This window comes from Emydura macquarii, unplaced genomic scaffold, assembly GCF_026122565.2.
Source record: "Emydura macquarii macquarii isolate MOO-44397 ecotype Brisbane River unplaced genomic scaffold, CSIRO-AGI_Emac_v2 contig_312, whole genome shotgun sequence".
Taxonomy (NCBI): domain Eukaryota; kingdom Metazoa; phylum Chordata; order Testudines; family Chelidae; genus Emydura; species Emydura macquarii.
The window spans coordinates 10,336,703-10,600,540 of NW_027130449.1; the positions used below are offsets into that span (position 1 = coordinate 10,336,703).

At 50.1% G+C, this 263,838-nt stretch overlaps 10 protein-coding genes and 2 long non-coding RNA genes across 20 annotated transcripts; 5 read left to right on the plus strand and 7 right to left on the minus strand.

Moving 5' to 3' along the window:
• The first annotated feature begins 15,176 nt into the window (after window positions 1-15,176).
• MCAM (melanoma cell adhesion molecule) lies at window positions 15,177-45,866 on the plus strand. 5 transcript variants are annotated; one of them, XM_067565098.1, is made up of 16 exons: window positions 15,177-15,242; window positions 32,276-32,403; window positions 32,874-33,084; window positions 33,389-33,459; window positions 33,698-33,782; window positions 34,100-34,279; window positions 34,678-34,805; window positions 35,175-35,340; window positions 35,690-35,811; window positions 36,140-36,281; window positions 37,413-37,534; window positions 37,752-37,890; window positions 38,118-38,153; window positions 41,723-41,864; window positions 42,370-42,487; window positions 43,809-45,866. In XM_067565098.1, exons 2-16 carry the CDS (start codon window positions 32,302-32,304, stop codon window positions 43,836-43,838), a joined length of 1,794 nt encoding a protein of 597 aa, XP_067421199.1. In that variant the 5' UTR covers window positions 15,177-15,242; window positions 32,276-32,301; the 3' UTR covers window positions 43,839-45,866. The 5 variants fall into 5 exon arrangements, 2 of the variants coding, with proteins under 2 accessions (XP_067421199.1, XP_067421207.1); XM_067565106.1 differs by lacking the exon at window positions 38,118-38,153; XR_010922999.1 differs by lacking the exons at window positions 42,370-42,487; window positions 43,809-45,866 and having other exon boundaries at window positions 38,118-41,621; window positions 41,723-41,860.
• A 1,219-nt stretch (window positions 45,867-47,085) lies between these two features.
• On the minus strand, window positions 47,086-107,215 carry CBL (Cbl proto-oncogene). 3 transcript variants are annotated; one of them, XM_067565141.1, is made up of 17 exons: window positions 107,086-107,215; window positions 102,291-102,344; window positions 90,946-91,193; window positions 70,715-70,861; window positions 69,129-69,285; window positions 66,954-67,075; window positions 66,233-66,370; window positions 64,856-64,943; window positions 64,152-64,283; window positions 63,391-63,594; window positions 61,335-61,466; window positions 60,063-60,425; window positions 59,043-59,137; window positions 58,195-58,350; window positions 57,554-57,657; window positions 55,895-56,077; window positions 47,086-51,785 (listed from the first exon to the last, which is right to left on the minus strand). In XM_067565141.1, exons 3-17 carry the CDS (start codon window positions 91,071-91,073, stop codon window positions 51,505-51,507), a joined length of 2,430 nt encoding a protein of 809 aa, XP_067421242.1. In that variant the 5' UTR covers window positions 91,074-91,193; window positions 102,291-102,344; window positions 107,086-107,215; the 3' UTR covers window positions 47,086-51,504. The 3 variants fall into 3 exon arrangements, with proteins under 3 accessions (XP_067421242.1, XP_067421251.1, XP_067421233.1); XM_067565150.1 differs by lacking the exon at window positions 107,086-107,215 and adding an exon at window positions 102,442-102,537; XM_067565132.1 differs by lacking the exons at window positions 102,291-102,344; window positions 107,086-107,215 and adding an exon at window positions 101,021-101,180.
• A 2,177-nt stretch (window positions 107,216-109,392) lies between these two features.
• DRC12 (dynein regulatory complex subunit 12 homolog) lies at window positions 109,393-115,240 on the plus strand. The gene is made up of 7 exons (XM_067562762.1): window positions 109,393-109,554; window positions 110,268-110,495; window positions 111,536-111,601; window positions 112,877-112,996; window positions 114,031-114,123; window positions 114,613-114,743; window positions 115,104-115,240. The coding sequence occupies exons 2-7, from the start codon at window positions 110,429-110,431 to the stop codon at window positions 115,230-115,232; spliced, it is 606 nt and encodes a 201-aa protein (XP_067418863.1). The 5' UTR covers window positions 109,393-109,554; window positions 110,268-110,428; the 3' UTR covers window positions 115,233-115,240.
• Window positions 115,241-115,356: 116 nt separating this feature from the next.
• Window positions 115,357-123,790, minus strand: NHERF4 (NHERF family PDZ scaffold protein 4). Its single transcript, XM_067566875.1, has 11 exons — window positions 123,763-123,790; window positions 123,305-123,407; window positions 122,499-122,563; window positions 121,196-121,407; window positions 120,622-120,808; window positions 120,365-120,501; window positions 119,519-119,723; window positions 118,953-119,149; window positions 118,541-118,744; window positions 118,112-118,348; window positions 115,357-117,065 (listed from the first exon to the last, which is right to left on the minus strand). Exons 1-11 carry the CDS (start codon window positions 123,788-123,790, stop codon window positions 117,021-117,023), a joined length of 1,620 nt encoding a protein of 539 aa, XP_067422976.1. The 3' UTR covers window positions 115,357-117,020.
• A 1,602-nt stretch (window positions 123,791-125,392) lies between these two features.
• Window positions 125,393-139,846, minus strand: NLRX1 (NLR family member X1). Of its 2 annotated transcripts, none has more exons than XM_067565172.1 (9): window positions 139,735-139,846; window positions 136,783-136,916; window positions 135,375-135,450; window positions 133,836-133,933; window positions 132,721-133,337; window positions 130,416-131,833; window positions 128,255-128,341; window positions 127,313-127,564; window positions 125,393-127,137 (listed from the first exon to the last, which is right to left on the minus strand). In XM_067565172.1, exons 2-9 carry the CDS (start codon window positions 136,895-136,897, stop codon window positions 126,819-126,821), a joined length of 2,982 nt encoding a protein of 993 aa, XP_067421273.1. In that variant the 5' UTR covers window positions 136,898-136,916; window positions 139,735-139,846; the 3' UTR covers window positions 125,393-126,818. The 2 variants fall into 2 exon arrangements, with proteins under 2 accessions (XP_067421273.1, XP_067421265.1); XM_067565164.1 differs by lacking the exon at window positions 139,735-139,846 and adding an exon at window positions 137,801-137,934.
• On the plus strand, window positions 138,324-141,115 carry LOC137164351 (uncharacterized). Its single transcript, XR_010923006.1, has 2 exons — window positions 138,324-138,618; window positions 140,863-141,115. It is a non-coding gene; the product is annotated as an uncharacterized lncRNA (long non-coding RNA).
• A 5,515-nt stretch (window positions 141,116-146,630) lies between these two features.
• On the minus strand, window positions 146,631-165,327 carry ABCG4 (ATP binding cassette subfamily G member 4). The gene is made up of 15 exons (XM_067562771.1): window positions 165,246-165,327; window positions 163,294-163,531; window positions 154,269-154,386; window positions 153,902-154,034; window positions 153,148-153,198; window positions 152,721-152,866; window positions 152,248-152,371; window positions 151,697-151,811; window positions 151,106-151,242; window positions 150,382-150,480; window positions 149,981-150,149; window positions 149,133-149,233; window positions 148,690-148,848; window positions 148,163-148,281; window positions 146,631-147,504 (listed from the first exon to the last, which is right to left on the minus strand). The coding sequence occupies exons 2-15, from the start codon at window positions 163,520-163,522 to the stop codon at window positions 147,279-147,281; spliced, it is 1,926 nt and encodes a 641-aa protein (XP_067418872.1). The 5' UTR covers window positions 163,523-163,531; window positions 165,246-165,327; the 3' UTR covers window positions 146,631-147,278.
• Window positions 165,328-180,396: 15,069 nt separating this feature from the next.
• Window positions 180,397-188,778, minus strand: HINFP (histone H4 transcription factor). The gene is made up of 10 exons (XM_067565193.1): window positions 188,589-188,778; window positions 187,963-188,142; window positions 186,834-187,060; window positions 186,383-186,494; window positions 185,555-185,707; window positions 184,662-184,739; window positions 184,438-184,558; window positions 184,138-184,276; window positions 182,767-182,891; window positions 180,397-181,973 (listed from the first exon to the last, which is right to left on the minus strand). The coding sequence occupies exons 2-10, from the start codon at window positions 188,123-188,125 to the stop codon at window positions 181,451-181,453; spliced, it is 1,641 nt and encodes a 546-aa protein (XP_067421294.1). The 5' UTR covers window positions 188,126-188,142; window positions 188,589-188,778; the 3' UTR covers window positions 180,397-181,450.
• A 4,104-nt stretch (window positions 188,779-192,882) lies between these two features.
• POU2AF2 (POU class 2 homeobox associating factor 2) lies at window positions 192,883-215,028 on the plus strand. Of its 2 annotated transcripts, XM_067562779.1 has the most exons (6): window positions 192,947-192,974; window positions 195,012-195,142; window positions 198,566-198,675; window positions 211,964-212,006; window positions 212,831-213,120; window positions 213,869-215,028. In XM_067562779.1, the coding sequence occupies exons 2-6, from the start codon at window positions 195,133-195,135 to the stop codon at window positions 214,268-214,270; spliced, it is 855 nt and encodes a 284-aa protein (XP_067418880.1). In that variant the 5' UTR covers window positions 192,947-192,974; window positions 195,012-195,132; the 3' UTR covers window positions 214,271-215,028. The 2 variants fall into 2 exon arrangements, with proteins under 2 accessions (XP_067418885.1, XP_067418880.1); XM_067562784.1 differs by lacking the exon at window positions 195,012-195,142 and having other exon boundaries at window positions 192,883-192,974.
• A 4,823-nt stretch (window positions 215,029-219,851) lies between these two features.
• LOC137164361 (uncharacterized) lies at window positions 219,852-222,713 on the minus strand. The gene is made up of 2 exons (XR_010923010.1): window positions 222,418-222,713; window positions 219,852-221,259 (listed from the first exon to the last, which is right to left on the minus strand). It is a non-coding gene; the product is annotated as an uncharacterized lncRNA (long non-coding RNA).
• A 2,035-nt stretch (window positions 222,714-224,748) lies between these two features.
• On the plus strand, window positions 224,749-232,713 carry POU2AF3 (POU class 2 homeobox associating factor 3; the record flags this gene model as incomplete). The annotated part of the gene is made up of 4 exons (XM_067566886.1): window positions 224,749-224,847; window positions 228,732-228,789; window positions 230,559-230,788; window positions 232,034-232,713. Coding segments are annotated over 4 exons (738 nt in total), but the record flags the coding sequence as incomplete, so codon positions are not given.
• An 11,926-nt stretch (window positions 232,714-244,639) lies between these two features.
• On the minus strand, window positions 244,640-262,156 carry LOC137162888 (NF-kappa-B inhibitor delta-like). Its single transcript, XM_067562789.1, has 7 exons — window positions 262,079-262,156; window positions 261,498-261,644; window positions 257,009-257,060; window positions 255,318-255,487; window positions 253,632-253,748; window positions 245,920-246,084; window positions 244,640-245,176 (listed from the first exon to the last, which is right to left on the minus strand). Exons 1-7 carry the CDS (start codon window positions 262,154-262,156, stop codon window positions 245,105-245,107), a joined length of 801 nt encoding a protein of 266 aa, XP_067418890.1. The 3' UTR covers window positions 244,640-245,104.
• Window positions 262,157-263,838: the final 1,682 nt, after the last annotated feature.

The following is a 263,838-nucleotide window of genomic DNA, read 5'->3' on the forward strand; positions in this document are numbered from 1 at the left end:
CTGGAGGGGACGGACAGGTTATTGGGCAGCTGAAGCAGGTGGCATTGAACCCCCCCGCCCCCAGCTCTGGCCAACCAGCTGGGCAGTGGTGGCTCTGCAGAGGGGCAGGGGGCACCCGGAATGGGGGGCAGAGGGGCAGGAAGAGGATCTCTATTCCTGGACGTCCCCCCTTTGTCCCTGTGAAGAAGCGAGCGAGACAGCCAGCTCTGCCCAGCACCCTGATCCCTGCCGACCCTCCCTGCCTGCAGCAGCTCGCCCATTGCTCGTGGTGGGCCTGAACCAGAGGGAGGGGCCGTGGTGGAGAGAGGAGGAGCAGGGGTCCCCTGGCCTCCAGGGAGGGAGCAGACGGGCCCCAGCTGTGAAAGGAGGAGAGGGGCAGACAGGAGGGGGTCAGTGTGGCAGAGGGAGGGAGGTTTCCAGCCGTTGCTGCCGTTCCCGCAGCAGCTCCTGTCACCTGGGCTCCTCTCACTGCTGAGTGATGTGGCTCTGAGCTGGCTTTTCCCAGTTCCCTCTGCCTCCGCGGTCGCTGAGTGGAGGGAACCACGGGGTGAGGGGTAGGGTGGGCTGCAGGAGGAGTGACTTCATGCACCAGCGCTTGGCCTCTAGAGAGCCAGGTGCTATCGTTGAAGTCACAAGAGTAACAAGGTTGTTGGGTCTCAGCCTGGACCTGAGTCCATATTGATATCCCCAAATCATCGCTACCTTTATCATGGAGTCTGGTCTGGAAAGAAACCAGGACTGGAACAGGTCAGGCTGGCGATGGGCCCAGGCACAGCTGTGTGGTGAGCTCAAGGCTGGATTCGTGTGTCAGGATCAGGGTGCACCGGAAGAGCTGTTGGAGGGGACCCAGCTTGCTCTGCATTTCTCTAGCTAGCGTTGTCAGGTTCACTCGTATTGACGGGCCGGCTGGAGGACTGCAAAGCCGGGCTGAGAACCGGCTCTTCGGGAGCTCGGACTGATGAAATTCTGAGCGCCGATCCATGCCTGCAGCCAGCTGGGCTATGAGTGCCCCTGGGTAGACCCCAGCAGTGCTCCTGGGAACGGGCTGTGGGGGTGTCAGAAGAACGGGAAGAACGAACCCGGTAAAAGAGCCACAGATTTTTACTTCTGACAGATCCTGATGGACGATGAATGAGATCCTCAGCGGAAACCAAAGCATTGTCCAAAGCACCAAAGCTGGGGCTTCCTGGTGAGGGGCCCTGTGCTTCCCCGGCAGGATGCGTGGAACGGCGCCAGGGCCAAGGGCGCTGTTCGTAGCACACTCGCTGCCTGGAGAGATGACTCTAGCCCCCGGGGCCCACCTACGCAATCTCGGCTCTCGCTGATTTTCACTAGGAACCCACAGCTTTAACCATCCCGGACTCGAAAGGGTTACACTGAATGAAACCTCCTGGCCCAGGGCCCAGAGAGCTGTTGTTCTCTTCTGCTCTCTCCGGTTTATAAACAGTAACTGTATAACTCTAGGAGCGTCAGGGCAGTTGCTTCTGCCTTACACCCGAGAGCAGGATCGTGCCCGTAAACTCCATTTATTATGAATTGTTCTTGGGTGAGACTCCAGCCACGCAGCTCCTGCCTAGGCATGAGTCGGCCTGCTCCATCCCATTAGCCACGCTGCCCTAGCTCTGATTTATGCGCAGCTTCCAGCTCTGCTGGGTCTTCGCTCAGGGCAAGCAGCGCTCTTCACAACATGCACACACACTGTCTGCTGGAGAGGGGATTGTAACACACACACACACATAATCCCTTCCCTCCCGATCACAGCTTCCCCGGCATGCGCTGGATGAGCAGGGCCAGCAAAGTCCTGTCCTCCCTGATCTGATCAGTCTACTTTGAGCTCAGGTCTCTCTGGGAATCCTCCTTCCCCTGTTACTGGTGAAAGTGTCCCAGGGGTGGGAGCTTCTCCCAGATCCCTGGCTCTGAAACAGAACACATCAGGGCTAATTATTTCCTGACTTCTTTAAAACAATGGGTGGTTGTGCTGCCTCTGTTCCGGGGAAGTCCCTTTTTTTCCTGCTTCCTCCAGCGTGGCCTATTGATGTTAGAGACGACACCGCCAATGACCTCGCTGAGCCTTGGGACAGCCCGTCGTGCACAGGGATTGAGGGTGAGGCCTGCTGGTGACACGGCGGCGACAGAGGATGGCGTAGATGCTGAAACAAGCCTGATGAATGGAGAGCCTTGGGGTGGAGAGAGGCACGTGGGCAGCCTGGTCCCTGTCGGATTTGCTTCCAGTTTACACCAGTGCAGGTGAGAGGGAACTAGACCTGTGAAGAAGCCTTTCATTTCTCAGGGCCTTACCTTTCGCCAGCACCCTTCATCCAACAAGTCAGCCACAAGATATAGGAACCCATCACCCACCACTAAGATGCAGCCACCTCTGGGGTGGGACATGGCATCTGTTTTAACAGCCCCAGAGCCATCAGGCACAACAGGTTAGGACAGGATGCAAAGAAGAAAATTATACACAGTCGATTTAGGGCCCCGTCCAGCATGGCGCTGAGCACCCTCAACTCACTTGGGGTGTGGGAGTGGAGGGTGCTCAGCAGCTCCCAGGGACAGGGTCTGACAGAGGCTGCCCAGAGTAAAGCTGATAGAGCCTGTCTGGCTGGCCAACCCAGCCTATCTCCTCCAGGAAAAGAACGGGCTTTCCTTCCTCCTGCACCTTTGTTCAGACGTTCAGCCTTGGGGATCTCTGCCGTATGCAGCTCCAAACGGGGCGTTTCCGGAGCGAGGTTTCTGAAGCATGGGGACTAATATCCTTTCTGGAAATTCTCCAAAGAGCGCTGGGAAAAGCATGCAAAATCCATGGGAAAAACCTGCACGGGTAAATCCTGCTCTTCCGAGTCAGTGGGCTTCTGTCCCTCTTTCTCTCTTTTTACAGCCAGCCTGATGGTTTCCAAATGTGCAGTGGCCTGAGATATTAGCTGGTAAGCTGAGACAATCCCTCTAGGCCACAGAGGTCATAGCTAGGTCTGGCCCCGCTGACCAGAGTGGGGCAGGGAGCAACAGAGAAACCTCAGCCATAAACAGAATAACTGAGAAGAGATAAAAGGGCTTGAGCATCAGACTGGAACTCTAGAGAACTGGGCCTGGCTTCCCACTCTGACACTGATTCACTGGGTGGCCCTTGCCCCTTGGCAACTGACTACCCCTCTGTGCCTTGGTTTCGCCCTCGGCGATGGCGGTGACTCGGACCGAGGGACAGCACAGAGCAGGGGCTGTTCTGGATATGCTCCAAAATGGATGCTGCTGCTGGGGCCGCCACCACTAGCTCCGTTTTTCTTTCCTACCAAATTTCCCTTTATTCATTTTGTCCCCAGTCCAGGAGCAAGCAGCCCAGTGATAAGCCCCGGCCTTTGGGCCAGCAGATCCGCTAGCCACGAGGCCCACTGGGATCAGAGACGCGCCGTGTAACTGAGTCCCTGCCGCAGGGCATGCAATGGCCCCTGCAGAAGAGCCATTGAAGGTAAGCAGATGTGCCAGGGGAAGTCTGGACACGCAGCACGAGGGGTGGAATGGCGCCAGGCAGTTTGATTTAAGCCCCAGTCCCAAGGGCATCAGAGTCATCCAGCCACGGTCCTGGCTCCCTCCCACTGTCACTGCCCTGTAGTCATGGCCAGGTGGCTGCCAGTGAATAGGGGCTGGTGTGAAGCCGGAGACACAGAGCTTCCCTGCCCCGCCATTGCATCCATCAGCTGCCTTAAAGCTCTCCCGAGCTCTGACGGGAAGCGGAGAGGAGGAGCCCAGAATGTACCCCAGATCTCTTCTGCGCAGACACGCCCTGTCGGTACCTGCAGTTTTGGCTGATGTCACAGCCAATTCTAGGGGATGAAACCCGGCGAGGCACAGAGAGGGGACATGCCTGTCTCCGCAGAGTCCTAGCCTCTTACCACTAGACAACATTCTCTGGCTCCTTGTTCCATGCCCTAGCTCAGGGGTTCTCAAACGGGGGCTCATGACCCCTATTATGGGGGGCTCGCGAGCTGTCAGCCCTCACGCATGCCGGTAAGGGTGGCATGGCATGGGGGAAGTCATCACTTTTGGAGGAGGGGGTCGTCACAGCCTGAAATATTTGCAAAGGGGGTCCCAGCAAAGAACAGGTTTGGGACCCCCTGCTCTATCTCCAGGCAATGTTGGCTGTGTGGAAGCTAGGAGGGAAGACGTGTTAGGGAAACAATCCATGGCGGTGGTGGTCGTGATTACCGAAAATAAAATATGCTGGCGGGGGTGAGTGCAGCTGCGTTCCTTGGGCCCGGGAGATGCTGGCCTGTTTGATTAGGCCTGGATCTGCCCCAGTGTGCCCTCAGCGAGCGGTAGGTGGTTCAGCACCACGCCAGACACTAATTGACAACGACACCCTGTCCTGTCTTATCCGGAGCCGGGAGAGTTCCAGTAACGGAGATAAATGTCCCCAGCATCCAGCCTGCCACCTGGGCCCAGCCTCACTTTCCCTGTCTGCTGCGATTGCCGCTAGGCCTAGGGTCCTCGCCTCCCGCCAGCCAGTCTTATTTATGACTTGGATTAATGAGTCAGATAGCACATGAAGAGGGAGAATCCGGGAGGCAGCTGCTCCAGCCCAGACCCTCTCCTCCTCCTGCCACCCGCCCTGGCTGGCAGTATAATCCCGGCCATTGTGAAGACTAGTGGCTCTCTCAGCAACCCTGTCTGGCTGCAGGACAATGAGAGCCTTTTCTAGTGCGTGTGCTAGCGGGAGAGATGAACTCAGATGTTTGGCAAAGGAAAAGGGAGGTTAAAAATAGCCAGGGGGAACAGACACCCCCTCCCCGCCCCCAGCACCAGCTCTTTTCCCGTGGCCTATTCTCTGCGTCGAAATCCTTCTCTGCAGAGACTCAGAGAGCAGGACTGATCCATCCAGGACAAGCTCACTCCTTCCCCTGCTCCAGTCACAGACCCCTCCCCACGCTCACCCCGTCTCCCTTCCGTCCAGGGTGCACCTTGCTGTAATATCGCCCGTCAGCAGATCCATCCGGGATTGTCCACACCTGCATCTTCCCAGCCTGGGGCCGGTCAGAGTCACCCTCCCCACCCCCACCAATGGCAGAGCGCAAACAGGGAACATTCAACAAGGGCGCCTTTCCTCACTTCCCATGCCCTCGCCCTGGATCAAAGACATCGGCTGGCATTTCCGGAGCGGCTTGTGGGAATCAGCTGCCCAAATCCCGCTGGACCTGGGTGCCTGCTTCCGTCAGGCTCCCTTGAAAAATCCCACCCTTCGCCCCTGCAGCCTCTACGCCTTATGTTTAGTGCCTCCTGCTCTAACCCTGAGATTAGCCAGGACCCCTTTGCTCACTGGGCTAATGGTTTTCCCGGCTTTGCCCCAGCCACCCCCGAGTCAGCATTCCAGACACCTGTCCTGCCCAGCCTGCTTCTGCAAGTGGGTCCTGACTCCCCCCGCACCTGCCCTGCGGCACCAAACGGGCTGGTTGGAGCAGATCTGCAGCTAAGCCCTGTTCCAAAGCGCCCACCTGCCGGAGGGACTCAGAAGTGGAACAGGAGCATTTTTGTTCGGCCCCGACCCCGCCGCGGGGACTCTGGTTTCTTTTGGGCACCGCGCGTGGCATGGAAGCAGGTGGGTCGGAGGCAGCACCTAAGGTCTCGTGTGCCTCCCACCTGAAAATCCAGATGGTGCTTTATTTAAAATGTCCCTTTCCTCCCTCACGGCTCGCGGCTCACGTCTTTCCTTCCTCCGCCCCGGTTCCCTCGCTCTCCCGATCTTGATTTTCCGAGACACCATCCGCGCTGTATAAACAAAAGCTATTGTAGCCATGGTTAATAATCCCCAAATAAAGCACGAGCAAGGGAGAGAGGAAGGAGGGAGGAACACACACAAACTATCCGCTGGGATCCGAGCCCAGTGACGGGCAGCGACATGAACTGGTTCTGAGGTTCAGCAGGACTGGGACGTTGTAGGGCTGGGGCAGGTGTTGGCGATACCCCAGGATCAAATGAATGAGTACAGAGGGCTCCATTCTCAGCTTGTGTACGTCCCTATAGCTCCACTGACTTCAGTTGACCACCAGCTGAGCGTCTGGCCCAGAGAATGAATTCCCCTTGCTCCGCTGGAGAAGGGGTGTGTGTGTGTCCCTCTGGAGACGTCAGCACCAAAGATGGTACAGCTTGCGGGAAGCCCAGTAGCTCCAATAGGTCCAAAAGCGGCACAGGGAGACCCTATATTTCGGAGACTTTAGGGCCCTCATCCAACGCTGACATGGCCGGCCTGATCTTAGTTACATTATGGTCCTTTTGTTCAGCTCTGCAGGAGACCTCCCCAGCTGCCGTGGAGCCAGCGTAAGGGCCCCTGGTGCAGGCAGCGTGGCAGTGCTGGGCCGTATGGCACCTGGGAAGCAGAGAATGCGCTAGAGGAGCCCTGAGGTTGCTCTAAGTTACACATGGGGCCAGGTAGGGTCCAGCAGCACCCCAGAATCCAGGGAGTGCAAAGGTGGGTTAAAGTCTCCTTAGCTCCCCGCAATCTCTGGCAGCAGTGGAATAAATGAGACTCAGTCCTGGTGCTCTCACGCTAGAGCGCCAGGGGGAGTGAGTGGAAGCTGGAGACAGGCTAGCGCACCATCTGGGGAGGAGCAGGCCTGGCCCTCAGCCTTACTTCAGAGGGCTCGAGTTCCTCTTCTGTCCCAGGAGAGGGCGACTTTTCCCTCTCCCATGGCAGAGGCGTGTGAAGGGGTCTAAGACTAACACAATGTCCAGATACCTCCCTGAACATCTGCCTTTCGTCAGCCATGAGAGCTACGCAGGAAGCGAGCCTGGCTGAATAATTCATCACTCCGGCCTCATAATTCATAAAGAGCAGCATAAGGCTCGTCGGGAAGAAAGCTGGCGGGTCTGACCCTCCCCAATTGATCAGCCTGCTTTTAGCAAGGGACAGAAACAAGGCTTCCAGGCAAGCGGAAGACCCACATTCCATCCGGGCCTCTGCTGGACAATCTCTCTCATCTCTAGCTTTAAGATCACCCCGCCGAGGGGAGCAGGGTAGCCTGGGCTTAGGACAGGCTCCGGTCTGAGCCCTGGGCTATTCAGGTGCATGTAGAAACCATAGGACTAAAGAAGCGCAAAACACATGCATGGAAGTGGAGCTAGGATGGCCGTGCAGCTGCACCTCCTCCCACATGCAGGTTTGGTCTTGGTGCAAATCTGTACAGCCGTGGGGCTTTTGTGTCTGTCTGCCAGAGAGGGAGCGCAAACGGCCCCACCTACACCACGGCCCCACCTACAGCCGCCAGTTCTAATCCAGTTACATCGTGCAGTGCAGATGGGATCAACTCAGGGAAGCCCAGTGGCTCCAAAAGCCATACGAAAGAGACCGTATATTTTGGTGACTCCTGGGTCCCAAACCAGGTCTCTTCTTGGGGCCCAAATCGGGTCCCCACTGGCGTGTTCCCTGTGATTTGTGGCAGCTGTGAAACTGACCACGTTTAAGCACATTTGCTGGACACAGGTGGAGTTTGGTCTCCTAACAACACCGTTTTTTCCCGTCTGCCTGTGCATACTGCAACCCCGCACACACTAGCCTTGATCTTCCCCCAGCTCTGACACACAACTATGCACAACAAGCATCACTTTCACCGTGCAGATGGTCCCAGAGAGTGACGTGCAATTACCAGCGCTGAGGTTACTCCCGCAAATCAGGAAGGCCAGATAACACCAAGGTACCCAGGCCCGTGAGTCTCCAGCTGCGAGCCATGTTATCTGCCTCCTGAGTCACTGCTCTCCCATCTGGTGTTTGCTTGATGGACGGTGTAAGACTAACAAGGGCGGGGGAGGGACCACGGGATTTTTCTAATGATAATAATAAACAGCAAAGCGCCCTCTGCTCCCCTGCATGTTTATTTGGTGTCAAATGCACCTGAACCAGAGTAACGGCCTGGAAAATTGTCTAACCGCTTCTGACACTTACCGCTCTGTGTGCAAACGGTTCCCGCGTGGCACGGCACTGGGCGGTGGGATTGTGACACCAGTGCTCAATCCCTTGGCTGCAGCTGCTTTACATGCTGCATTGTGTTGGCCCAAATGCAGCTCAGGAGTGCAGCCAAAAGGGGGGTGGGTCTTGCACCCTGAAGAAAGGACTTGGAAGACGCTCGTGGCTCATCCTTTTCTTCCCCTGTTGCCTGTGGGATTTTGCAACATCTGCCCCATCTCTGAGTCATAGATTCTGATCTGATCAAAGTTCAATTTGAGTTAGGGTTTGCCTCTGTTATTTACAGCCTGTTGAGCCAGGCTGTAAATATGCCTATTATGGACGTTGGGGAGAGCCTTACAGAGCTTCAGGCTTCATGGCGGGGGGAAGAGAGGGTTGTGTGTGGGGGTTAGAGTAGGGACTTGGGAATCAGGGCTCCAGGGATGCCCAGCTCTGAGTCATAAATTTCAAGGCCAGAAGGGGCCATTGTGATCATCTAATCCGACCTTCTTTGTAACACAGCCAGAGAACTGCCCTCTAATCATTCCTAGAGCAGAGCTTCTAGAAAAACATCCACTCTGCGTTTAAAAATGGCCAGAGACGGAGAATCCACCACCACCCTGGGTGAATGGTTGCGATGGTTAGTGACTCTCCCTTTTAAAAATGTAGATCTCCAGTCTGAATTTTCACCTTCAACTTGTAACCATTGAATCATGTCCTAGCTTTCTCTGCTAAAATGGAGAGCCCGTTAATAAATATTCGTTCCCCGTGTAGATACTTACAGACTGTGACCAAGTCACCCCTCAACCTTCTCTTTGGTAAGATGAATACACTGAGTTTCTTGTGTCTATGATTGTAAGGCCTGTTTTCTAATACTTCAGTCATTCTCACAGCTCTTCTCTGGGTGCTCTCCAACGGATCGACATCCTTCCTGAATTGTGAACGCCGGCACTGGACACAGGATTACAGCAGCCGTCACACCAGTGCCAAATAAAGAGGTAAAATAACACCTCTACTCCTGCTTGAGATTCCCCTCTTTATACATCCCAGCATCCCATTAGCACTTTTAGCCACAGTGTCACACTGGGAGCTCGTGTTCAGCTGATTATCCACCATGACCCCCCATCTTTTTCAGAGTCCCTGCTTCCCAGGATAGAGTCCCCCATCCCGTATCAGCCGCTCTACTCTCTTGCCTGGGACATTGCGAGCCGAATTCTCTTTTGTTCTGTGCCTCGTGCAGCCACTGACAGCAGTGCTGGGTGCTAGCCAACTGGTTGCATTATATACCCGCTTTGCACTAATGTAATCCTTTGCCCATGGTGCAGGACAATCAATGGTGGATCAGGCCCGGCATATTCATCGGTTGCTGCTGGGAACAGGGCTTCCAGACTCCTGGGTTCTCTCAGGCTAATATTTTGAAGGGATACAAGACTAGCTTGAGTTCACGGTCCCAGTTACCCCTTTCCCCCGCCCCCATTTAAACTCTGCTCCGTTACACTAGATAACAGAGTGCCAATGGTGGAGAATCAGGCCCTGAGTTTATTTCCACGGGTGACACCGTCACGTGTGTGTTTCGCAGTGGGGCAGCCTATGCTGTGGGGCAGGATAGGCCCCCGTAGGCTGAGCGGGCACTTGTGGGAAGTCAGGGGGTGGGATAAGGACTGTGGAGGTTTTCACGCAAATGGTTTTCCTCTCTCCTCTGCTTTACACAGCCTCTCCAGAGCGTAGCCCAGAGCAGGATCAGACCTAGGAGTCCAGCTTGACTGTCCCAGGACCAGCTGTCTAGGCAGGTCTGAAAGGCCCCGTCTCTTATTTACACTTTGTCTGTTTGGGGCTCCAGCCAAATCCATGAAACAAGGAAATAAACCAGAAGGAGCGAGATGAAGTGACGGGCAAAGATCGGGAGGCTCCGAGTGTTCCGGTCTCCAGCGAGAATGACCCTCCTCTATCTTGCACTGGGACCCCTGGACGCATTCCCGGCCTTTCCCAGAACCCAGCAGAATTTCACGCCACCTTGGAGCTGTGGGGACATCCACTGCACAGACCCTGGCCTGGAGATGTAGAAGGAAGGGCTTCCGGCGGATTAAGGAGGCTTTAGCCAGTTGTTGTGATGCTGTCTGTGGACAAGCAGCGGTTTTTCAGAGTTTTCTCCCGGAATCTGGAGGTGCTACAGCTGACACCACTCACCAGCCTGATTGCCATGCCAGCCCAAGAGAGCAAAGACCGCCAAGCCAACCCATTCGCTGCTCCCCGGCCCGGCCCTGCCATAGATTGCTGCAGTGCCCCCTTGTCTCTCTCTTGGGGCTCAGCCAGGCATGCAAACAATGGGGGGAAATCCTCATCCTTGAGCTGTTTATTCCTCTGGGATTCAAAGGTACACCCTTCCTCCCCTCCTGCTGGCTCCTGCCAAAGACAAAGCAGAGCTCTGCCATCAGCCAACAGCAGCAGTGATTTCATCTTGCCTGGAACTGGCCCTTGGTCAATATACACGGAGCTGGTAATCAGCCTTCCGGGAGCCTGGGTCTGCCTGCACAGCGGAGAGCACCATCTGTCTGTCTGGGAAGTGGGAGATGGATGTGACAGAAACACTCCCTTCGGCCACTGGCTGGTTCAGGCACCTCCTTTGTGCATGTGGAAGTGTCTGTGTGTGCACCCATTTGTGCAATATTTGCATGGCAGGTGCGAGCAGGCGTGTGTGTGTGTGGAGGCATTTGTGTGTGCGTGTTTGGATGGGGGCATTTCTCTGTGTGTATGTGTGTTTGCAATGCTGCGCGTCCATGTGTTTCTACATATATTTATCCATACATGCTGTGTGTGCTTATTTGGCATACTAAAGTGTTTGTGTGGGAGCATTCCCACGTCCATGTGTTTGCATGCATGCGTGTCTGTGTATATTTGTGTGTCTGCTTGTTTGTGTGCCTGTGTCCACCTGCCTGCTTGCATCCCAAACCTGGCTGCATCTTGTTTTGCTGCGTCAGTTGATTGACCATGTCCTTATGCCAGGGGCTGAAGTTCATGGCTGAAACCGTGTTTGCATGTAAGGTTTGCAGCTGCCTTCCTCCAGGGTGTCAGATAAATTCTCTTCCAGTTGTTTCTGTGCAATTTAACCTGCTCCTGGTCTGCCTGTGTGGCTCCAGATGCTATTAGCAGCCAGCCCCCGGCATCGTATCACAAACCAACTATGCTATTTTAAGCAACTAATCTCATTTGGAAGAAACTGTTCATTTCTGATGAATCAGACAAACTCATTCGGCCTGGAGAGGAAGGGGGAGGACAGAGAGACAGTGGATCAGAAATGCATCTAGAAGCAGAGAAGAAGGGCATGGCGAGGACCAATGGGTGACACAGAGAGAAAGGAAGGAGCGGGGAATGAGTAATTGGAGATCTGCAGAGAAAGCTACAGGCAGAGGGAAGGAACAGAGGGGAACTGATTTGCCTAATGCCAGGCAATGAATCAGTCTCGAAGCCAAGAACAGAATCCAAGACCTAGCCCTCACCGTCAAACAGGCCATGTCTGAGACCTGCGAATAGGACCCAGGAGTCCTGAGCCCCAACCCCCCAGCTCTAACTGCTGGACAGCTCTCTGCCTTTTTTGGGGGCGGGGGGGGACCTTTTCCCACCCCCTTTTCAGATGCAGGTATGGATCCTTTTACCGACCCCTCCCCTTATCCATCAGGACCTTTCTTCTTCTCTCTCCCCTGCCCCTCCTCCCAATTTTGACCCAACTGCAGAACTGACGGCCAAGGGAAGCTGTGCAGCTGGAGTGTGAATCCCAGCCACAGTGTCAGGAAAAAGCAAGTGGAGCAGGGAAGAGATTAAAGCAGATGAAGCAAAGGCTCCAAGACCCCAGGCATTGAGGGTGGGCAGCTGGTGGAGAGGGGGCTGAGTAAAGCCAACTGCTGGCCGTGGGGCCGGGGTTAGCAGGGTGAGCCCCTCAGGTCTGGGGGAACCCAGGGAGAGCTTCTAAGGTAAGGAAGTCATGGTGCCACCGTCCCCTGCTCTAGCACCATCCAGGCAAAGGTCTTGGCGTGCTTTACAGAGCATCTCATTGATTAGGTCTCACAACCCCCATTACCCAGCCAGGGAAACTGAGGCACGGAGCAGGGAAGTGACTTGCTGAAGGTCACCCAGCGAGTCACTGGCAGGGCCAGGGATGGAACCCAGGAGTCCTGGCTCGGGAGCCGCTAGCGCATACTGTGGGGGAGGCGGAGCCATTCCAGGCAGGGCCACCTCAGCGTGGGGATGGAGGCTCACAGCCTTTCGGCACATTTTTCTCTCCCCGTTCCCCACGGACCGATCCCTGGCTTGTCGTCGCCGGCCCCCTGAGCCGAATCCAACACACACCAGTCACGCTGAGTAACACAGTTGCGCCCAGGGGCAAGGGAGCCACGTGGCAGGGTCAGCCGTGCCCTGTGGGGTTCCCGGGAGAGGCAGTTAATGCAGGGCACGGGCAGTTTTTGCTCCAGGGGTGATCGTTGCTGGGCAATCGCCCTGCACAGCTCTGGCAGTGATCAAAGGCTCCTCCAGCCGCGCGGGCTCGGGCGCCTTCTCCTCACCCACACAGGCCTGAGACCAGCTTTCCCACCGCCTTTCTCTGCGCTGCACATGATTATTCAACAGCTGCACGGGTGGCTTTGTGCTACATGGCAGGCTGGGCTGGGGGCGGGGGAGAGGGCCAAGGGGGCTTTCTACAGAGCCATTGTGCTGGGGCCGTTTCCAATCTGGAATCCGTGCGCTGCCGGCGCAGTGTGAAATCTGGGGTTGGTTTCCAGGCTGCCCCGACGCAGGGGCAGCACCGTCAGCAGGGAGGCAAAGACGCACAGGTTCACTCCGACGCTGTGATACAACGCAGGAGCCTGGGATGTCGTATTGCACCACTCCAGGTGTAGAGACAGGCCCTTGGAAGAGCAAACTCGCCTGAGCCTGGTTTGAACCCCCGACCCCCAGCCCAGCTACATTCTGGACTCCTTCCTTCTGATTTAAAAAGGGCCAAGGGCTAACTCATACGCAGCTATTGTCTAGCCCCACAGAGTCTTTAAAAAAACCTCTGTGCCCAGAGAGACAGTAAGAGGCCAGGACTCTCGACACGATCCGACCTATCACAGATGTTCAGGTACCCAGCTGGAGCGGACAAGAACCTGTCTGCAACCCAGCTGTGGGGACAGGGTCAGTCACTGGGAGTTAGGTGCCAAAATATCTTTGAAGATCTAGACTAATGGACTTCTGCTGATATAGACTGGCCTGGCTCTGCTGATGTCCCTGTGTTTGGCCCAATAACTTTGGAGGATGCTTAACTTTAGTCCTCTCCATGGGGGAAAGAGACTGTGGTTTTGAAGAGCTTCCCACCGGCTGCCAATCTAACATTGTTAAATCAAAAGCTTCCAGGGTGATTGACGCCCCAGAGGTAGGTATCAGTAACAGGGGGGAAAGCATTTGGTTTCCACCTAGCACAATGGGGTCTGGATTTCATCTGGGACCTCGCAGTGTTCCTGGAATACAGATAGTCATGGAGAGGAATGAGTTAGGGTGTAACCAGGAGCCATGGGGAGGATTAAGAAAGGGAAAAGAGGTTGAATATCAGAAGAAATGGCTCAGCAAAGAGGTCGAATAGGCACTGGGACAGTCCCCCAAGGGAAGGGGTCAGAATGTAACACACTGGCTTTGTGTTCCATATCCCCTCTCTGGGGGCTGCACCAATATAGGATAACAGCCTATTACTGCTACCAGAGCTAGTCCTTTATCTCGAGTGGTAGACGCCAGTGCTGGAGACTCTGCTGATGACCCATGGTGGGGGATGATCATCACAGATGCCCCAACATTCAGGATATTTAAAACCAGACTGGAAAAACCACTGGCAATGGAGTTCTCAACCTGAGGGTCACAAACAAGGTGTCGGGGACCATGACTGCCCCATGCCATGCTGCCAAACGGGAGCAGGGTCCCAGCTTGACGGCAAGAGTCCTGAATGTGGAAGATCGGACGTACATATCATAAGGAAACAAGCCTACATGAGACTCAGCTAGATAGGCAGGGCACCCCAATGGGTTTTTTCCATCTCTGATGCCTAGGGGTCGGCTGTTACAAACTAGCCCTGTGCATCTGTAACTCCAAACCGGCTGAACGAGATACGCTGCAATTCTCCAGGCTAAACTGGAATTAAACACCCCATAATGGAGTTATAAGCGATTGAAAAATGGAAAGTTCCCAGACCCGCTAAAGCATTTCCTCTCAGGTTCCAGTTACAGGGCTATTTATGAGGCTCAGGAACAGCCTAGAGACATGGGCTGAGGTTATTTACTTATCCCAGAGACATGATAACAGTCTGCAGCTATCTGAGGGGGAGGAATGATGTAGGGTGGCACAGGGAGCGGGGTGGGTAATAAGGAGTCACGGCATGAAGTTAAGAAAAAGCCGCTGGAGGAGAGGAAAAGTTTCTTTGCAGTGAGATCTGCTCGGCTGTGGGACAGTCTCAGACCCAGGCTGGGAGAGGGACACATTACACAAAATCTTGAAAACCTAAGCACCTAGGCTAGCAAAAGTACAGCAGGAAACCATCCTGCCCGGGGCCCTGCTGCTACCCAAAGCCTGCAGCAAGCTGGCCCTGGAGGGGCAGGAGGTCGTGGGCCCAGTGCTGTGACCGTCCAGACCGATGTGTTTCTTTGCAGCAGGTTAAGGTGCCGCTTCTCTGCAATGCAAAAGGGAGAGCGCGACAATGAACGAGGGGGTCTGCAAACAGCAGAGGGAGAGCGGACAGCTGGGCTTGGAACAGCGGGGGGAGCGGAGGGCTGGACAGAAAAACCTGCATTGTCCCAGCCAGATCTCGCTGCAAGTCGACTGCTAGCTTGCGGGGAAGGTGTCCCGGAGCCAGAGCCAAGCAGCCGCTGCGCGGGCAGGCGACGGGCCCCGCCTGGCGGGGAAAGCAGCAGCCGGGGGCTCGGAGAAAGTGCAGGCGCCTCGGTGCAGCCTGAAGTGCACCCACCGCCCAGCGCTGCCCTCCGGAGAGCGGAGGCTGTGCGGCTAGCGGGGCTCGCTCACGGCCTGCCCCGCTCGCCCACCCCCCCGGCCCCGCCCCGGCTTCGTCCCTCCCGTGGCTAACTCGGTGCAGTCGGTGGCCCGCCTTGGCCCAGCTCCCAGCCCAGCCCCCCCTGCATCCCTGCCTCCCTCCCACCTGACGTCAGCCCCTGGGCTTCTCCAAACCCAGCCTCGCCGCCTCTGCCTCCCCACTCCGGTCTGCGAGCGCGGAGCATGGCTCGGAGCCGGACGGCGGGGGGCCTGGGGCTGGGCTGCCTCCTTCTTCTTTGGGGCGCCACAGGTGAGCGGGGGGGGCGGCGCACAGGGACCCCGGGGGGGGGGGGCTGCGCATCTCCCGGGGCGCAGGGGGGACCGGCCGCGGGAGCTGCTCCCGGGGGATGGAGGTGCCGGGTTTCCAGGACGCGGTGGCCGTGGTGGGCTTAGCCGGGGGTGCTCCTGTCGCACGAGCTCGTCCCCTCTGCGGGGAGGCGGCTGATTTGGGGGTGCACCGCTGCGCCCCGTTTGCGCGGAGGGGGGAGGGTCTGCGGGCAGTTTGCGCGGAGGATGCTGCGCCCCTTTGCTGAGATCCGAGTCTTTATGGGTCGGACCGGGCCGGGCCGGGCCGGGCCGGCGGGTGGCTGTGTCTGAGCCCGGCTCCGCTGCGGAGTTCGGGTCGGCGGGCGGTTTCCACGTGTTCTGGGCTCTCGCAGAAGCCGAGCCGGACCCGGGCAGCCCCCGGCCCGGATTGCAAACTGCCCCGGCTCTGCAGTCCCAGCCCGGCTCGCAGCACAACGCTGGTGCATTCGGGGGCTGGCTCAGAGGGCGCTGCCCGGCCCCTCTCCTTTATCTGGAGGGGTCAGCGCAGAGCCGGGCTCCTGTTTGGGGGAGGCCCTGGTGGAAACGGACCCCTTCCCTGCCCCAGCTTGGGTCAGTGTCACTGCGACCCCCCCTCTCCCTGGCCCCCCTTGGGCTCTGTAGCGGTGCTGGCGTGAGGGGGCATCTGGGCAAAGAAGGGATTTGGGGGCTGGGGCTTCACGCTCTTTGTCAAGTGAAGCAGAAGGTGGAGCGGGGGGTAGCAGCTGTGGAATTGCTGTCTGGCCCTGCGGGTGGGGAAAGGGGCTGGGCGGGGAGCAGAGGGACCCTGGGGTTAGAGAAAGGAAGCCCTTGCCCCTTGGGGAGTGGCTTTCGGGCCCGGACTGAGTTCACAAAGGGACAAGATGCAGTGTGAGGTCCAGGGGTGACATGTGTGGCCCGGTAATCCGGGGCGGAAGGAGACACAGGGCAGTGGCGGGTTGTAAATCACATTTCTAGCTGAAAACTCCACCTGGTCTAAACACCCAGCTGCAGTGGTGTAGTTAAAGGAGTGATATGATAGTGATTGAATTAAACTGGTGCGACTCCGGATGCTCATATTGATTTGAACCTGATTCAGAACAGTTCAGCTGTAAACGTACAGCTTCAGGCTAAACCAAGGGAACAGGTTTGAAACCAACATGAATGGTTTTCACACCAGTGTAAATTAAGCCAGTACACTTTCTGTGTGTAGACAGATCCTCAGTGCTTAACAGAGAGAGGGAAAACAATTGGGTTGCCCCCCCCCCCCCTTTGGTCCAACTGGGTAGCCAATGACCTTGGGTTGTTCCAGCTAGGAGGAGAAAATTGGTGAGAGAATCAGGGATTTTTGATTCAACCCTGTTTAGTTACAAAGAATGGACAAAGTCCGGTTCCCTTGAACACAGCAACAATCAAACAGGAGACAGTTTCTTTGCCTACAGTTCCAAGCCCCTCGTCCAGCCAGCACTCTGCCCAAAAGTTCTCTCTCTTGGCTTTTCTCAGAGCCACATGCCCCGTGCTTGCCCTGACTGTGCCTGGTGCTTCCTAGCTGCCTTTTATCTCAGTGTCTCTGGTCTTTTCTGCTGCGTCTTCTCCAGACACAAACTTGCACAACGTAAGAGCTAGCAAAATCCCTCTGGCCACATGTGTCTCGCATGTGCCTCTGGTTTGGGACGTGACGGGCCTTGTGTTTCGGGTGGAGGCTGCGATTGTTTCAGAGATCTGGTGGTATAAAGGAGCTTAACGACTTCTCACAGCAATCTGAGACAAAGGATGCCAGTTATGCCCAACCTAGAAAGATATTCTTGCAGCTACTTGTCCACCTTGTATAGAGTTATTTTTATGGCTTTGCATGTATGGTCAGTGTCTCCCTTGGCCTCTGCTCCTCTGTGAATGGTTATAAGCCACTGCTCAGGACATACCTTTTAAAGGCGCCTCTCCTGGATACATGTATTTCTTAATAATGAACCAATTAAAAAAAATCCCAGTTAACGGTGTCCCTTTTAAAGTGCGCATTTCAAACTGCATCCACACAGCACGGCTGGCATGCAGCCACTTCTGGGGCAGGGCGTGGCAGCTATACAACACCACACGAGAGGAAACTTTGGCCAAGAAGACGACAGCTAACTCCTGCTCTTATGAAATGACAAGGGTCTGAATGGCCAAGCAGACTAGACAGCCCTTGTGATTATTTCGGACGGGTGTGTTTAGGAGACCCCACACATTACACTGCCTGTATCTGCTTCAGAGGGAGGGCTAAGGTTTAGGCAGCCAGCCCATCACCTCCAGCCGCATAGACTGATCCCTTACTCAGCCAGGGTGACCTTCTGAGCTTTCCTTTTAGGCCTGGTCGAAGCCGGCCGGGAGAGGTGTGATACTTGTAAAGTTTCCCCAAACACAGAGCAAGATCTGCTGGTTTCGGGTAGTGGGGGGGGGGGGGGATCCCTTTCATTAGATGGAGAGAAGAATTTGCAGACTCCTCCCACATGGCAAATGGGACCCTGCCTTGTCCCTGAAGCCGTGCTACAAAATACTTCCCGAGCTTTGGATTCCTGTCTGCAGTAGCAGCCTGAATTCCACTTCCCACCCCAAATCCCCCTTGTATACTGGGGAAGGGCTGTTCCTCCTTCCTCTCATGCGGCTGTTGCTGCCAGGGGACTCGGCAGAGAGAGAGATGCTGCACAGGAAACGTGCCAGGGCTTGGCTTTTCTTTTCCAGGGTGGCTTTGACGCGGCCACCCAGACAACAGGTCTGGTGGGGGGAGGGGGGAGAAGGAAGCAGCTTCCTCTTTTATCTTTCTCTTGCTGCCAACCTCCTCTTTGTGGTGGGCATGGGAGCAGCTGGCATCACCAGGGCATTGAGCTGTGTGCGCTGGGCCGGTGAGATCCTGGGGCTATGCAGAAGCAAGTGCAGCTTGGTCTGTCCCCTCCCCACCCCATGTTGCTTCCCCTCTCCGTAGGCCGGCTGTCCCCACCTGTAAAACGAGGGGTTTCTCCCCCCTTCCCAGGAGGGTGGCACGTGCCAGCCCAGTGCTCTGGGGGCATAGAGCGCTCGCTGTGATCCCCTTGGGTTTCAGCTTGCAAGAAATACCAGCCCGAAGAGCTTCCAGCCTCGGTCTCTTGGAAAGGGGATGCTGCGTGAGTCAGCACGAGGAGCATGGACGTGGGGGATGGCACTGTGGGCAGCAGAGGCTGCGCCGGAGCGTGGCAAATCTGTACAGATTCTCATCCAGGGCGTCAGATCTATTGGGAGCTGGCCATCGCTTTCCCTTCTATGGCGTTTTCCCCGGAGCCGTGTGTTTCTCTTGGCCTTTCTCACGTGTTCTTTTTTTATCCTCTAACCTGAGTTTTTTTTTTTTTTTTTTTGTTAGCCTGTGTATGTTTGTGTATTTTTTCCCTTCCATTCACAGCTGCCTCCTCTCCCAGCAACTGGAGGTCAGCAGTTCCCATTGGGCCAGCTTGCCCTGTCCCCGGATCAGGACTCCACCGAGAGCTGATCTCCTCCCCAGGTTGTGTTAGGGTATTCTATTTATCCAGCTTGCTTCCTGGGCTCCAGAGACAGTTTGCCGTGTCTGTGAGGTCTTGTCCCACTCAGCCTGGCCAAGTTTACATCCCCGCTTGCTCCCAGGCAAGCTGAATGTGGAGAATCAAGGCACAGCCGCCGCGTTAACCCGCCTTGCGAACCAGGGTTTCCCAGGCTGCATCCTGCTCCCACGACCCCATGGGAAGCCCCACCCCCAACCCCCGAACCGTCAGAGCTGCACGTCTGCACATGGGGGCTAGTCGCTCACCCAAAGCAGTGCGAGGGCTGGGGCGGATGGGCTGGGAGCAGGATACGGAGCCTTTCACCGGTTCGGAGCCATTCAGCGGATGTGCTAGGATGGGTCCTGGTCCGTCCTCGATGGGTGGTACCCATGGGCCGATGAGAGAGGCTGAGAACTCTCCCTCCCCTAGTAAGGGTGCCCTTTCAGGTCAGTGTTGGGGGCACGCTGCTAGAAGGGGAAGGCTGCCTGGCTATGCCCCCTGCAGCATCTCACCTTCCCCCGGCACTGGACGTTCTGCAGGGCCCTGGACGGCTCTCCGGAGCCCCCGGTTCAGGCTCTCCAGGCCGGTAGCGGGAAGCGCCCCTGCCCTCGTGTAGCTAGCTGCCAGGGCACGTGCGTTCAGCCAGCGTGCGGGGCCCGCCCAGGTCTGAAGAGCTGAGACTGGAACGGGGGTGTAGGGGTGGGCTGGGGCGGACTGCTGCAGGGGTGGGACGAGTTGATCCAAAGGAAGTCAGGGCGCTCGGCTTTTCCTGGCTCGCTGAGCCCCTGGGCTGAGCGCCGCACGGAGCGTTAGCGACAGTGATGGACGAGCAGCGCGGAAGGACAAGCAGCTGCCGCTTTGGAAAGCTCCCCTCCCACATCCCTCAACGGGTCCCCAGCACCCTCCTGCCCTCCTCGCCCCTGCGATGGGCCTGGGCTGTTGGGAGGGGTTTTTTTAATGCCCCAGGTGACGAGGCCCAGCCAGAGTGCGGGGGCAGGGCCAGCGCCCATCACACAGAGCTTTGGTTGATGGATTTTTATTTTATTTTTTTATTTTTTTTTTGTGGGCGAGTGAAGTGTTTTATGGCTCCTGTAAGTGCAAGGCTGGCTCCAAGCACTGAGCTGGCCCTCCTGCCAGCACACCTCAGCCCTGCTAGTGGGGGCTGGGCGCTGCAGGAGCGGGGGGGAGGGGGCTTTCTCCTCCCTGAAGCGTAAAAAGCAAATCTTTGTTCGTGTGCAGTTCTGGCTCCAGGCCGGATGTTCCAGAGCCAGCTTGGAAGGCGCAGGAGCAGCGAACCGCTCTCTTGAAATATAAAACTGTAAATCTTCAGGGCTCTCTCTGAAACCCTGCCAGGCAGCTGGGAGTACGGGGGTCCTGGGTCCAAAGCGCTGGCTGGATCTGAGGCTCGATCGCGATGCTGGCGAGCAGCGGACAGGCCGTTTCGGGAGGAGGGGGGGGGTTGTTGGCCTCTTTGCTATGCTGGTCCCATGTGTTTTGGGCAGGATCCAGCTGGGAGAGGCAGGGATCGGAGGAGCTGGGAGCTCCCCTCCATCCTGCCCTGCTCCCTACAGCACCCTGGGCTAGAAGAGGCTGACACTGGACACTGGACTGACCAGACACTGAGCAGGTTACTCTGGGCACAGCGTCCGGGGCTTCTCTGAGCTGGTGACCACAGCCGTAGGAGATGCTCTCCCCTGGGAGGGGGGCTGTGCGATTGCAGGACTGGGGTAGAAAAAAGGGGGGTGAGAGGAGCTGCAGACAGGCCGGGCTAGCCGGGGACGGGCCCTGGGCGTGGTGCCGGAAGAGCGAGATGGGCGCCTCGCTGCGGCTGGAGGGTCCGGGGCGTTCAAGGACATTCAGCCATGACTGACCTCATCGGTGCCGATGGGATGGGGGGGGAACCGCCTCCCTGGGACCCTGCCTTGGCGGGTGGGCAGCCTCCCCTAGGGTCTGCTGGGGGCTCCTTGGCCCATTGCTTTGCCGGGGTGGCAATGGGTGTCCTGGGAAGTCGCCATTCCCGGGGAGGATGATGAAGGGATGGCCTGAACCTCAGGCCCCTTGGTGCAGGAGCCATCCCCCCCCTCCCCATTCTCTGCCATGGGCTGGTAGAGCCTGACAGGCCCGAGGGTCCCAAAGGGTGGCTCCGTGCGCCCTCCTGGCTGTCTGTGCTATGGGGCAGAGCGGTGGGATCTCCAGTCCTCAGCCGCTTTCCCTCATGTGCCCGGCTCAGTGCCGCTGCGCCTGCGTGGGTCCTCTCCCCTGCTGGCCCCCTTCGGGCAGAGGCCCCAGCCTGCCCTCTGGCCCGTTCTCCAGCCGCCACGGAGCTTGGGGGTGCAGCTCATCCCTCTCGCGTCTCCCCTGAAAGGCCGGAGACACCAGGCTGGCCCGGCTGAGTTGCACTGAGTTACAGGGGCGCCTCTCCAGCCTGGGGGAAGGGGCGGATGGATCCTCTCCGGCTGCGGGGGGTTTGGAGCGGGGCGCTCCCCCTCTCGGTGGGCGTGGGGGGTCTGCAGTGAGAACGGTCTCTCTGTTCCCTGGGCTGCCCCGGCCGTGCCCTCTGGCCCGGCTCAGAAAGTTCTCCAAGCTCCTCAGCGCGGGTCCCTCAATGCAATCATTGTGTCCCGAGGCTCCCCCTCCAGTGTTCAGGGCCTGGCCCCTTCTCCTCCTCCTCCTCCCCCCCCCACCCCACAGAAGGGATCCAAGCTGGGGGGTCGGGTGGGACCCTGAACACTAGGTAGGGGGCGGGATGGTCAACCTGAGCCCGGTCACTGCCGAGAGAAGTGGTGGGGAGCCAGCTGGGCACATCCAGAGGTATTGGGGGAGATCCCCCCCGAGTCCTCCCCTGAGCCTGGCCTCCCCGCCATAAAGACTTTCAGCTCAGCCCCTCACCTTGGTGTCCAGCCTCTCCCTGCGCCCCTAGGGGAGCTGGGGTGGCTGCAGGGCAGCGGGCACTCCCGCCGGGCCGAGGTGCCGGCAGCGGGGCGCGGCACGTGTACCAGGGCGCTAACAAAAGGCATGTTCTTCGCCTCGTGCCGGGCGGCAGATTCCGGGCATTCCTGGGCTCTGAGCTCACGGCACTGGCTGGACTGATCATCCCTGCCGGATCTCGGGGGGCCGGGGCACCGGGCTCGCTTTCTCTCTGAGCTTCTGGCCAGCAGCACCAGCAAGATCTGCTCCTTCCCCCTTCCCTTCTTTGTGCTTTAGCCAGCAGCGCCTGGCACGGTGACAGAGCTGACTGCCCTTCTCTGCCCCGGAGATCTGGATCCAGGCTTGGGTCCGCCTCCGGTTTGCCCTGACGTGGATGAGATCTCCCCGGGCTGCCACCCCGGCCAGCCGAAAGGTGCTCTTGTAACGGGCCTGGGCCTTGATGCACTCATTGCTCACGATCTTCTGCCAGGCTCAGGGAGAGGCGTGAGCACCGGCAGCAGGTGAAGCGGGCTGTCCCTTTGCAGAGAGCAGCTCCATCCGGTCCATTAAGGCCCCCGGACTCCGCGGCATGGTCAGTCTCTTCGGCTTCCTCTGCAGCTCGTTAATGATTCCCTTCGTTTCCTGCCCTCACTAACCTGAGCTCGCTACCTGCCCGCACTGCTTAATGGGCACTCTTAATGCACACTTAATGCACAGCAGCCCACCGACTCTCCCCGTGCCAGATCGGTGCATTTCCCAACAGCTCCATGCTTGGGGTGCTTCCCTGCCCCCCCAGATTGGGGCAGGGAAAAGGGGGAGCCCCCAGAACATTGTCATCTGCCCTTGTCCTGCTCTCACTCCCTGTCTGAAGCACATTCTGCTTGCCTTGCCTACAGCCCTGGGGTCCTGTTCAATCTCCATCCTTAGCACCGCAGGTCTCCCAAAACCCGTGCACTCGGGGGGTTCCCTGGGCCCTTTCTCCAAACTGGGGAGGCAGGGGATCTGCAGGGAGTTGTGTCTCCCCTCCCCAGGGTTTGGGATGCCTCAGGCCGTACGGGACAGGATACAGTTTCTCCCCTGGGCTGCTTATTCTAGTTGCGTCCTGGTCAGTGGCAAGCGAGCGGTTTCCCTCTGATGGCTGTTTGGTGGCCATATTTGTACTGAGTTTGATAGGTCTCAACTCAGCTCCCAGTGGGCAGGTGTCGACATCGTGCAAGCCAGCAGCAGGCTGCAGTGAGCCGGCGAGATGGACTAGTGTTCTCCCGGGGCGTTGGCTGGGTAAGCTGAGTTAATGCTGGGCTGGGGAGGGGGCCAGGAAAGGCTGCCCAGCGTTACCAGGTGCCGGGAGGCAGCAGTGCTTGGGGCTGTGAGCGCAGAGCAGCTGTGGCATATTTGCTGAGCAAACTTCTCTATCTGCCTGCCGGGGGCTTGGGGCAGCCTTTCCCCAGCTCCCGGCCTACCAGTGTAGGGGCCTCCAACCCAGCAGTGAGGGGGACCTGCGACGGCTCATCCCGGCTCCGTGGGAGATGGGGGTCCCTAACAACCAGGCTGCCCCCGAATCCGGGCAGGATTCTTCCCCACACTTCCCCGCTTGCTGCTGCTGAGATGTCCCAACCGACAGAGCTTCCTCCCCTGTCCTCCGGAGCAGGAGAGACCTGGCTCTCGGGATTACTCCCATGGCTCTATTCCTCCCTGCAGTCCATCTCCAGCTGTGTCTGGCTGAATCCAGCCCTCCGGGGCTTAGCTAGCCACCCTGGGCTGTCAGGTCCGCAGCTCCGGCGGGCTTTGGCCCATTGAGTTCTCGGTCGGTGCCGCCGGGCCGGGCCGTCTTGTTCTCATGCGGGGTTTGTTTACCATCTCCGCGCCCGTCTATTCGGGAAGCGTCTCTGCTCCCCAGGTCCTGCCAGTGCCGGGTCGATAAGCCATTACATTTTCTCCAAGGTTCTGGAGCCCGGCCAACCGCTCCATTACCACTGCGAAGCTGGGAACACAGTGCTGAGGAAGTAAGGAAGGTCTCATTGTAACCACTTCCCTTGTTCCCTTTCCCTCGAGCTGGAGAGAGCTTTTGGAAGGAGAACCCCCTTAAGAACATAAGACCTGCCAGACTGGTCAGACCAATGGTCCATCTAGCCCAGTGTCCTGTCTTTTGACAGTGGCCAATGTCAGGTGCTTCAGAGGGAATGAACTGAACAGGGATATTAGCGAAGGATCCGTCCCTTGTCGTCCAATCCCAGCTTCTAGCATTCAGAGGCTAGGGACACCCAGCGGGTGGGTTTGTCACTGTTCCCTTACTTGTTTCTTTTCCAAACTGAAAAGTCCCAGACTTTTTAATCTCTCCTCATATGGAAGCTGTTCCATACCCCTCATCATTTCTGCTGCCCTTCTCCGCACCTTTTCCAATTCTGGTATATCTTTTTTGAGATGGGGTGACCAGAACTGCACGCAGTATTCAAGGTGTGGCCGTACTGTGGATTTCTGGTGGCAATGTGATATTTTCTGTCGGATTATCTATTCCTTCCCCAATGGTTCCTAACAGTCTGTTATCTTTTTTGACGGACGCTACACATTGAGCAGCTGTTTGCAGAGAACTGTCCACAATGACTCCAAGATCTTTCTTGAGTGGTAACAGCTAACTTAGATACGATCGTTCTGTCTGTATAGCAGGGATCTTGTTTTCCAATGTGCATTACTTTACATTTATTAACATTGAATTTCTTCTGCCATTTTGTTGCCCAGTCGCCCAGTTCTGCGAGATCGCTCTGTGACTCGTTGCAGTCTGCTTTGGACTGAACTGTCTGGAGTAGTTTTGTATCATCTGCAGTTTTTTCCACTTCACTGTTTATCCCTTTTTCCAGATCATTTATAAATATATTGACCAGCACTGATCCCAGGACAGACCCTGGGGGACACCATTACTTCTCTCTCCATTCTGAAAACCAACCATTTATTCCCACTCTTTGTTTCTTGTCTTTTAACCGGTTACTGACCCAGGAGAGAACCTTCCCTCTCATCCCATGACTGCTTGTTTTGCTTAAAAGCCTTTGGTGAGGGACCTTGTCACAGGCTTCCTGAAAGTCTAAGTACTTTATATCCACTGGATCACCCTTGTCCACTTCTTTGTTGTTGTAACAGATTGACGAGGCACGAGCTCCCTTTACAAAAGCCAACTTGGCTCTTCCCCCAACATATCGTGTTCATCTCTGTGGCTGGTAATTCTGTTCTTTACGATAGTTTCCACCAATTTCCCTGGTACTGAAGGTAGGCTTGCCGGCCTGTCATTGCCAGAATTACCTCTAGAGCCTTTTTTAAAATATCCGCCAGTCACCTGGTGCAGATGCTGCTCTCAGCGCCAGGTCACGTACCACAGCACCCAGTTCTGCCATTGCGTATTTGAGTCCCTTCAGAACGCTTGGGGGAATCCCATCTGCTCCTGGTGACGTACGCCTGTAAGGGGAAGCACAGGTGGGTGTGAAGGGGCTGCATCCCCTCCGACTGCCAGGCTGGGTGGTGGAGACAGAGGGTAAAGGGGTTGTGCTGCTCCCACCAGCCCAGGGCAAGGGCAGCCCCCACACTTCTGCTCTCTGCTGCTGACGTAGCGCCCCATTCATGCTTGGCCTTTCCCTGAGCTCCCTGGATCTTGTGGGCGGCCAGGAGATGATGACAGGATTCAGTCATCCGCCCCACTCCGGCCGCAGAGAGACCCGGCCATTGTGCTGTTTGCTCGAGTCCCCCGGAGCTGCCAGAATCTGCTTCCTTCTCGCAGCTCCTCACGCTGGCTTTTCACCAGCGGGGATGAGGGCAGGGGGCCTGGAATGCTGTCACGCTGGGCCGTTCCCCCCCCCCCCGAGGGCCCATATCAGGGTCTCCGCTCAGGGTTTCCTCCCACTGGGCTGTATAGGGCACCCTGGTGTGAGCTGTAACCCCATGGGACTCTGTGCCCCGTGTCCTGCAGGGAGGCACCAGCGAAGGGGAGAGCCTGACATCAGCTGAGATTTGAAATCTGGTGCAGAGCAGAAGGCAGCTCTTGCGGCTGGGCAGAGAGGAGGCTGCTGGGAAGGGAGCAGAGCAGAGCTGAGCAAGGAGTTTAAATACCAGCATCAGTGCCAGTCAGTGCTATGCATAAGTAGACTAAGCAGTTCTTAGGACCCCGAGCAACTCAAGGGGACCCCTCATTTGCTTTTTAGTACGTGTTGGGGGAAGGCCAAGGGTCTAGCACCACCTCCAAAAGGGCAGGTTGCTTTTGTAGGTGGCTCCTGAGATGACAGGGGAGGAAATACTTTGCAACCAGTTACACTTCAGTGTAAGACCAGCCACACTGGGTCAGACCAATGGTCCATCTAGCCCAGAGTCCTGTCTGTTGGCAGTGGCCAATGCCAGGAGCTCCAGAGGGCATGAACAGGGCAGTTATTGAGTGACTCATCCCCTGCCATCCAGTCCCAGCTTCTGGCAGTCAGAGGTTTGGGGACACCTGGAGCACGGGGTTGCATCCCTGCGTATCTCGGCTAATAGCCATTGATTGACCTCTCCTCCGTGAGCTCATCTCATTCTTTTTTGAACCCACTTAGAGTTTTGGCCTTCCCAGCATCCCCTAACAATGAGTTTCACAGGCCGGCCATGCATGGCCTGAAGGAGGACTGCCTTGTGTGTGTTTTAAACCTGCTGCCTATTCATTTCACTGGGTTGACCCGTGGTTCTTGTGTTATGTGAAGGAGTAAATGACGCTTCCTTATTTGCTTTCCTCTCCACACCATGATTTTACAGACTTCTAGCATGTCCCCTTTCAGTGGCCTCTTTTCTGAGCTGAAAAGTCTCAGTCTTTTTCATCTCTCCTGCTACAGAAGCTGTTCCGTGCCCCTAAGCATTTTTCTTGCCCTTCTCTGCACCTTTTCCAGTTCTCATGGATCTGTTTTGAGATGGGGTGAGCAGAATTGCATGCAGTGTTCAAGGTGTGGGCAGTGCATCCCTGACCAGCTTGGCTCCTAGCCCTTGGTGGATCTATCCCCCAGGAGCTGCAGCTCCTTCTTTGTGATTTGGTCCCCCAGCCAGGTCACTGCAGTCCTCCCCTTCCAGGGTAGCAAAGTTTTGCAGGGCAAACTGTCCCACACAGGCCTCTTGCCACTGCCTGCTCTGGCCACTTCTCCCCATGGCTGGCAGGGAAACCAAGGCCTGCCCTCTACTCTGGGCTCCAGCTTAGAGACCCTCTGATCAGCAGTCAAGGTTGCACTATCCTAGGCCATGCTGCTTTTCTCCAAAGCCTTTTCTACCCCTCTGCATCTCCCTTCTGCATTCTCCAGCTCAAACTCCCTCCTTCCAAGGAGCCAGGGCAGGCTAGTTCTCTCAGTAGCTAAACACACATCCCTTCCCTCCCCAAACCATTGCAAACTGTTTCCAAAGGCCCCGAGGGTGCTCACCTCCTGGGCTTTATGTTCCTGTTCTTGTCCAGCTGAGCCTCATCCCTAATTAATCCCTGCTCTTGCAGGTTCAGCTGGGCAGTTAATTGGCCCAGCCAGCCACTTTAACCCCTTCAGGCCTTGTATGGGATGGACACCCCAAATCATAGTCTCAAGCCCGTCACCCACAGGGGTGCAGATGCCTGCCTGAGGGGGGACTGAGAGGTCGTCCTAGCCTGGTCCCTCTGCTTTCCCCTGTGGTACGCCAGGGCTCTGTCAGCTATCCACAGGGCCTGCTCTGTGGCTACTGATTTCTCCTGCTGCTTGCCCCACAGGATGCCCCAGCTCCCTTTCCCTCAGGAACTGAGTCCCCACCCTAACTTGCTTCGCTTCAGTGGTAGTTCCTCTGACCGTCTGGGGCCTCCCTGGCCCACTTGTTTTATCTTCCTTGCCACCCAAGCTGCGGCCTGGCGCTGTGATTCCCGGCTGCCACGCGCAGGGCTCGGGGAGACGAGGCATTTCCAGGGAGCCAGGTGGCCTTTTGTCCAGCCGTGTTTGTTCAGCTCTCCTCTCCGGGGGCGGCTGGCAGAGCACATGCAGCTCCGCACAGCTGGGGTCTGGCTGCCAGGGTTACTGGGGATAGCGCCTGTTAAAGAGCAAGTGGCTGTGGGATGCTCAGGGCGTCTCCGGCTGTGCCAGCCCAGGGCGGGAGCTGGTACCGCTGCTCTGTGACGCTTCTGGGTCGACTGCCCGGAGACACAACCTCCAAAGCCGCTTGGCGAAACCACTGCCCAGTAGCATCCGAACCAGCTCCTCCACTGCCCCGGTGCTCTGGGGCTGCATGGGGAAATGACAGCCCCAGCCCGGGCCCAGAGCATTGGGATCCTGTGGGTGTATCCTGGTAACGTGGTGCGGGACGCGAGGGCCTGGCAGGGGGCACAGACTTGGGCAGGAGACTTGGGGGCTGCTCTTAGCATGTTTCTATCCAGGCAGGGGCGATTTCAAAGACCTTGTGCTCTTCAATTAGGAGCCCCCCGCTTCCCCTCTACTGTGAACCCCCCCCCCCAGCTATATTCTAGCCCCTGGCTATGTCCTTTGTCCTGTGACCCCAGTCCCCAGGCTATATCCCCCCCAGGTGCATCCCTTGTACTGGACTGTGGCACTGGGGGAACTCTGGCGTAGCGTGGCCCTCTGGAGACGTGAGCGGCTGGCTGGGACAAAGGCCCCTTGTGCCGGGTCCAGCGCGGGACAAGGCGTTTCCTATCTCGATCTGCACGTCGAGCTTTTGAAATCGCTTCCTGAGCGAGGCGAGTGGCCAGGGCCGCAGGGCCCAGGCTCTCACCGTAGGGCAGCCGGGCTCGGGGCAGGGCGGGTGGCGCTGTGGAGGGCGTGCGCGCGCCTCTGTGGAGCGGGTCCCGGTCGTGCAAGCAAAGCCGCAGAGCCTGTCACTGCTCTGTCACTGCTCCGCTGCTCACCGCCATGGCCCGCTCCCAGCCCGGATCCCGCACGGTGCCATGTGGTGCCAGCCCGGATCCCGTGCGGTGCAGCCCGCTCCCAGCCCGGATCCTGACTGTGGCTGATGGGGGGTGTGTGTGCAACCTGATGGAGGGTGTTGCTGGCCCTTGGTGCGCCCTCTGCAAAGACGCTGGGTCACCCCCTGCAGAGGGCTCAGGCTGACTCTCCCCACACCAGGGGCACGCAGACCGACCCCCAGCGGCAAAGCGCCGAGTATCGCCTGCTGCCTGGCCCTCTGCTCTCTGCTCTTGGGCCAGGCTCTGAACTGCGGGGGGGGGCGGGTTGGAGACAGGGTGGGGCCTCTGGCCAGCCCCTCTGCGGCCATGCCTGCCCGTCTCCTGCCTGGGGGGGTGCCCCGGGGCCGGCTGAATCCTCGTGGCCGCCTGCCTGCCAGGCTCGCCGTGCTGACAGACGTGAGTCAGCCCTGGCTGGGCAGCTGCCTGAGCTGGAGGCCTGGGCACCGTGTTGTGGGAGCTGCATCCTCCCTTCCTCCCCGGGTCAGGGGCTGGGGCTGCTGTTGGCCTGTGCCAGGCTCTGCAGCAGCGTCGCTGGCTCATCCCGGCTGCGTTGCCCGTCATCATCCATCCCTCACCGGCTGGGAGCAGTGCCGGCAGCCCCGTCGCTGCCTAGGAGAGACAGCTGGGCCTAGACTGGGTCCACTGCTGCCCCCCCCCCCCCCCAGCCTGGGAGAGCTGGGGCTGCATCATGGGCAGCTGGAGCCTCAGCAATCCCCCCAGAGCCCTTCTGACAAGCCGCTCGTTGGGGGTCTGTCTCTGCTCCCCATGGTCGCCGTCCGCTTTGCCCACATCGGGTGCCCTGCATGACCCTTTGCAACACAGAGCGATCCCGCCCTGGCCCTCTAGCTGTGTGGGGCTGGCTGGGCTGAGCCCTGGTGCTGTTCCCCCCCGCCCCCCAGCGGCTCCTTCCCTGCCAGCATTAGTGGGATTTGCTGTCTGACCCCCTCTCCCCTTCTCCCAGGGGGCTGCCCTGAGTCCTCTCATCTCTTGTTAATGGCAGGGCTTGAGGCTGTCCAGACCCTGAGGTTTTCCCTGCCCTACAAAGGCCGGGGAGGGATGAGAGGGGCTCTGTTTGCTGCGGGAGTTAAGCAGGCAGGCGGGGGTCCTGTGGGCAGCAGCTGGCACAGATCACAGCCCCCCTCCCCGGCAGATCAGCGGGGTATCCCCTGTGGGTGGCACTCCGCTCCCTCCCGGGTTGGTGGGAGGAGGGGGCTTGGCGGGCGGTGAGGGGCAGGGCAGAGCAGACCTGTCTGAGAGGCAGGGGTGAGGGGCTGGGACCGGGGCAGGGGTTTATAACTCAGACAGAACCTGGCCTGGAGTCTGAGCGCTGGGGGAGGCTGAGGCAGGATGGGCTGTGGGCATCCACGGGTCCCTCGGGCTGGCTCTGGCCCTGCTCCTAGCCCACGGCTCTGCGCACAGGGGAACGGGCTGGAATCTCCTGGGGAGCACAGGCAGCGGGGAGCCAGGACGCCTGGGTTCCGGTTGTGAGGCAGGGCTGAGGTGTGGGCTCCTGATCTGAGGTGGAGGAGCCAGGATGCCTGGGTTCTGTCCCTCACGCCAGGAGAATGAGATCCAGGGGCTAGTACAGGAGAGGGGGAATCGGGGCACCTTGGTTCTACGCTCGGCCCTGCCACTAACCACCTGGGTGACTGGCAGGGGGGGCGAGTCCCTTCCCCCGCTGTGTGCCTCAGTGTCCCCATATGGGATTAATGGTCTGTGCTCCTAGGGCAATGAGGAGACCAGGGGGCTCCAACCCCAGGCAGGCAGGCCCAGAAGGGTGGATGGGCAATGCCACATACCCCCTGTTCCTCTCCCGGCTGCGCCACAATCAGCCCGGGCCCCAGAGGCTCAGAAACAGCAGCGCTGGAGCCGGGGGTTCCCTCCAACCACCAACCCTCTCCACCACGTGTGGGGCGCAGCAGCCTCCCTCCTGCATGGCCTGAGCCGGGCCAGGCAGGACCCCCCTTCTGCTGGGGCAGGGACAGTCTCGTGCCAGCCTCACGCCCTGCGCTGACGGATGCCATCTCGGCCAGGAGCCCCCTCCTCTCTGGCCGCAGCCCGGGCCCCAGGTGAGAGACAGTGGCGTCTCCTGAGCGATCCTCCACCTGCCGGGGCCGGATAAAGCTGCGGCTGTGACTAGGAAGCCAGGATTTCCCCCGGGGGAGGGGGCTCCGTGATCCCGGACACCCCCCCCACCCCGGTCGGCACTGCCATCCCGGCCACCGCAGATGTCCTAACACAGGGGCCCAGTCCCACAACGCTGCGCTCCGCCGAGCACAACATCCTGCCCCCGAAGTGAAGTCATCCCAGAACAATGGGGGGGAAGATGTTGGGGAGGGGGGGGGCCAGGAGGCAGCGGTCCCCCTTGTGCTGTTAATTGTCTAATCCCCCCCCCCACCCGTTCTGCCATAACCGCCATCTGGAAAGTGACTTACGGGGCGTGGCTGCCTTCCCCACGCTGGGACACTGGGGCGGGCGGCAGAGCGGGAGCCCCCGTCCATTGGGCGTCTCCCGCCTGTGGGGCCCGTCTCCCGAATCAGTCCGTGCTGGGGAAGGATGGCGGGAAGGGGGCAGCTGCAGGGGGCAGCGCCGGTAGCTTCCCCAGCCCTAGCAGAGGGAGCGTCGTGGAGGTGGGGGGGGGGCAAAGCTCAGGGTCTGGGGCCCATTGAGCCCCTGGTCCCTCTGGCTGGGGAGACAATGGAGAGCTGGGGCTGCAGCAAAGAGACCAAGACCCTCCAGATTTGTCCCACCCGGCCCCAGACAGCTGTGCGCCCCCGCCGCCCCGGCCTCAGCTGGGTCCCTAGCGGGGCAAGGCCTGCGCCCCATCCCACCCTTAGAGGGGAAGGAAGCAGCGTGTTCGCCAGGCTGTGTGATGAGCTGAGTGGCCTCAGCCGGCGGCTCTTCTCTGCCCTTGTCCTGGCCACGAGGGCGTCCAGCTGCCAGTGGAGAATCAGGGCTGAGCCAGCCCTGGGGGGGGGGCTTCCTGCGCTCTCGCTGGGCAAGTGCTGAGCCCCGTCCCCTGCACACCCGCTGGGGGGGGAAGGGAAGGGAGCTGGGGAGCGGCTGCGTGAGGAGGAGCAGCTGGACAGTAGCAGCGGAGAGGCTGCCAAATGGGAACCATCTGGGGCGAGGGGAAGGAAGGAACCAGGGGCCAAGGGAACGTGCGCCGCAGCTGAGACTGGGGAAGGGCTGGGCTGGCCTGCAGGGAGCTGGAAGGGCCAAGCAGGGCTGGTAAGGTCTGCTCGATGCTGGGAAACTACCCCCCGGCCAGGCCCTTGGGAAGTGCCCCGTGGGCTGGGTGAGGGTTGGGGGGATGCTGAGCCCACGCGGTGGTACCATGGGGCAGGCCAGTGTTTGCACAGGGGTCGCCGGTCTGCGCTGTGAAATCTGCCTGCCCAGCAACTGGCACGGCCACGGCCCCCCACAAGGGCGCCAGCGCCGGCGGGGCATCTCCTGGGGGCAGGTCTGGCCTCTGGGGCTCTTTTGCTGGGGGTGTTTAGCTCCCTCTATCTCACCGGGGGTGGGGGGCAGATTTTTGCTCCCTTTGGCCCCCGCAGCAGCCCCTGTCCCTGGGGATCCATCCCCCCCTTGCCTCCAGCAGTGCTTGCGGGGCATTCCCCCCGTCACCCTGTGTCCCTGTCTCAGCAGGGGGTGTCAGCAAGGTGGAGGTCTCGATGCCAGAGGTGGTAGAGGTGGAGCTCGGCCAGACAGCCAGGATCCCCTGCAACTTCTCCATCCCCGGGGAGGGCAACTTTAGCTACATCAACTGGTTCTATGTGAGTAGGAGGCCAGCGCCCTGGGGGGGTCCTGATGGGGCAGGAGTGGGGGGGGGGCCTGCAGTGGGAAGGTGCAGGGGGGCAGCGATGGGGGAGAAGCAGGGGGCACCCCACAGGAAGGTGGCAGGGAAGGCGTGGGTGGGAGACGCCCAGCAGGAAGCTATGGGGGGGGGGGAGAAAAGGGGGGACGCCCGTGGAAGGGTTTTAGTGGGAGGTCCCTGGGCATTGCTGCACGACTGAGTCCTGGGGGAGGCCAGTCGCTGGCCTGGCGAAGGCTGGTGGGGGGAGATGGGGGGAAAGGGTACCAATCAGAGCCACACGGCCGGGCCCCTGGAGGGGACATCCCATGGGCCAGCATCCCAGCCCCCTTGGCCCTCCGCTGACCGAACAAAGCCTCCGCTGCCACCTGGCGGCACCCAGAGGGCCCAACACCCGGCGCGGCGGGTCCCTCTAGTTCTCCTTCCCTTTAGGAGGACAAACTCAGCCGGACGAAGATCTACTACGTGGCCAGCGGGCAGGTCTTTCCCCAGGACACGCAGTACAAGAGCTGGGTCACCCTGGAGGACGACTTCGCCCTCACCCTCCGCAAGGTGACCCTGGCGGACATCAAGACCTTCGTGTGCCAGGTCGGGGCGGGCAGCCTGGGCGTGGGCGAGAACCGGACCAAGCTCCACGTTTACAGTGAGTGCGGCTGGGCCCGGGCCCGGGATCCAGGGTGCGGGGGGGGGGAGTGACGTGCTGCGAGGGGCAGCTCTGCGCCCAGCCCCTGCTCTCAACGACGCTGCTCAGGGAACATCTCCTCCTGGTGCAGTGGGCAGGTGGGAACAGGCCCCTTGCGGAGGACAGGACTGCGACCCAGGGCTGGGTCTGGTTCCTCCTTCCGTGGAGCTGGCCTCGACCCCGGGAGGGGCCAGCGACTCTGCCATGCCCTGCCTTTTCATCCCCCCCGGCACTAACACCTGCCTGGGCTGCTGCTCTTTTCCAGAAGCCCCGGTGCCTCCGGAGATCAAGGTGAACAACGCGGGCATCTCAGTGACGTGTAGCGATATCCCAGAGGTGAGGAGAGGCAGCTGCACCCCATGGAGCTGGGCCAGGCTATGACCTCAGCCAAAGCCTGGCCAGAGAGATTGGCCAGTAGGGAGAGGGTGGGGGGCACTGCTGGGAGGAAGCTCACAGCACCAGCAGGGGCGGGGGGGGGAATCATAATTGCATCGTCTGTGGGTGGAGGGAGCCCCGGGGTGCTGCACGGGGACCCAGCGGTTTTCAGCACCAAGCGCTCCCTGTGCTGTCTCAGATTGCAACGTGCATCAGTAAGAACGGCTTCCCGGCCCCCAACATCACGTGGTACAAGAACGGGAGTCCCCTGTGGCAAGACAACCGTAAGTCTTGGGGGCAACTCCTGCCCCTGGAGCTGCGTGGGTTCGGCGCGCACCGTGGTGGGGGGCGGCCCAGGGGCGCTGGGGTAAGGGGCCAGCTACAGCGCTCAGGAGAATCCTGGCTGGGGTGAGGGATGGGAAGCGCTCAGCAATCCTGCGCAGCGCCCGGGCTCAAGAAACGTGTGCGGCCCCCCTTCCTCCTTCCCGGGGCTGGATCTCGGGGAGGGGGGCGGCCTCCTTGGCACCAGCATGGGGGGGCAGGGTCTGCAGCTGCTCACCCCCTCTCAGCACTGCCCCCATGACCCGCTTTCGCCCAGCAGAAACCAACCTCCGCTCCACCGTGACCAAGGAGTCCAGCGGGCTGTACACGGTGAGCAGCACCCTCCACAACTGCGTGAGCCGCGAGGATCGCCAGTCCCTCTACCACTGCGAGGTCAGCTACCAGCTGCCGGGGGCCGAGCGGACGGCCGCGTCACAGAAGATCAACGTCACCATCTTCTGTGAGTCGGGGGCTGAGCGGCCAGGGCCGGGCGCGGGGGGATGGGCTCTCCCTACCAGCTCCCGGAGGCCCCGTACTGCAGGGCTGATGCTGCCATAGACCGGGTTGTAACTTCCGCGGCCCTGCCGCGGGACAGCCCTGCACCTGATGCAGTGATTCACCTTCCCCCCAGCTCCAGCAGTTCCAGAGGCGCACGGTGCCAGGTGGGCATCTGCTCACGTCCTGGAAGCGTTGCGTGTGGCTGTAGTTGGGGTCCCTCTGCTGTCACCCAGGGTCTCCTGCAGCGTCCCCATCTATTGGATGCCCCCGCCAACAGGCTCCTCGTTGCTGCTTGTTAGTTTCTCACGTGGCCCCACGATCGCTTCTCACCTCTCTCTCTCTCTCTCTCTGCCCCCCCAGATTCCACGGAGAAGCTGAGTCTGGTGATACTCTCGCCCCAGCCGCAGGTGCGGGAAGGGGACGAGGTGACGCTGCTCTGCAAAGGGGACGGGAATCCCCCGCCCGAATACGAACTGCTGAAAGTGCAGGTGAGCCAGGGGCCAAGGCGGCCGGCCTGGGCTGATGCGGGGCAGGCAGGGCTCTGCGTTCCCGGGAGCTGGCTGAGCGCACCTCGAACGTGGGGCTGCCTCACGATCCCATCTGAGCTCCGCAGTACACGGGGATCCTGGCCTTCCCTCCGCTGGGCCAGCCCCAATCTGGGAATCTGTAGAGGACTGGACGGCTCAGGGAATGGGATAGTCTCTGTGCCAGGGAGCTCGTTCCAGCACTGGGTCCAGCCCAGCACATGGGACTGGGCTATAGAGCCACCCCCAGGCAGCAGCTTCGCCCCCGTTCCCGGTGCCACCGCGAGCAGCGTGTACCCCGTACCCCCACTCCCGTCTCCCTTGTCCCCTCAGGAGGCAGCAGGAGGCTTTCCCCCTAAGGAGCAAAACCTCAACGCGACCAACGGGGTGCTGATCCTGAAGAAGGTCAAGAAGGAGCACAGCGGCCGGTACCTGTGCCAGTCTACCGACTTCGAATCCATGGGGATGCTGGAAGCCGAGGTGGAGCTGTCAGTGAACTGTAAGGGAGGGCCGGGAAAGTGAACCCCCCCGTGCAGCCCCAGCTCTTCTCCCCTCATGCTGTGCATGAACCCGGGCAGTGCCGCCCGCCCACATCCGTGGAGGCACAACCTGTCCCTACCCAGCCCGATGGGCCGTTGAGGCCAGCTGGCCCGAGCCGCTCCCCAGCTGGGGACGATTGGAGGGGGCGTTAGAAAGCGGCCGCTTCCGGCTGCCCCCACCCACAGCCAGCCTGCGTCCATGCCCCAGGCTGGCGCCTGGGAACCAGCTTCTGTTCTGCACCAGCGTCCGCAAGCCCTCAACCGCACGAAGGGCGCCGCGTCTCATCCCCACCCTCCTTCTCTCCCTAGACCTCGAGGGGCTCAAGATCACCCCCGAGGCGCCCATCCAGCTTCAGCAAGGAGACGTCTTAGCCCTGGCCTGCGACGCCAACGGCTCCCAGCCCTTGGAGTTCCAGTGGAGGAAGGAAAAGGTAAGGAATGGGGCAGGCAATGCAAAACGGCGCCAGGACCCAGGCACAGGACGAGAGAGGCTTGTGCCGAGCTCCAGTGACCCTAGGAACAAGACGCTGCCTCTAGACTTGAGTTTGATGAAACCTCATTAAGACTCCCCCCGCGGCAGGACATTCCTTGCCCATGAAGAGATTCTCTCCCTGCCACTTCCCGCTTACGCCCCCCAACAGCGGGGCTTTGGGTGAAGCCCCGGCTGCTCCCCGAGAAGCCTCCCTGGCCACGTGCCGCTCCCGCCCAAGAGACAGGGCCGTGGCAGCCGCACATGAGCCTGGTTATCTCCTTTTCCAGAAGGGGAAGGTGCTGGGACGAGAAAAACGGCTGAAACTGAGCAACGTCACCCTCGAATCTTCGGGCAACTACAGCTGCGAGGTGTCTGTGCCCGGGGTGCCGGGGCTCTTCCGTTCCAAGCAGGTGTACGTCGCCGTTCACGGTAAGAGCCAGCTACCGCTGTATCCTCAGCCCCTTCCCTGTGTGGGCTGGGGTGGCAATCCCAGCATCCAGCAAGGAGCCCGAGGAATTGCCCTGGCTGGTCACGCCGTCCTCAGCTGACTGCTTCCACCCCTCCAGCTCTGCTGGTCCCTGGCCCTGGGAGGAAGGAACTGGCAGAGCGAGAGAGAGGGGCAGCCCACCCACGGTCTTTCCTCCTCTTTTCAATGCGGTTGTGCCCTGTGCCTAGGGGGCCTGGTGCATGTCCCCACACCTGGTCAGATGGCTGCAGGGAGGCCATGTCACAGTCCAGGGCGACGGCACCTGTATACCCCCCTCCGTGGGCTTTTGAGGGCACCCACCCTAGACTCCCGGCTCCTCAGCCGTCACCTCTCTTGGGCAGAGACCCACCTTTCTCTCCATCCTGGCCGGGGTTTTTCCAGGCTGCACAGTTTATCCCAGGCGTTCCGGCGTGCTGGAACAGAGAAGAGTCCATGCTTCGCTTTCTGGATGGAGGCTCTGAACAGCTGCAATTCCCAGCAGCTATTTCTTAACAAGCACATTTATTCTTACGGGGAAAGCATCACAGAGAGAACAGATTAAAAACAACCAGGCAGAGGTCACCCCAACTCCAGCCTCAGGCACTGGGAGGGGTCGGGTCCTTCAAAGCCCCCAGCTGGGTTTTCCCCGGTGACAAGTTTGCAGCATCTCAGACTCCGAAAAGCCAGAATCTCTCAGCCGCTCCTTTGTAGAAACTTGGGCCTTTGACCCTGGCTTTGTGCACCAGGTGATCAGCAGGGCGGGGCTTCAACAGGCTGTGGTTTTGCACTGCCAGAGGTGGGGAATTTGCATTCATCCCCCCAAGAAAAGCACTAAACACAGAGTCCATTCTTGCCTGGCCCATTGTTCAATAGAGTCCTCTGAACGCGCCCCGCCCCAGGCTGTCACATCTGCCCCTCAGGAGGTTTCATACAATCCCGCCCCACAGTAAAACATCGACCATTCACGGATTACAAGGGACCCCCAAAGACACTTGAACTTCATTCAATCCGATCTGCCAAGGACACTGCAGGGCATTGCCCTCTGTCCCGGGCCACGCTGGCATCTCTGCTCTGTGTTTTTCCCTCCCCTGCAGCAAAGCCGCAGATCAGTCCCAAGGAGTCCGTGGTGCACGTGCAACAGAATGAGCTGGTGAACCTGACGTGCAAAGCAGCTGCCTTCCCGGAGCCCACAATCACGTGGAGTGTCAATGGAACGGTGAGACGCACCAGCTGGCTGCGGCGCGGGGAATGGACCCAGCTGCCAGGGCAGTGGTTCTTGACCTCTTCCATTCAGGGGTCTTATGTTACATATTTTTGGGGACCCCACCCCATAGAGGGAGGGCAGTCATGGGCTCTGGTTGGGAATCCATGGGCTAGCAATCGCATCTTCCCCTCCGGAGCAGCATCCATCACTCCCTTCCATCTTCCTCCAGGTCCAAAACCACACAGAGCGTCACCGTGTCATCAGCAGCTTGACCGTCCAGGTCACCCCAGAACTGATGCTGTCCGGAGTCACCTGCACCGCCACCAACAAACTGGGCGCTAACAGTCATCATATTAAGCTGCAGCTGAGTAAGTGTCTTGGCCATCTCGGCAGGGGGAAGCACCCATGTGGGAAATCCCACTCTTTCACTCCAGACCAGGCAGCCCTCTTGCTCTAATTCACCCTCTACCTGGTGAAAAGCAGCACCCTGGGTTGGGATGGTGCTAACACACTCCCAGCTGCCCAGAGAGAGGTGGTGTTGGAGGGGGGTTAGGACTCAAGACTGCCAACCAGCCAATGTCTGTCTCGATTGCAGGGATAAGGACAGCTCCTCCTGGAGGCAACACTACCGGTAAATGTCCCCGTTCCCACAGTTGTTCTATTGCTGAACGATAGTTCCTACTGCGGTCGAAGGAAGAAGCACCCCTGTGGAGGAGAAGGGAGGAGATTGAGCCCCCAGGATGTCCACGCAGTGTTGCCTGGGCCCCTGGAAAGTGGGGGGTGGATGGGCAGTAGCAGCCATGTCCCTTTGAGAGATGCAGTAGGCACCTAATTCTAAACTCCAGACCCTGGACGCCTCCGGCCCTGGGTGCAGGGGGTGGGCAGTCAAGTCCTGGAGCCAATGGGGTGAACGTCTGCACCAGTTGGCCCAGCTCCTTCCCACACCGGGGAGGGATGGTCTTCATTCAGCGCTTCTCTCTCCATTCTTTCTTGGCATCCTAGCGGACCCCAGCAAGAAAGGTCAGTAGCTACCGAGCCGCACAGGAGCCCCTGCCTTTCATCTAGTCCCTTCCCTCCTGCGACTTCCGGCCTGCTTTCATCTTGCAAGCTCCTCACACCCCTTCCTGCGCCCTACTCCAAGCACCTACTCCCAGCCTTCCCCTTTGCCTACGGCTGCGTGGATGGTTTGTGTCCCCCCATGTTTGCACCCTCGAAACAAAGGAACTAGAACTCGACTCCTTCAGGCAAATCTTCCCCTGGTTTCCACCACGCTCTGGCCTTCGTGGGGCTGGGATCTCATGCCCTGGGTCTGTGTCACTGTTTGAGTGGCAGACGCGGCAGAGGGATGTGTAACTTAGAACCTAAAAACAGGGGCTTGGATGAGGAGTGTTGCTGATCAGACCGAGGTTTTAGGTGCTTTATTTTAGACGAGGGATGAAATGTGCCTAAGTCCCAGGTTCAAAAGTGGCTTAAGCACTTAGGAGGTTCAAGTCCCATTTAGGACCTTAAGTCTCTGTGGTACACTACCAAACGACACAACTGCTCCAGTGAAGACACTACCTCGGTCAGCGGGAGGGGTTCTCCTATCACTCCAGTTAACCCACTTCCCCATGAGGAGGTAGCTAGTTTACATAAGAACATACAAATGGCCAGACTGGGTCAGACCAAGGGTCCATCTAGCCCAGTGTCCTGTCTTCTGACAGTGGCCAATGCCAGGTGCTGCAGGGGGAATAAATAGAACAGGTCATCAGCAAGTGCTCCAGCCCATCGCCCATTCCCAGCATCTCGCAAACAATCTGGCTAATAGCCATTGATGGACCTGTCCTCCACGAATTATCTAGTTCTTTTTTGAACCCCATTATAGTCTTGATCTTCACAACATCCTCTGGCAAGGAGTTCCACAGGTTGACTGTGCGGTGTGTGAAGAAATACTTCCTTTTGTTCATTTTAAACCTGCTGCCTATTAATTTCATTTGGTCACCCCTTGTTTTTGTGTTATGAGAAGGAGTAAATAACACTTCCTTATTTACTTTCTCCACACCAGTCGTGATTTTATAGACCTCGGTCATATCCCTCCTTAGTCATCTCTTTTCCAAGCTGAAAAGATCCAGTCTTATTAATCTCTCCTCATATGGAAGCTTTTCTATACCCCTAATCATTTTACTTGCCCTTTTCTGTACCTTTTCCAATTCCAGTATATCTTTTTGAGATGGGGCGACCAGCTCGGCACGCACCATTCAAGATGTGAGGGCATCATGGATTTATAAAGAGGCAATATGATATTGTCTGTCTTATTCTCTCTCTTTCCTAATGTTTCCCAGCATTGTTAGCTTTTTTGACTGCCGCTGCACATTGAGTGGATGTTTTCAGAGAACCATCCACAATGACACCAAGATTTCTCTTGTGTGGGGACAGCCAAATCAGACCCCATCATTTTATATGTATCATTGGGATTCTGTTTTCCAATGTGCATGACTTTGCATTTATCGACATTGAATGTTATCTGCTGTTCTGTTGCCCAGTCACCCAGTTTTGTGAGATCCCTTTGTGACTCTCGGCAGTCTGAGTGGGGCGGCCGTGGGGTTACACCAACTTCACATCTAACGCACAGCATGTTACAAACAGCCATTTAGAATCATAGAATATTAGAGTTGGAAGAGACCTCAGGAGGTCATCTAGTCCAACCCCCTGCTCAAAGCAGGACTAACCTCAGCTATATCATCCCAGCCAGGGCTTTGTCAAGCCTCAGCTTAAAAACCTCTAAAGATGGAGATTCCACCACCTCCCTAGGTAACCCATTCCAGTGCTTCACCACTCTCCTAGTGAAAAACTTTTTCCTAATGTCCAACCTAGACCTCCCCCCCTGCAACTTGAGACAATTGCTCCTTGTTCTGTCATCTGCCACCACTGAGAACAGCCTAGCTCCATCCTCCCTGGAACCCCCTTTCAGGTAGTTAAAGGCTGCTATCAAATCCCCCCTCATTCTTCTCTTTTGCAGACTAAACAAGCCCAGTTCCCTCAGCCTCTCCTCATAAGTCCTGTGCTCCAGCCCCCTCATCATTTTTGTTGCCCTCCGCTGGACTTTCTCCAACTTGTCCACATCCTTTTTGTAGTGGGGGGCCCAAAACTGGACACAATATTCTAAATGCGGCCTCACCAATGCCGAATAGAGGGGAATAATCACTTCCCTCGATCTGCTGGCAATGCTCCTCCTAACGCAGCCCAATATGCTATTAGTCTTCTTGACAACCAGGGCACACTGCTGACTCATATCCAGCTTTTTATCCACGGTTACCCCCAGGTCCTTTTCTGCAGAGCTGCTGCCTAGCTCGTCGGTCCCCAGTCTGTAGCTGTGCATGGGATTCTTCCTTCCTAAGTGGAGGACTCTGCACTTTTCTTTGTTGAACCTCATCAGATTTCTTTTGGCCCAATCCTCCAGTTTGTTTAGATCACTCTGTATCCTATCCCTACCTTCCAGGGTATCTACCACTCCCCCCAGCTTAGTGTCGTCCGCAAACTTGCTGAGGGTGCAATCTACCCCATTCTCCAGATCATTGATGAAGATGTTGAACAAAACCGGCCCCAGGACCAACCCTTGGGGCACTCCGCTTGTGACCGGCTGCCAGCTAGACATGGAGCCATTGATCACTACTCGTTGAGCCCTATGCTCTAGCCAGTTCTCTATCCATTTTATAGTCCATTCATCCAACCCATACTTCTTTAACTTGCTGATAAGAATACTGCGAGAGACAGTATCAAAAGCTTTGCTATAGTCAAGGTATATCATATCCACCGCCTTCCCTACATCCACAGAGCCAGTCACCTCATCATAGAAAGCAATCAGGTTGGTCAGGCATGACTTTCCCTTGGCGAATCCGTGTTGACTGTTCCTGATCACCTTCCTCTCTTCCAAGTGCCTTAAAATGGATTTCTTAAGGACCCAAGAGTTCCCATGATGCATTGTGCTAGCCACTAGCCATGCTGCCTGCACCCCCCTCTTTCGGGTGTGTCCCGCCGTGGTTCTCCGGCTGCTGGGACATGCGGCCAAGCTCCCTTCCGCCCACCTTACCCCCTGCCCTTCAGTGCAGCCCGTGGAGAGGTAAGTCTGCTGCCCAGCACTGCAGAGAGGGGAAGGGGACAGGCGTGTCTACGGGAAGCCGTGGGGTCCGGCAGTAACGGCCCCTTGTCTGTCGTGAGCAGAGCAAAAGACCCAGGAGAGCAAGGGCGTGATCATCGTGGCCATCATCGTGTGCATCCTGGTGATCGCCGTGCTGGGCGCCGTTCTCTACTTCCTGCACAAGAAAGGCAAGATCCCCTGCGGGCGCACCGGGAAACAGGACATGTAAGCACAGCTCGCGCCTCCTCCGCCTCCCTGCTAGAGAGAGGGCTGGCTCCCGAGAAGCACAAAAATCATTCACGCTTCCCCCATCTCATCCCATCCCATCCAGGCAACTTGCTCTCCCCGCCCCACCCCCGAAGGGCTAGGAGGATGCCTCACTTGCGGGGGGGGCGGGAGGGCGGGCTGGGTTTCCAGGAGCAATCCCTAGTGTGACGAGAGCAGCGACACGCCACATGCACGGCTCCAGCAGCGCTGAGTGTGGCTACTAGCCCAGGGCTCCTGCCCCTTTCCTACAGCACCTCCGACTGGCAGAGGCTGGGGCTGGAGTAGCTTCCCTCAGCCTGGGCTCCCACCTGAGTTTGATTTCTCGCTGGCTCCTCTTCCCTCTACGAGCCCATAGGAATCAGCCAAAGGGCCCGGGCTCCGGCTCTCCAGCCTGTAGGCGTCCTTCAGGCCCCTCCTCGGGTGTCCCAAACGTGTCTGAAAATTGTCACCTCCCTCCCCCTAGCACAAGGCCAGATGCACGTAAAGACGAGATTGTAGTTGAAGTTAAGTCAGATAAACTTCCCGAAGAGGCGGGGCTTCTGCAGGGCGCCAACGGCGAGAAGAGACCGGCAGGTGACCAGGTAGGACAGATCTCCATGCAATTACTTTCCAGGGCAGGGCTGTCCCTTTGCAGCGTTCTGGCCAGGAGCAGCGGTGACGCTCAAAGAGCACAGGGGGTGTCTCTGCAGAGCCTTTCATGTGGGGTGGGGGGGGTCTCCTTTCCAGCTGGGGGAGCAGCTCTGTCCACTGCTGTGCCCAACACCCCTAATCTTGCATGGGCCTTCATCATCCACCATCATCATCAGTAAACACAGGAAACCGGGGGCTGAGGACCTCATGGCACCAGCCTTCATTTCACCTGGATCAGCGCCAGGGCAGAGATGTGGATGTGTTGCTGCATGTCAGTGGGAAGTAGCTGTGTTAAAACGTGAAACTGCTTTTCCTTCTGCAATAAACTTTCCCTTCCCCCTCCTCAACTCTCTCATGCTCCCAGGAGAGAGCGCAGATGCAGGCCTTAGGCTCCCCCATCCCCTCTTCATTCACGGTCACCCGTGGCCCAGAGCTAAGGGCACAGGTGTTCCAGTGCTAGCGAATCACTGGCCTCCACAAAGCCCATGTTAGGGACCTAGACTCCCTGTGCATAGAGGGAGAGTAGGTGCCTGAGAATGAGATCCTCAAATGCCAGCGCAGCGTGTAACCTAAGCCACAGGATTGCAAGGAGGAGGAGGAGGAGGAAAAGAAGAAGGTAGCAGCTTTAACCACTGGGCTGTGCTGCTGGAGAAAGCCATGCTTAGTTTAAGCCTGGCATGTTGGTTTTAGATTACTCTCTTGATCTTTACAAAGGGTGAACAACTAATCATTTTAATCCTTGCCCACTTCCTTCTTCTAAACATTAATAACCCTCCCCTTTCTGTGCTGGGGAGCCACCACACGGCTGGGAGGGAAGGAAAAATCCCCTGCAGCCTCCCCACGGGCAGAGGGGCAGCTGGGCTTGCTTTCTCCTCTCCCTTTCTGGTCCAGCTGCTGCCTGTTACAATGAACTAGAATCCTCTTTAAGTGCCTAGTCTGTTTTCCCCCCATCCCAGCCGACATCCTGCCGTGTATCCTGATGTGCTTTGTCCGTTTCAATATGCAGAGGTTTCCAGTTCCGTTAACATGTTCCTTTGTTTAATGCAAAATAGGTGTATATGAGCACATGCTCCGGTGGTCCTCAGATCATCACTTGACCACAAAACGGTGTAAAGGAAGGGCCCACACCCCCTGCTCCAGGTGTCACACACAACTGGGAAAGCATTGCATTGTGTTGGCTCTGAGCAGCTGGGCCTTTCACATGTGGGGGGAAGAGGGGAGCCTTGCACTCTGATCACCTCTAACTACTTATTTCTTGTCCATGGCTTCAAGGCAGAAAAATACATCGATCTGAGGCATTAGAGAGAGGGACCTGCCGGGTGTTTTTCCTTCTAAATCTTTCCTGTTCCTGGATCGCCGCCCCCCAACCCTGCTCCAGCCCCCTGGGAGCGTGGCCAGAGACCTTGAAATGCATCACAGCGCTGAGACTGCTCTGCAAGGAGGAATACCTCATCCCGCCCCCCAACATGGCCGTTACACTAGCCAGGGCTCTGAAGGATGTCTAGATAGCAGCAGCAGATCTGGAGGGGCTTACTGCTTCCGAGAGGCCAAAAACCAAATCCTTAACCAATCCACATTACCCTGATGGGTGGAAGAATGTAAGACCTTTTCAGGAATGTGACCCTTAGCTTTCTACTCTTCTAGTTATGTGTGTGTGTTGGGGGAGGGAGGCTTTGAAGCTTTTTACCTAACATTCACAGCAGATAAGCCCCCGGCCCCGAAAGGCTACGGTGTTAGGCAGCCTGGCTTTGTCAGGGCTAGAGTTCTGCTTTTAATTGGAGCTCCTTCCAGTTGAAAAACAAAAATCAAAGAAAAACCCCACCCCACAACCCACATTAGATTAGCAGCATCCAGAGATGTCTCTGAACAGTGGATGCACAGTATGAATTACAGGGAGTTGGTGGATTTACCAGGTGGGTTCTAGGATGCCGAAGTGTTAGTTCTCAGCTTTTCCCTTACCTGTTCTTAGATTCCCAGCCTCCCCTCTCGCACCGGTGAAATGTAGCTAGAGCACTCCATTCTCGGAAGAGTTTATTTTGGTTTTTCCCAAGTGACCCTATTGAGAGCAGGTAACTGAAAGGGAAGGATCTCTGTTCTACGTGCCGTAAAGTCGGAGGTTTTAGCAAGGACTGGACCCAACAGGATGTTAGTATAAAAGTGTTGAAGCTACATAATGTGGCATTGCTTAGCTGAGGGTTAGGCCTTGTTTCACACCTGCCCACCTCCCTGAGGAATGTGACTGCCCTGGGCAGATTTCTAATTAAACCGTACAGCAGGCCCTCCAGCCGCCCATATCTAAAGTCAAGGCTGATGAGAAGCTTTATGCCACGGTTAGAAATTGACACACCTCTAGGGTTTTCTGCGGTCTTTTCTTTTTAAAAAAAAAAAAACCTCTCACTAGGTAAAACGTTACATGTCATGGACTAAAAACCCATTCTCTGGCCTAGAGGGGGGTGACGGGTACCAGCTGTGAACAAGAAGGGAAACTGACAGAACTGAGCTCCCACAGCATGTTGAACTGGTGCTCTCTCATTGATACCAAACAGAAACACCCAGCCTGCAAGCATATACTGTATCATCCCCACGATCCCGCCACCCACCCCAGGCAAACGCTTAGGGGAAGAGGACCTTGCTTTCCTTTCTCGATTCCTATTAGGCCTGGTCTACACAGCCGGCGAAATTGGGCGGCAGTCGGTGGGAGTTATGCAAGCGATGCAGAGTCACTTGCGTAACCTGTCAACTTCGTAACTTCCGTTGAGCGCGCCGTCTCCACTGCGCTGCGCCAACGGGAAGTGCATACCCGTCGACGCAGCGCTACGCTTTTTTGGGAGGTGGTTTTATTAAATCGACTTCGGGATCGATTGAGCGGGTCTTCACTGCCGCTCAGTCGAACCGGAAAAATCGATTCGACGGCAGCGAATTTGCAGCCATCAGCGCAGACCTAGCCTTAGAGAAGTAAACCAGGTTGTAGAACTTGTTTCATCTAAGCACACACTACCATAGCTGCTACTTAACCAGCCATTTCTTTTCCATTCCTCCAACACTTCAGCAACAAACAGCCTTACATTAACACTGGGCAAAATTATAGCAGCTCCTTTCCTATGCACTCAACTTCCTCAGTGGTTAATGAGACTCTCTGCAGCTGCAGATGCAGCCGACTCATTTACAAAAAGGGTGAGCTGTACTTGTGAGCTAGAAATATCAGAAGCAAAAGCTTTTGTTATATATATATATATATTTTTGTTGGTTTGTGTGTAAATTTAAGAGTTTGTCTGATATTTGCAGGGGTTTTTTTTATATATGTGAAAATAAAAAGCCAAAATACTTCCAGGACTGGCTCCACTTTGTCTCCATTAACAATGGTGCAGTGGGAAAATAAGTTAGGGGTGGCGATATTCCATAGGTGTGGATTGTACACGGAGACTGTAACGCGTGACTTCAGCGTGTGTGCTTTCATCTCCTCCTCTCTTCACCCCTCATTTGTCTAGGGCATTTATAATATGCCCACAGCTGGGTCAGATGCTACTACAGCGTTCCCACTTAGATACAAGAACCGGGGCTCTCGCTTGTTACAGGCTGAGTTTGGTTTACAGCCAGTTAACAACTTCATAGATGTGCTGCTGCTAGAGAGGAAGCAGGCACTGATGTTTCAGGGAAGATCTGCTGGCAGTCATTTCTCTTAAAAGGTCGAGAGCTCCCCCTGTATTTCCTACCCCAAAAGAGACGTTTCTCATTAGCCTAAAAATGAGGCCTCTCAGGTACCAGTTTGCATTGCCTAAGGAACACATGCTTTCCGAAAATCCCAGCAGCGGGCCACAGGCCCTTTTCTCTATGCTTCCCACAAATGGCTTTTGCTCGAAAGAGGTAGTGTTGATAGCCCATTTGTTAGCTGAGGCCAAAGTTCTCTGTAGGAGGAGCAATCCTCATTCAGAAGGGATGTTCAGTTTAAAACCAACCTGCAGCATCTCAAGGCTTGTCTATACTGGAGTTTTGCCACTTTCCGTTGGTATAGCTGACATTGAAAAATTCCCTAGCGTGGATGCAGCTATATGGGTATAAAAGTGTTTATACCAGTCTCTCAACATTTTGGATACCAGGGACCAGCTTCCTTTACTGTGTCAGGGAGATCTCAGGGACTGGTGCCGGTCCATGGAATGGCTGTTGAAAAACATTGGTTTATACCATATTCCAGTTCAGGAGGCAAAATACACCATATACCAGTATAACTTCATCCAGACTAGGGTTTGTACTGGTATAACTACGCCAGTGGAAAAACAAAAAAACCCCACCTCTAACAGACACAGTTATACTGGTATAACTTTTCTAGTTGTAGATCAGCCCTTAGCTGTCCACCCTAAAAACACCAGTTTCTATTAGGACATCACAAATAACCTTGGTCAGGTCTCCAGTACCTTTTATCAGTCCCTTTGGTTCGTAAGAACACTACATCAGTAGTTTCAGCTTCTAATGTGCATCTCTGTTACACAGAACACGCTTGTGATCATCTCAAGAGCAGTACTTTCCATGAATCACATCAAGACCACCTCACTGATATGCTACAACAAAGGAAATTTATTTAAAAATAAAACTTTGTTTTGTTTTGTCTTTTACTAACACAGGTGCATGAAATTCAAAACAAAAAAGCTCTTTAGTGGGCTGCATACAAGAATGAGAAAAAATTAATAAATAACATTAGTATAACTTCTAAACATTAACAATGTATTTGCAAAACAAAATGAGGACTTTAAATCAAATGAACCTTAAAGCTCAGCTACTCTCTGTAAGAATATTTACCTTCTGTTTTTCTTATTCTTTACAGGTCTGGAAGGATTAAATACTGCTAATATAAATTTTTTTATATTAATGACACTATTATACCTTTAAAAATATTTTGTGAAAATCTCAACATTTTAACACTGATATTATATAAATTGGTATTCATTATTCAAGAGAAATAAAGCTACTCTTCTTCCCCCACCATGAATTCAAAAACAAAAACAAAAAATTTATATTAGGAATTTTAAAAATAATAGTTTTCTTATTTCTTGCTCGGATTTTAAACTGGGGCACATTTAAAAAAAGCCACAAGAATTGCATTTTTGTCCTTAGTCAGCTAAAATGCACGTTTACAGCAGTTATTCTGCCCCTCGATAAGCTGGAAAGTTGGAAAGGGTCTTAGTGCATAAAGCAACATGCTGTTCCCCAAACCTATCCAGCTGTCCTGGAATTTGGGGAGCAGCAAGGGACACATGGGGAAAGCTGTGTTTACAAAGAAAGCAAAAGCCACTGCAAACCAGTAGAGAGGCACTAACTGCTTAATGCTTAAATCTGCAGCACTTGCAAAGAGGAACAGGACAAGCGCAGGCCAGCAGACAGACTTCATGGCTGTTACCTCCCTCCTACGGGAATTTGTTTTCTTGTAGATTCCCATAAAGTTGGAAGGGTGATTAATGCACTTGAGTGGCTGGAAACTTGGTGTGGGGGACACAGTACACACCAGGAGCCACAACTACCTGCTGATTCTCGCTTGGTGAGACACACACTGGCCCCACTGCATTTCGTAGTCGTCTCTCACGGCACTGTGTATTTTGCTTGCTTTGTTTCTTGGGGTGAGAGGTGGGGGACAAACAGCATTTTTATGACCAGAACTCTGATTGGTTTTGTTAAAAGCAAAAAGAATCCTGTATTACAATTCTACTGTCTTCACACCAAGCTTAGTACAGCACCAATCCAGACAAGTCACTGTTAGTAACAGGGATAAGGTAAGAAACCTCCACAGTTGAAATGCTACAAAACACAGTGTCATCTTTGAAGTGACGCTTGCCCATCTCTTTCTCTCCCCTCCCTCCCCCCACCCACCCCACCTTTCATCCCCTTCAAAGCAGTTGCACTCACAGGCATCTGTAAGGCTAGTCTAGTTGAGGCTGTAAGATTTCACAAGAGGGTACTCAGATCCAGTCTGGAGATGCAGCATTCCCTTAAGAAAGGCACTAGACATTTGGCTTCTTTTTTTCATTTCTTTCTTTTCTTTTCTTTTTTTTTCTTTTAAAGTAAAATAGGAAGTTGACCATTTAGAATAAAGACACAGTGGATTGGATGGGTGGGGGCGGGCGTAGGGGAAGAGGAATCGTAAGGTCACCTCTGCAAAAGAAAAGCAGCAAGGAAAATACACCACAAAGTGCTTCACTTTACTCCACAGAGCACGACCCCGGGAAGCGCTGTTGGCTCGTTCGCAGACTGTCACAAACATTCACGTGTTCCAGGAGAAAAAGCCACTTAAGTTTATCAGATAAGTTTAAGACACAACCAGTGGGTAGAAAGGACACATGCAAAGTCAGAGATACACACCGCAAGGATTGCCTTCTAATCTCTAATCCTGGAACGATGCCCGCAGCCAATGAACGTCCATGGCTGAGCCCTGCAAAGAGATCTGTCCAAGTTTTGCTAGGCGTGATCAAATTAGCAACAGGACGAGCCTGTGAAAACGAACTGTTCCCAAGGAATAGGACATTGCTGCTTTGAACAACATGCACTCTTCATGGCAGGACAACAGTTAAGGCTTTTTAGCTGGTTAAATTTACTGCTGCAAAAACCGCAGCAGCACTACCACCCTGCTGAACATACAACCACAGTCACGTTTAAACACCCGTGCTGACCTTGCAGAGAAAGATGTAAGCAAACGGGCTGCAAAACCAACGTGGAGTTATTGGCAGCTTTGGAGAAAGACAGCAAGAATGGGTGGAAACGAGCAGTATTCACGTCAGAAGGGTCTCTACTTGCTTCCGCAGCACATTTTGGACAAGCACAGACCAGAAAACGATTCTGCTACTCCACAAATTGCTTGGTCAGGACCAAAATTACCATTGTGTCATGCAGATGAAATAAGAGAACAAAGCTGCCCTTGTACCAACCTCAGCTGTTCCAGCACTAGACCTGCTTCTCAGCAAGCTCTGAAAGAGACGCTGACCAAGGCCTGCTAGGTATTATTGTCACAGCATTTCACACAAAAACAGTAAGGTTTGACACGTTGGCTGCTGTCTGTCATGTGCATGGGCAGAGGAACAGGAAGAAAGGTATATTTCCTGGAGCACAGACAATCGTCCTTCCCTTTACAGCTAGAGACTTCATTAGGGCTGGACTGTGCCCTCAGCGAAGCACATACAACTCATGCTGAAGTCACACGACTTGACTTTGCACCATTGCTGTGAACAGTCAGCATCTCCCACAGCTTGCACCAACCCAAACCACAGCCTCAGGCTGTGTTTGCAAATTTCACCTCTGGCACTGAAATAGCAGGATTGCTGATGGGCAGTGATTGTACCACACAGAGTTGCTCTCCCTAGCATTGCAGACAATATTTTCTTTACCAGGGAAGGAAGGAAAGGAGAAAAGAAGACAGTTCATGCATTTATATCACCTGGATCCCACTGCACTTATAACGATAAGGCTGTAGAGAGAAACATTATGTTCCACGGAAAATGAGAATCTAGTACTTTGTTCCCTTCTGTAACACTTGCTATTACTCGTTTCATTCCCTCTGTAATTCCAGGCACAATCTGAAAAGCTAATGTGCACTGAACACATGCACATTTTGTTCATTTGTCAGACTACGGTCTCTGTATCTCTATTTGATTTCATTTCTCTCTAAAGGAATCAGTCACTTAGCGAACACCAGACACACACAAATTGAAAGGGATTAAGTAGGAGACAAGCAAGTCAGGTTTTTCCAAAATAATAGTTGAACACCAACCTATAAAGTCCAGTTTGACTGTTTCATAAATACACAATTTCCTCTGCTCTCCTGTCCAACCATTCCCTGGTATAACAAAGGGAAAACAAGCTCCATATTATTGTGACAGACAGCCTCACAGAACATTTTGTTGCATTTTTACTACAAAGCAGCTACAATACTGATGAAATACATCGGTCACACCTACCTATTCCACAAAGCATCCGGCACACAGGTGAGTGGCTCGCACAAGCGCTCTCTCTACAGGAGAGGATGGAATGTGTGCGAAGGCCACTAGAGTGTTACAGTTACCATGCAATTAAAATAAATAAAACATCAGATTTACCTGACGCAACATTCCGCCAGGAAGACTGCATGAGATTATCCATTGATAACGGCTCGAGTCCAGCACTGCTGTTAATCAAGTGTAAGCACTGAAGCACAAAATGCTCTGGTCTAAAAGGACAAGCAGCAACGAGTTCTCCATGCCCTTCCTACCCCAAAGAACCACCTCCTGAAGTTCAAAATATCTAACTTCTTGATATCCGATGCTGACAATGCGATCCATGGTGAAAGTCATCCATCTCCCAGCACTAAGGGGTTAAAAACACCTGACTGCTGCCAGTCACACTTGTATCCCAGCTAAAAGGGAGGCCTTAAATTGTGAGCAATAATTAAGAGTATGGGGGAAATGCCACAGTAAACAGAAGCAATCTAATCATTTCTTCCTAGATTTACTTTTTATTCCCAGCAGAGGGCCACCTACAGCCTGCTCTAAAAAGCCTGTGCCGAACACACAGCAGTGGAAAAGGTCCCAATCTAGTACCAGGAATCACAGGACACACCACATCAACCTGGAGACATTTTCAGAGCATTCAGTTAGAATTCACAGCACAAAACACTCCCTCACCCCCAGAGCATCAGCTCTGGAATCATTTGCCATGATCCCTATTTCTACCAATGCCCTTTGAAACAAATCTGTACTCCCAACAAGAGGCGGGGGCGAAGGACTCCGAAACGAGGCCAAGACACACACTGTACACACACATCTAGCTGCTCCGTTTCATTCCATTGCTTTGAAATCTGGAACCACATAAACCTGATAACTGATTCTCTTAAGAGGCAGGGCTATTTCAGCACAAAGTCTCCCAAGGAACCCCTTCCCCCTTGCGGGTGCAGCTGGGCTACAGGCTGCCCAGGCAGTTGGTCCACAGAAGTTCTCGGCAGGGAGGTGATGTGCTATGTAGCCACGTGTGCAGGGGAGGAAATGGAGACAAATTCCCGGAGAATATTCTTGGCCATTTCAATATTGTTATGTGCAATGACCAGTGCTTTCTGAATGTCCTGATATGAGTATCCCTGGCTCATAAGGTTCTCAATCTCACTGGAAAGTTGGGGTGATGCACTGGTGCCCCCGCCAGCACCACCCTGCTGACAGCTCCCGGCTTTCCGTTCAGAGTTTATCCTCCGCGGTAAGGGCTTTGGCGGCCTTTCTGGAACTTGAGAGCCATCAGAAGAACCTAGAGGGAGAAACGACTGTGTTACTTTGGAAGACAACAAGTGCTCATCACCTTTACCTGCAGCTTTAGCACACGGTCATAGCACTGGCATTAGAACGAGGGCTTGCCACAAAAATAACAAGCCACTTTGCCCAGCCAGCCGGAACGTTCAACTGATGTCAACCCCACCGCCTGCCATGTCAGTTTATCACAGCTTCTCTTCCCTGGTGCACAAAAATGGTTACCAAGGGTTAATATGTAATTAGTAAACCCTACTGGTTTTGCTTATAGAAACAAGACCAAGCAAATGGGAGCTGTCTGCGTGAGCAGAGCTCAGACACCAAAATGAGAGTAAGACACAGAGGTCTGGAAAAATAATGCAAGTACAAGGAATCCGCAAAAGATTTCACCAGGCATCCCAATATGTATCTCAGGCTTGAGAGACCCCCCATTTAACACTCATATATCACGTAATTTATCAGGCACTGCTCTTTTCCACCGAGCCCTGGCTGGTCTGTTCTCAGGGCCAGGTCTACTCCTTCCTGCACGCTTCTCCACCAATCCCCCACTCCCTCTGCAACAGGTCCAATGGATGTGCACCCTACCTAGCAACAGGAACCCTGATAGAACAGATCAGCCAACTCGGCCTCTTCCGCCTTTCCTCACAATGAATATTTCCAGACACTGATTTGCTAGTGGAAATCTGACCTGTGTCTAGTAACACCACCCCTTCAGATATTACTGTTTGCTATCCCAGGTTCCTTACAACTTTAATTTTAACCTTTGGCAGCTGTAGAAAACATTTTGTCCTACTTTTCAAATCACTGGAAGCTTTTCAGCATGAATGCTGAAAATCTTCTTAGGCAAGTTTTATCTGCCTTTTGGGGCAACCCCTCAGGTGCCTGCAGATGGCATTTTCTAATAGGTATGCACTGCAGATGTTCATCAAGTCCTTAGAGCAGGGGTTCTCAAAGTGGGAATCGGGACCCTTCAGTGGGTCGCAAAGTTATTATGGGGGGTCGCGAGCCATCAGCCCCGCGCATGGCTGCAGTCACAGCCCTTCAGAGCTGGGCGGCTGCTGGGTGGGTGTCCAACTCTGAAGGCAGCGCCACCCCCAGCAGCAGCGCAGAAGTAAGAGTGGCTTGGCATGAGGGGATCGTCCCAGCCTGAAATATTTTCAAAGGGGGTCCCAGCAATAAGTTTGAGAACCCCTGACTCAGAGTAAGCCATGGCAGGTCATGCTGAAAGAGTAGCCTTGGGTGTGCAGCCTTCTTACAAATGGAAAGGAAGCTACAGCCTATGAAACAGGTCACTGCCATCATGGTTCATCCCACTTAGTAGCCAGCCTCTGGCAAGAGCTAATACCCCATGATTCAGATAGAGCAACAACGCCACAAAATCATAATACTTAGCCTTCCTAAAGCACTTAACGAAGGGAGGCGAGTGTCATTATCCCCACTTTACAGACGGGGAAACCGAGGCATGGAGCAAGGAAGACGCTTAACCCCATAGTTAGTCAGTGGCACAGCTGGAAACAGAAATACGGCAGGTTCTGCTCCTCTTTTATCCTAACCGTGGTGTTCTATGGTCACTGTGGGGCAGTGTGAAGAGGTCTGGGAAGGGCCTTTGGTTTCTGGGGGAATCAGCCAGGGTGAACTCATCGCTACAGCAGCCCCACAGGGTGCAAGACTAATAATCCAAAGATGGCCAGTGCCTCCGTCAGAAGGAGTGGATAGTTGCAGAATGAGAAGTCCCAGGCTCAAACCGCACTTCTGGACACATTAAGCCTTGATGTTCTCTTAGCAAGCCTGCGTTAGCCAGGACAGCACTATTTTCTACTGGCTGGAGACAAGAACAATAGACAGTGGTGAGCCAGCAAGTCTCTTTTATACAGGGTGGACACCACCAAACATTTTCAGTATATTAGCTCCATCTGCTGGCAAAGAACTATATTGAAGAGTCTGACCTAGCACAGTAGATCAAAGGGAGAAGCACCAGATTGGTCTTTCTTGCTACCTTTACCTGCAGAGTTACAAATGTCTTACGGGAAATAACATTATGAAGTTCAGTTTTAAGTCCCAATATAACTCTGTGTCTTACTTCTCCTGCCATCGAGTGCTACTGGTTGACCTAATTTCAACAGAGGAGTACCCTTGATGACCACGTGAATATGGTGGGTTTTGCCAACTGCTAATCCAAACACCAATGGTTTAAACTAGTGCAGCACAAATGAGGCTCCTAACCCCTCAGGACTGGAGCACTTCTGTAAAACTGTCTCCTGTAGCCTAAAGAACATAAGAGCATAAGAACGGCCATACTAGGTCAGACCAATGGTCCATCTGCGCAGTATCCTGTCGCCCGACAGTGACCAAACGCCAGGTGCTTCAGAGGGAATAAACAGAACAAGTAATCATCCAGTGATCCATCCCATCAGCCATTCCCGGCCTCTGGCAAACAGCAATCCCTGCCTATCCTGACTAATAGCCATTGATGACCTATCTTCCATGAACTTATCAAGTTCTTTTTTGAGCCCCCTTATAGTCTTGGCCTTCACAACATCCTCTGGCAAGGAGTTCCACAGGTTGACTGTGCATTGTGTGAAGAAATACTTCCTTTTGTTTGTTTTAAACCTGTTGCCTATTAATTTTATTTGGTCACCCCTCATTTTTGTGTTATGAAAAGGAGTAAATAACACTTCCTTATTTACTTTCTCCACACCCGTTGTGATTTTATAGACCTCTATAATATCTCTACTTACTCATCTCTCTTCCCAGCCGAACAGTCCCAGACTAACTAATCTCTCCTCATATGGAAGCTTTTCCATACCCCTCATCATTTTAGTTGCCCTTTTCTGTAGCTTTTCCAATTCCAATATATCTTTTTTGAGATGGGGCACCAGATCTGCACAATTATTCAAGATGTGGGCGCACCATGGATTTATAAAGAGGCAATATGATATTTTCTGTCTATCTATCCCTTTCCTGATGATTCCCAACATTATGTTAGCTTTTTTGACTGCTGCTGCATATTGAGTGGATATGTTCAGAAAATTATCCACAATGACTTCAAGATCTCTTTCTTGAGTGCTAACAGCTAATTTAGACCCCATCATTTTATATGTATCATTGGGATTATGTTTTCCAATGTGCATTACTTTGCATTTATTAACATGAATTTCATTTGCCATTTTGTTCCCCAGTCACCCAGCTTTTTTGAGATCCCTTCATAACTCTTTGCAGTCTGCTTTGGACTTAATTACCTTCTGTAACATCTGCAAATTTTGCCACCTAATTTTTTACCCCTTTTTCCGATCATTTAGGATTATGTTGAATAGTACTGGTCCCAGGACAGACCCCTTGGAAACACCACTCTTTACCTCTCTCCATTCTGAAAACTGACCTTTTATTCCTACTCTTTGTTTCTTATCTTTTAACCAGTTACTCATCCAGGAGAGGACCTTCCCTCTTATCCCATGACCGCTTACCTTGCTTAAGAGCCTTTGGTGAAGGACCTTTTCAAAGGCTTTTTGAAAATCTAAGTACACTAGACCCACTGGATCACCCTTGTCCACATGTTTGTTGACCCGCTCAAAAAAGTCCAGTAGATTGGTGAGGCATGATTTCCCATTACAAAAACCATGTTGACTCTTCCACAAGAAATCATATTCATCTATGTGTCTGATAATTCTGTTCTTTACTCTAGTTTCAACCAATTTGCCTGGTACTGAAGTTCGGCTTAAAAGCCTGTAATTCCCAGGATCACCTCTGAAGTCTGAATCTGATTCAGAAGCCTATTTAAATGCTAGGTTATATACCAGCTAGTAGCTCTGCGATTTCACATTTGAATTCCTTCAGAACTCTTGGGTGGATACCATCTGGTCCTGGTGACTTATTACTGTTTAATTTATCAATTTGTTCCAAAACCTCCTCTAATGACACCTCAATCTGAGACAGCGCCTCAGATTTGTCACCTAAAAAGAATGGCTCAGGTGTGGGAATCTCCCTCACATCCTCAGCTGTGAAGACTGATGCAAAGAATAAAGGCCATAATGAATTAGTGATAGAGAAGCTTCAAAGATGTGTAGCAAATTATCAGGTACCACTGCAAAACCAGGAGGTAAGGATGTTCACCTGTGATGGGATCAGCATCCAGAGACATTCGGCTGAAGGCAGACGTGGCATTGGAGATATCAGACAGTGTGCGACGAGTTATGGCAGTTGATAAAGATGGTTTGGGGATATCATATCCATCTTCTTCATTCTCGGACTCTTCTGGGCCATTGCTGGCATTGGCTGCAGCCATATCCCCCTCGTCTAGGAAAAAAACACACACACACACACACACAATTAGCTTCAAGTGCTGGACAGAGCCTTCCCTTTCTTGTGACTGGCTGTATATTCCATTCACATCAGTCCTCATGCCTTTGCAGGGTAGGTAGCTAAGAGTCTGTTGTTGAAACCCCAAATTCAGAGGAAGTTCTTTTTAGGAGGCAATGAGTAAAAACTGTCACAGTAGAAGAGTAGGTAATGCCTACCCCTGACTCAAATGGTACCTTATTCTTTAAAAACCCGGGTGTGTGTCTGTCTGTCTGTCTGTCTGTCTCTCTCTCTCTCTCACACACACACACACACACACACACACACACACACACACACACACACACACTCTCTTACACTTCAGCTTTCCTGCTTAATTTTAAACTTTACAATTTCCTTGAGGAGCAATGCAGACGCCTTCAAGATCAAATCCACCTAACCGAACGCTCTGTGAGTTTCTGCAGTTGGCATTCAACTTGTCAAAAAGTGAAAGGGGGCAGGAAAGACACTGCACCATTTGTGTCCCACCAATCAGCCTTCCACAGACAGGTCTGGGTGTGCAGCTGCAGGTTATTCATTACACCTTTCTAGTAAAGTTAACTACCTAGCTATATACAGGATGCATTTCTAATGCATCAATCATAGTAGTATCCATGGCATCACATACAACACGGAATTCCTCATTCTGCCAGGAAAAGGACAGAAATACACACCCCTCCCTCAACAGATGTACTATCTTGAGCATGCTCATTTTTGGCTATTGTCTTCCAAGAAAAAATAGCCATGTCATTTTGTAGATCTGTTAATCAGGGACAGAGGCTATGAAAAGAGACAGGTCTTGCATCAGTCCCCAAAAGGGTCAAGATCTGGGCTCACTTGACCACCAGTGACAGAAAACTCCAAAACCTTGGACATCAGTGAGAATGCTGACATCCTCAAAAAATTTGCCCTAGAGACCTGCCGTGTGATATTCCCCCTAATCACAACTGTCACATTGGGGCATAGGCCCTTCCCTAGTCCACTGAGAATCAGCACCTTGAAATGGATCACACTAGAAAAGGAGTGTGTCAGATACCACTCAAGGAGGAATTTCATAAATTCAGTAAAAATCCCCCCCAATCATAATGATGAGAATTAACAGGAACAGAAAGATGACAAGTCTGGGCTGACAATTTCCATACACCTACTAAGCCTGGGAAACAAAATTTTCATAACAATGATTTCTTTTAAGCAACTGATGAGTATCTCTAACCCATATTAAATTAGGTTCTCTTTACTGACATCCCAGTAATTGCAGTCTGTAGGCAATACCAATTGAACACTTACGCATATGACAAACTATTTATCTTGAACAACAAGTGACACCTTTGATAAATGATAACTTAAATGCTATTTAAACTGGGAATCTCATCAATTCACTCCTAGCCAATTTCTCTCCCTGGAGCTTTATAACATGCATTCATGCCCACTCACCAGAAGTGTTGGTGATCTCCAAGCCAGAGGATGTTGCCTGGGACTGAATGTTGTACATAGCTTCATACATACAGCCATCAATTGGCTGGTCACACTCCAACATTCTGCATGAAAGGTGGAAAAAAATGTATCTTTCAGATATGCAACTGTAGTTTCCTCCTCACCTCAAATCCGCTATGTAGCTTTCTCTCAGATGCCTGCTCCGATATGAAGCACAGCTCTGCTACCTACTTTCTTTCAGAGAACATTTGCTCTCCTACACATTCTGACATTGCCTCCATTGCAACATAACAAATCAAAATTTAACTAGTATAACTGGAAAGTGAGGGAACAAAGCTGTGCATGGAATGTCACATTTCTATGTCTGCTGGTGTCAGAAGACCAACAACAAAAATGGCCTGGGGGACAGGACAGGACAAGGCAAGGCACGGCAGGGGTGAACTGATTCCGCTATATAAGAAATCTGAGACCAGAGCAATGTTCACTCTTCATTACTCCACTACTCTAATCGAGATCTGGTCAATAGCAGTGGGAAACAGGCAGCAGATACACCACGCGAATAAAACCTCAACCAGAATCAATGAACAAGCCTCCTTGGATGGGTGGGGTTGTAAACACAGCGGAGACAACTGTAGTCTCACCGTAAACCATGTGTCATTTCCAAAGGCAGTTTGAGCTCTGGTTTCTGTAGGGCAGGACCAGGCGGTACCAGAGGCAGAGAGGATGGTGACATGTATTCAGTATCTTCATCACTTTCAGACTGTTCCCCAGGCTGCAGTTTTGGCACAGGCAGTGGTCTGGGGGAAGAAGGAAGAGGATCAAGAGCATTTGAAAAACTGTTAATCCAAACAACAAAATCAGTTTGAAAACCAGTTAAACCAAAACAGCAACAAAACGGCAACCATCAACTCTCAAGTACTGGAAGCCAAAGCTTCAAGCAAGGCTTTTAAAATGTACTCTGAGTGAAGCAACAACCTGGCCTATGGGAATTCTAAGAGGTATAATCGTGAGACCCTAACTTTCCCAGTGAAATAATTAGCAGAAGTATTGTCCAAGGTGCGTGGTGACAGTGACATATCGATTTCCCAGCCACTGGAGCACCTCACATTTCAATCTCATGCTGTCTCTCTACATATATGCTCCATCTCACACCATTGTGCCAGTACAGATGACACTTCACACCAGGTTGTCTGAGACTGCAACAGTTGTGGGTAATTACCACTCCACTACCACTCAGAATTACCAGTTATAGATCTAAAACTAAGGATACCTGCTTAGAGATCTACTTTTTCTTGTTCATGTGTTTTTAACAATCCTTTAGAGCTTGAATCCTAAACTCAGGCCATCTATGTTGTGTAAAATTCTAACCCTGATACAAACGGAGATGCGAGCAGAGACCCAGAAGTACATTACTGCCCTCTCTATATCTACAGCAATCCTGAAACTGATAATCTCTAAAGAAAAGAGCCTTCATTCAAAAGTAACACACCTGATTGCTAGAGAGTAGATAGCATTGGCAGATGAAGAGGGTTTTATTTTGGGGTGCTCATATTCTGAGCCCGTTGGGGGACCACTGTTCAAGTTCTGCAAAGAACAAACGATAGATTAGGAACAGCACTATCATCAGTGGATTCAAACAGACACCAATGTGCCATCATCCAAAGCACCAATTCTCCTCTGAGAAAGGAAAGCTTCTTCTACATTCTAAATCACCCATTTAAAGAAACCTTGCACCTGCAAAAGAATTGAATTGATAGCTAAAAAGTTCACTGGCTTTCAAACTCTGAAGAAGCAAAAGATATGGGGTAAAGAATCGAAGATAGTAAAATGGTCTGGGGAGCATTTCTTCTTGACAAACATACTGCACACAATGTATAACAATGTTATACAAGTGTGGGGTATCAGTCCCCAAATTCAACACAGACCCTGAATAACCTTTAGTACGTTTCACAGGTTGCAAGGGATCCAGAAATTTAAAAGTAATAATAAAAATGCATTTCCCCCCCCAACCAGCGGCTAATATAAAAATATCATCGCTGGTTAAAAATTCAAACCAAGTCATAGTGACTGTAAATTGTTGCCAACTGACAGCGGCTCCGTGGCAACCATTTGAAACAAACTGGGCTCTTGGTCTAGCTGTCAATGGATAGGAAACACCAGCCCTCAAAAAAAACCCCACCACAACCAGCACTACCTGACCACCTTCCTGGCAGTCTCAGAAGAGAGGCCAAAGGGCTGAACGGGCCCTAGGGACTGAAGTCTCCTCCCTACAGACCACTCTAGGCTCGATGTGGTGCATAATGCCAGGGCAATGACATCCCACAGGAGGATTTTACTGCTCACAGCTCTTGATCTGGCACTTGTATGGAAAATGTGAACAAAAATGATTGTTCAGCTTTACCACTGCTTCAGAGAAGTCTTACATAAGTGGCATTCCCTCTCTCTCCCACTCACAGGAAGCAGTCCTGCACCATGGGAAAGCAGGACACCCCCACACCCAGTGACTTACCGCTGTGGCATCTAGGCTGAGAGTACTCCCGTGCCTAGGAGCCTCAGATCTGGACTCCATCTGCGACGGCAGTGAGTACGGGAGTGAGTGCCGGTTCGTCAACTCTCTACCTGCCCACGGGTCGCTAGGACTGAGAGCTACAGATGGCGCTTTGGGAATTGGCCGTGATGGCCGGGGCTCTCCCTGACGGCTGGAGAGTACGGGGGGTAATTTGTCTCCTGGTGTGCAGGGTAGAGGACGTCTCTGAGGTCGACTCTCCGCACAAATGGAATGTGGCCTGTCTGGCGGGGGCGGTGGTGGGAGATCTCTAAGCATTGGAGGTATTGGCAAAGGTTTATCCTTATGGAGGGGACCAGGAGCAGCCTGTAAGACAACATCAGATATTTAAAATGGCAGCTTAACAAGCAGGAAGTCTAGCCTACTGCACGTATCCCAGTTAGGAGGCTTCTTACAAGGAATTAACTCTAGGACAGCTGCATAACATCAAGCAACTCCCAGCTCTATCCTCCACAGACCTTTAGAAACAACATTTACCCACGTGCGGCTAAGAATAAATAGCGAGTCCCAGGTTTGCTTTCTTGAAATATTCTCTTGCTGCCCACAATGGCACCATACAGGATCCCAAACAGAAGTCTCACTATTTCATCCAACTTCTTGTACAGATTGCTTTCATGAGTCAATTTAATCAAGCAGTGATAAATAAGGTGGGTTATTTTCCCACAGCCCCTCCCACTCACTCCAAAAAACCTAACAATCACCATCACGCCCCATTTATGAACCTAGAAACGTTACTGAGGTTGTGCTTGCTTCTTCTCCTGGTCATTAAGGAAATATGACCATCTCTCCCTTCTAATCCCCTTACCCCCTTCATTAGTTTTCTATGTGAAAAAAAATGCTTGGTGGAAAAACTGGGAAAGCAGGGAAAAATTGGAAAGGGAATATAAGAACCAACTTCACACAGCTAGGCTACTAGCTGGAACAAACACAGTTCCATAAATGCAGTTCCACATGAAGCAGTCAGAGGTGTACTGGTTGAAGATTGAGAAGGACAAATTGCTTCCTGGGGGGAACTGTGGGCCCTCCTTGGATGGAAGAAAAGAGTCTGACTGAGATAACTTGTGGAGAGGAAGGAAGAAAAGGTGGAGTCTGAAGGAATTCAGAGGATCCCACAGAAAATCAGGAGAGTCCACCACTTTTCCCATCTCCACATTGGCCCCCCCGTCCCTGGCTCCTAATAAAGGAGCTTGCAGGAGGGAGAAAAGACGACTTTACCTTGGAAGTGGTCCCAGAGCTGGAAGCTCCAGGAGGGATGGCCATGCGTTGCTGCAGAAGGTCTAGTCGTGGGGGTACAGGAGGAAGTGAGGCTTGTGGAGTCACGGAGAATGGAGAAGGAGGGCGCTCAACCTGGAAAATTAAGAAAATCAACAAGAGCAAACCCTAGAGAAGCCATCCTATCGAACGCACCACATCCCGCCGGCCTTCAAGCTCTGCACCTCATGTTACCGTGCTGCCGCTGGCAGCGAATTACTACATTAACACCACACACGCAAGGAGAGGTGAAGTGTGTTTCACAGCACGGCAGCATTTGTCTGGAACAAACTCTGGGAATCACCAACAGGCCCAGCTCTGGCACTCAGGAACACGTGCCTAAAAACCTCACTCTCAAACACTCAGCAATTGTTTAGTGGACCAACTATTCTTCAATCCTGGTACTGGATTTGAAGTAGGCATATTTTCTTTTCACCAGCATAGGGCAGGCTCCATTATATTAACAGCAGAGCGCAGTGAGCATAGTTGTATCACAGAGGTGTGCAAGTTACCCCTTTGCCATAATGGCACGGCACTTACAGCAATCATTAGCGGGCACCAGGAGCGGTGTCAAAACCTTCATCCTTGTCCTTGGATAACTGTTTCACCACCTGACAAATCAGAACAGTCACTCCTTTTTTCCTCATCTTTGTAAGAGTTGCTTTATGATACAGGCTAGTGCATGGTAACGTTGGACAGCTTGACAATTTGTAAGCATCTGATGCCAACAGATCCGGAGCACTTGTCTACTGCAAACCACAATGGGAGTCAGGTCATGTTGAGGGAATCGTATCCCTCACCCCAAGAAATGACAAGCTGTACAGCACTCATCTGCAAGACTGTGCCTTGGAACTTCAACTGCTGACTATATAAGGATTTACAACAGCGATGAATCAATATGGAAACTAAACAGAATTCGGATTCTCATTAAATCTGGATAGAGGATTCTTTAGAGGCCCTGCCCATTTCATATAAAGAGAAACTATTAAAAAAAGTCAGATTCAAAATCTGTTTCCCTGTCCACCAGAACAACTCGAACTGCTGATAAGCAAGTGGCAGTAACGAGCTGACAGTAAAAAATACAAACAACGGTGCAGTGATTCATAAAGAATGCCTTACGTGCACATCTCTCTCTGGCAGGAAGCTGCATTGATGGAAGACAGTCATCAGACCTTTATTACACAGATTAATCAGACAACATATTCAAAGATGACAGTCCAATCGACTTCCTCAGCAAAACAGACTGCCCTGTACTTAGTCCAGTCATCAGCACCTTGGAAAAACTCCTTCTCTAGCTGGTTGCTTATACTCATCACTGAGGAAAATGAATCAATTTCTGCTGATAAGGCTGATTGCAGATCATAAATCAAAGCAGCATTGCTCAGCATGCAGAGAAGTATTATAAACATAGATCTTGCTTTTCAGTAGATTAACCCAGTTATGTCACCCTGCTAATGGCTTGGACAAAGCCCCAGCTTCCAGGTCAACATATGCAATACCCTAGATACAATATCACTTGACTAAAGTGGTAGGATCTGGCTGAAGCTATGTTTCAGTATTCCGGCACTCTCCAGCTCCGTACTAACCAAACCCCAGAAATACAGAGTGCAGTTTCCATTCTGGGGCTCACAAATCCAACAGGTGCACAAGTCAACAGGACTAAAAACAGTTTACTACAGTGGTCCCCAAACTGTGGGGTGCACCTCCTAAGGGGATGCGGAGGAACATCTGGGGTGGGGGGCTAAGGGGGTGTGAAGCTGAGCCCAGGCCAGCGCCCATAGGGGGCAGGGAGGGAGTGCCACCCAACCCTGCTCTGCACCCGCTCCATCCCCAGCCCCAGACCACTGATGCGGGCCCAGCTCCAGTCCCAGCCCAGCCACAACTCCACTCCCGACCTGGGGGGGGCACGGTCACGTTCCATTACTGGTAAGGGTGGACACAAGAGGAGAAGTTTGGGCACCATGGTCTTACTCTGTGTCTATTGCCATATCTAGCAGCATGTGCCTAACGGGGCCTTTACCTTAGTACCAGCCAATTCTTTCATCATGAAGAGGGAATCATCAGCTCTGTCATCATCATCATCATCATAATTTGGAGAGGGAGCTCCCTCTGCACATTGCCGCAATAATCCTCCCCCTCCTCTGGGATCAAATGGGTCGACTACAATGGGCTCTGTGCCTTTGATTTCACAGCGGCAGAAAGGACAGCCCTGACCTTCAGATTCCTGCAGAGGGAAAAAAAGAAACCTGTTATGACAACCACTGTTATGAAAACAAGTAAATGGACAGTAGCTCATCATACAAAGGAGTTTAAGGATCATCTTTTCAGCAGGTGTATTTTGGTGGAGGGACAGAGGGAAACAAGAATTAAGACGCCACTATAAATACAGCATGATCCTTATCATTTGGAGTAAAATACCCAGGTTTTTAAAGGCCCTCCCCCCACACAGACCATTCTTAAGGCAAGAGAGTAGTAGTTACGTCACAAACAATGAAGATGGGTAGGACAATCTAGTGAGTAAAATCAGTTTTGAACAAAGAGTCCAAAGCCTGCATCCGATGGGGACAAGACTCCAGTGGCCTTTATTATTTTGCTGTTGGAGCAAAGTAGAATATGATATATTATTTGAATTTCAAGCTGTGCTTTCAACTCCACTACCAAATTATCAGCACCCATAAGGATCTAAACAATTCTGAGAAGAGGGAATGAAGAGATGCATCATTCCAGCACAAAGAAAGAGCAACCTCGCTCTGAAAGAGCACAAACGGGGCAATTCCTTACCTGCCACGCAGTGAGACAGGACGTGCACATCAGGTGGCCGCAGGGCTCAATCTTCACATCCTTGTCATTTTCTGCACAGATTTTACACAGCTGGAATGTGGAACCCATCTCGCAATACAATTCATATTGTTCCTGGAGGGAAGAAAAATAGATGTAATTCACTCTGGAATAGAATGTGCCTGATTAGTCATAGCTACAAGAAATCCACCCCAACATTCACACGGAAAAAAATAATAAAACCAAAACACCAAACATCTCAACTGAAACAGACGTTGACAAAGGTTACATTGCAATTTTATGTGCTAAAGACTTCTGTAAGCAATGCTTCTGGCAAGTTCTGAGAAAAAATTAACCTGAAGCTATCCAAAAAGAGACCGGAAACCTTTTATTATTGCACTTCACGTTCAACTTAAGGTCACACAGGCCACAGATAAAAGAAGACATAAGATAGTGCTGGCAGAAGGACACACTGTTGTCTTACTGCTCTAAACAAGGAACTCTAAATTCACCAGTCTTGGACAGAGATGAAGTTTTGATATTTTCAATTTTTCTTCCCCAACCCAGTGACTCAAAGATTTGTATAGGTCTTACAAGACCCAATACAGCTGCTTCGTACACAAGGAACTAGTGTATTGAGCGGATGAGGAGGACATAAAGCAGAGAGAAAGAGTGCTAGTTTGAGGGGACAGAATCCTCTTGCTCACCTGTGTAACTTTAATGTGGTCCTGAGGCGTAGGCTCACACAAACCGGTCAGGTCAGGATTCTGATTCCGACCATCAGGAAATAAATAACTACAACAAGCAAACAAAACATAAGATTTAAAGAAAGGCTCCTTTCTTTCTTTCTTTTTCTTTCTTTCTTTCAAAAATCCTTTTTTATCAGTGTAAAAAAAAATAAATGCAGACGTCAAGAATTCTTGAACACCAATCACTCAACAAAAGAAAAATCCACCTACGGGTTCAGTTCGGTATCACCTCCTAGAGGCACTTGATCGTGCAAGGACTGAGCATCTCAGTTCTTTTGGAATCCAAGATACTTTGTTTTAAAAAGGAACTTTCAAGCCAGGCAAAGCCACCAAATATGCTGCACTTGTCATCACACGAAAAGGAAGTCCGTTTTCATGGTATCCTTTTTGCCAATGATCATATGATTGTGGGGTTTTTTTTAAATAAATAGGCCCTCACAGCCCCCAATCTTCTCTTCTTATAAGACCCTGCAGTGAAGTCTTGATGAAACCAGAAAACTGATGGCATAATCCTATTTTTTGTGACATCAGTATAGGATCAAATAAATTTAAAAAAAAGCACTAGACTGACAGGAAACTATGACCCTGTCTACACTTACCTGTGAGATTCGGCAGCAGTCGACGGGAGTTACGCAAAGTACGCAAAAAACCTGCATAACTCCCGTCGACTGCTGAGCTTCTCTTCTGCGTTCTGTCTTCACTGCACTGCGCCGTCGACGCAGCGCTACACTACTTGTGTAGCTGGTCTTAGTACATCGATTTCTGGATCGACTGAGCGGGTCTGCACTGACCACGCAGTCGATCCAGAGAAATTGATCAGACGGCGGCGAATTTGCCACCGTCAGTGTAGCCGTAACCTATGAGGCAGACATGTACCTTCTACAGTGGCAACAGGAAGTAGAGATAAGCAATGGAAAAAAAGCGCTCTCTGTACGAATATTCTCGAGAGTCAAATTCCCTCTTTTAGAACCCAGTTCAGTCAAGCAATGAAGCTTGTCAGCAATTCCACCGCCTTCAACAGGACAACTAATATGCTTAAAAGTGCTTTGCTGAATCAGGCCTTAAATAAAGAGGAAGGACTATGCAATGTCCACTAGCACAATGTCACTGTCAGCTACATGACCACTGCAAAATGTGGCATGTGCTACTGGGCAGAATTGTATGTGCCTGAATCCACTATGTATCCTCTGTCATCCCAGTGATTTCAAAAAGTACAGGAATTGGTGAGGGGATTAAGGCAGGTAAATCAGACAAGCCACTGCAACAGGGTGCATTGTCCACTCACCACAGACTGAAAGGGCATAACATGCTACAGACTGAGGTGAAGTTACTTACAAGCCTTCCCTGAAGCCATCTATCAGTGCTTGAAAAAGGGGTTTATTGTGGGGGATTGTCTGGAGAATGTTCCCATCTGCAGTGACATAACCGATGGCCCACTGGCCGAGTCGCGTACAGCTCAGTCGGAATATGTAGCTGAAAAGAGAGGCAAAAGAACAGCACATTCAGTTTAGGCTGGATCAGCCAAAAAACAAAAAGTTAAATGCCAAGTAGGTTGCTTCTGTCTAACTATCTCAAGATGCAAGATAAAGACAAGGTGAAGTAGCTGGAGGATTTCTACCAGCTTTTACCACTTCACCCACCTGTAGATCAAAGGAAAAACCCTGCAGTCTGATACAAGTGAGTGAAGCATCTAAAAACTCATCTCGGTGTGCAGTTAAACTCGGGATCCACAGTGATAAGGATGAGCGTCCTCATACTCACTGGATGTTTCCAATTAATTTTTTTTTTTTTTTTAAAGATTGTACAATGCTTCCATTTTTAAAAGCAATGTGCAACCAGTGATCTCCATAGGTGAGAGGCCTTAATCCCCTCCCCTTTAAAGAGGGACACACCTGCACCAACCCTGCAGCAGCGCACTTTCATAGCAACCAGCAGAACACTGAGTAATGCCCCTCTGTCAGACTGAACTTCCTCTGACAGAGCCGGTGCTGCAAAACTAACTAATCAGAGGAGTTAGCAAGAGTCATCAAAAGGGGAACTGCTACCAAGCACTAACCTGCCAGGTTTGTGAATGAATTTCTGAAGCCGTGCTTTCACCTCATCATATGTTAGAAATGCCATGTAACCAGGATGAGTCACTGCTAAACTATTCCAGTTCCTGAGCAAAGAGGACCATGGCTAAAGAAACAACAAAAGAAATACCATTAACTGTGCTCTTCCAAGATGTACCAAGGCACATGACTGTCCTTAATCCAAAGGGGTCAGTTCTTCAAAAAGCTGGATTTCTTATTCCTCCTCAGCCAGTGCAGGAGCTAAAACTTAAATATACAATCAAGCAGCATTAGGATTCGCGTATCACCCCATACAGACAACACAAAACAGCAGTATCCTGCTTACATGCAAAGTGTACCATCAGCAAGAAGAAAGCAGTGAAAGCCAGAAATGTAGATAGCAAGGTGTTTCAGCCATAGAGACACTGGCCCTTTCCCCTCAACCACACAGGAGCAATTTCCTTAGCCAAGTCTTGGCATCCCAAGAATCCCTTTCTCCCACCTCCGTGATAATTCAGTCATCCATAAGGCTACAGAGGAGTTGTTTGTAAGGAGAGGAAGCAACAAAAAGTATCACAAAACTTGGGGTTAGCAGAATTATAATCTGCCAATGCAAGAGTATGAATGGTGGCTATTCCTGAGAGAGGAGAATGAGATATAAATATTGCTGTTATCTACTAGTGCTCGCAGAAGGGAAACTATGCAACTCTGTCTACACTGTTCAACTAGCAACCGGACCAAAGAACAAAACCATTTTCCATATCCGCTTTAGATAGATGTAAGGATGGGCGACCTTAAAGGTGAGGAAGAATGGATGATTCCAAATGTTGAACAGGGAGGGAAAAAACGGAAAGAAAGCCCTAAGTGAGACATTTATCAGTTGAATAATCCAAAGACTCTTGGGACAGAAATCCCAGTCATGAATATATTTTTAACAAATACCAATGGATTAGCCATTCTCACAACGAAGGCAGTCCAAGAATGACTACCACTCTCACAACCATTTTGGGGAAACTAACTGAGAGGTGAGACAGGGATAGAGATGGGGAATTCAGAGGATTAAGCAAAGAATTAGAAACCAGAAACTAAGACTCGTCTCTGCTCTGCCACTGATTTGCTGCATGGCCTCAGGAAAGTGACTTAACCTTTTATGTCTCAGCTTCTCCATCTGTAAAATATGGAGAGCAATACCTAACTGCTTAATCTCACAAGGGTGTGGTGAGAACTACTGTCTGTACAATGCTGTGAATGTATAAAGCAGTATACAAATGTTAAGTGTTGTTATTATTAATGCACACAGTCAAAAGAATAAGCTTAGCAGCTTCCAATATTAATAGTTATAACAGCGTTTACTCTTCACATACTAGAGTAGAGAGAAGTTCACAACGTGACCAGCCACATTGCAGCACTGAATATGGGAATTTTTCAGCTAAACACATCTTAACTACAACCCACCCTATTGCCTAGGAAAAAAGCAAGTCTGAGCCAGAGAATAAGTATTTGTTCTTGTAAATATCCAATTACACCATCAGAAGCTGCACTCTTCATCCAAGTACTACTGGTGACTCAGATTTTTTTTTTTTTTTTAGGTTTTCACCCAAAATTAATATTGATTCCATTCAACAATATATACGCTTATTTCATACAGAAAATAGACAGGTTTATATGACATTTTGGTTGTGGCAACACAAAAGCCAGGAAATCTAAAGTTCCACAATGTCACTCTGACCTAACTACACCCCCACACAAAAAAAATCCGAGAAGGAATCAAAGGGCACACGGGAGAGTTAGGGATGGACTGATAAAGTAAGCTTCATGTTTCCTGGCTCATGGAAGTTTATGTCACAACTTCAGTTTAAAACTGACCTTTAAAGTGGGAAAAATTGATTCGGGGAAGGATATTGAAAGTGTGCTACAATTAGAATTTATTTTTAGAAAGCTATTTTTTCCTCTTGCAAGAAATATCACACAATGCTATCAAACAGCAGAGCTCTAAATCTTACCACTTTAAAAAAAAAAAAAGAGGAGGGCGAGGCGAGGGGAAATAAAGGTCAGTATAGTATTAACAGTGTTATTTTGCTATTTTTGGCCTGGCTTACTCTGGTGTACACATCTATCTAAGCAGTAGTCTACATACATTTCAAACGCGTTTCTAGTGACTCGCGCTTCTCTGTCCTTACCTGAAAGAGTCGGGTAAAGATATCAAATTCAAACACTGAAATGTAGTCATTGCACGTCAGGTCAATAGTTGACTTCAGGGCCATGGCCTCTAGCCCTGAACTGATTGGATGCACCTCATGCAAGGCCTGACGGAAGGTCTTCCATGGGACAATAGTCCTGGCAGGGAGGGAAAAAATCCACAAGTGTGAAACGAGCTCAGAAGCGTCAACCTGCAATGCCACTGTGTTACACCATGTACATTATATATACATATCTACACACACAGGCACCCCTCATTAAAAAAGGAAAGAAAGACAAATCCAACGGAACCCAGAAAGAAAATTACTTCTGTCAAGCATGAGGGAGAATCTTCCCTGCCTCACCAGAGAACAGCAGCAAAACAGCCGTCATTCCATTCACTACTCTGCACAATGTCACATTTGGAATTGCAAGCCCAGCTGTGATCTGTTCCCCCCCTCTCCCCGTCCCATTAATGCCTTATGCAGCCTACCCTTTACACTGAAAAACAGCACATACAGCACTTGGTATGTGATGTCCTCATTTGATCAGTTTCATCTTTCAGCAACAGGCACAGGAGGAGTTAAGTCTCCCAGCAGCAGAGATCTAGACAGTCAAATGAGAGCACATAGCTATCTAGAGAGATGATTAGCTGGAACGTAGCTGGAGACCAAAACCTGAACCATCTATATAATTGAGCTTTTTGCCTTTTGAAATCTATAGCAGAAAAGTCTATAAAACAAGCCCTGAAAAGAGCTACTAAGCTTCAGACTCCTCCTATCTGTTGGTCAACTCCAACTGGTTTCATTTTTTGATTCTCAACAGTTAATATATAAATTTGATATCTGTGATCTACTAATTACACTATTTACATTGTGAGTCTTATTTAGTCAGAAGTCACTATCCCATTCTATTAAACCCTCTCCTCTAATACAGTTGAGGACATTTCTAAAATTAATGCAGAGTCAGTGTTTTATTAGATTTAAAAATTAAAACTGACATTTCATTGGCTTGGATCTAAATATGCACTGCACTTAAGTTTCTCCTTTATTCCATCTTAACTTGGCCATTATGCAAACCGAGCAAGACAAGCAATACACAAATGCTAAGTATTATTAGAAAGAAAAAAGGGATTAGGAGACAGGAAAGACTAATTGGAGGAAAAGCTAAAAGAACTTCATGTGAATAGCTTGGCTAAAAGACAACTAATGTGGGGGACACAATAACCATTTGCAGGCAGGAAGAAAGGGGAATTATTTAGAATGGTTCAAAGTTATGGGATTAATTAAGAAAAGGAAAGTTGAAGCTGAATATCCAAGGAAACTTTATAACAGTAAAGTAATCTCCCAGAGACAGTGGGCAAAGCCCCATCACTTGACATATATAAATAAAGACTGGACAAGGAACTGGAAAATATAATGTAGGGAACAATCCTGTACTGGACCTTGGAGAAAGGACTAGATGATCTAATAGGTCTTTCCCATCACTAATTTTATGATTAATTTGACAAAAGATCATCATAATCCATAAAGCAGAAACAACATGTTTAAAAATGCACATATTAACTTTGTTCTTTTCTCCAACTTACTTTTCTCCAAAAGCTTTTCTCCAGAACTCTGCAGCATCTGCCTTGGTGATCCGGAACGTATCTCCTTGGAAGAGGCCACTTGGGAAAATGCCTTTCAGTTCCGCCAGCATATGGCTGAATATCAGGGACAATTTTGTCAGGTTACGCCTGCAACAGATCACAAAAGCAGAAGTTTCCTTTTAAGAAGAAAAATGTGACTTTACATTGTGGGTAAGTCAGCCAGATGCTGAAATAGCTTGAAGGAATCCAGAAACTCTTTCCCTGATTGAAAAATCCCCCATTTGGGAGCATTTTTCAAACATGCATTTATAGTTCTCAGCGCATTTTGTCTGACACATAGTACTTAGAGAGATTTACATTCTGGAAGTGCTAGATAAACACTGACTAATTAACTAATCCTCACAAGCTCTCTGAGGTAGGGGAGTATTTTAATCTTCATGTTGTAGTTAGGAGAAAGAGGTTCAGAGACTCGCCCAAGGCTACATAGCAGGTCAGGTTGCAGAGCAGGATTAGAATTCAAGAGGCCTTGACTTCATGTCTCATGCTCAAGGCCTTATACCGTGCTGCCTGTAACGGATGCTATTTGTTAGTTAGGCAAAACTAAACTGCGGTACACCCTAGTTCCTGCCTTACCCCCAAAGTCTTAACTCTTATAGGAAAACACACCCTTTCTGCATCCCCCAAAGGACTCAAAATAACTCTTCCTGGCTGACAGCAAGAGCCTAGAATAGATAACACTGATGGCGATGGCACAGTAGAAACCTAAGAGATAGCTCTCTGCTCCTGATTGGAATGAGTGTTGATTTGCTTGCTTCTCTCACCCACCTTTTATGTACGGAGGCTCCTTTTCTCTTTCTCCTCCCCACCCCTGGGTGTTGGAAAGGACAGAACTGCAGCCTAGGAATGGGGGTAGCCCAGAAGTTTCTGTCCCCCTCCACATGTGATATGGTAAAGAACTGCTGGTGTCAGGTAGAACCGGGAGAGCGCTGGTATGATATATCCTTTTTCTAAAGGCAATTTAGGCAGACCACTAACGATCAGTGGGTTTCAGCAGCAGAAGCACTGCACAGATTACTCAGCAGCCACAGTAGGTGGCATAACAAGATCCCGCACCTCAGAACTGAAAGTGCCTTGACTACTGAATCATTGTGGGACTGGGATTCATTCACGTGGAATAATTTTTAAAAACATCTTATTTTTTTAAGGCGAGCTCACTAGATAAAGCACTATTGTAAACTAATACAGCCCTGAATGCAGCATTAGTTTGGATGTACACTAAATGCACCTACTATTTCTTCACTAATTTCTACTATTCATGGTTTTGATGAGTTCCCTGAATTATGCCCTCTGTGGTTACTAAACTGAATGACAGTTTTGAGTCAGATGCCCCCACTCTGCTCATGTTGCCCCTCCTAGATTAAATAAACTCACTGAAGTGGAAGCTCTCCCATCCCAGCTCACTTCAGAGCTAGACTCCAGCTTCAGCCCATCAAGAGAGCCAGTTATTTCTTCACTTTCCCTCCTCTCAGTGTTTGCAAACACTTCTCCATAGACTTGTGCCCCAAAATGTAGAATGAGGATATTTCAACATATGAGTTACAGTTCTCTTTCCCTCTAATAGTCCCAGAATTCAAACTCAAACTGGAGCCAACTTATGCCCATTGTATTACCCCCATATTTACTCATTAGTGGGTTTTTTTAATCCCCAATATTTTGGAGTTTTATAAAATCTGGAAAGACTATTTCACATTCTGCATAGCCATAAAAAGTCAAAATTATGAGCCCTAATTGAAAGTATCATCTTTTCCACTCTTTCCCCTGCTCTCATACCTAAGCATTTGATTTTCTGCCTTTGCTAATGGACTTGTTTGGCATGTGTACAGAACCTGCTAGTCTGGACTAAAGGAGTCTGCTCTCTTCCACTTTTTTCAGGTGTGATCTCAGCAGATGCTCAGGCTGAGCCCAAGTACCAGCTAGAAGGTGCACTCAGATCTCTTCTGGAAGCAGCCGTCTCTTTAATAGTAGTCTCGCAACTTTTCACACTCTTATTTAGACATATTACAACTTCCAAGATTTATGTTATTTAAAGTAGCACAAACACACTGAGCATATGGTTCTAGATGTAGCAAGGCTCGGGACAGTTTTCTTTATTGTACAGAGGCTGGGTAAAGGACACCTGAACAAGCCTACAATTCGAAGGGAAAATAGACTGACTTATTAAAGCGAAGACTGTCAGTGTTTGCATCCTGCTTTAGTAGTGCAGTATAATTTCAGGTGGTGTGGCAAGTGCATGGAGCTTACATTAACATGCAGCAGTATCAGTCATTCAACCTGGCATTGTTAGAAAGATGGGCTGCCTCTGCAAAGGTGAGAATTTTACGAATAGCATTTCCTAGAAATGAAAATTGTCAGTGAAAGTCTGAGGTATATGCCAAACGTTGTGTTATTAGCTGATGATGAGGTACTGCTCACTAGCTGAATTATGTTTGAAACAAAGTAAATAGTGGAAGTTTCATGTCACAGCAATCAAGTTACAAGTGATCAGAACTTTTCTTTGTGTGTTTACTTTTAATGCACTGTGTTTTTCCTCTCAACTGTTTGAGAAATTCACATACTGCATTCACTACCATACATGAGACTGTAAAAATGTTAGGTTCCAGAGGAGTGGCCGTGTTAGCCTGCATACAGCAAAAACAACGAGAGTCCTGTAGCACTATAAAGACTAACAAATTTGCCTGCAGAAAATAAATGTGTTAGTCTTTGAAGTGCTACAGAACTCTTGTTGTTTTTAAAAATCTTAGGTTACACGTACTGAAAGGGTAGTGAAAAGTACTTCACAGTGACAGTGTAAAATTTTCAAAAGCAGCAAAGTAACTCAGGTGCCTTGGTCCCACTGAAATACAAAGAGACGTCCGCTTCTAAGCCACTGAGGTGCTTTTGAAAAATGTCCTCATTTATCATTGGGTTAAAAAAAAAAAATACACTTCTCCAAAAGTTTGCTTGCTTTCTATAGCAGCTCCAAATAAGCGAGTATATCTGGATGCTATAAATTAGATGGCTTTCTATATGCTGCCAAGGCAATAGGTCTTTGAGTCCATAAAGAACAGGGTGGTTTGGGATCTGAATCTCTATGAATGATCATGACAGGTTCGTTTGCTGACAGGCCTTAGAAACACATTGGACTGTAATCAGAGATGGGATGCCCTGAGCAAAAGGGACCCAGCTGTGTGACTTGTTTCCTCTGACTGCCCCCTGAGGTTACTGACCTTCATCAGGTGGTACATAACATATTTTTGATCAAGCAAATGCATGATTAAAGACAAGCACTGGTTTATATCATACATAAGAGTAACATGTGGAGGAAAGGGGTGGTTATACCAGTCAGTGTGAATCTGCATTTTATCGATGATAGGCCTAGTTACTACAGAGGAAGATGGTGTAACAAATTCAATAAATAAAACCAAATGAGAAGTGAAGGACGGAACGAACAACGTGGTCAGTTTTGCAACAGCCTCGCATTGAAGAAGTTGCCAAACTAACTCAAACCATCAGCAAACACAGGGAACTTTCTTGTAAAGCTGAAGTGTGAATTGTAACAGGAAAGGTGGGGTATCATCTCACTGCAAGTCAATAATGGAAGAGTTTCCAGGAAAGTAATATCAAAGTTGAGCAAGATTATTAGATGAGCTAGCTTGATAACATTAGCTTTCCACTACTAAGCATGACTCAGGACATATACAATGCAGTTTATGAAGGGTTGGGGGAAAACTGATGTCCCTAAAGACCACTGCCCTCCTTTGGCTGGCTGGGTTATGAATATTTGAAAAGGACACTAGTATCCTGCCAAGTTTAGGGATGAATAATCTAAATGCTCTGGAGCTCAATGAAATTACATTTCAACACTTTTTAAATCCACTCTCAAATGCAGATCTAAAGATTAAACCTTTTCCAAAACAAATTCTACCAAAGTCTAGGGATTTATAATTTCAGCTGCAGTCAAAGTTCCTGTCACCTTCAGAGAAGTGTCACTTAAATCATCCAAATGAAAGAAGGGAGGGAGAGCCCTTCGAACAGTCTCTGAAAAGCATACTGAAACTTGCCATTCTTTGATATGTGGTGACCAATCGCTGAAATGCATCAACAGCCAACGCTTTGCAATTACACAAAGTAATAGAAGGAAATTAAAAGTTTATCATATTTGTAAAGAAATAATGGCCCACATACACATTAGCAAATATGTGCTAGCAGTTGATGGCATATCAAAGATTGGTTGTAATGATTGTATCTTATTTTTAGGACTGGTAATATTGGCAATTATCGCCCTCCTGCTGTTTCAAACACAAGCAAACAGAAAACATTCATCCACCACAACTAGAAATGACAGTGGCAACTTGAGTCCTGCTGATAAAGGATACAATTTTTAAAAGCACCTAAGCAACTAAGGTGTATAAATCCCATTGAAAATCAATAAGATTTAGGTATCTCATTCAGTTGGGCATTTTAGAAAATTGTACCCAAAGATTACAAACATTACAGTGATTAGATCTCTCCACTACTCATAGTAGATCCAGCTGCAACACTATAACAAAGCTTCAGAAGTCAAGTTGCATGATGCTTCTGTTGAGTGGTTACTGTCAGGTTCATACTGCAGCATCTGCAATTTAGACAGGACTCCATACTTCTGTCAGTGAGGTTTAATACAGACATACACAGACAACAGCAGACTACTGGGAAATTGAGCAATCTACAGTCTGAAAGAAAAAAGAAAGGTTTAAAGAACTAACAACTTCTGTACTTACTAAAAAAAACCTCCAAATGTTTTATTAGCTAATAAACTTCTGCAGCTATAGCCGGGAGTCACCTTTCTTTAGGCATGAACAGAAGGTTTAAAGATAGTTTAATAATACATACAATTACACGTAAGTATTACTAAATGCAGACTGGGTAGTTGCAGTGTGAATCATGCTTTTAGTTTTGTTCTCTTTGATAGTGTCCAGTTTCGGGGGAAGGGGAGGGGCCAAGTCTCAAGTAACTTTTGTAGAGAGACTTAAAAAGAACTAGCATAGTGAAATACAGTTTGAGCAGATAATTGAGTAGGTCGGACAATTAACATGTGCTGAGTCAGTTTTAAGCCCTATGGAAGGTTTTGGAGACTGAATGAACAGATACTTCCCTTAATTCTCCCTCTCCTCCCCCTCCCCCATGGCTGTTTTACTTCCTTCCCACTTCATGAATGCTTCAGCTCCACATCTCTCACAGGAAATCAACAGGTCAAGCAAGTACTTCTGGTCCTACTGAAATCCTTCACAGCGGCCTCTCTATGGGCCTCAGCTTCTCCCAGTTCGATTTTATGATGCTGGTCCCCTCTGACCTACAGCAGGCTGTTCCTTTCCGGTTTCCTGTTTGTTGGATGAAAGCAGTTTTCCACTGTAAGACAGCTCAGTCTCGCAGAACAGTCCATAGTAGAGGCAGATTTTAATTTCATGTGTTTTTTCTGGTTACATTTTACACTTATTTAAATTCCATGGTGTTACAAAAAACACACCTCTTCACACAACTAGCCGATTGCTGCAGTTCAAACTGCCTTTTATAAAAGTGTTGCTAAAACTAAGGTACAGCTATCGTCTTGCCATTTCTTCCAATACTCCTTCAAGAGCCAACTGACAGGCAGGCATTGGTGTAACATCATGTTTCGGGCGCAGCAGTCTGCATCAGGAAGACTGCTCCAGAGGATGATTTATATAGCTCCCACTGCTGTGCACTGCTCTCTTAGTTTGAAGTGTGCAAACAATCCCATCATCCCATGACACTTATTCAACTGAAAGTGGATCAGAGTTCCTGCAGCATGAAAAAAGCTAAAGGATGCAGCAGAAGTCTAGCCAATTCCAGAGCTCTTCGTTTCTCCTTTTTGAAATTTTCTCGTAGACTTAACAGTTGCTTACAGCATGATTTTCAGAGGTGCTTAAGCATCTGCAGCCGCCACTGACATATAGTGAGGTTGCAAGTGCTCAGCACCTCTGAAAATTGCAGTCTTAGTACCCACCAAGGGACATTAAAATACTTACCAAGTTCAGCAGCTTTAAACAGATCACATTTTTACATGTAGCAATTTTCAAGTTCACATAAAAATTAAATATGTAATTACAATACCAACCTTGGCTGTAAAATAAAATCTAAACTAAAAATAACTTTATTAACATTATAATTACAATGTATTTTAGGATAAAATTCTCTTTAAAAAAATTTGATGAAATTGGCAACAAAGTTTGAAACTGGCAGAGATCATATGCCCATAATTCTAATCAGAGAGTGTGGTTCTCTGGAGGGAAATAATTGGGAGAAGTGAAATCAAGTTATTATACAACTCCGGTCTATGAAGAACTGAAAAGAAAAGGGGAGGCTCCATATTTTAACTGGAACTTAAAAAGAAGCGTGACCTGGAAAGGTGGCTAATGACAACAAATAAGTGCAGTCTCCACACGCGAGAAGCAATGAGCAAAGGAGTGCTTTTGAAAAAGCCTCAGAAAAGAAAAAGTGAGACTTTGAAAAGAGTTCATTTATTTACTCTAAAGAAAGGTGAAGAAAAGCATGCTGGAAAAGTCTGATTTCTAAACACTAAGCTCTTCAATGTGTTTAAAGGCAACAGAGGCTCTTGAAAACAACCTGATGTGATTCCAAAACACAAAAGTTATTGGCTCCTTATTTATATTGTGAGGAAGACTCTGATACAGACTGAAGACAGCACATCTAGTTGAATTCCTTCCTGCAAGCATTTTGTTTATTTAATACAAGGGTCCATCATCAACAAGGAAACTAGAAGAACACACAGCCAAACAAAAAGGTAACAGCACTTTCCAATCATTGTGCTATTCCCTGATATTACTAAAGACTTGTATTTTAAACAGCTTTTTGCAACCCAGCTGCTCCTGCTCAGTTTGAAATATTGCTATACAAGTATTGCATGCAGTCCTGAATGCATGACATTTTATCTGCTTCCACAGAAAGAGTATGTGATATTCAAGTTCACTAGTAATTATTTCACTGCTTGAGAAGTTCATGCTTGCTCCTTTGCAGTTTTCTTTAAACAGCTCTTTGGTAAGAATTTATTCAGCACTTTACAAGTCCAAATAACTAATCGTTAAATTATCCTCAATATTCATGTGGGACAAAGGGGTTTTCCCCATTTTACAGATGGGGAAGCTGAGGCAGAGATGAAGTGACCTAACAAAGGCCACATAGCAAGTTAGTGGTCAAGTGGAATTACAACTCCTTCTAATTGCATGTTCATTCCTCCAGAATATGATGCACTTCTGGCAAGTACTGCAAGAAATTGTGACTATATAAAAAGGGATGCAATATAACAGAAAACCCTGCAGTTCTCAAGAGATTTAGCTCAGCACCACACAACGAACACTAGATGGCATTTATAAAACCAAGTCTCAACAAGTAATGTGGGTAGGCAGCAGCACACACTCAACTTTAGAGCTGCTACATCCAAAAAGTACTCTACGTTTTTGGGTGCCGTAAACACTGCCTACGTGTGAGGCTAACTCACATTCTGTGGTGCTTACTATCATGCACAGCAATTTTAAGCAATCATATTTGCTGGATCAGCTAACTGCTTGATCTGACACAGTGAGAAAAAACTTTTTTTTTTTTTTTTAAACAGAAAAATTAAGATTAAATTGGATTTTCCTGTGACAAGAACAGAGTATTGAAGATTTATATTAGTAAACTTTGTTTTCTCCCCAAATGTTTAATAAATATTTTGAAATTACAGAAACTTTTATCAGAGGATCCCAATATTTAAATAAAACCCTAACTTTGCCTCAGCTGCGCTTTACAACACCCCTATCAAATAAGTGTCCTCCTTTTATAGCTGGGGGAAACCGAGGCACACGGAGGTTAAGTGACTTGACTTAAGTCACATAAGGAACATGGGACCGAGGCAAAAATAGAACTCATGTCTCCCTAACCATCAGTCCTCTGTTAACACTTGTAGGTTCAAGACCTTACTACGTTTGGACAAGTATAGAAAAAAGTTACTGTAGAATTATTTTTTCAGGAATTAAGCTATGCTGCAATTTGATATTTTGAAGGTTTAAGGATTCAAACATTTGAAATGACTTTTTTTTAAAATTGCTAACATGCAAGAGTGAAATGCATTTTACAGACACCACCAAAATGGGAGGATATCTCACAGTCCCATGCCCTGTCATATTTTACTGCTTATATGCCAGATATTAACAGTAAGTCAGACTCGGATAAATGGCTGCACAGAATTCCAGGAAGAATAGCAGTATGCCATCTCCTACCACTATGTCAGTCAACAACTGGGCTCTTGATGTTAATGTAACTGACCCTTACACACAAATGCTGAGTAGGAATGCTTAAAGAGATCCTGACATGACATTTATAACTCAATGGCAGCTTCAGAGTCCTCTGCACAGAGTAATCAGTTTTAAAAATAGATACAACGGAACTACTTTCAAAGCTTCCAGCACAGGAAGTGCATGACATTCCATTTAACTGTTACTGACTCAACAGCAGAAGTCACCTCCAGAGTAATGCTGAGCCACTGATCTTTAAAATTCGAAGTACTTCCACAGGTTGCTGTATTACTAGCACTATCACCAAAACAGACATTTTAGAACCAGCGAATTATGTGACCATCCTATACCATTTTGCAGAAGTCAGTTAACATTGCATTGATTTTGTGGAATGATTCATCGAGGCACCAATGGGAAAAAGGGAATCTAGAATGTTAATTAGTTGCAATAAACCTGCTATCAAGAAAAGGTGTAGCTCAAAATACCCTCAGCACTTTCTTGTAAAGTTCCCATAAAAGATACATTTAAAGTTTAATACTTCATTGTTTCGTTTCTTTGGACACTTATAGAAAGCAGTTAGTAAAAATTTGTTCTGCGTTTGTTCATTCTGCCACATGCTCTTTTTTGTACGGGACAAGACGCTAAGGAGGGACATTTAACAAGCACAATACTGGATATTTCTCCTCGCTTTTTATATAACTCCCTTTTCACTGTGGTCACCAGTTTCCATAGCTGTAAAGAATCTTAGCTTAACTGCATGTCTATGGCTAAAAAGTGATTGTTTACTAGTTCAAAGCCTTATCTTCACAGAAAGTATTCATAATCTTCACACCTAGAATACATGTGTGAATGCAACTGGAAAAATGCACCAAAAATAAAACCTACAGTTAGCCCCATTGAGTGTTTAATTATAGTTTCCCAAGAGTCGTGTTTCAAAAGACCGCAAAAGCTTAAATAGGCTAACGCCTTAAATTTTACATATGTTCTATATGATTCCTATAAAAGCACATATTAAATATATTTATCCCCGTACATGCACGAATCCTTTCAATTCACAGTCTCCTAAAGCACTCCAACAAACTGCATATGCACTGAAATGCACCTATTTCCTGGGATACAGACAACAACTCGCTTAACATATTACACACAAAATACTATAAAACAGGTGGAGGTGGGAAAATTTTGGCTCAAACGTTATGTTTATGCATACGGACATGCGATATTTGGAGCCTACGCAGGACATCAGCTTCTACGATTCCTGCACAATCCAGTATTCTAATCACAACACTGTTTTCACTTTGCCAGGATCTGAACTTCTTATTCCAGGCATTCTGATCCTGATGTTTAGACCTCTTTCAGCAGGCCACTTTGCTCTTTCCATGTGGAAGAGAAAAAGATACAGATCTTACCAGTTCATTTTTGCTGTATTTGGATATTTAAAATGATCAATCATACAAGTGCTGAAGAGGAAGTGTTTCAAAGACTAAATCAGAGACTAGACTAGGGAGTTCAATACTTTCTCAGAGGATTTTCAAGGATAAAGGACAATAGCATATCTAGTTAACAGATGTATTCCTTTATGGGGATCTCTGAATTTTAAGAGCAAGACTCGATCTCTGACAGTTGTATTATCTCTTCACAACAACACCACTACTCAGTATAGCTGGTGTAGGCCACTTACCCTCTGGATTACGGTTGGAACCATACCACAATGGAGCATTAGTGAACATTTGTTACAAAGCAATCAGTAATTATAGCTAAAATCAAATCTTCCCCCTTCCTGCTCGAACCCTTCCAATTTCAATTCAAACAGGGTTCTCCTGTTCAAGCTTCTCCAGATTCTCAATCTTTTCTGCCCTCCCTTGAACTTTAGGATAGGTAGAATCTCCTTGTTCATGCACAATGGTACCATTTAATAGATTGCCTGAAGGATGTCATCCTTTCATTGAAAAGTTTCTTTGCCAAACACTGCTCTTAAAAATTCCATTCATTCTCTTCTCTCTCATCTTGTCAAAACAGTTAAGGCAAAACATTTTGCTACAAGGATAAAAATTCCCAAAGAATTTAAATCCACTTTATGTCTTTGAATGCAAAGCTCTGAAGGCCTTGGCGAAAAGGAAGAGTCAAGATGGCTCAGAAACCTTGCGCCAGAGGCGAACCTACAGTCGTCCCCCTGCACTGGGTCTGGAATCAACAACAATCCATTTTTGCTCATCACACTGTTTCAATGCTTTGCTAGCATTACACTACTCTAATTCTAGCCAGACTTTTTACAGACAACCAGTGATCAATGGATCACACTGCTAAGTCAGTGGCATGCTAACTGAAAATGCAGCCTAATCTGCATTTCATGAAGATGAGGGATAGAGAGCAAAGCGTCTGCAGGTTCATGAATTTGTTCTATAGCTCACAAGGTAGTGTTTCAAGATATTAGAAAAGAGTTGTTCTAGTTTGGCTTACCACCTTTCAGGAAGCTTAGCCAATTCTTCAGCAGCAGCCTATTATCAGGCTGAAGTAAACGTCACCTACTAAAGACACAATCTTATGTCAAACTGAGAAGTACCTTGCAACACAATCCAAAACATGACACATGATGCCCCCCCGCAAGAGGCTAAGACATACAAAACACAAAATACAGATGTTGGACAGCTAATGGCCCAGTACAAACTCCAAGAAATAGATCAACATTTTAACCCAAGATTTGTGATAAACTGGATGATTGCTTCTGCAGTTCCAGCCATAAAACTAGAGTCCATGAGGTAAACTAATTTCCTAGAAAATTTATTTTAGACTCAGATTACGCAGAGGAAACACATCCGCAGAGATCAAAATCCTATCCCTTTATTACTGTGCAATAATCCAAAAGCTCAGTTTCCCTTATAAAATTGCATCTGCGTGATAATGATGTTATCTGTGACAGGAGGAAAGCAAAAATAAATGAAAGTTTATGCTATTACATTGTCAAAGAACATGTTGGTAATAACTGTAATTGGTTACAGTTTTAACTATGGAATTCAACACTTAATCTCTCTATTAAAGCCCAAATGTAAGAAACAGATTCATATTTTCCCCCAAGACATTTAAATGGTAAATGGTTTCTCCTTGGGTAGCTAGCAGGCAATCAGGGTTTATATGCTGCAACCTGGTGATGGAGCCTTTCTTGTGGACAGCCTTTGAGCCTGTTCTTGTCTTTAAGATGTTCTCATTTAAATGCAGAGGTCAGCTCCACAAGTATTGTAGTGTTGTGAGGGGAGGTGGGTTGATTGGGTTTTTTTTTAAGTCTTATCTGCGGCAGAAGGAAGTGACAGAAGGAAGGCTCTTTCACACCACAGTAGATGGTTTTGAAATTCTTTCCCCTTCCCAATCTGTGTTAGGAGAGGCAAGTCTGTTGGTCCACTCAGAAGTTCTCTTGTTGGACTTTTGTGGGTCAGAACCTAAGAATCAATGGTTTAAAGCAAAAAACTAAGCTTTTTATGCATCTTTCTGTAGGCTGTTTCCTTCCCTTTTTATATACATGTAAGTACACTCCTTTACAAAAGACAATAAATATTTACAGCTTTCTTCCTGCATGGATTAGTAATTCTATACCCTGGAGCGAGTGTAGAGTATGAAATCCTCCTGAGGCAGCATCATGTAAGACTTGCTGTCAGATGACACGACAATTAAACATGTTTCAACTTCTCAAGTCTGCAACTTGACGTCAAATTCAGACAATTTTAGCATCCTCGCCACATACCCGAGCAATACATTTTCTCACACAGAGAATTTTTTTTAATTTAAGGTTCCTTGACTATATGGCCTACCTATGCAAATAGAACAAAACAAGCAACCAACACTTAAGTCATTTAACACCGCATCTACCGTCTCCTTCTCAACCGCTAACACTTCCCTTCCACCACACGGCCTGTATACATCTCCATCATCAGCCACTGAGAAACTATGGCCTGGTCTACACCTAAAGATTAGGTTAACCCCTACAAAATGTAGTTTAACTGACAATCCTTAGTGCAAACACCACTAGGTCAAAGGAAGAATTCTTGTCAACCTTGCTACTGACTCTTGAGGGGGTGGATTTACCCCCCTTCTGTCTACACCACAGTGCCACAGCTGTGCCACCATAGCACTTGTATTATAAAGAGTCCCTGAGGTTTGAAGGCTGAATTTTGTTTAAAAAAATAAAATGGAAATTATCTCTGCAGTGGACTGTCTTAGCAACCACTACCAACTGATTCAAAGGATAGAAGCAGAGACTATTTCCATCATTTAAACTAGAGGATGTTAATATCTAGCACATTGAGACACATCATATCTGTATTTATGGATGGGTAAATTATTTCCCTGCCCTACTTTCTCAACCATGCAAGATATTAGATAACTGCAAAAAGTTAGGTCATTCAGAGATACGTTTATAATTTACTCAGCAATGTGAGTTTATGAATAGCAGCTCTTGTGTAAACTATGGTTTTCATTTCTACAACAGGTAGCTGTGACTTTCTGCGATAGAAATAAAAGCATCCCAACATAAACTGCAGTTAACATGAGTTAAAACTATACCATGAATAGTTAAGCAAGCTCAGGATTGCCAGGAAGAGGTACCATCGTATTAGATTCACTGGAACCACTAAATCTTGCACTGCTGCAGGAAGTGCACTTGTTTTGTAACCACCTTTCAAATGAAAGAAGCATGAATGTTCTGCTGTACGTTTACATGCTTGTCTAGCCCCAGAAAAGCAGTGCATTTTCTACTGGGTATGCAAATAAGCCAATCAAGGTTAGAGTTGCTAACAACACAGATGTACTATACCCCACCTTTCTTTACTCTCCTGAGTCCCATGTGTCCAGACCTGTAATGCACTAGGTGATCTTTATACAATTCATTCTATTGCAGACAAGCACTTCAAGTCAAGATGCTTCTACACACACAAAAGAGAGTTAAGATCCAATAATGGCATATGGGAAAACACACAGCAGGATGGTGCAACTGATATGCCCTTTTCCCTTCTATCCCTACAACTAAAATTTACATTCAATCTCTTCTTCCACCTTGACTACTATAACTTCCTTTTTGGCCTCCTTGTCACCCCTAATAGTGCCCCTCTGGTCCTCACAAAACACAACTGCTAAGATTATCTTACTTGCTTGATCTTGACCTACACTCCACTCTCTGAATCTAGCCTCTACCATGGTAAGTTTAAGCTCCTTGTAACCTGTTTTCTGGACCCTGCCCATTCCTCCTTCTCTGCATTTCTTTCTCTTCACATGGCCCTTATCTCCTCTGGTCCAATTGTACCAACCTTGAAACCTCATTGAGCTGCTTCTCCTACAAGCATCTGAGTTTTCTTCCACAACCCCTTTATGCATGGAATAATCTTCCTGAACTTAGCCATAAAGGTACTTACTAGCCTCTCAGCACTGAAATCCCTTATGGAGACTCCCTTCTACTGTGAAACATGAGACAACAGGCTGATTACCACACATTGTGGGGCACTTAGGCAGCTTCCATTTTAGAAGTGGATCACACTTTACTTGTACAATACTTGTCCTTTCACTACTCCATTTCTACTTTTTAGGCTATAAGCTCTGCCTTTGTGTTTGTGAATGCTAAGGAAAAAATATAATCAAAGAAATGTGCCAGTCCACAAAATGGTGCACTATAACTGAGATACCTTCTGACCAAAGATGGTTGAAGTATCATATATTCAGACAGAATATTAACGGACTTTTTCCAAGAAAGTGGTCCAAGTCCTATCCTGGGGCACTTTTTGTTGATCAGAACACAAAACAAAAATATTAACCACAAGAATCTAGCAATCCATCCTTATTTTCTCATGGGCATAGTAGGACCAACAAAATCCAGAATAAGTCAACCTTCAGAGATTAGTGATTTCCAACATCAGGGCCAGCAGATACTGCAATTATGTTTTAGTGAACTCACAAATATATCATCTGTTTTTAGAAATCTGGTTCCTGATCTGCAAGTACAAACTTAACCCACCGAGGCCTCAATTCCCACAACTGACTGACTACATGCATGAGAAATACAACAACCCCATAAGATTAAAAGTCTACTTTGGAACTTCTCATTTATAAATTGAAGCACAAACTATTGTTCATTGCTTCCATGATCAGCACCAATTCAAAAATATTCATGGCACTGTACATACTACAGTTAAGTAGTGCTTGCATAGTTTAAAAAGCAGCCATGATTTTGCTGTAATCTTTAAAGAGACATGTAAATTGAAGCAGAATTTAGATGGCGTGTTTAAAGATGGAAGAATGAAATAAATGAGTAAAAAAAAAAGGACACCAAACATATAATACTGTACAACAATTTATGGGAGCCAACAAGTTTCCACTGAAGCACTTTATACCAAACCACATAGCCGCAAGCTACAAAACAGCCGTTATAGTCCTAAGAAAAGAAAGGAAGTGCTATGAACATTGAGTGTTCATAGCATTGGAAGTGAGCTAAACCTAATCTTGGTTTTGCACAATAAGAGGATACATTCTGCATAGCGATTGTTAATATATATTTTGTAGAAACGTTAAATTCCACTTGATTGATTTTCTGATTACATCTAATGGACCCCAGACTTGCACCCACCATCCCTAAATAGGGTGTTTCTACAAGTCTGTTTTAACTTCCTGAACACAACAGAGGAACAGGTGCATCAAAGAAAAGGTTAGATATAATACATCAAGGGGTCATGCTCTGATCTTTGCAACTTAGTTTTCTAAACCCTTAAGATGCAAATGTAATCTTACTTCCTGCTACTGCATTTTAAACTGAGCCCAGTTTTCATTTACAGTAAACATTTACCAATCGGTAGCCATATTCTGCTTCTACACAACTCTGCTGTAAGCATCATATATTGTACAGCATAGAAACGCAAAATGACTCAGTGCTAGATGACACACGACGAAGTTGAGTGTCAGCAAAAGGTCTAACAAACAAAAACCAAAATACTAATCTGGCCAAGAGAGCCAAGCATCACACTCCATGATGCGCACAAAGTCATAATGCAGCACACATCTGTAGCCACAGTAACTCTATTAAATGGCAGACTGGCTCTCTTCGTTTTTGCCTCAGTCCACCTCTTGGAAGAATGCATTATGGATCATTTTAAGACGCTTGGAGAGGGAAGCCCAGTTCCTTGGTTCAGAGATAAAAAATAGTTTGAATTAAAAAAAAAAGATTTATCTCACTTATCAAAGAGAGTGACTTGTTTTGTCATTTGCCACTTAGTGGTGCATTTACTGGTAAGAGACATCTGCACAGTCTGCAAACTAGTTATGCAAATGCCCAAATACTTCATTTGTTCTAAACCATGAGAAATTTAGGGGAAGGAAACGAAGTGATTGCTAAATACAGAAAATGGGAAGAAAGATAAGCCTTTAAATTGAGAACTACAGGACACATGCAAAACAGGATAAAGGAGAATATGGAAAGCAATAACATTTAATAGGTTGAATGATAATAAAACTGAGATAGGAAAAAAACAGCACGTTTTCAAACATGTTATAACTGGCCAGGGCAAAACAAACAAACAAACAAAGATCAAATTAAGAAGCATCTTCCTTACCGGGAGGACGTATATAATACTACCTCATAACTAAAGTTCAACGGAATGCCAGATTTTTGTTCAGGGTCTCGTCTTGTTCTAGAACAGCAGATGACAAATTTCTAGAACAATTTGGGGAGCTCAGCTTATTTTTAAAGCATAATCAGTTCACCTTTAATTTCCTGTGGTTTTGTGATTCACTTCCAAAATTTACAGCAAGCTAGAACACAATAATTGGCCTACCTGAAGCACACTGCTGAAAACAGAAAGTTCAACAAGTACATCTGAAAGCATTTCTATCCGAACCACAGAACCCATATTCTGTACACTGGCAATATCCTGAGTTGGTTAGAATAGTCTTCATGAATGATTCAGGCACTAATAGTACTTTCTTATCTATTGAAGAAATGCAGGAAGAGTGAAAGAGCTACCAGGATCATGACTGCCCGCCCACTGGATAAAGCATGTCTAAAGTGTAGTCCAAGGAAAACTGCTTAATCCACCCAAGGGTGACTTCTTTCTGGGTTAGCAGACGGACGGAGAGTGGGGAAGGAGAAGGTGAAAGTAGCAGGACTATGATTTCGTTATATCTGCATGCATATCAGATGTGACAGGCCAAAAATTTTCACTTCTGTGAATATAATGTCTGACTGCCAGTCCTTAAGAAGCACAACTCTAGATCGACTGCTAGTCAGATCCTATCTGCCAGACAGTAGAATTACCTGCAAAAAAACACTGGTTTTGCAGTTCATATGTACCAGTTAGGAATACCCCTCTCGTCAATTAACGTGCTTTGAATATTAGCTGAAATAGGCATTTTGGGTTTTCAACATTTAATTCGATACAGTTATTTTTTTCCTTTTGTTTCACGTTAGCGCTATGGAACTATCTGGGGAACAGAAATCAGAAGATCAATTCTTGTTGCTCAAATTTTGGACTGATCTTGCCTGGCATCTAGCATCTGCTCAGACTGATGGATCAGAGTACCGAAACAACCAACAAGTTACTGTTTTAGTGTATGTTCAGTACTGTATCACTTCCAAGCCTACTTCTGGAGGTGGACTGTTTTGGACAAATGTTATTTGTGATGGCACAGGAGCCCAAAATAAGCCTGTTTCCAATCAAAAAGCTCTTAAACAAAAGGTTTAAAACTAACTTTCCACTGAAGTGTTTCTGCAGTTAACTGCATGGCAAGGCTGCTTACAGTCTTACATTGGGTTTTCAGGCTGCCTGTGTCCCAAATGGTTTTCCAGCAAGATAGAAAACTCCAGCTAAAGACCCAGAGGCCAATTTGAATTAAAATACGGTTTACATAGTCTACCCATGGTGACAAACACTTCTTACATCCTGCACGTTTTGATCTGAGCGAAGCTGAAATGACTGCAGTTTTACATTAAACATTCTCACTCCCATAATACGTCAAGCTAAAAGTGCGTTAACCCCTATACAACCATGCTCAAGTCCCCACCCCAATCCAGCTACTATTTTTTATAACTCTTCATGCATATTTCAAGTGTTTCCAGTTAAGGAGTCTTCCGAGCCCCACCCCCAGTTTCAACTTTGATATCTATGAAGAGTCAATTAGCGTATATAGGAGCAGTGATTTTTCCCTTGAGGGGCAATCATGTAGTTTGATTTGGCTTCGCTCTTTACACTGGTCCCAAACCTTGAAATCCTTATACAGAAAATTGGAATTAAATTTGAAAGGCTGCCACATTTAAAGCTTTGAATCGAACACTTAAGTGTAGCACAATCCTTGCTAAAACAAAATCAAGTTTTGTCAAAAAGCAATGCTCAACGACAGCTTGTAGTTCCACTTTCACCTCCCACATTCAAGAAATTACTTGAAAAGAGCAAATCGCTATGAAGAGATTTTTAGTGAGGCACTATCTAAAAGTAAAACAACATAATACTTTATAACCCCTGAGTGGTCATGGAAAGGGGGAAATCAAAACAGTAATAATGAAGCCAAATTACATGAACACATGAAAACACAAAATCATCAAGAAACATTTATGCAAAGTGGCTCCATCACTTCCCATTTTTGTTTCAAAATATTAGAAGCAAACAGCTGCAAGGCCTTCATTCACTTAAGTCATTCAGTTGCAACTACATTCAACTGATCCAGTTAGTTCCACTTTTCTCTACTTACTTCAGTTTGTACATAAAAAATAAACAGTACCTATTCCACTGCTCCAGGTGCCCTTTGAAAATAATTCAATACAAATATACAATTTTTACCAGCAATGGCTAAATAAATATAAATCAACACCGCTATCACCTGCCACCCCCCCCCACCCCCCAATCATCCTCTTCCCACACCTCTCCTCACTCCCTAAAAGCCAGGGGAAACAGAGTGCCTCCAGCACATGCTGCAACGCCATTCAGATTCAGGCTATTCTGGTCCAAGTGGGAAGCAAGTTCCAAAGTCAAGGTGCCCAAAAATAGAAGCGCCCGCTGGCAGCCCTTCCCCCCTGCTTCCCATTTCTTATACTTAGAGGGCTCAAGCATCTGCTGATCTCCACTGAGACAGCTGGGCACGAGGAAGGAGGAGCTCTCTCAGGTAGGCAGGTCTCAGTCTATTTAGAGTTTTATAATTCAAAACCAACCACATAAAATCCACCCAGAAACCATCAGGCAACCAATGCAGATCACAAAGCACTGGTGTAACATGCCCATGATGGAATACGTCATTTAATTAGTGGTCTGACAAATTCTGCACCAGCTTCAGTAATGAAGTAGTCTAAATTGAGGTAACAAAAAGCATGGATGACAGGTGTCACATCTGATTTCAAAACAGTCAAAATCATAGTTATCTATAGGCAAGAAAAAGCTACTTTGGCTGTTACTGATATTCTACCATGTAAAAGCAGCTAGAAATCTAATCAGCTACCTAGACTGCAAACAAACAGATGTGTACACACTGACAAAGGAGCAAATCACATTTTCTGGTTGCTTCCCAAACCAGCCAGCCAGCGCCATCTGTTTGATCAGATGGAGAGTCTAGAGCTCCATCCTCTTCTCCAATCTCAAAAAGTTATTAGGTAAGGCAGCAAACTGAACTGGGTCAGTTCAATAGCAATAGCTGGGTCAGAGGAGATGTAAAAAATCATCAGCATGCCAAAAACACCATGTTTCCTTGCAGCACCCATGCATGCAGATTAAAAGAGATGGACTCTTACAGCACTTGGGACAGCACTCTCGGGGAGGAGAAAAATTCCCCATCACTACTCTGTGAAAATCTTCAGTGAAAAATGAATGGAGGCACCCAAGAGTAGCCCCGTTTCTCTTTGCTTGGGTCTACATGTGAGTCATCAACACCTCACTCTCAGACGTACCACACAGCTAGAGCAGAAGCCACACATGCATACCACTTTTAGTCATAGGAAATGTGCTCATGACCCGTGTCCTTCAGGACACAAGCTATTAAACAAAGTGCTTCTAAAACCTTGAGTCTCTCAGATCCTGACAATGGTCAGGACACCAGAGAGCTGTTGCAGTCCATCTCTAAACAGAGATGACACAAAGGCCAAAGCCAGGAAAAAAAGATGTCTGGGGACAACTTCATTGATAACCAAGGACAAAATAGCATTATAAAATTCTAAACCATTCATAAAGTGACCTGCCAAAAGAACATTCCTTTCCCTGAGACACCTCTGAATATGATCAGGTTCCTTTCATTTCAAAATAGATCCATTACGTGCAAACTAACTTCAAATTCTAGTATGGTATGAAAGTGAAGTGAGAAAATGTAGGACAATCTCTTGATTTCCTTCTCTCTGCCTCCTATGCTACAGGCTATTATTTTTTACTTCATCAAATGCTAATGCAACCTCCATAACAACAATAAAATTAACAGAACACAGGTCACGACTCCAACAATTAAAGTTTGTAAAATTAAATCTTTCATCATCACTTAGTTTTGTGGTTTAAAACAAGCTATTCTGAAGTCTTTATAGATTTAATACAGAAGAACCTTACTGATACTCTTTACTTTGGCATGGAACTATACTCAAGTACACTTCATACATAAATTTGAAAACCCATTCAGAATATAAATAATCTTATTCTTTATACTAGTGTGAATAAAGTCAAGGCTAAGGAACAGCCAGTAAGGGTCAGATCAGGAATATTAATATCTCTTCTGCGTCCTCTCATTGCCTTCATTCCAGCAGAGAATATTTCACTTCAAACTTTACCCTCTCCAATTAGCCTTAAATCTCATCACCACTGATTTCTTCCTTCTCACATGCCAACCACCAAGCTGTTCACAGTTCAAGGTCTTACCCACTCAGCTAGACCTGTAAAAGAAGTATTTGTAATAACTTTTCCCCATTACCTAGGCTGAGAGTTCTCCTCATACATCCTCTCTTTCCCTTCCTTAAAGAGGCTGATGGTCTGTTTGGTCTTCTTCATCAGGTTCTCCATGAAGACCCTGAAGTACTCATTTTCTCCTAGGGTTTCCATCTTCCCCTCATAGCGTGACAGGATAGTTCGTAGATGCTGATACGTATCAGGTAGCAGATCTAGAATATAGGGTGGGCTGTTCTTCAGTGCCAGTTTTGGGTTCTGACATAAACGCACCACCTGCAATAAATAAATAATGGAACAAGTCACCATTTTGAGATGTTTAGACTATTAAACAATATTTGCTTGCAATTTTTAAAGTAGATGATCAGTGAGTGACATTACTTGACATGCAAAAGAAGATACAGCATACTGTGAAACTGTTTATATTTCAGAGTATCTGCCCAAATGCACTAGTCCCTGAACAGATTTCACCTATTATAAAAATCACAATCTACAGACTAACATGTTTTCATGACCACTGATGTCTAAGTTCCAGGAGGTTACATCTCACACAAAATTAATCTTAAAATATTTGATGCGAGAATATTTCAAAAGGTAGTTTTTGGTGATGAAGCTGCTGTCTTGCCGAATGCTTCTGACAAAAAGACGTGATCCAGACTTAGGGCTTGTTTACCTGGGGAAATGTACTGGTATAATTATATCGCTGTAGTTATACTGGTATAACTCACTATGTGGGCACTCTTGCTCCAGAATAAGAGTGTCTTTTTCCAGTTTAGTTTATATGTGACAAACTTAATCATGCCAGTACATTTCCCTGTGTACGCAAGACATATAATGGAGAATTCAGTACTACTGGGATCCACTTGAATAAAAACTTGACCCTGAACTTATACATTTACAATTAATGACGAGCATAAAAGCAACATACAGCTATCAACAGGGACTACAAAGAAAGGTTTTCTATACAGAAAGCAGAGAGACCAAAATTTCATTTGAAATACCCTATTAACTTTAGTGGTAAACAGCTTACTGACAGGAACATAATTCTGTGTCCCCAGATACGCATCTCCACTGACTTCAATAAGTTGCATGCAAATGTGAGAGGAAAATTGGACCCTCTGCAGTTATTTCTCTCCCCTGTGTGCATCTGTTCACAAAAGCACTTGCTGCTCTAGTTTTACTCAACAGTGATGAAATGAAAGTTAATTAAACGATGGTAACCTACTTTCTAGCAAATTACCTGACATGTCTTGGAGATTAATTTTCTCTTACTGCCTTCATATCTACTCTTCCTAATGGAAATGTTTTCTAATTTGTACTATAGCAGTGAGATTACCTACACATTCTTAGTGAGTAAGAATTTGAGTCAATCATTCCACAAGTACACTGTGCAAAACAAATTAATAGGATTATCAGTAAAGAAACTTTTTGCCATTTTATGCATCAATTTTTGCTTGTCCATAACAGGATAGGCACCACAACTGAATAGAAAAATCTCATTCAAGATGCAAAGATAATGCTGATATTGTAACTATATATGACAAGATGAAAAAGCTCTCTGAACTTCAGTGGTCTGCAAGATAGGGCAACTACATGACAAAGCTCATGAAAACTAGTTTAATCAATAGGAGAAACAGTATTAAAAAGGATCATACACCTCACAGAGAAAGGCCTCTTCTGTACCCAGAACTGCCAAGGTTCTCTATTATCCAATCTAAGGAGAGAGAAAGCTGGCTACAGAACAGCATAATGCAATCTTGGAAGTTATTAGGGCTCTCTCAGCTCCAAGGAAGTGCTGAAACACTGGCTTAGCATGACAAAGCAATTTCAGGGCTTCAATTCTAAAGCCATCTTTTGAAAAGACAAAAAACAGGCAATTGGAAATAAACTGAACTAACAGCTCTAGTCTTTGGTGTTTACCTCCAACTTAAAAATAAGGCTGGAGCAATAATTTCCTAAAGCTTTCTACTGCAGTGCAAAAACACTGTTTTGACTTCCTAATATCAAAAGGCATGACTGAGGTCTAAATTGATGCCAGTGTTGTGCAAAAAGATATTATAAAGAGGATCTCATAAAAATGCTGCAGATCACTTTCTTCAGAGGGCTTTAGGAAGGCAGATAAGAAAGCTGCAAGAATAATCTGGTGCCACTCTGCAGTGTATGCATTTACAATTAATACCTACAAGCTAGTGGGTAACATTCAGAAAAAGTTAACTGGCTCTCTACATTACACACTTAAACACTGATTCCATTACTTTCGCCTCACAAACTGTGATTGAATAGTAAATATTTAAACCAAATAACTAATTTGGTCTGAAATGCAGCTTCAGCATTTCACTCAGCCTTTTAGGATAGGTGCAAGGAGCACAGCGTGGAGAGTTCACTTGTGTCTTCCAAAAATGCATGGCTCGTATTAACTCCACTGTTAAGACTCCGCTGAGAGATTCAATTTCCATCAAGGGAATGACTGACTGCATCAAATCTCAGACAGGTGAATCTGATTCCCATAATGAGGAGGAGTTACCACTCTGGAGGAGCACGGAATGTACAGATGGGAAACCAGCTACCCAAATACACTTCCCCTCCATTCTGAACTGACAAATACTAGGAGATCTAAGCAAGGAGAGGAGTTATCACAAGATTGCTCCTGCAGTTGGTGCTTCTTTAGGGCTTGCATACATTATACAATTAATCTTATCAGGGAACCAAGCTACAATACAATTGTGTTCAGAGACTACAGTTTCACTTTGCAACATGGATGGATCCTAACCATGTCCCTGAAGCAAGCTACAGACAGCACCATTATTGCTCCTACAAATCTAGTTTGTTATTTAAACAACTGTGTTAAAAACAATTATTGGTGTGTTTTAAGGAAACCACATGAAGGAAGCAGACAAGGCAAACACAGAGAACAGTCATTTCTCTGGGTCAGCTGTAATAGGAAATGGCACCGGCTGTTCTCTCTTGAAACTATCCAGCTCTGTAGGAAGCTGACCTACTGTACATCAGTAACGCTACAGACTTGTCTAACGTTTTCTCAGAAAAGCAACGAATTCTGCAGACAGATCACATTCTCACAACCTGTATAAAACTTCTCATTAAAGTACCCTGTATGAATATCCAAAGTCAACAGTTTACAGCCAAGAAAAGCTGAAAAACTTTGGTTTTATTACCTGATGAATTTTAAATAAGTTTAATTATTCACCAAACGGACACCTATTTCAACAGTTGAAGTTCACAACTCCCCATAGGTGATTTTAAAAGCAACCAATAGAAGTACTCAAATACATTACTTGCCTACCAACTGTCCATCATTTAACAAACTGGTTTTTCTTAATACAGCCAAAACATTAAAAAAAGTTGCACTCGACTTACTTCTCAACCTATGCACTTGCAGCATCATGATCATGTCAAAAGGAATGTTCTCAGCTCTAGGAAACCAGTGTTATATATATATATCAATCACCAAGTTACCATGCACTCCATTCATTCTTTCCCCTTGATTCTCTGCTGCCACAGAACACTACCGTGAGGTCAGAAAGGCAGCAAATACCTTACATTAGGTGTGATCACATTAAAGAGAAATCATTTCTGGTTTTTCAAGTGACTTGAAAAGAACCATGGTCTTAAAGGGACATGGTCAACTGAAATTTGGTCTCACTGTAAAACTATTTTAAAAATAAAGCTTTTACCAACAGAAATGTTTCTGTATTTTTAAAAATTCCAATGAAAACAGTTGTTTGTGAACAAATATATTCCCAGGCAAAGTTTTAAACTCTCAGCAAGGAGCACCTAAAAATTAAACTGACTACAAACAATACTGAAATTGATTTAATTGATTTCCAGTTTCCAACCTGAGAGAAATGAAAGAAGTAAACAAAGAGCATAAATAACTACAAATATACTGGATTTTTAAATTTTCCACTAAACTTGTAAAAGGGACACTGTAGTTTTGCCATCACATTTCCTATTTTTAAAAATATTTCTCTCTTCCTTATTGCTGTGTTAAAGACTCACACAAATAGGGAACTATGATTAGAATGAGGAAACCGTGAAACTGTCTACACAAAGTGCTGTCAAAAGCATTGTTTAAAAAAACCCTGAAAAATAGAGAAAAATAATTTCTTCACTATTTTGTTTTCTTTGTGACTTTTAACAAGGGAAGTTTAAAAAAAAACAAACAAAAAAAACCTTCATTGCCATTATCAAATGTGACTTGCAACAAAATTTCCAGATGTTAATGATAAAAATGTGTTGAATGACATCCACATTTAGATTAGAGAGGTGTATGCCATTGTAGGGATGTGCCATGTCCTGGGATGTGAAATCTACTATTCTTCCATCCCGTCCAGTTACAAAACCCTGCTAAGTATTTTAGAATTTCCACAACCAGTTCCTCAAATGCCCAAGGGCAGCATTAGGGTATCTCTTCACTGAAACTAGCAGTGAGCCTCCCTCCCAGCTTGGGTAGAGAGACTGGCACACTAAAAATAGCTGTGTGGACCTAGTGGCCTCAACAAAGTCTTGGGCTAACCACCTTAGTTCCAGCCCACCTACCTCCACAGGTGACTAGCTCAAGTCTCTGCCAGTGCTGCATCATCCGCACAGCTATTTTTAGTGTGCCAGCATGAGTCTGTCTGCCCTGGGTGGGATGCTTGCTCCTAGCTACAGTGTAGACCTATCCTGGATGTTATTTTTATTATTCTGCTGCCTAGATTATGTACTGAAAATAAGTTATCAATTGCATTATCAAAAAAATATATATATAAAGCAACTCCCTCCTGCCAACACACAGTACTAACAAGTACTTTACTGCATAAATAAATGTTCTGATATTCAGCACTGCTTTAATTGCTTAACACAGTGAAAAGATGAGGAAATAGAATAAATTAGACTGACATTAGTTCCTCCCACTTTAGCCTAGTAAAAGGTATAGGATGGCTATAGGCAGTACAAAGAAGAGGTGCTTAGTGTGCTATTTGTCACTGCACTTTGCAGGCTTATAAGACATCTAACAGCACAGCCTCAAAGGCATGATTCAACCCCTAACTCCTAGATTAGATAGCAAATCATTTTTACCTAAATTCAGCAAGAAGCTGCCATCAGCATCGCCTAGAATACACAGAACAGTGGAATTTTAAAGTGGCCAGTAAATGTATAGATGTGTAATATCACAGATGCTATGCGCCACAACTACCTATAATATAGCAGCAAGGTTTAATCTTGCAAACTTGAATAGGCAAACTGTGGTGATAACCATAATCAATCACACTCTAGTCCTTGTCTTACAGAACAAAGACAAAACACTTGCCTAAAAAACTTAAAAGGTTTCCTGCTCTACTTCAGCAAAATTTCAAAAACTGTACCAGAACCTCATATTCCAGTATCCTATTTAATCACAGCAAAAGCACTAAAACATATTAAGGGTACAGAATAGCATAACAGGGTTTCCTCTTGTCTTTAGTGTGTGCTAGAGTGGGGCATATACTCTAACAAGACTGTAGATGATGTGGCCCTGGAGAACCTACTGTAAACTCTTTGGGACATGGACTGTGCCTTCTATATCTGTACAGCACCTAGCATGACCTGAGCCTGATCAGGAACTGCAGCTGCAACTAATATATAAATATTAATCTACAAAGTGGCCAAATATTTAAAGATGTATCAGCATACAAAAGGACTGAATGGTGTTATATTGATACGATACTTATCTCAAACAACCTGTTTTATCCTCATGAAATAGAACAGAAGCATGCTTCAATGGGGAACAAAATCATTCCAATCAGTGATATTCTATGCCAAGACAGAGTCATTTTTGGTTTGGAGTTTGTTTTTTTGGAAGGGGCGAAGACGCAATGGGACTTGGCCTAGCACAAACCAAACACTATTTTAGCTCCTAAACAAAGTGCACCAGGCTATACAACTCAGACAAGCTGTAGCTTGCACTCAAGTGCCAAAACATGACCTGCCAAAGGTGGGAAAGGAATGTATGAGTATACTTTCCCCGAAAGTGTGAACTAAACTTTGAAACACCACACCCAAAACAACCATTTATCTGGCTAGTTATGTAGCTTGTTATTTAAATGGCTGCTTTCTCATAAAGCAGCAGCTGCAGAAGTGAAGTCCAAATAAGCTATGAGGGAGCAGATGACAAACCAACATAAGATTTCACTGAACTAACATGGACATACTGCATCCAGAAGGCCATGAATGAGATCCATCTAAAAACTAAAATACTGGAAAGAGATTGTCCAGTGTCCAACTTTTGTTTAAAATGGCACTCTTATTTATTCTTGCAACTGTCAAATTTTGAAATTTACTGAAAACAGAACTTCCGAAGTATTGAAGTATACTATTCTATGCTTGTCTGTTCATAAGGAGTCAAGTAATTAGCTCTACTGCTACAGTACTACTTACACATTTTAATACATAAGAATGCCATTTGTTAAACTTTGGGAATCCTAGTGTTTTTCCATTACCCTGTTGACGAGGCCCTCGTCACAAGTTAAGAAACACAAAGCAAGTCTTATTATGGAACCCCACATCAACAGTCAAGGCATAAATAATGAGTAAAGGAAAGAGGCAACCGAAGAGGAACATCCCGCAGAATAGAGAGATACGAAGGAGTGCTGCCCAACACCGGAGCTTTGACCTCACTACGTGTCACCAAAGGCAACTGTGGGAAGAACATGGGACAAAATTAATCTGAAACAAAAGTAAAAGACTTCTTCAGATGGAAGTTGGGCACATGTCAAAATGGTAACATATGATGGAGAGAATGGAATAGAGATTATGGACAACTATTAGCTTGTGTAGGAAATTCATTAGCCCCATCTGAAGAACAGCAATGCCTGAATGCTTTTGGAGGACACCAACTAATTTTAGGGGTTAATGAATTCAGGTCACTGTACAGATACAAACACAGCATGTGTGTCTGATCAATAAAATCCCTTATCAGATGTGCACCCACCAATCATTTTCTTATACACCTATCTGAGTTTGTTTATATTTGAAATGGCCAGATAATTGACAACAGAAATGAAGTTTCACAAGATCTCCCCACCTCTTTACAATTTCCCAACCAATTGTTAGTTGATGCTTGGCAATTTGTTGTGTTAAAAAAAAAAATCTAATGATAGTCTAATGTAGGGCTAATCCTATAGCTGGATATGTGTAGGCAGATTGTTATATCTATACAGAACTGCTAAAGCCAATGGGGCTCCACACAGATGCAAGACGCACCCCTGTAGATCTGACAGTTAGATCAGGGTCTTAATCTGATTTCAGTATTTTAACTATTATTAAGCATACAACTAGAGCTTTCAGCCACTATTTACAAACAAAGGCATTTCATAGTGTGGTTATAGAACTGGCAGCCAAACTAAGCTCAGGCAAAATAAATTCCTCTAAATATTTTTGCAGCAACTACAGCACTGTTGGCTTTGCTTCACTGATCACAATTTCATGGTAAGGAAAATGTGTGTAGCCAAGAACTGACTACGCAGGTCAGTAGTGGTATTGGTACCCAAAGATGCCCAGAAAATGCTGCTTTTATACAGCAAAATGACATACCAAGATAATCTCCATCTTTCCAATTCCAACTTTTTTTAGCCTTTTTTCTTTGCACTGACTAATCTATGTAGCTGAGCGTGAATGTGTGCATATTTATGGCATATACATGGGAATGGAGATTCACATTAGAACAAGTTACATCCAGGCATTGATAACACATCTGTATATGTATGAATGCAGAAATATGCACATAACACCTTCCCAACATTTGTGGTTACCACTTTCATTCTCTCATCTGTTCGCCCTCAGTATCTACAATGAAAGAAACATACGCACCTTTCAAGAACCTCTCTTACCATCCTGCATCCCATCTCTCCATGTTTAAGAATAATCAAAGCTCATCACATATATAGCAAATATATGTCACAATCATAAACCATGCTTTTTATATTGACTGCCAACACTTAAAAGGAATGTTTGGGCATGAATGTTTTTTACTGGTCTTTTAAAAATGTATTTTAAATTTTTTTCCTTTCAGAACTAACGAAGCTACAACGTTGACTGCAGGAGATTCAGGGCTTAATGTGCACAAACGCTGTCCGTTAAAAGAGGAAGAAAGGTGAAATGCATGGGTTTGCCCATCAGCCCTACCCATCCTGTTCCCAGAGGGGAAGGTGGAAGGTGTGGCACTCCCCAGAGAATTGCTAACTGCTTTCTAACTGCTTTCATTGTGCACTAATCTACTCTTTCTACTGAACCCAGCATTATGAAGTATGCCACTCATTTTAGACTTGAATATATCTCAATCCTATACAAATTTAGGCCTGGTCTACATTAGACGGTTTTGTCAACAGAAGTCGGCTTTTTTTCCCCACAAAACAGTGATAGTGTACACACTGCAATCACCCCCCGTTCCCCCTCCAACAAAACTGCTCTGTTTTTTTGACAAAATAAAACCAGCTCGATGAGAGGTGTAGGGTTCATGTCAGCTTAGTTAGGGCAATGCAGCGTCAATGTAGACACTGCATCCCCCTTACATGGGCTGTGGGGCTGCCATTCTTGTCAATTTCACAGTTCCAGTGTGAAATTGACAAGAAAGCCCTGCTGAGAGCTGAGCAGCTGGTCTCCACTCTGGGCTGGAAGCTGGGCAAGAAACCTGGGGTGCCTGGACCCCACTCCTGGCTACGAGCAGGGCAAAAAGCCCAGGTGCTTCTCCATTTTCTGTCAATTTCACAGCTCAGCCAGGCAGAGCAGGTGAGGGAGGGGGAGAAGCTGGGGCAGATGGACTCCACTTCCCAGGGGCGAGAAGCCCAGTGGGCTTTCCCCAGCTCCCAGCATGGAACAGGGGAGGGAGAAGCCCGGGGCTAGCTCCCGGCAAGGAATGGGGACTGGAGGGAGGGGGGGCAGCCTACTGGGAGCCCAGCAGAGAGCTGAGAGACTAGGCTCTGAGCTCCCCATACTGCCCCTCTAAGGTTGGTAGAAGTGCTCCTGGTGAGGACGCATTCCACCGACCCAAGAAGGGTGGCGTGGACATCAGCCAGTGTGCCCAGCTCTGGCAGTACCCACTGCCTGATGCTTGGGAGAAAAAGAAATTAACGAACCTGGGTATATAGTGCTGTAGGCAGAGGGCTGAGAGTTGTAGGAGTGATTCTGATTCCTGCAGTAATCATTTTATGCCACGAAGCATGAGATTTAATTTCCCTTATTTTAGCATAACTCCACATGTTTATTAGAGAGGGAATTACACAGGGTCTCATGATGGTGCTCGAAAGTCACTGTTTTAATAAAAAGTCTCTATGCTGAGTCCCAGGGCACTGCCACCACTCATTCCACAGTGAGCTCTCCACACTGCCAGGGTACGCCAGACCTCTGTCCTGCCTTCAAGACAGCAGACGACCTGCTCAGGAGCGGGCTGGAGCTCACAAGCAAAGGGGGCCAACCTCAGCAAAATCCTTCCTCTGACTAGAGGGGCAGGGTTTACTGCAAATAGGTCAGAGACACGAACATGCCTGCAACCTACCTTTGCCGGGGCCCCCCACGCCAGCCCCCCACCGCTCCACACAGCTCTTCGTCTTCCCCAACACCCCCTGCGAGTCCAGCCTTCTCCCTGACATCTTGCTCCTCTCCTCACCCCCACCACTACACGCCTCTACCTCGGCCTCCCCCACCCAGCCATCCCTCCCCAGCCCCATGGCTAGCCCCCCCCCACACCTCCCCAGCCCCATGGCTAGCCCCCCCCCACAAACACCTCCCCAGCCCCATGGCTAGCCCCCCCCCCCACACACACCTCCCCAGCCCCATGGCTAGCCCCCCCCCACACACCTCCCCAGCCCCATGGCTAGCCCCCCCCCACACACCTCCCCAGCCCCATGGCTAGCCCCCCCACACACACACACCTCCCCAGCCCCATGGCTAGCCCCCCACACACACACACACCTCCCCAGCCCCATGGCTAGCCCCTCCCACCTCCCCAGCCCCAATACTGCCCCTCCCCCACCTCTAGCCCTTCCGGCCAGCTCAAGCCTGCCCCAGCCTCTACCCCCTCCCCCTCCCCACCCCACCCCACTCCAGTCCCTGCCCCTCCCCCCAACCTTGTCCATGAGTTTCCAGCACTTCTCCACCATCTTCTTGTCCACGGCGCCGGGCTGGTGCGGGCCCAGGTGGTGGTGGTGCGGCTGGAAGGCGTCCTTCATCAGCCCGATCAGCCCGCCCGGGCCCTTCTTCAGAGGGGCCGCCATGGGTGGGGGGCGGCGGTGGGTCGGTCGGTCGGTGGGTCGGTCAGGCGCGCGCGCGCGCTCCCCCCCGCCCCCGCCTCGCTCCGAGGCCGCCTGGCCGAGCCCCCCCGGGCCGCTCCCAGTCCCGCCCCGGCCGAGCGGAGAGAACCGGACCGAGGAGGAGGAGGCAGCTCCAGGACGGAGCTCTGGGGCTGCCGCGGGGACGCGCCTCGGCGGGGGGGGGGGGGAGGAAAGAGGAAGGCAGGAAGGAAGACGCGCGCGACCCGCCGCCAGCCGCTCCCAGTGCCGCCCGCTGATTGGCTGCCGTGGGAGGGGGCCCGGCACGCACGCCAATGGGAGGCTGGGGCACAGCCGCCGGGCGCGCGCTCGCTAAGGAGGCGCCCGCGCTGATTGGTCGCGCCGGGCTGCCCGGAGCGCGCTTGGCGGGGAAAGCTCACTCCACTACCGGCCGGGGGAGGCGGAGGGAAGGGTGGGGCAGGTAACGTCCCGCCTCGCGAGCCGCCCAGCCGGCCGCTCATTAGCTTAGCCCCGCCTTGACTCCGCCCCCCCATGGCCCGGTGCTTTGTACTACGCGTGCGCCCCACGGGGGAGGCATGCGCAGTGTGGCGGCCGAGGCAGGAAGGAGGCCATGCTTAGTGTGGGCAAGCTGCCTGGGGTGGTGGGGCAGCCTGGCCTGGGGGAGCAGGGACAGCCCCAGGGTGGAACAAGGTGGTTTGACTCTAACGCTGCAGTGCGTGGCAGGCGGGTCAGAACCAGGGCACCCACCCCAAGGCGGTGGTGAGTTCCGGTAACCTGCTGAGGCACTGGGACAGCCTAGCCACCGCCTCGCGGACGGTCGCCTCTCGTGGACCCCGGGCTCGCCCGCCACCCAGGCAGTGCTCGATGTATGCCAGGGCCCAGCCCCGGCGCCTCTGGGCCTGGCAGTTCACAGCCCCAGCACCTCTGGGCTTGCTGCATCAGTTATGAATGTAAAAAAAAAAACCAAACTGCTGGAGCCCCGGCTCCCCTTTCCTTACCAATTAAGCCCTGCACCCACGTGAGCCTGCCTGTGTGAGCGATGGTCCCTCACCCTGAGAACCGCAGCCCTGCTCAGGTTACATCCAGCCCCGACGGACCGGTCACTTACCCCAGGTCAATGGCACTTCCGCTCTCAGGCCCAAGACGAGGGTTGTAGCCAGTCCTGTAATAACGATTTATGAAGTAGGAAAAGGAAACGAGAGTTATTTACAAGGCTAAAGCATATGAAATACACACACACAAATGAGTTACAATCTTACATTTAAAATAATAATAGAAGCTTCTATAATAAGCCTTTAGGGCTAACCCAGCCTAAGCACGAGGGATCTCTTATTGATGGCTAGTAAATCTTGCCACCCAGAGCCCAAGCAGCATAAAGGCTGTTCCTTCTTGTTAGGGATTGTTTTCCTCCTAGTCCCTTGTACTCTGAGCTGCAAACTCAGCTGACAAGAGGAATCCACTTGCATGGCTCCTCTTCGCCAGGGGGAGGGCAAAACAAAGGTCTTTTATCCTCTTTATTGTCCCACAATAGTTCCTCTGCTCTTGATGGACTTTTCCTGTTAGGCAGATTGTAAAATTTTCTGCTGGAGATCAGCACTTCACACTAGTTAATGTCTCTCTCTTGTCTGGTGATTTACACAGTCACAAAGGCTCCCAATACAATTGCTCAGCTATTACCTTACAATAGGATGGAGATATTTACAGTTAAGATTAATCAAGGCAGCAGCTCACAAGCATTCAATAAAGTCTAACCCCTAAACACATTCTATAATTCTAATACCTGTTTTAACAATACTAAGGGCTAGTCTACTCTTGAAACTTACAGCAGCAGCACAGCTGTATCAGTACAGCTGTGCCATTGTAAGAGCACCTATGTAGGCGGATTACGTCCATAGGAGAGAGCTCTCTCCCGCCGACATAATAAAACCACCTAAACAAGCGGTGGTAGCTATGTCAACGGGAGAGCTGTCCACACAAGCGCTTATTCTGGCAAAACTAATGTCATTCAGGGCGGTATTTTTTAATACCCCTGAGCAAAAAAAAAGTTTGGCGCAAGTGCTAGTGTAGACAAGGCCTTACACACAGGTGAGCCACACAGATTCCGGCCATGTATTTGTCAGTGTTCCTTTAAGACATGGAGACCTTGGTGTAAGCTGGCATCTGGTCTGCCAATATCACAAATTGGTTTTTTAAAGGCAGGCAGGTCAAGGTGTTACGGTTGTAAAACTAATGTGAAAGTTGGTGCCATTGTACTGTGAGATTAAAGTTTAATGAACTATATCATCAATTCTGTTTTTTTAAATAAAAAGTACCACTAGTGGCTGGATCTCTTATTTAACTTTTACTAAACAAGAGCCCTATTTAAGTATCCAAGCACAGTATTTTCAAGAGTGCTTGAATGACTTAGGAGCACAAACCCCGTTGATTTTAAACTACAAACCCTGATTGAGGAGCATTAGTTTTTCTGGGGAAGTTTATTACATTAGAAGGTGATATAGCCTGGGCTATTTAGTTTTGTGGCAGTCTCACAGATGTTAGAGGGCCCAGACATGTCTTTTTCAGCACTGATGAACATTCCAACCGTGAAACTTCTTAGTAGAAAAAGAAATGTATGTAAAATCTGAACTTGTATTAACAATTAGGAAAATTAAAGGAACAAGTATGAGACATCCATGTAAACAATTTGACTACAAAGTGAGTGGAAAGTAGAAAACTAGCAACATGTAACTTTAAAAAAAAAAAACCCCAACAGATTTAAATTTGAAAATAATAATCCTGATTTTTAGCCACTCTGCCCAGCCTGTGTGCGGGACACACCCCTTAACCTGGCAAGGGACAAATGGCTGATCCCCACCATGCAATGCACCTTTCATTCCATCACAGCATCTCATGAGCCTCATATAACCAGCACTACTGCAATGCAGCCACCTCGGAGTGGAGGGCAACAGTCAGCACATAGAACCCTACAGGCCAGTAGAAGGAGGGGAAATGTTGACCAAGAACACCAAGGCAAATGCCCATCCTACCAAAACGTGCTGCATGTGATTGTTAATGTCCATACAGAGCAGACAAGAGCTTGGTTTATAAGTCTCTAAGGGACCACTTGCACTATTACCACCAGGTTCCCAATGCATCTGCTTCCTAAGTCGCTCCTATCAACAGCTGAACCTGTAGGTTCCAGGGAATCAGGGTTTAAACCCTGGTGCTTGTGGCTCTGAGACATCCCCTCCCTGTTATATTTTTGTTATGAAAGCAACAACCAGAAAATATTTGCTTTTCCCCCTAAAATATTGTTTTATCATTGATCCCACGGCTCCTCCCCATTAGCAACATACCTCCAACTTCCTTCATAGTGAGCATTGCACAATCATAGAATCATAGAAGATTAGAGTGGGAAGGGACCCTCAGTAGGTCATCTAGTCCAACCCCCTGCTCAAAGCAGGACTAACCTCAGCTAAATCATCCGAGCCAGGGCTTTGTCAAGCCACAGCTTAAAAACCTGTAGAGATGGAGATTCCACCACCTTCCTAGGTAACCCATTCCAGTGCTTCACCACCTTGCTAATGAAAAAGTTTTTCCTAATATCTAACCTAGACCTCCCCCACTGCAACTTGAGACCATTGCTCCTTGTTCTGTCATCTACCACCACCGAGAACAGCCTAGCTCCATCCTCCCTGGAACCCTCTTTCAGGTAGTTAAAGGCTGCTATCAAATCCCTCCTCATTCTTCTCTTTTGTAAACTAAACAAGCCTAGTTCCCTCAGCCTCTCCTCATAAGTCTTGTGCTCCAGCCCCCTCATCATTTTTGTTGCCCTCCGCTGAACTCTCTCCAACTTGTCCACATCCTTTTTGTAGTGGGGGGCCCAAAACTAGACACAATACTTCAAATGCGGCCTCACCAATGCCGAATAGAGGGGAATAATCACTGCCTTCGATCTGCTGGCAATGCTCCCACTAATGCAGCCCAATATGCTATTAGCCTTCTTGGCAACCAGGGTACACTGCTGACTCATATCCAGCTTCTTATCCACTGTAACCCCCAGGTCCTTTTCTGCAGAACTGCTGCCTAACCCAGCGGTCTCCAGTCTGTAGCTGTGCAGACATCACACAACAGCAGTACTTCCCTTTTTCAAAAAGCCAGGTTCCTTTTTCTTCATATCAAGAACTTCCAGCGTAAATACATAAATATATACACACACAAATCAGGAAATGGAGCAAGCAGTTTGCAGTGTCTAACTGGGTGTGGGAAATGCAAGGCTTGCAAGTTCCGTTTGCCTTGGGAAATTGTTGACTAGAGAAGCCATCTCCTATTAAATTGAACCTGCACCTTGAGGCATCCAGCCTTTGTTAGTGTGTTTATCTTTGTCCATTTCCCTGTAAAGGGTATGGAGCCAACATACTCAGAAATTCTTGTTGAAGTCATACACTTCCCTGTTCTCATGCGGTTTCTCTCCCACCCCTCCCACAAGTTGTACAAAAATAGAAACTCACGTTCAGTGTGTTGACATCACCAACCCTGCATCTTCTGCAAACAGAACGCACACTTGGCTTCACCTTGTGACAAGCTGTACAACAGACATGTCCCAAGAGACCATGCTCCCAGTCCTGGAAACACTGACACGTGGTGAATTTTGTTCCCACCAAGAGTTCTCGTTACAGTGAGTGGGATTGCTGATGCTAGCAAAGTTAGGCGGGTTTGCAGGATCAGCGTCCTAGCGCCTAATCCATAGCTTGATAAGTCAAGCAGCTTTGGATCAAGCTGCTCTAGATTCACCAACCTTTGTGTAAATGGGTGAAGTCTGTCCTACTCCAGGTCAAGTTGTGACCACTTTAGTCCTATATACGAGTGCTTATTGGGACAAGTGGTCCCAGTGAAGCTCCCGAGGTCACCAGGGCATAGAAGGTTCACCATTTGGCCCTCGATGATATCACAAAATGTATATATTTACAGGTAGGGGTTAAACAATAAGTGTGAAATTTGAAACAAGAAATAAATACATCCTGCACTGGGTGCATGACTGAATTCTGCAGAGAACAGACTCAGCGATTCCCCCCATTCCATCTGGTATATCTGGGAAACAGCACACAGGCCTGAGTCTCATCTCATAGCAGTTTTCTCCCAGAGAAAAACCCATGGAGTTTACTTCCATAGGGCTACCCCTGGCCTGCAGCAGCATCACTGAGACTGAGAATCAAGCTCATTGCTTCCAAAACTAATGTTCAATTAATAAATCCTCCTGTGGCAAAAAAAAAAAAAAAAAAAGCCAGCCATAGAGACGTGAAACTGATGGCTCCTGAGTGGTGCCAGCTGTACTAAACATGGCCAGCTAATAAAGAGTTCTAAAACCATCACACTGGAGTTTGTAACTGGTTTCCTTTCGGATATTTTATTTTGCAATGGCACCAAAGGCAAATCCTCCTCTGGAATTAATACAACTGCTTTCTTCATTCCCTCCTCCCCCCCCCCCTTGCTTCTGCAACAGGTCAGAGCAGGTTTGAGAATGTGCAAAACAGAACTGAAAACACTTGAGGGAGATTACAGAGGGAGTCATGAGGGGAGAAGAGCAAAGCTGGTAGAACTGTGACCTTTTGGCAGTATTGCAAGCATTCAAAAGTCATGACATTGGCTAAAAAATCATGAGTGCTTGTTTTAAAAGTTGGGTTCTTTTCTTTGCCTTCTGGTTTTGAACATAAAGAGTACACTAGTAAGTTTTTCTCCACATCCATAAAGGCTTGAAGTTTAGTTTTTGCTTTTAAATGACAACTGAGAGTCTCACAAAATAAAATGATTCCGGGAGATGGGGCTTTAAGGGGAAAAAGCCACCAAATATTGCAAACTGGGCAATACAGTTTTTGCAATTTAGCTTGAATAAATAATTTATTTACATCCTGGTGCTTGCTTACATTAAAACATGTCCTTTCTGGGGACGTGGATCTCTTCAGTCTTTGTAGAGTCCACTTTGCGGTATTCTGAAAAAATGACTCAGATCAGCACCTTCCTTTCTGCTGCCTCTGCCTGGAAATTCAACTATTCCATGGCAACACTGGAAATTGCTTGCAAGTGAGCAGCAGCGGTAACTTTCCTGCAAGATAACAAGGATGTGTACTGCTGCGTAGTTTTACACAGGACATGTTCAAGACGCACCCGTTCAGATCCCCCCCACCCAATATGCCAGAGTGTGAATTGCAACTACTGTACCACAGCTTCCCCACCACGCTCTTCAGCCTACTCCCACGGTAGAGGTCTCAGTCCTCCAGATGAGTAGAGCCATCAACCTCTTCCAGGGTAACAGAGTCTTTTAGGCAAAAGACAACAAAAGCACAAAACAAAAGAATTTTCAGCCCAGCCTCCCCCCTACTTCCTTACCAGCAGGCTTCAGCTACTAGAGCCTGTCTTAAGGGTACCTGGGCTCTGGTACATTCAACAATCCAGTCCACACCCACCCTTCCTACAAAGGGCTGTGGCAGGCCACGACGCTTGGACGCTTCCTAGGCCTCACCCAGGCTTCTTACCCCCACAGGAGCAGTCTGTCTACTCATCTCCCCAGTCAGTTTGAGCTGCTGGGCTTCAGATCAACACCCCACACATGTATAGCAGCTACAGTGCTACCTGACCAGGGTTGAGTGGCTATAGACCTCCTGGCCCTTAAAGGGGCAGGCCACCCTGTTTACAGGACATTTTACAACTTCCCTGTCATTTGGTTACATCCATACATTGTGGTGCCATCGCCTTATACCACAGCAACTTTTCACAGGCATGCTCTGCATTGTGGTGCATTGCCTGACATCGCAACAAGTGTTGCATACGCATTGCGTGGTTGTGCACTGCTCACCCAGCAGCAGTCTACTGTGCAATTCCACCAAACCTGGAGCTACAACGGTTTCATTGCTCTGAATGAAATTCCCCCTGTGCATAAGCTCAGCCCACAGTCTGGGTACAACTTCATTCTCAATAACCTCATGCTGACGTTCTGCTCTGGGGATATTCCTTCCGTGTAAAGATTCCATTTCATTCCCAGATCCAAAGCATTGTTGTACCAACAGACCAATGGGCTGCTGTCAAACATTCCAGTTGCATGGGAGGGGAGCCGGCGTATGCTGGCTAACCTCATATAAATCAATGCACATTAACATGAAATTCACAAACGTTCTTCCACTGCCTTTCGGGGGCTGGTAAATATTTCTGGAACAGGCAACTCCCTGCCTGGCTTTAATTACCTGGGGGAGTTTTCCTAAGGATTATAGTGACCTCAAATATTTCCACATCAGTGGAGTGCCATGTTTTTGAGGCTTTTCCCCTTAGATACTAATGCATTCTGGCTAATATTCAAACCCATGTGACCACCACGGGGTTTCACAGGCAACCCAATGATACCACAACTTCCCAGTGCCAGAATTTGGGAGGGGGGGGGGTGAGGCTCTCTTTGGTGGGCAAAACATAACAGTCACTATGGACCTGATCCAAACCCTGTTCAGATCCAAGACGTGTTACATTTTTGGCCTAGGGGATTCGGCCGTAGCCCATAAATGCTGCTGCACGATATTGCTCCGCGATTTCTGCAGTGGCTTGCCCCACTGACTAAAAGCCCCCAGAACCGTGAGCTTTTGCCTGGCCAATGCTGCACTATGACCCCCTAGAAGGCGTGTATGTGAGTGAGACAGGCAGCGCCAGGGGGACTCTGTGCATTTGTGCGACAGCACGTGTCACTTGCTGCATTTCCTGGGCTGTGTTTGTATGCGTGTGTGTAGCAGGACTGTGTTGTGCAAGACACATGTATGTGTGTCTGTGAAAACCATGTGTTCTCCCAGTCCAACGCCTTTGCTGTAAAGGACACGTTTTTTTTCTCTGACATCGCACAGGCAGGCTGGCTGCAAACCTGCCAGTTCCTGTTCGTGTTTTAACCCTCCTGCTGGAGCCCGTCTCTGCCAAGCGTCCCTTAGTCACCATAGCAGCAAATGGGCCTGCTGCCTAGCAGTGTAAAACTCCTGTCTCGCACTGGCCAGGATAGGTTCCCAGCCATCAAGCCACTGGTTCGCCTCCCTGCTGATTGGCTTTCCCAATGCCACTCACACAAGGTCGGTTACATTTCCTGTTGGAAAACTGCGATCTATCAAGAAATAATAAGTGCTTCACTTCCAGGTATTCAGGGGGAGTTAATTGTATCTGGAGCGGAAATTACTGTTTAAAAGCCTTTTTCCCGTTGGAGTTCCACGGCATCCAAAACAGAAGCAAAATACTGATGCTTTTAATGCAGCAAATGGAAAAGGGGGTGGCCTGAGACAAGGCGGAGGAGTGGAGGCTAATGGTTAGAGCCAGGGTCTGGGAGTCAAGCCTCCAGTTTTATTTCAGATTGATTTCCTTTATGGCTCAAGGTGAGTCACTTCCCCTGTCTGTGTCTCCATTGCCCCAGCTGACAGCTCTTGAAAGTGTTTTGAGATCTGCGGGTGCTCTAGCATTGCAGAGAGAGCGTTGTGATGGCCGCAAGGAGTCGGGGTTGCCCTGCTTGCGGAAGCTGCACACTTCTAAAGTCTCAAGCTAAACGTATGTAACGGCGCTTGGGTGGAGCACTAGGGGCTGGATTCTGACTGTGTGACAGCCCCGTAGATCTGGAATACAGCCATTGCATTCCGTGGAGTAACTTCAGCTTGCACCAGTGAGATCGGAATCTGAGCCTAAAAGCGGGACGGAGTAGTGGATTGACTTGAAGCGGGGTGCCCGGGGGCTGAGAGCTGGGGTAATTACACTGATTCAATGAGCTCGGGGCTGAACGCAGACACAGCTGCTCTGGAGCAAATGCTTGGAGCTAGTGGTGGGACTGTTGTACTAGTTTACTGCCTTGGCTCCGCGTGCTAGAACAGATGCACTGAGGAAGGAACACCAGCTCCTGGGCTGTAATTACCTCTTTTCACCACTGCAGAATGGTCAATGGACAGTTACTTTTTCTTTATTTTGGGTAGCCCTTTAGCTGCTCCCGGCCCCCCCAGCTCCACTTCCTGAAGGTGCAGCCCAAGATCAGAGTGCATGCTGTACTCCCCTCATGCCTGGATCCCAGGCACAAGGTACATTTCATTTTGTTGTGTCTTAGGAGCACAGGACTTGCCAGCTTGAATCGCCTGTCTAGTCCGCTCCCTCCTCTCCAACAGCAGGCGGCACCGACAATTCAACACTGAGCTGTCCGTGGGGAAGTCCGCGACGCACAGACCTCAATATTTCTTGTCAATTTCTATTTGCTGAAAAACTCAAACAATGGCCCCAAAGAACAGAGGGAAAGGGAAGGAAGGAGGGAAACAGAAGAAAAAGAAGAACGTGGCAGGTGAGCGTGGCGTTCCCCATGTAGTCCAGGAGATTCCCCCGTCCCTGTTTCGGTACCCCCGTGGCCCACTCCCAGAGGCTGGCTTTGCTGCAGGCTCTGGGAAACCCGAGCTGGGAATGCAGGGATGAGGGAATGTGTCATTTCCCAATGGGACAATAGTTCTAGTGCCTTCTCCGCCTCTCTCCCCCTGTGCCCTTGCTTTTGCAGCAGCACAGCCGCTCCTATAGTCTGATGAGAAACAGAAAGCGGCACATCTGAAGGCCTTTCCTGAGTGGTTTAATAACCTCCTAAACCAGGCGGAATCTAGGCATCAAAGACAGAGTCCCTCCTAGGCCCCTACTTCTCCCATGGGGCCTTTAAAATGGAACCATGTGGCGTTGTGTGGAAGACGGTGCTAGGTTTCTGGAGGGCACTCCTCAGCACTTACACATCCAGGAGACCCTGCGTTAGCTAGTTCCGATGGTCCTGTCACCTCAACATATGAAATATAACTGCTTGTTTCCAAGGGGAATGTTCCGGGTAATCCCAGGCATGCATTCCCTACGGCTGCCACAAAGGGAGTATCTCAGACAAATCCCTATCCAAAAGCAGCGCAGGAGCAGTTAGAGCGTTGTCCTGGCTTATTCCCAATTGGTAGACCAGGGGATGGTTCACAGGCCCCGGTTCCTACCAAGTCTGATTCAAATGCGATACTCTTCCTAGCTGTCACGTGGCAGGACGGTAGGCAAGTGCTCTGGGCCAGATAAGCCAAAGAGTACCTCCTGCAGGCTGCATGTCAGGCATGCACTCACTGTTTTGAAAAATCTGGCCCTACATGTCAGAACAGGAGTTGCTGGGGGCTGAGCGCTGTTGAAAATCTGGCCCTTATTTAGATGCCTAAATGGGAGTGGAGATCTTTGGAAAACTTGGCCCTGTTTGTGGTTACTGAGCCCTTGAAAATCCAGCTGTAAGGTGGGCGAGGATCCAGGATTCCAGTCTTACCTGGAGTTTAGCTCATCCGATATGTCAGTTCGGCACTAACGTTCTCTCACTCGCTGCAGAAAACGAAGTGGAGGAGAAATACAGGAAAGCAGCCCTGGAGGTCGACATCCTGAAAGAGCACCTGGGTAAAAGCCTCATTTCTTTCCTGGGGACATTTGTCCTGCTTCACTGGGGCCTGATTGCAGGTGGAGGCTCAGACTGAGGGGAATTCTCTCTCTTTGGAGGGGAGACAACTGCTGGGAGCCATTGCGTTTCCCACTATCCCTTGAGTCTCAGCAGAGGGACCTGCTTTCCTAGTAACGAGCCCAGTGCGGTGCTCAGTCAGTTACACCAGTGTCAATCAGAAGTAACTCCAGAAGGCCAGTGAGTTCTGCCACTGTAAGTGAGAGCAGCGCCATGCTCATTGATTTATATCTCTCCAGCCCCTTTCAGCTTGAAGGACCTCCAAACTGCCTTGTAGGCTGTGCCAAGGAGTTCCTCCCCGACCCTTGGAATGCAGCCACCCCTGGGGTGGAACGCAGCCGCTGTTGCACAAGGTGCAGTGTTGCAGTGCAACAGTGCTGGACAGGAAGTGACGCAAAATATCACATTGCTATTCAATCCGCAAGGGAGAACTGTAGGGAAGCAGAACGTACTGGGCCAAGGGTAATTAACCTTGGGAACAACTTACAAGGGTTAATTTGGGGGTGGATTCTCCGCCAGTAGGATTTCAGAGAAACACCCAGTCTTGGTTTGCAAACGATGTGCTCCAGTTCAAAACGGGATTGAATTCAGGGAAGCTGTGTGGCCTGTATAGCACACTGGGCCCTTCTGGCCTTGAAATCTAGGAACGAATCTTTGAATTTGGCCAAGGAATCAGGGTTAATAACTGGGCCCAGATCCACAGAGGTATTTAAGTGCCTCAATCCAATTGACATCACCGGATATTAGGTGCTTACATTACTGTGGGTGACTGAGCCCTAGCGCTTGGGAAACGGGCCAGGCCCTTTGAGGACCACATGCAGTCAGGAGCATGGCTCTCCGTCCGTGCTGGAAGACAGCACGTCCAGCAGTACAGTGCCTCCCCCTGCCCCTGTGACACCGTGATCACCACTGGCTCTTGCACTGAATCAACACCAGCCTGGGCAGGCCCAGAGGTGCTCTGTGGCAAATGCGATGAAGCTCAGTAGCATCGGCCCTCTAAGCACCGGGGGCGGAAGGTGGTAGATAATAGGCTGGCCCTCTGCACTCCCTGGGGCTCCAGTCCTGCTCTCCCATGGAAATGCACAGGTGTGGCCCTTTGGCAAATGCACAGACTCCCAGGGTAACGTGGCTGGGTACCTGCCTGGGGGGCAGCAGGTGAGGGGAAAGGGAGGAGGGGCTGGCCTCTGCGTTGAGCTGTGCGTCTCTACGGCCTGCAGCCCTCCGGCGGGACGTGGCCAGGCAGGCGAAGGCTGACAGCGAAGGGCTCCAGCAGAGGCTGCGGGAGCTGGAGCGGGAGCTGGAGCTGACGCGGGACGACAAGAAAGACATTTACGAAGGTGAGGGGCTGGGACCCTGCTGCCTAATCCTTGTGGGGTGCAGCATCCTGCCCTTGTAAGAGGGAGCCCCTCCTTGCTTCGCCAGCACCTCCCGGGGGGGAGGCGGCTGTGAGATGATGGTGGGCGCTGGCTGCTGGCTGAAGCTTGAACCCCCAGAGTTCTTCCCAGGCACGCAGAGGCGGCTGCAGCATTTGCTCCATTCCATCCAGACCCAGGGGCTCCCCTGATTTGTCCCACAGGAATGGAGCACAACTGCGCTTGTGGGCACTGCCCCCCACAGCCCTCCCTACCTGGAGCCGCAGAGTCCCTTGCGGGCTCCCCACAGAGCAGAACCCCCTTGCTTCTATTGGCCTTATGCGCCCTGCGAGTCGGGCAAATTTGCCTCCCCACCATGGACTCAAGAGCCTTAACCTTTGTCCCCAGGTCTGGAAATCAGGCTCCCCCCGCGTGGAGGACACCCCCTGTCCTTTCCCGTTAGCAGACTTTCTCCGATAGCCATAGACCCTGCCAGGGCCTTTTCTTCAAGGCAAAGCTCAGCCAGAGGTCTGTGGTCCTGGTAATACCTACAACCCCAGGCTGCTCTGGCTCCCCAGAGCTGGGCTTATGGACAAAATTCCCCTCAGCAGTTCTCTTCTGCGCACACAGCCACCATGCCCATTCAGCTGGCGGGAGGGGTAATAGCCCCCAGAAGGAGGCCCTCTGCAGGGCAGGGCAGGGCAGGACACGTGGCTCAGTGGCTAACCTGAGCGCAGAGTTCAATCCCCAGGATGTGCCGCAGCCTCTCTCTTGGGCCTGTCCCTTAGTCTCTCTGTGCCTCAGTTCCCCACCTGCGCAATGGGGTAATAGCCCTGCCCCACCTTCCCGAGGTGAGGATTGAACCGTTACAGAGGGGAGGCAGCGATGGGGCCCCGAGAAGAGCCTCTGTCGGCTAGAAGGGAAGCATGCCCCTGGGGTTGCATTATTGTTCTTTTCGAACAGTCACTATGTTTGGTACGTTCCTCTCTCCCCCACCCCCCGTGCCCCTGGACGCTCAGAGATGATCCGGCAGTACCAGGAGCTCCAGCGGCAGACAGAGACCCGCATACAGCAACTGGAGACCGAGACAAAGCAGCTACAGCAGGAGCTCGGTAGGGCGCCCTGGGGTGGAGGGAGGCGAGCTCAGGCTGGGTCACAGCCACGTTCCTTCCCCCTGGGAAGTGGGGATGTGCACGCTGGCCAGTGGGAAATTTCTGAGAGGCGTTGGCACCTGCTGAATGGCGATTCTAGCAGCGTGCTTCTCTCTGTGACTGGTGGCGTCTCCCCGGTGAACTCAGTGAGGCCTTTGGATGCCCTCTTCCATCCTGCTGTCCAGGGTATCTTGGCTGGGTTCCCCCCTGCGCCCCTTGAAAGATGCTCGCCCAGATGGAACGTCTGGTCTCATAGCCTGGGCACCTCACAGCTCTGCACGCTCTGCCGCCCTGATTCTTCACCTCCCACCCACTCTCTTCTTGCAGCTGAGACGTCCAGGCCCCTGTGCTGGACTCTGCTGCTTGCCACCCCCTGATGCTATGCAGCATGCCCCCACCACTGCCCTCCCCCACCGCACACACTCACTCCCTGCTGTGTCTCCCTCTCAGCAACCTGCCGTCAGGATATCCAGCAGGCCAGGGAGGACAGAGAGCAGCTGCTGGGAGAGAAGGACCAGACCATCGTCGAGCTGCAGGGCAAAATCGATGCTATGGAGACGGCGTATGAAAAGATTCTGCACGTGAGTGGCTGGGCTGGGGGCTGGCGCCATGCCTGGGAGACTGGGGGAGCCTAGCCGGAGCATGCCAGGGGTGGGCTGGGGCTGGAAAAAAATTCCCTCTCCTTAGAGAAACCTGCCATGCCTGCTCCACAAAGCTGGGGGGCCTATCTCCAAATCACCCCAAGAGTGGCTCCCTGCTGGTATCTGCGCTAGGTGCCTCCAGGGTGCCCCTCACCATGGCATCTAGGCACCCAGCTCCATAGCAGCGTCTGCTTCCTCCCCAGACCCGCACAGCCTGCCCCGCCGGAGGGCCCTCCCTGTAAGCAATATGCCGCTTAGCAGCTGTTCTTCACCTGTAGCTTCTCTGCCCTCTCCCTCCAGGGCAGCCTGGACCAAATCCTTTCCAAGCTGGCAGCCGCCCAGGGCTGCTGGGAGAAGGAAGCCACAGCCCTGCATCTGGAGCACAAAGAGAGGCTGCGGGAGTTCGGGCTCAATCCCCTGGAGATGTAGTGCCCTGGATTTAGGCTCGGGCAAGGGGCTGCGTGGACGCCCTGTCCTGGCCCCGCACCAAGTCCCTGCGGGTGGGAGCTGGGATGGGGCATCTGGCCGAGCCAGCATGTTCTCTCCTAACTGGGCGGGGGGGACTTCACGCGAGGGGAAGGGTGTCCTCTCACACCCAGGGCCAGCTCACCTTGAGCTGGGGGACCCCCAGCTGGTGGGGCGAGAACAGTTCAGTCTCCATGCCCCATGCGGTCCTTGGCTTTTCTGCTTCGGCTGGGCCCCTTCTCTCTCCCCCCCACCTCCCATCCCTTCCCAGAGCATCCCAGCAGGGGCCCAGCTCCTCAGATCAGCAGCAGCTGAGACAACTGTTTTAAAGGATGTTTTAATTGTGGAAAATGAGAAGAAACGGAGCAAGGGGGAGCCAGCTCCCGAATGGTGGGAGGGATGGACGGCAGCGGCGGGGCCAGGGCTCGCAGAAGGAAAGGGGGCAGGGGCTCTGCGAAGCACAGGACCACGGGCCAGATCTGCAGCTAGCAACAGGGACAGTGCTCCAGGAGGAACATACACCAGAGAGGCAAGGCCCCAGGCACTGTGTGCCATGCAGCTGCTGGCCCGCCCTCTGCTCCTCCACTAGGACCAACCCTCCACCCCCACCCACCCTGCGTCGGCGCAGGACCCCCACAAGCAGGCTGTGCTCTCCCAGCTTTGGGAGGCACCTGTAGCCCAGTCCCCTGCAGATCGAGGGGCCAGCCCGGATTCTCCCCCCTTTGCCAAGGAGCTGGGAGCAACGAGCGTCTGAAACCCGACTCGGAGAGAGGCACCCGGGTGGAATTCAAGTCTCAGTCCTGGACGAAAGGTTTTCTCCAGCCCCAGCTCCGCCCGGGCTGGTGAGATGAGGCGGCTCCTGGCAGATGTATAGAAGTGGAACCAAGATAGCCACAGAGCCACGGGGGTGTCAGGCAGAGTCCTCCCCCGGCAGCAGCAAAAGGAATGCCTGCGATAACCCGCTGCCTCTGGTTCAACACGGCCAGACGCTCCCCCTCCTTCGCGCCGGAGGCTTTCCACCAGCCACGCAAGTCTCTAGAGCCAGACCCTCAATGCAAATGATGCCAATTTACACCAGCAAAAGGTTTGGGGCCCCAGCACCTAACTTGCTGCCATCCCCCCAGCATATTCTTCACTCTCAATACACAGGCTAGTCCACTGCATCCCCTCCTCCTCTGCCTGTGGCCACAACCTCACAGCAGGCAGGGTTTCACTGCCCCGAACGGCAGCCTCTCTCCCCACTCCACCACTGGGAAGTTCACTTGTAAAAGCCACAACAGGGACCAGCAGCTCCAACCCCCTCTCTGCCATGCTTCATTGCAGCGCCCCCAGCTACAGCTCCTTGGTAGATCCAGGGCTGGCAGCAAAGAGCCGAGATTGTCCCTGAGTTACATGTGGTGCCCGTGAGTCTGTTAATAAAAGAGTGGAGTGAAGCCTCAGCCAGGCGGGTGATTTCTTTCCCTTAGGGACAGCCCCCTGGGCCTCCTTGTTTCACTGACCTCACCTGTTCTGGTCCCTGCTTGGCCGGCCCTAAAACTTTCAGCCCGTAGACCGATCACAGGAGAAGCAGCGGCTTTAAATCCCCAGGTCAGTTGATTGGTGCAGCAGCTCGCCAAAAATCAGGCCAAGGGAAGATTCAAGGTGCAAGTTATCCCATGTGCAAAATCACGTGTCCAGGGCTGGCCTGGGCTGTGGTTTGAAGCCGCTCCAGAGCTGGGCTTGTGTTGAGACCACGGGTCCAGCACAGAGTGGCTAGAAAGACTGGCTCAGCCCCTTCCTTTCCTCACATCGCAGCCCCTGTGGGGAACGGAGAAGGGACAGCACCAGTCAGTTACACTGGAGACCCAACCTACTGAGCCATGGGGCCGGCCGAAGGGAGATGGGGGAAGCAGGAGAGATGGGGGTCCAGGTGGCATGTGGGACAGTGAAGAGGTTTGTAGAGCCATGACACCACCTAACAGGAGGCTCCTCCCGCTTTGTTCTCACCTGCCCCCATCTCAGTTTGCAGGGGAGGCTCAAGCATAGATTGGTTACTTCTCCAGTCACCCCAGCTGTCCCCTATTCTAGCATCACCCCTAGAGCTTGGGGGCCAGATAGCAACAGAGGAATTCTCATCTCAGCCTCATAACCATGTCAAGCCAGAGCAACTGAAGGTAATGGAGTGACTCTAGATTTACACCAGGGCTAGAAGCAAATTCACTGGGGGTACCGGCCCAGGTTCTGCTCTCATTTACAATGGTGCAAGTTGGAGTAACTAGACTGATTTCTAGGCAGTTACAGTTAGGCAACAGAGCAGAGTCTGGCCTGTTGTGTTTGTTCTGGCCATTACATGACTGATGAATTACTGACGAGCTGGAGGGAGGCCAGAGAGGAGCAATGAAACCAATCCCGGGTGCGGAGGGAAGAGCTCGGAGAAGAGTTAATGAGCCCCATTGCTCCCAGGGGAGCAACTGAGCCCTTATCTGCGCTGAGGTTTTAGCCCTGGGCATAGCTGGTGCAGACGTGAGTCACACCCGTGCAGGGCCATTTGTAGCACGCCAGCTCTGCCAATGGCTACAAGTCTCCAGTGCAGGAAAGGCAGGTGGAACATTAGGAAGGAGCTCGCCAGCCGGGCTGGGGCAGCGTCTCCCCACAGGCAGGGGAGGGAGCCCCATTGCTCGAGACTAAACCCTGCAGCGAATCATCCTGGCCTGGCTCCTGGGCCTGCATGAGCTAATTGCATCCCTCCCGCTCCGGCTTCTCTGCAGCATCCTGACCCCAGGTGAAGGCACCGGCAGGGTAATGTGGAGACCGGGCAGCTGGGGTGATGCAGAGGACAGGAGCAGGGCCAGCCTTACACTCACCTGCCTAGAACCCAGCAGGGCCTCAGCCCCGGCGGCAGCCTCCCCGGCGAAGCCAGTCTCCTTGGAGCTCCTGAGCCCTTCCTGCTCCACCACCAGCAGTGTCAGCTGGCGACCACTCTCCTTTATCCTCCCCAGCACCTTCTCGCCGGTCTCCTTCTCCACGTTCCTCCCGTTGACCTCAAGCAGCACGTCCCCCTCCTTCAGGCCTGCTCGCTGGCCGGCACTGCCCGGGGCCACCTGGGAGAGAGCAGCCACGCGGCTCAGGAGATACTCAGCCTCCACCGCCCTTTGCTCCCCCGGCTTCTCAAGGGTGCAAGCCAACGGGCGTGCCCCAGAGCTGGGTCAGAGACCGCTGCTGCTGAGCATGCTCTGGGGGTGCGGCAGGGGGAGTCACTCGGCACGGTGGCGAGGGGCATCAAGGGGAGTTACCTGCGTGATGAAGACCACCGGCTCGTCAGTGATAGTCTGCAGCTGGAGTCCGTACCCTTCCGGCCCCATATCGAGGCGGCAGAGGCGGGGCGGGCCGGCGGGCGGGCCGTTTCCCTGCGGCTTGCTGGGATGGGATTCTGGGGTGGCGTGAGTGCCGGACGGAGAGTGCCCATCTTCACGGAACAGGAGCGGGGACAGCCCCATCTGGAAAACCAGCCGGGGTCAGCCTCACAACTCCCGGGGCCCTGAGCCAGATGAGAGCGTCCCCGGTGGGGAGGTCAGCTTTGCCAAAGCCCACATGGCCATGGGCATACAGTGACCCAGCCCCGCCAACGGATGGCAGAGGGTGCCCGGAGAGGAATGTCTTGGGGCTGCTGCCCTCACAGTGCTCCGCGATCCTGCCGGCACGTACCGAGCTGTAGAATTTGTCTCCCTCCGGGTCGATGACCAGCAAGGTCACCTGGTTGCCGCCGGCGCGGATCCTGTCCACCACCTCCTGGTGCACCAGCCCCTCGACGCCCTCACCGTTTACGGCCAGGATCCGGTCCCCCTCTCTCATCCCGGCCTTCTCAGCTGGCAGCCCGGCATCCAGCTCGCTCAGGAACTGGCCTGCATGTGTGGGGGAAGAAAACAAGGGAGATGGAGAGGAGAGAAAAGGAGAATTGTGAGTGAGAGAGAGAGAGAGAAGCTGCAATCTCTTTACTGAGAGGGGGCTGTCCCTCTCCGCCTAATGCACAAACACCCATTGATCCTCATGGGAAAGAGGCAACTAGGGACAATGTTCCCCTTTCACATATGGGTAAACTGAGGCACAGAGGCAGATGGCTGATCTCGGGCAAGTCCCTGAGGAGTCAGGGTCAGTATCAGGAACAAAACCCAGGAGCGGCAGGGCTCCCCGGCCCACACTCAGGCCTCTCTTGGGCTCTGCTTCTGCGCCACGCACCGATAGCGCTAGCTCCCCACCCCAGGCCTCCTTACCGATCCTCCCGGAGCTGCACTTCTCTTCCTTCAGCAGGAACCCGTAGCCAGCTGGACCTTTCACCATGTGCACCTTCCTGGCCTTGAAGGGCAGCATGGAGCCATCGGCCATGGCAGCTGTGACGCTGACCCCCTGCAGCCGGTAGAACTCCTCCGACTTAGCATCTATCACCAGCAGGGTCACTTGGCTGCCACTCTGCTTCAGCTGCCTCCGAAAGAAACACGCCGTTAGAATCAGCACAGGGCCCCCTGCCACGCTCCTGGCACAGCCTGGGGACCTAGGCATAGCGCCCCTCCAAGCAGACAGTCCTGGGCCTCAGGCCTTCATCACACCCTTTGGAACTCGGGGAGCCCCAACACAGAGCACGGAGCGTGGGGAGAGCCGGTCTTTGGCCTGGTGGGTGTCTCCAGGGTGAAGGGCCCTTTGTCCCCAGGGAACTGTCTGCTGGGGAGTGTGGTGCCAGAAGGTGACTGGACCTCTGACTTCAGACAGATGGATACGACCTGCCTTACATGAAGTGTGGTTGTGAGGGGGAGAGGGGAGAAGAGGAGAGATGGATGAAGGCCATGGAAAAGGGAGAGGCAGGTGAAGGGCAGGACAGAGATGCAAAGGAAGGACAAAGGGACAATGACGGGGGAATGGGAGCAGAAAGGCAGATGAAGGGGGCACAGTGCAGGGCAGACCGGTGTTCAGTGATGCATGAATGGAAAACGGGAGCTAGGGAGGCAAAAGGAAAGAAGTGTCTGACCCACGTCCCAATGACGGGAGGAGGGAGTCAGGCCAGTCTGTGACCAGGCGGCCCCCAGGAACAGCCTGGCAGCGGGACGCTGTGCCTGGGCGCGTACCTTTCTGGTCAGCCGGGTGTAAGTGTAGTTCCTCACGCTGGCGCCGTTGAGCTCCAGCAGCCAGGAGTCAAAGGGCACTCCTGCTTTGTCCGCCGGGCCGTCACTCCTCACAGACAGCCGGAACGTGCCCCTCACACCTGCAGGGAGAGCAGAGCAAAGGGGCTAGCGCCGGGAGCCCCGGGCCGGCACCGCCGTGGGGAAGCGGGCAATGGAACACACACCAGAAGCACTGGCAGCGTTTCGAAGTTTTCTTTTACCTTCTGGAGCTGAAACACTGAAGCCGAAGCCACTTTTGTCCTTCACGACGTGGCAGAGCCGTGGCCTAGCGTGGCGCGGCGTCAGCTCTGCCAGATTCTTGCCAAGGGCTTTTGCGACTTCATAGGCCCGGCCCTCCAGGACTGCTAGAACAACCTGGTTACCGCTGCCCTTGATTTTCCGCACCACCTGCAAGAGAGCCCACACGCGTGGGCCCAGGGCCAGCTGGGCTCCAAACACGGCGTCGTGGAAGGGCTGTCATGCCGGCAGAAGGTGCCAGATCGACAGCCCTGGAGACTCAAGTCCTCTGTTTGGCCACAGGACCAGGAGAGCCTTGGCAGCAGCAGGGCAAGCCTTCCTTGGGAATTGAGTTGAAACCAGATCCCAACACACTGGCGCTGCAGGGGAATGTGGTTCTGGAGCCAGCTGTCACGACTCAGGCCCACGCCTGGTCTTTGCCAGCCCCTACACAGACAACCAGGTGGGTACGGTGTGGGCCCCCCGTTAACCAAGCTGAGCAGACGGTGCTAGTCCCAGACCTTGGCGCTCGGCCCTGGCCACCAGCCCACACCTTACCCTGAAGTGCTCCACGTCGTCCACGTATTCACCGTTCACCTCCAGGATCCGGTCCCCGTCCTGCAGGCCCCTCCGCTGGGCCAGCCCCCCGCACACAACCTGCCGGATGATGTGCCCCTCGTACCCCACCTCCTCACGCAGGCAAAACCCGAAGCTCTCCCCATCGCCTTTGCTCAGCAGATAGAATCGTGGCTTCGCTGCACCGTCCATGTCTGAAGGGAGAACAGAGCCCTTGAGTGCCACGTGGTACCCAGGCTGCCCCCGCGCAGCGGGAGGTGGGTAGGCAGCGTGGGTGAGGGAATCAGTAAGCCCATGGAGATATTAACGAACTGAGGTACCCCCCTGCACACACCCTGCAGCACAGGGGGTCTCAGTCATTCAGGTGGGCCACAGAGAGGAGGGAATCCGCCGTCTCCTGGCCAGGTGGGATTCCAGCCTCTGCACTGTCTCAGGCCTGCTCCGTCTTCTCCCGGTCAGACGTTCACGCGCCTGCGCGTGCACCGGCCTGCGTCTCTGTGCACCTGTCCCATGCAGCTCTGCACACTCACATTACATGCGTGGTGTCTCTGCATGTGTGCTTCCCAAAGTCCCAGTGCGCCTGGGCGCATCTGTACTTCAGACAGACACACACACGGGCACCCCCCTGTCCACCCGTGCTTATGATCCTGCTTGGATTGCCATGTACATACAGATGCACCCGTGTCTCTGCATGTACATGTTGTGTCACATGCCCACGCACCTCCCTGCACATGACGGCACATCCCTCTGCACGTGCGTGTGATTGCCTGACAGCAGGGACTTCTCCCCTCTATGGTTTCACCTCATCCTGCCGTACATGGGAGGTGGGGGGGTTGGGACAAGGTTTCACTCCATTGGGTTTTGCTAGAAGAGACTCATTTAGCCTCTCCCGCAACAAAAAAGACAGCAGCAAAGACTGCATGCAAGCTGGCCTCGGGCCAGGTCTCTGCCCCCCTACAGAGAGGTGTGGGTGTTGTGCAGGCAAGGATCTCCAATCCTTGGGGAGGGGAGAGGCGCTGTTGCCAGAAGGGACTCAGAAGAGGGGGGCTTCTCCTTCTGCATGGATTCGATGTGCTCAAGAAGCGTCAGTTATGAGGCATGTCTGCTTATTCATGGGGCTGTCTGATTTCCTGCTGCTGTCTGGCTGGGGGGGTTGCTCTACCGATTCCTCCCACACACACAGCCGGGACCTGGCCAGAGGGCGGGGATGCTGAGTCTAGTTTCTCCCATTTACTCTTGAAGAGGAATAACCCCACTCTGCAGAGAACCCAGAGCTGCTGCTTACCCGAGTCTTCCGCCAGCGACAGGGCTGGGTTATCGATCCCATCTTTGGGGTTGAATTCAAATTTTCTGAAACGACAATTTTCTGAAAGTCAATCTACAGCGGCCAGACCCACTGGGCCCCACGCCAGCTCGCTGTGCTGAGACATTGCACCCCAACTGCACGGGCAGCAGCTGGTCTCAGCTGGTCCCAGCTCCCCTCCTTCCCCCAGCCGGGAGCCCAAAACTTCCGGGGGAGCGGACAGGAGGCGGCTGCATCTGCTGAGCTGCTGTCTCTTTCCTTGGGAGAGCCTTGCCCACAGGCTCCAGTGTTCATATGGGAATAGAGGGGAGGGAAAGGGAGCGGAAGGGGACCCTAGCGAGGAAGGCAGTAGGAGGCTTCGGGCGAGAGATGACCACCCCAGGTGCTGTACTGCCTTCCCTTGTATCATCAAGTACTGGCCACAGCCAGAGGCAGCAGACCAGGTGTCCAGCCCTGCATGAGACTTCCTCTCTTCTACTGCAATGGGTGACTAATGTGTCTGTACACCACTGCCCTCTGAATCTGAACTTCTCAACTGGGTGTCATGGGCCCCCTACTGCTAACCGCTAAGGGAGATTCTCCTTTGGCACTGGTGACTGGGGCCTGAGCTTTTGGAGCAAGGGGGTCCCCATTGTGCCCATGAAGTTCCCAGCAGCCCACGACAATTGTGAAGTCCCGGGATTTGTCACACCCGCACACAAGGCACAGGGAGCAGTTGGCACGGGACCAGGAAGCCTCCCTTAGGATACCAGCAAAACCCAAGTATGTAGGAGCAGCTCAGCACTTACAGGGTTAAATCCTGGGTGTCCTCGAGTCCTGCAAAAGAAAAGGCTCCGAGGTCAGCTCTGGTCTCTCTAGTGGCTGCTGACAGTGCATGGCGCAAGCAAAGTTCTCTCCCATGCCCATCCCCAGGATGGGGCTAGCACTCCCTGCCCCAGCACACTCACCAAGCAGGGTCCCATAGGGACACCGCCCTAGCCTCTTATGTCTGGTCCCTTCCAGGGGCTGTCAGCAGAGCCCATCCTAGATAGGCACAAACACAGCTCAGGTGCCTTCTTTCCCACGGGCTGGACCCAGCGCCCATTCCAGGCAGTTCCTGGGCTTGCTGGCGGGGAGGTAGCCTTGTTTTTGTGCACTGTAGTGCTGGCTTCTTGTCTACTGGAGGTGGATGCCAGAGAGATGCACTAGCCAGCAGGGAGGGAGCTTTGGGGGCACAATCCGGCCCGCTCCAGCCAGCTGCACTTACCTTTGCGTGTCTGAGCCGTGGCGTGCATAACGCAGCCTTCACCTCCAGTTAACTGGGTACTTGTTACCCCGCCCCACCAGCCTGCTGCTGCAGGAAGCTGGCTGCGGCAAGTGAGGGAGGAATGAAAGGTTGGGCCTGGGCTGCGCTGATCACAGCCCGGGACACACAGGAGGGGTCAGGGCTGGGTATTTGAGGGAGGCAGAAGAGATTTAGCAGGACGAGAGTTGGCTTAGCAAGGGCAGAAAGTAAGTCCACAGGGCTAACGCTCTCAGCCTCCAGCACACCAGCCCCAGAGAACTTGCACCCCACGGAGCTGGGGGGGGACCTGCCTAGAACCCCCAAATGAGTGGCCCCTCCAGGATCCACCCCCTCGTCCCCAAGAATCCCTGCAGCCCCGCACCCTCGGCACCTGGAGAGGTCTGTGAAGAAGGCCACGGGCGCGTGTGCGTGTGTGTGGGAGGGGGTAGGTTCCTCAGAATCAACCCCCCTCCCCCGGCCTGCTTCCCACCCCCAAGAAGCCTCAGTCGCTTACCTTGCTTTTGCTTCATGTCTGTGGTGAGGGTGCAAGGTACAGCGTGAAGTGGCAGGGGAAGCTGGTGTCTCCGCCTCCTCCAAGACGCAGAGGTTTAATGTTTAAACAAGGCAGGAGCCTCCCATGCATCCCTGACTCTCTCCCCCCAGCTGGGGAGCCGCAAAGCTGCTCAGTTAGAGGGAACAGCTCCCTCCGGTTCACCCCCCAGCCAGCCCAGCAGAAGAGGGCTGGGGGGGTTGAACTGACGAGACCAAGGTCACACAGCAAGTCAGTGGCAGAGCTGGGAATGGAACCCAGGAGTTCGGGCTCCCAGTCCCCTGTTCCAAGCATTAAAAACACTCCCCCTCCTCGGGGCAGCAACAGAAGCCGGGAGTCCGGGCTGCCTAGTTCAGGCTCCTATGTTAGTCCCCATGGGCCAGTGACAGGGCCTTGTTAATGCTAATGGGGGGTTCAGTGGTCCCTACCCACCAGGATCGGCACTGGGACCCCACAGCCGCCGTTCACACAGGGCACCAGACAGCCGCCCCGAGGAACGACTCTGGTTACTGTTGTCCCAGGCCAGAGTGAAGAGGGGGCCCTGGAGGGGAAAGGCTCCATGGTCCATCCCCCAGCTCCGCTGAGGGAGCCAGGCCAGCCACAAAACCAGTACCCAGCTGGGCACGTGCTAGCAGCTGCTTCGTCAGGTGAAGGCCCTGCAACCCCTAGTCCGTCTCTCCTACCCCCAAGCCATGCACACGGGCTGGGAGTAGGGGTACTGGCTTGAGGTGGTTTCCAATGTATACGGGTTTACAGTTTGGTTCAATGGCTCTCGGCAACTGCACTATAAAAATAGTTCCAACGCCCTGGAGCCATGAAGCGGGTCCCTTCCTCCTCCCCGGATTGCTTCCCCCCCACGGCCATGGCTACGGCACATCTCCAGTCCCCTGCCCCCAACAAGCCCATGACATGCCAGGGAAGCATCTCCCCACCCTTCCCATACAGAAGGCCCGCTGCCCAGGCAGACGGCAGGCGCGACGCAGCGTGGGTTCCACCCCAGAGCACCGTGGGGAAGATTCTGGCCACAGAAGAACCGAGCCGTTTGGTAATAACTCACACTGGTGGAAACAAAGTGGTTTAGTTCATTTCAGTGATACACAGACCCGCACGACAATTATTCTAATGCGGTGTACAGGCTCCAGAGCGGCTCCCCCCAGCGGGTCTCACGCTGCCCCAGTCCACGCAGCACTCAGAGCGCAGCTTGGAGCTAGGGCATGAAATACACACACCGGTCGTGGCTCAGCTGGGTGGGACATTGCTGCCTTTAAGGACAGTTCCCTTGGGAGGTGGATTGACGTGTAATCGGCCCCAGCCCCTCCAAACACACACCCCCAGTCTCCTCCCTCTAGGGCTCTGATCTGCTTTCCCTGCCTGCCCACTGCTCTATCACCCTCCCAGGCTCCCTGCTCCCCTACTCGAGGCTCCCCTGGATCTTGCCACCCCGACTCCCACAGGATGGACTCCCAGGGCCTGAATTCCCCAGGCCCATCATTCACACCAGTGCCCGGTGGGTGGCGAATGCTCCCACATCAGAACGGGAGAGTCTTCGGCCGCCACGGTGCCTTGGAAGGAACAACTCCACAACGTCTGGGAGAGACTCAGCCCCTTGGTTGCTCACCGGCGCTCGGTTCTCTGGTGCCCTCCAGAGTCCTGCCTCCATCACTGCCATGCAAACCTGCCCTGTGCCTGGCCCGAGCCAGGGCCGTGCCATTCTCAGCCTCGGCAGAGGGCAGACGGCAGATCCCCCTCTCCTGGAAGGAAAGCAGCTTCTTGCACGCAGAGCCAGGCTCTCGACAGCCGTGGCCATGGCTGCTGGCTGTCTGGGAACGGCAGACAGGCTCCCAGCCAGAGGCACGGGGCAGCTCCCACGGGGTAATGCTCAGTGGCTGCCGCCACAGACTCTTGGCGCTGCTGTTTCCACCCCAGTTCTATCAGGGCATGGCTCCAGGCCAGCATGTGAGAGTGCAGGGCTCATGGCCTCAGAAGGGGAGGGAGACAGGAGACCAGGACCTGCATGGGAAATAGCTCCGTGAACCCTAGCACTGGGTGTGTCCATGAGGTATGTGCGGCTGTGTGACAGCACCATCGGAAGCGAGGGCAAGCTCCCTCTCCCCCCCCCCCCCCACCAGTTCTAACCCGCACCTCCATCCCGGCCCGTGGCTGCCTCCTTCTTTTCCATCGCCCAGTATTGCCTATGCACCCCGCGCCGGGCCTACAACAGCGCCTCCTGCTCTCCCGTCCCTGGGGCGTCTCGTGACCAGGCCCCCACACGCTCCATGGCACTGCAAACACTATCTGCTCTTAACTGAGACTCCTCAGCTTCATTTCACTGGTGGCCCCAGCCGCCCACGCGAACCCTGCTCTCGGGGTGCTGGTGGTGCTGGACATGTTAACAGAGTGGCTCCCTGGGACCCCGTTTAACCCATATGTCCATTACATCCCCCCCGGCTGGTGGTGCGCGAGGCCCACGGGAGAGGCAAGGCCGGTGCTAGAGGGTCCCTTGCTGGATTTTCCCCAGCATCTTCTTGACCTCGCTCTCCACCCGCAGGAATCTGGCCTTTTTCCAAGGGTTGCCCGTCTGCCGGCGGCTGCACTCCAGGTCCTGCAGCAGCAGGGTGAGGTACTGCTGGACCCGCTCGCTGTCCCAGACGTGCAGGTTCTTCTGCACCACATTCAGGATGAGGGCCCAGTAGTCGGAGACGTCGGCGCCCGCCGTGAGGAACACCAGCACCCGGACTCCGTCGCGCTCCTTGCGCAGTGCGTGCAGGGTCCGCTTGCCCTCCTCGCTGATGTCATTGAAATACAGGCTGGGGAAGAGAGAAGCAGGGTTGGGGGGTAAATCAGGCATCCCTTTGTGCCGGGGGGGAAAGCAGGATGCTGGGCTGGATGCCTGGGCAGCGGCTCCCTGGGCTGGGGTCATGGATGGGGCAAGGAGGGCATAGCCCAGGCTGCATTGGGAGGGGAAAGGACTTGGGGACTCACTGCACTTCCTTCAGCGCCGCGTGTCTCTTGGCCACCTCCACCAGCCCCAGAGCCGCCTCGTCCGTCACCGAATTGTAGCCCACGTTGAGCTCCTGCAGGTGCTGGTTCTGGGCCAGGTGCTGAGTGATCACCTCCACGCCCTGGTTCCCCAAGGAGGTGTGCAGCAGGGACAGGTGTGTCAGGGAGCTGTTGCCCGCGATGGCCTCCGCCAAGTACTTGGCCCCTTGCTCAGTCACAGGGTTGTCCGAGAGCCTGAAAACGACCCAGGAAGGGTCACAAAGGGAGAGGGGGCAGCCAGAAGATAGGGCAGTGTCCTGAAGGTCCGACACAACCTTGGCCTGGAAGTCAGCTCTGCCCAGCCCCACCATGGGGTCGCAGGGAGCTTCAGATTGGCCTGAACCAATGCTAGCCAGACCCACAGGCAGAGCAGGGGTGCAGGGCTGGGAGGGGAAGGGGCTGAGTGAAGAGTGTGAAAGGGAAATATGGGCGGCCGAGTGGAAAGACGATAGAGCACCCCAGGGGCCCGGAAAACCATCTTGATTCTGGCCCCTTTGGCAGAGCTGGGTCCAAGCTGGTTCCGGCACCTCTGACTGACCTTTAAAGGATCCTGCCCAGCATACATAACATGGGGACCAGAGGCTTCAGCATAGAGCTTGCTGGTAAGCAGACTGGACAGAGATGGCTTCTGCCCCCAGCCTTGCCTCTCAGCCATCTGTTTACCCTTTAATACTTCACACACGCACCCCAGAGTCCCCCCAGATTTAACAGGGGGCCCAACATGGGGCTAGAACCACTGCCCATGAGATCCAGAGTGCCAGGGCCAGCGGCCAGCCAAACACACTACGGATGTGACCTCACGGGCAGGGGTAGGTCTGAGAGAGAGCCCGGCTCTGGGGGAGGTAGGAGGGGGGGAGAGGCTCTGTGTTTCCCCAGCACACTCACCGCAGGGTATTCACCACACACTTCTTGTGCAGGAGCAGGTCCCGGATCACCTTGCAGGCTTCTGGCCCCAGGCTGTTGAGCTGCAAACTGAGAGAGGGCCAGAGCAAGAAGTCAGCCGTGGCATCTGTCAACCCTTCATTTCGTGGGGCCAACACCCAGCCCCTCCCCACATAAACCCCCGCTGTAGGGTGCCATGCCCGGGCTCTGGAGGGCAGAGTGGAAGTTACTGCCATACGTGGAGCGGACGTAGCTGCCTCTATTGCAGTGTGATTCACACTCAGCCACCCACTAACACCCCTTCCACCTCTCCCAGCCCGCCAGGCAGCCAGGGACTAGGCAGCAAGAACCAAAAGGGAGGAGATCTCTCCTGAGGCCGCCCAAGGGAAGAGGCAGCCTGCTCCTGTGGCCGAAGCACAAGACTGGGAGCCAGGACTCTTGGGGTTTGTTCCCAACTCTGCCACTAGGAAGCCTTGGGCGAGTCATTTCCCCCATCAGTATTAACAACACTGGCCTGCCTCCTGGGGGATGTGAGGCTTAGCCAATTGGTGTCTGTGAAGGGGCTGCGGTATTACTATTGCCAGGCCCGCCGAGCTGCGGGGCAGCCATTATAAGGTGTCCGTCACCTTCGTATCTGGGCTCTGCTTGGAAGAGAATACAATATTTCCTTCCAAAACAGGGAGCAAATGCTCCCCATTCCCTTGCAAGGGCCAGTACCAGCCAGAAGCCTAAAAGGCCACGAGCTCTCAGACAGCGTCCCAGGCACATGGGCACGAGAGAAGAGTCTCAAGCACAAGGGGAAATTCAGAAGCCCTTGCTGTGGATGTTGCAGGACAGAGACGGCTCCATCATGGATCCCCCCCGTGATTGTCTTGTATTGATTCTTCTCTGGCCAAAGGGATGGGGCATTTTTTCAGACCCGCTGTCTTTTCTTTTCCCTCTTTTTTCCCCCGATGGCAGCTTGCCACCTTCTGGTGAAAGGAGAGATTGCAATACCAAGCCCATTTAAAAACTAGACTTGGACAAAACAGGAGCAAGTGACGAGAAGAGAGTCTTGCAACTGGATTATAAAAGTCTTTTCCAGCTCCACCTTTTCTACCTTTTCTACAGCCGGACACGGTCAGGGGAGGGGGAACAATCAAAAGGATGCACGTTTCTGAACAGGCTATATTTAAAAAAAAAGCAATTGACTGCTTTCCCCTGTCCCTTCAACATCCAGTTCAAAACCATCCTTCCTCATTACACAACCCTCTATGGCGTTACTGCACCCATCTCATAGACCTTATCTAACACTCCACATCACCCATCTCCTCTGTCCCTCCGCATCATCTCAAGAGAGCTGGGGCAAGAACCTTCTGCTCTGCGGCTGCCCTTGTCCGGAATAGCCCCCCTCCTCACATTGTATCTTTCTGCCTCATTCAACTCTCCGTCTTATTCCAAACCTCATCTGGAAGCTTCTCATGACCCCCTTGTCCCCATTTCTCTCTCGCTGATATCATTCAGTTCCACAAAGATTACAGAGAATCAGTGTGTACCAAAGACCCTGCATGGAGCAGAGATGGACTACACGGTAGAGCCCAGTTAGACAGTGGGTCCAAGATACTCGGATGATCTTAGCCATTTCTTAGGTGCCCATCCTTAGATTTTACTTTAGATCAGTGTTTTCTCCCTCTCTCCACCCTCCCCTCGTTTAATAAAAAGTTAGCAGAGCGGACACATCATCATCTAAAAATGACATGAATGGATTTGCGGTGCCTTTAGACAGAGGGCAACAAAAGCAGAGGGCCTGAAAAGCACCAGGGATTTGGGAGCGGACAGTGGAAAAATGGACAAAAAAACCACTGGAAGAGCCTTGATGCCACGCAGGGTTCAAAGAACAGCCCAACGAGTTCTATAAAGGGCCCCATCGTCTAGAAGGCGTTACAATCCATTGAGACTGCAAATCCCAGCATGCAATAATCTAGCATGGCTGCCTGGACCAAGGAGCCTTGTACGCTGACTTATAGTCTCCATGGTATGTATTTTTGTATTTAAAACAGACAAGGGCAGCTGCCGTTTACACCACAGGCCCCAGGCAAGTTGCGGATGTGAGTAAAACGAAGGCATCCCCGGAGATAAATGGACGACCCAGACCCCAGGCAGAGTCAGAGAAGGAGGCACTCACTGGAGCTTCTGGCACCGGATCAGGACAGGGAAGAGAGTCTTCAGGCTGTTGAGGTCAAGGTGGCATGAGGCCAGGTTCAGCTCCTCCACCTCATGGCTGGTGGTGCCCAGGACCGACGCCAGGATGGAGCACTTGAGCGGGGTCATCTTGATGGAGGAGAGGTTGATAGCCCTGAGGGAGCGGACGGCCTCAGCCGTGAAGCGCTCGTTCTGGAACTCGTGCAGGAAGAACAGGTAGTCCATCAGCTCCGACGCGGGCAACCACTTGCGGCTGTTCCGGATCATGGTTTTCTTCATGGCGTTGGCAATCTCAAAGGCTGCCAGGTTATTGATGGAGCAGCCCAGCTGCTCCAGGATGGCCCGGTTGCGGCGCGACAGGAGCCCACCCATGAAGATGGGGAAGAGCTCAAAGACTTCGTCGTCCGGGGCCTCGTCAGGGTGGCGCATGGGGCCCTCCACCCCCAGGATGCTGGAGTTGATCTGGTCAAGCACGTCATCGTTGAAGTAGTCCTCCTCCTTGAACATCTCCACGGCCATGGTGCTGGCGATGGTGTCGCGGTCCTTGCCACTGAGCCGGCTGAAGAAGCGGGGAAAGATCTTGAGTAGACTGAAGAGCACTGGCAGGATGCGCAAGGGCAGGACCTTGGAGACAATGCTCAGCACCAGAATCACGTCCTCACTTATCTTGCCAATGACCTCGGATACTTCCTTCCCCACCCGCTGTGCCAGGGTCTTCTTCTCCCCCAGCACCACGTAGAGGGCGGCCAGGTACTCCTGCATGGCGGGGATGGTGAAGACGAAGGTGTGTTCTTTGCCCCGCTGGACGCAGGGCGTGAGGAAGAAGCGGACGACGTCGCTGTGGAAGACGTCCAGGAGGTTGAGCTCACCCTCCGTCTTCATTTCCACCTCAAAGCACTTCCGCAGGTCTTCCTCCGAGAAGCAGGTCTGGCGGGACATCACCCCCTCGTGAGCCAGCTTGCCCATCGTCTTGGCCACGTATTTTATCATGGAGACGTTGGTGGGGTCGGTGCTGTCCAGGACCTCCCCGCTGAAGTTGAGCCGCAGGAAGCTGGTGTAGATGCCCGTCAGGGTCTGGTTGGGAGGCACCGACTTGGTGAAGTAGAGGAAGTGCAGGGTGGTGCAGACCAGCCAGCAGTAGGAAGGCAGGAAGCAAGCCGCCGCAATCTGGTTGTGGCGCTCCAGGTTCCTGGAGAGCATCTCCACCAGGTTGTCCCGCTCGTCCGAGTTGCTGCCAGTGCTGCGGCTGTCACCGTCGCAGCCGGGATGGCTCAGGCGCATCTGGAAATACAGCTTCTGGAGGCTGGTGTCGGAGAAGCCGCAGATCTCGGCATAGCGGCCGACGTACTTGCTGGGGATCCGGCGCACGGCGGACGGGCGTGTGGTGACGATGATGCTAGCCTGCAACCAGAGCAGAGATGCACAGAACTGAGACTTCACGCAGACTCTCTCTCAAACCATTACTGGCCTGATCCAGAGCCTGACCTCAATGGATCCAGAGCCTGACCTCAATGGAAAACCCCCATTGGCTTCAGTGTGCTTTGGGTCATGGCCTATGTGATGAAAGGAATCGAGGTGGCCACGGGCGAGGACTGGGTGGGATTACGGTGATGCTGAGCTCAAAGCTGCTGGTTCGGATCCAGCCCAGGGCAGCAGTGATTTAACATCATCACTACCTGAGGCTGGGTGGGAAGGGAGCTTGGGGGAATCTCAGTCTGGCGGACAGATGCCCACAACCTGCCTTTTCCTGCCAATCCCTCATGCTGCAGCCCAGATGGACGGCCCGACAGGTAAGAACCGCTGGCACGAGCATGGGGCCCCTGGTGCCACCTTAGCTACCCCATCCGTTCATTCGCCTCCGACATCGACTCCCCCCCCCGCCTTCTGGATTTGCCATCTTCCATTTAGGCTGCCACTCTTTGGGTCAGGAACCTGGGTGCTCATTTCCTACGTGCCAGATCCAAACCGGGCACCAATAATTGCAGGCTGTTGAGGGAACTACCCTCCCAGCCGGCACCGACTGGCCTCCTCATTCCCAGCCTCCGCGCAGAGGCCAAAGACAGATCGAGCCATGGGGACCGGACTCCCAACGGGCTGGGGGGTCCCTCCAGCATGGGGGTGTGGGGGAAACTTGCCCAGGCGCTGCCCTGGCTTGCCCTCTGCTCCATCAATGAGGCCAGTAGAGGCCTCGCCAAGGAACGGGATTTGGACACTTCTCCAAGGATCCTCATTTCCACCCACAGCCCCTCCACAGACCCCCCCGGCGCTGGGTAGGGAGGGACGTCAACCTCAGGCAGCAGATACTTCCTCAGCAGGTTGACCACGATGGCGGAGGGAGGCACCGGCTCATTGGGATCGCCGCACAGCTCCGTGCCAGCCAGCCGGAAGTCCAAGTTGAGCTGCTCCAGGCTGTTGAGGATGACGAGCACCTTGAGGTTGGCGGAGCCCAGCAGCGGCGCCACCTCCTTCAGGTGCAGGTACTTTTTGGTGACGAGGCGCCGCAGCGAGATGGGCACGTTGCTCTGGGAGAGGTCCTCGCAGGAGAAGGGGATGACCAACTCGAAGCGGGGCAGGCGGCCGTGGCACCAGTCCACCACCATCTTCTTGATGAGGGTGCTCTTCCCCGTGCCCACCGTGCCGTAGAGCACCACGTTCTTCACCTGCTGCCCGCAGGCGTCCACGTCGAAGAGGTTCTGGAGGCCGATGGTCCGGCTGCAGGGCGACTGGAGCTGGTTCAGAATAGTCAGACCAGGCGAGGGCTTTAGGATCTCCTCCAGGGAGCTCTCCCTGATGACCGGGTCCACGTGGACGGTGTCCAGCGAGAAGGACGGGCCGAACTGCCTCTCCTCATTGGGCTGGTGGCTGAACCAGTCAGCCAGGCTCTTCCGGTGCTTCTGGATGGCGTCTGGGGAGTAGAGAGAGAGACTCACAAGTAGGGGAGAGGAGTTGTCTCCTATTTCCAAATTGCTGGAGCCCCTCCAGGTCCCATAGAGCTACAGTCCCTCGGGGCAGCCCCAGGCACCGGCTGCTCCAAGCACTAAAAAAAAAAAAGCCCATTAACCCCCGGATCCAGCTAGCTCCCCAGATTTAATGCAGCACTCGTGCGCTAGCAGGGCACCGGGGCATTGTGATCTCCCACCTGGCACTGTCCATGCCCCCAGCCCAGCCTCTGCTGCCAACAAGGTACCTTTAATGGTGCTTTGCATAGAGGTAGCATTTCCCTCTCCAAAGACCTCCCAGCACTCTAAGAGGATTGGGGGTGGGGATCCCTCGTTCACACAAAGAGGCGCAGTGGGGAGCTCCCTTCCCCCAGGGCCAGTCCGCGACAGAACGGGAAACAGCAGCTCAGCACTGCCCCTCTATGACGGAGCCCTACAGCAAGAAGACGCCCCGGGGGGCTTACCCGAAGAGGCCACGTTCCTCAGGGCCATCTGGCCATGCTGGGTGGAGCTCGGCTGAGACGGACTCTCCTGGAATCCTTCTCGGTAGCGAACAAATCTCCTGCAAGGCAGAGAATTGTTGAGGGAGGGGGGCAGCGGTTTGTCCCAACGGCCCAGAGCTGGGAAGGTTGCAGCGTGAGTGGATCTGGAGGGGAAGTCAGTTCGCCTGCCAACCGCCCTAGCCCTTTAGCCCGGGGCCGTAGGGAAACCACCTCCCCCAACCCTGCCGTTGACAAAACACGTCCAGCAGCTTCTGCGCAAACACAGCTATGCGAGAAGGTCTGGGGAAAGCACAGCTGCAGCATCGTAGGAAATGGGGATCCTGGGGACAACCAGCCAGGATCCACGCGTGCCCTGCTCCTTCCCACTCAGCCCAGAGAGAACCCTACCGGTCAGCTGAACGCTGAGCTGCAGAACGTGCCCACTTTCTCCTCAGAACAGGTCCAGCCCCCGCAGGATCCAAGCAGGCTTCCCCCAACCCATCTGTCTCAGGCCTGCCATCCAGAGGCCCATTCAGGAGCTCAGCCTCCACTCAGGCACCGGCCTCTCTTCTGAGAGGGAACGAGGGAGAAGCCTGCTAGGGCCGGGGGCTGTGTGTTACATGGGCACTTGTCCACAGGGAACAGGCCTGAGGCCAGCCACATTTCACAAGGGCCACCAAACAGCGACAAGCCACCTTACATAAAAACATGAGAACGGCCGGACTGGGTCCACCCAATGGCTCATCTAGCCCAGCACCTTGTCCCCAATGGGAGCCAGATGCTTTGGCGGGAATGGGCAGAACAGGGCAATTATCGAGTGATCCATCCCCTGTTGTCCAGTCCCCGCTTCTGGCAGTCAGAGGTTTAGGGACACCCAGAGCATGGGGTTGTGTCCCTGACCATCTCCACTGATTGCCATTGATGGATCTATGCTCTGTGAACATATCTAGTTCTTTTTTGAACCCACTTATCATTTTGGCCTTCACAACATCCCCTGGCAATGAGTTCCACAGGTTGACTGCATGCTGTGTGAAGATGTACTGCCTACTGTTTGGTTTAAACCTGCTGCCTGCTAATTTCATTGGGTGACCCCTGGTCCTTGTGCTGCATAAAGGGGTAAATAACACTTCCTGATTCACTTTCTCCAACCAGTCATGGTTTTATAGACCTCGATCATACCCCCCCCCCCCAAATCTCTTTTCTCAGCAGAACAGTTCCCCACACATTGCTGAAGGTGAACTATTCCGCTTAGAAAAGAGACTAGGGGGTTTGAATGGGTGGCTTAGAGGTGACAGGCTTCCATAACCTGTCCCCAGCCTCCCAAGTCAGCTAGTCCCTCTGAAGGATTAGTAAACAGGCCCAGATGAAAGGGCCTCAGCAGTCCCCTCCACCCACTAAACTAACACACACACGACTAATTGCATTACATGTGGGGAACTGCCTTGGCCCCGCCTCTTACTGTCAGGTCCCCTTTACTTCATGCCCCTGCCAGCCGCGCCAGGCCCAGGGTGGGTGCCCTACCTGAAGTGGGATATTTGGGAGCACAGCCTGCCATCCGTGTGAAGGATCCTCCCGAGGATAAAGTTGCTCCTGGCACCTGGAAGGAAGGAAGGAAGGAAGGAAGGCAGCCGGTCAGAGAGAGCAGGAGCCAGAGAGATGCAGGCTGCTGCCCATCGCCTGCTACACGCACCCCTTTGGGTACCGACTCCCACTCAGCACCCACCCGCCTTTGCACTCTGAGAAGGTGAAGGAAGGAGCAGCAGCAGCCGAGGCCCAGACAGCCAGGCTGTTACGTGCGCCAGCACCTTGCATTCTGATGAGGCTCTGGATCCACATGGCCTGGCCTGGCACATGCTCCACATAGGGTGTATCCGTGCCCAGCCAGGGAACAGGATGCTAAGGCAGCGACGTTGGATTCAAGCCCCAGGGATCCCACTAACTCCAGTGGTAGCTGTGGGGTGCTTAGCGCCTTTAAAAAGCGAGCTCCTTATAAATGCTAAGTTATGAGCAAGTATTGAGGGCACCCCATCATGTGAGCCTGGGAATACTTCCCGAGCAGCAGTACAGCCTGACCTGCAAATAACATCCCAGGGAATTCCCCTTGCTGAGATCTTGGTCTCCTGGTGCCAGGACCCAATCTAAGGCATATGGGAATATCCCGCACCCTCCCACCCCCTGGTTATCCACTCAGGACTGCATTTGAAACTTATTATCCCAGCATTTATCTCTTTTCTACCACTGTCCATCCACGGATCTCAAAGCACTTCACCTCAAAGGACGTCAGTGGCATTAACTCCATTTTACAGATGGGGAAACCGAAGCACACTGTAGCAAAGTGACTTGGCCAAGGTCACCCAGTGAGTCAGTGGCACAGCTGGGAATAGAACCCAACCGTCCTGTCTCCCAGCCTCCAGCACTGGGCGGCCTCTATGTAAACTAGAAGGAAACACCAAGCACCAACATCACCTCCCTGCCAGTAATGATGCAATTAGACATGACATAACTAGGCCAGCGAGTCTCCTCTGATAAAGCAGCACAGACCGGCTGCAGCGTGAACTGGGCCCAGACAGAACTGACGCCATCCTGAAGAACCCAGCACCCTCCCTTACACCCACAGCGCTTTTGCCTTGATGTAATTTCATCAGCAGGCAGTTTATACACAGGACATGGCTGCAACTTGGCCACAGTCACCAGGTAAGTCGGGGCAGAGCTTCCAGCCCCTTGTTATAGCCACTAGACCCGCCCACCCTCTCAGAGCCAGGAACCAGGCAGCCTGACTCCCCTGCCCCACGCATCCGGTCATGCGACCACGGAAGGCAGAATCCAGGGATTATCCATCTGCGTCAGGACCAGGGAGCTGCGGATTTCACTCCAGGGGGATTGGGCTCTGCGGCATCTCCCCTCAGCCAATTCTAATACAGCCGCTTACCTGGTGCAGTGCTGGGAGAGGGCAGCACATGTGTAATCTCTCGGCCTCTTGTCTTGGGTCCCTGGATCCTGCTCCAGCTGGTCCCAGCCTGGGGCAGACATCTTGGGCACCACATGGCAGGGAGCCTGCCTGGGCTGAAACGCAGACAGAGATCACTGGGAGGAGGCTGACCACCCCACAGCGCTGCACCAGCCAGACAGGCTAGGAGCCTCAGTGCCATCATCCAGCCGTGTGAAGAACCAGCATCATCTTCCTCCTGGGGCTCTTACACCAAGCTGCACCCCCCAGCAGAGGATCAGGCCATCCACTCAGTTTTATAGCCTGGCTGCAGCACTGGGGTGTGGGGGGGTTCCTTCCTAATCCCTGCAGCGGTCAGCTGGTGCCCTGCAGCTTTTACTGCACTCCCAGGGCCTGACCCTCCTCTCACACTGATTTAAATGGATTTACACAGGGAACTGGCTCACGGGAGTGGGAAGAGAATCGAGCCCCTTGTACTGGAGGAAGTTGTTTGGTTTTTTTGCTACCTCAGTGACAGGCAAAGGAGGGTCTCTGGGGCAGGCAAAACAATGGTTCCGGCATATGAGGCTCTTCACCAATCACCCTAGGGTGGGGCCACAGCTGTTCTCAGTTAGTTCACTTGGGGGAAGGGGAGGAAAGCGACAGAGGAGGAGGTGAAGGAGTAGTGTCACCCCCCCCCCCTTCCCTGTATTCAAAATCAGCAGTCAGCCCCCCCCGGAAAATCATGCTACTTATGTAATGACACCCAAGTCTTTCTTCCTTTGCCTGCTGGGGTTGCAGGCTTCTCTCCCAGCTGGGAGGCTGCACAGGTACTGTGGGAGCTGGTGCTGTTTATTCAGTTACTACTGAAAGCTGAGCGTCTCACCCAGCTGGGAGGCTCCAGGGGCTGGGGCTTTAAGAAAGCGACCAGAGAGAGTCATGCTGACGTGGGGATGGTTGGTGGCACTGTTTGACAGGGGAGGGCAAGCTACACTCTTCCCCCCCACCCCCCTCCAAATACCTGCGTGGTTACAGGCTTGTCCCCTGGTCCTGTCAGTGGCAGAAGTCAGGGGGAGGACAGGATGGTGGCTCCTTTTCTCCCAGACCGATCCCAGGAGCCCCGCTGGCTGCATGCCCTCCCCACCCTAGCACGGGGAGGAGACTGTCGCCGGCTGCATTCCTGTCTCTCTCCAGTGCTGCACTAGCAGCCGGTGCACAGCCCTCCTTCCTGGGGCTGCTGGGCTGGAGGAAGGACACCTCAGCTGCAGGGCGAACATGCTGGGGTCAAACCGGAGCCTCCTCCCCTTAAAGCAGCAGGGCAGAGACTTGAGCTGCCAAGCGGAAACCTGGCTTCACGGGGAGCACCCTGCCGGGGCCTGCCTGGGAGCTTGGGGGGCCAAGGGCAGCCTGGAGCAGGGGGTGCAGCTGCCTGCCCCTTTCATCAGGGCTGAAAGGATACACACCGAGCAGCTGGGGCCCCAGCTCTGCACACCTGTTGACTGCAGTCAGTGTTTATTGTCTCCAAGCAGGGTAACTGGAGCAAGAGTCACATTTAAAGGGGAACAAGCTTGTTTCCAGCCCAGACAGCTGCTGCCAATTGCCGAGTCCTGGATCCTTGTGAGCAGTGGGACTAGAAGAACATTTGTGTCCAGGGAACACAGGGCTCATCCTCTCTCAGTGGATTAGCACCAGGCTCTGGCCCAGGCCATGTCTGACTGTATCCTGGGCAGAAGGCACTGGGTATTACCTCTGCTCCTGACGCTTGGCAGTGCTGGGCAGGGGGTGCCAGCCCCTGGCCTGCTCCATCTGCACTGCCAGGCTGAGAGAAGCCGGCTCCAGGTGAAGGAAGGGAGCGGTCAGTCATTGCATCTGGGGTTTGGCTGGGCCTGGGGGCAGGAGATCACTGGTAGATGTAAGGCAGTCACTGAAGGGTTAACAGAGGACGTGCTAGCAGGGTGTCTTTCCCTCCCCAGCCTGTCATTACCCCAGCTGGCAAGCTGCTGGGTTGGTGACAGCCTCAGACTCGTGTCTCTTCTGATTGTGCAACAGCCACAGAGCAAAGAAATCTGCCCTGCCAGGGAAGCTTATGGAAGCTCCATGCTCTCCTGCGCTGCCCCCGTGAACAGGGCCGGAGCTGTAATAACACACCTAGCCCTTCCAGAGGCTTTTCATCCATCCAGCTCAGAGCCCTTTATGAAGGAGAGTCTGCATCGCTCTCCCCATTTTACTGCTGGGGAAAGCGAGGCACGGAGCAGGGCTGTAGCAGAGGTGAAGCAGAACCCAGAAGGTCTGGATCTCGCTTCCCTTGTGGTAACCACTAGACACTTGTCAGCAAGGCAGGGATTAGAACCCAGGAGTCCTGGCTCCCGGTCTGGTGCTCAGTGCCACCCCACTTCCTGTAGCTCAGGGGAGCCATGGAATTAGAAAGTTGGGGGGCTGTGAAGGCCACTGCCTGGGGGTCCCAGCTGCTCTTGTTCTATCAATAGCCAGACAGGGATGTTAGTTATTTGGGGACAAGGGGTTTCCTTCTCCAGCAAGGGGCATGTTTGGGGTGAAACCCAAACGAGGTCACCATGGCCCTGAGCCACCAGCTTGGGGACTTTCCCCTGCAGCCTCTGCCCAGGGCAACCCCAGGAGGATCAGCACAGAGGTGCAGAGTCTCAGCTGCCGTGAACCCCGCAGACCCCACTGCCATCGCCTAGGAGAGATGAGCCAGCTTGCTGCTCACCCCGTCCTGCAGGGTGCCAGCCACCAGACAGCAATGCCGCAGTCATGGCCGTCAAAAACTGGCCCCCCCTGGCTCTACGCCCAGCCCACCAGGGAAAGCCAGAGATGCAGGAAATCGGGGATCTGACTTCTGAGCCCCTCTGTGCTGTGACTCGGGGGAACAGGGACCAGACTGCCTCGCAGAGCAGGAACTGAAGAGAGAAAAGACCCTGGGAGATCAAGAGTTACCTGGCGTGTGATTTCTCGGCCGGCTGCTGTTTGTTAGTCCGGCAGCCTTCGGTCTGTTTGGAATTGCTCTTCCGCACCCGTGCCTTTGTCCTGGGCCATAGAGAGTCCCTCTCTTTCCTTCCTGTGGTTTTATTTCTCTCGCTCAGAGCTTCTCTCTGGCTGCTTCTTTGCAGCTGCAACTTCCTGCAACACTGGTCCATCCCACCGCCCGCCCTACCGCCGGGGCAGCTGCCAAAAATAAGCTGGGAGGGTGAAAACACAGAGCAGGAGGAGCGCAAGAGACGGCTGCTCCATTAGCACAGCAAAAGTTATTCCTGTTCACAAAGGCCAGACCGTCAAAGGTCAATGGGAACCCATGGTAGTTAGGAGCCTAAACAGCTTGGAGGATCTGGGCCAAAGAGGCGGATTCTGATTCCATGCTGGTTTCACGCAGCACTCCAGATTGACACCTGTAGAAATGAGGGCAGACTCAGGCTCGTGCTGAAACAACTTTAACAACTGTGCTGTGCACAGTGCGGGTTAATTGCACATCACAAACATAACATGGCGCCCTTGAGTTAAGCATGGATTCGAGAGTCCACACTAATCCACAGCTCAAACCCTGGCGCAAGCTCTCTGCCAGGCCCTCCTGCTATTTCCCCATGTGCGTAGTGATCATCAATATGCCGGCAGTACGGATAGCTGCATTGGGCTTTAGGGACCCACACAGGCAATGCTCCTGCCTAGAGAGTGGTGAATTGTTCGAGTTGCTTAACACAAAGCGCAATAATGACTAACTGTGGAGGAGGCGGGAGGGCAGGGGCAGGACAAAGGGAAGGAAATACAGCTTTTAGGCAATCTTTATTTTAGCCGAGTCCTGTTTAAAGCAGGGACCATCTTTTTGTCGTGTACATACAGCACCTAGCACAGTGAGACCCCGATCCCTGACTGTGGCTGCTAGGCACTGAGATAATATCAGCCAGCGATAACAATGATAAGAGCTGCTATGGGGCAAAACCTGAAGAGCAGGGACAAGGCCATCGCAAGGATTTTGCAACCCACCTGGTTCTGCTTTGTGGGAGCAGGGAGCAGCAGGCAGGAACACGTTTGTGGTGGAGTCATTCTCCATTTCCTCCCTCTTTTTTGCAGGCCCAGCTCTCTTTTGCGGTTTGGCGCCCAGGAACCCAGCCGGCTCTAGGGAAGGATTCGCCCTGGGAAGTGACTAAGGGCCTTTCTGGCTTTTCCTGTCAGCCCAGGCGCTGAATGAGAAGGGTAAAAATGCAACAGGCGTCCCTGCCACTGCCTAGGGCATTGCACAGCTGATGGTTGCTGCAGCAACCCTAAGGAGCACTGGATGTGGGATGCCCCCAGGTGCTGCAGTCCCACTCTCTCCCAGTTGGAAGTGGCACAGGGAATGGGTCAGGCATGCTTGCTGTAGGGGCGGGGTGGCTTTTCCAGGCCCAGGAAAGAAGCAGGGGCATTGGCTGGGGAAGCTCTCAGACATGCCAGTCCCAGCTTCTCCCATCAGGAGCGTCATGGGGAACGGTGCCAGCCCTGGGTCATAGGCACTTCCTCGTCTGCCGTCTTTCACTGGGGGAAGGGCGGAGTTCAAGGCCCAAAGGACTAACACTGGCCACGGATGACCGGGAGACCTGCTTATAAACTTGACAAGAGAAGCCTCTCGTCTTCCCAGGGACAGGGGGGAGCCTCTTGCTTCCTGCCCTGGGACGTGATTGTTGGATTCATCCTCCCCCACCCCACGGAAGACAAAGCTGGGTCATCACACAGCATCTGTACTGGACCCCACAGAGCAGGGCTGCCCCCCCAACCTTCGGCTGGGTCACTCCCAGGTGCAGTCAGGGGTTCTCCTCCGTCAGCCAAGATGACACCCACGCACTCTGGAGCCCGAACACTCACCACCACACTCACGCACCCCTGCCCACGCTCCGTTCGACTCCGTGCACGTGCGCCTGCACCTCCAAACACACAGCAACACACACACACACTCATCCCCCGATCCCTACACACAATACACAGGAACTCACACCTGCATCCCCCCAAACAAACACACACACACACGCTTCCATAACCACCCAAAACCATGTGCCCACACTCATCCCCCAGCAACACACATTCCCAGTGGCAGGTACACGCTCACAAATACCCTACCTAGAGCCCCTACACACACACACACACACACGCATGTGCGACCTTCAGGCTCCCAGAGAGGAGAGAGGCACTCTGACCTGTACGGTATAAATTTAGGCTTTATTAAGGGTGTGAAAGCCAACAAGTACAGCTGGCATCGCAGTAACACTGAATTAAACTGCAAAACATCTGCCTGGTGGCTGACTCCTGTAAAGCTCCAAATCCGAACAGTGGACGAGATTAAACTAGCAAAGTCTCTGCAAAGAAATCACCAGGAAGTCAGGGAATACAGAGACTATCCCTGCATGTGCATGTGTGTATACAGCAGAATCCGCTTCACTGACCCTGCCCCTCGCAGGGAAAGAGACAGGCCAGCATCCCACGGGCAGCTCTCGGACTGGGGGCGAGTTGCTTCCATTTCACAGATGGTTCCGAAAAGAGACACAGAGAGCCGGGTTTGGGGAAACGACAGGAAAGTCATTGGGACCCATGTAGCCACCTTCATTGAAGAAACAGATCGCAGACGGTGTCATGAAGGCGGGCAGAGAGCATGGCACGCCTGGCAACGACCACAAACAATCTGCAGCTGGTGCCATTTAAACACTCCCTGGGCCTTGTAGCCGGGGTTTGAAGTGCACTGGTTTTGGCATGCTGTCCCAGTTAGACAGGCCCAGGAGGTGGCCCGGGACATAGATGCTACTGGCCATACCTCTCTATGCGATACACAGACACACGCACTCCCTGTACGAACCCATCTGTACATACAAACACAAAGAACACGTGAAAAGGGATTTAGGAACACACACACACCCCCACCAGCCATGGTGACATGTCGATGGGAGACATGGAACAGCTGAGATAGCCATGGGACCCCCTCTGGCCTGGGAGCTCACCTGATGGCTGGATGACACAAACTTTGCACCCACACAATGAAACGAAACCCATTTATTGCCTGATTCGAGGGGAGGGCGGAGCCCTGGAAACGCTCCCCCTCATGGCCCAGCCTCCTCCCTTTGCACGCCTTAGCACCAGTGGTTTGATTGTGAATCTGCTTCACTTATGCGTGTGAGTAAGAGTATCTGGACATGCATGAGTGTGCCAGACTGTATGAGAGTGTGTGTGTGTGTGTGTCTGCTCACGAGAGCACAGAGAGAGCCAGGCTGCGCGTGTTGCATTCATGCCTTTGGATGGGAGTAGCTCTCCCGGTGGGCGGAGCAGTTTTACAGAAAGGCTAAACACATAATATCAGCCAGGTTATGTTGCAAAGGACAGGAACCCTCCAGGAATTCAATTAGCAGCCGGAACAAGGACTTGCTGTCCATTCAAAGTGCATTACAGCGGGGGTTCCCAAACTTTTTGCTTGGGTGATCCACCAATCACGTTTTGTCTGAGGTACCGTTACATTGACACATCCTCTGCCCCAGCCCCGCAACCTGAATCCTGGCCCCGTGTGTGGGGAGGTCCTGGGGGAGGGGCTGGAGACCAAGCCTTCCCTGATCTCCCTCCACAGAGGCGACTCCTGGCCCGTGGGGCTGGGTCCAGCTCCCTGCTCTCGGCACTGCGACCTTTGCACCGGTCACGACGCCTGGAGTGGGGAGCCAGGCCCAAACCCATGTGCCAGGAGCAGCCTCTGTGGGGTGAGTGTAGGGTGGGTTTGTCTAAAACACCCACCCTCCTCCCCGGAGCCCCCTCTCTGCACCGGGCGGGGAGAAGTGTATGTTTGCCTAGGGCCCAGTGATGGTTTAATCCAGCCCTGGATGCGGCGACCCATCGGCAATATGCCCGTGCCCCACTGGTGGATTGGGACCCAGCGTTGGGGAACATTACGGGAAGCGATAGGACTGGAAAATGGAGTGGGCGGGAACAGAGAACCTCTGTAGCCCTCACCTCCTGATTACCCACAAAAGACACGCCCCCGACCTACCCAGAAATGGGGGGGCCACCCCGGGGTGCCACACAAACCGACCCGGCAGGCCACGTATCAACGAGCAGCAGGCATTACTACCGTGCACGGCGGGTCACAACGGCCTGACCTCTCCCCACCCCGCCGAGAGGAACACAACTCGCCGTCCGCACCGCCTGGGTCTGGCACGCTGTGACGCTAGGGGAGACAGGGGGAAAGCCCCTCTCTGCCTTGTCTCCCCAGGGCCAGGAGAGGTAGGGCATGGAAGGAAGGTAGGCAGGAAGGAGAGATCAGAGGGACAGGGTCCTCTGTTCTCCTGGTCCAGAACCAGAACTGGGGCTGGAATCAGCAGGGAGCAACATTAAACCGTAGGAGGCCACAGACAGGAGGCAGGATGCCTCCTCCTCCCCCTAAGCGTTCATTTCACCTGGCAGCTTAGCGCCAGGGCCTGAGGTGCCAAAGCCAGACCTACTCCCAGGCACCGGGGCCTTGGTTGGAGCCCATTTCTAGTTCACACACTCAGCTCCACACCCCATCTCCCGCACTGGACCGCGAGCCCGGTCTCTGCCACGCACACTGGGCTGTGCAGGGGGGAGGCGCGTGGTCTCTGAAGCAGCCATGAGTGGCAGTGACTTGCTGAAGCCCCAAACCCATAACCGGGCAGATGTGCACCAAACGACACAGGTGCAGCAGCCCACTCTGGGGTGGAACTGTCTGACACCGCACAGCAACACTGCATAGCAACTTAGAGCAAGACACAAAAGAGGATCCCGCCTCTGATTGCAACTGCTAAGGACTTTAGGGAGGTGGAACATAGCTACCTGAGCTGCAGTTTGGCCAGGATCCCAAGGCTAACGCCCTGACTGACAAACAAACCAGGAGATTGCAGTGTGTAGGGCCTGGATTTTAAGGCTCAGCTGAAGGACATCTCTCTGACTACAAGCTCCCCCTAACGGCACGTCGGGGGCGTGAGCTCATATGGCCTCCAAAGGGAAGAACAGCTCCTACAGATCCTCCACCACCACACCCACATGGCCGTCTTCCTTCCAAACAGTCACCAGGCCTGACTGATTAGCATGCAGGTCCTGACTGCTCCCCACAGAGCAAGGTGCTTTGATTGCAGGCATTGCAAGTGCTTCGAGCAGCGCAGGAAAACACTCAGCTCTTGACACCGGCTTGTCAGCTGCTGCAGGGGAAACGTGGAATATCGAGCTGAAGACTCGACACGTCCGAGACGGGAGGAATCATTTTCAAGTCGTTCAGCTCGGTGCCTCCTACATCTTCCCCAATCTCAGCTGAAATCGTCTTCTCTTCTCCTTCCCCCCTGAAATTCCCTCTGCCACGAGTTATTTGCCAGTTTACTCATGGATCATATTTAAGCACCTATAGCAGTGTTTCTCAATTAAATTTGGCCACGGAACCCTTTTGAACTCGATAAATAATTGCGGAACCCCCCAAACTCTTAACAGTATTTTTACATATGGGCCAAAAAAAATGTCGAAATAAGCAAATTATATACAAACAACTAGGTCAGCGTTTCTCTATTAAATATAAATTAAATTACACTTACACTCGATACCCTCCACCGAAAAATCCGGGACATTTTCCCTTTTTCGATGGCGCGGAGAACAGCTGCTCGCGGAATCCTAACAGTGTTCCCGCGGAACCCCAGGTTCCACGGAACACCAGTTGAGAAACACTGACCTCTAGCTTTACAGAGACACCATTTCAGGCGTACACTGAACTCAATCAGCTCAGACAAGGGCAGATCCTTGGCTGACGTGACTCAGCACAGCACCACTGCACTCACTTTATGCCGATTTACGCCAGCTAAACCGCTCTCTGCACAGCGCTCCGCGCTACACAAGGGGAACGCTGTTTCGGGCTGACCACAAATGCAGTTTTAACCACGTACCCGTTTTCTGTTACTGATTAGGGGGCTCAGAGAGGTTTGGAAATTTGTTTGTCTAAAGCTATTCAGGGCTTCCCTGACAGAAGCACATGACTTGAGGGCCCGGGGTCACCAGAAAGGGCACGGCCTCTGTCCTGGTGTGAGTATTCCCCCCCACCAGTATCTCAGCAATGCTGTAATTCCACTACAAGGCCAAACTATAAAAGGGGCATTGTCCTATCATCAGCCCCAAGCGAAAACGTCCTCCCTGCATTGTAACACGACAGGGGGTTATTAAACATGAAGGGGAGCTCATTTACTTCCCACCTTTTTGTGCTACTCAGGTCCACGTCCTGCTCATCACAGTGGGGTTGGCCTGTCATTGCCTCGCCCTTGTGCCGTCATGGTGCAGGGCCAGGGGAAAACACCTCCATGCGGATGCGGCCGGACTTGTGCACAGGTGACGTGCACAGGCGTAAGTGACGAAGCAAAGTGCAGGTGAACGGGGGAGAATCAGACCCAAGTGGTCTGCAGCACAGGGCCTCTGGGGACTGGTTCCGATTTCACACTGGCGCTGCAACTCCACTGACCTCAATCACTGGGCCAGATCCTCCTCTCACCCCAGCCTAACTCCATTGGCTTCCAGGCCGCTGCTCCCCATTCACACCAGCGTAGGAGAATGGAGAACCCGCCCTTCACTTTCCGCCATTTACGCAGCTCCCGAGGAAGCTGTTCAGTTTCAGCTCATGGCTAGCCAGGTTTGCTCCTTCACTCTCCGGCTCTTGTGTAGCAGTCCAATGTGGCAGGGCCGGGGCGGCAAACCCATCAGGGGCGGGAAGCCTGTTTAAATCCAAACCTACCCTCCCACCCCCCGAAACAACAGTAAAAAAAAATCAATGTAATGTTTCTATCAGTATTATACCCTGCCAAATCCCAAACGCAGAGGCCTGGTCTACCTGCATCCTTCCACGGAGCAGCAGTACAAATCGCTGCTGGGTCGTCATTTGGTTTTGTTTTTTCCTTAAGAAAAAAGGAAGTTTACAAAAAAAGACAGAGGCTATGGCGTTTGCTGTTGCCAGCAAAGGGAAACAGGAAAGCCTCCTGCCACTCAGCCTCCTGTTGTCTCCTGATTTCTTCTTAATATGGATGCACATGCTACTGGACATCAACGAGCAGGCAAGGTAAAAAAAAACACTGCACGACACACTGCTACAGACAGGCGCAGCCCCCTCCCCCAAATGGCAACGCCTTGGCAGGCTGCTCTCTCTTTGTCTGGCTCGGAAGACAGCTGCCTCCGGGGTCCCTTTCCGGGTGTCCTGAGGTGAGGGGCTTGGCTTGGGGCAGAGGGTGGAGGAAGGAATCCAAGATGCATCTGATGTCGCGGCTCCAGGGGAGAGAATGCGGCATCCCAGGACTGTACAAAACATTTGCAATGAAGAGCGTGGAAAGGTTAAAACAGTTCCGAGATGTCCCAAAAAACCTTCTCGACTGAGCCGGGACTGGCCACTGACTACCCAATGCCTCCCCGTTGGTCCGGCATCCACAGAGACTGAAAGTCCCTTCGGGAATGTCCGTGCTGTGGCAGATCAGGTCCGGGAAAGGCATTGAGCCTCAGTGGCCCCCTTATCTCTCCGACTTCACCTTGTACCTGAGGACCAGGTAGGCCAGGAGCCGCAGAACGAAGAAGAAGATGCCCAGGATGATGAAGTCCAGGTAGAGCTTGGCCTCTTCCACGTCCAGCTCCTGGAGGATCCTGATGGGATTCTGGAAGGGGCAGGGAGACTCCCGGCACTCCAGATCCTCACGCTCCATGGCGTAGATGGTGAGGATGACGCCCTCGAAGCCGTACCTGCGCCAGAGCACAAGCGACATTCCCGCCAGCTGCACCCTGGATTTGCACAAACGCTGGGTGGCTACCAGTGGCTACCTTGGCGCTGGGCGAGTCTCTGGACCGCTCTGCAGCAGGGAGCATCGCGGCATGCCAGAGGGCTGGCCAGGAGTGGTCCCAGCACGGCTGTGTACCAAGGAGCCACACCAGCAGCGGCGCCCGTCGCATTTGGGGACATCAGGCTGGCCAGCTGCAGAACGGGCACCGCTGTGCGGCGGGGGGAGGAGGAGGGGCCAGGCAAATACACGTGAAAGCATCTCCCGTAAAGCGGACCTGTCTCCAGCCTCCAAGGAAGCTGCAGGCCTGTGCAACCCATCTGCAGCCACACGGGGGTGCCATCCCTCCAGGGTCCTTGCCTTTCCTGCATCCTAGGGCTCCCCAGCCAGCGCGTCCCTGGAGCAGGGCGCCCTGGCCTGAGGGGGGGTCCCTGGAAGGCAGTGGGAGGGGAGGAAGGGGAGGTAGCTGGGCGACCCTTCAAGCCCTAGGGCCAGGCCTGACTCCCCTGCAAAGCCTTCCCAGGGGGACGTCTGTGGGCAGCGTTCGTGGGGCTGCGGGGCCGTCACCACCCACGTGTGAGCGTTGCCAGGGCGTTGTCCCCACGGCCGCTGGGAGCCCCCACCTGACGTAGGAGACGTACGAGGTCCATTGCAGGTACGTGGGGATGGTCTTGAAGCTGACGAAGAAGCCGGAGAAGAGCAGGACAGGGATGGCGGTGACCGGTCCCACGAACGTGGCCACCTGCAAGGCAGAGGCAGCCCACAGTCAGGCATGGCCAAGGGGACGGGGGGGGGCTGTGGTCACATACTCATCGGCCGGCGAAGCCCGCTCCCGCACACGCGCCCTGCGTGCACGCACACCGACGGGCACCCGCAATGCACACCCATGCTCACTTGTCCACAGGGCATTCCTGGGCACGCACACAGACACACACGCGCTTGTGGGCGAGCGATGCACACTCCTGCGCACTCACACGCTCAGTGCCAGGTCCTTGCAATGCTGACAGCCCCTCGCACACGGGCAGCACACCCCCCCCCCAGGTGCATCACTCCCTCGATTACGGACCCCGACCAAGCCGACTGGTGCAAAAACTCCTGCCCCCGACCCCGTGTATTCCAGGCCTCCCCCCAAACCAGCGCCCCGGCTGACCTGCAAGGAGGTGGAAGCTGCTCCGATCAGAAGCCCCAGGGACTGTGCCACCAGGGCGGTGGAGGTAGCCAGGGCGGAGAAGAGGAGGAAGCGCGTGGCCTCAGGGGGCTGGGCTGTCATCCAGTACACGATGCTGCAGTAGGCGATGGGGCAGATCACCTGCCGGGGGGGGCAAGGGAGAGGGCTCAGCAGGGCCCACCTCCACGCCGGCTCCACGCCGACCTCTGCGCCCCACGTGCTGCAAGTGGTACGGTGAGCTCCGCGGGGCAGGGGTCTGGGACGAGCCCCCCACTCTGCACCTCCCCAGTAGGGTCAGGGCCCAGGATGTGCAAAGAGGGGCAGGAACCCGGGAGAAGCCAGACCTGGATCTCCCTGTAGGCAGAGCGGCCAAGGGGCCGCACCTAGGAGAGCCTATATCATCCCCCCCCATGCTGAGTTCTCACCTGGAAGGGCACGTCTGCCATGGTCTTGGCCAGGTAATAGGCCTTCAGGCTGTACCAGTAGTTCAGGTGCTCTCTCAGGAACACAGACATCTCCAGAGGGACTGCGGGGACAGAGGGACGCAGCAGATTAGCAGCAAATGGTGCCCTGTGCTGGGCCCATTCTAGGGCTTCTCGCCCCAATAGAAGCTGAGGGGGATTGAAAGATGCTAATCCCTCGAAGCCAAACTGCTCCCCAGGACCCCTGGGAGGGCTTGGAGCTGGCTGAGCCCAGCTGGAGCAGCATGGCTGGTTCTGAACCTCCCCCTCGGGCACCCGCACCACCAGGAGCAAGGGACGCCGCGGCGTACTCTGCAGAACCGAACCGGACCTGCACCTACCTACACCCCGGCTTCTCCCAGGCCCGGCTTAGCTGGAGTGGCCCAGGGCTGCAGCTCAGCTGCCTGAGTTAGGGGATCCCCATCCACCCAGTCTGACCTCTGCCCACCTGTGGTCCAGGGGCCTGACACCCCCAGCTGCACATCACAGGACGCTGAGGGGATCTCTTCACCTGCCCGGGCCTCTTCCACTGACGCCCCTGTGCCCTTAATGCAGCATTGAGCGTGCCTGGGGCACAGCCCACCCCACTGGCTGGCTCGCGGCTGGCCCCCCGGCCCTGCGGCGACCCCACTCAGCTCTGGACCAGGGCACAGGGAGCCTGAGTTCCCAGCAGACGCGACGACTGACCGGCTAGGCTGTTTTGGTGCAGTGCAGAAAGATCCCCCTCCCCCAGCTCGCTGCGGGAGCTACCCGCGAGCCCCCGAGAGAGACGCCGGAGCTCCGGGAGAGACGGGGGCAGGCGAGCTCCTTACACGTGAGGACCGTGGGCATCAGTGCGGCGAACATGAGGAAGAGCATGGAGAAGAAGAGGAAGCCGGTGTTGTTGAAGACCTTGCCTGCGTCGTTGCCGATGTGCAGGTAGAGCAAGCCGATGAGCACCCCGATGGAGATGTGGGACATGAACCTCAGGTGGGTCAGGACCTGCAGGGGCAAGACGGCCCTGGCGCTCAGAGAGGGGCAGGGCCACAGCCTGCCTCCAGCCCTAGACGCAGCCTCTCCCCTCCCTTCTCCAGCCGCAGTTCTCCCTCCGCCCCATCCCCTCCGCACGTGCCTTCGTCCTGCCTCCAACATCCCCACGCTCTGCCACGGACCCCCCCACCAACCCTGGACCCTGCTCCCCATGGCTCCCCTCTGCCCCCCGCCCCTGCCTCACCGTGTCTCTCAGGATGGACAGGAACGTTCTCTTGAAGAGGATGCAGAACTGGGTCGTGGTGCTGGTGGCGAACGTGTGGCTCTCGATGTGATCCACGTCCTGGGGAGGTGGGGTGTGGACACAGAGGGTCAGGGACCCAGGGGCTCCCAGCCCTGAACCCGTCGCGTGGGCAACCCCTGGGAGTGCAGACACCAGCCCCGCCCACAGGATCCTCCTTACCCCCAGTCCCTCAGGGACCATGAGCCCCGGCCAGGCCAGCACCTGCCACGCCGCTCGCCCCAGACGCCATCCCACTTCCTCCGGCACCCAGTAGGGCGGTGCTGCTGTACACGCTGGGGAATGCCACGACGGGGGGCAGCAGGACAGGCATGGCCCAGGGGCTCCAAAGTGCCCTGGTGCATGGGGAGATCCCAGAGAACAAGGGGCTCTGCCTGGGGGCTGGGGGGAGTGCTCCACGAGTGCCCAGGTAACACAGCGATGGGCATCCCAAACTCCAGAGATGGACAGATGGACGTCACGCCCCCAGGGGCAGGGGAACAAGGTAGGGGCTGCTGCCTACCCACCCCGTCTCCTCACGTCCTTGGTGCCGACCAGTGAGATGGGTGGCGGGGACGCTGCTGTCCCAGGGATATTCCCTGCATGCACCAGGACCGGTCCCCATAGCTGACCCACAGCCCGGGCACACCTGCAGAGACAGAGCCCAGCTCCGGGCTGCCACACTGACCGTCATGCAGGGGGCTGGGCAGGAGTCCGTCTTCTCCGGGCTGCTCTTCTTCTCGGCCATGGTGCACAGCCCGTTCTGGACGGCACGGAACAGCAACGGGTTGAGGTCTCCGTACTCGCCCGAGGCCACTTCGATAACTGTGGGGGGTTGGGGGGAACGGACCCCGAAGAGCTTAGCCACCCTGCCCCTCGCAGCCTCGGCTGACAATCAGGGGCAGCTGCCTACCCCGGTCCCGGGCACCGAGCGGCCAGAATGGGCGTGTTGGAGGGTGGGTTCTGCCCTCCCTCTCAGGCAGGCTGGGAATTAAACTCGCCTGCTCCTGAAAACGTGCCCCAGATGGGGGCAGCTATGACAGAGGGGACCCCAAGGGCGCAGCCCCCTCCCCATGGCGTTGCCCTCCCAGATCCCCTTTCCCCCAGGCTCTGGTAGCACCTGGCCATGTGTTCGGGAGCTCTGACGGCCTCTGTCCTCTCGCTCCTCGGCGTCTCCCGCGCACGGACGTGGCCCTGCTCAGCCTGCCAGAGGAGTGGGCCGGCCGCAGGCCAAGGGGAAGGCGCCGGGCGGACCCCCCGGCTTCGCGTGGGCACTTACTGAAGTCGGCTGGGTTGTGGTAGGTGGGGCAGTGGAGGCCCAGGCCTTTCAGGTAGGGGATGAGCTTGGTCACCACCCCTTTGAAGATGCACTGGCCCTGGCTGAGGATGTAGAGCTGGAAGAGAAAACAGGGCTGCCTGGGCGGGAAATGGCAGCAGGTCCCCCACTGAACACCACGGTTCAAGCCCCGAGACCTCCTGCTCCTGGGAACTGGATGCAAGCCAGGGAGCGCTCTGCCCCTCGGGCACTGCCCTGCAGGGAAGGGGGAGCTGGTGGGGGGAGGGGTCCACCAGCTGAGGGATGCTGCCCCCGCGTACTGGACTCCGCCCCACAGGTGGTGAAGGTTGGTCCCCCATTTTCTGCGCTAGCTCCCGGTCAGCCTGCAGGCATCCCTCACCTGGCATCCGCGCGCCCCGTACACCCCAGACTCAGCGCCTGGGGGGCAGACAGGCCCTGCCAGCTGCCGAGACCCTTTTGCCCCCTGCAGGCAGGGCTGCGGTGAGCCGGCGACGCTCCCCGAAGCACAGGGGGCGGGCAGGGAACTCACCCACCTTGTCGAACATTTCGAAGAGCCTGGCGCTGGGCTGGTGGATGGTGCAGATGATGGTGCGGCCCCCCTGGGCCAGGGACCTCATCAGAGAGACCACTTGGAAGCAGGAGGCGCTGTCCAGGCCGCTGCAGCCGGGGAAGGGAGGAGAGAGGGAATGAAAAGGGGTTTTGTAGGGGGGGGATAGATAGAAAAGAGAGGTGGGAAAGAGAGAGGGAGTGGGGGGAAGGATGAGTGCGGAGACAGAGAGGAAGGGAGCCAGAAAGAGATGGGACAGCCAAGGGACGTGACCCCATGCTCATGCCTGTTCCCCCCGTGCAGCTCCAGGGGCTGGCAACAGCCACAGGCTCCCGGGGCAGGAGAGCCCCACGCTGGCCTGGAGCAGCGGAGAGGGGAGGCTGCCCTAGGCGGGGAGCAGGCGGGCGGGCGGGGCTGCGAGGAGGGTCAGGTGGCCGCCTCCCCCCCCCCCCCGCTCACCTGGTGGGCTCGTCGAAGAACATGACCGGGGGGTTGTTGACCAGCTCCAGGGCGATGGCCAGGCGCTTGCGCTGCCCCCCGGACAGCGACATGGTGCGGGTGTAGGAGCACTCCAGCAGCCCCAGCGCCGTCAGGATCTCGCTCACCTGGGCCCGGCATGGAGCAGAGAGAGTCATGGCCTGACTGGGCACAGGGGCCGCTGCGCCCGCCTCCCCGCCCCGCCCCGCCCGGGCACCTCGCCCCTCCACCCCCGGCCACAGCCCAGCCTCGAGGGGTGTGAGCCCTCCATGGGGCCAGCGAGGCAGGGGTCTGAAAGGTGCCGGGGGATCCCAGCACACTTCCTACGCCCTGCTCACGCCCCTCGTGCCCAGCCCGTGCCGCCCTCCCTTGAAACCCTTCGGCTACCGAGCAGGGACCCCGAACTCACCAGCTCCTTCTTCACCTCCTGCTTCTCATTCAGCTTCAGGTTAGCGGAGACCTGCGGGGCAGGGAGCAGACACAGGGGCCTTCAGAATGGCCTGCCCCGGTCCCCAGCGGGAGGGCCAGGGATCTCCCAGCCTCCGCACGGGATGCTGTGGTAGACCAGGCATTGTGCCCCCAGCTCTGCTGAGCAGAATCCAGGGGACGGAATAGCAGGGGGCTGTGGGTCGGGACCGAGGGCACTGGCAGAGCTGCGTGCATGGGGGGAGCCCAGGGCTGGGATGGCAGGTGGGCTACAGGACTCAGCTCCCCCAGCTTTCACAAGCACCAAACGCCCCCAGTAACAGGCAGCTAAAGGCCCTGGCTGGTCTATAAAACCCAAGCCTCGCCCCTGTCCCGGCGGTTCCCCGTTCTCCGTGTCACCTGTCCTCACCCCGACGCAGACCAGCGGGCGTCTGTGTGCGCAGAACGGCGCTAACTGCCCCCCGGCCAATGAGATCACTGCGGGGAGGAAGGTGGCCCCCTGCCATCACATCTCCGGACAGCCACGGGCTCAGTGGCAAGCCCACGCCGGGCTAATCGGGGCCAGGTCTGGTGCCCTGTGCCGACTGCAGCCGGCTTCTGGATCTCAGGGTCGAAATGCAGCTCCAAGCAGGCCACCCCCCGCCGCTGTCCCACCCCCTTTCGCAGCAGAACCCCCAGCTCTTGAGCCCCGCTTCCCCGCCCAGGCCAGGCCAGCCCCCCAGCCCCAGCCCGCTCACCATCATGGCCTCCAGCACGGTCAGGTGCGGCAGCAGCATGTCGTCCTGCATGATGTAGCAGGACATCTTGCGGAAGGTGCGCAGGTCCCGCTGCCGGCCGTTCACCAGGATCTGGCCCTTCATCCCCGTCTCCCTGCGGGCGACAAGCCAGAGATGCAGAGCGCGGCACCGGTGCGGCGGAGAGAGTGCAGATCCCCACCCCCCCACACTGGAGAGCTCACCCCCCCACCCCCAGGACCCTCCGTCACGGTGCAGCGCGCTCCGATCACGACCGGAGACCAGGCAACAAGGAGCTCTGGGTCCCAGCACAGAGGTCAGTCATTCAGCTTCGAGCCCCGTCCCCTCACCCCGCCAGGGAGCGCCTCACCTGTAACCAGCCAGGATGTTCATGAGCGTTGATTTCCCCGCGCCCGAGGGGCCCATTATCCCGATGAGCTCGCGCCGGCAGAACTTCCCGGACAGGCATTTCAGGAGGGTCTTGTATCCTGGAAGAGGGGCACAGAGCAGAGTGAGAACCCAGAGAGCTGCCCAATGGTGCCGGAGGACTGGGGTGCCCGTCGCTAATGCCAGCCCCGTAGCCACGATGCCTAGCGTCAGCCCCACAACTGCAACTCCCCTAGCGCGAAGCAGCTTAACCCATCCCACACTACGGTAAAACAGCCCCTGCCCTTGGCCCGTCTCTGGCACCTTCCACAAGGGAAGTGGTGGATTCTCCATCTCTTGCTGGCCTCACATCCAGAGTGGAGGCCTCTCTGGAAGACCTGCTTTAGTCAAATATAAGGTGCCGGGCTCAGTCCAGGGGTAACCGGGTGGAATGCAATGGCCTGTATTATACAGGAGATCAGGTTAGATGATCTAATGGTCCCATCCCTTTGAAGGAAAACCCCACCGTCTGTTACAGGAGCAGAAAATCAGAGGCCCAAACAGGATAAAAGAGTCACTCTCTGATTCCTGGGGTGGTTGTTCTGAGCTCAGAGCTGCTATGAACTTGGGACCACAGAAAAACCCCTTGGTGGGGTCTGAAGGATGGGTCACCCGCCAGCGTCCTTGTGGGAGATGGGGTGATCTCTGGCAAGCTTCTGCTTTTACCTTAAGAATAAACGTGCTTGCTTAGAAAATGCTGCAGCCAGGAGATCAGGTTAGATAATCTGGGGCCTTTTGGCCTTACACGCTGTGACTGATTCGAGCTGTGTGATGACTTAATTGTGGGCAATGACACCGTTCAAAGCCTTCGGTGAGAAAGCAAAGCAGAGCAGCCTGCTTCGGTGGTCTGACTTCGCTGGGGAACGCGCGGTGTAGGCAGGTAACTTGTGCAGCCTGGAAATGCCCTGGCCAGGAGGGAGAGACACGCGGGTCTGCGCCCAAGAGCAAGAAGCCCCAGAGGGGGAACACAGGTGCAGTTGCCCTGAACGGTGACATCCCATCCATATTCATTGCACTGGCTTTACAGACAGATGCTCCCCTCTAATTTTCCTGCCCCTGATGGGCGAGGCCCAGATCTGCCTGGAGCTATGGGCCTTAGCAACAGGGCAAGCCAGAACAGGCTAAGGATCATTACAGAATGCTACATGCTGGGGCAGAGCCAGGGCAGGGCAGATGGACCCTCCAGAGAGAGGGAGCTGGGTGGGGGTGCGCTCAGAGCAGGGAGCCCAGAGGTTGCACGTGTTTTGCAGCTAGTGTTCAGTGATCTGGAAGCAGCCGACCAGCCTTTTGCATGGCCCCTGTTGGAATAGGAAATGTGGCCAGCCTGCCCTGGGGCAGTTCAGATGCAAAGGCTCAGACTTGGTCCTAGTCGTACAGCCTGCCTCCCGCCTCCTCCTACCGCCACAGGGCACCGGGCCTGGGTCAGGCGAACAGGCGTCCGTCTGCCCCCGGCTCAGCCAGACGGCTTGGCTCCAGCAGCACAGCCACGTCAATTCCAGCTGTAAATTCCAGGAAGCGAAGGGCAGCAGCAGGCTCCCTCCACTGCCACCCCCTTCCCTCCAGCACCCTGCTGAGCCTGTCCGATATCCAGCCCGATAAGTTTCATGCCCGGAGCCTCAGCGGCCATCCAGAGACGGGAGAACAAAGGACGCAGGACAGAACTAGTTAAGGGGTGGGGCAGAGCGCACAGGGACGGGCACGGGCAGGGCACACTGGGTCGGAGCACAGATCCTAATGGGACAGAGCACAGAATAAACTAGGACGGAGCGCGGAGAGCATGGCATGGGGATGGACTGAGAGTGGATCATAGTGGGATGGCAGAAACCAAACAAAGTGGGATAGGACCCAAAATGTGGAATCCCAGGGGACCCCACTTTTCTCTCCCCAAACCCTCAAGATCTCCCCCATGGACAGTCACCGTTACTCCTTCTCTGGCATCATGAACATGCCGGGCGTGTTAGAAACCCTGGGCTGGGCTCCGCTCACTGCCAAACCGGCAGTGACTGCGTTAGCTCCAGTGAGGGGGGGCAGCCGCTGCACACTGGCATTGGGGAAACCAAGAGCAGCGCCTGCTCTGTGCCGCAGGGACGCCCTTCCTGCTTCCCCCGCCTACGGGCCCGATGCTGCATGGTGCCAAACACTCTCCCCCATCCCCTCCAGCAGGCATCCAGCACCTTGCACCACTGCGGCTCAGGCTAAAGACAAGCGCCGGCCGAGACACTAGAGTGGGGAGTCCAGGGGAGGCAGGGAGAACCCCTGGGAGAGTGGAGGGCAAGTGGGGGGCTTGTTGGACAGGAAGGGGCAACGGTGAGCAAATGCGGAGAGCCCGGCATGGGACAAAGAACTCCTCTCCCCTTGCCTCCAGGCAATAACCCCTTCATCACCCACCCCCGGCAGCAGTGAGGGTGGGCCAGGCCCTACTGCGTGAAAGGCACAGAGGGATCTTTCTTTACCAGTGTTTGAGGTACCACTGTGCACCGGCACGCCCCGCACACTGATCGGCTGGGCTCTGCCCAGGGAAGGGCTTTCTGGGCCCAGCCTCCCTGCCTGGTGCCCCTCTGCCAGCCGGATCGATTTGCATGGCGACACCGGGCAGCAGCTGCTAATCAGCCCCAGAATTACCAGGGACTTCAAGGGTCTGATTAGCATTTTGCAGCGCTGGGAACAAGATGTCTAGGATGTGTGTGTGTGACAGACACTGCCTTGTGTCTCTCAGGAGCCATCACCTTCTGAAGCCAATTTCGGGCTTCTCCGGGGGAGGTGTCAAAGAACCGCACGGGGAGGGGCCCCCGCGGAGTCAGACTGTGGGGCTGGATTTGGAGAACTCTGCGGCCCACAGCAACAGGCTAAAATAAAGGCAATCAAACCCCCCTGCTCTAGGGCAACCCAGGACTGGAGTGGCAGAAGGCGAGTGCCTTCCTCTCCAGCTTAGGTTATTGAGGGCAGCACCTACAGCCCATAGCTGGGGGTGGATCAGAGAGACAGGACGGACAGAATGAGTGCAAGCGCGCAGAGAGGCGGATCAGATTAGATTAGGAGGATGCCAGGTTCTAATCTAATGACCTAGACTGTGTCTGTCTGCTGCCCACCGGCTGCCGCTTGCCAGATACTTCCATGTTCAGGGCTAGTCTTTGCATCCTGGCTGGACAGGGCCTAGCACGGCGGCTCCCCCCACTCAGGCTATGGGAGCTACCGCAACACAAATAAATAAATCACGCTAAGGGGGTGACGGTCTTGCAGGGCAAGCCCTCTGTTCTCCTAGAGATCAGGTACAGGTGCCCACTCTGTCACGCCCTTCCTCTGACACGGACGCCATGCTATAAATAAGGAACTAACTCCCCCCCCATCTCCCCCAATGAGGCTTCTGCACCCAGCAATCACAGCCTGAGAGACACAGGCATTCTAGGGTGGGCTCACGCTTCTCTGCATCTTGGCAGCGCCGGAGGCAGCAGGAACCAACCCGCCATGAAATGTGCGCACCACATCCCGCTCCTTCCAGCAACCCCGCTGGCATCAGCAAGCCGCTGTGGTTCTGAAGGGGTTAACTCCTGGCCTCAGCATCCACAGCCGCTGGGCGGGTGGGGGGGGCAGCGGGGGGGGTCGCTCTCCTGGAAATGCCAGGCGCTGCATGGTCCCTCCTAACTTCTCCTCTCCCTGCAATGCAGTCGGCAAAGGAAAAATGGGGCTTCAGCCCAGAGCATCATGGGAGCTATATGCAGATCAGCCCGGCGAGGCTCCTTGTGGTACCCATCTCCAGGGCTCACAGGGCCCCCCCTTCCCTCTGCTGGATGGAATCAGACCTGCTCGTGGTGTGTCATGGATCCAATACCGCCACCGGCTCATGGGGAGTCTCCTCTAGCTCCGGGCTGGACGGCTCGGCAGCATTTCCACCCGCCCTCCCTCATCGGCTGGGAAAACGTGTCTCTTGTTTCAGGCCCGGGGACTGCTCTCCCGGTGTGGGTCTGTGTTAAAGTGCCCCTTTCCTTTCCTCCCGTAGGGGAGGTACACCCCAGAACCTTTACTGCTGCCCTCCCGGGCCCTGTGGGAAACCAACGGCACAGTCTGCCCGGGAACAGGGAAGCAGCTGGGACAGGGAGGTGCCTGGTGGGACCAGCGAGCAATCTGGGGGCAAAGGGGGCGTCAGTGCCCCCAGGACCAGCTTTGTGGCTCAGCTGAGGTCGCCTGGCCCCCGACTAGGGCTCCTCAGCACAACGGTAAAACCGAGCAGACGCCTCATCCCCGTGAACCCGGCCGCTGGCTTTGCTGCAGGTCCCACGCGTGCTGGCCAGGCCGGAGCGAGATGCGGCAGATGGGGGATGCGGCGGTGTGTGACAAACAACTCTGAGCCAGGAGCAGCAGCCCGGCAAACCCCGGCAAGGAGCTACACCCCCCTTCCCCCCCCGGCTCCCAGCCCTGCACGGCTCAGCGCCGCACACCAGCCCTGCCGCACTCCCGCCCAGCCTCCACACAGGCGTGCAGCTTGCAGCACGGTTACTCGAGTTCATTGACAGCCAGTAACCCCCGCGTCACAGCCGCTGAGCCCTCAGCCCACCCCGCCAGCGGCTGGAGAAGGACAGCGGTCTCTGCAGGGGCTTTGCAGAGTGCCTGTCAGCTCCGGGATGTGGAGCTGGGGGTTGCGCTGGGGCCTGCTCCCCAGCTGCCTTTCCTGCTGCCCCCACCCCCCAGATATCTACAGCAGAGTGGGGGGATCTGGAGGCTTGTGGGGAGCAGACAGAGGCTGATGTGAGGCAGAGGGGGCTGAAAGAAACTGCCTCCGAGAGGAAGCTTCACCAGGACCACAGCCCACATGCTCCAAACCCCCGTAAGCAGGGGGGTGAGGCTCCCCTCTCCATCACCCCCCTGAAACTCACCCTCCGGTTTATGCTCCTGGCGAAGAGCGGTCTCAGCTCCACTCGGGAACTCTCAGCCACCACCTGAGCAGGCAGCATGGCCTGGTGGTGGGGAGCCAGGTGTCAGGACACCTGGGTTCTACACCCAGCGCTGCCACTGGGTCTGCTGGGTGACTTTGGGCAAGTCATGACCCTGCTCTGTGCCTCAGTTTCCCCACCCGTAGAAGGGGGAATAAAACGATGCTGGGTAAACAGACACATGCAGAAGCCATGTGGGCACATGTCCACAGCCATGGGCATGGTCTTGGCATTACTATAGCGGTAGGAGCTCCAGGCGTGGAGCAGGACCCCTCCCTCCCCCCCGCCCCCGTGTGCTAGGTGCTGTACAAATGCAGAACAAAAAGACAGTCCCTGTCCCAAAGAGCTTCCAATCTGATTGACTAAATGGCGATAACGATTCTGACCACCCTGCTTTGAAAGGGACTAGGGATTTATTGTGACAGAGACATATCCTAGAGCCCCTCCATCTGGGCTCTCCAGGGAAAGTTTTGCCTGAATAAAGAACTAGGAACTGAGTCGGTCACCCATTGGAACCAGAGGGACTATTTGCCTGTGTAAAGGTTACTCACAAGAGCAAGGATCAGGCCCTGAAGAAGGATCTCACATGTGGCCAGTTATATCAGCTCCCGGCTGATGCCTGTCCCTTCCTGTCCCGGCAGGTTGAGTACAACAGGCAGGGTGGGGCAGGCTCTGTGGGAGTCAATGCAAACAGCAGGCATGGAGCTGATCCCAGAGAAACAGGGAGATGCAGAGTGACCTCATCGTTACGTGTGGGACAGTTAGGGTGACATCATCATTACACGATGGGCAGGATGCAGGGTGACACCATCAATTATAACAGAGGCTTCGGGTGACATTCCCTTGCTAAGAGGCAGGTGACTAAGCCTGGTTCATTGTTCCTGGCAGGGCTGGATGAATTCGTTCCACCTAATTCCAAAGCCGCGATTGGGCGCTGGGCGTGAAGGTTTGACTTGGGCCTGACGGGGTTCAGGTTCCACTTAGGAGGAACAGTAGGAAAAGGGGGCAGAGAAGAGGGAGGAAAAAGTCCTGATGCAGTGGAACAGTTTATAGACTGCGCATACAGCCCCCACATGTGCCAGTGCGGCTCTGGAGGAAAGAAGGGGCTCTGTCCATCACGCCGGGCACAGGCTGCGTTATTCAAGGAGAAAGCACGGGGCAGTGGACTGAGAGTCATGAGACCTGGGCCCTATTCCTGGCTCTGCCACTGACTCACTGGGTGGCCTAGGGCAACTCACTTACCCTTTTTGTGCCTCCATTTCCCCAAATGTAAAAGGGGAAATAATGATGCTTGGTAAATAGAGACATGCAGAAGCCATGTGGGACACATGTCCACAAGCCATGGGCAAACTCTGTACCCTAAAGATCAAATGCTAGAACTTCCTGGATGCCAGGGGTGGGGGGTGGGGGAGGTGTCTGTGAGAGGTGAAGGACTCCCCAGTTTGCCTGCGCAGGGAGAACGTGCTTCATTTACAGCGGAGGGCCCAGGCCCTCTGAGCTGAATTCATCGACCACGGTTCTGCTCAGAGGGGTGTGTCACTGCCGGGAGGAGCTGCACAGAACCACAGCCAGCTGAGACAAGCCCAGCTCCTTCCGGTTTGCCCAGGGGGACACTCCCTTTGTCTCCCATGGTAGAGGTGATACCAACGAGCAGTTCAAGTGGGTGGAGGGGTTGCACCCACACCGAACCCAGCTTGGGGGGGGACCCCGCTAACTGGTTATGGCTGAGCAGTGCCTGCTTCCCACGGGGCACACACAGCTCTGGGTAACCCCAGCCTTGCACCCCAAAATCCTGTACCACATCTAGGATTCAAAACCCAGGGGAAGAGGAGACTTCTGAGAAGAGAGCTGAGCCCTGAAAAACTCACGTCAACAGTGATTAATAATACCGTGCTCTTTTAATCAGTAGAGCTCAAAGTGCTTTACAGAGGAGATCAATATCATTATTCCCATTTTACAGAGGGGGAAACTGAGTCACAGACAGGGTGAGAAATGTGCCCAAGGTCACCCAGGAGGCTTGGGGCAGAGTCAGGGCTAGAACCTAGCTCGCCAGAGATGCCGGCTAGTGCACTATCCACTAGGTTACACTGCCTCCCCAGTAGGAACATTCACCTCGGGCCTACAAAGCCCTGGTCCTGCCCCAACCACAGTCAATGTCCTATAAGACTTGGGACATGCTAGTAACACATCACCACCCCAAAAGCACGTCCTGTCATCTCTGGCGCCCGTGCAGTTGCACTAATGCAGCCCACCCAGCCCTGCTTTCTGCAGCTGCAGCAACATTCAGCTCTCTCCTGCCAGTACCAGAACCTGGGCTCCGAAAGCCTCCTTCTTCACCCCACCAGGACCAGCTTCTCCTCTGTCTGCTGGAGTCATTTGATTGGCATCCCATTAATGAGGGGAGCTAATTAAAGGAGACTACCACCTACCGGCTGCCATCAGCCTCCCCCAGCTCTCTGGGGGCCCGACTTACACACATGAAACGGGGATGCCACCGACGCATGGTTTGCTAGGAGCGGTCCTCAAAGGGCCTGGAAAGCGGGATGGTAGGGGGAGCAGGAAACTACCCCCCCCCCCATACACACAGACACCTACTCCCCCCTCAACCTGCACTATGCTCTGATCTGACACATCCATCAGGATCTCTCAAGTGCCATTCCACCCACCCACCTGCCAGTAACTGAGGGCACTTTGCACAGGAGATGTCCAGTGTGGGCACTTCCATTCTGCCTCCCTAAATCCCGCCCGGCGGCTTCACTGGATTCTCCTTCACTTCCTGTCCTCAGCTGTTGTGTGGTGTTACTGGGTGCTGTTCAACTGCTGCTACATCCCACCCCAGAGGTGGCTGCATTTCAGTGGTGGATAAATAATCTCTGCAAAGCCCTTTCTGAAGATGAAAAGTCACCATAGCAGAAAAAGGCAGGAGCCAAGACCTTGGAGGCAAACTCCTCCAAACAGTCAGATACCATGGCTTGAGCCCATCCCTCTGCTCTGGGCAGGGAAGAAATGTACCGGGGCTTGGGTGTCTGTTCAAGTTAGAACTAAAGGTTACTGCAGTTTATACAGCAATAGTTTATCTGTCACAGGAAATGACAACTATCTCCCCTTCAAGTTCCTGTCTGGTGGTTAGAGAATGTGGTGCAATCCAACCACGGCCCCACATGGATGACCAAAATAAGAACAGTGGGGAAGAGCCAGTCACTCGGCTCCAACGCAGCACATCTGTGGGGAGTGGAGACCCCACTGTGCTAGTTGCTGTACAAACACAGAACGAAAAGACGGTCCCTGCCCAGGGAGGGGGAATCTCCAGCTTAGCAGGGACTTCCATACATCTCCCCTGGCTGCCCATCCCCTGTAGAAGCCAACTCAAAATTGCCACTTTTATTTTAATACCCCTCCAGGGGCTCACTCCAGCCCCGCTCCCAGGATTTGTTTCATTCTTTTTCCTCCCCTCCTGGCTCCCTCCTCTCATCCAGTTCTGTCCCTGGAGGGCATTGGCACCTCTTGGATGTCCTTAACCAAATACTGCACGTCCATTAAACACAGAAAAGAGTTTCCAGGGAGTAAGAGTTGTAAACCACCATCTACCCAACTTAGAGCCAGAGCCCTCTGCTTCTGCAGCACAAAGCTGTCCCCAGGCTCGGCCACAGATGCCGCATAGAACATTAGTTGCAACAGTGAATTGGGTATTCTTTTTTTTCTTCCCCACATGTCCTACCCAATAGGAATACAAGCAACTCACGAGGGCCTCTCTGTTAGCTCATACATGCCACAACAGTTAACTCGTTAGTTGCCACATTAAAATAAAACAGTGCAAAATGCGTATCCTAACAGTCCCTTTGCCATTGCAGTGCAAGTGCCGTCTCCTCCACAGCTCCTGCCCCTGTGTCTCCCCAAGACTCTGACACATGCGTTTCTTTTCAAATCTCTCCCCTCCTGGCTAGATTTCTCCATTCCCTGTCCCGCAGGGACACCAATGGCATGAAAGACGCTACACCCCCACGACCACTGCACCCTTGTCAGGGGCTGCCATGTCCTTACCTCTCTTTCTCCACCAGGAGCCCTCACGGACGGAGTAGGACAGGTCGATGAACTCGATGTCCACAGCCGAACGCTTGGGCAGGTGCGAGAACCTCTGCGCATCCGTGATATGATTCTCCACCTTCTTCAGGTGGGTGGTCAGGAGAGGAGCGTCCTGGGAGCCAGCATTGCAGACGGAGTCCTCCAAGGCGATGGAGACGCAGGTCGGGTCGATCCCCTTCTCAGCCATAGCGCCGCTCTGCAGACCGCACACATGCACACCCCATGAGGCAGGCCGGCACTGATCAGCGGGGAGGTCAATAATTCATGGAGCTCTGGCCATGGCTGGCTCTGCCAGCCGGGCCTACCTCTCAGGCTGCGGCAGTAAAGCAGGAGCAGCATGTTGCCCTGTGCCCCGTCCCCATCCCTCTCTCCCTCCCGCCAACCAGGGAGGGAGATCAACCTCCCCATCCTCCTGCATCCTCACTGGGCAGGGGCTGGGAGGGACAAGAGGGAAAGGACGGAGGGAGTCAGAGGAGGCCCCCCTTGTAAATCCAGCTGGGATTTGATTCTAGATACTTGCTCAGGGAGCTCCCCAGGCCCCCGATCTGCTCCTGCTACTGGCTGGGTTGGGATGACAGCGCAGGGGACAGACAGACAGACAGACAAAGCCACGGCATTGCAGCCAATTCCTGTGACGAAGGGGCCCTTCCCCGCCCCGGCCCCTCCTGGGTTAAAACAGCCCCCAGCCTATCTGATCCTCCGCTTCCTTGCTCCGGTAGGTCCCACCGGATCTCAGGTCAGCACCCACCACTGAAATGCAGCCCCCTCTGGGGTGGGATGTAGCTGCACGGGGAGGGGGCAGTTGCTGCTGCAATAGGAGGCGCTCTTCCCCAAGAGCCTCCTTTGCTGCCCCCCCGGCGCTGCTGTGCGCTGGTCAGTTGCCAGTGCGCTCCACCCCAGAGGGGGCTGCATGGCGGTCAGGCTGGCGAAGCGTGGTGGGGCTGGCCGGCCCCTCCAGGGAAGAGGGGGGGGAGACGCGGTTATCGCTGCCCAGGCCGGTGACACAGAGCCAGCCGCAGCCGTCTCCCTCTCACCCTGCATCTCAGGGGGCTGCAGGGGAACCCCGAACTGGGCAGCGCTGCTGGGGGGGGAAAGCGGAGCCTGCAGGGCCCGTCTCCCCCCCTCCCCCGCGCGTGGGGCTGTACTGTCTCCCCGACCTACATTTCCCGGGGCTGCCGGAGCCCGGGCCGTGCATCCTGGGCCGGGCCGCTCCCCGCTGCGCACCGAGCAGGATGCGATGCAGAAGTCGGCCGGTGCCCTCGGGGGTCACCTTGACGCTTCCCGGGGCTCATGGTGGGGACAGAGCCGCGCCCCCGCCCCCCATGTCCTCCCCGGGGGGCAGCTGTGCCAGGAATATTCCTCAGAGCCCCCCAGATCTCATCCAGCCTCTGCCCCCCCGCGTGCAAACTGCAGCAAAGCTGACCCCCCCGGGCCCGGCCGAGGCGCCCCCCGGGGGGGCTCCCGAGGAGCCGCGGGGCGATGCAAGCCGGCGGTCCGGGGCGGATCTTTGCACCACTCACCGTCGGCCGGTCCTTGCAGAGATGCGGGGTCTAGCGCGCCGCGCCCAGTCCGGCCGGGGCTCGGGCTCCCGGAGCCGCCGGCATGTGGCGGCGCCGCTCGGCGCTGCGCTCTCCCCTGCTCACCTCCGCCCCTGCAGACAAAGAGGCGATGCCCGCCCGCCTGCTGCTGCCGCCGCCGCCGCAGCCCGGGGCCGGGGCAGAGCCAGGCAGCGCGACAGGCGGCCCGGTCCCTGCAGGCATCACGTCTGCAGCATCCCGGGCTGGGCATTGGCCGCGGCAATCAGGCCCCAGCTGGCGCGGGCGGGCTGCCCCATTGCCGGGCAGGTGCGGCCGGGGGCTGCAGGCTCTGCCCCGCCCCACCCGCTGGAAAACGCCCGGCTGCCTTCTCACCCCCGCAGCCGGCCGGGAGCCCCTCTGCTGGGGCTGGGCAGAGCTGCTGCCGCCACCATCCCTTGGGTCCTTTCCACGAGGGTCCCAGCTTCGGCTGGATGTCAAGAGCAGAAGGCTGGCTGGGCTTTCCAGGCAGGCTTTACTCTCCTGGCCAGCACAACCGCCTCTCTTAAAGGGGCAGCAACACACGCTGAGCCTCTGTCTTGTCCAGGTCCCGAAAGGAAAGGCCCAGGTTCCCTAAACCTGCAGGCTGCCCACACCTACCGTTGGCCCCTGGTCCCCCCAAAACAATCCCCCGTCTGGCTGCCGCAATGGCCAGGGAGAACGCAGCGGGATTGGCTGTGGCAACTAGACGGCGCCATTTGTACAGGGCCCCGCCAAGAAACATGGGCCCAGTGCGCAGGAGGCTGGATAACATGGAATGCAGCACCCAGGGCTCGGCAGTCAGCTGGACTCCTCTAAGGGCCGTTCCCCATAGGGGATCTGCTCATGGGATACCCGCAGCGCCAGCTGGCTGCAGACCGGACACAGCGGCCAGCTTGGCTGTGAGGAGTAATTTTAGCCAACAGTAGGCAGCTAAGATTGGGTAGCCTTGCCCACACCAAAAAACCCAAAGCTACGGGGTGTAATTAATGAGAGGAGGTGCAAGGAAAGGGGAGACATTCAAAGAGATTCTGGGGTTGGTTCATCACAAACTCTTTGCCCTATCTGGAGACGCACGCACACACACACACACACACACACACACACACACACACACACACACACACACACACACACACACACACACACACACCCCTTGGCAAATTGCTCTGTTTCCATTCCGGAGAGACAGCAGGGGGTGTGGAATGAGGATTGAAGAGGTGTGGGGGAACTAGGGAGAGCCCATGGGGAAGGAAGTGTGTCAGCAGAGCTGTGTGCGTAGCACCTCGGCCTGCAGTAACCGGGGTCCGGCGGGTTATTTGGGACGGAGATGCAAGGTGGCGGTGGTGTATCCTGGGACTGGAATAGCTGGCGGTTGCAGATCAGCAGGGTTGTGGTGAAGGGAATAAAGGAGGGGTGGGTGGCTGCGGGTCAGGACTGAGGTGAATCAGCCAGGCTGTGGTGGGGGTGTCTGGGAGTACAGGAGCTGCGGTAAAGTTCAGGATTGTCACTCTCTATCCAGGCCTCCATCATGGTGGTATCAGAGGCCTGGCGTTCCCCAGCAGAGCTCACGCAGCCCGGCACCACTCTGCCGGGCTCTCGCCATTGCTATTAGTCACACACATCACCCACAACATTTCTTAAAACATGGAAGACATATGGAAATGAGCGACATTAATGAGGATATTAATTAGAAAACCATCTGCTGAGCCACGGAGAGCTTTCCCGCTGCCACAGCCAGGCTTGGGGAGGGTGGGAGACAGTTGGAGACGGTGACTGTGTGCTGATGGGTTGGACCCATCGCAGGCTGAGATGCAGTCAAACCAGGAATCAGCCGCGAGCCATGTTGTGTAACGCTGGGGGGAGAGGGGGCGGGTCTCCGGCTGCCGGGGGCGAGGGATGGTTGAAGGAGTACAAAGGTCACAGGGTCAGGCAGTAGCGTGGCTGGGGAACTGTGAATCTCCCGGGCAGGGGACAATCAGGGGACTAGTTTATACGCAGAACTAGGCTCAACGTGGTGAATTCTTGGTTCATTTAAGGCACCAAAATAATCAAGTTATCTTGTGGGTTTACACGAGCTGCTTAAGGGAGTTAAGTGCCTAACGTCTCAGTGGCAGCTGGTGGCGGTGGTTGGGGTGAGGTTTCCATGCACTCCTAAAGGACTGAGTGCTGCTAACTCGCATGCTGACGTGTGGGGCTAATTAGTCACAGAGGCCCAGAGTCACAAAGGTCTTAGGCTCCCAACTCCCCATGAAATCAATTAATTTAGGAGCCTGGATACCTTTGAGGCACTGGGCCTTAGGCAAATAGTACCCTGGGTGCCTAACTCCCTTAGGTGCCTGTGTCAATCCCAGCCTCAGAGATTCCTGGGTGTAGGCATCGGAGCCAGCTAACGTTCTACCGAAGATCAGCAGCACATTCTATGTTCTGGCTCATGGCTGTTGTTTTTCTTTAGTAGCAGATGTACAACAGCTCTGGATTTGCCTGTTTCAGAAGCCACTGCCCGCCCTGGCTGTCACTGGTTTCACGCCCCCCCACGTCAGTAGCACTGGAAAGATGATTCCCCTCTCCTGGGCAGTGAGATGAGTTTGGTGGGTCTCAATTCAGTCCAATCCCTAGGAGGTAAGTGTCCACAGCTCAGAAACCACCCCTATCGGTATGAATTAGCCCCGTCTGACAGCTTCAGGCTCAGGAAAGCATGGGCTGTGGAAACGGACTCCCCTAGAGATAACCCCTTCTCTTCAGACTCAGACTTTGGGGCAGGGACTGTCTCTCACACTGTGTCTGTGCAGCACCTAGCACAATGGGGCTCTGATCTTGGCTGGAGTCTTTAGTTGCTACCCCACTATGAATAATAATACCCCTGAGGCAGGATGGGAATGCACTGGTGAGTCAGAGGAAGGGCAGCGTGCCCAGCTGCCCATGTGGTGTGGCTAAGTAGAGGGGTCACTGGCCATTCCACAAGCGGGGGTCCCCAGTGCTGTTCTCCTGGGTGGAGCCCCCCAGCCCTGAACCCCACAAAACTCAGATTTAGTTCCGCAGTAGCACCTCGGAGTCACACTGTACACACACACAGAACAAATGGGACCATTTATAGCTCAGTCCTATCCCCACCTAGGCTCTGGAAACTGGGCCAGAATGTGGAAGCTTCCCTACGAGGTTTTCAAATCCATGGTAGTGCGGGAAAATCTCTATGATCTTGCTGCAAACATATTTTAATTACCCTCACAGCAACTGTGCCTTCCATTCCCACTGCCCGCCCCTCTTTCTCAAACACACACGCTGTTTGCTGGAGAGAATAATCATTGCATCTTCCTTTCTGCAGTTGCAGTGCTGGAATGGAGATGGGGTTACACTGATCTCCGGGAAGATGGCCCTGGGGAGTGAGAGGCTGCTTCCTGCTGGAGTCAGCATAATGGGAACGGAGAGAACCTGTGTGGCTAAAAGCCTTTGCTGCCCGCTCGTGGAAATGAGGGGGGAGAAGAAATCAAGGCAGCTCAGAGTGAGTCTCCCCCTCGCTGAGAAGCGCCTGCGTCAGGGGTTTGTGTGTGTGCAGCCTACAGTCCAGCAAATACCTCATCGGGCCGACTGATGGATGGTATACAAAGGGCTCAGGCAAGAGCGGCCTATCTCTCAACCCAGCCCGCGGCTTAGCTGGCTTTAGCTCACCTAGGGGCAGCAGTGAGATTCCCAGTCCCTGCCCGCTAAGCCCAGCCCATCGCTTGTCCATTGGGATGGGAGACTTGCATAAGCAGGTCTACGCCCTGCCTGGACCTTAGCCACAAGCAGCACAAGTAATTGCTAGCCCTGGCCCTGCCCCCAGGCTCACACTGTTGACACAGCTCCCGCGCTGACCTGCTTTCCCCCTCCAGCAACAGGACCAGAGCGGAAGGAAGCTCTCCACTTTGGCTTGGGCCCATAGGCGGCCGGGCCAGTCTTGTATCAGGTTCAGTGGAGCCTCAGGGCATGGATTGCTGTGGCAGAAGGGCCCCTCACCTCCCCATGCCCTGAGCCGAGGGAGGAGATGCCGGTGGGAGCTGGGGGAGGGATTGGTCCGTTTCCCCTCCTGCTGAGTCCCCCAGAGCATGCCCGCTCCCTGACGCCTTCATTCCCAGCAGGATGACCCTTGCCACGGTCTCCATCTTCCCCCACCCTTGGGGTGCAGGGGATTCATGCCAGGTTACAGGTGGACAAGGCCCATCAGCTCCCACTCCCCGGGCAGCCCAGCCAGGGCCGTTCCTTGGAGCACACGCACCTGTGCTTCGGCCAGGCCCACAGGCTCATCACCAAGCCCTCCCATGCAGCTCTAACTCCTACCCGCCACGGCCAAGACCCAGCCCTGCCTCCTGCCTGGCCCTGGCTCCTGACCAGACGCAGCGCTGTGTTCTCTGGGCCACCTGAGCCCCGGGGGGCTGCAGCCCAGCTTGGGCTGTATGCTTGGAGGGGCCAGTGGTTGCTTAGCCCCATGGCTGCCTACTCGCTGCACTCATAGACTGAACCCTCCTTTGCCACCCCAGCCGGCCCAGTCCCCCCACCTTGGAGAGCTGTTTTCTTCCTCCTGAGGACCAGCACCCCATCCCCACCATACCATGGCCCAGGTCACTTACCCAAGATCCTCACGGCCCCCCACCCTGGCTGCTCCGCCGGTCCAAGCTCCAGGCCCCAGAGCAGCTCTGTGCCAGCATCCGCCGCTCAGGCGCTTGGCTGAGAGCACATCCTGAAGTGCCTTGAAAGTAACTAGGTTAGGCAGCTAGAGGACAAGCTCTGTGCGTGCGCCTGTGGCTTTAAATTCTCTACCTGTCGCTTGTGCGTGCTCACAGCCTCCTCCTCTGGCAGGGAGGACAGGATTCTGCTGCTGCTGCTGCTGCAGCTGCAGTGAGGTTAATCGCAGTCAAACTCCAGCCACTGCTGCTCAGCTCCTCTGCCTTAGACAAACCTGCCATCCTTCCCAGCTCCCCTCCCCTCCCCTCCCGCGCAGGGCGGGGTGTGTGGGGGCAGCGTGAGGAGGAGACACGGCGTGAAAATGACTGCCCTTTTCCTAGTCACAGCTATTTTCAGAATCAGAGGGGCTCCCTCCCCCCCATATTTACATGTGACAAGAAGAATAAGGAACAGAGAGTTGTGGGTTCTTCAAGTCCCGCGTGGTGGTGTGGTTCTGCAGCCTCTGGGGAGCTGGGCTTGGCCAACTTGGTTCTCGGGGACACTCGTGCTGGGCTGCTCTAACAGAGATTATAAGGGGCTGGTCCAAGCAGCATTGCACAGAACTTCTCCTGGTGACACCTGCATGGAGCCCCATAACCAGGGGCTGACCTACCCCCTTGTTGCTTTCGAGATGCCCATCCTGAGTTCTGGCTCTCTCTCGCCGGTGCTTACCTGGCCCGCCCCACACTAGTATCTGAGCACCGCCCGCTCTTCGCTGTCTCATAGACTCTAAGGTCAGAAGGGACCATTATGATCATCTAGCCTGACCTGCACATCGCAGGCCACAGAACCTCACCCACCCACTGCTGCAATAGAGAGAGCCCTGGCCTGAGACTGAGCTACTGAAGTCCTCAAGCCTTCAGTTTTTCACAGGAACAAAACTGAGTTTCCCAGCCAGCTCCACCCCCCAGCACTGGAGGAGAGATGGGGCTTCTGAACACAGGATCCTAAATGGGTGGAGTGCGGACGGTAGCAAGAGGGGAGGAGACGCCTCCAGCAACATCACTGGAACACTAATCACACCTCTAGACAGATTTATTGGAGTGATGGTCACAGGATTGGGGCCACTGGCCAGAAGCAAACACCCCTACCGCAGGGTCAGCATTCGCCATGCACAGCCTTTAATCGTGGCCTTCCCTCTGCCCCCTTGCCCCCTGCCTACCCTACACGTGGCCAGGAGAGAGAACGCCAAGGGCTGACTCAGTTGTGTTCCACAGACCCCGCCCCAGCTGCGAGGGGAGGGAGACCATTTGACAGGAGAAGGCCACAGGCTGCTGGGTGCCAGCGAGCAGCACCACATCACAGAAAAGCAGGCAGGGAAAGGGGTTCCCTTCAGCTGCCTTCCGGCTCCCTGCCTCAGGAAAGGAAACTGGTGCCTAATCCCACATCAGGGCAGGAGCAGCGGCCCTGAACAGCTGCTCCCCCTCCTTGCCGGGTGATGCATTTCCCCTGCCAACGGGGGCACCTGCAGAACCACTCGTGCTTTTCACATTTTGCCCCTGACTAAAGCTGCTTTAAGATGAAGGTCACTGCTCCTGCCCTCCTCTCTGCTCCTGCCCCTCACGCCTGCAGGGGGATGGGGACTCACCGGGGCAGGCATGCGGGTAGGAAGGAGGGGCTTTCCCTTTTGGCCTGGTGGTTTGGTTCACTGCCAATGGTACCTGGCCAGGCAGACTCCAGCTCTGGCCCAAGCAGCGGGGAGACTGTAACAAGCCACAGCACTGGGAAAGTGACGTTCTTCGTTCAAAGCACACTGCAGAGAGCTAATCCGCGCATGCTCCCACACGCAGGAAGCAGATGGGGGAAACCGAGGCAGAGAGCCATGATGTCCTTGTCCCAGGTCTCGGAGGTGAGGATGCAAGTCCGGAGCCTCTGGCTCCCACAGCTTAACCCTTTGCAGAGTAGGGAGATGGATGTATATATCCATCCCCCTAGGTGCTTGTCTGGGGGAAAGCCTGGAAAAAAGCAGGGTGCAAAGGGTTAAGTTATGGGGGAGGCAGTCCTTTCCTCTGCAGATGCTGCACATCAGTGACTAACACAACAAGACAGGCTGGCAAACAGTTCCAACCCGGGAGACAGACACAACCACGCACGTCCATGAGCGCGTTGCCAGCATCATGCAAAGGGTGCGATGAGAACAGACGGATGGAAGAGTCTGGCCTGATGGGGAGAGGAACAGTATGGTAGCATCCTGCACCATGAGTTTCAGGCTGGCTGTGCCCCTCTTGGGACGGAGCTCCCCTTCGCAGTAGAACACCTTTCCACGAACCCATCCGTCCCCGATCGCTAGCCGGAGGAAGCTGTAACAAGACATCAGACAATGGGCATCTGCATGATGTTAGATAATCTTGACCCTCACTCTCCCGCATGCCCCATCAGGTAAAGGTGACACGCAAGCCCATCTGGACTGGCATGCTAATAGCTTTTGCTCCTTGCCTCCCCGCTGCGGCATGGGCCAGTGAAGAGCGTCAAAGGGAAACTCACTTTCCTGCTCTGACCAGGGAGACGACCGCAAACAGAAACAAATTCGCCAATATCGCAGCTCTTGGCTCAGCTGGCGCCGTATCGGGGAGTAACCCTGGTGAGGCCAGCACAGTTACTCTGCATTACACAAGACACAAAAGGGGCGGATCGTCGCCCTTTCCATCTAGGGATCAGATTGCTTTGGTACTGCAGTCAGGGGCACTCTGTAAAAGGCATCCCCCCCTGGTGTGGAACCTGGCAACTGAGAACAGCACGCACCAGCAGTACACCAGAGTTTGGGACATGAGGTGAAGAAAGAAACTAGACTAATCCTGTGGTCACAAGCCGACCAGCCAAACCACACACGTGGTTTCGGGCATAGAACCCAGGACCTTAAGGACCAAAGAACACAAGGGTCGACTACTACAGCTAAAGGAGAATCTCCATCAGCAGCAGCACATTAAGGCTTTTACCCTCTGGGGCGACATGATTACACATACACAGGAGAGCAAGTCCAATACATTCCAGCATCAGTTGCATGCACACACGCACAGCTATGGGGTTGCAATAGGATGGGAGCACCAGGGAAATCACGGGAGGCAGCTTCCTCTGACAGCGAGCCAGAGAGGGGACACTTACAGCAGGGGATGTAGCAGTCGCACTCGCAGAAGTCACAGCGCGTGAACCAGCGCATCCAGCCCCGCTGCTTGGTGACGCAGTTGGAGATCTTGATGCAGCCGTGGTTGAGGAAGGCCCCGAGGTGAGCCTTCTTGGTGCAGGAGGAGGAGCAGCTGCCATCGATGTCCCGCTCGTTAATCTCGATCTGGCCCCGCAGGCATATCCCTGCCGGGGGTGAGACAGCAGCCCTATTATCCTGGAGGCAGAAGTCATTGAGAACAGAGCCTAGGGGTTATTAGCATGAGGCTGGGCCACGGTTATCAGAGCAGTGGGGCTGCTCTCTCAGCACTGATGAGGCGTCAGGGTACAGAAGGGTCCGGCACAGGGGGACGCTGACACACTTAGGAACCCATGTTCCAATAACCAACCCTGCAGCCTCTTAGCTCATAGGTCCCCACGCTGGGCAGACCCAGCACATTCTCCAGCGCTTGCAACACCCCCGAGGGAGCGCGGGAAAGCTGATGGTGCAGCCTACGGGCTGGGACAGGACAGGACAGGACAGCGACACCCCTCCCTCGCCCTGCTCCTGATTGCAGACGTGTTTCCTCCATTAGCCCCCCTGCCTGCCCCACATCAGGGATATCTGGACTGAGCTCATCCAGTGCAGCCAGACCTGCAGGCTACGGTGACTCCCACGTGGAAACTTAGCAAACGGGGCACACTCCAGCCACCTCTGTGGTGGAACATTAGTGCCTCCCAAACCTACCCGCTCTACTGCCCATCGGTTCAGCACCGCGCAGTACTCACGGAGGCAGGTGGGCTTGGGTGTCCAGCGGCCGTCGGACTGGCAGGCGCTGGCCGGGTCCCCCACCAGTAGGAAGCCGGACCGGCAGCTGTACCGCACCACAGAGCCCACCCACCAGTCATTGCCGTAGGCCACGGAATTGAAGTCGGTCTCTGGCCGCCCGCAGTTCACTGAGAAGAGAAAGATCCCGGCGGACGGTGCTGAAGGCATCTCCACTACCCCAGGGGCACCAGAAAGCACCAGAAAGCAGCATGGCATAACTCCACACCCCAGAAAGAGGCCCAGGGTACATACCAGATCCCTAGGGGTGCATGTGGTCCAGATTCCAAAGAGATGCCAACAGAACATGCTATGGATGGCAAGGGTTTATATCTCCTGGGATCCGTGATGGCCAGGATATCTGCCCCAGCCTGGATGCATGCTACTAGTGCTGGTAGACTGTCTTGGGTCCGTGACATGTAGCCTAAATGGATGCTAGGATGCTATGGGCTGTAGGTAGATGCTCCAGATCCCAGAGAGGATCCATTGGTCCATCTCCTGGATGCTGGGAGGCCGAGGATACAGAGATGTTGCATCAACCCCCGTCCCACACCCCTTCAGCCACCACGGAGCCTGCTTCAGGACACAGACTTGTTGCATTAACCTTGTCAGCACCTTGTGATGCCAACAGCCACTGTAATTTCTTGCTAAGGCGCCCCTGAGGAAACGCCCCCATACTTCTCACTCCCCAAACGCCCCCTAAATCCTCCAAGCCAAAGAGTTTTTGATGGAGGAATAAAGGCTTTGGGGGTCACAGCTGGAGAGGACTGAGCCCCACATTCAGCAACCTGAGCCTTTTGCTGTTTGTTATGCAAGAACAAAGCTAAGCAAATAATGGATTTTTTGGTTCAGTCCCTGAACCAAAAACAACCTGAATTTTTTTATATAAATAAACAAACAAACAAACAAACAAACAAAACAAAATAAAAAGGTTTGAATTGAACCAAAATCATTTTCTTTTCAAAATGTATCATTAAATAAAAGAAATTCAGTTCAAATCAACCAACACGTTTTGGATTGACTTGAAATGGAATTTTTCATTTCAATGCTGCCATTTACAGACGGTTTTCATCCCCCCCTTCCCCTTTTTTTTTTTTTTATTGGTCAAATTTGAAAACCAAATGCCACCTTGAAACAAAAAAACCCAAACAAAAACCCTCTCAACAAAACATTTCAACTTTTTAAAAAAAGGAAATCCGGATTTTTCCCAGTGGAAGTTATTCATCGACTTTGGCCCAAATTTGTTCCAGCAACACAAAAATAAATAGATACTGTTTACAGTCAAATTTCCATTTGTCAAAAAAAATTTACCTGGCTCTTACTGGAGACAGCCTCCCACACATGAAAATCCCCTGCCCCAGGGGGCTGCCGCAGCTGAGGGGCTCCATCTCCTCTCACCGCTCAGACAGCCCCCCCCCCCCCCCCAAGTCAGGCACGTTTCCCAGCGTCCAAGTCAGTTTGGGCTGGGATCAGCGAGGTTCCCGCACAGCCCCTCTCCCACCAAGCTCAGCCTCTCCTTCACTCTCCCCCTGACTCCCCTGTACCTCGACAGAAGGATTTGTATCCCAGCCAGCAACAGCTGCCGTTCCCACACTGGCTCCTCTTCAGCTCCTGGTGTTTCCCTTTGCAGCCCCCCAAGCAGATGGGAGCCGTGCCAGACCAGTATGTGTCCAAGATTCCTGGAGGAGACAGATTAAGGCAGAACAACAGGGAGAGATGGGCTAGGGCCTTGCTCTTCTCACACGCCCCAGGGCCCCATGGGGACCCCCACCGTTCTATTCTCCCACTGGGCCAAATTCCCCCAATGCGCAGCAGCAGCTCTGAGTCTGTCAGGGCAGCTCAAGCTCTCCCGCCCGCCCCAAACGGCACCCGAGCTCCTGCCTGAGTCCCAACAAGCCTGGCTAGTGTCAGTCTGTCTGCCTGGGCCGGGGGCTGGCTCCCTGCTGCAGTGCGGACACATCCAGAGGCCTCTGCAGCATTCCCAGCCCCAGGCAACCCAGCTGGGAGATCAAGCAGGATCTTGCACTCAGCTGCCCCGGTAGCTGTCCCTCCGTGCAATGGGCCAGCCCCAGGCAGCATTCTGCACTCCTGTGGCCCTTGGCATCCTCGGAGACCTTTACAGATGCTTCACAGCACACAGGTAGTGGGGGTGGGGGGACATGGGGGCATAGATAAAGGGAGTGATTTGTCCAAGGCCGCGAGGGGTCACTGGCCGAGCTGGGGATAGAACCCAGGAGTCCTGACTCCCATGGCATTTATTGCATGCATTTCCCAACGTCCGACCAACAGGCCTGAGATCTGAGGCCCCCTCTTTGTCCCTCGGACAGGCGCAGGCCAGGCAGCAGCAGCTCGGACTGACCCAGCCAACCAGATTCAGCCCTGCTATGGCGTTCCCAGGCAGCCCCTGACTTCTGTGCTGAGGCTGTCACCAAGGGACTGTCATTGCAGGAGGCAGCTGCGTGTCCTGCCTGCACCTCGGATCCAAAGTGGGATTGGAGAAGTCGCCCCCTGAGAACGCTGCAATGGTCTGGAAGCAGTGAGTGGTGGGAGTATCGGGGCCACGCCGGGGGCACTCTGTCGAGAGCGCCAGCCCCAGCAGGTCCAGAGCAGCAGCAGAACCTCTCCTACCCAGCGCTGGGCATGCGACTGTGCTGGGACGGGCCTTGGCAGCAGACTCGGTTTGGAGAAGTGACTCTCACCCTCTCCACTGATGGGGGAAGTGAAACAGAAAGGAGCACGGAGCTCCTCTGCCCCGAGATGCAGGGGTGAATCGAGGCCGCCAGCCAAGTCAGCCGGCCTCACCAGACTGAGCCGAAGCTGGGGTGTCTGGGCGTGGCAAGGAGAAATGGAAGGACGGGTGGAGGCTCTTTCCCAGCTCTGGGCATGGAGTGGGGTGGGCGCAGTTTCAGGTGATGGCACCATCAGCTCTGTGGCGTGGGAGAAGGGGTGACCTCCCATTATATCCTGCCGCAGGGGCCGGGACACAGAAGGGTGGGGTCTGCTTAGGGCACTGCCAGCCCATGGCCCTGCGGATCCAGGAGGGTCAGCCTGGGAAAGCACAAGCAGCAAACCACCCCCTTTCTTCTGGGGACTCGTTCAGCCTGCAGAGCTGCTGCCTGTCACCAAAGCAAAGCTGCTTTGCCCTGCAAGGACAGTGACCAGAGCTGGCCGGATCCCCATACAGCTAGTTCCCTCCCTCGTGGCTCTAGGACACCATATGGTGTGTAGCAAATGCCCACCAGCCCACGCCTCCTGCCCCACCACTTACCTTCCTCCTCACCAGAGCCAAACCCAGCCAGCGTGACTAAGACCAGGAGTCCCAGCTCCACGGTGCTCATCGCAGGCCCAATCCAGGGCCCGCTCCACATGCTGCCCTCCTTAGTTGCTCTGAAGTTTCCAGTCCTTCCCCCACTGGCCCTGGAACCAGTTTTCAGAAGACACAGCGTGTTTGCTTTTCCATCTCCCAGGGGATGCTTGCTGGGCTCGGCTGGCTGCCAGCAGGGTCTGGCTCTGTCCCAACCCAGCCTTCCCATGAAGGAGGTCAACTCCCACCTGCTCAGGACAGAGGCACCTCACAGGTTGGGTAGCGGGTGGGGCTGGAGAAAGAGGCTTCCATTTAATCCCCATTCTCTCTTCCCTCCAGATAATCCTCTGGCAAAGAGATTACCCTCTGCTGTGGCTGCAGCGTTTAAAGGGACACCTCCCCCAATCCTATCACCTACAAGACCTCATGGGCCAGAATCCCACAGAGGAATGGCAATAAAGTTTCAGTCTGGGCCCTATTCCCTGGCTTTAGGCTCGATTGGTCCATTCCAGGGACAACACGGGCACTGCCCATCGACACAGCTGTGGAGCCCCAGGTTCCTTGCCCCGAGCAGTGCCATGGAACAGAGCTGGAGACATCCCGATTCACTGCAGCTTTTGGCAGAGATTTTGTTCTGCAAGGTACCGCCTAGGCCCTGTTGCCTGGAATCGTGAAGGCATCCTCGGTACAACAGAACAGAACCAGGTCATGCCAAGCGCACAAAATGAGATTAATCTATCTGAAAGGCGAAAACTACCCTTTGATCTCAGGAGCAGGCATCCCTGTCCCTGCAGCCCGGACAGGAGAGCTACACCTCCATGGATGCCTTGTTCGGCTCTCCATGGCCAAGAGGCGCAGCTGGCTGAGTGAGCGCTCAAGGGAATTCAGAGCCAGCTCTGCAGCCTGGAAATCCTTTGGCCATCCACGCCAGTCACAGCATGGGCAGGGTAAGCTTCCCCCAGGGCCCCTGGCTGCCTGCTTAACTCCAGCCTTGTGACCCCACCTCTGGGGTGGGGCACTGAGTCTCCAGGGCCCATTCACGCCTCTGTCCCAGATAATCCTCTGAGGCTAACAAGGGAAGAGTTAAATGCCAGTCGTGAAGGTGTGTGCATATGATGTGGATCTCGGTCGATGGGGAACTGGACTAAGAAATCCATTTGACGCAGGCCTCCAAACCACGAGAGGATTTTGGTTGCTACTGTCTGAACTACTTCCACAGCAGCGGCTTTCCTCGCCCACCTCCCCATGGGAAGCTTTTGTCCGACAGACAGACACTCTCCTTCCCACCTTCCTCCCTTTACCTAGGCCTGGTCTACAGTAAAAAGTTACCATGGCATAGGTATGTCAGTCAGGGGTCTGAAGAAACCAATCCCGACCGGCATAGCTATGCTGACAAAACCCCAGTGTAGACAGAGCTATGTTGATGGAAGAGTGCTTCCATTGACATAGTTAACTTGGTTCAAGGAGCTGGTGTTCCTACACAGGAAAACGCCTTCTGGTGACGTAAGCGGGGTCGACATTACGGGGCTATGCCAGTATAATCGCCATAGCATAGACATACCCTTAGGCTCGGAAGGACGAGAAACCAACGCGAGCTTCTGCACTCTGAATAGGCAGCCTCCCCTTGGGTGCTGCCCTCCATCACCTCCTGCTTTCAGGACACAGCTGTGAATCATGCTCTTAACTGGGTCTGTAATTAGGAAGCGAGCAGATGGCCAGGGGTTTTACGTAAAGTGATTTCTCCATTGAAATAACCTGGAGCTCCAATGGTTTCTGCTCTACTGAACTACTCTCCAGCAAGGAACGGGAAAGACAGCAGCCACCACACCACATCACAGGGGCTGCTGAAGTCAGAATCCCGCTGCACTGCTGGAGGGAGGGTCCATTGAGCCTACACACAGCAATTGTTTCCCTGTCAAGAGCAGAGCAAGATACCCAGCTCCAGTGCCTGCTGCACAAGCCAACTCCCTGGCTCCCTTCAGGGTCCCTCAAATCCAGCGCTCTCCAGTGAGAGCTAGAGTCCTGCCTGAATTATTGCCACCAGCAAGTCCCGAATGCAGCCAACGGAAGAGCTACTTGAAAAATCCCCCACCAGGAACGCCAGCACTGCAGGCTGGGGAGGTCAGTCAGAGCTGGACAGAGGAAGGCGATTCCGCTTCGTGGAGAATTCAATTTCAAAATTCTCCACAAACCAGAATGATCATTTTCCACCCAGCTCGACTGGAGCCCCAGCTCCGCAGCAGTCTGCTGGGCGGGCTGTCCCGGAGCTAGGCTGCTGAGAAGCCCTGAGTCCGGCTTTCAGCGCTTCCAGGCTCTTGGCTGTGGAGGGGCCAGGCAGGTTTCAGCACAAACCAAAACCTTCCATGGCCCTGGATGCAGCTGGCAGAGGCCGTCTTGCTGCACCCCCAGTAACGGGAGGCAGCTCCCCAGTAAGATGAGCTCCGTAATATACTGGTTAAGGCGATTACAGCTGTCCTGGGAGAGCAGCAGGTGCCCCCGTTAGGAGGGTCAGCTTGGAGCAGGGAAGGCTGTTCCAGGATTAGAGAGAGCACAGCACCTCCGAGGGAGCTGATCACCATCAGAGCCAGGCTACCTTTCCGAGGGACAGGGCCTGGCTTCCCATTTACTTGTCCTTTATAGCCATGCTCCGGCCACATGCCAGTAGGACTGGGTCAAGCGTGTCAAGCAACCAGAACCAACACAGGCTAGACAGGAGCCAGCTGGAATGGACCTGCTAAAAACCACCTCCAACAATGATATTCGGCTAGCGCCCTTCAGCCAAAGACAAACTTTTCAAGCAGGCCTCACTTCATCCACCCCTGAAAATGCACCCAGCTATGGGAGGAACCAGCACTGTTTGATTCCCCACAGCAACACGATAAAACGGTTCAGGAAGGGAAGAAACTAACAGAACAGTGTCCTGTACTGAGATGGCAAGGAGGATTAGAGGCTCAGGGGACCATAATTACCCACGCTGAAGATTAGCCAGGACGGAGACCTCCTAACGAACTTGGCATAGCAACCCCTCACAGATGTGCCTATTGCAAACACATCTATTGATGACTTGGACAGCGGGAGGGTTGCAGAGTGGTCTCGAGTCTACAAACTGAAGTTGAGAACGGAGACCCCCTTGGGATCCTGTTCAATGAAATCAAACCATCCCATGAAAGAAAGAGGCCAGCTAGCACGGCTTGGTCCCAAGACAGAGATTTGCTTTTCAAGTCGACACAAAGGTTTCTGGGCCAAGGGAAGTGGCTGAAAAGTCCATCTGCAGGGAAGAAGGCTGAGGGAGTGCTAGATCCAATCCGATGAGACAGGGGGTATATGGAAAGCTACAGGAGACACAGAGCAAGAACAGACGCTCCTACACAGAGCCTGGGCATCCGGCTGTATGAAAGTGGCTGTGTGTGTCCCTGGACATGCCAAAGAGATGTGGTAAGAGCTCAAATTTCAGCCGCACCCTGGATGTCACAAGGATATGTGACTACAATCCCCAACCCCTTGGTCACATCCCTGCACTAGAGCACACGATCACCACATTGACAGGGCTATGGCAGACAGCACACACTTACAACCTGGCCAGGCACTCAGGACTTTTATTTATTCATTTTTTATTATAAAAGTACTTTCTTTGTACAGCCAGCAGCCCAGACCCCAACATGGGGAAAGCCCTGAGCAAGAACCCGAAGGGAGGACAAAGGCAGTGCAGAGGTCCCCGAGTGTTAAGAAAGGCCCCCCAGCTCACACCAGCTCCTCACCGAAGCATGGGGGAGCAGCAACCTGCGAAGGGACAAAGGGACCCATCGGCTGTCCCCGCTCAGATCAACAAGGGGATGGGGCAGTGACAATGCAAGTACTAATAAGGGATCAGTTTGAGCGAGCCAGAAATTGGACATGTCTGAAACAGGGTCAGGGCGTCTTGACCACACAAGGGCAACGAGACACTGGACAGAATGAGCCTGTTTAAGGCCAGACAGCATCTCATGAGACAAGCCAATCCCCCTGCAGCTTCTGCTCAGCAACGTGCCAAAGAGGTGGAGACAGGGACTGAGCCTCTTAGCAGCAGGAGTCTGACCCTTCTGCCAGGGACCTTTGTGGGGGAGGGAGAGGGGAAGAGAAACACACACAGCCCAAACCTCACCCCAACATGGGATTGTGGGCCCTGAAGTCACAAAGCGTTTGTGCTGGAAGACCGTTCTTCATCTTCCTCCCAGTTCAGATCCCCTTTCCTGCCATGAGAATACCCACTGCCGCCTTCCCCTCCCAGGGTGATGGAAGGGAGATGGATCCTTCTCTCCTGCCATGCACTGACCAGAGTTTTCCTCAGCAGCTGGTTTGCTCATTCCCTACATCAGGTCCCCGAGCCTAGTGCAGTTGCTGCTCAGTGACAGGAGAGCTGAAGGCAAAGGGAGACAGCTGTAGTTGCGGGGAGGCTGGGTGGGTGTATGCTCAGAACCTTCTCATGGGCAGCACCAACTCCACCGGCTCTGTACTCAAGGAGTTTCAGTAACGGACGTCCAAGGAGCCCAGCAGGGTGACGTAGACTGCTCGTGATTCTATCCTTGCCCTCCTGAGTGGCAGGAGACCCCTGAATTTCTTGAAGCCAAAGTGCAGGGAGGAAGCACCGGCATCTCACACAATCTGTATCCCCAGCTCCTCAGCAGTCTTCTGTAGGCGGTCCATGACGTTCTCCTCCGGCTCCACGGCGAGCTCGCTGGGAACCGGTGCCTGCTCCTCTGAGGGTGCGTTGGCCATGACATAGTACACCGTCTCCTTCTCCCCATGCTCGTTGGTCCTGTTCACCACACGGATGATGGGGCTGGACGGGACGCTGGGCTCTCGGCCCGGCGAGGCCTCAGCTCTTGGGACGGTGCTTTGCTGAGCTGGGTCAGGGTTGGCAGCAGCATAGGACAGCTGTGGCAGCGTGGCCACCTGTGACTCCATGTCATTGCCCTCCTCCAGGGAGGCCTCTGCTGGTGGCTCCAGGATAATGCCCTGCAGGTTGCCCTCACCCTCTGTCAGCACCAGGCACTCCACCGTGCCATCCAGCGACTCGCCCTGCTTCTCCCGGTCCTTCAGCAGCTGCTCAGTCAGCTCCACGCTTTCATAGCGCACTAGCTGCAGCCGCAGGTAGCCATCCTCGTGTTCCTTGTACCTGGCAGGCCAGAGAGAGGGAGGGATAGCAAGGGTTAGAATGGGCCTGGAAGGCAGATGCCTTGTGCAGTTACCAGCGTACTTGTGCATCCAACACTGGGCTACACGACTATCAGTGGCAGTTGCTACCCCAAAGAGGTTATTTTGCAGCACTGATATTCCAATGGGGCAGACACCCCCCAGGACACAGTGCCCAGTGTTTTAAAAGGCAGGATGGTGGGGATAAGCATGGTCAGGGAGGGTAAATCCTGAATGCAATTAGTTCCTTTCATCCCCAGCCCCTAACAATCCTTGTAGCAGCCACATGCTGCATGGAGAATGTACATCTCCACTCAGGCCACTGAGTTTCTTTGTCCTGTCCAGTTTCCATGATCAAATTTGAAAGCCCACCTTTGCTTCCTCACTCTTTTAAGCCCTGGTATATCTGGGGGAGACTGTGGCTTGCTGGAGATTACACCGTATAAAGCATCCTCAAAACATGATGGGCCTTAGCCTGTGCCGACACTTTCTCAGGCTGACGAGAACTGGATCTGGCTGCTGCCTGAACCTGCTAATTCTACAGGAATTCCAGTAGATCTAACTAGTCTCTGATCTGCCACTGGAGGCTGCTAGCTAGGTACTGATATGGCTCCCATCACCATAACATCAGAGAACGTAGAAGCAACCACCACCCCTGCACGACGTTCCCATTGAGCCTGCTTGAAAATCCCCTAGTACCCCTGTGGTTTGAGTGGGGTAGTGAGCTTTGCACGGCTAGTGAAGCGGAGACATGGGAGGGGCTGGAGATCCAGTACCTGAAACGAGGATGGCCCGAGGGCCACTTGAACTGGTGTTTCTTCCTAAGGTGAACGGTGAGGTTGTTCCCACGTGTGAAGCACTTGTCACAGACGTGGCACTTGTACCGGGGCTCCGAGTCACCCTGGGGAGGGGTCGGGAAGAAAGGAAGGATGTAAGCGTCACTTGATTCAAACCAAAGTTGCTGCTGTGTGGGAAGCCAGGTTTCTAAAGAGGGACAAATGTCCTTCAAGTTTTATAGCAAGCATCATTGTGGCAAAGGAGGGAGACGAGTAACACTTCTGAAGGACATGTCCAATCCATGTGACGGAGGGTATCTCGTTACTTAGGAGAGCTCCTGCCTGGGCTAATAACTGTTCAGGACTGCTTTGCAAAGCGGCCACAGAATCCTAGAAATGTCAGGCAGGAAGGGACCTCAATAGGTCATTTAGTCCAGTCCCTTGCACCAAAACAGGACTAAGCAGGACAAACAGAAGGCTCATAAAATTAGTACAATTGCCAGGTTAGTGGACAGCGCCCAGGAACGGAGAACTCTCCCTTGAGCCACCCTTAATAGCCACAGGAAAAAGCAGACAAGACACTAGGCACATACGTTAACACACCGCATCACCTGAACCACTGGGTCTGTATGCCCAGTTTTGGTTAGTGTTCTCTGCGCCTTCAGTGTTTTCAACGCAGGGACCTGCTGCTTGCTTGTGAAGGCTCACCTACTGTTCAGTACAACTTTGCTAAACAGCAAACACTTAAGAACTGCTGCTCTTCCCGCCCCCCGGCCCTGCATTGAAAGGGAGAACAATTCCCTATTCCCCGCCAGAGAGCATAGATCAAGAGATTAGACAGCCAGGAGAAACCCACCCTCCCCAGATAACTTGTGTTGTGTCATCGGAGAATGAGAACACATTTAGTCATTAGCACAGCAGCAGGCGGGGGGGAACGGAAAGGACAGAAGAGTCAATTCCTCCCCAAGCTGATGTGCACCAAGCGCAAACATGGATTGTTCCAAATCTACGGTGGGGGAACGAAGCTGAGTTTCCTGTTGGTGTTTTATGATCCTCTAGAGGGCTAGGACGGGTTTGGGAGGAAGAACGGCTCTGGTGGGAGTCCGGAGATGTGAATTCAATTCCCAGCTCTGACAGACAACCTTGGACAAGTCACTTGGTCTCTCTGTGCCTCATTCCCCCGTCTGTCTAGCATGGAGGACAGTATTCCCTTCCTCTCACCCTGTATCTTTATTTAGATTGCAAGCTTTTCAGTGCATGGCTCCTCTCTCCCTATGTGTATGTGCAGCACGGAGCACATTAGGCCCCGACCTGGCTAGGGGCCTCTCAACGTTACTGCAATATAAACAGTGGGAAGAGTTCCCTGCTCACCTCATGGACTTTCCTGTAGTGCAGTTTGATGGAGCAGAGGGAGCGTGCAGAGAAGCTGCAGGCCTCGAACTCGCAGTGATAGGCCGACTCTTTGCTGTGAGTGTCCAGGTGTTTCCTCAAGTCCATGAGATTTTTACAGCTGAAAGGAAAGAACACGGGGATGAAGTCAAATGTTTGTGAGATCCCCATCCTATTCTCCCCTACCCATCAGTGGCTCTCTCCCACTCCCCAGCCTCTGACAGCCCAGTCCCCACACAAAGACCCACTCCAACCAGGGAAGTACAATCACAGGGCTCCCACCTGTAGTCACAGTAGTCGCACTTGAAGGGCCGCTCCTCGCTGTGCCGGAAGCGGATGTGGTTGCGCAGGGAGGACGGCAGCGGGCAGGTCATGTCGCACAGGGGGCACTTGTAGTGGTTTACTGCTCGAAAGAAACGAGAGGAAAGCCCATCATCATGGAGCGGGGGGAGGGAAACACACTCGCCAGAGCGCCAGCTGGAAGAGAGAGAAGGGCCTTTACTCACCATGGTTCCTCATGTGATCGCGCAGCAGCCTCTCGGTAGCAAACCTCTTGGAGCAGTGGGAGCACTGAAACCTCTGCTCTGTAACAGTGGGAAAGAAGGGGGGAGGTGAAAGGACAGAAAGAACAAAGCAGAGCGAATACAGCACAGAGAGCAACACACAGGGGAGAGAGAGTTTGTTGTATCAGAGCCAGAAGCCTTTTCTCCTCACTCACAGCCACTTTGGACATTGCGCCCTGGTGAGAGCACCACTGTAGCAACTCTCTTGCCTCCCAACGAACACAGTCCTCCCGGTACTGCCACTGCACGACTCAGGAAGCAACCCCAAAAGCAATCCTGCTGCCTTCAAGGATGGTCATCAAACAGGTCTAACCAGGAATGAGACGCGTGGGAGCTGGGGACATGCAACGAGAGCTGGGAATGTGCACAGGGCTCCTGAAAGGAGCTAAGGGGAGACCAGCAAATTCCTTTTCCTTTTAGCTACAGGCCTAGCCTGCAGTGGAGAACACACAGCACAGTGCTGACTCCAGCACCCAGTACGGCACGAAGAAGCTCAAGCAGATTTTAAATTAATTTTGCGCTAGCACAAGGGCCTCATTGCCCGCACAAGACTTTAGTCCCATGTCTACAGAGCAGGAATGGCACTGGATACAGCGAGACAAACCTCCCCTTTTCCTGCCCCACCCTGCCTGAGAGGGGAGTACAGTTTCAATGGCCTACTCAAGCCGTTGGGTTTCCCTGGCAAGCCTAGGGGCCAATCAGGGCCACCATTCATAGTGGTCATGCCCTGCTAATGCCTCGCTCCCAGAACAGCGATAGCTGCTGATAAACCAAATGACTCGCCTAGAAATAACAGGGTAGATCAGTGACAGTCCCACCCCCAGTCAGGTGCTTACGATCCAGGGCGGTCTGCCGGCGGATGTGGTCAAAGAACTTGGTGTTGTTGGCAAACATCCCGCCACAGGTCGGACAGGCCACCACCTTCTCCTGCGTGTGGCTGCGCAGGTGTTCCCGCAGCTTACAGCGCCCTTTGAAGGTGCAGTCGCACTCTGAACATAAGAGGCAGGGAGATGATTTAGCTAGGGGAAGCTTCCAGTTTGCTGTTCTGCTGTGTGGGAGGTTAATGCTGCCCCCAGTGGAGAGCTAGGCCAGACATGCTGTAGCAATGTGGAAGACTGGATACAGGCCTACTTACAGCATGGATCTGTCACTCCACAGGACACATGAGCAGCTGAGGTAACCATGTGAACATGAAAGATCTCAGTTATTTTTGAAGTTAAACCGGCACTTCCCCTTGCTGTTCTGTTCAGGGTTGCCAGTGGCAAGAAAAAGTTCAGAGGCCTTCTATTAAATACCTCAGCTGGATTCTCTGGGTATCGAGCCCACCCATGGAGGGTAGTTTCCAGTCAGTTCTCTGACTGACATTGGGTCGTTCGTGGGCAGCATGGGCACCTCAGCAAGTTGCCTCTGCATTTTGGTTTATGTGGCCCTCCAGTGGGGAACAGGGTGAGGCAAGACCCAGTTCATCGGTGTTTAGAAAGTCCTGGGAGAGCCTCAGTGAGAAGGTGCTACGGAAGGGCAATGCTTTGTTGTTTGTCAGCTACTCCCCAACCCACCTCACCACCCCGGAGAGCCTGCCAAGTTCTCACAGGCGCTGGGACTGTGTTTTATTTTGGGGTCCTAGGGTTCCTAGACGCTACACTACATTACATAAAATAAAATACCTTTCCAGCCACAAAGGACTACATGGTTCTCTTTCCCAGCAACCTTGTATTCTGAACAGAAGCTGTGATCTTCCACATGCCTGTAGAACCATTCAGGGTTATCAAAAGATCTCTGTTGGGAGTAAGGAATGGGAGACAAAGATAAGAAAACGGGTTAGCGCATGCATGGTAAGGGTTCTGGCATAGGTCAACCTTGACAGACTTTTTCCCTCCGCTCCCTCAGGGTACAAACACAAAAGCACAATCCAGGCATCCAAAAGGTCTGCAGGCCTTCCCCAGAAACGAGATTTCATTAGCTTGGAACAAGTAAGGCCTGGTCTGTGCCACAGCTTGAACTGGACTGAGATGTCAAATGTCACACCAGATTGACAGCCAATCTCCCAGTTCTCAAGCATACCCCCCTTTTTCTCCTGCTCCCACTTGACTGTACACCTTTCCCTGCAGCCCTCACCTCACAGTACTCCCACAGACACAAGAAGTTTTCCTGGATCTCAGGGATGATGTTCCGACTCTGGAAGTCCAGCTGACAGCGGTTCACGTCTGACTGGCTCTGCAAGGCCTGCAGTCCCCACTGCTTCAGCTTAGTGTGGTAACAGTGGAAGTAAACATGGCGGACCAAGTCTGCTGAGCTCTCTGGGGAGCAGAAGCCACATTCCTGCCATAGACAACTGTATTCTTCTGCAACACAAACAGGAAACACGCTTATTTGCTACAGATTTTCCGTAACTTTCTTCCAGTTAAAGCTTAGGGCCTCATAGGCAGGGAAGAGACAAGCTGTCTTCGTAGCCTTCCATCCCTGAAACTGGTGGGACCACCTTCTCATGGGGAGAAGAGAACTCTCATCTTCCTACTTGTTCAGTTCTGGGCTCTGTTCTAGAAGACTGAGCCTCTGGCCTATGATCCACTACAAAGGCAGCCAAGACCTTGCATGAAGACAGTCAATATAAACATCAACTATTTACAAAGAATAAAAATAAATCTCCTTAGCTCTGTTAATAGAATCAAGCATTCACAGATCCCAGTCCTGTGCTCAGAATGCTAGCCTGTGCCTCACTCTTTATTTAAAAAGAAATATATAACCGAAAATTACATTCTGGGCCTAGAATTAGTTAACACTGTTATGCATCTCACTGAACAGTCCAGCATAAATATTATAGATTTAACAGAAGTCACATAATGAAGAGGATTTTAATTTAAGGATTTGCTATTGCCCTTTAATTCTACAGGCAATGAAGGATTGTTGTGTCAGGTAAGGAAGAACGAAAGCCCTTCAGGTTCCTGAAACCAGCCTGTACTGCAACATAGACTTGAATCACAATCAGACACTCTAGGTTAATTAACAGCAGAGTGCACTACATCTGCTGGAAAGTTTATTTTCCTACCAGAACACAGAACGTGATGTCACCAGTGGACACAGGGTGGCATCAGCCTCCCTGGGAAATTTACGACTGAAATGTCTCCATGTCTATCAGGGTGTTCAGAATAACAAAGGGCGCTTACTGAATGACCCACCTGGTGGCTCTTCCTGCCCAAGAGTCCTATCTAAGGGATGGTTTTTAATTGCGCACAGGGCCCCTTACCAAGAGGATCCATCTCATCCCCATCTTCTCCGCGAAGATAGCGCTGCAAATGCTCCGAGACGTGATCGCAAAACTCTTCCATCTTCGAGGCCACGTAGCTGCACAGCTCCCACTCGCACTGCAGCACCAGAGTTTTCTTACTGCCGGCCTTCCCAGGCGGCATGGTCAGCGCCTCGGGCCCTACGAGAAGATGTGTCAAAGACACGAACACATTGGAGGGGCGGGGGCGGGGGCGGGGGGTGCCGGGTCTGTGACAAGCCCGCTCGGGAATAAGGCGATGCAAGGCGGAGTCCCAGGAAAATCCTGAACGGGCCCCTCCCCCCCGAACGTCGCCAGCGGGGAGCCGGCACCGAAGCGCAGGGAGCGCCGTGTGGATGCGAACCCTACCGGGGGGGCACTGGGCGGGCCGGGCCGAGCCGAACCCCGGGGGGGAGGGGCACTGGCCGGGCCGGGCCGAGCCGAACCCCGGGGGGAGGGGCACTGGCCGGGCCGGGCCGGACCAGACCGGACCGGACCCCAGCGGGGGGGGGGAGGTCCTGGCACCCGGAGCCCCCCAGCACCAACGCCCCGGCACGGGAGGGGGAGGGTCGGGGGAAGGCCCCGCGCGGGACCCGGCCCCTCGTTACCGGCGGCTCCTCGCTGCCACTCGCCGGCGGCGGCTTCCCTCCGCCCCGCGCCCGCCGGGCGGCGCACGAGCCCTTTGCCACGAGCCGGCCAACCGCAGCTCCTCCTCCTCCTCCCCTCCCCCCGCCGCAGCCCGCCAGCCAATCGCAGCAACGGCACGCGGGGCCGGCGGGCGGGAAGGGCTCGGCCGGAAACGCTCTCCCCTCCCCCCGCCAGGCCGGGACACGAAGGTTCCGGCCGCCGGGCTCCACGGAAGCGCCTCAGGTTGGGACCGGAAGCGGAAATAACCGACGGTGGCTGCCCTTTTCTGGGGGGGGGGAGGGTCTGTGTACACTAGAAACGTGTCTTGACCTCCGACCCCAGCTGGGGTCGGAACACTCAGCGCCCCCCTCTGCCATTTGACCTTTGAACTCTGGGCCCCTGCTGTCTGGCCCTGACGTTTTGAGGCCTAGACATTCAGAGCCGGCTGGGCCGGGCACGGTCGGCGAGCCCTGAGCTCCAGGACAGGGGGCGTCCCAACCAGGCGGAGTCAGGCACCTCGGTGAGCTCCTGACCTTTGACCTCCTGAACTCTGGCTTGGGTGGCCCTTTGAGCTTCCCCGCAGCCAGGGTCAGGGCTGTCAGAGCAGGCGCTGGAGGGAGAGGACGCCAACCCCTCTAAATCGCCACTCTTCTGCCACTTCTCCCTCTGCCATCCCTACAGCAGAAGGCCCGGACCCCCTCCCCGCACCCCTGGCAGGAGTTGCAATGTCCAACCATATCAGTCTCTGACCCTGGTACGAACTTGGGTCAGTGACCCCACTGGGCCTAGAGCACGAGGGCTGTTACTGCAGCAGAACTCAGACACACTCCACGTTAACACACACACACAAATAAGCACAAATGATGCACACACTACAAATACACAGATAAATACACGCAGTGCTCGCACACTTAAACATACATGCGTATCTAGTTTAGGGCACCGCACTTTAAGAAAGAGGTGGAAAAACTGGAGAGAGTCCAGAACAGAACAACTAAAATGACAAAGGGTTTAGAAAACCTGATCTCTGAGGAAAGGTTAAAAAAATCTGGGCATATTTAGTTTTGAGAAAAGAAGAATGAGGGTGGACCAAATAGTCTCCAACTACATAAAGGGTTGTTATAACTGGGATAGTGATCAATTGCTCTCCATGTCCACTAATGGTAGGACAAGAAAATAATAGGCTTAATCTGCAGCAAAACTGATTGAGGTTACATACTAGGAAAATTTTTCTAACTATAAGGGTAGTTAAACACTGGAATATGTTACCAAGGGAGGTTGTGGAGCCCCTATCATTGTAGGTTTTTAAGAACAGGTTGGACAATACCTGTCAGGGATGTTCTAGATGTATTTGGTTTTGCTTCAGTGCAGAAGGATGGACTAGATGAACTCTCAAGGTGCCTTCCAGTTCTACATTTCTATTATTCTAAGGTCCAAATCCTTAAAGGTATTTAGGCATCTAGTTCCCATTGAAACCAATGGGAGTTAGGCACTTGAATATCTTTGAGGATCTGGGTCTGAAGCCTTAAAGCCAGGTTAGGAAATAATGTTATCTAATGTTATCCTCATCCTTTCCTAGCCAAGGAACTCTCTCATTCTCTGGGACCAATTTATGATTTATCAATAGTGAACCTCATGGTCACACTTCTAGTTTACCATGATTACTCAGCTATAAATGCACCATTGGGCCAGAGGAGAGGTCAGGGGTAAGCCTCTGAAACTTACTGGGTGTGATTTTTATGCCGAAACTGTTAATATTTCATATTGGGTTTATCTTTTATTTAATGTTGAAAATCATGAAGGCCAATGCGAAAAATCATGCAAATAACTGTAGGCAAATAAGAGGCAGAAGTTCTGAGTCAGTCAATACAAAAAGCGATTCTGCTGTGAAAATAATACACAGCACTGGAACTTTGAAACCTTCCTGCAGTATCTTATTTGAGAACAATGCTTTCTTGTCTTCCTTTGGTGTATGTGTATAACCAGGATCATAAATAATGATTGCATTGCAAACTTTTGTGGGCCATAATTTGAACAATTTTCCCCCCTCCCCCTCCCCCATGCTCTCTTTGCAAAGTCCATCTAACTATTGATGTTTTCTACCCCATATCTGCCACTGATTAAGGAATTCAGGCAGGATCCAGATCTTAACGTTCAATGTCATTTTTGCCAAGCAATAATATCACTGCCGGTAGCGCAGCTTTTTTTATGAGTACCAACAAACACGTGTCTACATCCACAGTGGAAAGATACAAATTATTTAAAGGAACACTTCAGGTGCAAACTTTTCAGGGAAAACTGTGTTTAAAATTTGGAGGGGGGGAGGTGTGAGATGGAGAATCAATTGTATGTTTAATCTCTTCAGTTTTTCATATGTATTTTTAAAGCATTTTGCTTCCATCTTAACATTGTGGTTACTTTTTTGCTTATATATAGGACTTGATCCAGCAAAGCCCTTAAACACTAATTGATTTCAATAGGACTATTCATCTGCTCTTAGTTAAGCATATTCTTAAGTACTTTGCTGGACTGAGGGTTTATGGATATCATACAATCTCACAATCGGTATACCTGCCTCTCAGGGTTGTTGTGTGGATTGATTAATAGGTGTACAACACTTTGAAGATATCAAAAGTAATGCAAGGGACCCAATAGAGTATATAATGAGATTGTATGTGGTGGCTGTTTTTTCTCGGTGTAACTTGACAAAGTGTGATATCCTGCAATATATGAGGTTAACTGAAATTTACAGTTGGCCACCACGGTAAACAGGGCAACCACTGTTGTCATTTATTGTATAAACAAGTAAACCCCTCTCATCCCAGAAGGCTACAAACAAGTTACTGGCAGCTGTAGTTCACGGTCAAACACAGTAAATTAACTCTTTTACTATCCATTAATTTTATGGTGCATGTATCACACTGTCGGGAGTGTCTCACAACTGTGGGTACCTACCTCAGGGCAGACTGTCGGAAAACCAGGGCAGACATCCCAATCTGGTGGTATGTTCTATAATTAAATTTCACCAAGCCAGTAACAAATGTGAATGCCTTCGTCCTAGTCTTACCATGGAGTCACAGACAGGCCTCTTAGACTCCCTAGCCCATCTTGCCACCCAAACAAACTGGACTTTGTGATAAAAGGTTACTTCACCTAAAATCACACCATGTCAGGTTTCTGTCAGTCTCAAGAGACCAGCTACTTACCCCAGATCAATTGATACCCCAGATCTTACGCCAAAGACATTGCTGGCAGCCAGACGCTGGCAGTAAACTAACTAAAGATTTATTAGCTAAGAAAAAAGAAGGAGAGTTATTGAGAGGTTAACGCAGGTAAAAATAACAACAGGTGAATCACAGTTTGTAACGTCAAATGGTGGCAGTGATGTAATAAACTGCCAGTTTCCCAAAAGTCTTTCAGGGCTATCCAGCATAACTCTGGGGAACTCCATCTTCTCGTTCGGTCTTTCATTAGCATTGCACCAAGCTTCTTTGATTTCTGATGACTGAGTTGTATAGTTATAGGGGTATTTACCATGTAAATGTTTGCCATTACATTATCACAGGAACAGATAATTAAAATAATGCATGTAAATTAGCTTTATGAAATTTAAGCACCCAAAACACTAATCGCTCTAATCTATACTAATCCACAAGTAAATTGAACTGAATACACACTAGCATCACCTAGTCAGCCAGAGTCACAGCATGTTGCAAAATAATGTTATTTCACCATAAACTGCAAAAATGCTCTCTATTTAGCAATGGGTTTAAATCAAAATTTGAATTAGGAAAATAAACACTGAATATTACTGTTATTCTAGTGCTTTGTCTTTGTAAATAGGAGTATAATTATAAGCAAAGTTTGTTTTGGGGCAGCAAATAGAATATAAAAATCCAATGGGATGGTATAAGATGTGAAATATGAGCCAGTGAATCCTGTTATGTCTATAGGGCAATACTCAGCTGGCTGTATATCTGTTTCCTATTATGGATCCTGATCCTGAAAACTAAATAAATGGAAGATGTGTGCCTAAATCCCCTACACTGCATTGAAAATGTCAGTCCCACATTTCGGGAAGGCTTTGGTTAATTATTTTCTCCACTTGGCATGAGGAGCAGCTGCAGGTTCAAATGTTTTTTTAAATGCAATTATTTTTAATTGAGAGCAAGACACCCGGAGTCAATAGGTACTTCTAAAAATATAGGGAGCAATCTTGGCTCTATTGAAGTCAATAACAAAACAGTCAATGACTTCAACTGGGGCAGAAGTTCATCTCTATATTTTAGATGTAAAGAAATCAAGCAAATAAGACTCAGGCACAAGAGTTGGAAGCAGACAGGGCTAGTGAGGAGCTCTGACAATGGGTAAGCAGGCGGAAAGCTGACACTACTGCTCAATATGCAAAAATATATTCCTTTTACTATCACCTAACACCCACCTCCCAGGTTTTATTGGCTTCTTGTTACTTCTTGACATGAACCTTGATTGTAAGCTCTCTGGGGCAGGTGTTGGCTTGTACTACATGCTCTCCTGCTAAACCCTGTTTTTTCTACCTTGTTCTCTACCTTGTTTTCTACCTTGTTGGTCTGTTCTGTCACCTGTGACGTCCTGTCTGACTCTGAGCCTGTGAGCTGCCTGGGGGAGGGCCTGTCTGCTTTGTCACATGGCTGCACTGTGCCTGTTGAGAATGGGGCTCTGCTCCCTGACTGCATCCTCTGAGCTGTAGTGTGATATAACCAACCACAGAAGCTTACACAGAAGAAGCTAGTTTGAAGGAGGAAAGGGAAGCAGCATATCCTTAGTAGAAGCTCCAAGTGTAAGAAGTCTATGGCTGTGGAGGAAGGGCATGATTGAAATAAGAATCTTCCATGGGGTGGAGAAAGAAGAGATCAGTCAGAAATTCCAAATTCAGCGGATAGGTCATGAATCAGATTTTTCCATTAGTGAATTTGGCTCTGTGTTTTGATCACCACTCCTTTCTGATCAAACTTCTCTCTTTTTGCTTTATATGGCCAGACACACTCCCCAAGTGATGCTGTAGATTAAATATGTCAGGAAGACATTTGCAATTTTTCTGTTATTTCAGCTCCCCCTCACCTGCTTTGCTTTCTCTTGACATGGCTGACAGAAACAGCCTTTGCCAGCAGCTGCTCTTTTTTTCCCTAGAAAATAAAAGCCCTCCTCCAATAATGCTGTCAGTGGAGTTATAAAGAGGAATAGATTTGGACTGGCAGACCCTTGAGCCGTCAACAGACTCCACGAGAAATGAACTATTTGTTCATGAAGAATGTACTGGCAATATTTCACATAGGTAAATTTAGTCTCTACTCATGCAGGACGTAGTATATTGAGCAACAATCTGCTGGTCTCATGAACAAAATAGTACAGACCTTGTCCCTCTTACTCCACCTTTCTTCCTACATATTTCCATGTTGAGGCCTGTAGTGTCACACAATAATGATCTCCTACATGATAATCAGGGAAAGTTTCTGAGTCAAGGTATAAGCTACAACATGGGAAGAAGAAAAGTTAACTCTGCCTCTTGGTTCAAGAACAGCAGAAATACAGAATTTATCAGAGTGCATTGCCATCTGCAAGGCATCTAATATTATCCACCGAGAGACAGTGACAACAATGTATTAGTAGAATGGAAGCTTCTTGCATGGTAATGGAGAATCAAGCCCAAGTCATTTCCTGGGGAGCTATGAAAAGAGCATCTAGCAGGAAGGACTGGATATGGATTGGTAAAGACACATGGATATTCATCTCTGTGCATCATCTCATCTCTTGTCCAGATTGTTATTGACTGAAAGGTGTTGCCATCTTTGATGGTCTTTGTGAGGCTGGTTGGTCGTCTCAGTCCACTACACCAGCCCCAATCCACTGCCCACTGCAATTCATGGGAGAATTGCATGAATTCTCCAATTCTATGGATAGATAGATTTATTATCTATAGATTTATTTATTTATTTATTTTTTAACATCTAACCTAGATTGCAAGCTCCCTAGGGCAGGGATTGTTATTTTATTACTTCTTCGTATAGTGCCTAGCAAAATGATGCTCTGATCCTAGGCCGAGGTACTGTGCTACAAGTAACGTGGCATTTTCCTAAGCACAATTTCTCTGGCTAAGTCCCTTTTCCTCTCTGCTATGTGGTGACAGCTGATCTCTGCATGACTTACAGGTCTTTCTTTTTAAATAACTTTTCCTCTATCAACACATGAAATTCAATGTTCACCCATACAATGTCTTTTTAATCAAGAGAAAGAACCTTTGAAAATGATCTACACTGACCATGCAAATTGCACTGAAACAGACAGTGGAAGATTTGCATTTAAACAAATCCAAAACAAGCTATTTCAGAGACATCACTAACTTGTGAAAAATACATTTCCATCAGGCTCAAATAGAACTTTATCAGCGGAGAATGAGCATTGACTTCATTCTCAACTGGAAAGCTCCTGACCGTTTTCAGAAATCTTGCAGAGTCTGAAAGGGGGAAATTCACAGCAGCATTCAGAATGGAAACTGGTGAGTTTCATTGTCAAAACTTTCCAAAATATAAAGCATATATCTCACCAATGGTTAATTGAAATATCAATGGTAGAAAAGAAAACGGGGGAATGGTCACATTACGTGTTGACTGGACTGAAGCAGCCAGGCAATGAAAGGAATGTGCCTTTAAATCACTCTGATATTTTCAATATTTCAGTATTTTAGCAATATTAACTGATATTTTCAGCCTTCTCTGAATACAATTTAGGATGCCTACTTAATTCATAATGGACTTTTTCTGATCTGACTGGAAAATGGTAATAAATTCTGATCAAAGTTAGGGGTTCTCTCTCCCTGTGCTGCCAGTAATTGGTTTATTTCAGGTTTTTAATATCTCAGTATCAGATCCTGCACACTGGCTCACTGAACTCAATGGGACTCAGGGCTATCTATGTGAGAAAAACTTGTAGCATTGGGCCCTTATTTTATAGCTGATAAATTAGGTAGGCCCTGATCCTGCAACGACTTAAGCACTTGTAGAATGTTACATATGCAAGAAAACCTATTGACTTCAATAGGACTATTACTCAGTTGAGTAAAATTAAGCATGTGCATAAGTGTTTGTAGGATCAGGGCCATAATTTGTAAACAGAATCACTAATTTAAAAGAAGCTTTCAGTGGTTCAGGGTTAGAGCTGGGTAAACTAGTTCACTTAAATAAGAACCAGTGTGAAAATTGGCTTGTTCCTTGAATTGAAGTTAATCCATCCCTGACTATAATTCCTATAAATCCACTGTTAGCCCCAGGTCCTTTTCTGCAGAACTGCTGCCTAGCCAGTCGGTCCCCAGTCTGTAGCTGTGCATCGGATTCTTCTGTCCTAAGTGCAGGACTCTGTACTTGTCCTTGTTGAACCTCATCAGATTTATTTTGGCCCAATCCTCCAGTTTGTTTAAGTCCTTCTGTATCCTATCCCTACCTTCCAGGGTATCTACCACTCCCCCCATCTTAGTGTCATCTGCAAAGTTGCTGAGGGTGCAATCTACCCCATCTTCCAGATCATTAATGAAGAAGTCAACCAGGTCCTGCATCCAATTCTAGAACACTGATAATTGCTTTACAGGTATTTAGATAGCTGTTACCAGAATTGTTTGGATTTAAGATCGCTTCAATGCTTATTTGCTCTAATGGTACCACGATTAGTTCATCATCATAATTTATATGTATGTTGTAGTCTGAAGATCTGTTTTTCATGGTGGCTAAAAATAACTCCATTGGACTCAATCCCAACTGTAGATATTAGTTTGCTCAGTCATTCTCACTAGTGATTCTGTATTTATTATACCATTTTAAAATAATTTTTAAGGCAGTTTAAAAAAAAATTGCTATTTTAGCAATCATCAAATATAAGACTCTATTTTTCCAATTCAAAAAGCACGTGCCAAACTTTAACGAACTGAATAGCCCCAGTGATGTCAATGAGTCTACTCACATGCTTAAAATTAGGCATGTGCTTAACTTTGCTGAATCAGGGCCCGAATCCTTTATCTGGACACGAACAGAAGATGCTTGAGTCAATTATTTTACTTGTCAAGACATTCTAGTCTATACTATGCTAGTTGGGTGCTTCAATTAGAATTATTTTATTAATACAAAATTGTAAATTTAACATTTAGAGACATTTATAGAGGAGGAATACGCTAAGTGCAATATTGTTATTATATATTATCCACTTTTGTTGTATTGCCTTAGAATATGAGCTGTAATGTGGATGCATCATATGCATTAACTGTTTTATTTTAAAAGTTAGACAATTCAAAAGTTTAAAATTAAATACTTTAACTTCCTAAAAATACTCCTGAGCAATCAATTTTACATTTATACACACAAACACGCACATAAAATTTTGCTTGCTTGTTTGTTTTTTTAGCAAACCTTGTTTTGATAGCTTCGTGATTAGAAGCTCAAACACATTTTTACTAGAACTAAGACACCTTAGAAATTATTTGCAAATAAAATAATAATCCCCAGGCTCAGAATTTGTGCTTCAGACCAATGCAGCAGAAAATATCCTTAAAAATAGGGGTTTATAGCAGAAATAACAAAAGTCTATTCACTAGGGTCCTGTATCAATGCCTAGTGGAGTCAATGGAAAGACGCAATCAGTGGATGAGTCAGACTCAGTCAATGGGAATATGTCTGTGTCAGAGGGATTCAGAAGATGTAGGTGCTATTCCTATCTCTGCCACTGACCTGCTATGTGACCTTTTGCAAGTCACGTCACCTCTCTGCTTTCTCTCCCACCTTTTGTGTATTCACACTGTAAGCTTTTCAGGGCAGGGCTGGTCTCTTACTTTTTGTTTGTACAGCACCTAGCACAGGGGAGCCCCAGTCTTGACTGGGACCTGCAGACACTACTTGAATACAAATAATCACAATAATACCAACAATGCCCTGGCAAAGAGAATTTTAGATACTCTGTGGCACAGGGCCAACACAAAGACTCTACCGCACTTAAGCCTCCAATATCACCTTATGTAAGTTTCTGTGAGTTTACATACACCTGTGGATAACAGTATTGTAGGTATTAAAATGATAAAGTGAGCCGGAATACTATATGATGAAAAGCATAGATGTAACAAGGTAAATCAGAATTTTAAAGAGATCAGATACTTCCCCTTTGGTACATTTGTGTTTGCTTTCTGTCCGGAAACACGGATCTTTTTGTTTTCCAAAGGATTAACTTAAACATCAACTTCCCAGCTGTAGCATTTGAATAAAAGCCTTTTTTAAAACTCCTCACTGCTTTCCACAGGTGTGAGCTCTTTACATGGGCAGACTCCAATGGAGAGGATAAAAGAGTCACCTTCGTTATTAAACCCTGCTATGTCACTGGGCTCATTTACAGTCAAAACACCCAAACAAATGGAAAATGCTGCAGAGATTTACTCAGGAAAAAACAAACAGATACGCCTCTCCAAAACTCAGAGTGAAATTCCCTCCTGTGTAGGCTTCACTGGGACTTGTGTTGCCTAGTGGATAGATCACAGGGCTGGAACTTAGGAATCTTGGATTCTAGTCTCAGCTCTGGCACTGTCCTTCTGGGCAAGTCATTTTGTTTCTCTGTGCCTCAGTTTCCCCATCTGTAAAATTTAGATAATGATACTTCTCTGCTTTGTAAAGCTCTTTGCGATCTAGTGCTGGAAAGTGCTATACAGGAGCGAGGTATTATTATTATTAAGTAGTGCATGGGCCTTGCGTTGGCTCTCTGCACAAGGGCAAATTTCACCGTTAAAGAATGGGATTCTGAAGCAATACAAATAATAAATAATAATCTTTTAGGCATTCATTCCACCTTGATTTAAAGACAGTTGGCAAATTGATGCTCCTTACTTTGGTAAATGATTGCATTTATTCTACTTACTGGCTGAATTCTGCTCACACAGGGTCCCTTTGTTTAGTTCCTACAGACTACGGCAAACGCGTTTACCAAGGAGTGAGAGTAAAACACACAGTCAAAGATCTCCTTGCCGAAAAACGATCGAGACAGACCAGCGGCTCCCGATTCAGTGTAAGTCGTGTTTTAAACAGAAATGTCATTGTACATAATCCTCTTGCTTTAAGAGGATTTGCACCGAACACAATGTACCTGCAACACCAAGGTCTTCATGAAGTTTTGTCCTTAAGAAGCCTTCATGGTGTAAGGGTTTAAAACAAAGGATTAAGAGCCAGGAGGCTCTTTCAGGAGTCTAATGTAGACGAGTAGAGCCCTTCAAATCTGCTTCATATCTGCAGATATCCACGGACCATTTTTGCGGATCACAGATGGATGCAGATCCAAATTTTATATCCACACAGGGCTCTACAGATAAAGACCATCATCAAGCAGAAAAGCAGGAATATTTGTGCACTTAGGGTCTGATCCAAAGATCATTGAATTACTAATTATTTTTTCATGTCACTTTCAGAGCTCCCCATTATTGTTCCTTGCCCTTGGATGTATATATATACCCCCTATCTGATTTCTATTTCTTGCATCTGACGAAGTGGGTTGCAGCCCACGAAAGCATACACCTGCAGAAATTAAATTTGTTAGTCTTTAAAGTGCTACAGGATTCAGAGGCAGAAAACAAAAAAGGGTATTAACTTTCCCAATGGAAATTCTATAACTGGGCAATTGTAATGCAATAGGCTTGGAAATTGCTGCATTTTACAGAAACTCAGAACAATCGCACATGACAAAACATTAAAGCAACCTATTATTCTCCCTAACCTGATTTATGGCAAAGATGCTTGGTTCCCTCATAAAGTCAGGCAACATCCTATGCTAGGGACCACTCTATCTGTTCTGCTCTGTGCTATGCTATATCTGTTTTCATATCATGCTCATCACTGTAGTATCTAAGCACCTTCCAGTAGTGCATTGATCAACGTGATTACACATCTGTCAGGTGTGGTTTGTTTTCTCATCCTCTCCCCAGAGGGAGAAGCACGTGGAGAAGTGGTTTGTTTTGGTTGGTTGGTTGTTATTGTTAAATATACCTGTTGCTATAGGTTTATGTTAGAGAAGGTGAGGTTGAAGAAATGCACCTTGCACTTGGACTGGAAAGTAGTGAGGTTTGTGATAGGCCTTACAGTCTTGGACCACCCCCAGAGAACATTTTGTCTCCCGCACTACGCAAATACAGAAAAAGGCAGTCTAATAGCTTGGTACAGTGCCAGAATTCTCACTGACTTCCTGGATATGCAGCTGTCTCCCAGGACAGAATGCTAATCTTAAAAGATAAGGTGGCAAAGAACTGCTGGCCACTGGAGACTTTGAACAGCTCAGAATTTAAATTTAATCTCCCCTTTTGGAATTTCTGTATTTACTGACAAGTTAGACGTCATATGTATGCACCAAGATTTCCAAAAGTGACCAACAGTACAAGATGCCCAGCCTGAGATGCCTCAGAGGGGTTTGATTTTCAGAAGGCAGCTGCTCATCATTTTCTGAAAGTCAGGCACTTTGAAGGTGTCCCAGATTGGTCACGCAAAAACAGAGGCTCACTAGTTACTTCTGATAATTTTGGCTCCAGTTACTAAAGGAGAAACTCTACAAATCAAGGAAGAAAATAATTAGAAGAAGCGCGAAATTCTGTCTTAATCCAACTAAACTCCTGTCTCTTCTGAACAACTTCTGAGCTGAGACTCGGTCACTCGTGTCTACCTCAAATTCTATACTCTGGATTTGAGCTCTTCAAGTTCCTCTTGAGGGTTATCTGTGGCAGAAAGCACTTGGATACCCTTTTAAAGGCATTGAGTTTAATGGCTCTTCACCCATTTATATCAGCTAAGCATCTGACCCTACGTTACCCAAATGCAGCACCTCTTTTCCATTTTCCTTCCATTTTGAACAAAATGAATCCAGAGCTACACTTAAGATGCTCTAAATGTCATTATCAATCACTGTCACTTATGCATTATTTATGGAGCTGCCATTATACGTGCTGATTATACATGGGCATGGATCCAATATTGCACACATTGCAAGTCAGCAACAGACTCAGGGCCGGATTCTCCATTCAGACAGCATGTATTTGTGCCAATTTAACTCCACTGACTTCAGCAGAGTTACACTGACATAAAATCAGCACCAGACTCTTGGTGTTTAACCCTTTAGAATACACTCTGGGGATCATCCCATGTGATTAAGTCTCTTGCACTGATTTAAGCGTATGGCATGATGCCAGGCTAAATTTTGCTTTTCTTAATTCTATCCCATTACTCTCAGTTACACCCCCATTCAGAACCCTAAATAATTGCCTTGGAGTTTATACTCTGCAAATATTTGGACTTTATATTCTTCAGATAGCTCCTGCCCTCTCACACACACACATTTAGGCTAAGATTTTGAAAAATGATTAATTCCCATTGTGCGAAGTCCTGGCCCCACTGAAGTCCATGACGGTTTTTGCCATTGTCTTCAGTGGATCCAGGATTTCACCCAAAGTGCCTAAATCTCCTCGAGTGTCTTTGCAAATCTTAGCCTAACCAGTCTCTTACCCACACAAATTGATCTCACTTTCATGTTTCACTATAAATCACGTCATGCAGCCCCTGATGAATTTTGTTTCTCTTTTCTGAATTACCAGAAAGACACTGACAACTTGGAGGCGACAGTCTCCAGAACATGACACAGTATTCCAGCTGTAATCAGATTGGACATGATGACTTTGTTAGTAAACTGTTTCCTGGAAGCATTTGCTATTTGTTATTACTGTTATGTAGTTGGTCAACTTAGTCAAGTGGCATTATTTCTCTTCTCGGACAGGCGAGATATAATTGTGATAGATGAGGATGCTATTACCAAATCACTGAGCCTTTGATTTTCTCAGGGCATGGTGAAAGCAGTTTGTGGAGCTAGGAGCAGAACGAGGGACAGTTTAGGTCATTTGAAACCTTTTTCCTTTCCAGACCATTTGAGTCAGGTTTTCACTATTAGCAAACAGATTTTAAATTAATTTTCTCTCAGTCGCATTTGCATCCATTAACAGCATGTGGCAAAACACAAAAGCCAACAAAACAACAATCTTCCCATAAATTACTTAGCAAAATAAGAATTTGCCACAGAAAACATACCACTTGTAAGCCTGGCCATACCGGTCCAAAATGTGTAAGAGCATGCACGCCTTTGTGCACACCTGGCTTGCACGAGTGCATTGGACACCTGCACTTTTGTGCATGCCTAACTCATGCAATGGCTTTTGTGCATGTCTGACTTGTGCAAAGGCACAAGGCATATACAATTTGGAAAAAACAAAGGACACTTCAGACAATGATTCAGGACTGTCATATTTACTCTTCACTCTACTCTTCACTCTGGCATATACAGACGGCAACCCTCTACTCAGCACTTCGATGCTGTGGTGACGGGTATTCTAGGAAGCCCTAAGCCAGACAGATAGGCCAGGTTGTAAATGTTCCCACCTGCTTTCTTTACTATGTTTGTTTTGCATGCAAAAGCACAACAACTTTTGTGTCAGTAGATAATACAAAATTACTCGACAGCTAGCTCCTTCCAATAAAAGTGACGGAGGTGAGCAAACTGCCTTATTTGCTGGGACAATTCTCTGATTTGTTTGGAAAAGAATTGCTGTGAGAAGTGAACAGCAGGCAAGTGAGCATGATAATGTGTATTTATGGTGCAGTGTAATTAAACTGCACACTTTGCATGGATCTGATCTTTACTCAGAAATCAGTAAACCCTTCCTTAGCCAATGAAAGCTCATGGCCACAGATATGTGCTGGCCTGATCATTGTCAGAGAGGGTAGCCTGTTGAGTAAGATATTAAACCTGTCACCATTCTGCAATAGTAGGTCTTTTATTCTCCAAATGATATAAAATAAATTTGCATTGTGATGATACATGTGCGATTTGCATATGATTTCCCATGAATTGCTGTGCATAGGGAGTGCATGCCACAGCCATGTTACCATTTCTTCTGATCTAGCCGGGTGTGTGGGAAGAAGGAGGCAGAGAGAGAGCAAGTGTTCCTCTCTGGAAAAAAAGGAAAGGGACAGCTGGTAAGTAAGTAAATAAATAACACCACCACCTAGTTCTTATATAGCACTTTTCACCCATAGATCTCAAAGTGCTTTACAAAGAGAGGTCAGTATCATAATCCTTATTTTACAGATGAGGAAACTGAGGTACAGCAAGGTCCAAGGTCACCCAGCAGGCCAGTGGCAGAGACCGGAAAAGAATTCAGGTCTTCTGAGGCCCAGTCCAGAACTCTGTCCGCTAGGCAACACTGCCTCCAAGGGTACATGTTCTGTCTACCCAAAGATGGAACTCCTCAATGGCCTCAAGGCCTCCACCAAAGAGCAGACCCCTCTCTGAGAGATTTGCCGTATACTAGAGCTGGTTGAAATTTTTCATCAAAACATTTTTAAATGAAAAAATATATTCACTGAAATTTTGTGTTTTAGTTTAATTTTTCTGGCTTCTCAACAAAAAAAAAACATCTCCCAAAAATCTGGTAAAAATGTACAGTTTTCAATCTGAAAAACAGTTCTGGGTATTTTTTTCAGTAGAAAAAACAAAAAGAAATATGGGAAATTTAAGGAAGGAAAAAAATCCCCCCAAAACCCCAAGCACGCTTTTAAAAATTTCCTGCAATAAACAATTGTCATTTTTTGATCAGGTCCACTAAGGGCGAGAAGGGCCTTGAAGCTTTGTTAAATTCTGCTGGGGGTTTTATGAGCAGTGATCTGACCTGCCTTGTTGACCTGTGCAGGAGTAAGCATCACTATTATGGTCATTGAATTAGGCCCCAGTTCTGCAATTGGATCCATGGGGCTGGATTTACTGAAATCAATGAAGGCCAAGGATTAGCCCATGCAGATGTAATTGCAGAACCAAAGTCCTACTGTTCAGTATTTGCTCCAGATCCTCCTCTCCTCACCCCAACCCCCTCATTGGATGGAGTGTGGCTTGTTTCATAATGCAAGAGAGCCATGTTGCTGAATGATAGTAAACTGACACAGCAAATTGCTTTATGCACTTTCTTTCGCAGCTCACAGGAAGCATTGCCTAGTAATGTAAGTCATTGGAGAACAGAGCCCATACCAAGATTATTAATTGCTTTACAAACTATAGCCCCAGTGATATTAAACAGACTCACTAATCTGTACCAATTCTTGCTGCGTGGAAGATACAGTTATCATAATCCTGCAGTGCAGAAAAGAAATAATGCAGGGAGGAAATAGACTAATGAGTTTAAAATAATCTGAGCTACTCACCACTTGATAAGGAAACACAGAATGAATTCAAAAGTTTAGGCCCAGGCAAATATGTCAGTTCTGATTAATTGCCATGGAGAGGCTGCTACGATGCCCATTCCGAGAGAGTTAAGATCCAAAACCAAGTTAAGCAATTGTTGCTCTTTGCCAGCTCTCTGGAGCCATCGATCAGATCGGTCTGCTGAGACAATCTGTAGCATGTGGAATTGCAACTCAAATGGGACTTTTAACCATAAAAATAAAATTTAAAAAAATCTGCAGGGCTCACGTATGGCAGTATTCGAAGGTGTTTTACATTAGAGACCAGAGGACTAATGTGTACTAACTCCACCTACCCCAGGAGACCATCTCCCTGAACAGGATATTGCACTAGATGGAATCAGCACAGGCCCCCACACAGTATAAAAGTCAGAGTGTTCTCCATGATAGTCCCTTTCCCTTGGACCTCCCTCCCACCCCTCCAGGTCTGATATTGCTCACATTTGCCAATCTCCCAAGCACTCTGCAAAGCTGCCATTGATGCAGGGCTGAGGCGGTGGAGGGTGGTTCAGGACTTCTACCTGGGAGAAATGGGGTATTAAATTGTCTAGGTCACATGTCTGAAGCTCAAATGAGAATGGGGTCAGGTGGGAAGCAGAAATGCTGCTGGTTTGGACTGTTTTGTAACTCCAATCCAATTGTTTTAGTAAATGTATACGGGCACCCGGAGCTTTGGCTGGCCGTGTTGGTGTGGAGTTTCTTTTAAATCAAGATATATATGAATGAATGAATGAATGTAGATGAGATCTCCATCCCAGGCAGGTAGAAAAATAAGTGGAGGGTATCAGCACCCTGAATATTCTCAGAGTATTACAGTTCCAAATGCCCACGCTAAATGTCTGAGCGTTCACTCCACTAAGAATATTCGCAGCAGTTAGTCAAATGCCTTTTTAAAATGGTATTTTCAAATTTTAAACTCCTGGTTGTGGGGGGGCTAGTGATGGCCTACAGCAGTATAGAGCAACTGATCCAAAGCTTAGCAGAGGTCTTTCCTGCATTAAATTGCAAGGTGCTTGTTTATTTATTAATGTAGAAACATTTTTTATTTATATTTCCTGTGTACAAGAGGGCAAAGCAGTCATTTTACTAGTGAAAATGTAAAAAACAAGGGTGAAATGACGGCAAATGGCCCCTGACCGGGTGATGGAGGGGCAACTGGGGCAAATTTAAGTTAACAGTGTAGTGTCCCCATACATTGTATCGCAACAAAACTCACTCAGATTTGGCCTGCCCACCCCCGCCATGATGGAGGGGATGCCAGGCCAAATTTGAGCAAGTGGCATTGCAACTTGGGACACAGAGTTGCAACGCTACCCAAATTTGAAGCAGCCGGGCAGGTAACTTGGGTCCTCTCCTTAACAAAATTCTGGTTGCATTCCTGTAGCAAACCCCATCGTGGGGTGTCATTTGGTTTTGAATCTGAGACAAAAGAAGAGACTGCTATCACATGAGTTAAAGAAGTTTCTGGCAGACTGCTGTTTGTACATAAAACTTGACCGCACTGCCTCAAATGCAAGAACTCAGCAAGCCTGGAACTCTCTTTCTCTCTCCCTCGGATTACGAAAGTTTCCTGCCTGCCAAAAAACACATACCATCCTGAGTCAGGCACCTGCTGAACCGGAGGAGACAGGCCATAAAGATAACACAAGACTTCAGCCAGTGGCCAGCGTTTACTGTTAAATTGGCAACAATACGAGATAGGCGTGCGGCAAATATGTATGTTTAACAGCACCCCAGCTTAGTGCTGAGGGCTGGGCTGTAATTAGAAGAGTGACTGTGTGCAGTGGCAGCATAGTGGCTCAGACATGCTTGTCCTAGTCCTATGGGATTGGAGTCCTATTCCATGCAATGCAGTAGAGGGGCAGGGGGCAGTCCAGAGTCACAATATTTCAGCAGCTATCCCTACCGCAATCCACCTCTTGGCTCTTCTTCTCTCAACCCCTGGCTGGCCCTTAGTTCTTTCCAAGCGCGGCTGCCTCTTTCCCAGTCTGATGGAAAGGTACCCCTCATTTTCTGGAGAATAACTCTCCTGAAACTGATGCTGGTCTTTCCATTTCATTTGCCAACTGGCCCCTTAGCCTTAGCCCCACCCTTCCTCACACGAGTAACCCCTCCTCGTGAGGACAGACCCAATACATTCTGTAGGACTATATCGGAACAAACAAACATTGCTAGACTGAATCAGACCAGGGGTCCATTCTGTCTCCTACAGTAGCTGGTACCCTGCAGTTATAGGGTAACCTGTCCCCATGGAAAAGGCTGTGCCCCCAATAGCTTGATGTTGGTTTATGTCCTGTAGCAGGGGCTTTGTATCCTAGAGAAGGATTACTCAGGGTATGTACATTCAGGGAGAAGAATGAGAGAGTAAGATTTGCGTGGCCAAGTTCTAACTTTGTATAATATAGCGTGTTCTCTTCTACAAAGCTCATCAGGATTCACTGGCCAAGATTTGCACAACTGGCTAGTGATCTGGGGTGCCCAGTCAGATACCCGTTAAAGGGCCTGATTTTCAGAGGCGAGTGCTCAGCACTTTATGAAAATCCAGACCCTTTAAAGGGACTAAAGTTGGGCCCATCAAAAACTGAGACAGCCAAAACCATTTCTCTCTTTATGACAACTTAGCAATTGCTTTTACTTTGTGTTTTAAAGTATTTTCTGTTTAAGTCTAAAATGAGAAACATCCCAGATTGACTAGGTAGGAGCAGTAAAAGGGGGGGGGGGGGGTTTGAATAAGCAGTTTTGAATAAGTAGGGAAAATTCTGTAAAATACTCCATTATAAAACTGCCTGCACAGTCCTGTCTGTGGAATACTCTCTCCACAAACCTCTTATCTTGGCAGACTGGATCACCTATTAGCTCTAATGAGCTTATTTTCATGGAGGATCCCATAGACAGCTGTGAACTTACCATGTTAGCTAAAGGAAGTCTTAACACTGGCAAATTTAATTCAAATATAAACCTCTAAATTTGGTTGCCTGGCATGGCAGGAACCTCCTGTTTGCTCTATGCAAACTGGAAATTGTATACTGCACCACCTTCCAGGGTCAAAAGCGGTGGAATAGTTAAAGTACATCTTGATTCGGGGGGCAGGGAGGGGGTTAGTTTTGTTTTAAATTGGGTTTTGAAGTTTGGAGAAAGTCCTCGGTACAAAATATCTGTGTAAGCGCTCAGAACAAAAGCATCTGAGCTTTTCCATATAGCAAAAGCTGCCTGTTACATGTTATGCAGAAATCTGCTTGTGCGGTTGTAGCAGCAGCATTTGTACGATGCACTGGAGGTAATCTGAAATGAAAAGCTGAGGGATGAAATATTAGTCAAGGCTCTCTTGACCTACGCTGAACTTCAAGTGCCAGGTGATATATTTTTAACATTGTGTATCAATTGCACTGAAGAAGCAGTCATTAAGTATTCAGAGGTACCACTCATTTCATTTGCAGAGAGGAGCCAAGCCGGGGCCTAGTTCAGCATCTCAGAGAAGTGAATGGAGAATGAACGGACCACATAATGAATGTAGTGACAACATAAGAAGGTTAAACTCTGTCAGACCAATAGTCCATCTAGCCCAGTATCCTGTCTTCTGACAGTGGCCAATGCCAGGTGCTTCAGAGGGAATGAACAGACCAGAACAATGTCGAGTGATCCATCCTGAATTTGCCGCCATCAGTGAAGACATACCCACACACCCAACTTAGATATCTGAGTGCCTTGCCTAGCCACTCATGAACCAACAATAGAGAGGCACCAGTCAATTCCCTCCACACACAGTTTGTAAGAACTGCACAAAAAGGAGTCTATCCCCAAAATTATATTAATAAATCCGCTCCCCCCTCTTTGGGGGAAGACATGGAACAGCTTTTGTTACTGAGCTAAGATTGCTAGACACTGCAATTCGAGACAATGCTGATTGAGATAAAACATTAAACAAGTTTATTAACTACAGAAATATAGATTTTAAGTGATTATAAGTGGCAGGTTTAAAGAGATTAAAAGAAGTAACCAAATGAAATAAACAAGATCACAGTCTTAAATTCTACACACTAACAAAGTCTTGAATTAGCAATGTCTCACCCTTGTTAGCTGGTACAAGCAGTGTCCTTAAACATAGCTAGGCAACCTTCCTTACCTGGGTTCCCCACCTCCCTTTCAAAGTCCGTTTGTCTTCCAGATGATCCTTCAGGTGTTGAATTGGGGGAGAGAGAAGCCCCGTGTGATGATGTCACATTCCCCCTTTTGTAGTCTGTTTCAGCTTGCTAGAACAGTCCATGCATATGATGTGGCAGCTGCTTCCCATTGGTCAAGCAACCCCATTACAAATGTGCTTCCTACAGTGAAGTCTTCACTATAAACAATTCCTGTTGGTCGAATCTATTCTTGAATTAGTGAGAGAGAGCCATTGATTGTGTCTGGCTCCTCCATTGTTGTGCCTGAAAGGCTGTTTGTGAGAGTTCCCCACCTTGCAACATATTCTAGTACCATTTACATTCATTGTGTAGGACAATGCCCAGTGCATGTGCAGTGACCCATCTTCACAGACCTTCAGTGGGGTTTGAACTCCAGACCATTAGCCCCAAAGCACAGACCTGTTGTGATGACTGGGCCTACACTTTTAACCAGATTGTAAGCTCAACTGTGAAAAGTGAGTGAAAGTTCATAAAGTGTCACAATAACCTAGCATAATAAAAGTTGATGGGAAAAGTTGCAAGAGAGAGACAGACTGAATTAGTGCAAAGAAAAAGACATCCTGATATAATTCAAGGGCTGTTTTAAGATCATGCTTGGTAAACAAGACAGCATGAGACCGAAAAATCAATTAACCAAAATTACTGTGCCAGAAATTAGGCCTATTGGTGGACAAAAAAAAAAAAAAAAAAAAAGATGGGAAGGCTATTCTGCCCATCACTCTCTTTTGGGGTCCTTAAAGAGACTTCGGGGAGAAAAAATTGGCTACTGGAGTGAGCTTCACATGGGTGCTGCCCCTACTGTCTTCTGGGACCCTGGCCTTACATCATCCTGATCCTGAGAGTTATCCTGACCAGACCGGCCACAGAGAGAGACTCAGATGCTGCTGCTACCTCCACCAGCTCCAGCTAAATCCTGAACCTTGTTTAAAATTAGGGTGGATTGATTTAAATCAAGGCAACTTAAATAATTGATTTAAATCATGATTTAAATCACAAAGAGAAAATAATTGGTTTAAATCAAGTTTCCCACTGATATTTCTTCACATTTCTTAAACAATGGTGCAAATCTGATCACTAAAACATGTTCATTTACAACTCAGTACAGCATTTTGCAACATCTAGGAGGGTATACTTTGTGTAATTTTTTAGATAACTTGATTTTTATTAATTTAGGAAATAGTACATAATACTCATTACCTGTGTCAAGCTGCAGGTGCAGCAGCAGTACATTCGGAATGGTAAGAACTAAATCACACACACAAACACAATAGCACTTACATTTTATTAAACTAAATCTTAAATGTTACATCGATGTTTCACATTTGCAATTGCAGCCGTCTCCTGAGCTGCTGGCTGACGGCTGTCCTTAAACTCTTTTTTTGTTTTAATTTTCAAATGTTATTAATTCTAACAGACAAATCACCACAACACTAAACGTACGCTGTCCTTAAAACTTCTACAACTAGCTCTCATCTTTCCCACTCCCACTGTCATTTGTATTCATAGACTGAAACATAAATCCAAGTTTTCCTGCTTTTTCAACTCCCAGTCGATTTCTTAGCTTTGAGTGAATAATACCAAACGATGAAAATATTCTCTCTGTACCTGCAGAGGAAGCTACTGCTGTGAAAAGTTGGCTTAGCAACTGAAGGAACTCTGTTTCAAGGTGCCTGACTAATGATTTCCACCAATTCAATGGAGTGACTTTGTTCAAAACATCATCAGTAAACACATACTGTTTAAATGGTTCCGCTCCAGCCCTGAAATGTATTATGACTGGCGTAACTGAGGAGTGATTTTCAGATGCCCATGCCATGGCAGCAGCATCTTCTTCAGAAGTTAGGCATCTACCTTTATATCTGGGGTCAAGAATGTTTGCAAGAAAATGAGGTGGAGTGAGTGCTTGATCCATTCGCTTCTTTGTTGCCTGCAGTTTAACTTTCTGGTGAGGTATTTCTTTCTTCAATGTCTCTTAGCGTGCCTTCCAAATTTCGACAGCATCAGCAATGCAGTAACAATTTCTCTGAAGTTTGTTAAAGGCTATGGATATAGGCTTCCGTATACTGAGCATATCCTCTACATTCCTCTTTAATCCAATGTTAGATACTTTTGATGAGATACATCCATCTATTTTTAGCATGGTTTTCTTCACAAAGCTTTATGAGAATAGGCCAGTTCTTAATAAATTGTTCAAAACAATCAACCACAGAATTCCATCGAACATCTTGAGGGAGAATTAGTTTGGATCCTCCTGCTTCTTCAGTGAAGCTGAAGCAAAATGACAGTTATGGAAGTATTTTGCGACTTCAACAACATTTAAATCACACTTATACTGAAAGGCATTGAAAAAGTCTTGAAGAATGATGCATTGCAAAGTAAATTATTGAAGTTACTAACCAATTGATCCATATTGTTCTTCAGACATATCTACATCATTTCCTCCCAATAAGCAGTTTTCATTATGATGTTTCATTCTTGCAACTAGGCCCTGCATCTTGCTCTTGCACTGCTTACACTTGACACATTTTCCTTTTTTACCCAGGGAAAGAGTTTCTTCAAAATATTCCCAGATAGGGTCTCTCTTACGCCCAGAAGCCATGACAGTTTTTCTGTGGCAAAAGTGTGGGGGAATATAGGAAGCTGTGTGTGTACTGAATAATGTCTTCCCTTTTTCTTTCCAGTCCACTCCACTGTTCCTTTCTACTCTGTCTCCGTCCTTTGTTCCTCTGTCTTTAAGACATTGTCTTAACTAACACCTCTGCCTTGCTTGGCCCAGCTCCATCACCACATAAGCACAGAACAACAACACTCCTACCCAGCCTGTGTCTTTCTTTGCACACGTGACTTTAGTCTGCTGCGAAACAGAAACTGAAAGCCCAGAACTTTCAAGAAGCAAGAGCTGGTAGTTAGGCTGGACAGACTAGAGACAGTAATTCATTTTTATGAGACTGTAAGTGTAGGTTTAGCATGTTTGCAATGAGATTTAATTGTAACTGTGATTTTTTAAACAAGAGAGAAATTTAGTATATTATTGATGATTTTCAGAGAAAATAAAAAAAGCCGATTTAAATTTAAAAAAAAAAAAATCAGATTTTTTTTACTTTTTAAAAAAAATTCATTGATTTTTATCCACCCTGTTTAAAACTGTTTAATGTTGGACAGTGACTGGGTCACGTTAACAATTTTGACTCTTTAGGCTCCTTTATTCCATCTATATTGATACAACAGACCTCGACCCTTTGAGCTAAAACAGCAACTCCATTAGCTGGTAGCAGTAGTTGGTTGTTATCCTCTAGCAGACCAGCCACTAGAGGGGAACATGACACACACTTTGCAGTACACATACAGATCCCCATTGCACTGCCTCACGTATAGTAATTTACACTTGTGCAGAGTGGATGTGAAATGCCACAAATCAGAACAGTAAAAATGTATACTCCCCTTTGCACTGGCGTACATGACTGTGTATGGTGCAGGGGTATGGAGAATCAGGCACATTTTTAACACAGAGGATCCCAGACACTGAATCATTTGGGGCTGATTCTGGTGCAAAGGCCACTTTACACCACTCTGACAGTGTAAAGGAGCTTTAGTGGAAATAAGAATCAAGCCTCGTTATCTTGATTTTCCTGCCATTATCAGCATTTGCCCAGAGCTCTAAAATCTCTTCTTAGCCTCCAGCTGCAATTACTTTCTCTCTCCAGAGCTTGTAATCTTGTGCCTAATTGCTTCTTATTCACAGCTTCACTGAGATTCCAAAACTGCATTGAAATGATGCAAAACCCACATCCAAACTACACACTTACATTTTGGATTGCAGAACAAAACACATTCAATGTCTCTTTATTTTTTTAGGGCAGTGGCAGCACTCCCCCGTCTCCCTTTGTCCAAATGTCAGGTGAGTATTTTGACTAAATCATACATCACTTCAGTGTTGGCAATCCAGTGCCATTTCTGTCTCATTCTTCCTTTGAAGGGACTTCAAAATACTATCACGAAGAGCTGTGATGGTACCACCCAACACTCAGAGAGGAGATCCATGGAAGGGTTAACTCAGAAAGACATCCTAATTACATTAAAACCCTTCTCTGAAGCCCCAAGGGAAGCGAGACAAGGTGAAACAACTCCTAGAGGGAAAGGAAAATCTTGTAGTTAAGGCAACGGGTTGGAATTCAGGAGAATGAGGTTCAGTTTCTGGCTGTATCAGAGTCCTTGTATGACCTTAGACAAATTACTTAAATCTCTCTGTGCCTCAGTTTCCCCTGTGTAATATGGGTAGAATACTACTTCCTTTCTCTGTCTCTTCTAGTTACACTGCAAGCTCTTTGGGGCAGGGACTGTCTCCCACTCTCACTCAGTGGCACTGGCCACTGTCAGAAGACAGGATACTGGGCTAAATGGACCATTGGTCTGACCTAGTATGGCCATTCTTATGATGCCTGCCACAGTGGGGCTCTGATCTCAGTTGGGGCCTCTAGATGCTGTTGTAAAATGAAGAACGAGTCTGGGATGCACTCTGTACATGTTATTACAGAAACAAAGACGCAAGCACGCTTGCCTAAGGGAGATACTTCCTGAGTGCTAATGGCCCAGGAGGAACCAACAGTGCTGCAGAGAGATTCATCTTGAAAGTGGACGTGGGGAGTTCTGTGGTTGTCAGCTCTATTGATTTGCCCAATTAATATTGACTCAGTGGATGATGACTGTCTTTCTCGCCAACAGGCTCCCCTGCCATGTCTGGTTACTATGGAGTTAGGAGATCATTCATGTCCGATCTGGATTTCCACAACACTAAGCCGCTTTCAAATGATGTTTATGCTTCCTCCCTGGGGGCAAAGTCCTTTCCATGTGACTCCTCTGCAGTTCAAGGGTACCCGCCACTACTGGACTCCTGTTTCAGCGAGGACTATCGCCCGGCCGCCCTCACGCCCAGCACCAGCTCCCTTTTCAGCACCTCCTCGCTGCCCCCTCTCCTGCCGCCCTTCCCCAATGACTCAGCACATTTCTTAATAGTGAGTCTGTACACTGATCTGAATTTGGTATCCAGGCTTAAATGATGGGTTGCGTTGTGTAGAGGGTGCCCCACACCTGGAGGCGTGGTACTTGAGTAGATGGAGCCTTGGTCTTATCCATTAAGACAGTTCCTATGCTGCTATGTTCCTGTACCCTGCCTAGCGGGGCCTCCCTGGCTCTCCCGCTGGAACTGGTCAGTTCTGCTTGTGGGTTGGTGAGAGGAGAGTTGATTGGAAGTGTCACAAAGTTCTCCTGCCCCTACCAACTCAAGGAGCAAGAGCCAAGCTCAGTCCCGCACCCCCAGCGCCTGCATGATACGGATCAATCTCCCTGCTCCACCCTCCCTCTCCACACCACACTGAAATGATGACAAAGGCCCTGATCCAGCTGAGCATTTAAGGATATGCTTAATTTTAATTGACTTCAGTGAGACTCCTCATGGGTTTACAGTTAAAGTGCTTTGCTGGATCAGGGCCTCAGACAATCAAGTCTGATCTGGAACCCAGGGCAATGTAGTTGACTCATGCCATAAATACTGGCTCTGTTTTCCTTAATCACTTTTTTACACACCCTGCTAGTGTTGCAGGGTAATACACAACTGGCTATGCGGGGCGTAGGTCAGACAGCAGGACTAGCTTAGCTCGGTAAACATGGAAGCTAGAAGACCCACTAGATTAGGTGTTTGTGCCTTTTTACTATGGAACATGGCATTATTCTCAAAGATCTCCCCCAACCTCTTTCCAACAGAGAGACTCCTGGGAGCAGGGCATGCCTGACAGCCTCAACCAATCAGACGCTGTGTGCTCAGAGTCCCTACAAATATTGCCCACAACTACCAGCTGCCTCACCACCCACGAGACTGGAAACGCTTCCCAGTATAGAAGCTCGAGCTGGAGTTCTGCCCTCCCAGGAGCCCAGGCCTACTCTTTGCATGCTTTCGAAGATGTCCACTACGTACCCAGTTACCCTGCCACCTCGTCCTACTCCTTTTCACCGTTTATGACTGTAGCAAATGATCTACCTCCCAAGATGCTCCACCTCTCATCAGAGGAACCTGTAGATACAACTTCCCTTCATGACAACTCTTCTTGGGCAAAAGAAGATGGGAGTCCAGTCTGGGGGACATATGAATGCCGGAGATCTTACTGAGGAAAGCTCGCAGTTGGTGGCAAATTAGAATTAACCTTCACCTCAGACAGCTGAATCGATTGTAGGACATTTCCCTATAGTCGATCATTTTTAAAATTGAGGACGGTGATAATGTACTTGGATGCAAAAATGCTAAGAAGAATTTCAGATTAAGGAAATCAGCACATTGCTTTATACTCTATTTAACAATGTAATTGTCAGGGTTACTGTGTAGACTCCATCCAATGCCCAGGGAAAGTCAATTTAAAGAGTCCAGTGACTTCGGTGGTCTTTGGATTGGTCCCACTTTGGAAAACAACCTTAAGAATCTGCACATTTACAATAGTGCACTAAGAAACAGGACCGCATCTTTTTAGTTGCTGACAAACCGTGTCTATTTAAACAACTGTAGAAGATTTCTAGGAAGTGATTCTACATGAAGATAGTTATGAGGGGATTGGGGGAGGACGGGGTGCAAGCCTTTTCAAATAATTTAAGTTCTGTATGGTGATATCTTATTATATACCACATATATGTAAATGTCAAATGCCAATGTTATATAAATATGGCGCTGTCCTAGGGTGATAGTTATGGAAGGGATAGTAAACAGATGGTGCACTTGGACAGACAACATACCAGGCAATGACAAATAAACATCTGTAACCTGAAATCAGCAATGATGGATTGCTTAAAGGAGAATTATAATCGTAGTATACGAGCGCTTGTCTGTTACAGTGGTTTTCATGCCCAGATAATTACTATTATTTATAGTGTGTAATGCTTAGAGGCCTCAAACAGCTCCTAGTCCCCCTGTGGATAGCCCTACTGAGTTCAATGCACTGTAATGCTGACTTCAAAGGCTATGCAGGTGGGTGCAGAGTCTGCCTGCATGATTCTTTGCAGGCTCAGGACCCGTGTTTCTCCCAAAGCCACTCTAAATCAGAGCTGTATGGGTATTTCTTGAAGCCTAGAGGAAGAGGCATGTGTATATAAATTATACTGTCATATTTTGAAGGCCCCCAATTTTACACCCTTGCCCCCTTTTTTTCCTATTGGCAAAGTACCACCTAGCAGTGCCCACCAGGAGCAGGGCACAACTATGCTAGGTGCTGTACCAACACATAGTGAGAGATAATCCCTATCCCAAAGAGCTTAAAATCTAGACAAGGGATACAAGCGGTGGGAGGAAAAACTAAGCACAGAGGGGAAAGCCTGTTGATTTCACTGGGAGTCAGGCATCTAAATACTGTTGAGGATCTGGGCCAAAATGACATCACCAAGATCCCATCAGGATAATGGCAGGACAGGGAGCAAAGCCCAGGTCTCCCACGTCTCAGGCCAATGCCTTGTCCACTGGATCACACTACTCTCTTAGCAAAGAAGACGCTTAATTACTATTTTTTCTCACGTGATGAAATTCAGCAGGCCAGATCTCACAAGCAACCCTACATAAGTCAGCCATGGGAAGTGGGGAGTATATTTAACGATAAAGAACAATTGTAAGGAAACAAACTGTAGTTTCACGCTTCCAAAGAGGTTATAGAAACAAAAGTGAGAAAAAGCATTTTAAACCAGATGAAAGTGCCTCGCCCGTGTTCCTTTAAAGAGTGTTTCAGAACTTTAAATAGTGCACATTCGTGTGTTCACACACCCCAAAGCCATTCACTCCCCTGCAAAGCCCTGTGTGTTGAAAAGGATGTATGTGCGACAGAGGCTGTGGGTGGCCACGAGAGGTAGCTGTTCACACACGTATGAACCAAGCCTGTCCCTTCTGTCAGCACAAAGCGGGAACTTTATCCTGCATCACTTATGATGTTTCTAGTTAACTCCTTTCTGTTAGGAGCAATTTTGTTTCCAGAGCAGCTGCTGCTTTCCCCTTTGACCGGGGAATGCTCCCTTAGTGTGACAGCAGAGAAGAAGCAAAATCTTAGGTTAGCAGACATGGCATCACGCTCAGCACAAGGCCTGAGGAGTGTGGAGGAGACAAGGTGGTTTGAAGCCATATTTGCACTCTGTCCCCCCCATTGATCGTATCCTGAGGGCAGCCAGAGCCCTTAGTGCTGCTCTAATCTCCAGTAGTTGGCAACAGCAACCGGGGCTTGTTACACACTTGGGTCACTGAAGGCACTCTAGCCGCACCTTCGCTTGTCCCTAGCACGCACCTATACAGAGGAGGCGGACCTGTGAGGAGACTGCGTAGACTGCTATGCCAGCGAGGGATTCCTCTGCAATGGGGACTCTCCAGTTGGCAGCAATGCCAAAGGGATCCAAGGTGGAAATGAGGATTTGGCCCACACAATCAGTGACCATTTATTTCAACAGCTCCTTCGAAATCAGTTATTAGCACAGCAGGGAGCGCCTCCCATTCTGGCTGCTCACACATTTCAATCAGGCATTGAGAACTCCTGCACCCTAAAAGGCATGTAAAACATTCTCAAGGATTTCTCCAAACACCCTAAGAGAGGGAGGGCTCATCCCTGACTGACCCCAGCAACAGAGACCTCTGCCTTTTACAGTTTGCTGCACAATGACGAATGGCTATTTTATCCGATCCAAAGCTTTGGTACTGTGTTTGCAATGCCACTTTGACTGCAATTCCTCCTGTCCCGTCAACTCATACCTTTCACTGGTTTGATGCAGATTATTTTTAAACATACACACCTCCATGGGTGGGTGCCAAAGCCAGGGTCCATGCCCTCTATGACTAAAAGCCCAAAGAAACACAATTTTGATGTCATGTGAAGTTTGCACAAACCACAGGAAATGATAATAAATCCTTAATGGTGCTCAGCCCCCAGAATGGTGGTGTTGCTCTCGTGTGTGTGTGTGTGTGTGTTCTTTACTGGGTGCTGTTGGGCAAGGCCCTTCTTTAAAATCTGGCCCCCATTGCACATGCAGAAAGTGTCCCCAATAACTAGATATTTTAAATTGCTTCTTAGCTCTGTCAGTTCTCTACTCAAGGTAGACATGGCAATCCAGAATGCAGACTGGCGGGGAATCACCTTCTTGCCCAGCAACCCCCCTAAAGCAGGAGAGTTTACGAAGTGCCCCTTTGCCCTGCTATGAGAAGAAAGGGTAAATTGGAGCATCTGGTTGACTTTCTCAGTACCATTAATTATTTTAAAGATTAGTTGGTTGGTTTTCATGGCAAAAAAGACCAAAAAACAAAAACAGAAACATCACAAATGTAGAGGGGAAAAAAGGGGTCTTGCTATGCTGAGGAAATGACCCTTTCATTTGCCATAATTATTTATTATCTAATCAGACTCCTAATTTTAAAGCATTTAAAAGTCTCAGGTCAGGGCCAAGTCTTTCCTCTGTGAATGCCCCTTCCACAAGCTGTAATGATTTTCATTGCCCTTCTCTAAACCTTTCTTTGAGATGTTGGCTTGTTTGGTGAGGCTGGATCACACTCTGGGAATACCAGTTGCACTAGCCTCCGGGGGCGGATTGGGCAGGAGGCACTGTAAGCGGCGAGCCCCCCAGCAGCCCCACTCCAGTGCCCACCCCTTATTCCACTTGGCCTCAGACTCCCCAGCTCCCTTCTCAAGAAGCACTTTCGTGACCCCCCCTCCCGCACTTTGTAGTGCATCACCTCCCAGGCGGCAGCGAGCTGTATGGGCGCCGGGCTGCCTGTGGAGCCAACGCCACCCGGCTGCAGACGGGGCGCCGAGGGTGCAGACAGCGGTCTCTATGCCCCGGGAGGGGGTGGACGGGGGACACCTGGCACACCTGGAACACCTGGCCGAGCCGGCCTGCAGGCGGCGCTCTTTGTCCCCGGGCCCGCACCGCGCACGTGGCTGGCCAAGTTTTGTTTTACAACATGAGTCGCCTTCGCAGAGTCGCACCGTGCCCCCACCCCGCAGCCCCCCCGGCTGCACGCCTTGGCCCGGGCTAGGTTTCTCTCTACTCCGCGGGAGCTCAGGTTAGCCCCCCCCCATATTGCACTTGCAGCCAGGTGGGGCAGGGGCAGGAACGCGCCCCCCCGGCTCCGCTGGCTCGAATTCCCTCCTGCCTGCAGCTTCCTGATTCCCCAGCCCTGCTCAGACCTGTTTGGAAACAAACCCCAGAGGCTTTTGTGTCGTGTAAACTCCCCCCACCGCCCGGCTCCGTTCCCCGCTCGGGTTACTTTGGGCTGTTGCCACCTTCCTCCTGGTCGGGCTCCTCTAACCAAGCGAGTCGGGAGACAGCGCCTGATTCTCCCCCTCCCAGTAAAGCGGGCTGGTAAACCGGATTACCGCGCAGCAGGTTCACACGAGCCCAGGGCACCGATTCTGCTCACCCGGCTGGTCACTCCCAGCCTCGCCTGCGCCGCTGGCGGGGGAGGAAACAAAATGCCTCGGGCAGGGGCCACGCCACGCCACGCACCTGGAAGGCCCCCGGCTAATGGGGCACCTGGGGCGGCTGTGCCTCCCCGCAGCGCCCGCCGCTCCAGCCCTTCTCCAGCCTCCCAGCCAGAGCTCGCTCCATCTCCCCTGCCAAGCGAGCGACCCAGACCACCGAGGTGCTGGTGGAGGTAGTGCCACAAGAGCCAGCCAGCACGTGCCAGCCGTTTGCACAGCCACATCCTCCCCGAGGGCACCGGGCGCCGACCCTGACACTTCCCCGGGGCGTGCAAGGGCCAACCCCTCTAATGCCCAGTCCAGCCAATACATTACTTCGCCGTGCACCGGAGTATGCCTGTGTTTCAAATCAATACACGCCGGCGGCGCACGTTGCTCAATCCCTATATTAAAACCCTATTTTGGCTGCAGGGCGAACTAATCAGTATCTGTATCTGCTGTAACCACGTGCGGTCTCAAAATACAGGCTAGGAATTAAAAATCACCCCAAGGTAATTACTTTCTATTCGCGGCACCCCCTCTTAAATGCTTCTGCAAATCACACTCCATGAGCAGCATCTGTCTTCAACGCTGCGAACAGAAAAGGAGGCGCAGCCCCTCTTTACCTCGCTCACTCTGTCGAGTGCTAAAAGGACACGGAGTATTTGATCAGCTGCCCTCTCTTGGAGTTCAGATAAGAAGGCAGCAGCGACTTTCGAACAGTGGAAGCCACTTTAAATCTGGACACAGAGGCACAAAGCTCTAGAGGCTCCTAATTTCTATTGAAATCAATACTCTTGAGGATCTGGGCCATGCAAACTAATACCCAAAATGGGTTGGGCTTCCTTGTTAGGAAGTCATTCTTGTTAAGACTCATAAACTAATTATTATTTGATCTTGGCAGCTTTCATAAGCAATTCCCTGCATTTTCCAGTTACAGAAGGAAAATCTAACGACATATCTCTTGGAGCATTTTCCAAGGTAAAACCCCTTTGGAACCCAAGCAGGATTCTCCCAGGCCTCTAGCTATCCACAATGTATATTTCAAGTCAAGCAGCAGCCAATTGTCACAGCTGGGGGAAAGAGAGATTTCCTAATTTTTAAAATCAAGTACTATTAGTGGAAATCTGTCTATTTCTGCAGAAGGCGTTATACTGGATATGGAAACCTCTCTAATTCAGGTGGCATGTAGTATGCCTTTCACAGAATATCCACCTTCAAGTTGTGTCTTAAAGCAGAGTACGCTGATTTTTTTTTTAAATCACCCAGAGCAAAACTGGTGCTTGTACATTATGGTGAAAAGTGGATGTAAAACAGAATAACTAACATAGGGACATTATCAGAGGGGATCCCTTTCATTCTTGTACTGAAGTTAGGGTTTTTTTCTCTGCTAGTATTCTGCTCCAGTATTTGGCCCAACAAAAACAATCAGTTTGTGAATGAAAATATTTCAGGGCTGGAATAAGGACATTTCTGAGACCACCTCTTCGCCACTCCCTAACACAAATCAAGTATATTTGTTGAATTTAAAAAAAAAAGGAACAATAGCCAAATTAAACTGCTGGTAGATGATTAACAGCCTAGCCTGCTTTCTGCTTTCACCAGCTATTGCAGATGGAGGTTATTAACTGCAGTGCAGAGGGAATGTTTCAATGCAATGTAAAACATTGGGATTCTATATGGATTGTCCAATGGTGTCCCAAAACGTGTCATGCTGCCCTTGCTAGAGCTGCCTTGGCTGTCAATGCAAGGATCCCCCCTCCCCCCTCGTCAATTTTGGGGAATCTAATCTGAAATGGGGCCACTTTGTGGAAGAGGTGTCAATCTCATGAACTGGGGAAAATACAAATAAAATCCAACAAAGGGCACAAAGGCGGAATGAGGGAGGGGAGCAGGGTGAAATAGAAGCCTATTTTGGTCAGTGACAGCTGCTCTGATGCCCCAGAACCTGTCTTTGTTATGCCACGCCCACCAACTGCCATTTTGCTCCAAAAACCCTCAAATTTACCCTTAAAATGTGAAAAATTGTGCAAAAATCACCCTGCTCCCTTGCAGAATCTCCTTGCCAGCTAGCAAGTGAAATATGAGAGGACTGGAGCCAAGAGTGTGCATCTGAGATGAAAATACTGACCAGGTTTAGGGGCATCTGCTTTGTTTGTGGAAAGGTGGATAAAATGTTCAAAATGTCCCAAAAGTAAGGGGTGAGGAAGTCCCCACCACCAAATCTTATTCCCCAAGACCCTCTGCTAGATGGAGATGTGCTGGGTTTCACAAAAAGATAGCCCATTTTGTTAAGCCTTTGAATATTCAAATTGAAAGTATCGCGCAATCATTGATTGTCAAATCATTGGTTTCTAGAGGTTTTAAATACTTGGCATTAGGGGAGAAAAACTCAAACTTATATCTGTAGGTATAAAACATTAATATTGTTGGTCTCCACCTGGAATTTGCACAATGATATTGGGTATTCTTTTTTTAAATTTTAAAATTATTGTTTTCTTGTTCCCATTCCCCCCAGCATCTAGGAATCCAGGTGGTGAATTCTTCCGCTGCAACATCAGCTGTTATAAAAGTTGCTTCTTCTTTCAGGTCAGGATGTCTGGTAAGTTCAGTTCAGTTTGAACCTTTTCTTCATGAATTTTGGGGATGTTTTATTTATCCTCCATTTTTGGGGGGAGTTGGTTTTACCTTCAAAATGAGGTGGAGGGGGGAGAGAAAGAAGACAGTTAATGACTGTATAATGCAAAGTGTAATCAAATCAGTGTTTTTAAGTGGATAGAACGGAAACTGGTCATATGCAATCCACATTATATGTAGAATAATACACACACCCAACGCAAGGTCCAGGGGAAAAGCAAACGTGTTTTGTGCACAGGAATGCATGGGCTCTAAATCACCATTGTTAAAGCATTTCAGCCTTTCAAAAAAGACGGCTAATCCCAAACATGCTTTGCAAATTCCGTGCTTTTAGCAAGAGCTCACGGGCTGCAGATTTCAGGGCTAAGGAGTCCAGTCGCGGGTGCAATTTAAGACTCAGGCAACGTCCTGGGCGCTGCCAGGTGATTAGTTGTGTATTTTAATATTCAGGGACGATCTGACCCGAGTGGGACTCAGCAGCAGGCCCAGGACCCACCCCCCGACCCAGCCCCCGGGGGAGATGTTGCACAGGCGGGGAGAGAACGAGATGGCCCCGGAGGGCTGTCGAAAAGGGGAAACGTGTCTCCTAAACTGAATCCCCAGCGGGGAACCCCCCCCCTCCGCCCCCCCGGAGTTCTGGTGCGATGTCCGCGCTGACCAGAAGTGGCGCTATCGGGCAGCAAACTCCCTGCGGGCCAGGAGGGTGGCAGGTGGGGCTCGGGTCCCCCCAGCTCCAGCCCCCCCACCCCGCGCAACCCCCGGATCCCCCCCCGCCCCCAGATATCTGCTTCCAGCTCCCACCGGCTCTGGCCCCCCCGAGGCCAGCGGTGGCGTTGTAAGGAAAAGGGGGCGGGTGGGGGGTGTAAATCTGCGCAGGGGAATAGGGGGGGCTAATCGTGGGGAGATGGGGGACAGTCCGGGGGGGGGGGGAGAGGCTAATGGCGGGGCGATCCCAGGCGGGCTGCAGGCCGGGAGCCGTGGGGCGGCGACGGGGGCGTCCATCGCTAAGGCAGCCCCCGTGTGCACCTCCAGCCGGGGTGCGTGGAAGCCGAGGGGCGCCGGGCGCCGGGGCCAGGCTTCTGGGGGCGCCGGGGCCGGTGCGGGACCCGGAGGCAGAGCTTGGCGCAGCCGGGCCGGGGATGGTGCAGGAGGCGGCCGGGAGCCGGGAGTCGGACCCTGGGGGGGGGGACCGCAGCGGGAGCTACTCACGGAGCCGGGCTTGGCCGGCCGAGCAGGGGGGAGAAAGGACCGCCCGGCCCCGAGCCGGGACCCGCCGCCGGAACCCGCCCGGCTGCCGCGCCGCAGCCTCCAGCGCTGCGCTCGGCCGTGGGGGAGCAGGCCGGAGAGGAGGGCGCCTCCCAGCCCCGGCGCGGCGCGGCTCCCCGCCACCCTGCCCGGGCGCTCCGCTCCGCCAGCCCGCAAGAAGCGTCCGGGTCCTGGGGCGACCCCAGCCTCTCTCTGCCGGCCGCTGGGGAGGCAGAGGAAGGGCCAGCCTGGCCTGGGGGCTCGGGCAGGCTCCACACACACACACACACACACACAACACAAACACACACACACACACACACAACACAAACACACACACAGCCCGTAACTTCGGGCTTGCCAGGAGGGTTTGCACGAAGCCAGTGCGGATCCCCGCAGCGGGGAGGCAGGGGTCAGTCCCAGCCGGCTGACCTCCCGGCCTGTCACACCTCCACTTGGCCCAGGCAGGAGCCTGCTGCTCTGTTAGCCGGACCCAGCCCACAGCCCCCTGGGGTGGGTTTTTGGCTCAGGCCAGGTTCTCTGCCAAGGGGAAGAGTCAGTATCTTTTTAGCTAGGCTGATAACTGGGAAACCCTGATCCGGAAAACACTCCTGCAGGTGGATGATTTTACTCTCTAGGCTGGGAAGAGGCAACATTAAAAAAATATGTTACTTAACAGGATGTTTTTCACCTTAGTGTGGATAAGGCCAGTCATGTGAGCTGGTTGGTGGGGAGTAACTACAGCCAGCTATCATGTTTTAAACAGAACAGGCCCCAACTATCCCAGCTGCAAAGTCTTGTTTAACACATTTCCTAACATGGTATATTTTCCCAGTGTAGATTCAGCTAAGGAGACTATTTGCATGCATAAAGCTAAGCATATATGCTGAATCGGGGCCTAAGATGTCAGCCCTGGTTACATGAGGGTCTTGGAGCAAAGGGTTTCCTTCCCTTGGATTCACGGAAACCGACCTTTGCAGTTTTCAACTTGATGATCAAAAATAAAATGGAGCTAGGAGGATAAATGAACCCCACAGACATGAGTTTGCAGCTCAATAGCATCCCCTCCTCTGGCTATCCCACTGATTGACTGCAATCAGGGGAAAGGACAATTAACACAAGACACCACATTAAAGGCAGTGTGAATGTGTGTGGCAAGCTGTCACTAAAAGGCATGCCACACCAAGAAGAGCAATTATAAAAACTGAACTAAACTGCAATTTGTGTGAAATATTTCTTACAGCAAGAGTTTCTGGAGTGGTTTCTTCCCAATAGGCAAATTCTTAACTACTCAACATGCAAAGTTTGATTATACTAGTGGGTGATGATTGTTTTTTCTGATTGATGAAGCCCCACAAGCATGTCTACAACAAATTGTAGGTGTGGAAAATGACCCCTCTCATTAGAGAAAGAAAGAAAAAGAAAACTAGATCTCACAGAGAGTGATTCTTGAAAGCACAATCATTTTATTCGGGGTTTTGCTCAGTCCTATAAAAGAATAATCACTCACATATTTGCATTGTTTTTATTCCTATTCTTAATGTGGCGGATGAACGTAGTGCCCATGTCTATTTCCCTGATGGAAAACTTCAGGATACTGTAGTGATTCAAATTAATTTGACAGTATGGTCCAGTGGATAAAGCTGGGAATTAGGGCACCGGGTTCTGTTTTTGGTTCTGCCACTGACTTACTATGTGACTTTATCCAAGTGCTTAGGGCCTTAGCCTGCAAACATACATGCTTAACTTTGATGGAAATCAGTGGGACTATTCACAGTATTAAAAGTTAACTATATGTGTGTTTTCAAGATTGCAGCCTTAATATCTCTCTGCCTCAGTCTCCCATCAATAAAATAGAGATAATTGTACTTATGTTCCTTTCTAAAGTGTTCTCTGATCTAAGTGATACCATTTATTTCTCCAGTATTGGTCACTAGGAAAAAAAAAACTCTTAAGGAAAAAGAAAACACCGTCACAATTAAATTTATTATGTAATAAGGGTACATTTACAAATAGTCGATAAAGTGTTAATAAATGTTCTAAGCATGTTACAGACAGGAGGTGGTTATAAATCATAATTACAAGGGATCTATGGCATTCTGTAATAATTGATTAACCGTTTATTAAAATATCTATTAATTTATAAACCTTTGCAAACTCTTTGTAAATATACCCTTTAGATAAAGTGTGACTGAGAACACACTGAATTTACTTTTTTTATATTTTCAATATCACCACTGCAAAATACTTGCTTTGTTTTTCTCATCCATGCAATCTTATTTTTAACTCATTCTTTCAGGGAAACCCAAGGTGTATCAAGGTGTTAGAGTAAAGATCACTGTGAAAGAGTTATTGCAGCAGAGGAGAGCACGACAGGCAGCAACTGATGCAACTGTAAGGACAAAATATTCACTTCTTCCATGTTGTAATATAAGAATAAGAAATGATTTCTCTTAATATCGCTTCTGTCCACTTAATAAACCCAGAGCCCTAAAAGCCAAGGTTGGCGATGCAGGCAAAACAGAGAGCTTGTCTTTATGGGGAAATTGACTAATTTCCCCCCCAAGTGGACACCATTCTGAAATAAAAAATACTTTATGCTGGAATAATTACTGTGCTCATTTTTATTCCAGAACAGAGTGCTCTCTCCACAAGGGAGTTATTCTGGAATAGCTAAATTATACTGGAATAACACCTCTGGAATAACTCTGCTAAATCAATTTCCCCCATGCAGACAAGGCTTGACAGACAGACCTGCTCAGAATCTCTGTGCAGCAGCAGGGAAAACAGTATGCTTGATCTGACTCAAACAAAGCCCATCTTGCCTGTTTCAAGGAGCCTCCCATGTAAAACTCTGTTGTGCTAAGGATCCCAACATGTTCTGCCCTCCAAGAGGTTGCTCACAGAGCCCAAAGACCTGCCATTGGTCAGTGGCTCCCTCACTCTTATTAGAAAGGCACCAGCTCAGGACAGCTTCCAGCCTCTGCTGGCCCAAGAGGACGGTGCAAGACCAAATCCTCCCAGGGCTGAATATGCTAGCATCATACTGTTCCTAACGCCGACTGGCCTAGGAGGGAGAGTGTTAGCTTGGATCCCCAAGGACTAGGAGGAAATCAATGCGAGTCTTTCCACTGACTTAATGGACTTTGGATCAGGTCTCGAGCAGTGGTTCCATAGAACTCTCCAGGTGCTGTTCCGCTCCCCCCAGGTGTGCTGGATCGATGCCCAGGAATGAGCTCTGATCCCCAGTGCTTTGTTTGGCCAGCGCACCAGCCATTATCATGTGCAGAGGGAGTTTCTCAGTGAAATGAATTTTCCCAGGAGGCAAAACTCTCTGTCTATTTTCTTACTTGATGTGGAATCAAGAATGAAGAGGCTGAGCTGCCAACAAGAATCTGTAGCCTTGCATTAGAATCAGCTACTGTACCAGGAAGCTGGAGGGGAGCACCTATGTTACCACTCTTTAAAAAAGGCCTGAGGGGTGATCCTGGCAATTAGCAGAGCAGTGCACCTTCATTATCCAGTGAATCAAATGAAATGATAATTAAAACTGAAATTACACAACATGATAACGGGATAAAGCAGCCTGGCCTCTGTGATTCCGCCTCTCTGTGATCTGTTAGAATGCTCTGAGCGTGTTAACAAACTAGTAGGTGCAGGAGAACGAGGTAACGTCCTGTACATGGAATTTCAAAAATCTTTGCACCCAGTGCCTCACAAGAGATTGCTAATAGGACTAAATCACCTTGGGGTGAAAGGCAAAAGTGCTGTCGAGGATCAGACACTGGCCAGGAGACATGAACAGGGAAAAACGGTCAATTTTCAACATGAGCAAAGATGAACATTGCGTGTCCAATGTTCTGTACCAGGACTGATGTTTGTTTATCAAGGATCTAGACAAGGGGATAAACAGTGAGGTGGCAAAATGTGTAGCTGACACAAAATTATTTAGGTTACTGAACACTAGAGATTATGGTGAGGAACTTCACAGGGACCTAACCAAACTTGGTGAATGAGTCGCAGGCCGGCAGCTGAAGTTTCAGTATTGCCTGATACAAAGTAGTTTCTCATGCCCTATTTTAATGTACACAAATCTTCTACCTGTGTTGTCTCAAAGAGATGATTTTCTCCTTTAATGTTTTCTTTCCAGCTGTTAAGACTAGTAATAATGAAAGTGCCGACTCTTCTCTCTTACCTGTACTAAAAAAATCCACAGAAGCTGTTTGAAAATTTGTGATTTTTATAATGGGTAATGCAACTTTGTTAATGTTAAGAAAGAAAACCAGAGGTGAGTTTCCTTTTGTCCTGAAAGAAAGTTAGAAAGTGAGTATGAGCAAAGAACTGTTTAAATAAGAGTTGATCCCACTCCCTTTTAAATAAATGAAAACACTGGAATGGTGCAGGATGAGGCCCTTGCTGCAGAACACACTGGCTGCGCTCCAATAAAGCACTTAAGCAGGTGAATAGGCCCATTGATTCCTACTTGTGTGCTTGAAGTTGTGCAAATGCCTAAGTGCTTTGTCGGATCAGGGCCTTTAATGCATTTCAGTACAACCAGGCCAAAAACATAACTATTTGGAGAGAAGGAAGGGGGTTAAGGAGCCCTATATACTGATACAGAATTCACACACACACACACACACAACACTCTTCTTTTTGTAAGTGAGCCCTCTAGCTCAGGCTGCCCCGTGTTTTTGCATAAAGAGGTTGGTAAATCATTACTGCTTCCTGGTTCATGACAGTACAGCCTGGATGGTTTTCAGATTTAATCTCCCACCTCCTGCTCTCTGCAGCGGTTGATTGCGCAAGAAGCTGAGCAGACTGCAACCTGCAACCACAAATAAAGAGGCTTGGTGAACAGAGCCCTCTAGTACTGAAATGCTGCAGTGCACTTGTCTCTTAAGTGTACAGTCACCCCTTCCTTCTTCCCCTATAAAATGGCTGGGTGTCAAGAGGCTGGATTGAACTATTCTTAATTTGCCATTCACTCAACATTTACGCTATGATTGTTCCATCCGCTAAGGTGACTCAAAGCCAGTGGTGCAGGAGATTAGCTTTGTGCTTAACAGAATTTATACTGGTTATTATTTATTTGCATCGTGGAGGCCCCCAGGCTCAGTGCCCCATGGTGCTAGGTGCTGTACACACATGGAATACAAAGCTAAACTTTAAAGTGTTCTGCATGACAGAAGCTGCAAGTTAACTAAACCAACTCTTCTGTCAGTGGTGAGGTTACAGACGCTAGATGTTGTGTCTATATAGACAAAAAAAGAATATCAACCTTGCCAACTCTTCCAGAACTGCCAGAATTCAAGGAATGTTTTTTTCTTCCATAAAGCATAATTACAGTTTAAGTGTTAAATAACTGAGCAAATGTTCGGAAGCTATTGATAGGGAGATCAGCCACTTTCTAACTCAGCAATATTTTGAAAGAAATAAATGAAGCTGGGGTCAGCATAAGTTAAAACCATCTGATCAGAAGAAGCCACAGACTAAATATTTAGAGTGAAATCCTGGCCCCACTGAAGTTGATGGCAAACCTCACATTGTTTTCAGAGCAGCCAGGATTTCACCCATAATGTTTGATGTAACTTCCTGATAGGTTTATTGATTTGTAAGCTTCAGTTTACAAAACCTCTGGGAAAATAACAATCAGTTTTCTTCTAAGTATTGCAGTGTGAGAGTTATCACACTAGCAGATTGCAAAGTGAAACATGCAGTAGAACAAGTTAGTCTGGTGCGCATGTGTGGTGCAAAATAGGGTAATCTACACTTGATTTTTTAGTTGTGTTTTAACACGTTAGCTAACACGATTGTAAATTGTTTCTAGTTATGTTTAACCCTAGATATTTTGCGTCCCCTAGCCACACTAGAATTTACAGTCTTGCTAATTAACACGTGTTAAAACATGACTAAACATTCAAGTATAGACGTACCTCTGGTGAATTAACAGCAAGAGAACAATGGAGTGGAATGCACATCGGAGCTGCTACATATTTAACAACAATTCAGTGTAATGCACATTTGTTGGTTTCTGGGTGGCACTGTGGAACAATAGAGCATTACACAGAGTGAGAGTACTACATAAATAACAGAACAAGTGAACAGAATACACACCAGTGGTGCCCCAGAGGTAATAACAACAATCATTAACATTTGCATAAGTAAGCTTGAAAGGTAGATGTGACTTACCTCAGTGTTCAGGAAAAAGATCTCCTTTGATCTTCAAAAGTAGAAACACTTGCATTTGCTATTTTCCTTCTGTTCTGTTTTGTCAGGTTTCCCGAGGCAGCAGCAGTGTCCAGTTTCCAGAATCTGTCTCCCCTCCCTGCACAGGTTGGTACAAAGAGCATCCCCTTCTCCCCTCCCCCATCTATTCCTCCAGTCCAAGTCTCTTCAGCCCTCAATTCAAGGCTTGAGGCAGGCACTACCATTTAATTAGGAATCCAGCCAATCAGAACCTGAAAAAGGCTCACTAAATGCAGATGAGGGTGCAGTAAGACAAGCAGGGTACATTTTGCCCTCACTCTAGCAGAAATTTTGTCTTCATATCTGTGCAGTTTGCCTTTTCTACAAAAGGATCAAGACTCCAATTCATGGGTAACATTTATTACCAAAAGAATAACACTACTGTGTAGCCTTCATCAAGATTTTGGTCTCTTGGTACTGCCTTTATCTGATTGTCATCTGGGACCAGAATATCTTAAAGAGTTTCTTGTCTTTCTGATCATTTACCTTCAAGCAGAATCAGTTGATACCTTTCTCTTTCCCCTTCACCCTGTAGAGTTCAGAAACAGTGTCAGTTCTTTCAGCAGAGCAGAATAAACAACTTCTTCCCAGTCGACACCAAAATCCAGGGGTTGGCAGGAAAAACAAATATTAGTTTGGACTTTTCAGACCTTTTATGCTTTGGATATCGGTAGCTAAGAGATCCAGAAAGTTTCCTCTTTCCTTTGTAAATGTGTGAATGTATACATCACATTTACAAGGAAACGCTTAAATAATCAGTATTTGGGGTTTACATTTGCTTATGTTAATATAGAAACATGAGACGCACATAACCTTTTTTGGCTGGTAAAATCTTCATTTCTTTCTTTTGGGTGCATACTTTTTTCCTCACTATTCAGTAAAACAGCCTGATCTCAGTCCTACAAACACTTATGCATGTGAGTAATGTTACACATGCAAGCCGTTCCATTGAGATCAACAGGGCTACCTGCATGAGTAAGTGTTTGCACGATCAGGACTTTGTTTTCAACCATATTTGAGAACACCTGTATTTAGCATGCAGTAAAGTCTAGAGGGCCAAATTCTTATTTACACTGCTGTTGTAATGGACACCCAGTGGCAGAGTACTGTGATGTAAGGACGCCTTGATGTAAATGAAAATCTGGCCCTGGAGCTTTTTAGACTCCTTGCCCTTTTCCAAATGACATCAGTTGAACTAAGTAATGTAGGGACAGCTCTAGTCTCTCTGCTGTGTGTTTTACCTCTGTTCTTGCTTATGAAGATGAGAAACTATTTTTTGTTTTGATGGAGAGGTGTTCGTTTGCTCTCACTTCCCCGTCACCCCCTCCTTTCAGCAAACACATGCATCCCTGGATCATGGAGTTTAGCAGAGGCTAAAGGTGAAATCCAACTGTTACGATATCAGCAGCACATCCCTGCATTGCATGCACTCAGGATTGCTTTGGATTTACTTTCAAGGTCAGGCTGGGATTTTCAAAGGAGACTAAGGGAGTTAGGTCCCCAGAATACAATTTTCAAAAGCACTAAGTGACTTAGAGCCTAAATCCCATTGAAAACCAATGGGACTTAAGCTCCCAAGTAATTTAGGCACTTCTGAAAATTTCACCCTCAGCCCCCCATTGACTTTGCATGGGAGTCCGGCACCTAACTCACTTTTGGCCCCTTTGAAAATCCCAGTCTAAACTTGAAGGGCTTCCTCCATGTCTAGAGTTGCTGCTTTCAATGGGGCTGTTTGCAGAGCAAGATGCTACTCGGCACAGACACGGGTATCAAGGAAATGTACAACTAGCCTGGCCTCCTTTTGCAAGCACAAGTATTGAACAATCTCTTACCTCCTTTTTTTCCTCCTCTTCTAGCACCTTATTTTGATGCAGAACCTGTCTCTTCTGCCCCCAACTATTTCCAACCACGGCAGTTTCCAAATTGTGTTTCCTGTGAAGAAAACCCAAGTTATTTGGAGCAACTTGTTGATACCTATCTTCAGACAGAGCCGCCCATGGACACCTCCCTAAGTGCTCTACAGACTTCCACACACTATAACCCAGACATTTTCCAGTCAACCCCTCTGTGCTTCAACCAGACCCTGGTAAGTTGGTTGCATTCTTTACATAGCTGGACTGGTGGTGTCTGTACCTCTAGCCCGTGCCACCTTGAGAGAAATCACCTAGGTGAGGAAATCAAGAAGGGAAATCAAACAAGGGCAAAATAATTCTGGGCCAGTTTTGAAAACGTAACTGGTTTCATGAGCATGATTCATTTCCAACAACTCCACAGTTAGAGGGGAGAGTCTGGATTTCAGTGTACAGTTGGGGCTCTCTCCTGCCCTCCCGCAGAAGCAGAGGATATAAAGAAGCAGTCGATCCTCACCTGAGGTTACAGAATTGAGGAGTGTCACACCCACTTGAGGAGTATCCAACCTGTATTTCATGGAATTTCTTTGTGGCAGGGTCAGGGAACAGCTCCAACCCACCCTCTTGGATCTATGCCACTGACATGTTTGTGCTTAGCAAGATAAGAACAGCCAGACAAGGTCAGACCATTGCTCCACCTGGTCCACTGCCCTGTCTCGGATAGCGCCTAGAACCAGATGCTGCCGAGGCAGGTGTAAGAACCCCTGAAGTGGGCAAGAATAGAATAACCTGCCCCTTGCAAAGTTCTTTCCTGACCCTCCTCAGGTTGAGGTTGGCTTATGCCCCAAACGAGGGGGTTTAAAGCTGCATGCTACATTTATAATACGTCACTTACTGACATCCATTCTGCATGTTTGTGACTGGGAGTTTAAAGGAAGAAAATCAGTCGCAGAGTGCAATGTTCTCAGGTACCCCAGTTATTAATCAGAAACCATTGTGTGATAACAGCCTGTTAGAACTTCTATTCCTCATGAACCTGTATAGACTAGAACTGGGGTATCACATGGCGTGTCCGGGACTTTTCCCTAGCATGCTCCCTTGTTGAGCACTAAGGCACCGATCCTGCAGTGCCTTGTCTCCAGATGTACCCTTCTGTCGGCACAGACTTTCACTGCAGTCACTGGGGCTCCAGGTGGATACAGAGGTCCTTCTGCACTGAGCTCATTGCAGGATCAGGGCTCTGCTCCCACAAGAACCACCCACACATTCTGATCCCTTGAGGAGTTCACAGTTGCTCTCTGATGTCAAAACGCAGGCACTATCAATAGCCTAGGGAAGCTCCAGAAGGGGTGTGATGTCGTTGTGTATTTAGGGCCTTGTAATGACTTGTGTATTTTTTTTCTGCTCTGTGTAGTTATGTGAACACCCATTATCACTGACTTCATTTAACACTAAGTTTTCTTTTCTCTCCGTTGTTATAGGTTCCTGGATCTCCCGCCTCATCTGACCTGTCCAGCCCATTAGACTATAGTTACTCCCCACCTCAACTGCCTCCTTTTGCTCCACTGAACTACAGCCCTTCTTCTCCCCGAGACCCCAAGAACTACAGCTATCCTCTAGAGGAGTGCGCCCACCGCCACTCCCATCTGCAGTACAGCTGCTCCCCATCCGCCTGTTACTGCTCATCCTGCGTCTCAGAGCACTTGGATACGCTCAGAGATTCAGAGTACTTCCCCTACCCAAGTGCAGACTGCATGGACTATCCTGGCACCATCACAATGGCAGATGACTTCTTTAGAAGGGATAGAAACTGGGACATCTGCTACAGTTAATGGAGATGCTGGTTTGATAGATATGTACCTACATACAGGTATCCAAATCAGCTTATTCCCCGTGAACTATGCAAAGCATCACTGTCTAACACAAAGTTCAGTTTACTCTGCACTACTTAGCCTGGTATTCTCTAGGTGTTAATTTAGTACTGATGGGTAACAATGTTAAGCCTCACAGCTTTGCTGCAGTTGTCCTTCTGTCTTGTATTTCATTTAAAAACCCCCCAAAAAACCCTAGTTTTCAGTGAATGCTTCATTCAAGCAGCTTTTGTTATTACAAATAAATAATTTTGTACAGATTGCTGGAGCACATTCTTTCCTGTTAAGTTTAAAAGAGATTCTTTGGGTTATTCTGAGGAAATCTGACTTTCTGCAGCCACTGGGGGTGGGTGGATGTGTGTGGCGTCTGCTATAATCAGAGGCCTGGCTCTTGCAAATACATATTTATGTGAGTAAAGTGGGGCTTTTGTACATGAAGTAAATGGGCCTACTGTGGCGTGAAAAGCTACTGAATCGTGTAAATGATTGCAGGATCAGGGCCAAAGTTTTCTCTTCCAATCCACTTACATTTTCCATCGGCTGTGAAGGGTGGGATGATCAGCCAACAAACATTTCTGTAACATTTCAGAATTTACACACACCCTTCCAATACCGATGTACTCTCCTCCCAGCCTCACCAACTGCCATTGCAACCACTGTTTGCTACTCTTGGTCAGACTAATAAAATACAGAACCTTTTCCAGGTGGTTACTTTTATCTCGGAGACATAACAAGCAAAATGTTAAATTTTCTACACCATTGAAAATCATAGAAACTCTAAATATCACATCAGGGCTGGGATCTCAGAAGGAGACATCCACCAGGAATCCTTACCACACAAAGTTAGCATTCCTTCGTCTAAGTGTAGAGGAAGACTTTAGGCTGGAATTTTCAAAAGAGCTGAAGGGAGTTCGGTGCCTATTGCAGGGTGCATCTACTCTGCAAGTGAAGGTGTGGTTGTGGAATAGGTAGGCAGACCAGTGCTAGCTTTAATCTAGCTAGCCCAGGTAACAATAGTAGCAAAGACACAGTGGCATGAGCTAACAACATTTCATCTTAGATACTATACATTGGAGCAACACCAGGAGTTTGGGATTTGGACTGCACAAGGAGAAGTGGGGACAGATTCTCAGTGGGTGTAACTCAGCGTAGTGCCATTGACTTCAAAAGACATTGCATGTAGGCCCTACATCTCGGTCCAAATTCACTGGAGTTACGCGGATTCACATCTCTGAGAAGCTGGCCTATGGCGTTTTAACAAACTGAAGGTTCCCTAAGTCACTGTGGAAATGAAATCTCCTTGGTACAGTGCAGCTTCCTGAAATTTCAGAGTCTGCTCAGAACCATTCTGCACATGAAAGGACAGCCAACTGGAACAAAAAAGCAGAGTTTTAATGATGATTTACTCTAAGTGGACAAGATGTTGTCTGGTTAGATCTGCCAAGCCTTCTTGCTTCTCCAAACTTTCAACTCTCATTACAATTGCCAATCCAAGTGCAAGTTTTAAATGAGAAAATTCTCATGTCTGAGGCCTCATTACCCCAACTCTCACACAACCTCAGACAGGGTTTTTCCTAGACAGGCTCCCCATGCTTTTTAGATAGCACAGAAGGAGTGAGATTTATGGTCAATTAATCCTCCAGCCACAGGTAGAATTTAGAAAGGAATAAGCATTTCACCAAATTAAACCCAAACCAAAAACCAATCTCCATTGAAATACATCTTCTCAGGGCAGAGAAAACACAAGTAACCAAATACAATTCCCCACTGCATGAGCAAAATTAGCCCTCTTCTAAAACCAGCATCTTTTCTTTCAGAAGCTGTGTTTACCACCGCTTTTCATCCATTCTCTTATTTAAAAGTCTGCCTGTTGCTCTGTCATCCTCATCCCATTCCCTTGGACCTTGCTCTCATGTGAATTCAATCTCCTTTCACCATACTGCCTCCAGTTGGCTCTGCATGGTCTAATTCCACTCACTGGCTTATCTTCATTAAAGGCGGGGTTCTACAAGTGTCTACACAAGCCTCTGTTTGTGACTGGGCTAGCAATTGCATGGAATGTCACAAATCAAACAACAATCTGATTCTGCGAGCATCAGATGGTGAAGGCGGGGTTTTTCCAACATGAACATGGACCAGATGCTCAGGCTGTGTAAATCAGGGTAGCTTAATTGACGCAGGTATAATGCCACCAATTTCCACTAGCTGAGGCTTTGGACCCATTTGTTTAAAAATCAGATGCTTCTGAAATTTCCACCCCTCTCCCCCAAACCCTCAGTTCCTTGTATAGCAGGGAAGTGACAGCACTTGCTGAAAGCCTCCTGCTAGATCAGCCTGTCCACTACCCAATTCCTCGTCTCCATCCAGGTCATCTCCCCATTTTGAACCCCCTTCTGCATCAACTCCTATGCCTTGCCCTTCAGGGTCTCCCACTGCTTTTCTCTCATCCCCTGCCACGCTCACTCTGCTAGCCCCACTTTCCTTTGTTTCCACTGACTCCTTCTACCATAAGCACCCGCTCCAAGACTGCCCCCTCCACCATCTGTCTGAAATATTCTGCCTGGCCCTGTTCATCACACAACCTGTCTTTCCACCGCCAAATCCCACTTTTCCCACCGTCCTTCGCTCTGCTATGTCATGCTCTATTTGATGATGTAGGAAAACAATGCTAGTGAATCAATATAACACTGATAGGTACTAATATAATATATACCATGCAAAACAAGCCTATTCCCTCTCTCTCCCCACCCATTCTGCCCTGTGCCTTATAGAAAGAGGCAGACGCAACTATGGGATTAGACACAAACGTTTCACAATATCACAATAATACATCATGAAACTGTATCATTACTTGTGATGTAAGTCTGTTGGGATGATGGGTAGTGGTAACTGGCTCTGCTGGTTATATGCCCATGGGGAAGTCCATGCCAAAAAAGGACATTTATCTGCTGATCAGCAATGGCCCAAATCCCTCCCCTTCACACTGGCTGAGTAGTGCCAAAGGGTGAGAGAACAAACTAGAATCTGGTCCAGGATATCAAAGTCAAGGTTCCTATAGCAACTGTATTCCAGCCATTTTATTCATGCAGGTATATATTTAGCAATTTATGCAGTAAAGCAAAACTCTACGTTTTCCCCTTGAAGGGGGATGAGCTGCAGAACCCATAACAGAGAATTTCCTGCTGTTTGCATTCTCAGCCTTATTGCACTAGTGCATTGCATGTATTAACAGATGGAACAGAGAGATTGCCCGCGGACTCACTAAAACAATGACCTCTGCTGGTGAATGCTCTCATACTCAGATAGCAATACCATCTGAAACAAAAGAGCTGGGCTGGGATTTTCAAAGGCATCTCAGGGATTAGTCTTTTACAGATGGGGAACCAAGCCCCAGATACACGAAGGCCCTGATTAGGCATATGCTTTATTTTAAGAGCTGAGACCTGAATCCTGATTTCCTTAGTCCAGCACCTTAGCCATCACCATCTTTTCTCCCAGCTAGTTGCTCAGCATGACAATGTCATTCCCAGACATCTGGATTATAGTGGGTATTTAGCGTCATTGTTAACAGAGGAAAAAAACCAAGGGCTGTTTCCTCTATCTGTTAAAAAGTCATTTGAAAGCTTGCAGCTACTTTTGCTGAATCTGCAGAGCTTTTGTCAAGTCCACACACGAAGACGTAATACTTGGTGTCATTTTTGAACGCTCCCATTCTTTGCCAGATAAAGCACAGCTGGTGTAAGATAACTTGCACTGCTGCTTGTGTTCCAGGGCATCATTTACTGAGATTCTTTTTGAACCCAAATTAATGGAAATGTACTGCACTCTACATAGTTGGGCTACCAACAAACTTTCATAGAGCTCGTCTTACTTAAACTAGTTGAGTTCCTACACTCATTGCATAGCTCGTTTTCCCAGCTGCGGCCTCTAGGGCAGTGGTTCCCAAACGTTTTCTCTGCATGATCCCATTTTCAAATGTGTTGTTTCCCACAACCCCAGCCAGCATGGATGCTGCTGTTTAAAAATGGTGTCCTCCCTGCAGTGTGACCTCACATGCACTGTACATGCAAGGTCACGCCACAAGGAGGATGGACTGCCTCCTCTGGCCTGCATGACCTCACACACATACGGTGTGTGCAAGGTTAAGCTGCATGGAGGGCGCCGTTTTGTGAAGCAAAATAGCATCTTCCGTGAGACGTGACCTCCTGCATACGGTGCGTGAGAGGTCACGCTGTGTCGAGGCAGACACTTTGTAAAATGGCGGCCTCTGCACGCTCGGGATGGCTGTGACCCCATCTGCTGATGAAACAATCCCACTTGGGGTCATGACCCACAGTTTGGGAACGGCTGCTCTAAGGAGTCAACATGCATAATAGTAACACTTGTCAGTGAATACAACTACAGACACCCGTGTTCATCCGGCTGGCTCCCAATATTAACAAGATGTGTTGTCCATAACTTTCATAGTGCTTCCTTTGGGCTGCTTTCACTTTTAATTTTAATTGAAAAGCTTATGGCTGAGCGTTAAAAATTTCCCATGACTTTTTTTTTTTTTTTTTTTTTTTGAAATGCAAAGGTTGAAGTTGCCTGTGTACCCTGGGATTGCTTTGGGGATCACGAAGGGCAACAGAGATGGTTGTTTCCAGAGATGTCTTTTTTCTCCCTGCTAAAATCATCTCCCCAGCATTATTATTTCTTCACCTCCTAAAGCCTATTGAATCAACCAGAGCAGATTGAAAAGCTTTCAGTAAAGTTTTTCTCCATTAAAAAATACTGTTCATGAAATGGAATTGTTTGCTGATGAGCCATAAAATAAACTGTCTATAGACGTTTCACAACCTACAGAGGGCATGTTTTCCTTTCCTCAGAACTGGAATAGATACATTTGTTATTGCTTGGATTTGCAGCTAGATAAAGTTATATAGACAAACAATGGAAAGTTTGTTCCTTCTCCTGGCTGGTTTATGAATGCAACAGCAATTTTTCCAAACCTTGGCTTGAAAAATTTGGCAATTTAAGCTAAAATCTACCCTTCTGTCTATCCAGATTTTTATACTGTGCCCATAACCGTATGACCTGACCACCTGATTACAGGTATGTTTGCAGTTTCTGGGCCGACACACTTGTTCATGGAAATCTGTCAGATTTAGTCAGAGGTAACAGAGGTTTGTAGAAATTAACAGTTTTAAGCGATTAAGGTTGAGCTGAGATTGTCAAAACCAACAGAGGACATAGATGCCCAATTGCCATTAAAATTAATAGGAATAAGGTGACCAAATCTGCTACTCAGTTTTGAAAGCTTTAGCCTGAACTTGTGAGGACTACTCAAATGGCCTTTATTAGATCCAACAAAATAATGCACAGAAAATGTAAAGGAAAATTTAAAAATGCAGAGACTAAATTATCCTTCACCGAGTCATCTTCCTGGAATGAGATTAATAATTACCCACAACTTGTAATCAATTGACTTCAAGTCAAGTACCAGATGAATTGTGCCCGCCAGGAAATCAGCTTTTGTATTTCAGTGCTAAGATGTGACAGGTGTGCTGTAGCACATCAACATATTGTCTAGGTTTAGCGGTAGCCATATGGCCCAGGGCTACACATTGCCAAAATATTATATGTTTATTATCGGGGCAGGGCATTTCTTCTATCTGATTGCAGTTATTTAGACTTTAAATAACAAAGATTAAATACTTTCTCTTGGCTAAGGAATGGCTGTGTGCAGCAGGTAAATTATGTTTCTTGGTTAGTCTATAAACGATGATTATACACTATGCTTTATGAGTGCTGCTTTATCCTGGCGTGACAGTCAATGAAGTTTTTCATAGCAATAACCTCTACACCTAGTAATAAATGTTTGTAGGATCAAAAGCCCATTGTCATTCATTCATTGTTTGTATTATATTAATGCCTAGAGGTCCCCGTGAAGATCAGTGCTATGTACTGTACAAGCACATTGTAAGGGACAAACCCTGTCCTCAAGAGCTCACACGCTAAGTAAGACAGACAGAGAAAGGGAGTGTTATCCCCATTTTGAAGATGAGGACTTGAGTTTGTCTACAGTACAGAGTTTTGCTGGTAGAGTTATGCTAGCATAGCTCCTCGTTGGAGACTTGGCGTAAGACGACAGAAGGCGTTCTTCCCACTAAATGAAATTCCCATAAAACCCCCCAGCTCTTCTCAGGTCAGTTGAAACATTTTGTTTAAATAAAATCAAAGTAATTCATTCCGATTTCTACTTATTTTACATTAAATACAATTTTAAAAAATTGAAATGAAAGGTCACCGTGAAACAGAAAATCAAAGTGTTCTGCTCCAAAACAGACTTTAGCAAAGCGCTTCTTCCCCCCTCCCCCCCTCAATTCGTCTTTCAAAACAAACTTCTGTCCAGTTCCACGCATTTCCACAAAGTGCTCAGCGTTCAGCAAATTGGCATTGTCCAACGGGAAAACTTTCTGTGGGAAGATTTCCAGCTCACGCTACTGGCCCCATAACGGTGCCTTAACACTCACTCTAAGGTACCTTTACAGTGCCAAGTGGTGCAAAGGGAGATTTAGTGGAAATGAGAATCAGGCCCTGGATAAATACCTTTCAATGGGTGAAGTTCATCCCTCGTGCAGAGAGCTGGCAGGAGGCCCGTGCATCGCTGTAGCCGGGGTTTGAGAGGCAGAGAAATGCCACTATCCTTTGCATAGTTGTAAGCAACTGCATAAGGCAGAGGGCAGCAGAGAACCAGGCCCTAGTTGACTATTAATGGTGTATTATACTTATTAGGTCTGATTGTCATTTACACTAATACCCTCTTACATTGCTCTGCCAGCACCCCAGGCCCTTGAAGAGGGTGGAAATTGCAAATAAGGTCCTTTACCCTGCCAGAGTGGTCGTCATAGGGCGTGGTTGTGCTGTAGCACCCCCTGTTAGTCAAGTGCTGCACTGCTGGCATTCCTTGCCTCAGTTTCCTGCCCCGAGTCAGGTCTCCTCAGCTCTCCACAGGCTGGCCTGTGCTAGAGATGCAGCTGAGCCCTCCAGCCACGTGACACACAAAACAATCCCTGCTGGGGCAGCAACAGACCAATTAAAAAGGCCCCTGCAAATAAAGGTCCTTCTGCCCTTCAGAGGTTCCGGGCCCTGTTCCCAGCCCCTTCCTGGGTTACCTTGGAAAGTCTTCTGGCTCTGAGACAGAGAACTCAGTCCCCAGGCTGTCTCCCCTGGAGTACTGTTCACAGCCCCTTTTGGGCTCTGTTCCTTGCATCCTTCCTTGCGTGGAATGAAGCAAAAGGCCCCTGAAGAACTGGGCCTCTGAAGCACCCAGCCTCCTAGAGATCCTGGTTCAGGGCTTTCCACAGCAGCATGCCCACTCCCTGTGACTCCACTACGGAGCACTCGGTCCTCTGGCTGCTTCCCGTGGAGCAACCAGCCTCCTGCAGACTCTAGTGCGGAGCCCTCCATGATACCTTCCCACGCACTGTGGTTCCAACTCCCAGACTGAGCTCTCAGTCCTTTGATAAGGCCCAGGTGTCCATTAAGCTGTCAGGAGCTGAGCCTCCTTAATTCCATTTCTCAGGCTGGGAAACAGATAATTAATTGTGGCTGGTCCCATCTCCCCTTAAAGGAGCCAGTCACCCTAGGACTGGTATAAAGAGGCCTTAGCATAACTGAGCGTCATAGATCCATAGATCGCAAGGCCAGAAGGGACTATCGTGATCATCTAGTCTGACCTCCTATCTCACACAGGCCAGAGAACTGGCCCCAAATAATTCCTAGCGCTGATCTTTTAGAGAAAAACATCTGTTTGTGAGTTAGGGGGAAGTATTCCAGAGCACAAAGCAGTGTGGAAGGGAAAGTTAGTACCACAGCAAGTCAAAGCTGTGCTCCACTCTCCCCCCAGAGTCTCAGGAGCCCCACGGTATGCAGGCGCACCCCTCCCTGCTCGGAAGCTGCCTAGGGAGGAAGAATGCTGTGCATTGCTCCAAGATCAACATGGCAGAGCTGTTGGCAAAGTTACTCCCCTTCCACAGGGGCCACCCTGAGTGGGGCGTTCCGCTGGAGCCCAGATGAACATCAGAGGCATGGCAATCACAGGCCACGTTTCTGCTCCTGACCTTTACAGATTCAGGGCTCAGAACTGACGTCATTTTTTGGTCTTTCATAGACGTTTGAAACAACACCATCAATCATGTTTTTCTGCAGCTTTGTCTATTATTTTATAGTCCAAGCCTAGGCCTGCAAACATGGTATAGACTTTTGTTTGTGTTTTGGGTTGTTATGTTTCCAGGCCCTCAGATCTTTCATTAGTTTCAGATGACTCATGCACTGCATGTAAAAACTTGCTGATTATTGACCTACAGATGGACGGGCTATTAACAGCAGAAAGAAGTGACAGAAGGAGACAATGTATCACGGGTTGCTCCTGGGCTTTTTCAACAATAAGGAATGCGGGATGGTTTGGGGTTTGGTTTTTTTTGGTTTTTGTTTTTCAAATTTGTTTAAAGGAAACCACTTTGGGTCAGGTCCTCAGTTGGTGTAAACTGGCAACGCGCCATTGGAGCTACGCGGAGTTGAACCAGCCGAGGATTTGGCCAATGTTTCTCTAATAAATATATTTGATATAATTTGTATATAGAATATTGATATTTTATTTTAAAAGAACTCCCTTCTTCTATGAAATTGAGACGTAGGCCATTAATAAAGCTAACTTATGGACCCCAGTTTCAAAGTGCAATGTGCAGATTTAGGCTCTTCGGTTAGGGCTTTCTGCTAATGCCAGAACTGTTTAACTCATCGAATAATCGTTCTTTGCTTTTAACAACAGACCACTTGGAGATTTCCCATCGTGCCAGCGCTCCATGCCATTCGGTTAATGTTAACAGCTCCTTGTGATTAACAATTCATGCTAAGTCACAGACAGGAAAGGAAAAACCGGGACAAATATACAAGGCCAAATTCTACCCCCTTTCTCGCGCTGTGTCATGCCTTTTTGCTGGCACAATTGCATTGAGATCAGTGGGTGCCTCCTGCCGAGTAAGCTACTGCTCAACGGGTGAAATTCAGCCCTGTACAGTTGGCACAAAGCCTGTGTACCAGTAAGTCAGTCCTATTTTGAGAGCAGAAGAGGGACTTAAATGGTGCAGTGGTGTGGTGCTGGCTTTTCACACTAGAAGAGGAAAAGGTGCTTTGTTTTCAAATGGTTTTGTCACGTTATTTGGATTCAACAGTGTAGCTGGCAAATGTCTCAGGGCATGACCCAAAGGCCATTGAGATCAATGAAATGACCCCCACTGATTTCAATGGGACTTGAATCAGATTCTCCAGTGGACATGCACTGAAACCCTAAAACATGCCTCTATTCCTATAGGGAAAAGCTTATTACAAATGAAGCATACCATTCTTTTAAGTAAAGTGTCCTTTTACATATTTCATTTGCAGAACCATTGGATTGGATTATGTTACGCTAATGCCACTTTGCACCTATCTGTCAATCAAAAAGGGCCTTAAAATGGACATAAATTACGGTCATGCTTATTTTAATGCTTCTTTACAAGGCCAGGGTGGTGTAAAAGGGCCTCCGTTTAACTAAGAAGCACGGCCTCTTTTACATTACGTTGTTCTTAGCAATCAATGTTATGCACAGATGCACCACCATGTATAGCTTTCAATAACTAGTAGTGATTTCCAACATCATCATCATCATCATCATCCAAGAGGGACATACGTTGAGCACGAATGTTCAAAAAAGAAAGGCTGAAAGACACACTTTTAGAGCTGCACGCTCCAACAGACGAGAACCTGACCTGGAAGTCAGTAGACCCATGTTCTATTCTCAGCTGTTCCACTGACTCACCGTCTGACACTGGACAAGTCATGTGCCTCAGTTTTCCCATCTGTAAAATGGAAACAAGTGAAACTCTCCCTCCATTGTAAAGAATTTAGATGAAAAGTGCTGTGTGTTATTACTAAGGGCTGAACATTAAACATGGTAAAGAAAGTAAATAGGGCAGCTAATAATTTACACACTTGTTGATTCAAGAATGGTTTATTCCACGTATTGTAGGATGGCACCCAATGCATTTCACAAATAAGAGATTCCACATCTGTCTGAGTGGTTGCATTAAAGTGTATTAAATTCTCAGTGTTATTTCTGATTTTTGGTGGTAGCAAGTTAAACAACTGCATCTGTTTATTTATTTGCATGTACACACGTGTCACCTATCAAACACTCACACACACGTGCATTCATTTCCATGTTGGAGTTTGTTACAGCATAGTTTCAAAATAAGAAGGCATGTACTTTGGTTGTTTATTCCTGAATATATGCAAATATACAATCTATGTTGTTGTTTTTTTTGGTCAGAGGATGTTGGCAGGTATGTAGACATGCTGTAGTGAAAGGAGACAACCAAGTAGTAGGGCGGAAAAGGCTTGAGGAAGGCTATGAGTTACAGCAATCTGTAATCACAATGCCTACAGCAGTGTTTCTCCAGAGCTTTAGTCTAAACATGCTAAACATATGACTGAAGATTCTTTTTCAAACTTCTAAGTAATGTAGGAGCCTGAGTCCCAGTGCAAATCACTAGTGACTCCCAACGTAACAGCGTCGTTCCAGAGAGACACGCAGAGTGCTAATGTTCAGAGAGCGAAAGCTGACAGAGTCACTTTTAGCGCCGATCGCTAAGTCACATGGATGCTGGGGAGGGAAAAAGGTATCCTTTACCTTTGTGTTTAAGCTTGTTCAAACCTGATTTGTGCTACAATGAGACGATAGCAAGGTACATTCAAAATGATTTCCAGTCAACTTATTAAATATAATTGATGACAATGACCCTCGGTGGGATTGACTGTCAAAATGTTACCTTTGTGCCCTCTCATTCCGATCGACTCGCGAGAGTCATTCTTTTCAGTCTACGATTGCATAGCAACCCATAAATCTTTTCACAGAAAGAATAGGAAGGATCCACTACAATACACATTCCACTAAGAATGTTCCTAGGAATATTCTACATTCATGCTTTGGGCCCTGGTCCCGCAGTGAATTCCACTGTGTCCCCAGGGGAAGCCCACAGTGAATGGGCAGACTTCCCTTCATCCTGTTGATTCACCAATGCCATGTTTGTCTTTTGGGGTCATTGGTAACCCTCAGACTGCTCTAAATTATACTGTGGGACTGGAATAACACAGAGTGAGCTGAGGAGTGCAGAGATGAGCCTCACGCCACCTTTTCACCCTCCTCCAGGACCTATGCCACGTGCTCCCTGGCATAGATCTAGCTTGTATTTTAATGCTTTCAGGACCATAATTCCTGCTATTATTGACAGTTCTGTATAGATTTTTCTGATCGGAAATATTGAATGAGCATCCTGAATGGTGCTCACTATTTGGGCAATTTCCTCGGTTTAAGACATTTTTTTTTTTGTAAAGAATAATTTAAACACATTTTAAATTAAATAGATGCCTGAAAGCAAAATCCAGCAGGCTTTTCTTCAGACTTTTGATTTTCTGGATTACTTTTAGAAGCAGTTGGAGCACATGACTGACAATCTTGGTTTGGTGCTGATGATTTTGCCTTTTTGATCAATCCAGCAGGTTAATTAACATGTTACCATCTTCACTACTGATCATTACCTGTCAGGACAAAGTGATTTCCTGCACTCTTTTAACTGCATGATTAGAGCTGCAAAATTCCATTAGTCATTGCACACACTGTAGGAGGATAATCCTAAGAGAAGAGAAGAACTCAGATGATCAGCCAGGTCTATTATTTTTATATACAAGAACTGTTGCTAAATTATGTTTTCTGAATGCTAAATAGAGCAGGTAGGTTAGATACTCAGCTGGTGTGAACCGCTGCAGTTATACTGACTTTGGTGGAGTTATGTGAATGAACCTACACCACGTGAGGAGCTAGTCCTGTATGTTTATCCTTTGTGAGCATTTGTTTTCCCTTTTTTGAGTCAGAAGCGTGATGCACAAGCTTTTGAGTGTGTCTACTTCTGCGTTCTCATGCAAAATACCGAGGAACAGAATTGAAAGTAGCTTCACAGACAAGAGTAATTTTCACTTTAGACATCTGAGGTTCAGAAATACTGTTGGTCACACCGGTGAACTATGACCATGCTACAGACTCATAGACTTTAAGGCCAGAAGAGACCTTCACAGTCATCTAGTCCGACCTCCTGCACGTCGCAGGCCGCAGAACCTCACCCATCCACTCCTGTAATAGATCCAGAACCTCTGTCTGAGTTACTGATGTCTTGATTTAAAGACTTCAAGTTACAGAGAATACACCATTTAAACTAGTTTAAACCTGCCAGTGACCGGGACCACGGTGATCTCAACTTAGAGACCACTGCATATTTGCAGCACACACAGTCTGTAACTGAAGCCTTTGGCTTTTCATTGATTTGAAGACGAGGAAGGGCAATTAGAATCTGACCTCTTGCATAATAAATGTGATAGAATCTCACCCAGTCATTCCCGTAATTGAGCCCAACAATTTGTGGCAAAACTAGATTGTATCTTTTAGAAAGTCATTCAATCTTGATTTAAAGACTCCATCTGATGGAGAATCCATCACATCCCTAGGTAAATTGCTCCAGTGGTTAATTATCCTCCTAGTTTTTCTGAAAGGAGGTGCATCACCACGAAACCAAGACATAAACCCTGTGTGAATTGGCCGGTGATCTAGGATCTGGTGTTTCGACGGCAGGTAACAAATGCTGACATGACTCTCCCTTTCTTCAGCAAATGCCTGACCTGCCAACAAATAGAGAGATTTAATATACGTCATGTGAAACTGTGGATGGATACGTACATGGTGGTTGTACATGATCCCATTGTCAATTGTAATGGGTTCTGGTACCTTCTCACACATGCAGGCACTGTAACTTTACGTCTGTCAGTATTTGTTCTCATAAAACAAAGGTTATGTGCTGACAGTTCTCTAAGATCTTCAGAGCATCAATTACTACTTCTGTTATGCTCCTTGGTTCTGGAATTGCCAAATTAGGCATATGCCCTGAACGTGCACACACAGTACAGTGGAGATCCAAATTCACTGTAACAGTGGAGAGCCTGTCTGGCATAACAGGTACCCCTATTCACTTGGGAATGGTGACAGAGGCTTTCTTCACCTCCTACAGCTGCAGGGGGAACTGTGGGGCGGAGTGTGTGTGTGTGTGTGTGTGTGGGGGGGGGGGGGGATGCTGTATTTAGGCCAAGATTTTCAAAAGTGATTTTGAGTGCCCAACTTAATAGCTCAATAGTCACTTTTGAAAATATGGGCTTGAGTGCCTAGCTGACGGATGGTAATTGCTGGAGATCTGGAGGACACTCCACTATGAATGGAATGAAAGTCCACTGAAAGACTCTGAAATAATCAGGGAATTTCAGTAGCAAAATATCACTATCACCATATTCTTTCTTTGTATACAGATACGGTATGTCTATGTTTGACAGGCAGATAAAGATATAAGGTATAAACAGTATGTAGTGTTTACCCGATCGCCAGCCTTTCCTGACGGTGCCATGTGAATAGCCTGGTCGTTGTCTAAGTTTCGGATGCTTGGGTCTGCCCCATGGTCCAGGAGCAATTTGATAATTTCTTCCTGATTTTTGTCCTGATGAAGAGCAGCTGCCATGTGCAAAGCTGTGTTACCATGAGCCTAGCACAATGAGAAAAGGAAACACCTTACAGTCCATTCCATTGGACCTTTCAGTTCCCTGCAAACATATTTTCCGTTTTAAAAGGGTGCAAAAAATGGAAAAAACTGTCAAATGAGAGAAGAGGCCAGAAAATATTGGTTACCTTCGGATATCCCCATCATCTGCTACCTTCTATATGCCTATTCTAAACACCACAGCTCAACAGGCCTGCTACAAAGTTGGAGAAGCAATGCTTCTAAAAGAACACTACCAGCTGGTGGCTTTTGATGCTTTATAAACAGATACCTGGCTGTAGCAGTACCTCGGAGGCCAGCAAAAGACACCTGACTAGCAATGGGCCCAGCCAGCCCGCAAACTTCTGCAGAACCGTATCTTTTTAGGTGGCAAAGGGGAGAGTAGTTGTTTACAAAAAGAGAAGGGTTCAGTCCCTATAGCGTGCCTTGGAGAAGGAAGTTGAATGACTAAAGAAAAGTCACGTGTCAAGCCACTAACTTTACGTAGACAAACTAAAATCTGGTGCCACGTGAATGCCCTACATACGGTTGCATGTATCATTCGTGTATGGCATCATAATGGAAAATAATGGGCCCGATTCTCATTTGCACTAACGCCCCTTTACACTGCTCTGACGTGCACATTAAGGCCTCCGCCAGACGAATGGACAAGGGCCTTAGCACAAATGAGAATGAGGCCCAATATTTTAGGGATTCTATCTGTAGCTAAAAGACATTGATTTCCTGGCCCCTGGGCCTTTCCTGTTTCAAAAAAAGCAAGTCCCAACTCCTTTGCCTGTTCCATGTTCCGTATCACTGGGCGAGTGTCCTTAGTGGAACTTACTGCAAAACTCTCAGATAAGAAGCAATCCACCTGGAAAGTGGCCAGTTTTTGAATGGCTACTGCTGTCCATGTATTTCTGTGTAATATTATTGAGAACATACACATGGGGGAGGGGGGAAGGGTACACTTTACTGGGGCCTGGCGGCCCTGGCCCAGGCTGCAACCCCCATTACCATAGCCACTTAGCTATCTTATCTATTGAGTGTGAACTTGCAAGAGAAATTGACTTGGGGGTGGGGGGCACTAATTCATGATTTTGCAATGTAAAAGGCCAGAAAAATAAAGCTTTAAAGTTAATTGGCCTAATTATAAAATGTTTGCAGTCACATTGGTCCATTAGAATAAAAAAAATCAAGACATTGACAGGAAAGAATACCTTTATAATGACCCAAAAGTTAGAAAATAGTCAGCAAACTTGTAGGACTCTCAGGCTGGGTGTTATGTTAAACAAAAATAGGAAGGGGGGGTGGGGGCATTTTTCAGAAATGTAGACTATGTAACAGTAATTTCAGAATTCAAACTTTTTTCATGGCTCATGAGATTGTATGTATAGGATGAGGGATTGTGATGTGTGTGTGGGAGGAGGCCCTGTGTTACAAGTTTGTACTGGCCCAAAAAAAAGTATGCTTGGGTCCTGCGTACACTAGGACTGTGTACATGATGGGGCTCAGATACTGGAATAGGTGAAAGAAAGCACACCTGTTGTTGTCCCCAACTCTGGAAAGCATCCTATCCAGGACAGCACTTAAAATTAAAATTAAGCAGGTGCTTAAGTCCCAGGAAAAGCAATGGGATTTAAGAAAATGCTAAGGGCTTTCTTGAATTGGGTCCTTTAACATAAGCTTTCTTAAAAATGAAAAACAGATGTAATTCCTTGCCAGGTCACTGGGTGGCACGAAACTGAGTTCTGTAACTGGAGGGGAACTCTATCACAGTTATCAGACAGGACAGGACAAAACGTATAACACCGCATAGCCAGAAGAAAAATGTTAGAGTTAACAGCATTGGTGATAAAGGGTTAATATAAGAACTATAGATGGTAAGGGATTAATTTATTAAAGATTTTATGAAAATGGCAATATTTGTAATTAGCCACATAACTTTTGTTTTTCAAATAATCATGTAATCATCATAGATGATGCTCCGTGGAGCTCTGTATGATCATTATGCCTGCTATGGTTCTAATTCATTTCCCTCTGTTCTAGTTATTAATTGATGAAATAATAAATAATAATACTTAGCTCTTATACACTGATATGCAGTTGCACTTATTTTATGAGCTCAGTTGGAAAGCTTCAAGGTGCTGAAATTGAAAGGTGCTGGACACAAATTATAACTGATTTTAGTATGCGTGGTTAATGATTTTTGTTCCATGTGCACCACTGATGCAGAAGATTCTCTGAAACACACCACTACTAGCAAACAAATATGAAATTCTTAAAAGCTTTTCTTAGGGAAACAAGGTATTTTTACAAGCTCTGAATCAGCAAATCTGTTGTGTCAACTTTACCATCCTATAAAACAAGACTATTGTTACTTAGCTAGTTATTTGGCTTTGCATTAAAAATGAAACATCTGTGTTTATATGTTGTATCTTTGACAACAGGCTGAGGTGGAAACATTGGTATCTTCAGAAACCAAGCATTAAGCTAAGGCAAATAAGCATCTTAATCTTTTGTGGCCCGAGCTAATTCTCTTAGCATTCACTGTAATGGAAGTTGGATTAGTTGGGTTCCAAAATTCCTCCATGAGGAAGACATCCTGTGAACCCTCACAGGCCCTGTTGTGGAGTGTATCTGCGCTGTATCATCCTCCACTGACCTAGTGTGGGACTGCAGGAACTCTCTGCCTCAGTTTCCCTTCTCTCGAAGCTCCTTAAGAACTCCATACTGTCAAAAAAGCTGTAAAACAAAATTCCTCTGCTGGGGTTCTACTTTATTAAAGCCAAATAACTTTGAAATAAAGACTCTTCCCTTGGGTTTAGGGAGCTACACAGCCCTTCTCCAGGTCCCAATCCTGGCCTCTTTGGCCTGTAGCCTCTCCCCTATGGTTCACGGGGATGCCCAGTTTCTCCCTCTATGAGCACCTCCCCACAGCTGAGCCCTTGCATTCCATTAACTGCCTAGATAGGCTAAGTGCCCTCAAATGAGCTCATCACAGGTAACCTGGGCCTGGACTCCCCTTAAAGGGCCAGCAGCCCTGTGGCAGGCCCCCACATTCCTATTTCCTATGTACCACAAGGGCAGTAAAAGAATAGGAATTAAGATACCATAGCAGAGAGGGAGCAGTGGCATGACAGCCTGATCCTCTCTTTTCTGGAGCCAGGACACCAGGACGGCAAAGGTGTTAAGTGGCCACATCAACTTGAATGGTCTCTTACAACATGTGCTAACCACTTATTCTCAACAATCTGTTCCTTTTTGTATTTAGCTGTGACAATCTGAGAACTTTCCCCAGACCTGCAGTAAAACTCGGTATAAGCTTGAAATCTTGTGTCTTTCACCAGCAGAAGTTGGTCCGATAAATACATTGCCTAACCCACCTTCTCTCTCTAATATCCTGGGACCAACATGGCTACAATGACACTGCAAACAGCAGAGGACATTCCAGATGTTATTCCAGTGCCTTAGGTTTCAGATGTGCTGCCACTACCTTTTGTGTAAGCACCAAAGTTCAAGATATGCTTCCATGGCCTTCCGGCTGACCTCTGCAATCAGTTAACTTGGGATAATTGAGAACATGTGAACTTTTAACAGGCTTTGGTTGTTTCTAAAAATAATTTTGTTCTTATTTACGTACTTTTCATCTTGCTTTTCATTTGGTTTTACATTTGTCCCTTTACTGGCCACATCAAAAGCACCATGCCAAGAAAGATGCACAGATGCACAGCGTACTCATGAATGGAGAAGAACGGTGCAGTACAGTCTTACATTTCTCATTGGCTATAGCAAGAAAATACCTGCTATAGGGTTTAATGCCACCTGCCCATTACAACCCAATTTGCATATCTGCCTGAGGTCTTTAAAATGTACAGCTTCATGTAACTTGAAAGCCAAAATGATAAACCAAGCCAGTTCCAACTAGTCGATTTGTTACGTAACTGAGCTGGGTTAGAACTGAAGACATCGTTAGGGACACTATAGGCTAAATGATGCCCAGTCATGCACGGGAGACGGGATAGAGAACACAGGGATTCTTCTCTCTTATTGCATAGGGACATGATCTTATGGCTTAGTGCAGGGAGCATTACTATTCACGTCAGTGCATGCAGGGTCAGGCCTCTGGTGCACAAGATGAGACCGATGACTCTCGATTCCCCACAGAGGGTGGGATGTGTGGGGAGAAGGCAGGGTCATACCCCACAATCCTCCCCACCCCCATGCATTAGCCAGTGGAGCAGAGCAACAACTTGCTGTATCTTGTCACACGGCGCACCAGCAATTGCTGCCGGGCGCTCTCCTCCAGCATTCCCAGAGGCAGTCTTGGTCTGCCAGCTCTCCCACTGGGGTGTACTCAAAGCTCGGTGGGCTCACAACCTCCTCCTCCTCCAAGTGGTGCTGAAGGTCAGTATTTGCTGTGCACCAGGCCTTGGGAGGGAGTTCAGGGTCTCCAAGCCCCTCTGCACTTTCAAGAACTCCTCCAAGCCTCCAGGGAAACGGTTAATGTTAATGACTTTATATTGCGGAAAACTCTGAATTCCCACCATTTAGCAGGCAAAGAGTCAGGCCCATCAAGAGAAGCGATCATCTAGAGTGGCAGCTTTCGATCAGATTTCACTCGATAGCCCAACTAAACTGGCATTTCCTTATGTAGGCATGACTTTGAATCATAGCCAGGATCCCAACAAACAAAGCAACCAAGTTAAAAACTTGCCAGTGCACGTCTGCCCTGATCCAAGACCCACTTCTTAGGCCTCTGAATCCCATCTATCGACTCACCTACTCCCCTGCCGCCCCATCCATCCATCTACTTACATAAGGCTTAATTCAGACCCCATTAGAGTCAATAGAAACATTTCCATTGCTTTCACTGAGCTTGGATCTGGCTCTGGCCTGTTGTATCTGAGTATTCCCTTGAGAGGTCTTGCTTCTGATCTCACTGGCTAGTAAATGTTGTGAGGATATTTCTTCTAGTAAACTGCTAAAGATAAATGGGAGAAAATCAGACAGGAATCTAATGGGATTCTCTCCACTCTCACTTGGGTGCTTTTGAAAGAGCAAGGGAGGCCTTGACCGCACGATGGATCAAGGTTGATGCAGCTGTGAAGAAACAAGAACAGAAGCTGAGCAGCATGCAGAAACTTCTGCAACTCGCTGAAAAGAAATTAGAGCTAAAGGAGGACCAGGTGTGGACTCAAATTCTTCAAATTCTTCAACAACAGAAAAGACAAGAGGACAACGATCTAATCTTTTTTTCTTGGCGATAATGGTTGCCAGAGACACAGTAGTTCAGCTGATGACTTCAGATGATCCTATCAATGTAGAAAGAGCCTACAGGATTATTATCAGGAGACAGTGTCAGATACCAGAACCCCATGGACAAGTTATTGCCCGTGTAATGGGTCCTAAGAGATAAAGGGAGAATGATGCAAAAAAGATCAGGGTTTCTCAAATAATGAAGGGTAAGCAGAGATACTGTTCTTTACAGATGTTTGTCCCATCACACGAAGCAAAAAGCACTGGCCACTCCTAGTCAAATAGAACTTTATAAGAAGAAACTTGAAGGTGCCTTTTGTGTATCCACAAAACTGAGTGCCTGGGTTAACTGAAATAAATAACATCTTCTCTCATGCTGAATCATAGGGAGAACTCTTAAGTAAACTAGACAAGAAGGATTCCTCAATAAGGCCTTGTTAAAATTTCAGAGGTTGACGTGATAGTAGTAAGCCACTTCAGAGTACTCAGCATATGACAGTGAGTTTCTGCTGTTGGATATATGTGCTTATAAGGCCGGATCCTCAGCTGGTCTAAATGGAGCTACATAATATTTAATCATACAGCTTTCTATCGGTTTCCGTATCACAGTATGTTTATTTCTGGACATTAGACACATAACTCCCTTCCCCGCTTCCTCAGAGCTGATGACAGGTGCTGAAAAATGTACGCCAAATCTAAGCGAATCTACCACCAGTGGTGATGATTCGGTGTTAGGTGCTGTCACTCTGTGGGGAGAAATGTTGCAATACGAAGTTCAGCTGGATTGATAATAGGTTTGCTGGATGTGAAAAATAATAAATAAGATGTTTTTTTAAAAAAAGGCTGAGACAGCTTGAGTCAGATTCTTGGCTGGCGTAAACAGGAGTAGCTGTACTGAAGCTTACAGAACTGCACCTATTTACATCAGCTCAGGATCTGTCCCATTATGTCTAGCTGCTTTCATTGGCTGCTGTTTCCCTTTTCTTTTTCTCCCCTTAGCTCTGCTTATGGCTTTCAGTAACTGGAAATGCCTAAATGATTTAGGAGCCAAAAGCTCATTTTTAAAGGGGATGTAGGTACTGAGAACCTAAATCCCATTGACTGTCTATGGGATCTTGGCTCCTGAGTGCCTAAATCCCTTTTAAAAATGAGATTTAGGCTCCTAAATATTTAGGCATTGCAATGCCTAATGCCACAACACCTAAATACCTTTAAAAATCTGGGCCGAAGATCAGTAACGTTTTGTTATTTGTGTGTAGAGCATCTAGCACAATGGGACACTGATCCCCAGTGCAAAAAAATCCTGAATATAACCCTTACAGCCAGAACCTGATCCTCCTTCAAATCCCTCTTTAAGACTTACCTACGTTGTGATTCCCACAAAAACCTGTTTGCTGGTTGTGCCTAAGTCCGCTGGTTGTCTGCTACGATTATCCCTCTTCCCCTCCCTTCTCTTCCTACTCCGTTCCTTCTACTAACACCCTGTTCCTGCCATTCTCCACCCTATCTTACTTCCGATGAAAAAAATAAAATAAAAGCTGCAACAAAACACACAGATAACTAAGCAGTGGCACTTCCTCCCATATTCCTCTGCTTGTATGTTATAGCCATATCATTAATCTGCTCAATATCATATCATTAATCTGCTCAATATCATATCATTAATCTGTTTAATATCATATCATTAATCTGCTCAATATCATATCATTAATCTGTTTAATATCATATCATTAATCTGTTTAATCTTTTAGGCCCTGACTCTGAAAATACTGAGGAATATGCTTAACATTCAGCACATGTGTAAATGTCATTGACTTCAGTGGGACTTAAGCACGTGCTTAAAATTAGGCATGTGCTTAAGTGCTTTTCCTGAATCACAGCCTTAGATTGTAAGCAGGGAGTATCTCTCATCTTTGTTTGGGCAGCTCCCGGTACAATGAGTTCCCAAACCCAATCAGGGTATGTGAGTGTTATAACAGCAATACAAATCGTGCTATTTTATTCATGGTCAAAATGTAAAGCTCCACAATCTGCTTCTCACATTAGCTTCCTGCATGATGCCTTCTGGCAAATATTACCTGTGATCCAGTTTATAAACGGAAATGGGATACGCAGGTTCAAGCTTTGGACAGTTGCACAGTCCATTGATTTCCTGTGTTTAGTTTGGATAGCTTGCTAGACCTGCATGCAAAAACCTTTTCGTGCGAAATCCCAATCGTTATACTAATTTTTGATTTAACACCTTGTGTGTGTGGCTTCATGCAAATTAGGCGCCAGAGACAGCTCTAACTCACCTTACTGTTGACATAGTCCTCGGACATGAAAGCATTTAATTCTAAGAAGTACTTGAGCAGGGAAATGTTCCCATCCTGCACCGTGTAATGAAGTACTGTCTTGTTGCTTTTAACATCCTGTTAAAAACAAGAACAACCACAAAACTTTTGCAAAACAGCTTAGCACAGGGGTTCCCAACCTTTTTGGCTCGAGGGCCACAGATATCATTTTTACACCCCTGAAAGGCCACCAGTCTCCACCAGCAGACCCCTTCTCCTCCACCACTGCAGCCAGATGGGAAGGAGTTCAATGCTCCCCTCCCCTCTGGCTCCAGCAGGGACCCCAGCACCTAGGGACCCAGGAGGAGCGCTTTGCTGTGGCCCCTTACACAGTCAGGGGGAGGGGAGCGCCGATCTCCCGTCCCCTTGGCTTCAGCAAGGAACCTGCACCGCTCTTGTAGCCCTGTGGCAACACGCTCCACCTGGATCCTTAGACTGCAGCTTCCTTCTGCAGGAAGGGAGTGGCGAGCCATACTGAAAGATCCCACAGGCCATTTTTGGCCCGTGGGCCACAGGTTGGGAACCACTGGGTTAACATGTTACGTAAGTACACTGGAGAAGACGAAGGCCTAGATCCTCAACTGGTGCAAATCAGCAGAGCTCCACTGACTTCCGGAGAGTTATAGTGATTCTGGATTTGGCCCTGAACACGCAACAATAAAGTAACTGTAGAATAAATTATCTGAAAGCCCCTGAATTCTAATCTAGTATGCCACCGACCAACATTTCATGATCATGTAGTTGAAAAAGGATGAGGGTCCTTATTTCATTTGGTAATATAGTGGCAGCACATCTCTGCTCAAATTTCTGCGATACGCAGAATAGTACTGCCATCCTATTTGGCTTATATATACAAAGGCACTTTTCACAAGAAGGTCCTGAAAGAATTACTTCTGTTACCCTGTAATAAGACTTGAGTACCATGGGAGGAGGAGATGAATGCAGAGAGGAATAGTGAGGGACTGGGGAATCTCTCTGTAATGATAATAATAATAATAGTAATAGCAATAATAATAATAATAATACATATCTCTTATATACTAATTGAAATAGAGTTTATATGAGGTGTAAGTGATGCAAAGACTTCGTTTTGGATCTTTGCACAGGAGTGAATTTCACTTGCTTTGAGACAGTGAACAAGAAGATGTTGTAGAAGTTCAATAAATAATAATAATGCAACAGTGTGCCTTTTTCTGTAGAATAATCTCGTTAGGAATAATTGGTTTGTGAAATATTGTACATGAAATGACTGCGTCACACACTGTATCACACGCTATGAAATCCGTGATACCGACTTGATTGAAAAAGTCAGTCTTATTGCAGTTAGATTTCAATTTGCTGGTGTCGGGACATCTTCTAACCATCTCAGTCTGCCCCGCTTTTAAATGTGTGAACTAGAGTTTGTTGAAAAACAGGGCATTGGCTCCCCAGTCGTTTTGTTTCAGATTTTTTTCATTGAACTTTTTCAGCCAGCTCTAGCATGAAGATAATGTATAGTGTTTAACAGCTAGAACAGACAGAAATGTTACATTCTAGAACCGGACTCCAGTTTTGGAGACATCCATGGCCCACCTCCCTCAGTGCTGCTGCTACATTATTATGTGATCAGTAATTAAATCATAGAAAGCAACAATGTTCACTCCTTACTCGACTGTGGATGGAGGCTCCCATCTGCACCAGAAGGTGGATACATGACAGCACTTCCCCACTCTGGTAATGAAGTTCTTTTTTCCGTTCCTCTGTTTGCGTAAGGTGACATTGCAGCTCTCGGAACAGGGAATTATGGGACAGAACAGCACAGTGAAGTGGGGTATGGCCTTCAAAACAGAAAAAAAGGAAATGAAGTTAAAATGGTTCCAATAAAGTATTGATTTAAATAAAGGGGAAAATAAATACATCAGATGGCTTTGGCCGTTTTCACCCTGAGTGACTTCACAGACATGATAGAAGTGGTTTCATGAGAGACACAAGTCTCATGCATATAGTCTGAGGTGCCCCAAAGGGCCTCAAGGGAGGGGGAGTCACAGAAGGGGTCTCTATCACAGATTTTAAATGCCAGTTGCACCAGGGAGCCAAAGTGAATCTTATGCATGTTGAGAAGAGTTACCTTCCTAAGTTGTTCAGGGAGACGAGGTGGGTGAGGTAATATCTTTTATTGCACCAACTTCTGTTGGTGAGAGAGCCAAGTTTTGGGCTACACAGAGCACTTATTCAGGTCTCTGTGTAAGCTCGAAAACTTGTCTCTTTCACCAACAGAAGTTGGTCCAATAAGATGTTACCTCGCCCACCTTGTCTCTCTATTATCCTGGGACCAACACTGCAGTGTGCTCTATCCCAGCACAGCAACAAACAAACAGCAATGTAAGTTGCTCTGTTAAGTCAGGGCTCTCTCTTTTGTTTGTTACATCTGCGTGCACTGTCTTCTCTTAAACCTGGATTGTGAGCTCTCATCTCTCTTATTACTAGTTTATACAGCACCTAGCACACTGGGGCTTTGATTTGTGTTTGGTGCCTTTTGGCATTACCGCTGTACAAAAAAAAAAAAAAAAAATCATCATCATCAACCATTTGCACTAGCGCCAAATCTTTGCCTCATTCTTAGCTTTTTCCCAACACAGCTTCCTCTATTCTCAGAGAATTGCAGACATATTTTGGTCTACAATTAACTCCATGTGATGAGTGGCAAACTGGTTGTGGGTACATGAGACTTGATTAGACACCTTAAATCTTAGAATCCATTATATTATGTATTATGCAGGACTTCGTTAGCCATTATGGTCCCGATTCAGGAAAACATCCTTATTTAGGAAGGGGAAATAAAGAATGTGCTTATCTTTAAGTATTTGTTTAAGTACCATTAAATTCTATAGGAATTAAGCATGTGCTCAAATACTGTCCTGAAACGGAGCCTACGACACCAACACTCCCCTTGATATTCTTACACACCCAAAACTCATTGAATTTCAAATATCTGGGCCCGAAAGATCCATTATAAATGTTATTTGCTGTGTCGTTGTAGCCACGTTGGTCCCAGGATATTAGAGAGACAAGGTGGGTGAGGTAATATCTTTTATTGGACCAATCTCTGTTGATGAAAGAAACAAGCTTTCAAGTTTACACAGTCTTCAGGTCAGAAGCATTTGAGTTTACACAGAGCTTTTCTTTTTCTGTTGTGAGGAAGAGCTCTGTGTAAGCTTGAAAGCATCTCTCTTTCACCAACAGAGGTTGGTCCAGTACCCGCCTTGTCTCTCCATTATAAATATTATTTATTATTATAATGCTACTGTAAAAATCTGCAAAACCAAAATGTGAAAGGGTTAAAACTCAAACTATCTTACCTTCAAAATCCTTCATTTCTAAATCGTGGGGGAAACCTAATGACATTATAACCTAGAGTTGACAAAAGCACAGGAGAATTTAAATTCAACAGAACGTTGTTTAAAGCAAAAAGCAGTCAAAGCATCCATAAACATTTTGAACATTCCCAGAGCCAACTGATTGGCAGGAATTTTTGCTGATGCCAGAGTACAGATGAGTCCAATTATATGTTAATGCACTGAGCCTTCATATTGGAGTTAGTGATCTTTTCAAACCTGTCAATTATTTTGTCCTAGCTGTAAAACGATGGATGGTCCTTTATTTCATCTTCTGGGAAGGTTTTCAGGATTAAATATGGCGGGAGAAGGAGAAATAACAGGATTGTACACTTTTTTCTGTTTCTTTATGATGGATACAGAAGGCCTGACTTGTTTTTTGTGCAGGATAAGGGATTTTTTTTCTGCTTGCTTTTTTAATTGGTAATATCAGGAATGTTAAATCTTACCTGTTTTTGTTGGATGTCTAGTTGGAGGATGCAGAATTGTGGATTGGGAGTTTTCTCAATCCTTAACTGAAGGGATACTGCAGGAAACCATTACAAAGATTTTTTCTTTTCATCGCATGTAGGTGTTTGCTTTTAAAACTCTTTCTAACTCAAATAACTATAAACAGTAATAATTATAATTATAACCTGTACAGCAGCAGCAACTAACAGCTACAGGCATTGGAATGGGCTTCCAAAGAAGGCTGGGGAATCCCTGTCATTGGAGGTTTTTAAGAACAGGTTGTTGGACAAATACCTGTCAAGGATTTTTTACGTTTGCTTGGTCCTGCCTCAGTGCAGGGAGCTGGACTTGATGACCTTGTTCACACCACTTCCAGCCTCAAATTTTTCTATGATTCTATGACAATGGAAAGAAAGTCCTTCCCCCAAAGGGCTTACAGTATCCACGTCACTACTGGACATGACTGCGTGACCAGCCGCAGTCACAAATTGGCTGAGTAAATATTGCTTCCCTTCGGATATTGGTGATATCACAGGCTTTACCAGGAAAAACAGAGGGAAAAAACTGAATTTCTAATGTAAAAAAACATGCAGAAGAACCCTTCTGCTCCCTTTAATAATAGCCAACCTTACAGACCTTTAATCCATCATAAAGAAGTAAAGAAGGGCACCAACCCATTTTTTTCCCCTTTGCAAGTCACCTTATCCATACCTTGAACTTTGGTCATTGATGTACTGAACTGTATGGCACAAAGGAAAGCTGAACTGTACTGTATATGAGAGAGTCAGAGGCACTGGGCTTTAATATTGAACACGCCTGCTAGAAGCACCACTAAGCAAAAGACAGAATAACTGTTGTTTGGTTTCAGATACTATTTGTCACTTGGCTGTGAATCCTACCCACAAAGGCTGAATTCACGGCTGCACAAGACCTACTGTACTGCAGTGCAAGCTCAGGGTTCAAACTCAGGCTCAAGCATAAGTCCCCTTCCATCTACATGCAAATCACGCTAACCCAGGGCTTGGACCCAGGGTCCCAGGACCCCACGAGGGTAGAAGGTCCGAGACTTAGTCAAGCCAGGATCCTATTGCTTTGCAGTGTAGACGTAGCCCCACGGGACTCATGGTCTGGGAGTCTGCCAAAAGTATCCCACAATCCCATGGGCTGGCCTTCTTTGTCATCTGGAGAGTTAAGTTTTATGGGCAGTCAAGTTTTCCCACACTGCACCACCAACTCAGGGCTAGAGCGACTACATTTTGGGAGGATGCAAGGAAGTCTGGGATATGGGGGGGAGGATTGGATTCAGGCCTGTTTAATGCCATGTAGATGAGCCCCCGGTTGTGTTACTAAAGCCCTCTTAAGCCATTAGAACAAGGCTTAATATCAACTCTGATGGGTTCTGTTTTAACAGCTATAAATTTTAGTCAGTGCATGCACATCAAGGATGGTCAAGTACTTCAGCCTTCTTCCTTTAGCATGCTCTTCACTGGGTGAACAAACAATATAAACTCCGGCCTTTTAACCCTCCCTGTAACGCGAATGCATGTGTATTCAGAGATACCTTAGAAAAAGATAAATAACGAGCTTTAGCCACATATTGTCATTTACAGCATAACTTCATTTCCTAAAGGTCTGTTGACACTGGAAATGTTCATATTGTAAAATGTTCACGTGCAGCAATATGGCAGGCTGAAGCAAACATGCCTGCTTGTAATATCTGGGGCAGTATGCAAATGAAACTAGTAAAAGCAGTTAAGAATTTCTATGGAAATGAGCACTGTCTGGATTTAATGCAGAGTGCAACATTTTAAAAGATTCAGCTTTTTTTCCCCAGACAGTGGTGATTTGAAGTGATGCTTCATAGAGGCTCTTCATCTAAATTATTAGAAAGTGTAACATTTTCCCTACGTTTGTTGAATAACCTAATTTCCCCCTAGTTTAGCATCTTGGCCTAGATTTTCAAATATAAATACTTGTAATGACTCATTCAGAACCCTTAATACTTAACATGCAGCCATGAGACATTAAGTCTTTCACTGAATTTGGCCCCAATTTCAGAGACATCCAGAATCAGTGCCAATTTTTCATAATGTTAATGTGATGTATCCAGATTAAATATTGACACGTTTTGTCATTGTTAATCTGAGTTCAGAATTAAACCATACACATTCAAGAATTTGCCTACATAGACTGGGGAGCCTGAACGTATTTTGCAGCATTTATTTTAAGGGAAAAAGATGCATTTCCATGAAAACAGGTACTGTAGGTTTTACAAGTGCCCCACAAACATTCCCTTCAGTGGAATCCTCAGTGTCTTTTTCAGCATTTTATGAGGCCAAGAGAAAGGAATGTTGTCTTAATCACTCTAGAAGTTACACATTAACTTCCAACTTATGAATTAACTTAAGGCTGTGTGTAAGGTATGGTTAACCAGCGCTGGAATTCAAACTGCCAGAACTAAGGTAATGCTACACACTACACTCTTTCATGCTACACGCTTTCGTTTACAATGCACTGCCATCATTAGAGGAACTGCTCTACCGTAATTCTATCATTGTTGTTGCTAGAACTTTGTCAGAGAAGCCGCCTACAGTGTCTGCTGGCATGAATGGAAAGGGAGGTAAAGGTGGGTTTTTTTTAAAGTTTATTAGCAACTGACAATCTATCAAAGGGCCAGATTCCAATACAATCACCCATGCTGGATATTACCTTGCTCTGTGAGAAATCAGTTCAAGTCAATAGGATTTCTGGCAGAATAAAGCACTATTCAGTGTGAATGAGTGGATCAGAATCTGGCCATGCAATAAGACAGACAGAAACACAAAGGAAATAATTGCTCAGCAGATGGCCCACAAAGTTTACTGCTATCATTAACAGAGGAGATATTCAAAGGCCCAAAGGGCAGGCAGGTGTCATCGACTTTCAGTCAGAACTGGGAGAAAGGAGCAGCAGATCAATCTGACATCATGACAATTTACACCAGCTGAGGATCTTCCAAGGATGCCTACGTCCTCTTTGTGCCTTTGAAAATCCACATCAATAGCTCTTGTCTCTATCTATAATTTTAAAAATATATCTGATCTTGCAAACTGTGTATTAGCTAGTCTATGTAACCAGGGACCAAATTCTGCTCTCATTCACAATGGTGTGATTCTGGAGTAACTCCACTTCCATTTCCACTGAGTTCAATGAAAAGGTAATTTGACCCCATGTGCTCTTATCATTGTTACCTTCTCCCTCCCATTGACTCCTTCTGTTTGTTTGTTACACCCACTTATTCCATAGTGGCTCTTCGGATTGCAAACTCTTCAGAGCAGGAGCTGTCTCTTACTGTGTGTTTATACAGTGCCTAGCACAATGAGGCCCAGGTCTGCACTACGGCAATGCAAACAACAAACAAACAACAACAATGATATGCCTAGATTTCCTCTGAGAGGTTTGGAACTAGCATCCAGAACATGAGTAACAAGATATTGACATAGTACAGCCATCTCCTTTGAAACGAAGGGATGACACATTACTTGGAGGAAAAAAAGACTAATACAGACTGGAAAAAATGAAATCAAGCCAAATGATTTTTACTTAAGGATATCTTTACTTCTGAGATGTTCGTTTTGGAAACATGTCTCTCAATTGATGGTTATGTTCACGGCATACAAACAGAGACGTTAGATAAAAACAAAATACTCTCTCTGGAAGGTTACAGTGTAACGCTACTTTATTTCTTAAAATCCAGAACCTTCACATCACAAGAACCAAAAACAAAGAGAGACAATGCAGGCTGCTCCCTAAGGGAGAGAGGCACAACTCACTCGCCTTTGCAGACTGACTGTGACTAGACCCAGATCACATACTTCCCTCCAGAGTCCCTCAGCCTGCAAGCTGGACCGGGAAAACCCCTGAGAATTGAAACTTTAGCATGGTTTTCAATACACCGCCCCGATACTGTGAGTTCTTTGCACTTTTATATTGCTCGCAATTAAAATAAGGAAGCCGTGCCTACCTGGATGATTTGTGCATATCCATACGTTGCCGCAAGGTGTAAAGCGGACTGCCCTTTGTCGTCCACAGCGTTGACATCAGCCCCTGTCAGTATCAAATCATAGACTATGGCTGGTTGCCTGGCAGTTACAGCAACCAACAGGGGTGTCTGAAAATAGCAGACAAACAAATACAATACAAGACTCTGGCAACAGTGATAACTAATACACAGAAAAGGCTGTGGGGAGGAAGAGGAACTCCATGTCAAACTCATTGGAAGACTGAGTCCTTATGTTTCCCAAGGATGCTCCTGTTAGAGAGGCACGTAGCTCTTGCCATCAGCAGTGTTACGAGAAGCACAGTGCTCCCATCTGAGCATAGAAAGAGACAGAAACATGCCTGCATAAGGCCCTGGCGGGAAGCAGTGAAATAAATTCTGTACTGTCCCCAGGATGAAATTCACCCTTGTTCAGAAGGCTTATGAATCACGTCTGGCACATGTGTTTTTCAGCGGGACTGAAATGATGCGCAGGCTTAGTGCTGGCACAGAGGTGAATTAAATGCGGCTATTCTGCTTTGATCGGGGTACCGTGTCTGCATTACCTTTCCTCTGTGCTCCTTGGCATCCAGTCTTCTCAGTTCTCTCATTCGCTCTGCGGCTGCCAGTGTGTATTCCCTCATACCTTTAGCTGCATAAATATGTAGAATTCTAAGACAGTAAATAAAGACATTGATCATTGTCTATCCACGAATCGTCCTGCCCATTTAACAGTTTTACAGACCAGCACTATCTGGTCTGCGGTTTTATACCATGCGTGGTGGACTCTATAGTAAGAGCACATTGTGAACATCGAGGAGCAATTTAAAGGTCTGATCTTGAACACAGGCTTAGTGTTTGCTACTATGAGTTAAACCGATTGGTTTCAATAGTATAGCATGCAGTTTTCCTGAATTCTTGTGTAACCTAGTTACAGGCTCTCTTTCAGCTGAATGAACTCTCCTGGGACTGAGATTCTCCCCTCTGCACTGGGCAGTACTTACGTCCTACTTAATAGAACCACAATGTTATGCTTGCAGTCGTCCAGGAATAGAGGTAGTATTATCTCATGTATGTGCAGTGGATACATGGGTAAATATCTGTGCATCAAAAGTAACAAAGAGCCTCTTCAAAATGATTTCATCTCTAGGATAAATCCAGAATTTCTTCTCAAGTTAACTCTCTACGTTTTTCAAAGCTAGTGGCTTGAAGGAAAGAGTGTTATATTGATTCTATTAAATCTACAGTATAATCATGTTATAAAATAACAACTGACATATTCCTTACAGTTTATGGTTTGTCAGAATTGAAGTGCCTTATTCTGCTGTTTGGATGAAATTCCCCTCTGAAGAGGGCTAGCACAAATCTAGGCACCACTTAAAGTCCCACTTCAACCCTACTTCGAGGTCTTCAAGTGGGATTTAAGCTGTGCATAACTTTGTGCTGGCCCTGTGTGCAGAGGGGAATTTTACCCCGGAAGTATTAGCGCTGTGATGTCAGTCAGCTGGGCCTCCTTCTTCTTATTAAATATTGTTCTATATTTTTCATTTAGAATAAAAAAATAGTGGACAAATGCTTGTTTTCTTAGACAACTCTGTCCTGTCCTACATAATTGCCACAACTTTATTGCCTCAGGGCCGTCATAGGTATTCTAGAAAACACGTGCAATGGTAACTGGATGTCTGCTTTCCAGCCAGTCGTGGTTCTAGGTGAAGCCCCCTCACCCTGGCCTCCTGTCTAGATTATTTCTGCCAAAATAAGGACAATGTGCATAGAATGAAGCTTTGTGGGACCTGGGCCAGGCTGGGCAGTACATCAGCTACAGTAGGTGCACCACATCCAGGGAGCTCAAGAGAAAATTATATAAAAGGTACTGTCACATTAATTAGCAGTCACAATGGGTTAGAGTTCCTGTTACTTTGGACAAATACATAAAAAAATACACATCGGCTTTCTGAAATGCTGATGGCAAGGCTGTGGAAGCAATCAAACACACCAGCACCCACAGTGCATGCAGATATAGAGAACCAAATTCTCTGCTGATATAAGTGGATACAGCTCTGCTGACTTCTGGCGCTTCAGCCATTTGCACCAGCAGAGAATTTGGTCCATACAGCATAATCATGGATGTCTTTACTATCTTTACTGGGAGGTGATGTGATCTAGTAGATAGGGCACTGGACTGGGAGTCAGGAGATCTTAGTTCTATGCCTGCCTCTGCCACTGACCTGATCTGTGACCTTGGACAAGTCACTCTATCTTGTCTACTCAGACTGTCAGCTCTTCAGGGGAGGGGTTGTCTCCTACTATGTGTTTGCGCAGTGGC

Bases quoted from the DNA above. Each gene is read 5' to 3' on its own strand.
- MCAM (XM_067565098.1), top strand. From the start codon at position 32,302: ATGCCAGAGGTGGTAGAGGTGGAGCTCGGCCAGACAGCCAGGATCCCC. The intron at 32,404-32,873 runs GTGAGTAGGAGG...CCTTCCCTTTAG, and splicing joins GCTACATCAACTGGTTCTAT to GAGGACAAACTCAGCCGGAC. The intron at 33,085-33,388 runs GTGAGTGCGGCT...GCTCTTTTCCAG, and splicing joins GACCAAGCTCCACGTTTACA to AAGCCCCGGTGCCTCCGGAG.
- CBL (XM_067565132.1), bottom strand. From the start codon at position 101,167: ATGGCGGCCCCTCTGAAGAAGGGCCCGGGCGGGCTGATCGGGCTGATG. The intron at 91,194-101,020 runs GTTGGGGGGAGG...TATTTATTGCAG, and splicing joins GCTGGAAACTCATGGACAAG to GTGGTGCGTTTATGTCAGAA. The intron at 64,284-64,855 runs GTGAGCAAGAGG...TCTTCCCTCCAG, and splicing joins ACCACATTAAAGTTACACAG to GAACAATATGAATTGTATTG.
- DRC12 (XM_067562762.1), top strand. From the start codon at position 110,429: ATGGCCCCAAAGAACAGAGGGAAAGGGAAGGAAGGAGGGAAACAGAAG. The intron at 110,496-111,535 runs GTGAGCGTGGCG...CACTCGCTGCAG, and splicing joins GAAAAAGAAGAACGTGGCAG to AAAACGAAGTGGAGGAGAAA. The intron at 112,997-114,030 runs GTGAGGGGCTGG...CTGGACGCTCAG, and splicing joins CAAGAAAGACATTTACGAAG to AGATGATCCGGCAGTACCAG.
- NHERF4 (XM_067566875.1), bottom strand. From the start codon at position 123,790: ATGCACGCCACGGCTCAGACACGCAAAG. The intron at 120,809-121,195 runs GTAAGGTGTGGG...GCTCTCTTGCAG, and splicing joins ACGACGTGGAGCACTTCAGG to GTGGTGCGGAAAATCAAGGG. The intron at 119,724-120,364 runs GTACGCGCCCAG...TTTCGGAGGCAG, and splicing joins ACACCCGGCTGACCAGAAAG to CTGAAGCAGAGTGGCAGCCA.
- NLRX1 (XM_067565172.1), bottom strand. From the start codon at position 136,897: ATGTGGTGCCCAAGATGTCTGCCCCAGGCTGGGACCAGCTGGAGCAGG. The intron at 133,934-135,374 runs GTAGGGCACCCA...TCTGCCTTGCAG, and splicing joins TCCCAAATATCCCACTTCAG to GAGATTTGTTCGCTACCGAG. The intron at 128,342-130,415 runs GTGAGTGCCTCC...GCCCTCTCTCAG, and splicing joins ATCCGGTGCCAGAAGCTCCA to TTTGCAGCTCAACAGCCTGG.
- ABCG4 (XM_067562771.1), bottom strand. From the start codon at position 163,522: ATGGCTGAGAAGGGGATCGACCCGACCTGCGTCTCCATCGCCTTGGAG. The intron at 154,035-154,268 runs GTGAGGCGCTCC...TGTCGCCCGCAG, and splicing joins AACATCCTGGCTGGTTACAG to GGAGACGGGGATGAAGGGCC. The intron at 147,505-148,162 runs GTGGGGGCTCCC...GCTCTGGCGCAG, and splicing joins TCGTACGTCTCCTACGTCAG to GTACGGCTTCGAGGGCGTCA.
- HINFP (XM_067565193.1), bottom strand. From the start codon at position 188,125: ATGCCGCCTGGGAAGGCCGGCAGTAAGAAAACTCTGGTGCTGCAGTGC. The intron at 184,740-185,554 runs GTAAGCACCTGA...CCACTGTTACAG, and splicing joins CCGGCAGACCGCCCTGGATC to AGCAGAGGTTTCAGTGCTCC. The intron at 184,559-184,661 runs GTGAGTAAAGGC...TCTTTCGAGCAG, and splicing joins CGATCACATGAGGAACCATG to TAAACCACTACAAGTGCCCC.
- POU2AF2 (XM_067562779.1), top strand. The intron at 212,007-212,830 runs GTGAGTATTTTG...TCTCGCCAACAG, and splicing joins TCCCTTTGTCCAAATGTCAG to GCTCCCCTGCCATGTCTGGT. The intron at 213,121-213,868 runs GTGAGTCTGTAC...TCTTTCCAACAG, and splicing joins ACTCAGCACATTTCTTAATA to AGAGACTCCTGGGAGCAGGG.
- LOC137162888 (XM_067562789.1), bottom strand. From the start codon at position 262,156: ATGAGGGAATACACACTGGCAGCCGCAGAGCGAATGAGAGAACTGAGA. The intron at 253,749-255,317 runs GTAAGGAGTGAA...TGTTTTTAACAG, and splicing joins GAGCCTCCATCCACAGTCGA to GATGTTAAAAGCAACAAGAC. The intron at 245,177-245,919 runs GTAAACACTACA...ATTTGTTGGCAG, and splicing joins CAGGAAAGGCTGGCGATCGG to GTCAGGCATTTGCTGAAGAA.